General features: G+C 46.0%; 16 protein-coding genes across 23 annotated transcripts in view; 9 read left to right on the forward strand and 7 right to left on the reverse strand.

The window, feature by feature from the left end:
- Window positions 1–7,877, forward strand: part of LOC118792678 (kinectin-like) — a 23,383-nt gene extending 15,506 nt beyond the window's left edge. For both annotated transcript variants that reach the window (XM_036550573.1, XM_036550574.1), the window contains exons 21-36: window positions 46–152; window positions 1,622–1,712; window positions 1,868–1,918; window positions 2,163–2,200; window positions 2,548–2,638; window positions 3,013–3,099; window positions 3,309–3,398; window positions 3,910–4,008; window positions 4,536–4,625; window positions 4,708–4,800; window positions 4,904–4,954; window positions 5,344–5,427; window positions 5,869–5,952; window positions 6,119–6,211; window positions 6,436–6,549; window positions 7,104–7,877. In XM_036550573.1, coding sequence (XP_036406466.1) covers window positions 46–152; window positions 1,622–1,712; window positions 1,868–1,918; window positions 2,163–2,200; window positions 2,548–2,638; window positions 3,013–3,099; window positions 3,309–3,398; window positions 3,910–4,008; window positions 4,536–4,625; window positions 4,708–4,800; window positions 4,904–4,954; window positions 5,344–5,427; window positions 5,869–5,952; window positions 6,119–6,211; window positions 6,436–6,549; window positions 7,104–7,133 — 1,293 coding nt within the window. In that variant the 3' untranslated portion in view covers window positions 7,134–7,877. The remainder of the gene's footprint in view (window positions 1–45; window positions 153–1,621; window positions 1,713–1,867; window positions 1,919–2,162; window positions 2,201–2,547; window positions 2,639–3,012; window positions 3,100–3,308; window positions 3,399–3,909; window positions 4,009–4,535; window positions 4,626–4,707; window positions 4,801–4,903; window positions 4,955–5,343; window positions 5,428–5,868; window positions 5,953–6,118; window positions 6,212–6,435; window positions 6,550–7,103) is intronic.
- Window positions 7,878–42,429: 34,552 nt separating this feature from the next.
- Window positions 42,430–48,578, reverse strand: LOC118792015 (homeobox protein OTX2-like). 2 transcript variants are annotated; one of them, XM_036549697.1, is made up of 4 exons: window positions 48,565–48,578; window positions 45,007–45,236; window positions 44,178–44,329; window positions 42,430–43,632 (listed from the first exon to the last, which is right to left on the reverse strand). In XM_036549697.1, exons 2-4 carry the CDS (start codon window positions 45,101–45,103, stop codon window positions 43,012–43,014), a joined length of 870 nt encoding a protein of 289 aa, XP_036405590.1. In that variant the 5' UTR covers window positions 45,104–45,236; window positions 48,565–48,578; the 3' UTR covers window positions 42,430–43,011. The 2 variants fall into 2 exon arrangements, with proteins under 2 accessions (XP_036405590.1, XP_036405591.1); XM_036549698.1 differs by lacking the exon at window positions 48,565–48,578 and adding an exon at window positions 46,994–47,049.
- Window positions 48,579–84,479: 35,901 nt separating this feature from the next.
- On the forward strand, window positions 84,480–85,055 carry LOC118791839 (histone H1-like). Its single transcript, XM_036549319.1, has one exon. The coding sequence runs from the start codon at window positions 84,480–84,482 to the stop codon at window positions 85,053–85,055; it is 576 nt and encodes a 191-aa protein (XP_036405212.1).
- Window positions 85,056–87,584: 2,529 nt separating this feature from the next.
- Window positions 87,585–87,977, forward strand: LOC118791967 (histone H2A-like). The gene has a single exon (XM_036549565.1). The coding sequence runs from the start codon at window positions 87,591–87,593 to the stop codon at window positions 87,975–87,977; it is 387 nt and encodes a 128-aa protein (XP_036405458.1). The 5' UTR covers window positions 87,585–87,590.
- A 1,033-nt stretch (window positions 87,978–89,010) lies between these two features.
- On the forward strand, window positions 89,011–89,424 carry LOC118792652 (histone H3-like). Its single transcript, XM_036550545.1, has one exon. It carries the CDS (start codon window positions 89,014–89,016, stop codon window positions 89,422–89,424), a length of 411 nt encoding a protein of 136 aa, XP_036406438.1. The 5' UTR covers window positions 89,011–89,013.
- A 1,708-nt stretch (window positions 89,425–91,132) lies between these two features.
- Window positions 91,133–91,444, forward strand: LOC118791840 (histone H4-like). The gene has a single exon (XM_036549320.1). It carries the CDS (start codon window positions 91,133–91,135, stop codon window positions 91,442–91,444), a length of 312 nt encoding a protein of 103 aa, XP_036405213.1.
- A 1,520-nt stretch (window positions 91,445–92,964) lies between these two features.
- Window positions 92,965–93,540, forward strand: LOC118791841 (histone H1-like). Its single transcript, XM_036549321.1, has one exon. It carries the CDS (start codon window positions 92,965–92,967, stop codon window positions 93,538–93,540), a length of 576 nt encoding a protein of 191 aa, XP_036405214.1.
- A 3,617-nt stretch (window positions 93,541–97,157) lies between these two features.
- Window positions 97,158–97,568, reverse strand: LOC118791842 (histone H3-like). Its single transcript, XM_036549323.1, has one exon. The coding sequence runs from the start codon at window positions 97,566–97,568 to the stop codon at window positions 97,158–97,160; it is 411 nt and encodes a 136-aa protein (XP_036405216.1).
- Window positions 97,569–98,843: 1,275 nt separating this feature from the next.
- LOC118791843 (late histone H2A.2.2-like) lies at window positions 98,844–99,224 on the reverse strand. The gene has a single exon (XM_036549324.1). It carries the CDS (start codon window positions 99,222–99,224, stop codon window positions 98,844–98,846), a length of 381 nt encoding a protein of 126 aa, XP_036405217.1.
- Window positions 99,225–100,945: 1,721 nt separating this feature from the next.
- On the reverse strand, window positions 100,946–101,521 carry LOC118791844 (histone H1-like). The gene has a single exon (XM_036549325.1). The coding sequence runs from the start codon at window positions 101,519–101,521 to the stop codon at window positions 100,946–100,948; it is 576 nt and encodes a 191-aa protein (XP_036405218.1).
- A 6,123-nt stretch (window positions 101,522–107,644) lies between these two features.
- On the forward strand, window positions 107,645–157,485 carry LOC118791885 (serine/threonine-protein kinase MRCK beta-like). Of its 4 annotated transcripts, XM_036549380.1 has the most exons (37): window positions 107,645–108,434; window positions 122,586–122,677; window positions 128,362–128,445; window positions 129,438–129,533; window positions 130,515–130,663; window positions 130,911–131,004; window positions 132,830–133,030; window positions 133,754–134,002; window positions 134,397–134,649; window positions 134,853–134,948; window positions 135,527–135,660; window positions 137,656–137,898; window positions 138,407–138,517; window positions 138,914–139,161; window positions 139,631–139,736; window positions 139,826–139,950; window positions 140,603–140,708; window positions 141,132–141,280; window positions 141,841–141,938; window positions 142,224–142,303; window positions 143,648–143,731; window positions 144,787–144,864; window positions 145,099–145,204; window positions 145,927–146,063; window positions 147,052–147,191; window positions 147,717–147,798; window positions 147,966–148,182; window positions 150,138–150,200; window positions 150,446–151,042; window positions 151,631–151,728; window positions 151,881–151,965; window positions 152,180–152,300; window positions 153,427–153,544; window positions 153,852–154,043; window positions 154,945–155,050; window positions 155,284–155,354; window positions 155,633–157,485. In XM_036549380.1, exons 1-37 carry the CDS (start codon window positions 108,260–108,262, stop codon window positions 155,762–155,764), a joined length of 5,316 nt encoding a protein of 1,771 aa, XP_036405273.1. In that variant the 5' UTR covers window positions 107,645–108,259; the 3' UTR covers window positions 155,765–157,485. The 4 variants fall into 4 exon arrangements, with proteins under 4 accessions (XP_036405273.1, XP_036405269.1, XP_036405270.1 ...); XM_036549376.1 differs by lacking the exon at window positions 153,852–154,043; XM_036549377.1 differs by lacking the exons at window positions 154,945–155,050; window positions 155,284–155,354; window positions 155,633–157,485 and having other exon boundaries at window positions 153,852–154,081.
- A 6,126-nt stretch (window positions 157,486–163,611) lies between these two features.
- Window positions 163,612–173,923, reverse strand: LOC118791777 (SERTA domain-containing protein 2-like). The gene is made up of 2 exons (XM_036549203.1): window positions 173,498–173,923; window positions 163,612–164,585 (listed from the first exon to the last, which is right to left on the reverse strand). The coding sequence occupies exons 1-2, from the start codon at window positions 173,638–173,640 to the stop codon at window positions 163,979–163,981; spliced, it is 750 nt and encodes a 249-aa protein (XP_036405096.1). The 5' UTR covers window positions 173,641–173,923; the 3' UTR covers window positions 163,612–163,978.
- A 2,699-nt stretch (window positions 173,924–176,622) lies between these two features.
- LOC118792707 (cell division cycle-associated protein 4-like) lies at window positions 176,623–181,962 on the reverse strand. Of its 2 annotated transcripts, none has more exons than XM_036550612.1 (2): window positions 181,865–181,962; window positions 176,623–177,561 (listed from the first exon to the last, which is right to left on the reverse strand). In XM_036550612.1, the coding sequence occupies exon 2, from the start codon at window positions 177,552–177,554 to the stop codon at window positions 176,685–176,687; it is 870 nt and encodes a 289-aa protein (XP_036406505.1). In that variant the 5' UTR covers window positions 177,555–177,561; window positions 181,865–181,962; the 3' UTR covers window positions 176,623–176,684. The 2 variants fall into 2 exon arrangements, with proteins under 2 accessions (XP_036406505.1, XP_036406506.1); XM_036550613.1 differs by lacking the exon at window positions 181,865–181,962 and adding an exon at window positions 178,029–178,188.
- An 8,853-nt stretch (window positions 181,963–190,815) lies between these two features.
- Window positions 190,816–191,860, reverse strand: LOC118791762 (probable G-protein coupled receptor 132; the record flags this gene model as incomplete). Its single annotated transcript, XM_036549189.1, has 1 exon — window positions 190,816–191,860. A coding segment is annotated over one exon (1,002 nt), but the record flags the coding sequence as incomplete, so codon positions are not given.
- An 11,878-nt stretch (window positions 191,861–203,738) lies between these two features.
- Window positions 203,739–209,875, forward strand: LOC118792025 (activator of 90 kDa heat shock protein ATPase homolog 1-like). The gene is made up of 9 exons (XM_036549710.1): window positions 203,739–204,067; window positions 205,691–205,881; window positions 206,327–206,409; window positions 206,543–206,660; window positions 206,822–206,919; window positions 207,535–207,666; window positions 208,044–208,145; window positions 208,256–208,307; window positions 208,512–209,875. The coding sequence occupies exons 1-9, from the start codon at window positions 203,988–203,990 to the stop codon at window positions 208,682–208,684; spliced, it is 1,029 nt and encodes a 342-aa protein (XP_036405603.1). The 5' UTR covers window positions 203,739–203,987; the 3' UTR covers window positions 208,685–209,875.
- A 1,911-nt stretch (window positions 209,876–211,786) lies between these two features.
- LOC118792596 (protein sel-1 homolog 1-like) lies at window positions 211,787–224,103 on the forward strand. Of its 2 annotated transcripts, none has more exons than XM_036550476.1 (21): window positions 211,787–212,314; window positions 212,553–212,587; window positions 213,339–213,540; window positions 214,174–214,341; window positions 214,772–214,877; window positions 215,484–215,646; window positions 216,742–216,795; window positions 216,889–216,948; window positions 217,388–217,469; window positions 218,083–218,237; window positions 218,402–218,458; window positions 218,561–218,629; window positions 218,858–218,935; window positions 219,488–219,550; window positions 219,982–220,069; window positions 220,468–220,616; window positions 221,177–221,342; window positions 221,578–221,655; window positions 222,058–222,230; window positions 223,386–223,514; window positions 223,887–224,103. In XM_036550476.1, exons 1-21 carry the CDS (start codon window positions 212,233–212,235, stop codon window positions 224,082–224,084), a joined length of 2,355 nt encoding a protein of 784 aa, XP_036406369.1. In that variant the 5' UTR covers window positions 211,787–212,232; the 3' UTR covers window positions 224,085–224,103. The 2 variants fall into 2 exon arrangements, with proteins under 2 accessions (XP_036406369.1, XP_036406370.1); XM_036550477.1 differs by having other exon boundaries at window positions 221,581–221,655.
- The last annotated feature ends 10,743 nt before the right edge of the window (window positions 224,104–234,846 follow it).

The raw sequence follows: 234,846 nt of genomic DNA on the forward strand, positions 1-234,846 counted from the left end.
GTGACCTCACTTCCTCTCCCTCTTCCTGTCCTTGCTGCTGTGAAGGCTCTGGAGCAGCAGGTGCAGGCCCTCAAGGCGGAGCTGGAGCAGGCCAGGCTCAGAGAGGCGAAGGCGAGCGCCTCCAGCGCTCAGCTGCAGGAGCTCCAGGCACTGTGAGTTCACCTCTTCCTGCTGTCCGGCTCCTGCGTTGAGCCTTGCTCTGAAAGGCCCTGTACCATGACTATTTTACCGTAGTATGAGCTGGAGTAACATCATTCCTCTGTTTACACAAAATGAAGCCATAAATACTGACTTTTCATTTTACTTATGTTGTAAGAATGCTAGATAGGGAGGTCCTTGTTGGTGGTTAACATCCATATTGTAGATGCTGATGGACTGGTCCATGAATGCCTGTCTGATGAGTAATAATTCTAATTACCCCACGTCACATTTTACATTTTTACATTCACATTTAGGTCATTTGGAAGACGCTTTTATCCAAAGCAACTTACAAGTGAGGAACAGCAAGCGAGCTACAGTAGTGTAGGAGACCTTGGAGTAAGCTTTAAGTGCAACCTAAACGACTAAACTCATGTGTAGCATGTTGTCATAGTAGTACAATGGGCAGGTCCGTGCCAGAAAAATACATAACCTTCATAAGTTCACAGCTAGCAGGTGTGGTTTGTTGAAATGTTTCCCAGTTATGTAACAAGTAATACCAGGCTCCCTTGTGGCAGAGCTAGTTGTGGGGGCTGGTAGCTGATGTGGAGGCACTTGTTGCGGGCTCAAATCTGAGCTGTGTCACGTAGCAACAATAACTAAGAATCTGTAACAGAGGAGCACACCTGGCTTCTTCCTGCCAGGGCGTATGGGTTTTATTGGCCATGGCCGGCTCATCTCACCTCTGTGGCCCCCCCTTAGCTGCTTGTGATGCACCTGTGAGGTCCCACAATGATGTCAGTGGAAATGTGCCTATGGGCGTTCTCTCTGCTGTGGTGCACTGTGGTACTTGTAGTTTTGAGGATAACCACTGGTTGCATGTGAATGTGTCAGAGGATTCCATTCACATTGCTTTAGCGCTCCTGTGCGAGCACACAGGGGGTTGGGAATATGTAAACCTACTGTAGTACAAGTGGTGATTCCAAATTTAGTGAAAAAGTATAAGACTTTTGCGTGACTGTTTGTGTCTTTGTGTAACTGTATAAGTGTGTGAGGCTGTGTCTCTATATAACTTTGTGTGTGTGTGGCTGTCTTTATATGACTATATATGTGTGTTTGCACCTCTGTGTGACTGTATCTGTGTGTGTCTGTGTCACTGTGTGTGTATTTGTGTGTCTGTGTCACTGTGTGTGTATTTGTGTCTCTGTCTGACTGTATCTGTGTATGTGTTTGTGTCTCTGTGTGACTGTGTGTGTATTTGTGTCTCTGTGTGACTGTATCTGTGTGTGTGTGTATTTGTGTCACTGTGTGACTGTATATATGTGTGTGTGTTTGTGTCACTGTGCGACTGTGTATTTGTGTCTCTGTGTGACTGTATGTATATGTGTGTGTGTTTGTGTCATTGTGTGAATGTGTGTGTATTTGTGTCTCTGTGTGACTGTATATATGTGTGTGTGTGTGTGTGTGTGTGTGTGCACTGCAGGCTGGCTGCCAGAGAGGAGGAGGTGCGGTCCCTCCAGAGGGCCATGGAGGAGGGAGCGCGGGAGGCGGCCAGCAGGGAGCAGCAGCTGCAGGTGAGGGGAGGGAGTGGGGCTCATACAGCACCTCCTGCTGACTTCTCCGCATGTTACCTTCCCCTCATCACGAATCTGTCCCTCTTTCTCAGTAAACCTCCTCTGTCTCCCTCTCTCCCCCTATCTCTCTAAGTGATTTCACCCTCTCTCTGTAGGCACTACAGCAGGAAGGTTCATCACTGAGGGAGCAGCTGGAGCAGCGGCAGGTACAGCAGGGTGTGTGTGTGTGTGTGTGTGTGTGTGTGTTTGTGTGTTTGTGTGTGTGTGAGTGTGTGAGTGTGTGAGTGTGTGAGAGAGAGAATAGTAATATTACCCTGTTGTAATTACATGATATTGTTTACATAACTGCTTTGGCAGTACTGCTTTTGTTTATCTTGCCAGTAAAGCACTGCTGTGTTGAATTGAAAGCCCTGTTTGAGAGGGAGATTTACTGTCTGCTTCCTCCATTAGGTTCCATCAGGAGCCCCCAGCCAGGAGCTGCTGACTGCGTAAGTTTCCTCTTCACATAGACAGCAAGTCCACTCACCTGTGTTGTAGTAGAAAGAGCAGTGACACTACAGCTGCAGCTGATCCAGGGTCAGTGCTTAGGGACAGACTGTCCATTTATGCTTAGGTAGATACAGGGCTGTAGATGGCAGGCGGTTGTTTGCATTGCACGTGAGGGTGATGATGGTGCCTTCATTAGGAGGCTCTCATATTAAGTACATTGTCCATTTGTTTGCTTGATGAAATGCAAGTTAAGTACTGTGCGTAAGGGTGTATGACTGCAGTGCCACATCCAAGATTGGAACCTGCAACCCTCTGATTAATGTGCTTTTTGCTCTCGCCCCTCCAGACTGGCAGAGAAGGACGAGCGAGTGTCTGAGCTGCAGCGTGAGGTGAAGGAGCTGCAGGGAGCGCTGGAGAAGCACCAGAGGAAGAACAATGTGGGTGTGCCCCTGCCCCGCCCTGTCCCACCCTGCCCACCTCCGGCCCAGGGTGCTCTAGTTGATGTTGCTAATTGAGCAGATTAGTCACCAGATCTACAGACTTTCAACGCAAAAAAGTGACATTTTAAAAGTCGCAACACATTAACAAGTTATCAAAATCACAAATGCATTCCTATGTGATTATTATTATACCAGAGTGCCCAAAAATGTTAGAAGCGTGCATAAAAAAAGTTGCATTTGTCTTTGAGTATCTCCTAGCCCTCCCCTGAATTTTTACCCCTGTCAACATAAAGCAACATTTAGCAGTCAGTCTGGGGACTTATGGCTGTGAAGAGGTGAACTGAACGTGCTGTGTTTCTGAACCCGACCAGGAGCTCCGGGAGAAAAACTGGAGCGCCATGGAGGCTCTGTCCGCCACAGAGTCGCTGCTGCAGGGGAAACTGAGCCGGAACGCCAAGGTACGCAGCTGCCTCTCCGGCCCTGTCCGCGCCACAGCGAGCTCCAGTGTTTCAGAAGACTGGAGCCGGTTACAGCTGACCCATTAACCAGCCCTGTTCAGATAAGCTGCTGCATGCTCAGTCCGGCACTTCAAACTGCTGTTTAGGGGTCATGTGTGTAGGAGGGTGCTGTAGGGCCACACAGGTGTAATCTCCTCTGTTCTCTGAAGGAGAGCCAGAAGGCCCTGGAGTCCGTGGAGGCGGAGTGTCGCAAGGTTCTGCACAGACTGCTCCCTGCGGTGCCCCTGCCCAACAGTCAGGTACAGGTGCACACTCGCTTACACGCTCTCACAAACACACACACACAAAATTACACATGCACTAACACCCACAAACACATACTGTAACACTCTCACAAACACACACATACTGTCACACACATACACACACTTCTAAAGTCAACTCAAGAGAGATTTACACACACTATTACACTGACATGTACTTAAACACTGTTACGAATGCATTCCTCTTCTCTTTCACATGCAGACATACCGAAGTGTGCTATCTAATCCTGAGACAGCCTGAAGATTCAGTGTACTTAGTGTGGTTAGTGAACCCGATAGAACATGACTGAGTTACCAGGCCTGTTAGGAATATGATGGAGCTTCAGAGTCCAGTAGGACATGTTTAAGTTTCAGAGCTCAGTTGCATCAAGCCTGTCTGGTTTGGCAGAGCTTGCAGTGGGATGGAATTTAGACACCCTCTGCACCAGCGGTCAGTGGTCACTTTGCAGGCTCCTGTCGGTAACACGCCTGTGTGTCGCCCTCGCAGAAACACCAGGAGTGGCTGCAGGAGTTTGAGAGAGCAGCAAAGGAAGCCATGGCGGCAGAGACGAATGCGGGCTCCAGCGCGGAGTCAGAGGACACCAAGGTGACGTATACAACGTCCCCTTTATCTAAACCCGAGCGTGGCACACCTGGAACTGCTGTTTTCCTTATCTGGCAGAGCTCTCAGTGCCTTGATGTGAAAGGCTTACTTCAGTCAGGAGATTCTCATGCCACAGTCCAGTGGTAAACCACAGAGTGGTGAAGAAACTGACTACAGAGCCAGCGATATTCTAGTGTCTGGATTGAAGAGCCTGCTCATTTGCCTACTCAGTGATGCATCAGTAATGCCTGTGCGGCAATGGAGATAATAGGAGACAGGCTTTGTGTGTGAGTGTGCGAGTGTAAGAGACTGTGGGTGCTTGTGTGATTGTGTGTGATGCTCGAGACTGAGTATATGAGAGAGAGAGAGAGAGAGTGTGAGAGAGAGAGAGAGCGCATGTGTGTGTGTGTGTGTGTGTGTGTGACACTGAGTATGTTTATGTAGCTGTGGGAGTATATGTGCACATGCTAGTGTGTGTGTGTGACTGTGATGAGTGAAGGAGAAACTTTTTATTCTCTTCTCCTCCTCAGATGCTGGAAGAGAAGCTGAAGGAGTCTGAGGAGGCCCAGGTGGCTCTACTGAAGGACTGCGAGACGTACAAGAAAGTGCTGGCGGAGACGGTGAGGGCGGGGCGCCGAGAGGGAGGCGTGCCCCAGGGGCCTGTCCTGGGAACCTGACCGCATTTCCCCACTCTGTCCACAGGAGGGCATCCTTCAGAGGCTCCAGAGCAGCGTGGAGCACGAGGAGACTCGCTGGAGGCTTAAGCTGGAGGTGTCCCAGGAAGAGCTGAGAGAGGTGAGCAAGGCTGCCGGGGAAGGGGGGTTGGGGGGGTGTCCCACATGTCTGCTGTAGCAACATTACAGACTGATCCCTCCTTCCCATCCTTGTCTTGGTCCAGGCGAACCTGAAGGTGATGGAGCTGGAGAATGAGGTGGACAGACTGGAGAGTGTGAGTTTGCCTTGTGTGTTGTGAGCGCTGCCCCACATTTGACTGAACTTAACACTTCTGTGGTACAGTCCGACCACGTAAGTATCGGACTGTTGGAGGGCTGATTCCCTCTGGGAAGGGGGCGGGGCTTATCAATCATAAGCTATGTGGCAGTGTCCATGGTTTGAGGAATTTTCATTGGGTTTGTTCTGACTCTGTTCCACCTCATAAGGGGGATTTGGCAAGGTCCAGTTAAATGATTGTTGGAGACAGTCCATGGAAAGGGCAGAATGAACTGTTCACTGACTTTCAAAACTGGTATTAGAATCAGCCAGTCTAAATGAGACAATGGTTAGATTCACTGATGTCAGTGAAGCAGCAGAAGACATATTGGTCATCTCGTCTTTCAGGTGAGGCTGGACGGGCAGTGCTTGGTGTCTGAACTGGAGATGGCCAAACGCGAGAGCGCCACCTATGCTGTGGAGGTCAGAGAGGTAAGGTGATCCCGCCAGGTGTGACCATGATCTGAATCCACATACATGCCCCTCCCCCTCCCACGCACACACACACACACACACACACACACACACACACACACACACACACACACACACACACCCACACACACACACACACACACACACACACACACACACACACACACACACACACACACACACACTCACACACCCACACACACACACACCCACACACACGCACACACACACACACGCACACACACACACTCACACACTCACACACTCACACACCCACACACCCACACCCCCACACACACACACACACACACACCCACACCCACACACACACACACACACACACACACACACCCTGTCCGTGTCTCTCTGTTATGGTGTATTGTTAACATACAGGAGTAATTAACAGTTTGGGCTCCCCCCTCCCTGTCTGTGTTCCAGTTGAAGGCCCAGCTCTCGGAGAAGGTCTGCAGGCTGGAGGCGGAGGAGAGTCAGAGGCACAAGGTGGCTGGGGACCTCTGCAGGGTGAGGCGCACATATCCCCCTCTCCATCTCTCCCTCCCCTTCAGCTCCCTTTCCCCTTCCTCTGTCCTAGTTCTCTCTGCTGCCCTCTTGTGGCAAAGTCTGGGAGTGCAGCGGCCCAGATGTACCTGCTGAAGGTGCTGATCCAGAGTTCTGGTGCCCCTCTTAGGCACAGCGGTCTCTGGACCTGATCCAGGTGGAGATCCAGAATGAGTCATCGCCAGTGGACCTGATAGAGAACAATTCCATCACTACTCAGAGGGTGAGTGTGTGTGCGAGGGGGCCTGTGTGTGTGTGTGTACGTGAGTGTGGGCCTGTGTGTGTAAGAGAGCAAGTATGCGTGCGCGTGTTAGGCAGTGAGTGAGTGGATGAGTCTGTCTGTCTGTCTGTCGACCTGTCTTTGTGTTTGTGTTTGTGTGTGTGTCTGTGTCTGTGTGTTAGACTCCTGTCCAGGCCTTTATCTGACCCGGGCTGTGCGTCCTGCAGGATGAGACGGGCAGCAAGAAGGAAAAGATGGCGGCCGGACTCCACGAGACAGTGAGGGAGCTGCAGCATCTCCTGCAGGCTCTCAACAAACAGCTCACCGAGGGCCAGGAGGGGGTGAGTCAGCCAGCCCAACGCTGTCAATAGCTATCAGAGCCTGTCAATAACTATCAGTCTAAGGCAATGCTGACTCAGAAACCGTGAGTCAAGAGGGAGCAGAATGAGCCACAGTGAGTCAGTGGGTGTGTGAGACCATGGGAATCCAAAAAGCAGGGTTTATCAGCAACCATGAGTTATAATGGGCATGGATAGGGAGTGGAGGGTCACAAACCACATGTGTGCAAATAATGACACAGATATGATAGATTATAGATAATCTGTCAGCACCTATTTAGAATGCTGTTGTGCTCACTTGTGGGTGTAATTACTTTCCTCTCAGAAGCATGTTTGCGGTCCCTCAGTTACCTTTTTAGACTTAAACTACCAACCATTCCTTTAATGCCGAACAGCCACAACATCTTAACATGAAGAAACAGCCTGAGTTTCATTTATGCAGAGCACTGAAGTTTAGCTGCTTGTGATGCAGTGGGAGAAGGGAGACATCCTCTTCTACAGCAAGACCGATTAACAGGAAGTCTGTGCTTCTGTCTGTCTGTCTATCTGTGTTGCAGGAAGGAATCAAGTACCTGCCAGATCCATAGGGAGCAGATTAGACGACCCCACCCTCAGCCTTACCCTCCCCACCCTGATCCAGTCACAAACACTGACCTCCCCGGTTTTGCCCACGCCTGCCCCTTTTCTCTCACCCACGGGGGCCTCACGGGGTCATGACCCCATGGCCCTCTGGGATTGGGCGAGCTGGGTCAGGAGGGTGAACTGACACTCCAAAATCCTTAAAACACTGCAGAAAAAGCCACCCCATATTCTTCAGACAACACCCCGAAAGCAAGAGGCAGGTTTTCAAACTCACCAACCTTTCACGCCGTTTCGTTATCTGTGTTTTCGTTGTTAGGTTTAACAGACCCCTTTTGGCAGTTTTTGTCCTTTATTTAAAGGAAATAATGGTAATAACACGTAAGATAACATCGGTAAAATAGCACTGGTAAAATAACATGGAGGATCTTGATTAATTGCTGTTCACTACATTTTCCATCCTTAAAGTCGGTGCTTAAAAGCACATGATAGATGCACTACGGGTCTGGTCCAGGAGGGTTCTGGGTTTTGGGTTCAGGGAGCAGGATGCCTCCGAGCCATTGCCAAGTGACTGACTTGCTGAGTTGGGACAAAGGCCCAGACACTCAGAAAAGCAGGTTTATTTTAATTTACTAGCATAAAGACAGAACCACCCCCTGTATTTTCCCTAATTTAATTAATTCTGATTGTTTTTTGTTTGTTTGTTTTTTGTAAGAAAAAAAGGTGAAGGTTACGTTTAAAACGATTAAAAGGGACGCTTGATATATTTGTGTCATGTCATTTGTTTTGCGGCATTGAATTGGTTGTTTTGGGAGGGGTTAGGTTGAGTGAAGGAAAGCTGGGTACTGCACTACCTCCAACTGCCACTGGAGGGAGCCAGTACATCAGCCTGTTTCCAGCAAAGCAAAACTTGAGTCTTGAGGAGCCAGTTCATCTGCAGGATTCCGGATGCCCAGTTTTAGACATTTTGTAAAAGCTTCATGTTGACAGCCATGCTGTTATGAAGGTGCTTTAGGAGGAGGCCTTGGACTTACACTCCAGCTTCCCCAGTCTCAGTAATTAAATTGTGCTGCTGTTTACTGACTAAATTCCACCATCTGCCCACACTGAAAGCACTGTGTGGACCTCACCAGTTGCAGAGAGGAAGATTGCTTGGTACCCAATTGACTGTTACGCAGAAACACCTGCTGCCCTCTGATTGAGGTCAAGCACCCATTGTCTGTCAGCAAACATGTTGTCTGGCCTCACACATGAGGCTGCTGGTTCAGTGACCCACTGCACATTGCATTACACAAGCACTGAGTCTGGAGAAAACTATTGGTAAGTGATTGATATCTGTAATGTCTTTCATCCCTTTCAAAGATTTACAGTGAATGACTAATGACTGACCACCACCTGTCAGCTTACCCACTGTGCTGACTCAGGAGGAGCTGTGCTTCTACTCCAATACACACCAGTACAGTGACTATACACATGTTCCTCTCCACACAGTGGGCAGCAGTGTAGCATAGTAGTTAAGGAGCAGGATTCATAACCTAGAGGTTGCTGGTTTGATTCCCCACAGGGGCACTGCTGCTTTACCCTTGGGCAAGGTACAGTGCTTAACCCACAATTGCCTCAGTAAATATACAGCTGAATAAATGGGTACCTTTGCAAAAACCTGTAATTGATGCAAGTTGCTCTGGATAAGAGTATCTGCTAAATGGCAATAATGTAATGTAATGATGTACCATTGCCTTCTTCAGTGCCTGTCTAGAGCTTTTACAGAAGAGCGCACACACCTGTCGAGTCTCTTCCTGCCTTTGTCAGGGCTCAGTGTGAGAGTGGGAAGGGGTATTTTTAAAGGACCAAAGACACCTTTTGACAATTATGATAAACTTTAAGAATTTTTCTCCAGCACAAAGGACAATTGCAATATATTCACAAAGCTGTTGTTGACCCCTCCCCCTCACCCCAGTAGGTGTAACACACACTTGTGTTATGTGTATGTAATAGCGTTACAGTATGGATAGATGCCAGATGGAGGTCCAGCCAAGCGTTTTAGTAGCACCCCTACAGTCTTCCACTTTTTCATTGTCTTAAATATGGCGCAAGGATGGATTCTGGTATAGGAAATCCTACCATGTCTTTTTAATGAAGGGGATGTTACATGCTAATTTTTCTAAGAAATAACTTTTTCTTACCCTTTTTTTTTTTACAACAAAGCAAGTGGTGCTCGAATAGTTTTTTCTTATCGATGTGGTCGCTATTCTAACACTGTTGTATGCGTGAATTCGAACGTTATGCTTTCTGTATCTGTCGATTCTCTGTGAGGACGCTGCCCTCACAAAACCCTCACTGCACTCGACAAAAGCTGCTTTCCACAGCCTGCTTTGACTGAAACGCATGAAAAAGCCAATTCATGCAAAGCCAGGGTAACATGACATTGAGTGTACTGGAATGTGTGGATTTCATATTCATAGCTGGTGCTTCCCTCTCAAAACGACTCTTCCTCTAATCTCTTCCTCCAAACGTCACTCTCCAGCTTTGCTTTGGCAGGTTGTGATAAAGGCTTTAATAACAAATTTCAGAATAGTCTTCCCCGCAGTAGAAAGAGCTGAAGGGCTGAAGCAGACCCTTCTGTCTGATAGAATGACAAGCCACCTGGTCCTAGTGCTGTTCATTTGTAACTGCTGCGTACAAAACTATTGGTCTTCAAGGCAGTCAGATGCATTGGGAGCCTGATCCAGGTTCAGTCCCTTTAGACCTACTCTTATATATACATACATACAGTATATACATACATACATCCATACAAACATATACTGTGGTAGTCTCACATCATCCATTAAGATGTACTTAACATATCCACTAGAAACAAGTAGTTTTTCAAAGTTTTATCTTGACGGTGGACAGACAAAATATTCGAATCAGTAACTGAACTCATTCATTCTAAATACAAAAAAAATAAGACAATGTAAAACAGAGTACAACCTTTCCCCTGTCTGCTAAAAATGTCCAGGGATGTGCTGTCTCAGCCCTGCAAATAAAAGAGTAATTGCCAGAGAATCAGAAAGCTCCTACCCATTTTTTCTTCAGTGACACATTAAGGTTGCATTTTCAATTTCTCCGCACTAGAGAGAGCTATAGTCCAGCGGAATATCTTTTGAGGGGCATTCCATAGTCCTACACAACTTCAGAAGCGGCCTGTTTGTGACATCAACTCTTAGTGTGAAAAACTGGGATTTTGAGCTGCTAAAGTTCAACTGCTGCGTCAAGCCCCTAATATCCTGCGCACTTGAAAGCGCTTGTGTGACTTTCAGAGCCATTGGGCAGGCAGGCCCGTGGCACATCATGTACCCTATTAACGTGGAGATTAGTGTCCCTGGCAACTCTGAAACTCCCAATAATAGAGGGAGCAGAGTGCTGTCCTGCTACAAAAGCTCTGAAGGATGGGTGCAGACAGAGGCAGGATTGATTATGGTTGCATGTGTATGTGGTGTTGCATGTGTATGTGGTTTAAAAAACACAATTGGGGAAACAGCTTTACACAGCTAAAGGTGACCCTGGGTAGTCCCTCTGAAACTGTATTTAATCAAAATGTCTAGTCTAAATGTTCCTTCAACCTATAACTGATAGCAAGCAAAGACCTCCCCTTTTTAACAGCTACATTCTATTCCTTTGTCAGGCTGGAAGTCCTTTTCTCACTGTCCCACTCCCTCTGTATAGAGAGGACAGAGAGGGAATAAGGAATAAAAGAGAGAGACATTGCCTGTTTTTTTCTGGCAGCAGCTCTACGGACAGGGGTATCAAAGCCCTGAAGAGGAGAGGAGGAGTACCCATAAGCTGGCATCACTTGGTAAAGGTGGCCCCATTTAGCGAATCACTGTCCTTTTCCATGCAGGGTATGCCCTGCTCAGCCTGGGACCACCCCTCCCCTGCACATGTGTTTTCAATCTGCTTGACGTGACGAGTGTAGGTGTGCTTGACTGTAAAAATGGCCGTCTATGAGACTCAGATTAGAACTAGCTGTCCTGTACTGTGGCTGGAAGGGTGTGGTCAGGGAGGGTGTGGCTAGTGTTAACTCATTGCCACCTACCAATTTGAAAGGCGTCTTTTTTGAACTGTAACCGATTTAGAGCCGAAATGACAGGTTTCAGGTCACAGCCTGAAAATGGATACTACTGGTAAAATAAAGACGCGCGCGCACAACAACCTGCGCACCCATCTCCATTTTAATGGAGCTTGCCTGGTATTTTGATAGAGTTTAGGTGAGTGCTTTTCAATCATTATAAGGGCTGTTCTTCGTTCTGTTCGTTACGGTTCGTGGCTCATTAATTGTATTCCTTACCAAAGTTTCGCTTCTTTTTCAGTCAGCAGTCACTAGTTACTTCCCAACTGAGGCGCTCCCCCGCAAATGCAGCACGGGGATATGTGAAACCGGACCATTTGGGTAGTTCAGTTTGGGTAGCAGCGAGTCTCCGCTCAACGCTCAACTTATAATAACTTTCATGGTATAATCAATCGGTCTCAGCGCAGTAAAAAATGCAACGTGCTCAGCATAGAGCTGTGTGAATTTTACATTAAATTAGATTTCACACTCTATTAAATTCAGCTCCTCTCGTCCACCCGCTCGCCAGCGTGCTTTCCCCCATTTACGCGCCGCGTTCCACATCACGGGAAATAAACATCCGTGCTCTCATTTCCCCCCGTTTCCCTGGCGAGATATATAGGCTATTAATTTCTTCGTTTGTTTATCACCATTTCTCCTTGGAAAGTCTGCGGGCTGAATGATGCCCGCCTTTTATCATTAATGAGCGCTTTTACCCTGGTTGAATTTAACAAGGCGAAATTCAAAGCGGCATCCTTTGAAGAGGCGGGCTCTTTGTTTACCTGTAGGTTATCGCTGCCAGGAGAGGAGCGGAGTGTATGCCAGCGCGGGCTGCTGTTTCTCTCAGTTTCGCGAACGCCAAGTTTAGCGTTCCGCATTGTTGCTGATGTCTCCTTTTGAAGCCGTTAAGCACCTGATTAAGACTTTTCGCAGAGCCCCTCTCTCTCCCGATTTCTGGTGCGTGTGTATTGAAAGTCTGAAGGGAGCGCAGCGGGACATGGACTAATACCTCGTAGGGTAGTGTATTCCTACGTATTCTGAGTAGGGGAGGATTTTAATATAAAAAGCAGTGATTGCTTATTACCAACAGAGGTCGCTGTTCTACAGAACATGACACTTTTCTCATCCTGTCATTTGCCGTTATCGATCGCTGTTTACCATATCTGTTCAGATAGTTATAGCAGGTCCCAGTACGGGCGTTACTGGATTAAACTGCAATTTAGGGGCTGAATGAATATTAAATGTTAATTCGATCCGATTCGATTCGATTTTGCTTCTCATCAGCTTTAAATATTAGGCGGTCTCAGCTCTTGCCATTTTGTGATCTGTCTCACCTGTTTTATTTTTTATCTCAGTATGTTCCTGTGTCTTTTTAATCTCTCTATGACATTTTTGCGAAACATTTTGAGACGGCACTTCTTACTAAATGTGCTCTGTGCCAATGCGGTTTTAGATCCGCAGCTAACTCACCCCCTCTGCATCCGGCCCCTACGTGGCTATGTAGCGTTTCAGCGGCCTTGTGCCAACGGCGTCAAAACATCTCCAGCCATCAATGGTCGCGTTTGAATTCAGCTTTCAGTAAGTTTGTCAGTGCCTTAAGATTGGCTGTCCAGGGTCTGTTGTGGCACTGTTTGTGCTGTCTAACCTCACCGTTTGGAAATTACACATCCTCCAAGCCCTCAGTCTGCACCAAAATTTATGAGGCTGGTTCCAGTGGGGTACAGATAAAGAACACATCGCATGTTTTATTCACGGAAATCGAATCGAATGTGACTGGAAATGCATCCAGCAGCAAATTGCTAGTTTCTATATAGCAAAAAAAAAAATATTTAGGACTCTCTTTTAAAACTTTATTTGATGCCTTCTGGCATAACTGTGCAATACAAACAGGAGCACATTTATTCAGTGGAGTGGTTTCTTGTTTCATGGTGCTATTGTGACAAACAGAGAGTGAAAATGGAGTGGAATTTCAAATGAATGAAATTATACGCTCTTTCTTTCCTATTCAGATTCCAACTCTGTGTCCTTGGGATTTTTGCAGTTCAAGTTCCAATTCAATTATTCAATTGAGATATAGCTAAACATTCAGTATCCATGATCCCCGGGCTACTGTAAACAGGGTACTTGTTCACAAGGGCACAAATGCGATAACCCTGAGATCATAAACGTAGACCTTTAACTACGACACCACATTGCCACCAGAAGGGACCAGAGTGAAGGCGCCGACAATGTTCACGGTAACTTTCTCGTCCCGAAGCTGGACATCTGCGGATCTGGGCATACGATGCCCTGCCGTGACTACAGCGTGGCGGTTTCTGAACTTCGACCGCTTTTTCTACTGAGTGCCCACGCCCTCACAGTGTCCTGAAAACTATCGTAAAAGAATTGTCTCGGGGCTGCAACATTATCGCCTCTGCCTCCAAAACCTAAAGAGATAAATGAGCATTGAGTCGCAAAAATGTGGAACGTCAGATTTATCTCCAGCCGCAACCTCTGCCTGAGCGCCTTCAGAGCTCCCGGCGCTGCGGGACGTGATCCGGACGCGTGAAAGCGCGGCGCGCCTCTGCCTCGCACTGTCTCCAACTCAGCTTCCTCGGTAGTTTATCCGCGATTAGCATACAAGAAGCGTTATGGAAACGTTCCGAAATGACTTCGGGAAAAGTGGAGATAAGTCCAACGGCAAGGGAAGATTATGTTAATAGATATTTTTTTTTCCCATTTATGTCTATAATTATTGTTATTTTGGAAATTTCATTGAAGTGACAGGTCAGCGTTTGAGGCCCGTATGAATTAACAGGTTCATTATTCCGGGGAGATGGCGAGGAGCTTGTGTGTCAGGATTACCATCGTACAGATGATCGTGTGTGCAGGGGTGCACGGGGAAGCGATTAAGACAGGCGGTGTGGCGAGAGCCCCCACAAGTCTAAATCCTAATTCCTGTACCCCCAGTTCAGCTGGGGGTACATCATGCCCGCGCGCCAGGCGTGCCGTTTCCCCATCGCCTGTGATACTCATTATCATACAGCCACAGCGCTGTGGACTTACATATCAAAGTTCACTCTGGCTGTTTGCGTCATTTACAACGCATTTTGTTATTTTTAATATCGGGACATTTTTTTGACTGGTGCCAGACGTGTCTGCGGGGACACTGAGCCACCAGTTGCCATTAACGTTGAGTCACCTGTTTTGTGCCTGCAGGGAGATCTCTTTGAATGTGCAAGTTCAGGTGAAAATTGCTGCTGGGCAAAATCGAAAGTTTTGTTACGCTTCTGTCAAACTACAGGTTTTGCAGGACCTCCACATGTGACAGGTAATCACCAGGTGGGCTTCTTCGTATATCCTGTCTCTTTGTGTGTGTGTGTGTGTGTGTGTGCGCGTGCTTGTGTTAATGTATAGGCCTGTGTGTATGTTGGTGTCTGTATGTCCAATTATGTGTTTCTATGTATGCATGTGTTTTTATGCATTTGTCTATACATTTGTTTATATGCCCATATGCATTTGCTTGTCTATTTATATGTGTACATGTGTGTATGTCTGTTTGTACGTATGTTTGCCTGCATTTGCCTCTGCGCACACGTATGTCCATGTCTGTACGTGCATGTACGTGTGTGCCTATATAAGTGTGCATGCGCTGGCGTCCGGGTCAGGAGGGGTATGCCCGTAGGTGAATCTTCTGTTGCGATTTTGCCGCCAGGGAGGAGCCACTCTGGGAAAATCTGTGGTTTTTCATTGCAGGCAAATGAATACAAAACCCAGTGTATAAGTGCGTGTATGGAGGAGACCCCTCTCTTAAGAGTCATTATGGGGTTTACATTAATTTACCCTCTATGTCTTCCCCTGGAGAGCCGATCAGGCCCGCCAGTGAGCTGGGGGAGGGCATTAGCTGTATTGTTTAATCAGTTTGCTCATTAACTTTTATAAGCACTGGGGAAGTTTAATTAAGCATGTGTAGAAAGCAGCTTAATTGACTTTCAGACTACAGTTTTTTTCTTTCTTAGGCTTTTCCAGTATTAGAGGTAGGTACAGAATGCTGTAATTTGTGAGTAGTGTTTTTTTAAATCCAATTAATGAATCAATTGAAAAGTGATATCTTTTGTAGGCCTTGAATTGTGTATAGTATTTTGTAAAGCTCCCCTTTTTTTTGCGTTTGTGTGTGTGTGCATAAGTATAAGCCATGAAGAATGAACTAAATTGGGTTAAGAGTTTTTCTGGGAAAGAATGACTGTTTAATAAAGTTTATTATGCCACTTTGATCCTTTTAGGGAGGCTGTTTTGGTGGCAGTGTCCCAGTAATCCTGCAATCTGTGGGGCACACTCCCCCTCTTTACCCTCCTCCCCTCTTATTTTTCTATTGCCCCACCCTCAATCTAGTGCACGCTGGCCATTCACCATCTGTCTGTCTGTCTGTCTGGCCACACACACCTCTCTCCCAGTGACACTCACCTTCCCAGGACTGCCTGCCTGACTGCATCATCTGTTACATTAACTGTGTCCTTGCCTATTGTCCCTTCCCTGTCTTTCTGTCTCTCAATACATGTTATAATACATTACATTATTGTCACTTAGCAGATGCTCTTATCCAGAGCAACTTACATTACAGTTTTAAATATTATCCATTTATACAGCTGGATATTTACTGTAATTTTGGGTTAAGTACCTTGCCAAAGGGTACAATGGTACTGGCCACCTTTTTGATTACAAGCCCAGTCCACTACACCACGCTGTGGTGACTTGTTAAACTAAAAATGTATTTGTAAAAGCTCAAATGTAAATTTGTACTTTATTTGATGTCTGGTTGGAGGGAAGGGTAATCATTTGATGAACTTGCCCTCCAGGACTGCGGTTCATATATCTTGCATTACACCTCTAAACCGTGACCCTTGACCTTTCTAATGGCATTCTGCTCTGAGCACATTTGTGACCCTATTTGTTTCCTCTTGTTCTTTATACTGTAGAGGGCGGTGTACTGCTTCACAGAGCAACTAAAGCTTTATTACACTAAACTTTTTAAACTGACTCACACACACTCTGGCAGGAGCAAAGCTGAGATTCCATGTATGTGCATGCGTGTGTATGAATGTGTGAGGGAGAATGTTTACGCTCATTAGTTTATGCATGTGTCTTTCTATGTGTGTGGGTATGTTTGTACTCTGTCTGTGTGTCTATGTGTGTGTGTGTGTGTGTGTGTGTGTGGTAGTGGGGGGTTTACATGTGTGACTGCTTTTCATCATTGCCTTGATGGGCTATAGCATAGACCCGCCAGTGTGCTGGGATGCGGTTGGTATCCTTATGTCAGCTTAGTGTCAGAATGCACTCACCATGTCAAGAGTGTGGAAGTCTGGGTTTTGCTACTCAGCTCTTGTGTAAATGCAAAGCATTATAAAAAGTCTATTTCAGGCACTCTGCAATATAGATAAACTGTAAGTGCATGTCTTCTGATACTCGCTCACATGTGGACTTGTAATAGAAAGTAAGTGTTGGCGATTTCTTTTTCTCTTGAGGTTTGAGGAAATATTCCATCTGCATTTTTGGGTTTGGTGTGAAATAGACCCCTGATTGAGTTAGAAAATAGGAAGGGGAAGTGTTAGTGTAGTTCAGTAAAGGACTGGACTTGCACTGCGACTGTAAATCATGTACAAAAACCCCAAAAAATTGTGTGGGGAAAGGTCCAATAAGCACATGCATTGCTGGGATGTAAAAACGATTAGCCGATTGGATGAATGCAGTTCATTAGCCTAACTAGGCCTCAGGCAAATACGTGCTGCTATGTGAAATATGGGAACTCGTACAGCAGTTATACCTTCCACGATGACAGCTGTATTTGCTGCGAGATGGAGACAGCAATAGGTCAGGAGGCTGGAAGGGAGAGTATTTCCAACAAGGATTTTTCAACTTCTCCGGTTAAGTGGAAAACAAATTACTCGACCCCTCCAGGCTCAGCTGTTATGATGCCATCCTCTCCCATCACCTGTTCTGCCTGCAGGGACTTCTGTGGTCACTGCTTTAGAGGTACTTGTGTAGCTAGTGCAGAATTTAAGCTTTTTTGCTGCTGCTGTGCACCTCTGGAAGTTGTGCCATCTAAACACATTCTTTTTGTTGTATGATTGCATTCCACACCCGAGTCCTTTCCCACAATGAAGCGTCATGGCAATTAAGCATACACACATATGAAAATCTCTGTGTTTATAGAGCCTCTTTTCTAACTGCTCCCAGCTCTCATCAGTTTGGTTGACTGTGTGATTAGCAAATTAGGATAAAGTACATTAGGATTGAGTGAATTTAGTGAGGGCAATAACCAGGCAATGTATGGTCACTATTCAATTCCTACAGAACTTACCCCTCGGTTTTTGCTGGGCACTGAATATCACAACCTCCTTCTATGTTTTGGACAGGTTAGTAACAGTACACATATTTTATTTTATAAAGCATGTGACAAAATTGTAATTGATCAAACCTCAGTTTTGGAAAAAGGGCATTTGGAAAGTATGTCTAAACCACTGTACACATATGTTTTTAAGATTCATTCTATTACATTAGATTTTGAATGCTTTTTCCAATTTAACATCTATAAACCAGTTGTTGGGATGTATTGAAAATGAGCAGCATATGGAATAGGTGAATTCAGGTTGAGCACTCTGAGTGACTGAGTGACGCTTTTTGCATTGTGTGTCCATGCCAGAATTGTGCACCAGGAAGCATTTTTAGGATGGGTCCATGTGCTGCATGTGCCAATGTTGATGGCTGGTCCATGCGGTTCTTTCTATCTTAGTAATCACACTGATCACTAGAAATATCACCTCAAGCTGTGCAACTGTAATGCAGAGATAGAGTTACAGGAGAAAGTGGGGGCTGGCGTGGAAGACATCATTAATTAATGGAATTTTTTGAACCTGGTGAAAACTGGCCATTGATGTGATGGCTCTGTAAGAGTACTTCATCCCCACCCTCTGAACCATCTATCCCACTAAGGCTGTGCACCAAGGTTAATTACCACACTGGGGGGTAGCATCCAGGGTGCTGGGGGTCAGTGCACTCCAGCTAAAGTCCCTAACCCACTCGACACCGCAGTTTGAGAGTCACCACCTCCATCTTTCATCCTCACATGGGAGGGTAAGCGAGAGCAAAAGTAAAGAGGAGAGCGATGGAGATGTAGGGAGGAAAAAAAAACAAGAAGTAGTCACCGAGAGATTTCCCCTCTACTCTCTCTCTCTCTCTCTCTCTCTCTCTCTCTCTCTCTCTCTCCCGATTTCCTGCACTTCTCCTCAGAAAGCTCCATTGTTCCCTTCCTTGAGTCTCTCTGGGTCTTTTGTGGTGGAGTATCAGAGTGGCGGGGTGGTGGTGGTGGTGGTGAGGGGGAGGCAAGGAACGGTATCGCGCCCGCGATTAACGGCAGCGCTTATGAGCCGGGTCTGATAACGGGAAGGGGGGGGGGGGGGCAGGGCGGCGAGGAGAGGGGGGGGGGGGGGCTCCCGCTCTCGACTCAATTTCAGATACCGCTAATGGAGTCTGTCTGCCGCGATTGTAATGCGAGAGCGCCTAATTTGCCACGGAGCTTGAGGCTGTCACCAGCAAGGGATTGTGGGGTCACGGGGGACCTGGCTGCGGTTTGGCCCGCAGCGTATATCTGCCGCTCTGAATAGAGCAGCTCTCTGCCTGTCAGTTAGCTGATAGGCTGATGAGGACTCTAAGCCACTCCACACAAAGGCGGAGAGGGCCATACGGTCTGACTTCCCTAATTGTGAAGCCTGCTCAAAATTTCAGAGCCAGCGTGTTGGGGACTGGGCTAGGGTATTTTTTTCCCTACTTTATTTCCATCTTCCTTCCACTCCCCCCTCTCAAACACACACCATCTCCTCACCCTCCCTCCCCCTCTCTCATTAATAAGTGGTGGGTCTTAGCGCATGGCAGATTATCCCAAGTTCGCCTAAATTACTGCCAGAAAAAGAGAGAGAGAGAGGGAGTGAAGGCGAAGCGGAAGAGGGAGAATGTTTGTATGGGAATGTTGGAGCTCATGAGCAGGAGGGAGACAGAGGGAAAGAGAGAGGGAGTCTGCAAAAAAAAGAACAAGGGGTGGTAGGAAGGGGAAGGTAAGTCTGTGTCATGTTTTTTTTCCAGTTTGCAGTGACCGTGAAGCAGCTCTGGCGTTACAGTGTGCCAGGTGATAGACTCTGCAATACAGCTGAAGGCTATATTTTTCCCATCACCCCTCTGTCGCCATGAACTGCTGATGGACAGACGATTTGACTTAAGACACACCCCCACCACCCCTGTTTGGTGCACATTAATGCTGATGGCACCAGTCGAACATAACATACAGTGACAAGCATGTCACTGCTCGTGCATGAACCCAGACACTGGGTGAGTCCATACAGAGACTCGGGGGGGGACATCGTGGGACAAACAGAGACCTGTCCTGAGCTGGGTGTCCTCTGCAGACTCAACAAACACACTTAGCAGAGACTGTCCGTTCTTCTGCCTGTTTTAATAAAAGAAATTTCTTTAAATGTAACTTCAGGGACCAGACTTCTCTCATACTCTTTGGTTTTGGACCGTGCAGGCCAGCTAACCCAACCCTCCTGACACACACTGATGTAACCCTCAGAAACCTTTACCGTGGGGCTAGGCCAGCAATGCTTTCAGCAGGAGGTGCCCCCTAGTAATGCCAAGACAGTGTGAGAGTTACACTTACTCTGGTGTTCTGACTCCCTCACAGCCAGCCTCACACTCCAGCCTCACATGGTCATTGATGTGGAGATAAACCTGGGTCAAAACCACAGTGCGGTGCAATCCCAATGATACATACGTGTGTTTGGGCAGTGTCAGAGGGAGATATTTCTGGTGTGGTCAATCACTGGGCACCATACACATGTGTGTATGAGTGCCCGTCTGTGTATGTGTGTGGATAAGCATGTGTGAGTATGTGTAAGAGAGAGAAATATTCACAGCGTAGTAAATTCTGGCCTGCGTATGCATGTGTTTGTGTGAGCATATGTAGATATGTGTATGTACATATATGCATTCGTGTGTGTATATATGCATGTGTGTCAGTATTTGTGAGAAAGAGAGATATTTGCAGTGTGTTGAATGGCTGGCCTGTGAGTGCATCAGTGTACATCAGTGTACATGTATATGTACATCAGTGTGTGTATATACTCGTGTGTGTGTCAGTATGTGAGATATTCACGGTATGGTGAATGGCTGGCCTGTGAGTACATCAGTGTACATCAGTGTACATGTATATGTACATCAGTGTGTGTGTATACTCGTGTGTGTGTCGGTATGTGAGAGATATTCGCAGTGTGGTGAATGGCTGGGCTGCACAGGGCACGGCAGAGGGTGTAATTCATTGGCGGCGGGGCCCGTACCAGTGTGTGTGAGCTCTCTGCTGATGGGTCGCTGTGCCAGGGGGCAGGAGAGCAGCGGGAAGCGGGCACGCCCCCTCAGCAAGGAGCGGGTGGAGAGCGCTTTAATGTGGGCAGATAGCAGCCTCTTCAAAGACGGCCCCTTTCAGGCCGATAACAGCCGTTCAAAAGTGTCTCTCTGCAGCTCCTCCCCGGAGGCCCGGGGCTGACTGCTGGGAGAATCCACGTTCACGCGCCGACATGCACACTGGCTCGTAAATGCACGCACCGACGCGTACACACACCGACTCACACACAAGTGTGCACACTGACCACGCACAATGGCTTGTAAGCACACCCACTGACGCGTACGCACATTACATCACGCACACACACACACATTCACACACAAGTGTGCACACTCTGACCACGCACACTCGCTTGTATACACACTCCCATTGATGCATGCACACTCTCACTTACACACACTGATGCGTACACACACCGATTTACTTGCATTGACTTGTATACACACTGACTGTTATACACATACCAGTCAGTAACCCTGACCCTAACCCTGAATCCCACAATGACTCGTACACACAGACTCATAAACATACACACGCTGACTCACACATTGCCTCAGTTGCACACTGACTCACGTTCACACTCACGCACTCATATTGACTCATATGCACACTGACTCGTAAATGCTCTGACTCCTGCACCTTGACTCATACACACAATGACCAGCAAGCACTAATAATCCCATTGTGTCACACACTGATTTAAACACACAGACTATTAAACATACTGAAGGACACTCATTGGTACATACATACACATGCTGAGTCATGCACTGACACATATGGATACACACACACGCATTGAATCTCAATTTCCCGCACACACACACACAGACATTGATTCTCTCTTTCACGCTCGCATACACACACACAAACATTGATTCTCTCTTGCTCACATACAGACGCACACACACTGATTCTCTCTTTCACGCTCGCATACACACACACACACATACACACATTGATTCTCTCTTGCTCACATACACACACACACACACACACACACACGCACAGACTGAAACACTGTATCCCACGCTCCTCTCTCAGTCCGCGCTGGACGCTGCGGTGCCCCCGGCAGCACGCGGAGCCGGGACTCCCGCAGAATCAGGCGCGGCTGAAAGAGGCGCTAAAGCACATTATAACATAAAGAGGCACGGCGGGCCGCGCCGAGGTCCCCGCCGCTGTGCCCTCGCTGCACGGGGGCCAAAATCAAAGGCCGGCTGGGGAATAATGAAGTGATTAATGCATGATCTGGGACGTTAGCGATCAGAGGCAGCAGATTACACTAACAAGGCGCTTTGCGAGACATCAGAGTGGCTCTTTGATCAGGTGAAGAACCTGGACCGGCCTGTCAGTTCCCATCACACCCACCCGGCTCAGATTAGAAAGTCAAATCACGGAGTGAATGTGGGGGGGATCCTGCCAGAGAGAGAAAGAGAGGGAGGGAGGGGGGAGGGTAGGAGAGAGAGAGGAGGAGAGGGGGGAATGGACAAAGAGGTAGAGAGCAGGATGGGGGTAGGGAAAGGAGGTTCGGTAGGTCGAAGAGGAGGGAAAAATGCTGAAAGCCGATTATGTTTTTTTTTGGCCACCAGGTGGCAGTATTTACATGGGATAAAATGACCCTGCTGCTGAAGGAGGCAACCAGGATTAGCGCTAACCCCGCTAAGTGGTTGAGTGATGAAAGGGGTGAGACTGCATGTCCATCTGCGTCGGTTGTTTTTTTATCCCCAGCAGCCCGGCCCAGGAATCAAAAACAGGACATCTCAAGCCAACCTGGAGACTGTCAGCATGCTCTGAAAGGGAAAATTCCGTTCAAATGAACGCTCCTTTGCCACTGGCTTCCATTGTGGCAGATACCTCACCTGTCAGCAAGTGGAGTCAGGTGACTCGGGGTGGGGTGGGGGGGGGGGGATGGGGGGGCTACAAAGGGTGGGAATAAGTAGGTTTGTGTCCTTTTGACTGCTTTCGAAGGAACACACAAACACACATTATAGCCAGGGCTGTGTTGGGTTGGATGTACCCCCTCTCCATCCTGGCTAAGTTGGGGAACCACCTCCCCTATCCCACACCTGTAAGTGAGAGGAGAGGGTTGCTGTGTTGGGAGGCTCTGCAGTGCTGTTGATGTGTGGTGTGTTAATGCATATTTGAGGAAGAACACCCCTCTGCCTGCATGGGTTAAACACATGTGTGATGGAATATGTGCGCATTGGAAAAGCATATAAGTGAGGGAAAAAAAACAAATCTCTCCACCCTTGCCCCTCTCTCCCTCTCTCCCCCTCTCTCTCCCTCTTTCCTCAAACGGACCGGCAGATGAAGCCGCTCTCGTTTTGCGGCTTATAAATGGCTTTGAAGTCAGTGCAGTGAGGATGTCTGAGACGGGCAGAGATTGGTTGTCTCCCTCCGCTCTTTGGAATGAGTGAATTCCGTGCAGAAAAGTGCGGGGTCACAGCCCAAATTTCATTTCTGCATATCTTTGGAAGGAGGGCAGCAGGGGACACCTGATATGTGCTTCACTGAGCTTCATGGCCTGTTTTTTAGTCTTTGCCACATTCTGCCCTAATCCGAGCCCCTAAAATGGTCATTTGTTTTGAGAGCATTGTGTTCGGGTTTTGGCAGGGGCTGCGTTTAGCATGTCACCCAAGTGCACTGGTGGCTTCAGGTCTTGCTCTGTGCTGCAGTGTCAGAATTTTTGGAAGGCTGGTGGTTGGAAAAGGTCCATGCACAGAATATTCTCAAACAGACTCTTTCTCCCTCTCTCTCTCTCTCTCTCTCTCTGGTCTTTTCTCTCCTCCTTTCCTCGTTCCTTTGATAACCGCTGTCACTGTCGGTGTCAGTGGCCCTCCCTGAGTCAGCGAGCTGCCAGGGGATTGTGGGAGAGCGAGGAATCGCTGTGACTGAGGATGCAGGCAGGGAGCTGCAGCAGCGCTGGAATGTGTGGTGTCTGAGCAGATAACAGAGAGAGAGGGGGGGGGCAGAGGGAGAGAGAGAGGGAGAGGGGGACAGAGAGAGAGAGAGGGACAGAGAGAGAGAAAGGGAGAGGGAGACAGAGAGGGAGAGGGACATAAAGAGAGAAAGGGAGAGGGGGACAGAGAGAGAGAGAGAGAGGAGGACAGAGAGAGGGAGTGGGAGACAGAGAGAGAGAGAGAGAGGGGGGGCAGAGGGAGAGAGAGAGGGAGAGGAAGAGAGGGAGAGGGGGAAAGAGAGAGAGAGAGGGACAGAGAGGGAGAGGGGGACAGAGAGAGAGAGAGGGACAGAGAGGGAGAGGGGGACAGAGACAGGAAGAGGGGGACAGAGAGAGAGAGGGACTTAGAGAGAAAAGGGGAGAGGGAGACAGAGAGGGAGAGGGACATAGAGAGAGAAAGGGAGAGGGGGACAGAGAGAGAGAGAGGGAGAAGGATAGAGAGAGGGAGAGGGACACAGACAGACAAAGGGAGAGGGGGACAGAGAGAGGGAGACAGAGAGAGAGGGACATAGAGAGAGAAAGGGAGAGGGGGACAGAGACAGAGAGAAAGAGGAACAAAGGCACGCAGAGTTCGAGACAGAGACAGCAGGAGTTGCAGTCGGAGGGAGTAGGGTGGGGGGGACAGGTTAGAGATGGGAACCCAGCCTCGCTCCTCTTTGCATTTCATCTCCGTGCCCGGCCGTATCGGCCAATCGGATTGGGAGCGCAGCCCGCGGCTTAGGAAGCGAGGGAATAAAGAGGCGGAATGCCTGCGCCTCTCTCATCCCTCTCTGATAATGCCCCTTCTGTTGTTCTTTTCTCCTCTCTCCCGTTCCCCGCGCAGAGATACTGTCCGAGAGCGCCGGAGGAGAAGCGACACCTCCGATCGCTGCGCGTCTCAGATAGAGGAACAGGGAGGAGGGCTGAAAGGCAGGCTTTAGCTGCCGGGCCTATCTCTCTGGCTGGGGATGGAGAGAGGGAGAGGTGGGGGGGGGGTTATAATTTACATCACTGGCTGCGAATCCTGCCACATCTTACACTCTGTAGACTTCCTTTTGGGTCGGTTCACAAGCATGGCCCCTGCTGTAGAGACCCCGTCGCTAGGACCGGGGTGAGGACCGTATCACCAGCACGCCTGTGCCACCGCTGACCCTCCTCGGCTCCGCGTCCCCGAGGCAGCGCTGTTGTTTTCCTCAACGCTGATGCAGCAGGTGGCTCTCCGGTGTGTGACGGGTTTACGGCTGGCAGGCCGCAGCTTCACAGCGATTTGATTCACTCTCTGTGTGCGGTTTATTTCAGCTCGGAGAGCAGAGCCAGGCTGCTGATCGCCCCCATCCAAAGAAGCAATGAATTACTGGCAGGAACTAGCTTTCGAAATATACGCGTCTTCCTTCAAGAATTTGGAGGAGAGGTTTATTTGTTCCAGTTAAGGCAGTTACTGACTGAATGAAATGGTTAAGGGTTTAGAATGTAACTTGTACTGTGGTCTTGTATTGTACCCGGACGGGGCACCCCATTACCCACAAACCATATATGTGTCCCAGATTTGGGGTGATGTGTTGCACCCCATTGAGGCCCTGTTCCCAGTGGTTTACTGCATCCACCCCTCTGCCTCACACCACTGGTTCATTTACCTCCATCGGCCTGATGCCCATCTGTTACTAACACTCACGTCACCACCTGCATCACGTGTGTTAAAGAGCTGGGCCTGTAACCAGATGGCTATACGTTTCAATCCTAGGTGAAGCACTGATGTTATGCCTCTGTGCTAAACTGCTTCAGTTCCTTTAAGCCAGGTCACTCAGCTGGACTGTCTCAGACAGTGAAAATCCAGCAGTCTCCAGGGACAGCAGGTGTCGCCGTGCTGAGTGACTCAGTAATAGAGTGATTTGGACACTGCATTACACCACCTTCGTTTCTGCTCCTCCTGTTAATTCCTGCCCCAGATGACTGACTCTGTGTCTCTGAGTGTGTGCAGAGCAGAGGCTGTCTCATGCCCAGTCATCATGGGTCTCTGAGCTCATTGCTCCCCACCTCTGTGCTTTAGCTCCCCCTGCAGGAGGCCCCCAGATTTGCAGCGGAACAGTGACTGATCACCCCCAGACCCACTTGCAGCTCACGGTATTTAAAACAGGTGCTCCCTTGATTTCTTAATAAGCCATCTCTCAATCATATTTTTAAAACATTTTTTTACTATTAACTGTACTGTATGTCTTGTGCTTGTGTGTGTGTTTCGCCCCACAGCCCGGACTGCTGTGTGAGTGTGCAGTGTAGCACATCCCACTTTCTACCCCGGCAGCAGCGGAAGCGTGACTCGTGCTCTGAAATCGATTGGGGAGCGTGCCGGCCTTCACGCGCCGCCGAATTTCCCGCTCTCTCTGCCCATTGATCCCAGTGGGAGGAGGAGAGACCGTGCACCACACTCCCCGTGGGGAGAAATTTGAATAATTGTGGGTAAACGTGCACATTAGACACTTCGGTGGATGGCCCCGGGGACCTTTCTCCAAGGGCCGTAGTGTCTCCGTGCCAGAGGGTGCCGTGGGGCCCAGAATATGCCCGCTGTCAGCTTTCAGGGACGTGGTGAGGTAGGGTGAGGGGCGAGTGGAGGTGAGGGGCGGCGTTTTGGGGGTGCTCAGCTGCTGCTGCTGTGGATGTCTCTGAAATGAAGGCGACTCTTCTTTCCCCCAAGGTGGTAATTTTGTGCCACATTACAGAACTCCATTCAAGCTGTCTTCATAATTCACTGCCTCGCGGGGGGTGGGGTGGGGGGGTTGGGGGAATGGAGAGAAGGAGAGAAGTGTGTGTAAGTGAGAGAGAGAGAGAGAGGGAGAGAGAGCAGATTACAAGGGACAAAGTATGCAAACAAATAGGAGATTACTGCCTGCTAATACGTGCAGATGAAAGCCCATTGACCAGTCTTTTTATCCATGTGGTAATTTTGTCCCTGGATGACATCAGGGAATCTCCCCCCTGAAGTTCCCCTTCTGCCACGCCCTGCTCCCTTCTGTGGGTGACACCTAGCTGCGCTCTGCGCTTTGTGTGTACCCCACCAACACCGACACACACACACACACACACACACACACATGTTCCTGCTTGTGTACCTGCCTAATGCCTGTTCCTGCAGGACATACAGGTGGGAAAAGCACAAAGATCTGAATGCCAGGGAACTGGGAGGCTTTCAGGTCAGACCAGTTTGGGTCTCGGGCAGTGTCTGTGTAATTAGGATTTTGTGTGCGTGTGTGTGTGTGTGCATGTGTGTGTCTGTAAAATAAAAAAATTAAAGCTTGTTTGCATTACTAGCCCCACCTAGCTCACACTTACATCACACTCTCCCTGCGCTCTCCATCTGCAGCTGTAGGGATGGTAGGGTCAGACAGACAGACAGACAGACAGGCAGACAGGCAGAGGTCAGTAGATATAATGTCCAGGTGTGTGGCAGACTGACTGTAACAAGCACTTTGAGTGAGTTTGGAATGGCATTGTAACACGTCCTCCGCCTCCTGGTCACTGCCCGACGAGGCCCATCCCCTTACTTATTGTGTCACTCCCGAAACAGTAGCATGTGCATGTGCCACTAATTACAGCAACTCTTAATTTATTGTGGTCATTACTCGTGCCCCCACATGCCCCTGCCACCCCCTCCCTATCTGTCTGTTCTGATGGACATGAATGAACAGACGCATGTGTTCTTGAAAGTAGGCCGAACAGGAGGGGCCTGCGGTGGCGTGGGCTGCTTGTGCTGATACTTTACAGAACACATACAATACACATACGCATTCAAATGTGTACATGTTCACGTGAAAACACATACACATTCAAATATATTCGCGTACAAATACATACACATTCAAATGTGTACACATTCAAATACATACACAATTCAAATGTGTACACATTCAAATACATACACATACAAATACATACACATTAAAATGCATACACATACAAATACATACACATTCAAATACATTCACATACAAATACATATACATTCAAATGTGTACATATTCAAATACATGCACATACAAATACTTACACATTCAAATACATTCACATACAAATACATACACATAAAAACACATACACATTCAAATACATGCACATGCAAATATATTCACACACAAATACATATTTAAATACATACACAGACAAATACACATACAAATAAAGACACATTCAAATACATATGCATATAAATACATGCGTGTCCTGAGCCCGGACACCAAACAGGCTTACTTTACAGTCACCTATGAACAAACAACATGCAAAGAACCCACACAAGCACACCCTTACACAAATACACACTGTAGGTGCTTAGTAACAGCATCCTAAAGTGAGGTTATGAATGGAATACATCTGGAATGTGTCTGGAAAGAATGGTACAAAATCATTTTACATGGAGTTCAAATGCATAGTCTTAACAATAACATTTGTTTTATTTGAACTGATTCAAAAAATAAATAATAATAATAATAATAATAATAACAACTATAGATGTCCATGAAATCATCTGTGAAATCGTCTGTCTGAGATAAAAAAGTACACATATCTAAAAAAGTAGCTTGTTTTTGTTAATTGGTGTTTGCACTTGTGTACTTGTATTGACATGTCTGTAATCCGCATCAGCTCCTAATCCCCAGAGCAGGTGGCGAGAAGCGTGGCTAACACTGATCTCAGTACAGCTCGAGGATCGGCGAGGATCAGCTGGCAGCTTTCAGCACTGTCACATTCTGCATGTTCCCATGACCCTTTGGGGCAGGGGGATGTCACACAGGCACGAGCACAGATGCTCTCCGACACACCACACCCCTTTCTATGCAAATAATATGACTGGCATAGTTTTATTAATGATAAGGGAATCCAGAGGTCACTAAAACTATGCTAAAATATAAGGCAGTAGTGCGCTCAGTCTGTGTTGCTAGGGGGCGGGGTTTATTGTGAGTGTACATTGATACTGCGGAACCACAGTGAGTGGGTCAAGTGCTCTGCTGCTGTTCTGCCAAATAGGCTTGTCTCTCCCATCAGGCGTTTCTCAATTTCTGATCACAGCAAATGAGTTCTCGGGCACAATAATGAACGCTGTGCATGTGACCCTCCCTGGCTGACAAATGACGTTCTTAGGACACGTCGTATTAATGGATAGCTTAGCGGTTTGCAGGGGGAGCTCAGGGTTGTGAAGGCTCTCAGCCTCTCGCTCTCCCCTGGGTCTCCCGCCCTGGCAGAGGCCGGGTGCTCCGGTCAGCGAGCTGCAGTGGCAGTGTTGCGATCCTGCCCGCCAGCTGGTGGCTCCTGCAGACCCTCAGTGACGTGCAGGCCCTCTGATACGCGCACACGCTCGCACACACACACACACACACACACACACGCCTCGGCGCTTAGAAGCGCCGCGTCATTGTGTCCCCAGGCGAGCAGGCGGGTCCCCCGGCCCCCACTAAACACCCCCTTTGTTTGGGGGGATTATGACCGTTGGCCACGCCGCTGGTGTGGCATGCGCTCCCTCTCCGGCCTGTCTGCTGCCCAAACAGGTGGGCAGGGAGTAGGGCGGGGGCTAGGGGTGGGGGGGTGTGGCGGGGAATTGGGGTGCCGAGGAGGGGGATTGGTTGGAGGTGGTGGTGGGTGGGTGGGGGGGGGAGTTTGAGGGCTTGCATCTGTTTCCACACCCAGCCACTCTTTCAGTCTGCTACCATCCCATCTGCTCTCAGGGGAGAGGTGGTGTTGGTGGTGGGGGGGTGGTGGGGGGGGGGCAGAGGAGCAGAGACTGAAGGACAGAGAGAGAGAGAGAGAGAGAGTCAGGGAGAGAGAGAGAGTGGGGTTAGAGGGAAAAGGATAGAGAGACAGAAGACAGAGGGAGAGAGGCACAGAAACTGAAAGATACAGAAAGAGGGTGAAAAGGGGCAAGGAAAAGGACAGAGAGAGGGTCAGGGAGAGAGTGAGACTGAGGGATAGAGAGAGAAAGACAGAGAAAGAGGAGAAAGAAGTGAGTAGACGGGTGACAGAGGAAAGAGGGAGAGAGGCACAGAGACTGAAACATAGAGTATGAGAGAGACACAGAAAAGCACAGGTGTGAGCAGGAAGCAAGAGACTGACAACAGACTGAAAAACCTGAAGTATGGCAGCAGAAGGGGGAGTGATTTATTTGGGGGGGGGTCAATGATAGGGAGGTGCTTCCGTATGGGGAACACCGGGCCGCTGCTGCCCAACAACCCGTGCAGGAACAAGGGAGCCTGGTGCATAGCCAGGGTGAGATCTCCCTGCAAATGAAGGGAGGCTCACCTTAGCATCCGCACCGGTGGCTAACATCTCCCGGACACCTCCCCTGCCTAATGAGGCGGAAAGGCATAAACGAGCTGCTGTTCTCCAGCGTGCACAGCAGATTGGGGGAGCAGGTGTATCGGGCAGAGAGCCAAAACGCTGCCGCGCTGGAGTACCAGGGCCACCGGCTGTGGCGCCGGGGGTGCCACACAGCTCCGGAATGGAGCGCTTTGCTCTTAATACGACAAGACGTTTAACCATGTGACGCTGAGTGTGTGACAGCAGCTCCAGTGGAGGCTGTCCCGGGCCCAACGGAGGAGCGAGTCAGAGGAGACCACCCTCCTCGTTCTGTCTAATCTCGTCTCAGTGCGGGGTGACAGTGACGGGAAGGCAGATGACAATGGCGTGACAGCTGGAGTGGCATCCCGTATGTGGCAGATCAGGGACGGCCCACTCTGGTTCTCGTAGAGCTTGGCGGCCTGGTGACCTCAGCTTGGGGTTGTAGTCATTGGCCAGGCCATCTTAATACAGACTGCTTCCGCTGACTGCACACGACAAGTGCACCATGAACACAGCTCGTCAGTGCCTGGAGTGATTCATCGCAGGAAAGGTCATAGGGGCCTACAGTATGGCGTGGTGATAAGACAAAGGGCTCTGGATTCAAAGGTTGCCAGTTTGATTTCCTTTTGGGGCACTGCTGTTGTACCCTTGGACAAGGTACTTAACCCAAACTACTTCTGTATTCTACTACTCCTTTATTCTATACTCTATCAGCACTCTGGAACAGTACCCCCTGCCCTCTTAACAATAGGACAATAATAGCTTTAATATCTCATCATTTCCCCAACATAGCAAAGCAACCATTGTAAATTATTAAAAAAAATACCTTATGATGGCTTCACATTCATGAGAGGTACTGATTCATGATCAAAACAGCTTGCTCTTCACAGCAAAATATGATTGGCTCAAATCAGTGAGTCGCTGGTGATGCGTGATAGCTCCGCCCATTTTCAAAGTCAAAGTCAAAGTCAACTTTATTGTCAATTCTCCAATATGCACAGGACATACGGAGGATTGAAATTGCGTTTCTCTCAGGCCCACGGTGACAATACAACAGTTCGAAATAACACAATGACACTGAGAGACAAGAACAAGGATTTTCACAGAAAACAAGCTACAAATATTTACAGCAAGGGCATCCAGGCACATGGTAGGTTTATAAATATGAAAAATAAATATAAAAAATATAAATATAACTACATATTCCACAGGAATATGATGTAGACTGTTTTTATAAGTAAAATGACTGTGCAGATCTGTGTGAGTTTGCGTGTGATTTATATTGGGAGTAGGAATGGGTGGAGAATAGTCCAGGCTTCAGTATGGGGGGGATGGGGTGGGGTTCAAAGTTCAGTTCTGTGAGAGGAGCCGCTTAAAGTGGCGTGGCGCAGCCCATTTGCAGGACGTGGCAACCGTGGGTGTAAAGTGCATTAAGTAGGATGACGCCCTTTAGGTTGTGCTATGCTATTTTGTGGTCATGAAGCTTCTCACTTCCAACACAAGTGTGAGGCTAACTGTGAAAGGGCTGCTTATAACTTTCTAGAGTTCCAACGAACCCTTGCAGAATTAAGTCATCTCTAACTATTTCACTGTGAAGTTTCAGTCAAGTCCATGACTTTTCAGTCAAGCCAATCACAGACAGACAGACAAATGTGCAAATGTAATCCCAAAACTTTAGCTCCACCTACTTGTGTCAGAAATAGTACACATTGATAGGTGGCTGCTGCCACCAGGAACTTGCTCTACTTTAACCGTAAAGCTATACGTACCTGCACTCCGACACGTTTCTGCATTTTGCTGAAGAACACTAACATGCAAAGCAGCGCTCTGCGTTTAGCTGGGTGTAGGTACACACTCTGTTTTACTCTGTGTTATACCCTGGAACACTGGAAATAAGATTGCTGAACTCCGCGTTTTTCATCTACGGTGACCATTCACCTGAAAAAAGTTTGTCTCCAGTTATTGGCCTACATTTTAAATGTAGGCTACATTCTATGCGGCAGTTATGTGCGCAAAACATTTATATAGCTTCATGAATGTTATACTAGTAAATATTTATACTATACTATACTTATAAATTATATCAGTGTATGCATGTGTTGATACTCCAACCAGTTTCTGTGTCGTAATATTCACTTGTTTTGCCTAAACACCAGGACGATTTCCAGTCGTGGATATTACGTTTCAGACTGATGAATTTGGTTGATCAGTCGTTTTACAGGTTAATTTCAGACATCGCTGACTTGACACTGTGATGTCATAGGGACATGTTTAGTACTTTATGCAAATTTCATCAAGCAGAATAATCTTCAGGGCTGTCCGGCGTTCTCGAATGCGGCGTCATTATGACATCTGAGCTGCCGAGCATGTCGTCACAAACCCTGAGTCCCTATCTAGAAGGTCTCTCGTCTGCTATCCGTTATGTTTGTCTAATTCATTTCTGCATCCGCAGCCACTTTCTCTTGAGTGCACCTCGTTCGCAAATTAAGATACACAGACACTTCAATAAGCAGGTGAGACCGCTTTGGGTGAATGAAGAGCCCCTGTTGACTCGCACTGAGGAGGTGAGCTACTTCTCAGGCGGAGCCTACCTCCCATAATTTACACAAGGAATGGCAAATTCATAATTATTTTGATATTTAAACATCTAGATCGTCTGCTCTTTTGCTTATTCCAGTTTCTCCTTACTTTCAAATACTAGCACATAAAATCCCATTCCTCTTCCCGACTTTTCTTAGAATAAAAATAGTAATTATAGAAAAATAGTAATATAAATTCTAAATACATTGCAGGGGTTGTAAAAATGGGGTTGAAAAACGTTGATTTTCGTTCCAGTTGTTAATTGAATAACGATCTGATTTTAACATCACATGTCTGTCGGACCTTGGCTCCTTCTTACAGATCTGGCTTGTCGACCATTTTGTTAATTCAAAAGAAAGATACAAGTGAAGGTGTTTCTCGACGTTAATTCTGCTCGTTTCAACCCCTTAAATGATTCGGCAATACGGCATTCATCTATTGATTGGAAGTAGGCCTAATATAGGCTTATATGACTTACCGGAAGAGGACCATTTAATAACCATTTAAGATTAGGTGAGACAGAAGCACCGAATTCGTTCAAAAGACATTGTTAAAAATATATCCCGATTAACCAACTGTACCTTATGATAACTAAATTTCACTTTTTAAAGTGTTTGTACCCCATTAATTGAACAGAGAGCTCATTTTAAACGAAAACGTACACTCTCCAGCGCCAGGGTTAGGGAACTCATGAACTGTATGAAAACATCTCATGACCTGACTATCTGCAGCCTACGTTTCTCATAGTCACAGCCTTACACAATCAGCGGGAAGAAGCGTCGCATAATGTTAAGAGAAACTAACATATAAAAATAAAAACGGCAATGACAATGCGGTCACGTCTTGATTTTTGTAAATTATAGGAACGAGTTAGCTGCAGCTGTTAAAACTCAATACTGCGAACCCTCATCCTAATTACTCTCCGACTGGCACAGACACCCTACTCTTTCCCGGTACTTTATTTTTTCAGGATAATGATCATTGTAATTTACATAAATGTTCAGCGATTTACCTTCTACTGAAAATGTATAGAAAGGCGAGTAATCCCACACGTTTAGGTGTGTGTAAAAATTTTCAAACTGGACAAAGGATGCAAAATGAGGATTAGCAGTTCCTGAAACGTAGTTCCATTGCTCATGCAAAACTTAATGGCAGATCGCAATATTATGTCACATTTTAGCTGATGAAATATTTTGTGAGGGCTGTCGAGGTGTGAATGGAGTTCTGTAGGCAATACCACCAGTGTTTGCATTTTGCTGTTTAATGCCGGGAAGATAGCGGATCTTTCTTACTCAGTCACCATAGACAGCCAGTGAATGCGTTCACATTAAACCACGGGTGCACGTCTCTATTTTTCTGTTGGATTGCCGCATTTTAAGCGGGACCAGTCCACGTTACTTTCACAATATTTGATCATGGTATAATCTCTCTAATCTGCCTGTTTCTGACACTTCAGCTCCCTGACGGTCTTCTGTGCGAAGTACGTCGACGCGTAAAGCCATAAGAGGCCTGTAATCTTCTGTTTAAGTGTTTCCATTTGGCTCTAAGCAGATTTTTGTTATCATTATTAAAGGTCCGTGAGCCCAAAGCCGTAGATTGTGATGTTAACTCGTTTACGGGATGCCACTGTAATCCCTGAGTTGTTGGTCCAGAGCCAAAATGAGCTAGAGGTGTTAGCATCTACTTAATTTTTACATATGTTCAGATGTACTAATCATTTTATTCATCTTATTGATTATTAAGATAATTAGTACATCTGATTATGAAATCATCTTACTTTCGCTATTCAGTCTAACACTGTAGCAATATTTATCTGCGCAATGCACAGGATATCTCCATGATACCTTGACAAATGATTGCGCATGGACTAGAGTTAAACTTTTCGTCGGAGTAAATAAAGTATGCATGCTTTTATGACGTAAATAAGTCAAATGTTGTTAGGAAGATAAACAAAACGCCGAAAGGCCGAGGAAACAGGCCTAAATTGATGTTGATTATTTCTGTTAAATACGGCCACTGCAAATGTATCCATATATTAGCCAACGATATCAGACATTTTATACAACAAACATTATGGTTCTTTTCGAGTTCAGTACTGACCGTATGCTGACCAAGCAATGAAACAACGCGGTGCTCGTGCAAAAGGCAACCCAAATTAATAGAGCAGCGTCCTTATTACATGACACTTCAAGACCAAAAGTATGTTGGAAAGTATTTTGTATGGACATGTGTGTATGTATATCACTTATAGACTTATACTAACTTGTACAAAAAGTATAATGATGATGATAATAATAATAATAATAATAATAAAAAATAATAATAATTAAATTTACATTTATAGTAATAGTAATAGCCATGCCAAGTAATAGGTTCGTAATGACAACGGTGCAGCAGACAAACTTGAATGTTTGTGAAATACATATTTTTCGTCAACATATCATATTTTTACTGTCCTACCCTGAAGTTGCCGTTATCTGGTATTAATTTCGGATCTCCCCTAATTCGCGGATTTGGAGTGAGCAGTCGGAGAAATTAATATCCCGTTGTCGTTAGTGTGCATTCCTCCAACCCCCTCAGACATCGGTTATTGCCGTAACAGAACCTTTTCAATTGAGTCTTTGATAAGATTATGAAAATATCGCCAATGCCATAAACTTAATAAACAGTAGAATAGCAGGCTAATCCTGGATAAACTGAGACAATGTGATTTTTGGATTTACAGCATATAATAATAATAATAATAATAATAATAATAATAATAATAATAATAATGTTGTTTGTTGCAGATGTTTGTAATAATAGGTAGTCCATAAAAGCATAAGAGCCGTGCTACTCTCATATTTTACATATTCTTAACGCCTGTATTCATTTTATTAACTCTTATTGGCTTTTTCTCGTCATGCAGGCTAGTTTTCTCGCGTCCTCTCCTAGAGAATTTACAAACTGCTCAAAAAGAATTTTGTTAACCCTCCTCTTGAAGTATTCTTTAACTGTAAATGCAACAAATACACATATCAATGTCACGTTATTGTACCCGATATGAAAAACATCCCCGAAATACAGCTATTTTTGGCACAGAAAGAACATTTTTGTAGAACAGGATATGTATTTTTGCTGTCGTATAATGAGGGTAAGAGATTATTAAGATGTGTATCTCTCTTTCTCTCAAGTATATAGGCTAAACTGTCACTCGGATTTGAAGTTATGTGAAATTTTATTTACTTTCTTAAGCACATCTCAAAATCGAGACTTTACGGGGACACCTTAACAAAAAGACACTTAAACATTCCCCATCGAGTTGGATATTTCGCTTCCTTCTCTATTTATAGCGCCTTTGAGAGCGGCTTTGAAGACTTGGGAGCCGAACAAAGTAACCATTCATAACCAATTAATTCCGAGAACAGTGCTTTTTCACCATATTGAAAGGCGATTAAAGAGAGCAGACCATGGGTGGATATTCTTCCGTGGACCGCGCGAAGTCAGAAGTCAGTGCTGTGTTTATTTACATATTTGCACATACACTGTGTGTTTTAGGGTCTTAAAGGATTTGTCCTCGTGGCCTGAAATGGTGGAGGTGGACAAAGGAAATAAGGGAACAGATTGCAGCTCACGCGACTGATAAAGCAGGCGGCCGTATCATTCTTTAACATATTTCTTTTCAATGTGTGTTGTATTGTTATTTTAAACCGATGGTCTCCATCTTGGAACTGTGGGCCGGGGAGACATTCTTAGAATGTACATTCAAAATCAATTCTGTAGTTTTTAAACCGTGTTTTGTGTATAAATTCCTCGCCATTAATATCTGCATTTTTGTGGCCGTTTGAGGCATCAAGGTCAAGTTTAAAAAATCTTGTTTAAAATATAACCTTCTATCGTTCCTTCTTCCCCTTCTTCCCTCTAATAATAACAGCAATACCATTATAACTACAGCTCCGGCTGTAATAAGTACTGCTGCTGCTATACTAAAAATAATTATTATCATTATAATAATGTTAACATGGAAGTACACTTACAGAAAGATTGTTACTTGGAAAAATGGATACAGGACTGTACTACCTGTTGAAGGAAGAACATGTAAATAACGGAAGAGTTGTGTGTTATTAAATATACAAATTAAATTCATATTAAATAAATATTGAATTTGATCAGAAAGAGGTGTTCAGTGATTGACGATATGAAAACTGTAATAAAACAAGATGATACATTTCGGCCAAGGCTTGACCAATTGGATAGTTGGATTTCAGTAATCGTGCCGGGGAGCACGGGGACACAATACACCCCGAACTTTTTCCACGAGCCTATACGGTACATTTGTTCCTGCTCGAGTCAAGGGGAAAACTTCTTTCTAGTCTTGGAGACCGAAATTCTGACGCCACAAACTACTTTAAGGACAACCTCACTGGGAAAACGCGACGCAAAGAACGAGAACACGTTGGATTACGCGGTGTTAAACGTAGAATTTAATGACAGGTCTGACCGATTTCCGCGCAAACCCTTTGTCAATTAACACGCCTCAGAATGTCTTCAGGACTCACGGCGTGTGTGTCAGCACGTTACACTGCACTTGATCAAGTGTTCCTCGTCCTTTGGAATAACCCAGGAGCTGCGTGACCGTGCCGGACAGAGGGGCACCTCGAAACTCGAGAGCCCATTGTTTAACATCGACAAATGCTATGAAGGGATTAATGCAGCGTCTGCCGGTCCCATATGTCTCTCTGTTTTGTGCGGCGCTTAATTAAAACCGAAAGATTTTCACTGCAGGAATGAATCTCAAGGTTGGGACTGTGTGCCTGGCGCCTAATCCCTCGCCGATTGGTGGACTCATGTTTCAACGTCAAATTTAAAGTGATAGCCCGTACCTGGAGTCCCTCTTGCGTCCCGAAGGTGCGTCCAGCACACCACCCAGTCGTTTTTATTGCAGTTTTTAGTACGTAATTACTGTGTGCGTTCCGTTCCGTTGCTCGGATTGTGACATAAAGTTGCATCATTGCTCTTAATCCCATTTCTCTTTTTAGCTACATTAAAGCACATCGTAGTCCCCATAAAGTAGCAGCAGGACACAGCTCCGGTCCTCACATTGGAGCCCAGTGAACTGTAGCGCATCGGTGCTCGTTTGCATATATGCGTTCGCCTGCGTATGTGTTCAATAACCCGACCTAATTCAGATCACATATGTGTATCAAATTTGTTTTTAAAATACATGAAAAGACTTTAAATACGACTGGACAATTTCGTCGCCAGCTGTCACAAGTACGATATAGGCCTACAAGAAATTTATTTCAAATTATGCTATTACATAGAGGTGTTTTTGATTGTTATCCTCGCTTATCCAGCACTTTACATCGGATGATGAGACTGTTTCTATCTCAGTGCAAGTGGAATGTTAAACTAATGTGTCCTTTTAGTGTAAACGTGCTTTTGGTTAAATTTGTTGATGCAAAGAAAGCCGTTGTTATGCGTTTTGAAACTGCACGCCTTCTGCGCAGCGGGAAGTCACCCACCCACAGGCTACTTCTCTGACAGCAGCGGGACACGGGGACACGACTCACGTGAGCTACTCCCTCACAACGTCACGAACCACGCGTTTGGCCACCTGTAACAGAGCAAAGAATTTTATTCGTGACTTTAGAGGATCTTGAAGTTCTGAAGATTTTCAAAAGCTCATATAGAGTTAAATGCGACAGCCTATGTCTCGTGTTTTATATTTTGTTAACACATTCCATCGTATGAAAAACTAAAGCTCTAAACAGGAATATGAATAACCTAAATATTATGTAGTGTATGTGCTAGCGAGCTCTAACCTGTTTTTGCCAAAATTTAAAAATTATTCGCTTTGGAAAGTAAGGCTACGTGGAAGGTCTCACCTTTCATTGACTAATTTAAGGAACTTAATTGTCTGTTACCTACACAATATTCTTTTATTTCGCCATGAAGGTTTAAGGCCAACTCTGTTTGTGCTAAGATATATTTGATATTCATGTACCTTAACTGTACAGCTATGTGAATGTGAACTGCTGTATATGCATTAATGCGTAAAACCATTGAATTTGGAATAACTAAATTGGCATTTGTTCAGTCATTTGTTATCACCCACACACTTGCAATTAAGGAATAGGTTGCACATCTAGCATCTAGCACACAAATAGTAGCCTAAGTCGCGTGCAATATAACTGTGTATTCACAGTGGTAGTGACAACCCTCGGGGGGGTGGGGGTGGGTGTTAATTTTCCGAATTCACAGTTTGTTCCTAACCTTGACTGGCAAAAGCAAGTGTGACTTTCTTCGTTAATTACGCAAAATAATTAACATTGTTTCATTAACCCACATGACAAATGAGGCTGTTTAACGACAAAATGACACCTGCTTAAATTAGTTTGTCAGATTGAAGGACAAACCGTAGAGGAGGAGAATGGGGGAGGCGTGAATTTAAATGCAGTGTAAATTCTGCTTTTACGGTAACATTCAGCAGGAAAACACGAGAAATGACATTTGTACGGGTCTATCAATTTCTTAGTGGAATCTCACATTAGCATCGTATAAAAGTAAAAATAAATAAATAAAATAATATAACTATGATTATAGGTAGTGATTAAACGGAATTAACTCAATTCAGGTACATCAAATAAGTATGAATGTAATGCGGTCCCTTGAATTCACATGAAAACAGAAATTAAGAATTGTACTTAGTTTTGCTGTGGTGCCTTTTTGTTGTTGAGCAAACAATTTCAGGAAGACTACTAATTTCTTACAGAACCTTAAGACAGCAACAAATCGTGAAATTAACGAAAAAAGCAACATATCATCTGGTTAAATCCCTGACTCAAAATAAAATACAAAGCCCAAATGCTGCTCGCTCGGCTGAGCCTATACTTGTGAATTAATTTTGGACACAATATTTATGGGTATGTTTACAATTTATTATTTGGTACGTGATGCGGTCAGTAGCATACTTCTTAGACTGTAGTTCTGAAAAGAATTTATGAAAAAAGAAAACAATCTGGTTTTGGTCTTTGTCCTTTATGTTTCGAGTGAAAATGTAAGAAAATAGCCAGCTACAATTTAGTTTCCGTTACTTTCACTGACCGCCGAACTGGTAATAATGTCTGAGAATAAAAAAAACAGTGTGGAACAGTTGCTTGAAGCCGTTACTCAGAGGGAAAGACAAAGCACCCTAGCGGTTATTGAATGCCACCCCCCTCCACCGTCCTCCACTTCATAATCCGTTCAATGCACAGTCTGTTCTGCGAAGCCCAACTCTTTTTCTGTTTATTGCTGACATCGTAGACATGGGCCATACGAATACAACGAACTGCTTAGCACACCGCTCATTTTATTTCAGTATCTTTCAACAAAGACACGCCACTGAAGAAGCAGATGCGTCTTCATGTTTTGGATAAGAACTATAAAACAGAATACGACCTCGTTAGGCTTTTCTTTCTAAATTGTCTATATGGGTAGCTAATCTTACCATTTTTCTCACTATATTATCACATTCTTTTGTCCATACGTTGTTGATTACATGTCAATATTTTTTTATCAGCAGATGCACTAGAAACACTGGCCAAAACTATTCTGCATCTGACTATCCCGTGAGGAAAATGAGTTATTACCAGCGATTGGCCGACACCCCCACCCCCACCCCCAAAGTGAGATCCCCAAAACGAAACATAAAAAATCAAAGTCAAAAGATTCTCATTAGCCGAATTCTTTAAATGTTTCGATTATTTCAAGCTAGCACTTTAATTAGCGTGCTTCCACCCGAGTGAACGATGGATTATTGGCAATGTCAAGGATGCTAATTGAAAGTCCGACTTCTAACAATGACAGAAGAGGCATGGAAAGCAATTAAAGATCCGCGTGCCATTGACTTTGCTCCATTCAGTCAACGCACAATTACGCCGCGTACTCGGAGTCAAAGCTTTTGAAATAACCAGACGAGCCGACAGAAAGTCTCTTTCCTCTCTTCCCCCCCGTCTTTCTTCTGTTCCTTTCTTTATTCTATCTCTTTTAGGCACTTACTAATCTGATTATGTTCAGAAGAGTATAAAAAAACTGTAAGTTTTATAATAAAGATGTTTTATCTATAGGCCTATCCTTATTCTATAAAATATTGCATGTATACCCCAATATTTAATTATCAATATGCTTTGTTTGAATAACTAGGCTAATTTGTATTGTTTTGTCAAACCATGCTGACATCCACGGTTCAAAACGTCCGAGTCGCCTATATGAAGATGTAGATTCTGCAAATACTCTTTATGTAGGAGCAATGTGCTTTCCTGGTAATCACTTGGTGATGGTTAAAAACTCATAGAAATCACTTAATTTGCAATGTGCGTTTTGCTGTGAGATTCAACATTCTGTTATACATTTGAAGACCTTCATTTTCCAACAGTTCATGTTCTGTGGTAAATCAAGATCCGTCAAATATTGTAGATTGGCGCGTTTTTTAAAATGTTGGTAGACTTGTGGGATACCCCCGACTTCGTTTAGTCTGACGGTGATATGGTGATCATAAATTGGACTGACCTGAGCGGTACAGAATCTCCGCCAGTAAAATATTGGGATTATCTTCTCTTTGAGAGGGGATTAGCACTTCTTATGCGACACACTGCTGAAACTTTAAAAAGCGAGAGGCCGTAAAGCCTGTCCTTGCCGGGGAAATAATTAGATTTCGATGTTGTTCTTGACAGAATAAATCTTTTTCGATATCCCCCAACAACGTCAGTTTCTACACCATTTTACGGGTAATTTTAAATGAATGCGCTTTGTTTTATGTAAAGAGGTGTCTTATTTCAAATGTTGTTACAGTCCATTTAGTTCACACACATGCATGCAATGTAGCCCTTTTCGCTGTTTATATTATCTGACATGTTCACTCAGGTGGGAATGATACCTCTGGGAACCCCTTTACTTCTTAAAAAGTGAACTGACGAAATTGAATTGACGAATAACGAGATGCTTCTTTACATTCCATTTCCCCGCTGTTGTTAAGGAACGCATTAAGCAATGGCGCTTTAGAATTTTAAAGATATTAATCCGATTTCTCCTCCTCTCAATATGAGTATATGAAAGACAGAGAGAGAGAGAGAGTATGTGCGCGCGCGTGCGTTGGGGGTGGGGTGGGCATTTCAGAAATGTAAAATGTAAATGACACACCATAGTCCTATACATTTTGTAAAGATAATATCCATTGTATAATTTTAGCTATCGAGAACAGTACAAACTAAATGGAATTATCATACTTTGGGGAACTCAATATCCTCTTTTTTTATAGTTACGATGGTGACCATAGTACCATAGTCTTGTGGCACACTATCAAATCTCAAATAACATACAACGGATGATACTCGTGGTTCTTTTTTTTCCACACACAGACTTCTGCAACCTTTAGGAGTAGTGGAGGACGCAGTACGATTTAAACGTTGTCGCACGTGCACATTCTAGAATTGGGTTTATTCATGTTTGTATATACAATATTCTAACAACATTTGCAAACACGCAAAAAAATGCAGTTCGAATTAAATAGCCGTTCAAGGTCCAATCAAACCACTTTTATTGTGTCCAAATACGGCGGCTCACATTACCAGCATTCGAGCCATATTCATATCCATGGAAGTTAAATAGAGGGGCAGGCGGAAAGGGGCATGACTTTAATCAAGTTCCTCCTCTCAGCAAACTCTTCATACGACTTGGGACGTCCTGGTCTCTCATTTATAATTTCTCACAACCATCTCCTCATTATTACTACTTTTTTCGTTCAAAAAGTTATACCTCTTATTAAAATGACAGCAGGGGTTTTGCTGTTGCAAAGCTCACAATTTGCATACAATAAACAGATCACAGTTTAGAAGGCTAGCACAGGTTAAAAAAAAAACACAGATGGACCATTAATAAGACACTGATTGTCTCTTAAAAACTACATACTGATTCCTTATAAACATATTTTTTCTTAAATAAAGTAGTGCATCCAGTTCGCCTCGGGGGCGCGCAGTCCACACACCGTAGCCTACTGATCAAAGAGTCCGTCGGCTTGCCAACCAGAAAGAAGGTCGGCAAGTTTTAAGAGGCTTAAGAAACGCATGCCCATTCCAAGCACTTAACCAAAAGGATTGGATCTTGGTCATTTTCTTCTTTGATAACGATTTGTTCCGTGGCTTTGATCAAAGTTACGAAGAGTTCACTCCACGTTTTCTTTTAATTAAACAACAGGTGCCGTTAACCGACTGACAGACACAAGCAGACACACATGCAAACGATAATGAGGCCCTCGCATGTTTCCTCTTTGCGAGGTTAACGGTATGGAAACGATGGCCAATGCTGAATAATATAATTTCTCTCACCAATTTGTCGACAGGGCGAAAAAATGTGTGAAGGAGGGGGCACCACCGACCTCAAATTCACCATCCCATACAGGGCTAGCTCAGAATACTCTTTACCGCGCGTGTCTGCATAAGGGCTTGTAGAGACTATATGTCTACTTCATTATCGTTTTGTATTGTAAGTATAATTCGCTGGCAATTGTTCGTTTCACAAAACCTGAAATTTCCACGACGAGGTCTGATCTTTGTAATCCAAGCAATCGGCATTGAAGTTCAATTTCCAGGATGCAGCTTGGTCCTTATAATCCAAGCAGTCGGGGGCAGAATTGAAACCCAGACTCGAAGCTCCGTAGCCTTGGGCGGAGAGAGGGGCCGGGGACTGGTTGAGGTGACTCGTAACCGCATTGGTACTCATAGGACTGAGCGCTGAGCCCGGCCCGGGTATCTGGTGAGGCATGGGCGCCAGATAAGACCCACAGTCCATCCCGCCGAAGTAAGAAGTAGATCCGGCATAGCCTTGACTGTATCCTGACGCCTGCGTGTAGGTCATGGGGTATGACCGTTGCATGCAGGAGGAGGAAGTAGAAAGATGATCGGACATAGGAGAAATAGAGGCCGGACTCCAAATGGACACTGGGGCGCTGCTCGTGGAGAGGGCAGGGACTGAGGTACTGGGAGGGGGTGTGAACTGGCCACTCGCCCCACTCTCTGAGCTCGCTTCTCTAGCTGGAGAGCTCTTCTTTTTCACTGGTCGAATTTTGTTCGGTCCTCCGCTCTGCTGCTGCTGTTGCTGTTGTCGGCATTTCGCCCTCCGGTTCTTAAACCAGACCTAGAAAACAGCAAGACATTTGTTACAAGAGAAATCAACAGAGTGGAAAGCTGGAGCAAAAGGTAATTGTAATGTAAAAAAGAGTCAAAACATAGAAAGGAAAACGGTGTTTATAGATACGGGACTGTGACTGTAACTGCTTTTTTTTTGGGGGGGGGGGGGGGGGGGGGTCTATTCAACTATTCAACGGTCATTGTGGTCATTTAAATAACAAATTATTACCACGATTGAAAACATTTAAAGCAGCCAGTCATCAAAACAATCAGCACATTAAATGACATTTCATTTTTACTCCAACAACCTTCTCGAATAAAGCAGTCGTTTCCCACTTGGAGGTCTCAGTTATTAGTCATTAGTTTTGGTGTTGCGTAAAGTTATCCTTTAAACTTCGTTTCAGAGGCCCATGCTAATAGGGATTTCCCATATTTAGCATCTTCTAAAAAATGCAAGCCCCAAAATTTTTGAGAGTGTTTTTGAGGAAATCCGCAACGCTTTGGTTGGCTTTGGGCATAACCTGGAGAATTCCACGTGTGGGTGTCGCTCACCTGTACGCGAGACTCTGGCAGGTTGATCTTCAGGGCCACCTCCTCGCGCATGAATATATCTGGGTAACGAGTCTTGGCGAACAGGGCCTCGAGGACGTCGAGCTGAGCGCGCGTGAAGGTAGTCCGCTCCCGTCTCTGCTTCCGAGGCGTAGCTGCAGGGAAAATGAGCACGAATTCCAAATGTATGTTTATACAATGTCACCAACGACGATTATCTGAGCAGTACAGCGTTGAAAACTGTTGGAAAGCATGTCCTGTGGTTAATAGTCACTCATCGTAGAAAGTCGTAAATGGCTTTTTTTTTTTAAAAAATGTGTGTTGTGACTCTTGTGACTTTCAGCGTCTCACAAACACAGATCGCTCAAACATGCACACACAATCAGGCAGACACACTCAAAGTATCTCTGGAGGTTACGCTTTGATGACATCCTGTTCCAACTTTCTCTCATTAAATCGTAATTATGTGTTTAAAATGAACGCCCTTGGGCAAATAGAAAGTGGTGAATTAATAGTTACATTAAATAAATCCCCAGAGACTGGGAGGGTCGTTAAATATAATTAAAGGGGCTTAACTACATGATTTATCACAAGGCACATAATAGTCACCTATTTATTACAAGAACGTTCGAGTTGTATAAACTAAAAAAGTCTCTGCCTGTTAAATTATAATGCAGAAATTTGCGCAAACGTACAGCAATCTAGAAATATTTCAGAAGGTTTTTTTATTTTCACTCGGATGAATGTTTAATAGGCCATTTTAAACGTTCTCTGATAGCACACACACTGATGGAAATATTGTATGGCGAAAAGAAGGGTTAAATTTCCTTACCTGGGTAGCCAACGGACGGATGCAGAAGGTCCATCCCAGAGGTAGTTAGGCTCAGTCCATTGACCGTGTAAGGTGGTTGCTTAAGATATGACATCATGCTAAAATCGGAGTGGTGAGCGACGTTGGTGAGAATGGTGCAAAAAGAATGAAGGCCCCCGTCTAGTCCTTGGTTGTTCACTTTCCTTTTTTTTCGGTCCGTGCTTGTTCGATGTGTAGACCGGGTCCAAAAACTGCAAAAAGTGTATGAATAACTGATTAACACAGGGACCGACGGCTTCTCCCAGTTTCGTGGTTTTGTTTGAAGGGCGCAAATGCTCCGTTAGCTGCAAAGGCGAAGTTAAGAATGAGCGTTGTCCTGCTCGTGCACTGCTCTTGAAGGAGTCCCGGACCCCCTGGCTGTCCCCGTGAACTGACCGATGCTCAGCCTGTGACTAACGTGTCTCCCCTCCTCAGAAGACTACATCCCATTATTGTAACACGCCTTCTCGGAGAACAAAACACGCTCGTTCAAATGCGCACACATGGCCGCAACAAGGACCGCAATTTGCATAGGACCCACAGGTTCGGAGCAGCTAATTGTCTCCAACACAGGGGGCATGATTGGGGCTCTTGGCAGAGACAAAGGCCACTGTTGACCAGATAAATAATACAGATAACAAAAGCCCCGTTGGCGAGAAACAAAGGCACAATACAGTAAACTCCTCGCTCCCCATTTTGTAACCATTAAACCAGCGCAGCATCTTTATTCTAATTATTATCGACTGTCTTTGTCTGCGTAATGGCAATCGCTGGACATTTAAATGGAATGTAATTGAAATGTGAGCAACGATACTTAAGCAAATAACTAGAAACCAGGGGAAAAACTCTTCTAAATTGTTGCTCCATGCGATATGTCTGAATTTGGTTGTTTCTTGTTTCTAGGCCCTTTACGCCTAATTAATTGCCCCCCATTTGATTTGCAAGGTGAGAACACGTTTATTAGGCCATCCATAAGTGTTGATTAGTTTTCGAGACTTAAGTTGAGCAAACATGCAATCAACTTCTAAGAATTCCTGCTTTCCCTGCCGTCAGAGCACCTTTTCACTAATTTATGACCAACTTTAAACACCCAAATTTGCGAAAGGAATAAAGAAATGTGCGGCACACAATAAATTAAAATTCTTTTGTGAATAGTGTACATATAGTTATGCCATAGGCTATTAATAAATTCGCACTGGCGAAATCATGTGCTCTAAGCGCAAATAACAATGTCGACAAAATGGTTTCACATACATAATCTTGCCCATAATCAAAATAATGAAACTGTCGCCTAAATGTTCTGCATAAATGTATGACGCTCCCTATATCACGTTGGCCAGACATTTAAGGGGCCACAGTAGCCTACTGGATTACTAACACTCACGGCAACGGTCAGTTTTCCCAAAAAAAGAAACAGATTTATTCTAATATTAATTCAACCCTCCAATCAATTTCCAATCACACTGTCTTCTGTTTGCAGAGGGTACCTTTTTCCCGAAATGGCGAATGTTACGAATGTAGCCCAGCACTTCTGATAGTCATTTCTCCAGATATTTCGAAACCTTTCGCCGAACCTGTAAATCTCTAATACGTTTAATAAAAAGGCCATTATCTTTTTTTTTCTCCCGAAATTTCATTTAATCTGTAAAACGCAAACAAATTCATCACAAGTCGTCATTACAAACAGTGTTAAAACCAACAAAGCATAAAAATATAAATCTGTACACGTAACGAATAGAGCGAAATGTAGGATTTTAAATAATATCGTTTTTTAAATACACAAACAATATCACTTGACGCGTGCGTTTAAACGAATTAATACACTAGGCATTACTGAGATCCTTTATGTGATTTATAATGGAAAGTAACCATTGAGCTAAATTAAGGTTAACCCTTGTTTTATATGACATGTATTAATAAATTACCACTGGTCAACGGTTCGAATAAAAGTTGACAATTGAGTTCCTACCTGTAGATCCGAAACTGTTGCAGCAGATGAACGTCTCCTCTGATTAGGACCACAACTGCACCTCTTATATCTAACGGCTACCCGGTTCAATCTGTCACTTTTTAAACACTCGATGATAATTACCCTGCCCAAGAATTAATTATAATAAATGTTGTTGTTCTTTTTCTGTACATTAACGACATAATCCGGATGGCACGCGCTGCCTGATTACAGGACGCCAGCATCGACTCTGCGCCGCATTTTCAGTTAATTAAATTTCTACTTCATGAAAATTAAGCACAAAGACAAAGACTGGCATTCTGATTATTAAACCCAGCTGACTATCTGACGGCCTGTTTCTGTTTACCTCTACATTAATGCAATTTCAGTAAATATTTTCACTTGAAGGAAAATATTTTTTTAATGTGCTTTCAATTTTACGTGTTTGACGTTATATTTTAACACATAGAACGGAAACACGTCGAAGACCGACAGCATTTCTCAAAAACATTGATCTCGTGTAGTAATGAAGATAAAGATTTGAATTATTTCAAATTATTTCATTAATAAATATGAGCTGATTAAAACATAACCCTGGATGAAAACTGCTTTATTAAACAATTAATGACTTATGCTTAACTCACTTTTGTTCAGTTCAATTTCATATCCATTAATATTACATTTGATGCCTTTTCACATTAAAATAAGAATAATCTCTAACTTTCAGGGATGATGTTCTACTACTTGAAAATGAAATTACATTTTATAGGTATACAAATAGAGTTCCTGTTTGAAAAACGGTAGCAAATTTTCATTTGAACAATTGGGCCTGATTCTTTCAAACACTTGCTAATGATGGATTTATTTTGAGGTTGTTCATGGTATCGATAAAATAGCTAATGCCAATTTCGTTTCCGCTGAGATTTTTTTAGTTTGAAATTAATTTCTGCATGGGCGTAGCATACATAAGAAATACAAAAACAAATATGACGCAAGTCTAGCGGACCCGCGTGTCCCAGGACACTCTTGGCATTCTCCAAGCCTGCGCGCACTCGGCCGAATCACAGCGATAGATGAGAGAGGGGGGATGCAGTTTTTGTGGAGGAAAACTCTAATACACGCCTCCCCAATTACCGTTCTTTGTTATGTGTGCATTTCCATTACAAGTGACAACACTTGGTGGGATTCAGAAATAAATAAACCGAGAGAATGTTCTGAGCTAATTAGAAAAAGTTCTTAAAAACGTAAAACAAATAAATAGTGTAGCAGTGTAACTGAGTTTCTCAAATGAACTGTATCGTTAGTATCACAATATAAGAAATGGCTACTAGAACTATGAAGCAAATGAAATTTGTGTTTTTGGAGATCCAGCCCTAAAATATGTAAATACATCCAGGCAATAAACAAACATAGGCTAGCTCCTAATTCAAAACTAGCGTGAAATTAGAAATTCTGAAATTATCTATTTCATATAATTATTATATATTTATATGATAATTATATGAAATTTCCTGATTTTCGTTTGTACGCTCAATCGCGATCGTAATCTCATTGCATACATAAGTAAATCAGTACGACGACCTCACACTTACCCGATTTCGAAGGTCAAACTTCGATATATAGTGTTTTAAAAATATTTGGCGCTCCCTGTGATAGCTTGCTTGGATAAATAGCTTGGTGAAATCCTGTGAAATATATCAATACGAGTCCGACGAAAAAATGATTAGTGGACTTAGAGAGTCAACATTTTTGCGGGAAAATCAAAACCATTAGGAAATCCCGTGGAAGAAAATACAGACGGTGGATGTTTGATTCCGTCTTTGGTGAAGTTACAGAGTTAGATTTGAAGTGCGCGTCCAATAAGAGACGATGGAAGTGTCAGGGCCTCCGTCTTTTTCTCTCTTGAGGGAGATTTGCTGAGAGACGAACCTTGCCAGCAACTTTTTTGACGCAGCCTCCCCAGCCAATGGCTGCTCCGGGGTGACTGACAACTTCAAGGGGGCGGGCGGGGGGGTTAATAATAATAAAACACGCCTTACAGAAACAAGAAGGCAATGAGGTATCGAAATCGTGTCTCCAGTGGTGACTGGTGAGAACAGCATATATTCCAGTTCTTTCAATGAATCGTTATTATGTATTACCGTTTTAATGTAGGTCTGTCGGTGTTACTGTTACTAAAGCCTTCCACCCCTTTAATAATCAGGAGCCTCGAGCGCAGAGAGCGGCGCGTGATCTTCAGAGAATCACCCGCAGGCGTGGGGTTCTACTCCTTAACGCGGCAAAGTGATGATGACAAGCGAGGCCCCCACAATCACACGATTAATTAATAATAGCCGTATTTAATACCCTTTCACCGAAAGCCCCCAAGGACTCGACAGCAAAACAGTGAAGGCTTAACACAGAAGCAATAAGCACCGCGTGTTACGCCTTAATGATGTAGTCCAGTTATTAGGTTCTTCTTAAAATTATATCCATGTTCCCAGTGCGCGCAATAACTGAAGGAGATGTACCCAAGGTTGCATATTCTGGTTGGAGGGGCGGGGGTCGAGGGATTAAAGCATTTAAGACCTGTTTGGTGTGGGAAAAGGTTGATATTTCTGTGGAAGCGAAGAACATAAGGCCTGAAGGAACTATTAGAATACAACTTTGAAAACCCCACCTACTTACCGCGTGCGCCATGGCACGAAGATTCACTCAAGGACTTAGCACGTGTAGCCTGTAACACTGGCACAATCTACATGTTTTTGTAGATTCCTTTAACATCTTGGGGATCTTATCCGAAGATCTGCGAGCACGTTAACAGCAGGAGTATATATCTTAAAGCCGCCGGAAGGATCGCATCCGTTTCGCTTGATAGTCCTGTTTCATACAAATCTGAAATTTAGAGGTGAACTTGTAGAACTACAGGTATGTGGAGCCATGCTTTGATAAAACAGATCGACTGTAGTAAAATTACAGTAAAAAGCACATCCTGATAAATTCCTGAACTTGACCTGCAAGGACAAACGACGAAAGATCATGCCGGTAAGGCGAAAAATTCGTGTTAACGGTGCTGATGATAGTGATGATATTGAATATAATGTCGACGTATAAAGCTGTTAAAAATAATCTTTGTTTCTGTTCTCTGATGCCATGCGTGCGTGACCCTTTAGGTACTGTTTTTGCATTTTTTGCGACAGTATAAGTTACTACGAAGTACTCAGAGTGTGAATTTAATTATTTAAATATAAACTTATCTCAATATGGATTTCATAATAGTTTAAAATAATATTTGTACATGCATATACATTTGAATGAATCTCTTCACACTTCACATTCATTTGAATGCAGGTCCTCACACGGTTTGAAGGCGAGTCAATCAAAACGGCTCTAAGACAACGAATAAATCGAAATTGAAATTATATTTAAGATACCCCCATGTTACATTTTGAATGAAGTTCATTTCTTAGAAGCCGGAGTGGTGAGCTGGGAAATCAGTGCAGCGTTAGTTTTCCAGAGTCATGTTTGTAGCTGAGATGCGACGCTAGCACAGTCTTGCTCATTTTTAATTGATGGATTATTCATTTATAAACACCACACTGCCTCGGGGAATCTCAGTGTTAAAAGGCGGTCGATTGCTAAAGGTTTGAGGGGGTGTTCGCACTCGTGGCAATTACTGCTGCTGTTCATCCTCCTAATTGGAGAAGTCGTGGGTAGCCCTGTGTTGAGAGAACTATTTAGAGGGTTAAGAGTCCAGGGAATTTCAGGCCGTGAAAGATGCTTTATAGTGGAGCACAAATGAACACACACTAATAATAATAATAATAATAATAATAATAAATGTTATTCTGTAGTTATATCACCGTATGGCAAAATATTTCATTACACCTGGTGTGCTTTAGACGTGCACAAACATACCCTTTCACTGTCTTTAATCGTGTAGAATCGTTCATCAACAAGCAATCAATAAATTATTGGCAAAGAGATGAAATGCTCCAAATATGTTTCAGTTTAAGGTGTGTTTCTAACGTTGCCCAAAGCTAGCTACGCTGATTGGTCAGAGTAGGTTCCAATCAGCGTTCGCTGTATGTTGTCAGTCTGTCCATGACCTCCGACATTCCCAAGAAAGATCGTTCTAAGAGGCTTTTGCAACAGATTGTTTTCTTTCTGCATTTCCTGTCTTTTTCTTTTGAGTATCGGATTTCAAGTTGTGGCTATACCTTTTAGCTGTAAATTAGACTCTAGCTTGCTCGCTAGCTAGCTGTATTGTTGCTGCATGTTGAAAATTGAGAGCGCGAACCAGATACCATAATCAGGGGGGCGCTTTCCTGTTCGTAATCAACAATCTGGTTGCGAAATATGCACAGAACAGTTCTAATAAATTCTAATGCAAAAATCCTAGCCCCAGAGAGCATGGCAGAAGTAAGGGATTGCTTACAAAGCACTGTACACACTCTGCAAAGTGGGAGTAAGAAGAGCTTGCTTTCAGCCATGGGTTTATCGTTCTTAGATAGTCTTTTTTTAACCTTTATTTTGATTTTTTTTCTTGTAAAACGTCTCAGAATGCCCCTTACAATTGCTTCCTCCCCCTCCAATCCAAAAAAGTTGCCTCAGCAGATTTTCTTATAGTTTACCCAAATCTGTTTTCACAGCGACACCTCTGCTTGCATAGATGTGATTTTCTGGAGAGCAATGTGCGTGTTGGTGGTTGTTCTAGCCTATACTCTGGAGGCTTATTTGGCCCGATCATCACTCAGTTTCGTTATAAAAACACTTTATTCATTAATTTTAATAATCACATTAATACGATTATACTTGTGCCTCATACGCAAGAAATATTTTACGTGACTGTACATGTAAATATACAGACCTAATTACGTAAATACACCAAGTAAGAAGAAATCCACTGGAGGAGGCGCAAGCATACACACGTCCCTCGGGACATCGAATATGACTCCCCGGAGGTATGGAAAAGTTCAGATGTATTATTTATTCTTTTTGAACCTCGCTAATTTTTTCTTCAGGTCACAAAAACGAACGAAAGAACGAATGAATGAATGAAGGAGGGAATCTCGCAAAAGCTCATATTTCGGGGTATCTGCGTAAATAAATCCGTACTCCTTCTCCTATGCTTTCTCTTTTGAACTATAGCTCGTTCCTTTGATTATAGGTGATCGCAGGACCGGATCAGGATGACCGGCACCTGTCTGCAGAGCGGGCTTCCCTGACCCTGCAATGGGTAGCGTAAACCCCGCCCACTGAACCCCCCAGCAAGCAGTTTCAAAACCAGACAGCCCCACAACGAGGATTCCATTAGGCTCCTTCAGGTAACGCTTCATTTGAACTGTCTCGCGCGGAAGGCATTCATGACGCCTTTGGAGACGGTGCCAGTGTTCCCACTTTCTGCATAATCCTCTTTAATAACTTTGGGAACGGGCACAGTTTGCGCAGCCACGAGTGTTTAGTGTCATTTTCTGTCACGCGCATTGCCATAGCACGCGTTGCCCTTCGAGCAGGGAGCAATATTTGAAGAAAAACTGCGTGTTTTCAGAAAGAAGTCATACACAAAAACGTCCTGTACTGCTTTAGAATTTTTGACCTCTCGGTAAAGGCAGTTTTGATGCTCTGGGTTGTGGGACATGCCTCCACGTTGTGAAAAAAAATGAATTGTAGGGATAGACAGCCAACACTTGTGTTTTGTTATGAACTGTTTGATAAAAGAGAAAACAAGCAGAGCAAACTATCAGAGTTTAAAGATGACTCTCCACTGAAAGAGATTTTTTTTATTATTTGGTTAAGGTGTATTTACATCAATATATTTTATAATGACTATGGAAGTTAATTCCCTTTAAGGTTGTTATCAGCACGGTGAGTGTGTGTTCCTGTTTGAGTTAGTGTTTGTGTCCTGTCCAAACCCACTTCTCTGTGACTGACAGTTTGGCGGTTACCCCAGCTCCCTGCCTGGACTTTTCAATGGAAGTCCCTGTCAGCGGTGACATTGCCAATTCCTCTCAATTCTTCAACTTCTGTCTTTCTTTTTTATGGCCAGTGTCTTAGCACTGCATTGCTACCTATGTGATAGCATGCAGTTGGAGGTGCCTCTTGAGTACAGCTGTGTGTGCATAGGTGGTGTATGTATGTGGGTGTGTATATGTGCGCATTTGTGTATACATGCACATATGTGTAGATGTGTGTGTACCTATATGCGCATGTGTGCGTACGCGCATGTGTGTACATTTGTACTTTTGTAGGTCACTATGGATAAAAGCATCTGCTAAATGACTAAATGGAAATGCATGGATGTACACGTGCGCTCAAATGTATGCGCGTGCGTGTGTGTTTGTGTGTGTGCATGCATGTGTGTGTGAACTGGGAATTTGCAAGCCCCCGTCTGTCAGCCAGTCCCTCCCCACCAGTTTTAGGAGAGTAAACAGTGGGAGGGGGGCGTCCAGCCCCCAGGGCCTTTTCAGCAGCCAGCAGCAGTGAGCGGAACTCCAACAGGGAGGAACATCCAATTAAACACTGAGAGAGACATCAGTGTCCATCCCTCCATCTCTCTGTCTGAGCGTCGTCACAGGCCGAGGCAGAGCCAGGTTTCATATGGTATCCACAGACCTTCAGTGGAGGGGCCGCGAGTTGGCATTCAGGGACAACTGACCATTTGGAACTGAAGTTGCGATGTTAACTCCATTTTATATAGGGCCTTTTAAGGACCTCCAAACACTTTGCTGTTATCCTGCCTAATGCACTATCAGTGACCGTGGACATGTCCTGGAGGCAGTGTTCAGTCTTTCCCCACCTCCCTGCCATGATGTCTTCCTCACTCCCTTGAAAAGAAGTATGTCATTGGCAAGAATTACATTTCTGTACATATTTCCGAAGCCTTCTATGTATTTTGGTGTCGCAAATAATGTGTTGTGTTTTTTTTTTTTTTGTGAGTCTCATATTAACATTTTTCTCCCTCTCTCTAGCTTTCACTCACTCTCTGGTTCTCTCTCTCTCTGGTTCTCACTCCCTCTGTCACCGTCTCCTTCTCTCTCTCTCCTGGTTGCTGGGGGCAGTGGGCAGCGTCTGGTGGAATGTGTGGGATGGGGTTGGCTAAGAGAACGGCTGCCGTATTCGGCTCAGACTGGGGGGGGGAGCAGGCTATGGGAATGTGGAGGTAGGGAGGGAGTAATCTGCCAGAGGACTGGAGGGGGAGAGAGAGAGAGAGAGAGAGAGAGAGAGAAAGAGAGATAGAGAGAGATGGAAGCAGAGTCTGAGGTAAGATGTATCCACCACCCTCCCTTCAAAGACAAGGGACGCTGCAAACTTGTAGCCAGGTGTGTCCCTGTTAGCACCATATCCTCAGCCAACAGAGTGAAGGCACTGTGTGCAGACCTATTTTTACATCATAATTTGTCCTTTAATTCACTGAGGTTGGAAGGATATACCCTGTGCATAAAGAGCTTTGGCAGTAACAGAGCATTTTTCATGCCAACAAAGCACATTTAAATTTTTTGATTTTTTTTTTTTGGTATAAAAGCAACTCTTCCGTGGAGATCTACTCCAAAGCTCTCATGATCTATTAAAGGCTTGTACAGGAGCAATGGCAAACACACACAGACTCCCAAACGCAGAGCCTGCCTGAAGCCGGGCCGCCTGGCCCCAGTGTTGCTGGGAAGACATTGCTAATGAGCGCCGCTTTGCTGTGGGGCCCGTATCAGCTGTTTGTTTTGTTGTGCCCGGTTTTGACTGTCTGGCTGCGTTTGGAGTGGGTCGGCTTTTCCGCTGCCATGTGGCATATTTGCTGATAACGGCGTTTAGCGGCGCCGCGATTTGCCAGTTGAGAAAGGTTAATTGCGCGTGTGGCCGGCGACGAGGGAACACGCTATAATCATTAAGGGAAGTTACTTTGCTATTTGGTCAGGCTAATTAGGCGTGTACCAAGTCTGTTCCATTTCAAACAGAACTTCAGTTGCGCGTCTAATTGCATGACAGTCCCTCTTGCTTTGACTTAAATTAATCTCTAAACCAAACAAATGTTTTGTAGATGTCCTTAGTCCATGTGTTATTATTTTGAAGTGCATATTTTTAATGACAAGAGAGTTCTTCCTTTATTTTGTATGTGCCAATTAGGTGTGCAGAAGAGTATAGCTCTAGGATATCATTTTTCTAAAACCTACCTCTATATTCACAGGAACCATTTCTGATGTATAGCTGTATGTGGATGGATATATTGAAGTAAGACAGCAACATTAAATATTGTGTGTAGGTGTGTCACTAGGTTTCCATGATGTGTGTAATGTCTAGTATACAACTTACAGCCTAATCCCAGATTTAGCTCTTTTGATTACCACTCTGAGTTTGCCATGACTCTTGAAATTCAGTGTGTGTGTGCTGAAATGCACCTTTGTTTACAGCCTAAGCTTGTGTTGTGTGTCAGGTCTTATGAGGGACGATTATTGTTCTGGTGAGCACCTCACAAGCCGTGGGTGGATATTAAGCAGTTGTGAAATTTTCCCAGATGGCCAATCAGTGCCAGGTTTCAGGAGCAGTGAGGCGCTGCTAAGGACCAATGAAAAAGCAGCATTCGGTGATGTAACATGCCAGCTCTTTTTCTGTGTGCTGCTTCCTGGGGAAGCACAGTAAATAACAGTGAGGGAGTCCTGGAAAAAGGAAGATGCAATGCAAAAATGCACCAACCTGGAAATACACTGTGGACATGAGGTGGAAATGAGGAATTTGTAGAACTGTGCACGCGATTCCTTTGAACAAAGGAATCAAGATAGGTCAAAAGAAATAGCCATTTAACTTGATAGAAACAGCTGATGACCTTATTTGTCCTGGTGTTGTGGGTAGTCATAACCTCACAGTGGAGCACTGTGTGGCTTTTGAAATCATTGCCAAGCCCTGTGGAGGTGACGCACATTATAGTTCCCCATTTTCTACTCTTGTGTGGTATCGGCCCTAACCCTCCTGAGTTTGGCAGTAGGCAACCTCACAATGCGTGTCAGATTTACCCATAGCACACATACTCAAGATTTTCAAGAACAGTCATGAGTACTGTCCTGTACTAAACATTACAACTTCTGCATGTAACAACGTTAAGAAATTGGATCTAATATTTTGTCTTTATCTGCTCCAAGCTCCGCTACAGTGGGAGGTGGTACGCACCTCGTCAACCTCGTATGAAACATGGAAATTGATCAATTTGACTGCTGAATTTTCAGTTTTAGTTTTCCCACTTGTCCAAGTAAGTGGGGAAAACTGCACATTTTATTTTGTCACGTGAAGTTAACAGGAGTTACTGGGTGTGCAACCTCCAATACGAGGGACAGGGAGGGGCTGAGGTACTTGCACCCACCCCTTAAAAATGGTTGGGAAGTTGCAATGGCTTAGGATGGGAGTATGAACAATGCTGATCTTGGAGTCGTTGAGATGTTTCTTCATTTTGTTCCATTCAAGCTCTCTACCACATGATTATTTCAGGGTAATATGCAATGGTGAAATGCTGTGCGCCTCAAGCACGTGGTGACCTGTCTTCTGATAGCGTTATAATTGATCCAATTATGTAATGAAGTGCTGGGAAGAAACAAAAACCCATAACCGTCTCAAGTGCCTAGGGCCAGGGTTGGGGAAAGATCTGAGAAGAAATAGGCCATGGTGCAGCATACTGGCTGGGCCACCTTAGAGCCTCTGCCTCCTCCTCTTCTTCCTCTTCCTCCTCTTGCCAATGTGTGTACAAATGAGTGTGTGTGGCCACCGGACTGGACCAGGCACCCCCATTGGCTGACTGAGGACTGGTCTGGGATTGGAGTGGATGAGTTTTGGGGGCTGGGGTTGGGATTGGGGTTGGTGGGAAGGGGGCTGGCGGGGGTTGTCCCCATCCTTGCTGGCACGTCGTTAACCTCCCGCAGCCCTTCGAGAAAAGCAGGCTGCGGTTTTAAGCCCCAGCACCGGCATTTGTTTGCGGTGTTTTCGAGGGAGCTGGACCTCCTGTAGATATGGGGTTTGGGGGGGAGGTGGGGGTTTGGAGGGGGGGCGGCGAACACAAACCAGCATGCTGGCAAGCGAGAAGGAGGAGGGGGGCGGGGACGGAGGAGGGGATAAACAAAAACACAAGCTGGAATCCCCGCAGCAAACAGCCCCCTGCCGCCTCCCAGCATCTGCTCACAGCAGGACGCGGCGCATTCATATGTAGACACCGCCACTCCGTCATCGCTGACCGCCGGGCGGCCAGGCAACCCGGCCCTCTCCCAGCGGCCCGCGGGGCTTCACCCTCCCCGCCCACACCAACGCTGGATCCTCACCCTCCTGTGGTGTTTCGTGTTCCTACCCTAATTAGCGATGATGACACCTGGGAAACTCCCGGTATAAGGTTTCAGTGTGGGTTATCTGAATGCTAACAGGCGGGGTGGCTCTTCATGCCTACAATGGTGCCGCTCTGCCTTAGTGACAATCGAAAACCCCCCTATCTCAGATCCTCACTCCTGCTTTGCCCATTCCCCTCTGTCAGCAGTAACTGGGTCTAAGCAATGGGGCTACCTTGTGTTTCAGTTGAGTGCATTACCCTTCTGCTACTGCCAAAGCAGGTGGGTTGTTTACTGTCATTGGGCACTAATGAATCAGGTGTTTGTTGGATGACATTTCGTGTTGTTTTCAACACAGCGCAGTGACACGTCTCCGATGCCCAATGCACTGAAGAGCCGCGTGGGTACCGGGCTGTTTCTCACGACCAGCGCTCGCCTGAGGAGAGGGACAGATTGGGAGAACGAATCGAGGGAGCGGGGGCGAGGGGGAGGGAGGAGGAGGGAGGGGCGGGGCAGAAAGTGAAGTCCGTCAGCGTTGCTGCGTCTTGTGATGCTGCCTCAGAAGTGACTCTGAAAAGTGTTTTTTTCTTCTTCTTCTTTTTTCTTTCTTTCCACATTTCTATTCTTTTTTCCTCTCCTTCTCTCCCTCCCACCCTCCCTCTCTCCATCTCTCTCTCTCTCTCCTTTCTGTGCCTCACTCCATTTTACTAGCTCTTTATCCTTTTTAATTAGAAGGCATATTCTGGAGCCCAGAGACTCCTAATCCTCTGCAGCCCAACAATGCAAAGGCCAGTCTTTGAACAGCCGACTTGCAGTGAACCCCCTCCTAGCCAAAAAAACCAAACCCCCCCAACACCCAGCCCCGGACTCAAACCCCTGCCGCTCCCATGGGGGAAGGGTCCCAACCCCACCATGGAAACAAATGCAACCCCAACCGAGGGCACCTGCCCAAAACCTCTGCCTGTCCCTACTCATCACTTTTTCCCTACCCCCCGTTTTCTGCCTCTGAACACGCCGAGAAGCTAAGAGACTGTATATGGGCAACAGTTCAAAGCCAGACCCACATGGAAATGAAGTATATTTTAATATATTGATACATTTGTTGCTCACCCCAAGAATATATTGAAAAAACTTTGGGCTTCCTGTTGCTGTGACCTGTGTGCTTGTGCTAAAAGAAAGCACATACTCCACCATGATGCATCTTCTGTGACCGTGGGAGATTCAGGAAATGTTACGTGTGTTGCTTAGAATGAGAAAAGAAGCACAGAGGGAGAGATAGCAGGTAGAAAGAGACAGAGGGAGAGAGAGACTGGGAGAGTGAGAGAGACCGGAGAGAGAGAGACAGAGAGAGGGAATGAGCTACCCTAATCCAGTTGTTTTGTCCTAGATTTCCATGTGACTAAAGGGCAGGGAGAGACAAAAAGGAGGCCAGAGCTTGATCACATTCCATCTCTGCCATCTGCCATCTGATAGGGTACATCACTGTGTGTGAGCATGGGAGCTCTGTGGCTGTGTGTGTGTGTGTGTGTGTGTGTGTGTGTGTGTGTGTGTGTGTGTGTGTGTGTGTGTATCTATGTATAAAGGCATCTGAGGCTGTGCCTGTGTGCACATGAATGTGTGTGTATTTGTGTGTGCATGTGTGTGTGTGTGTGTGTGTGTGTGTATCTATGTATAAAGGCATCTGAGGCTGTGCCTGTGTGCACATGAATGTGTGTGTATTTGTGTGTGCATGTGTGTGTGTGTGTGTGTGTGTGTGTGTATCTATGTATAAAGGCATCTGAGGCTGTGCCTGTGTGCACATGAATGTGTGTGTATTTGTGTGTGCATGTGTGTGTGTGTGTGTGTGTGCATGCATGAATGATCAGTAATGTCTGTTTCCTTCTTTCAGTATTCTTCCCTCTGCTCATGATCCCAGCTCTGTGCTGAGGTCTGACTTGTCCTGTACTACTGTGTGAAGTGGCATGCCCTGCTAACCTCTGCTCTACTGTGTGTGCTGAGTTATGCTGCCCTCGGTGGTCGTTGTAGGAATGTTGGCCTGCCATCCTATTCTCGTCCTAGTTTCATCAGTACCAGTAATAACACTTACTTGATAAGGTGTCTGTCTGTCCATTTATCTATTAAATTTCATATTGGTCCTGTAGCTCAGTAAAGCAGAAACAGTTCCCGTGTGACACAGAACAGAACAACCAATGAGTCTGGTTGGAAATTTAACAAAAATTTAACTAAAATCTCAGTTTTTACCTGTTAATTTGTGATGATAAATATATTCTAAATTCAAGCAATTAAACATTAAAAAATCTATTTTAAATTTAGAGTACAGGAGACTGTTTTGATTGGTAGTGTTGCTCATTGAAAACGGCGCCCCATGTGGCAGAGAGAGAGAAGTGCATGCAGCAATGTAAGTGTTAGATAACTCCGGGCAGGGGGATTGTGGGGAAGTGTATATTTCCTGGTTGACTACCCATGGCTCCTCTGATGATACAGATCCGTGGGCGGCTCCCCTTGTACAGTTCTGTCCTTTAAATGTTTTACAGCCACAATTGTCTCTCCCGGGGGAGAGATACCAGCTGTCGCTCTGACGGTGGGGACTCCAATTACAGCATAGCGAGCCACAGAGGAAACCAGCCGAGTGCAAAGCGCAGCATAGGCTAGTCTGGAGTGTGGAGGAGTCTGGTGGAGTTTGGCTGAGACTGGCAGAGTCTGGTACACTCTGGAGTCTGACTGTTATCCTCATTGCACAGAGGGGAGTATGATCTGCAATAAATGACCAATCGCTGCCTAAGAAAACGTGAACTGGAAGGGGTGTCTGAGTTACTGCAGTTACAGAGAGAATGGCACAGACTCTGAATGCATTCCAATAAGATACAAAAAAAAAAAAAAAACAGCCGAAAATCACTATCTATCATGCTGGCACATTGTTTCCTCCCACCTGCCCAATTGTGCTCCCTTCATGAACACATATTGTGGCATTTACCAATAATATTGCAGAAACAAGCCTTTTCTTCATGATTGACACTTTTAGTAACCAATTAGCTATGCATATTAAACAACTGGATAGCGTGCACACCAGTACTACTATTCGATTAGATGCTACATAAAGGAGCAAAGCAAAAACCAGATGGCCATTGCATAATGACAATGATTAGCTGGCAGCCTCATTTAAAAATATCAATTATTAGCTATCAATTTACGCTTACTGTTAAGTTTACTGTTACAGGTAAGATCTGCAGTGTGTTCTGCAAATGAAGCTGATGTGAGAGGTGGGGAGACTGATGGGCTGGCTGTCCCCCATATAAAAAACACTGTTCCTGCTGTAAAGCTGTTACCACACAGGGAAAATTGAGTGTGCTGGATAAGCTTCAGACAGAAAGGTGATGTTGCCTGGCACAGGCAAACTAGCCTTCTAATTGCATACAGTTACAGAGACCACAATTAGCCATGTGCTAACTTGCAAGCATGGCATGCTAATTTAATTTACGTTGCTTGTGTAACTTGCTTGCATGTAAAGCAATCATGGCAGAGAGAAGGAACAAGAAAGAAAGAAAAAGAAAGAGAGAAAGAAAGAAAGAAAAGAAGTGATTGAGTGAGTAGAGAATGAACAATTAGTAATTGTGGTATTTGAAACAGGATGGGGATGTGCAATGTGTTGTGCTGTGATCTTTTGCCGGCAAACACAACCATTAGCCCTCTCTGACTGTGGTGTAATTAGGTTGGCTGTGTCCTTTTTGTCTGGGCGGCACACATGCAAGGACACGTGACCGTCCACTCGGCCAAGGGGTCAGAGGTCACCACTTGCCATGTGCCAAGGGTGTCCCTCTCGCAGGGGGTGCACCGGACAGTGCTCTGTATGCCAGCATTCTGTATGGTGTCTGGGGGGGGTTGTCTGGAGGCAGGGTTGAGCAGGGAGGTAAGGATGCAGAAAAGTTTTCCCCCTTGTCCTAGCTGTATTCTCTCCTCAGTCCTTAACCAGCATGTGTGCTCAGCAGTCCCCCTGGTGGTAGAAACATGGAGGTGCTCCATCTTCTCTATACCACTTGCCCACACACAGGAGAAAGGCCATATACAGTGCTTTCATGTTGTCATAGTACTAAAGTTACTTGATACCAAAACAGGCAGGCAGGTGAACTTCCATCCCGTTTTGTGGGCAGGTGATCCAAGAATTTAAGGCATGCCATTTTGTCCCATCACCAGAGTCGCGGTGCACATGTTTCTGTGTTATGTAATGAGAGAACTGCCCCGTGTGTGTAGGGGTGTGTGCGCAAGCTCGATTTTGATATGGACGAAAACCACAGGTTTGATGCTTACTAGGATTAGGGAGAGCCGCAGAGCCGATGCGATATCCGAGGCCGATAGCGCTTGTGAAGAGGGCCTTTGTTCCCTGTTATCGCCACCCCCTTGGTGTTCCCGCTCCGCTGCAGTGATGGCTCTGATGTTACGCCCATAATCCCGTGCTGTGCCTCCTCCATCCACTCTGCAGATTGGCCTCTCGGCCACCTGCTTGAGGTCCTGCATTGTGTTAGCACAAGGTAAGACACACACCGCTAGGTCCACACTGTATCAGTAAAATGAGGCATGAGGCTAATCTCAGTGAATTACTTTCCATCTCAGAGCGGCCTTTTCTGACAGGGGGATATGGTAGGGTTGCAGGAGGGGGAAAGGACCTCAAGAGGAGACTAGCTCTGGCATAGTTCATCCCTCGGCGACAGATCTGGGATCAGCTTCCCTGCCTCTGTTGCTAACACCGAACATGTAGTGTAAAATTTTGATTCCCGGGTACCCTTAGCCTGCAGAATACACGTGCGTGTGGTGGGAGTGACCTGAGGACACGCAGCCAATCCTCGGGCCTCACGTGTGAGGGGCATCATGGGTATGAGAGCACTGTCAGACCAGCCCCTCTGTGGCTGCTCCGGAGGGGTGCGGTTTAGTTTGGTCCCACAGAGCAATTTAGAGGGATTGTGTTTGGTATCATGAATCCTAGAGTGCACTCAGATTACTGCAGACCAGGGCAATCCCCACACACAAACATGCAAAAGGACCAGCAATCCAGGACACATACAGGGACACAGGCACATAAACACCATACACACGATTTTTATTGCATAGCTTTTGTCTGTTTCTCTCACTGTCTTTTTCTCCCTCCAGAACGCATATACACCCACACACACACACACACACACACACACATACACACACCCACACACATACACACACACACACACACACACACACACACACACACACACACATGCACACACACATGCACACCCACACACACACATACGCACACACGCACATACACACACATGCACGTGCACGTGCCAATACACACACACACACATGCACATGCAAACACACACACACCCTCTCACACGTTAATCTCGGCAGGTATCTCTGCTGGGCTGGTATTATTAGGATTCAGTGAAGGCTCTCCTTCAGTGCGCGTCAGGGCCGCGCTCTTTCATCTCCGGCGTTTAATTTACCGTCCCGGCCAGCCGCTAATCCCGTGCCGTGCCACTTCCTCCATGCCGCGGATCGCCCTCTCCTGGAGCCCCTCTCTCACAGAGGTACGGAAGGGAAGGTAATCGCCGCCGTGCCCCCCCTCTCATCTCCAAATAAAAAGGGCGTCCCGTGCGCTCGCCCGCTTTAATCTCCAGCCCTGTCACCCTGCGTGGGTGGGGTGGGGGTGGGGGGTCGGGGGGTCCCCGAGGTTCATCTGCTTTCATTGGGGAAATGAGCTTTTTCCCCAGGGCCCCACCGCACAGAGGAGAACCCCCACGTTTCTCTGAACGGGGCTCCTATCAGGGGGATGGAATGGATGCCAGTGGTCGGGTGAGAGACTCATGCTGTCCAGCTTTGGAATTTTGGACTGGCTTGCTTTCTGAGGAGGAGGCACCCCACTTTCTCTGGAGAAGGCAGAATATACACACTCATTCAGTCTGACTCCTCAAAGGCTCGAGGCTGAACTCCCGCACTTTCTCTTTTTGCCTGTGACAGTTTATTTTCAACAGGCACGATTTTCACAATATCTGCACCAGTATGTGCATCGTGTTGCTGAAGCGATTTTGGAGGCAGGTTAGCGGTCAGCATGTCGGCAAGTAGGTCCATAAGCAATGAGTGGCACTCACACATAGACACGGGAGAAACTACCAGGCAATGTGAGGGGGCTCAGCCCAAGCCGGGCTATTGTGTTGCAGAGAAAGTCGGTGAAAACCGCGAGCTTAGCGCTAAGGAAACCGCTGACTTTAATGGAGAGCGATTTCCTTTTTCCTTATCATAAGCTCAGCAAAAGTGGCCTGTTTGTGCTGAACCCCTGTAAGAGCAAGACGTCACATGCCTCATACAAGCAGAACCGCACGTGACCGCGTCACCTCCTCTGTAGTGTATCTCAGAACCTCTCTTAATAACGTGCCAACATTTGATATTCTCTTTCTTTTTTTGAGGAGGTCATTCAGTATCCAGAGCGCATTGAAGGAGAGCCTGCCGCTGTTTTGGGGTGCAGGGTGATGATGCCCTGTTATGATTCTTTGGGGCTCAGCCCCCAGACCCTAGATTAAGCCTCCTTTTTATCTCAGTGGAGGATCTGAGAATGGATCTGCTGCTGGCTTAATTAGACCTTCCAGGGGCGAGACTTTTAGGTAGAGATAACCGAGATCACAGCCAGGCCGAAATGGCTTAAAGAGGAGTCATGTCCCAGGGGAACAGCAGGCAATGCGAGTGTCCATGGACTCCACACTTGATGAGGTTGGAGTCATAGTTCTGCAATCTGTGTAGGATGGAAGAGTAGAAAACATAAGGTTGTTCAAGCCAGTGATTACTTTCGCCTGGGCTCGCAAATGCAACAAAACATGCATTCCATTATTTACATATGCAGTGAATTGATCGAAAACCTCTTTTGAGTGATGGAATCAGACACACCAATTCTGGGTTATGTCCCATCACAATGTCATCATGAAAATCTTTTCTTTATGCCTGTTTCTCTAACTTTCTCACTGTCTAGTGCCAGCTCTTAGTCCATCCATTGCCTTTAAGTTTGCCTTTTCATATTCTTCTCAAAGCTCCTTGTCTTCGGGCACGGCACACTGGAAAATGGCAACCATTCGCAAACAAGGGAGATACAGACACCACTGGAAGCAGATTAGCAGGTCACAGATAATAGGGTGCTCTTTTTTTCCATTCCTTTGTACAGCCTCCCCCCTCCCCAAAAGACCACGCACACGCACACGCACACAGACACACACACACACACACACACATATACACACACACACACGCACACTTTATCTGTCTTATTTACAGCTGTCACAGCTTGGTACACATGGCAAAAAAGTTGGAGAGAATGCAAAACCAAAGCCTCCAGGATCTGGTTTCGAGATCATATGAGTTCTGCCTACCCCCACATTCTATCCCAGCATGCACCTGCCTCCTCTCTAATGTGGCCCCCTCACTTTCTCTGCTTGTTTTCCTCTCTGCAGGATCGGTGTAGCAGGAGAAAGGAGATCTGCAGTCTCCCACTCTCCCGTGCCCTGGATTCTCTTCATCCAAAGGAAGTGGATGTAGCTCCATCACGCTTTGGCCAGCTCACACAGAGCGGCACGTCACAAAATGCCTCCCTCTTCCTGTGCCGCAGCACGGCCCCGGTCCCCGCCATTAGGCACGCCGCTCTGACCGCGGTGACCGCAGGCTTCCGGAAGGGGACCTGAGGGCCACCGTGGTCTGAGAGACAGACGGGCGCCTTCCTCGAACAGGACTCTGTGCCCAGCTGGCAGAGCGGCGGTGCCTGGCACAGAGGGGCGAGCCCTGGCGCCGGACGTGGCAACAGAGGGGCCGCGGGCACGCGGAGCTGAGCGGTGTCACCCCCCTGTGATCACCCCCCGGTCCCTGGCCATTTTAGCAGGAATATTCTAATAGTAATCAGCGAAGCATGAATCGTAAGCCCAAGGTAAGCTATGTAATGCTGGTAAGACGGTAAGCAGCGCTTTGCTGGTGAAGAGCAAAATCCTGTTTTGCCATTCAGCGGATGAATTGCCAACGGTAATGCCATTAACTAGCAGCCCGAATCCTCCAAATGCCATTTAATTGCCAAAAGCGGACCATTGTGTGGAGAGGGTAAACACAGACTTTGGGGATGGGGGGTGGGGTGCAGAGCCCTGAAGGGGGGGGGGGGGGGGGGGTCGGTGATGGCCCCTTCAGTCTGACCTGAAGAGCTTGGAGAGGGATTCACACACATACACATATTATATATATACCCCCACACACTCATGTATGCAGTCCAAGCCTCAAAGCTCCGGATAAAATAGCTTAACTAAGGCCTTTAGGAGAGTAAATGCAGACTAACCCTTTCGTCTTAATACCAGATTTGTTCGACAACACGATTTGGAGGTACGTCCATTCAGCGCCCTTTCGGGGGAGTGGGGGTCTCAGGGCTCACGGCTTGTGCCTCTCGTTTGCTTCAGGCTTTTGGGGTTCGCCCCATGTCGGCGGCCCCTAATGCCAGCTGATGGGCCGTGGTGGGCAGGACCGTCCTCTCTCCTCCGCTCAGGACCCCTCAGAAAGTGACGAAAGGCATCCAGCGCAATGCCCGAGACAGAACTCTTTTTTTTAAATAATGTTTTAGCATGGGTGGAGAGGGGACAGAACCGAAATCTCTGAGTCTCGGTTCCCATTCTCTTTCAGTCCCCCCCCCCCACTCTCTTGACCACATGTTCTGTCTGTCTTATACTGACCCCCTTTGCATCCCTGGTCCAGACCCCCCCCGGGCGCCACGCCCGCCTTTCCCAGCCCTCACATCCCGGAGAGACTAAATTGGATGTGAAATGTGTGGCGGGCCACAGCGGGCCCCATTGTGCGAGGCCGGCTGTGATGTGAGCAGCGTCAGCGCACTCCGGCACTGATCGCTTCAGACAGGCCATCGGGCGGGCGGGGGCCCGAGAAAACTCTCCCTTTTCTCTTTCTTTTTAAAAAGAAGAAGTGAATGAGGGGCCTTTTTTCAGTCTCCCCTGAACCCCCCCCCCCCCCCCCCGCCACACCACCCCCAAAGACCCTGGTCTTTTCTCCCAGGAATAAAACAGGCCTGAACTGGCTCCGCCCCCCCCCCCCCCCAGAGACCCGAGAGAGAGAGAGAGAATCTCTTTCTTTCTCCCTCTTTCTCTCTTTCGCTGTGCTCCTTTGCGTCGTTCCCCTCATCACCCCTCTCCACAGCTTGACGTGTTTTGAAGAGGAAAATAAAGAGCAGGCCTCTATTCCTTCCTTCTCGTCTAGCTCTAACCCTTTTCATTCTGGACGTTTGGACCGAAGGCTTTGGACCGAATCGGTATCAACAGACGAATGAAGGAAATTGCTCCATACCTATTATAAATGATACATTATAAGTGATTTATTGCTGCAGTCAGAGGCCCCGCATATTTTCTCTGCTGCAGCTTGCCTCTGTTCATGAATATTTGTCAGCGATGTTCCTCTCTGTCCTTGCTCAGTGACAGAGGACACTCCAGCACACACCGGTCTGTCCCCTGTCCCTGCTGTGCCCACTGCTCCTTGAAAAACAAAGACATGGTCAAATATATCAGCCAAAATACAAGGAACACTTGTGTCATATATTAACATGTGCCACATACAGTGGAAGATCTGTTGATTGTCACCAGTTTCATGTTTCAGTTTCTAAGCATATTGTTTTGTAAAATTACATTTTTATATTGTAAAATATGGGGATCAAAAACACACACACTCTGTGTAAGTGGTTGAAACTGATTTCTTTTCTATGTTTTGCCATATATATATTTGGCAAAATTATATATTTTAGTTGCCTGTATATTTAAGATTTCATATTTAAACAGACTGACGTATGGTGCTACTTCATAGGGGCAGTCCTGCCATGTCTGCATCCTTGCAACCAATCAGTTGCACATGATTGAACTTCCCTTGATCTTCTGTTGGCCAGATTGAATCTCTGACCTTTGACCCCTGAAGTCTCTTGTGTCCCTTGTTACTTTGGTCACCTGCTGCACTTGCCTGCGTGCTGCTGATGCTGTCGTGGGATGGTGAATGTGATTGGACAATATCCCCTCTGGTCTTTGGCCAGATCAGGATCTGAATTTGATGTTTTCACGGACAGTTCAGGCATAACCGCTCCTTTACCTCTTTTTGGAGTTGGTTCTTTGGGGTGCTGAGCTTATTGTTGGACTTTCCAAGTGCTTCAATCAGGTTGCATCTTGCGGGCCATCACCTATCGCCTTGCCGATGGATGGTTATGCATCTGTGTGTGTGTGTGTGTGTTATGATGTGTGTGTCAGCTTCTTGCTGGCTCAGCTGCTTATTTAACAGGCTGCTGTCTCTCCTGATGTGTTCTCCTTTATTCAATGCAAATGACTGTAATTTAGATTCTAACACATTTCCCGGTGTCGCATATTGCCCAACGAACATGACAAACAGAGCCGTCCTATAATAGGCATTTTTGACCGAGTCAATTGCTGCACCTAGAATTCTAATCCCAACTCGGGATTCAATTACAAGATGACTAGCTAGGGAGGAGAGATTGTGAATGATGTGCTGGACACACACTAGGCTAACCAGGGCGCTGAAGAGCTCTCAGAATAGCAAATAAGACATTTGGTGCAGTGGGGGGAACAAGCTTTCAGCCAGATGGTTATGGGTTCAAATCGCAAGTGATTACACCCTTGAATAAGGCATTAAGTCCAACACACTCACACTCTCCAGCTTTAGAAATGGGCTGCATGGGAGTATTGTGTGTACATTGTGTGAGTTGCGCTGTATAAGGGGGTTTGCTAAATAAATAGTATTGGCCAGGGTCCAATGTTCTCAGGAGGTGACAGGCTGTTTTCCTGGAGATCTTATTCCTTTTTTCAGAGGCCACTCACATCAGCTTCCCATAATGCCCAAAGCAGGTGTGGAATCAGCAGGCAAAATGCGGAGCTCAGAAACCTCATTCTCACCTTTTATTGAATGGGGAGACGCAGGCAGATCCTCATGGGCAAGGATCACACAACGTGACACAAGTACTGCTCTGTGCGAAAAGCAGTGATGCTACCAATCTGGTTTCACAGTTCTCTTCTGTATCATGGTGAAATTTGAATTGTGTGACTAACTCAGCCATTTTGAAGCATCTTTGAGACCATAGGAAGGTGGGCATCAGAGGCTAAGAGATACAGATGAAGATGTAAAAATGAGTTTAGAAAACCCTTCTCAGTAAGTATTTAGCACCCTGCTTTGCCTGAGGGATGAAAATTTGAAGGGCTTCTGGTTATTTTGTTTCTTTGCATTGCCTTGATTCTGGGGTGATCAAGGATAAAAGACACTGAATGTGGAACCACCTGGTCATTTCACACAGTCCATTCACTGTTCTGCAGAGAGTCTTGGTCACAGTTCTGCTGGGGTTCACCTGGACGGAGGTGTTTATTCTGTACTTAGGGAGCCCACAGGGATGGTGCTGTGAGCCCGAACAGCACGCCTGTGAAGACCGGCTTTCAGCGTGGCGTAACAGGAATAACAGGAGTAACAGGAACGTGATTAGTTACCTGACCGCTGTTCCCTTTTTGTGCGGAGTCAGAGAGTGAATGAGCAGAGCAGTGTCGGGAATCATTTGAAGGGACGCTGCTGTAATAACGCTGAAGCGTCCGCGGGATTCGGTTTGTTCATCCAGTGTGGCACTGCGTTAAAGGCCGCACATGTCCGTTTGCAAAAGAGAGAAAATTCCAGAGGATTAATTTTCATGAAAGACCCCCCCCCCCAAACCTAACCCCCACTCCCCCCCACCACCCCCCACCCCCCCTCAGCTGTGCAACCCGGCCCTGAAAGACCCCGAGGAACACTATCTTTGTCATCCCGCTGTTTTGGGGCGAAGAATGAGAGAAGCTTAATCCCCATTGTCCCAAAGACCGAGAGGGGGAGGTGGGAGGTTTGGGGGGGGGGCAGTGGCGGCTGTAAGATGATCCAACCGGCCCTGCTAATCCTTCGAGCACCCCCCATCCTCGCCCCCCCCCCCCCATACACCCCCGCCCTGCTGTGTGCCAGTGCCGTCAGCTGGACCTCAATGCGCACATTCTAAACCCACGAACCACAAAGAGGGGGCTGAGGATCGGGAGAGCTTACGGGACGGGGTCTCTGGCCCTGCACCCCCCCCCGCCACCAACCTCTTCACACCCCCAACAATGACCAAGACCCTGCGGCTGATGCTCTTTTGTAGAGTCCCCCTTGGTAACCGCTACATTCGGCGGCCCGTGTACCCTTTCATTCTCCAGACAGGACCCCCCCCCCCCCCCTCGTAAGAGAGAAACAGGATCCTCTATGTTTCTGGGGCCCCTCATCTTTTGCTCAGGTCTACATGTAGTACTGTAAAGGCCATCCCACTCCACACATACTCTTTGTGATAACTGTAACCCAAAGGCCTTCACCCTCCACATATATACTTTGTGATAACTGTAACCCAAAGGCCTTCACCCTCCACATATATACTTTATGATAACTGTAACCCAAAGGCCTTCACCCTCCACATATACTCTTCATGATAACTGTAACCCAAAGGCCTTCACCCTCCACACATACTCTTCATGATAACTGTAACCCAAAGGCCTTCACCCTCCATATATACTCTTTATGATATCTATATCCCAAAGGCCACAAAAATGATATTGCAAGAGTAATCACAAGATAATGGTATCATAATCACACATAACTCAAAAAGCAAGACCTTGTGTACATTTAAGATCTTTTATTTAGTATTGACAAATGTTGTGTTTCATCAAAGTTTGTATTTACCAACAAATATTTATTAAAAAAAAAAACAGCCTTTGACCTTTGCATCTTACAGCTACGGGTAAAGATTGCCTCTATCTACCTGACCACATGGGGCTGGTGGCAGTACCGTAAGCACTGTTGGGCGAGCATCCTCTAGGCTTGGCGAATGAGAGCTCTGGGAAATTGGTGATGAGAAACACTTAGTTTTTCCATTGCAAGTCACTTTTGATGCCAGCTTTCCTGCCCAATTCACACTGCCCTGTGTAAGAACAAATGTAAAAAATAGATGTATATCTGTCAAAGCGGTAAGATTGTGGAATAGTTGTGACAAGGAGTTAAGAATGTGTAGCTCACTTTGTGAATTTAAAAAAATGTTTAAAAATAAGGTGGTAAACAAATATATAACTGAGATATGATCAGTATTGTGTTTGAATCGTTTGGAACTTTTGTTTTTGCTTTGGTATTGTTTTGTCTTTGTGCCTATCAGAACATTTTATGTAAAAAGGGTAGGTAAAATAAGCTAAAGCTTCAGCCTACACCTTTTCGGTCAATATTTGTTGTTGTTTTTCCTTTTAATTTAATGACTTATTGTTATTTATTTATTTGTAAGTGTATTCATTTTGTAAAATTGTTAATAAGGACCGAAATAAACTATTACTACTACTACTACTATATCCTCATTAACAGGATTACCAACCTCATGATTACCATCATTGCACCATCATCATTGTCACCATCAAAAACGTCATTTTCACTATCACCATCATCATCAGCAGATGCATTGTCATTAATATCACTATTATGATGGTCATCACTGTCATATTCATCATCACCATCATCACCATAATCATCATCATCATCACCGTTGTCATTGTCCTTCTCTTGCTACTCAGGGCATAGCGATGAAGGTAGTCACAAAGTGGGAGTGAGATGTGTGCTTGTGTTTGTGCGTGCTTGTGAGAGAAACAGAGAGGGGAGACAGTCGTTTAAAATTCTGTTCCTCGCTAGTGAAAAAGCTAATCCTGATCCCGTAATTCCTTCCAGCCAAATAACCCCAACTCCCCCCCCCACATCACTGCTCCCCCTTCCTCTTTCCTTCACGTTCTACTTCTCCTTCACTCTCTCTCTCCCTCTTTCTGTCTTTCTTCCACTCTCTCTCTCTCTCTCCCTCTCTCTCTGCATGGTGACTGAGTGACAGCACAATGCTTGGGTCCTTGCATGCTTATCTACCTCAGGCAGATGGTGGATTTGGATCAATGCACACACACCACGATCAATGTCTGTGATAAAGAGCGGCAGGAAACCCCCCCCATTCACACCCCCCACCCCCCCTGTGCCAGGCCTGACGAGCCCCGATTGTCTCTCGCTGACTGCACTGGCACCCAGCGATAGGGCTCCGGGACACCCCAGCGAGAAGGGGTCCTGATGGTGCCAGGGCTGCCCGCTGCTGCCTGATTGCGTTGGGGGTGACATCCCAATCATGGAGACATCTTTGTCCACCACTCTGTGCTGCCACCCCGCACCTCCCCCATACCTCTCCATCTCTCTCTCTCTCTTTCCCTTCTCTCCCTCCCACTTGGTCTTGGCTTCTATCAGGTTTATCCCACTATCATTGCTGACTCCCCCTCTTTCTCTCTCCCTCACTCCCTCTCTTCCCCCTTCTCTCCTCTGTCTCTCTTCTGACACTCCTCGCCCCCTCTCTCCTTATCTTCCTTGTCCATCTCCTCCAGCAGTGATTTTTCTTTATCTCTGTGTGATGGTGATCTCCCCCACTCCCCTCCCACTTTATGGTGGCAGGATGTGGGCGGAACGGTCCCTCCACCGTGATCATGTGACCTCGCAATGGGCAGTTCCAGAGTGTGTGAACAATCAGGCCCCTCTCTGGGCGGTTTTGACACATGGAGGCTTGATGTGACAGCTTGTGGTGACAGATAGAAGGTGGCAGACAGAAGATGTGAGTCATGTGTCTATTTTTCAAGCTTTTTTTTACACCTGGCCCATACAGACTACAATAATTGACCGTTTATTGTAATATATCTTCAGTCTGCTTGAAGCCAAACCGCAGCCCACACATCAGTGCTGATGCTGGTTCTTTGAACCTTTGGACTCCTGATCAAACAGAAGTGGCCCAATTTGTCATGAGCCACTGATTCATGTATTTGGTACAATCTTTTGTTTTCTCTGGTTTTGTGTGTCGAAACAGGGAGTGAGAGAGAATGGCGGAACCAAAGTCAGACAGTACAGACTGACCCCTGGATTCAGTCAACATTTGGCCTTAACGTTTACTTTCTTCAATACAAAGTTTTTTTTAACTGTTTTGTGTGACTACTGAAGTTGGGTGAGCTGTGTTTGGGAATGCTTAAATGTAATTGTGAATCAGAGATAAGGTCAAATGTTGACTGAATCCAGAAGTCTCTGAGAGTGACCAGCAAGTGGGCATCAGATTGGGGGGCCAGTTTTGGGGGTGTGGGGGCATGCCTCCCGCGCAATTGTTCAGTAAAGTGGATTGCTAGGTACCCTCGTTATTCAATCTTCTGGGGTGAGGCCTAAAATGAAGTCAGCCGAAGTGATTGGCTGACCTGAATACCAGAAGTGATCAGAGCTGGGTGAGAAACCTGAGCAGAAAATTCAAAGGCTTTGTAGATCACTCAGCTGAAATATTGTTTTAACAAACTGCACTCCCCAAATCTCTGTGATGGTACATCAGATACACAGTCTGCCTTCAGTTATACAGTATTTGTCTCCTGCCTCCATTCTCAGTTGTATGGATGCTGTCATCTGTAGGTTATAAAACAGTATGTTACTGAACACACAGTCATGAGGAAAAGTCATGGTTCAATTTTAGTTTTTATTTGAGGATTACAGTCAGAATAAGCCCAAAACCAAGGCTAGAGATCAAAGAGCCTGAGATCTTCTTTAAAAGGTGTCATCTGAAAAAACAGGCATATGAAAAGCAATAAAGTCAAGAAAAGGGGGACAGAGATGAGAAGAAAACTGGAGGGACAAAAAAGAAAAAGAAAGATGAAAGAACGTAACAAAAAAAGGCTGAAAAACAGAAAATAACAGAAAATCGCGGAAAAGGATTCGGCGAAAGAGAAGATGAAATGGAGGGACTGAGAGAAAGAAAGCAGGGACAAAAGAACGAAGCAACAAAGGAAAACGAGATGGTTGGCAGAGGGTGGAAACGGGAAGGGAAAGACAGAATAGCAGGATGAAATTGTCGAAACATTTATGACCAAGGCAAGAGGGGGAGACTGGCACCCAGGAGAGGGCTAAGACAGAGAGGAGAAGGTGACTGGGATTGGTCTGAAAACAGCAGGACAAGTAACCTACCCCCCCCCCCCCCGCCCCAAACCTCCCTCCACTCATCTTTAATCCCGTTTAATTTAACTGCGAAAAAATATCCGCTCCACTAGGAGCATTTACAGACTGCTCTGCCCTCATATTCCCCCTGAAAATACAACACAGCTTAACCGCTAATCTTTATCGATCCTGTGACTCGATAGTGCGATTAAAGGGGAAAGCCAGTCGCGCTGATACAGTGCACACTCATAGATTACAGGCTACGCTACGCTGCTTTTAATTGGTAATCCATTAGCAGGGCGGCGGGGTCCTAGCGGGGGAGTCCCTGGGCCTTTAACATGGAGGCGCCTCTCTGATTTGTCTGGTCTCTGGGGGAGGGGTGGTGATAGTTAGGGGTGGGGGGACCCGTTTTCAGATTGCTCACCTTGCCGCTGCCGCCTCGCTCACACCCCCTGCTGGAGGATGAGAGGGCAGACCATGCCGAAGGCAAGGGGAGAGGCCTCATCTGGATGGGGGGGGGGGGTCACAGAGCAGTGAGGCAGGTGCTGCTGGAGTTACTCTACACACTGATGCAGTCAGCTCTCTCAGAACGATATAATAATAGCAGCCGTGACTCTGCTGAAGTGTTTCCATGTGTGGCTATGTATGTGTGTGAACGTGTCTGTGTCCATGCGTACGTGTGTTTTGTGTGTAGGTGTGTCACTTGGAACTCAGTGGAGGTGCACTTTACACAGCGCACAGGACTCTGGGTAGTTGACTCTGGTGAACCCAACCCTCAGTGGCTTTGCACTTGACTCCTCGTAGAGGTCTGTGTGGTCCTGGGTGGACTGATCAGGAATGGTTAAACCCGGCTTCCGCTCCTGTACGCTCCCTGTGCTCAACACTGCGTGGCCCCACCTCCATTTCCATTCATTACTATCAGCCAAGACCGATTAAACTCCTGCAGACCCACTGTGTGCAAGAGATTAGAGGCAGGCGCAGAACGCCACCAAATCATTCAGAATTCTGCTCTTGAAAATGTCATGTTGTGAGAAAAAACAGAATAGGCTCACAGTAACATGGGAGTAGGCTTGGAGTAGGCCTGGTCCACAGTCACTCTTAGATTAGTGGGTGACAGTGCCCTTAGAAGAAGCATTGGGGACATAGCTGAGCACCAGCAGCACTGACTGTTAGTGTGAATGCCCATGTCTCCTGTTCTGCCCATGTGTGTGTCTCCATGTCCCAAAGACATGTTTGGACCAGTGCCGGAGGTAGCGGTACCATTCACACCTGCACCCCCTCATCAGTTTCAGACCTGATTGGTTAGGTCTGTTTTATCCAGACTGATCAGAGTCACCCTCCCAGCTATCCCATCTTGCTTTGCAGCACTGTTACCAGTCTCAACAACAGTAAGAAATCTATGGTGGTTCCAGCTTGGTTTGAGGTCAGTGAATTCTCGATTGCTATTACTTGGATACCAGCTGACCTCTGTAGTTTACTGGGCCGCGACCCAGTGGCCACGCGTGTCATTTTCCCAGTCCACTTGAACCGGCTCCACTCTTCATTCTGGCCGCCCTTAAACAGTTAAGTCAATAAATTCATCCGCTTTCCCCGGTAACGGGCAGTAGGACTTTGTGGTGCGGGCGTCTTTGTGCGCGTCAGAGGGGGGAGGTGGAGGTGTCTGAATTGCAGCACCGGGTCAGATTGCCGAGTCAGATGTTTGCACAGCAAATATTTTAATCCCCAACTAATCACTTGGGTGAGCTTGGTGTGGGGAGGCCCAGCGCGAAGGCAAGGCGCATTCCTGCTGTCAATGACCGCTTTGTGCAGGGGATTGTGGGAAGAGTCGAGCAGGGGTGACCTCCCGAGTAGGGCTGGGATAGACAGCCTGGTTCTTGACCCAGATCACTGGAACACGTGGGATGCGCACACTCACACACACACACACACACACACACACACACACACACACACACGCACACACACACACACACACACACACACACACACACACACACACACACACGCACATACACACACGTTGCCTGCATTGGAAGTGGGGTAAATCAGGCCTGTGTCCAGATGGAATCCTCTCCGCCAGCAGGGAGATCCAGACCTCTTGGATCTCATCATCTCTTGCCACCCCTGCCCCTATTGGGGAAATCAAGCATAAAGGCTGACTTTCAACTCCCCACCCATCACACTGTGCCACCCAATAAGGCGGCAGTCTACAGGGGTTTGCAGACTTGGGAGGCATACCCAAGAACAGTGTTACACACACATATGCAATCTACCACATGGGATGGAAAATCACATGAGTAGTTGTTTGCATTGGTCATATATATCCTACACGCACACACACACACACACACACACACACACATTGTGCAAGGGAGGGCAGCAATGAAAGATGATGAAACGTGTCTTAGAGTCAGAGCACATGGACAGGAAACACAGTGGACCAGTCAGCTGAAGCTGAGTGGCCAAATGGCTGGTAGAGCATGAAGGAGAAAAAGAGAATTAAAAAAAAAGGAGGAGGCAGAGAGAGAGAGAGAGAGAGAGAGAAGGAACAAGGAAAGAAGAGAGGGGGAGAAAATCAGACTAAGAGAAGAAAATAAAGAGTGCAGCGCACGTTTGCCGCTCAGTGGCACTCCACTCCACTTCACAGCACTGTAACTGAGAGAGGGAGAGAGTCATTAAACAGATACACAGCTGAAGGAGATTTTAGGAGTGGAACTGATTGTGTGTGTCTAATTCCAGCATCGCAGTGCCTGGGGGAGGGGGGTTGCGGGTAAGCTTCGTTAAAATGTATTTGCAATATAGTCTCAAGATGAACAGCATGTTTAGAAATATATTAGGGTACATTTTATTTTTGAATGGACATGACCTGGGTAGAGGTGGTGTGATCCCCTTCTATTAAATGTCCAAATTAAAGAGCAGTGTCACCTGTGATGCAAACAGATTCCAAAAGGCATGCACAAGAATCTATTTGTAGAATAAATTTACTGTCAATGAAAACAAATCAATGAAATGTAGAACTCTTTTAATCCTGTGGCTCTTTCAGTGACCATTCACTATCCATATTGCTGATCACTCCTTCTGCTGCCTTATGTTCAGATGCTTTTCACCTGCTAGAAACATAGATCACAGCTATACTGCAGAGGCTATCATCTACCATAAAAAGTCTGGGCCTGTGAGCTTTGAGACAGGGAAAGAGGGAGAGATGGAAAAGGTGGGAGAAAGAAGGAGGGAGAGGGAGGAGAGGGGACGTTGGTGGCAGAGGCCCCCGTTGACAGCCACACTCGGAGATCACAGGCCCACCATGTCAGCTCATCAAATCACAGATCGGCTACATATTTACCCCTGTTTGATCTGACGGAGGTGGGAGGTGTGTGTGTGTGCGTGCGCAAGCGAGCGTGTGTGTGTGTGTGTGTGTGTGTGACAGGGAGACACTTTGCCACGGTGTCACTGAGGGGGCAATTACCTGCTTTGTTCCCGCCCCTGCCCCCTGCTCCCTCTCCACCCACATCCCATCCCTCCTATAGCCACTGTGACGTATGCTTCTATGATGCAGTGAGCTTGTAAGGGATCGTGTGTGCACAAATCTATTAAATGCTAACATCTGTCCTGCTTGGTGTCTCCTGTACCACCGCATCGCTGTGGCAGGATACTACTGAACCTGTCTCTCCCTCAGACTCCATTTCAGGTCCCCTGTATGGCCTTCTCTTACTGCATCATCAGCATTTCTACTGTCTCAAAATATAATCTAACTAAGTGTAATATTGCAATGAATTATTTGTATTTTTTGTTCATTTACCATTTAGTAAAGCAGAAGGTAATCTTAAAATGCTGACAGAGCCGTGTTGGTGGACTGAACGCGCAAAGTGAACGTGTGTGGTCAGCCTGGAAGGATGCTCGACCGGGACCGACGCCCGGCCTCTCCTCTTTCTCCCTCCTCCTCTTCCTCACCCCTGGCCGAACTGTCGTTTTCCTGTGAATCTTCAGATGGAGGCCTCTGAAGTATTTTTCTTTTTAAGGTGAAGGCAGACCGGAGTGAGAATTTCAGAGAGATTTAGTCATAGTTTCAGCTATATCCTGCTGGGGTGTTGTCTATGGACCGTGATTGGAAATGGGGGGGGGGGGGGGGGGGGGGGGGGCAGAACAGGAACCGTGGAAACACTGAAGGGTGGCTGCATTTTTGTCTCTATGCCTTATGTCGGCACTGCAATATCAGCCCTGGGGGCCTGTAACTGCATTCACGCTACCCTGTGCCACAGCAAAGCTCAACCATGGCTCACAGGTGTAGGGAGAGAAGCTGTGTGACTAGGCTTCCACGCGGACAGGCTGTTTTCCCTGGCTTTAAAATGAACAATCCATTACAATCAACGGCGTCTTCCGTGCCATTCCTGCTGTTTCCACAGGACTTTCTGCTTTCTTCTGGAGCGCAGAGCTCCATTTGATTTCTCTCGAGTCACTTGCCAACTTTCACCTTGCTGGAGCAGGAATGGATCAGTCACCACACAGGCCAACCCCTGGACCCGTCCTCAAAAATGAATATTAGACGCGCACCAAGAAAATCACAATTATCATAAACACTTTGCCACTGGTGTACTTTGCCTTGGAAGGCACATAAGAGAGTGAAACAGAAAACGAAACAGAAGAGAGAGAAGCGGAAGTGGCCAAAAGCCACCAGTGCCTTCTGCCACAGCAAACTTAAACAGCTGTCCTGAGTAATTTGGAATTTTTAAATCTCGTGATCATTCCATAGCCTGCCACTGCCTTTTCAGCCTGAATCTGAGTGTGTGGTCCAAACATCATGAGCGCTGCAATGATACGTAGTTAGAGGAGTTAGAGCAGTCATCTTTATGCTCATTCTCTTGTGTGCGTGTATGTCTGTTGGTGTCCTAAAAAACTGGTCTGGTTAATAGAGGGTGATGAGCAGGTGGACAGGGAGCACATTGGATGTCATGGTTCTAAGTTTTTTTTATTTATTTGGGTTTTTGTTTGTTTTTACATGTGCTATCAGTGCTGAAAGTGGGTGAAGATTCCCGTCATCCCAGCCAGGAAGAGAGAGAGGGAGGGAGGGAGGGAAGGGGGTGACAGAGAGAGAGAGAGAGAGAGAAAGAAGACGTCCCTCATTTCTTTCTCAAGCAGTATCAGAGAGGGGACGGGCAGATTAGAGAGCCACGATGACAGGCGCGATGTCCTGTCATCTCCCTGACAGCCGTCTCTTCTCCGCGGGGCCACAGCGCGTATCTGACTAAGGGGGATTATGGGAGAGGGACGGGGGGGAGTGAGTGAGCGAAGGAAAGATTATAGAGGAGGGGTGATTGACTGAGGGAGAGAGAGAGAGAAAGAGAGAGAGAGAGCTTAATTACCATGATGTCCTCCACCACTGTGCGAGTCCCTAGGGCCAGTGGTTCAGCATAATAGAGTGCCAGTACTCTTAATCCTCTATTTATTTCAATACTTCAGATATTATTAATTTCGCCACCCCCCCCCCCCCCCTCCCTCCCCCTCCACAAACACACGTACCGCACCCCCAACCCCGCGGGCTGAGATGCCTAACTTTGTAACTTTGGCCCAGTAGATTGATGTGTGAGTGCCTTCAGGCCAACCTGCTAATTAATGGACTGAGAAATAAGGAGGAAAGTTAAAAGATGGTCTTTTATAAGTAATTTAAGAAAATCCTGTTAACCGGATCAAGTACAAGAGCTCAGAATGGGAAGAAGAACAGAAGTGTTTTTTTTCCCTCCATCTAATAATAACAAAAATGGAGAGATAGGGATTCAATTAAAGTCCCTGTGAAGTGTTTTTATATTGTAATATGTCAAATAATGAGATCCATACGGTTATTTCCTCTAATTGCAAAATAAAGTAAAATAAAGTATTAAAATACTACATTTGAAGTGTTGTTTTCGTCATTCCACCTGTGCAGGAAGAATGCTTAAGTGTCAGGTCCTGGGTATTCTTCACTATTCAGAAATGATTCTGGACAGATTCTTGACAACAGGTATGTCTGAGTGAGCTTCAGAGAGCTGAAGTTGGTACTTCTGTGTAATTCAGCTTGTACTCTGCACTGGGTATATTCTGGTGTCCATAATCTTTGTGATGGTCTGAAATTAAGTCTTGCTTATACATAAAGTAAATGAACTGTTTGTTGTTATTTTTGTGCAGGTCAATGTGTACATATGTGTCCCTATGTGTCTGTGTTGGGGGTCGAGTGGGTGTAGGAGGGGAAAGGGGTGTTGAGGCTAAGGTGGGGTTTAGGTGATCATGGTTAGACCTTGTATCCTCGTTTCCTCACACACAAACACAGAAATACATTCTCTCCCAATTCCTGTTATGGCTTCTAATTGCAAAATAAGGTAAAAGGAAAGGAAACAAATGCTTGTAGATTTGACGGGGATACGACAAACTCAAAACATAATTGTCCATCATGGCTGGGATTATGGGCTGTGGGTTTGTAGACCCAAAAAAAAGCACTTCACCATCAGCAAGAATCCCAGCGTGAGACCGAGCTAGAAAGAACACAAGTCTAGAGCAATACTGCCCCCCATCAGTTCGTGCAAGCTACTTCACAGGCATGCACCTACTTTTTTTGTGACCGTTTCTGAGGGTCAGTTATTTTTGATTATTAAAATTAAAATTGAGTTTGGGAGCCAAAGCTAAAATTTTATCCCGTACCTGAAAGCCGTTAGTTACATGAAATTATTCCCGCAAGAAGCAGCAGGAACAGAAAAAACTGTCAGACGAGGGTAGAAGAGGTGAGTTTTGTTTATCCGTCTGTTAGCTGGTTCTGCACTCCACATCTGGATCGAGGCAAAAACTTCGCATCGCTGCTGACCTTTTGGATAAGTTCTTCCTAACAGCTCAAGGCGGTGGATCAGCCAAAGGCATTCTGTCCGCCTTAGCCCTTGCGCTAAATGTGAAGTTCAATCAAAACGTGAACAAAGCCCCTACTTTAATCTCTCCACCGATGCAAAACCTTCCTCTCGCTCGCAGATGACCCGCTGCTCACCTGCCCAAGGGGAACGAGGGTCAGCAACATCAGCAGCCAGTTTTCTCTGCTGAGACAGGGAGGGCGCATCTTAGATCGTAGGTCACCGAAGCCCGCTCTCAGGAGCATTAGCCTTATGAGCTCCGTGGATACAGCGTCCGCACCAAAAAAACCGCTTGCCTGACTGCCACGGCGTGGGGGCGGCGCGGACAGAATGACGGTTATCTGGAGTCCGACCGGGCTTAATCCCGCGATTCTGAATCGGCGTCCATAATCTGTTTCTCTGAGGCGGGACCCCTGCCTAAAACGTGTGACAGGTCTGCAGTCGGCAGCACCTCTTTTCTCCCGCGCGGTTAGCCGTGCCTAGCTGACATCATCACACACCCCTCCGCCTTGGGGTGGAAGGCGAATACTTTTTTCTGCTCGTAACTAAGCGCTTTGCCCTCTGGCTAAAGAGAGCTAAATCCCGTGTAGGCGGCATAACCGTCCCCCTGGATCTAACGGTACTTGTCTGCTCTGTTCTGGTGGGCAAACCCTCCTCTTTGCAGGGATTAGCGGAGGGCAGAGACTGGGATGAAAAGGATGTGTCGGGATGCAGCGGTGCAGGGCACCGAGATGGGTTTTGTCAAAGAAACGATGTCCACAGTGCAAATACACAAATTGAAGTCTACGGCCCTCCACCTCCACAGCCCAAACGTGACAAACCATGCGAGACAGGAAGTGAACTTTCAGTGCAGTCTGCTAATAATGAAGGGCAAGTATATGAATGACTACACTGCAAATCCAGTCTGTTTTCGTTAAGTAGTGCTGTGCAAAGGTTAATATCTCAACTACAGTCTTAAGCATTCTACAGGCAGAGAGACTGATTGAATTATAACATGTGCCCCATGTGCAGATCAATGCTTAACACTCGTCAGTTTTTTTTTTTCTGTAGGGTGAGATATCAGTCCAAAGGAACGAATGTGTAATGTCCCCCATGTTTTGTTTAAACCACCCATAAATGTTGGGTGGGGAAATGAAATCCAGGAAGAATGCTTGGTTGGATGCAACAAGCACTTAAAAATTGGCCTTGTGTGGGACATTTATTTTGTGTGTGATTGGCGTGCTTTCCCTGAAGTTTCAAACATGTTCTGAAGAAAATTTCCTAGAGTACCAGGGGATCCTACTGTTCAGACATTACCTCAGAAAACTAGGTTACACATGAAAAGTGGAATAAGGGCCCGATCTGAAATTGCCTCATCATGCACACCATTCATTCCCCTATTCACTCTACCTTTCTGGAACCACTGGTTAAGCACGCCACGCCCAGCTCCACCATGCCTCCTGTACCCACAAAGGGAGCTCAGAAAAAGCCATGCCCACTCCCCTGATGCACCTGCCCATGATGCCAGCTGTGGCCTTCCACACTTTAAATTACACATTGTACTGCAGGAGAGCTGGCTGATAGTAGAAGTGGCACATCTCTGAGTGATGACAAGACATGGGTGCTTGCAAAGTCATCTGGAGGCACTAATGAACCAGTGATTTGAGGAAGCCTGGCAGAGCTGAGCTCCCCCTACACCAAAAGAATAAGCCAGTTGGACCCAGAGGACTCCCACTTAGAGTGTGGCACTGGTCATCTGTAGTTAAGGTCTGGGGTGCGTTGTTACATGACTAAGACTGGCACTGCCTGCCCTCAGAGTGAATATCATCACCAATGGCAACAATTTTAAAATGAAAGCTATAGTATAGAAAGGTATGCTTCCAAAACCTGGACATTAAGCTAGACATGATGTATTTATCAATAATGTTATCAAGGAGACTATAGGGGTGATGTAATTTTACCGTAAAAAAAAAAAAAGAAAAAACAAACAAACAAAAAATACATCTTTATAAAATGTTTTCAAATTAACTTGCAAGACCAGATAGAGGAGATCCTTGTCATTGGTAGATTTGACATTTATTGTTTGAAATACTCATGGCAAGCAGTATTCTCCATTCCAAGCTTCACTTTCTATTCCCAGGCTGTAAACGTATACTCTTTTAGATTTCTTTTACATACTGCATGTATTTATTGAATACATTTGCTTGTTAATCACTTGTTTATTGCATTACTGCATTATGGTAGCCTTGGTGCCTGGAGAAAATACAGAGTGGTGCACCTGCAATCCACGGGGGGGACACAAAACGTAATATCTTAAAAAATGTAATAAATATTAAGTAGACATTCAGATATAAGAACACAACTGGGGGTGCACTGACATCCGTCTCGGGGTACAATGCACCCCTACGCACCCCCATAGTGCCAGCCCTGAATTGCAGTAAATGTGTTCTTCTGTCAGGAGCAAATCCCCCATTGAGTTTAAGTCCATTACCGATATAGTACAGTATTGGCGGATCTCCTCTTTTGGGGGGATCTCAAGAATTTCTTCTGTAGTCGTTTTTTGTATCCATAATGACACAACTCTGGTTTCCCAAAATCAATAGCGCACTTCAAAATCAATGTTTGGTATTGTGGTTTTCAAATCTTTTCCTTTCAAGCCTGCAAAATGCTCCAAACCTCTATCTGGTAAAGCTCTGTATGTCTGCTTTTAAATTAGCTGAAACTAGGGGAGCATAACCTGAATTGGTGCTTCACCATACACATACCGAATTATAGAACCAACAAGTGTTTGGCAAGGTACTCCATTTTTGCGCTGAACGATGACTCTAAGGCAAACAGCTGGTCATTAAAAAACCAGCCAAACCATGAACACTTTCCCTCACAGCAACGCAAGGGGCACCGGCCTGCCCCTATAGCCCTGCCTCAACGCCTCTCAATCAGCTAGTTAATTGGCTGATGGGGGCCCCTTGTCACTGCCTGGAGTCGGTCGCCTGGTCCATGAAAGGAGCAGTAGTGACACAGTCACAAAGAGTTTGTCTCGCAGGTCTCCCCTGCCCCCACCTGCGGGCCCTCTTTCCGTCACTCACTTCCTCTTCAGCCTCAGTGGGCCTCTCTGAGCAAAGCTGCTGGGCCGTGGCTTTTTCTCAGGGTTCGAGGGGCCACCTGACTTGGCAGCAGATGTCAGTGGGGCCTGGGTGGTGGGGGAGTGGAGGACAGAGAGGGTTTCAGGGGTCCTGAAGGTGGGAGAAGTCTTAGGGTATTAGGCGAACGAAAGTGACAGTGGGATATAATGTGTGCTTTATTCTGCATTCTTTTCTCTTCCTGCACCTCCTCAACAGGAGTGTATGTGTGTGTGCGTGTGTGTGCGTGTGTGTGTGTGTGTGTTGGGGGGGGGGTATGTTGCAAAACAATAAATAGGAATGAATGACTGGATAGCAGATATCTGTCTTTAATGTAGTATTCATTATATGAAACTTAGCCCATCAGCCACTAAGTCAGAGATCCCAACCAAGCACCTGAAGGAATAAAGTTATGTGATCACCATCACAAAAGCGTTCTGCATCATAAGTATTTATAAATTGATAACACATTTTATGAAATGTAATTCAAACTGAAAATGTAATTCAAAATTTTAAGACAGAAAACAGAGTAATGACCTAAAAGGAATGTTGAGGATTTCACACGTTTTCAATTATTTATAATACTACTACTACTGCTACTACTACAGTTACTCCTACTACTACTACTACTGCTACTAATAATAATGTGTTATTTGTTGTTGTTACTAGTCTTGTTTATTATTATTAAATTATCTCTTGGAACGTAGTTGACTCACTAGCTAGTGTGTTTGGTACATTCTCACACGACAACGGAAATAATTAGCAACCGGTGTTTAAGAACTTAGATACGTTATTATAGCTTCATCTGGATCTTATATCAATGAATAACCAGTTATATTACATTTCATTTAATGTTTTAGCCGTTTTATAGAGAGAATATTACAGAAAAGGCAATGTGAGCGGCTCCTTCTCCACGACAAGTGGCGAAGTTTTGGGCAAATTGGTGAAAAATACATTAAGGTTCTGTAGGACTTATGGGCTAAACGTGGACCTATAGCTATTTGTTCCATATTCCGCGCGTTTCCTTCGTGGAAAATAATTCTGCGGATAATTATGTGACAGTTGTAAGGGAGGAGAAAACACAAATACGAAGAGTTCGGGACACGAGTGACTCAGTGTCTGACAAGTTGAGTCTACACGGTCCGCATGTGGCGTTTAATACCAGCAGCGTTAGTGAATTTCTTTACCCACTGAATTCATCAGGAAGAAATCGACCTCAAGAGACATGGTAGAAGGTGGTGCGAGTCCTGTCAAGCCCTCGTCGCCGAAGGCAGCGAAGAGGAAAGCGGCGCGCAAGCATGCTAAGAAAGCGGGCCCCACCGTTGGAGAACTGATTGTCAAGGCCGTGTCCGCCTCCAAGGAAAGAGGCGGAATGTCTCTGGCTGCCCTGAAGAAAGCTCTGGCGGCCGGCGGCTACGACGTGGACAAGAACAAGGCTCGTGTGAGGGTTGCAGTCAAGACCCTGGTGAAGAATGGGAGCCTGCTCCATACCAAGGGCACCGGCGCTTCTGGCTCCTTTAAGATCAATAAGGCGGGTGCGAAGAAGAAGAAGCCCGGCAAGAAAGCGGCCGGGAAGAAGGCAGCCGGGGCGAAGAAGCGCAAGAAGGCGAAGAAACCGGCGGCCAAGAAGTCGCCCAAGAAAGCGAAAAGGCGCTCCGGAGCCAAGAAAGCGAAGAAGAGCGCCAAGAAACCTAAGAGGCCGGCAGCAAAGAAGACACCCAAGAGCCCCAGGAAGGCCAGGGCAGCCAGGCCTAAGGTCGCGAAGCCCAAGAGCAGAAAAGCGAAGAAAGCGGCTCATTAGTGAATATCAGATAGTAATTTCCCCCTCAACAAAGGCTCTTTTAAGAGCCGCCCAATAACTCTTGAAAGCGCAAATATCCGTTTTCATAGTTATTATATTCTTATCGTGGTAAACAGGAGGTATCCAACATTGAAGCGTTTCGTAAAAATGCGTTGTTCAAAAACAAACAAATTAACGTTATTAAATTTGAAATACATCCCGCATGGCCGCCAAACATACAACAGGGAGAGGCCACATTCGAGTAACTGACTATCCAGCCGCCGGTGGGACAAACGCCTTTTGCAGTCTGTCTGTTGCACTGTTGGCTGGGTCTGCAAATGTCAAAATACACATTCGGTGCCTGGTGTACAACCACTGGCCAGACTAGTCAGAATGCGCCCATAATCTCCGTGAGAAATCAACGGAAAGCAGGTTCCTGGCGCCACTGAAAGTATAATCTCTCTGAAGGAAATGGAACGTGAATAATTGTGCCTTGAGGAACTTATCACCTTTAAGTACAGCAATATTTCTAATATATCGAACAGTAATATAATTTATATGACAATATTATCATAGCCCAATAATATTACTTATAGATAGAAATAGAAACTTATAGAAAAATCTACCATACGAGCGTTAATTTGATTTGATTTTGTGAAGTACTCTGAAAGAATCAACCTCAACCTTGGCTAACAGGTGAAATTAATAATAATCAAAAACAATTAATTTACACATTTCTTTACATATTTTAAAGGGTTTTGAAAATTACATTCTTATTATCGCTGAGCTGCTCGGCGTGCTAGTTGAGCTATTTGAACAGATCACAATTGACGTAATAGTACCATGCTACACGTATGAACACACAAAAACACACCGTAACACACAAAAGATCGAATATTTCAATAGCATGTAAAACTGAATATGATTGTTTTAATCTATAAACAATCATATTTAAAACAGCAGAACACAGCATTGCGACGATAACGCATCATTTGTAAGTTCTTGCATTGCACAGTCGTCAGCTACTGGTACAAGGGCGTTAAAAGTTTATTTAGCGTCACTGACTCAGGTCTGTTACTGTTCGCCATTAACACTGTTCCTTCATAATGAACTGAAGTCCACACAGCGAGAAAAAAAAAAGAAACGCCCGTCCGCGGCTTGCAATGAACTGTCCGACTGCAATCTCATTTACAAATGCGCCAATTGATAATAAAAAGACGTCATGAAACGACTGTATTTTCATAAAGCGTAAAACATACATTTTATAAGAATGCTAAAACTACTAACAACTAAGTGTTTCTAACGTTATGATTTTTATTTTTGTAATTTGAACTCGATATTGTTAATTCGTCCTTCACAGTATCACGATGTCGTGGAGCCACCCCGTGGTCAGAGAAGGAAACATATGTATTACACGAGATTCACGAGTCACATTACATTTATTCATTTGGCAGACGCTTTTATCCAAAGCGACTTACAAGTGAGGCAGAGTACAAAATAAGCAAAAAGCCATATAAGGAGTCAACAATATGAGAAGCATGACAAACTGAGGATCACAAACGCTGGGTCTCCGAAAGAATTGACCTGTATTACAAAATAGGCTTAGTCTTCTGTCGTGTACAACATGTATTAGTGCAAATAATAATAGTGTAATTATATGCCTTTTAGGGTTAGGGTTAGGGTTATACTATAATCTATTTCAATATCCAAGTATCAACGCAATGAAATATCTGTTTTAACGGTACGATATCATATTCAAATGTAATGTAAATTAACAACTCACCTTACCAGCTAGAATAAACTGAATTTCATTATAGCTTATTTGGCTGTAATAAGTGTTTAAACTCAAATTACATTACCCTAGAGGTTAGTTATCAACATGAAACATATTTAGAATTCAACAGAATAAATGCAGCGTCATCCCAAGAGTAGTTTTCGTTTAGCACAACTGGCAAAGGTAAATGGAAATTAACATGGAGATGCTAATAGCATCAGGACTCACCGTCACAAAATTACCAATAACTGTTAATTCGATAAAAAAAAAATAGACAACAATAGACAACACATGAATAAACTTATATTTATGCTTCAGTGAGCGAACCGGACGTTAAAAATGATAAAAGAACACCCCTGACCCTTCTGTTGGAAGTGAACAAACTAGTGACTCAATAGATAAAATCTTTATACCGTTCGATTCAGTAAAAAAGCCAGAACTTCCCATCTCTAACACAGCGACGAGATATTCAGATACAGAACTGAATCTCCTGCAAACAAGTTTTGTCCCGCCGATTAGAAGCGTGACTACTGAATTGGGACTTCTCATGTGTAACTAGAGACAAGCGGGATCCGAAACCAGGACGAACATACAATAATTGTATTGTTAGCTAATTCTTCACGAGACCGGGACCGTTACCAAGATCGGGAACTTTCAATTTGATTGGTTGAAATCTCTTCGAAGCTGTAAACCAATGAATGGTGTCAAGTTCATATAAGTTAAACACTGAAGAATATGTAGAGACATTTGAGACGTCTGTTGAGAATTGTAACGAATCTACGATGAGCGGCAGAGGAAAAACCGGTGGCAAAGGCAGGGCGAAGGCTAAGAGCCGTTCGTCCAGGGCTGGACTTCAGTTCCCGGTCGGTCGCGTTCACAGACTGCTGCGCAAGGGAAACTACGCTGACCGCATTGGGGCCGGAGCTCCAGTGTACCTGGCCGCGGTGCTCGAGTATCTTACTGCTGAGATCCTCGAGTTGGCTGGCAATGCTGCTCGGGACAACAAGAAGACCCGCATCATTCCCCGACACCTGCAGCTTGCGGTGCGCAACGACGAGGAGCTGAACAAGCTCCTGGGCGGCGTTACCATCGCTCAGGGTGGTGTGTTGCCCAACATCCAAGCCGTGCTGCTCCCCAAAAAGAGCGAGAAAGCTGGCAGGGCCAAGTAATTCGCATAGTGCCTTACGTCGTGAACCCAACGGCTCTTTTCAGAGCCACTTAATTTTCCTCTTAAAAGCACAAAACCAGTGAACTAATCCAAATAATTATACAGCACTGCGTTCCCAATAATGGTTGGCATTTTGGTTCTCTAGTAACTACTAGTGAGTCTCGTCCCATATCCTGACTACAGGCCACTAATGTTTGTGGTAGTATAAAACTACACGAAAAGCCTTACTTTTGGACCGGACGAAGAAAGCCGTTGGTACAACGAGCCAGCAGTAATTTTAAATAACACTCGGGCAGTTTTCAGTCGTGTTAAAAGCTGCTTTCATGGTATGAAATACATTGTGTAATTATTGCCGAAGCATGTTATGTAATACGAACAGAAAAACGGCTAAATAAATAACATCGAAACGAATGAACATATATAAGCCTAAATGTTTAAGTGTTTCGTTATAAATAATTGGTGGTTACTCACTGTCCCTCGAGGCATAGCGGACTGAAATGTACTGTGCCACTGGAGGGGCTGTCGCTTTTTCGCCTAATTTCTCTGCCTGGCATAAAATGGAAATGATTGAAAAATTCTGAGAATTTCTTGAACTATGAATTCCATGTGCTCGGATTTTTTACACAATGTAGGAAGAAGTGCACCTGTTTCTACCTCTCCCGCTATTCTTTCCTAACCGGTAATCATTTTCTAAAATGTAAATTTAAATGTAAAACATTTAAAATGCCACAGATATTGCTCATAACATAACATCATAACAAGATAGCGTTTTGGACTTTACATTCTAAACTGTAGCCTAACAAAAAATATCGTTGACGACTGTAAGAAGATTCCTAGGCAAAATACTCACGTGCGAGAAAATGATGGGCCGCGGGGTACATTGAACAAAGAACCAATCACCATAGGAGGAAAAACAGGAACGGGCCAATGAGGGCTCCGTAAAAGCGTATCCAATCAGCTTTTGTCTTTGATGCTTTATAATAGCTGTCAACCGAAAGAGTAGTATTCACTGGTTGTCAAAGAGAAAACTTTTTGCCATGGCTAGAACTAAGCAAACTGCTCGTAAATCTACCGGTGGCAAGGCTCCCAGGAAGCAGCTCGCCACCAAGGCTGCTCGTAAGAGCGCTCCTGCGACAGGTGGCGTGAAGAAGCCTCACCGATACAGGCCCGGAACAGTAGCTCTGAGGGAAATCCGCCGTTACCAGAAATCCACTGAGCTGCTGATTCGCAAACTGCCCTTCCAGCGCCTGGTGAGGGAAATCGCCCAGGACTTCAAGACCGACCTGCGCTTCCAGAGCTCAGCCGTCATGGCTCTGCAGGAGGCCAGCGAGTCATATCTGGTCTGTCTGTTTGAGGACACCAACCTGTGCGCCATCCACGCCAAGAGGGTGACGATTATGCCCAAGGACATCCAGCTGGCTCGCCGCATCCGAGGAGAGCGTGCCTAAGGTGACTTCCAGGCACACAAATTCACAAACCCAAAGGCTCTTTTAAGAGCCACTTCATTGATTCCCAGAAAAGTAAATATCTCCATACGATCAGATGGTCATTCTATACGACCCAAACTTTGTTGTTTCCTTCCTACATATCTTTACTTTTTAAAACCGTCGAACGTTGACAGAATGGCTGTTCCAGGACTGGTATTTTTCATGGCATATAACGAGTCAAGTCAGGGAGTGCAATATTTTCACAGGCTCCTGTTGATACGTTGACAATAAAATGGTAGTCTGGCAAATTATCACGAGATCGTTCTATCCACTAACTTGTATCGGGTGTTGACCTCTTTTGATATGTTTTACGCGGATTAGACCATGCTTTGTCGCCTATTTTAAAAAGAAAAATGGCAAATTCCAAGGTAAGGATTCATAGGAAACATTATTTTATGACAATACCAGTCACCTTATCTGACAACAGGTCATAGGTGAAATAGTGGAGGCATAAAGTATACCATGACAGCATGAGTGAAGTGGCCATGTGGGGTTATGCTCTGTAAGGAGATATAGATCACTAGCATACTTCTTGTTGGAGTAACTACAGTGGGGCAGGTATGCGTGATAAAGGGTAGATATCCTGCATGGTTGTAGTTGTGGAGGTTGGGGGTAGTTACAGAGAACGTGGCAGTAGGTTTAGAAAATTATGAAACATGCAGGTAGCTTTAAGTTAGTTAGGGAGGGTATAATTGCTTTAGTTATGTATGCTTTAGCAGTTATTTGGAGGATCGTTATAATTGGTAGGGATAGACATCCTGGGGGTGCTGGTAAGTATCCCTAAAGGATTTTTTGAAAGGGTATAATTAATAGTGTCAGTTTTAATAGCACAAAAAGCACAAACAAATTAATCTGTATGATGCAGAATATGAGAGATTCCTGCTGCATTTGTCTCTAGGTAAGATGCATGGTAAAACAATGTGCAAAAACCTTTGTAAAATGCACATATATAATTGTAAAATAGTTAACATAATATTTTAATATTTGAAAGTGAGTAAATTAAAAGGACTGTAGAGAGGAAAAGGATTACATTTGGCTACTTTGATCCTTGTGGGCCCAAATCAGTAGGCCTATGGTTTTCATGTACACAACATCCATAGTCATCAGACAAGACAAGACAATTATGTTCACATACAATATCCAAACCATTAGCAAAGAAGAAATTAAGGAAGAAATGAACAATAAAATATAGATAGATAATGAGAATGTGATGGGAAAAGAAAAAAAAGATAAAGGTGTAGAAATGATAACACATAAATGCCACCTGTGAAGGCTGCATGAATATTGTGAATATGTGAATTTTATCAAAACTTCTTTCCCTCACATAGTTTACCATGTATCTGTACATTAGGCTATATGCATGTATATGTAGATTAAATGATTTGTGCCTTAAATGTTATGGGAAATCAACAGTGTCGGTTAATTAGAATAATAATCTCATTGTCTGAAATTCTATGGGTCTCTGGTTTGATTGTTTGACATAAACTCCTCTGCCCTCGGGTCGAGACTGCAGTACGACCCTACAGAATCATGAAACGCTTTTAACAGTCTTTAACGGTCTTTTGCCAACAGGCTTCGATCAGGTCGTCTTCCTGAGGATATGATAGTGCTGTTTGAACTTTAAAATACATTCACATTTAAAGCTCCGAATTTTACAGGGTATAGAAGTATGTCTGGTCGAGGCAAGGGCGGCAAAGGACTTGGGAAAGGAGGCGCTAAGCGTCACCGCAAAGTCCTTCGCGATAACATCCAGGGAATCACCAAGCCCGCGATTCGTCGCTTGGCTCGTCGAGGTGGCGTCAAGCGTATCTCCGGCCTCATTTACGAGGAGACCCGAGGGGTACTGAAAGTGTTCCTGGAGACCGTCATCCGCGATGCTGTTACCTACACTGAGCACGCCAAGAGGAAGACTGTCACCGCAATGGATGTTGTCTATGCGCTGAAGCGACAGGGCCGCACCCTGTATGGCTTCGGTGGGTAAATACCAAGTCTTCAGCGCATCCCGGATTTAATTTAACCCAAAGGCTCTTTTAAGAGCCACCCACTTTACCAACCAAAAGGGCAATTTCATTGACACCTCCGTCTAGATTTGTAACGGTCCTGCAATACAGTTCACAAATGAGCGGTTAGCTAGTAATATCAACAGCGATGTGCAGATTGCGGGGAATAACCAGAGCTAATGAGCGGTGTGCCACAAGCGATTTATTCCTCGCTTCCTCGTGAAAGGCTTGGAGTGACCCTTAAACATAGTAACTTCATACATAGCCGATAGGGTTAGAGATCTATGCGGAGTGCGAAGATGTAAAATAATTTTCATTTTGAATTATGAAAAGTATGATTATATGAAAAGTACGGCAAAAAATGTAACAATCATCTGACATATTAGAAATCACATGGATGATTTATGCGAGAGGGCTTTCAAGGACAGGGCGATTTCATTTACAACTTCGTCTAGTTTTGTAACGGTCCTGCAGTACATTTCACAGATGAGCGGTTAACAACTTCGGTGGGTGAATGGCAAGGCCCAACGGAATTTACGCAATGTAGAAAAGACCAAACGGCTCTTTTAAGAGGCACCCACTTTACGATTAAAAAGATACCTGTTTACCACCAGTGTTATTGGATGTACCATGTCCATAGGCTAAAGCCCACACTTCAACGCAGCAATTCCGGAGATGTTGCATAACCGTGTCAATTTCACCACACGCTGTGTAATTTTCAGTTCAGTATAACGGCAGCTCTGAACCCGTTATTTGCGCAGCCGTTGAAATGAAAACGTAGAGAGGAGTATAATTTAGATATCTTCACCTAGACTTATCACATCGTTGATGCAGCAATTTACGGTGCTTTCACGGTGTTATTTTTTTAGGTGTTGTTAAGGCCGAGATCAATTTCGAAAGGTGCCTCAATATTTAAAACCGCCCATACCCATGACTGAATAATAAGACTTTGCAATCAGGCCTAGTTATCAGACTGTGATGAAATCTACCATACCATGGTGGTGTGCTTCGATAACCACAAGCGAGGTCCAGTTTAAAACTCGCCCGGATATTTAAGGACTCGCATGTTGTAGTACGGCTTCACTTAAGTCATGTTTCAATGGAAAACAAGCCATGTCGCAGTGCATTTAACGCTTTAACAGTTTATAGCGGAAATAATATACGAGGGGCAATTCCGGCAGCTCCTTCTCCGCGACAAGTGACCAGATTTGGGACAATTCAAAGAGAAATACAGCAAGGTTCCATAGCACACAGGAGTTAGACGTGAATGGAAACCTGTCTGTTCAATATGGCATGTGTTCATTCCGTGTACAAATACTGTACGGCTGATTATTTGACCGTTATGTGCGAGGAGAAAGCACAAGTAGAGATTTACAGGACCCGCCAAACCCTGTGTCTGACAAGTTGAGTCTACACGGTCCGCATGTGGCGTTTAATACCAGCAGCGCAAGCGAACTTTTCATCCACTGAATTTATCAGGAAGAAATCGACCTCAAGAGACATGGTAGAAGGTGGTGCGAGTCCTGTCAAGCCCTCGTCGCCGAAGGCAGCGAAGAGGAAAGCGGCGCGCAAGCATGCTAAGAAAGCGGGCCCCACCGTTGGAGAACTGATTGTCAAGGCCGTGTCCGCCTCCAAGGAAAGAGGCGGAATGTCCCTGGCTGCCCTGAAGAAAGCTCTGGCGGCCGGCGGCTACGACGTGGACAAGAACAAGGCCCGTGTGAGGGTTGCAGTCAAGACCCTGGTGAAGAATGGGAGCCTGCTCCATACCAAGGGCACCGGCGCTTCTGGCTCCTTTAAGATCAATAAGGCGGGTGCGAAGAAGAAGAAGCCCGGCAAGAAAGCGGCCGGGAAGAAGGCAGCGGGGGCGAAGAAGCGCAAGAAGGCGAAGAAACCGGCGGCCAAGAAGTCGCCCAAGAAAGCGAAAAGGCGCTCCGGAGCTAAGAAAACGAAGAAGAGCGCCAAGAAACCTAAGAGGCCGGCAGCAAAGAAGACACCCAAGAGTCCCAGGAAAGCCAGGGCAGCCAGGCCTAAGGTCGCGAAGCCCAAGAGCAGAAAAGCGAAGAAAGCAGCTCATTAGTGAACAGGCAATAATTTCTAAACCAAAAAGGCTCTTTTAAGAGCCACCCAGTAAACTCTTGAAAGCGCAAATATCCCTCATATGCGGTCTGCTGCAACAGGGATTTTAAACCAACAATTTATGGCTAAAGGCCCGTCCACATTATAAAGCGATTCGGTCGTCGCCCATCGCTTTGTAACTGACAGCTGGTCGCTAGTGGACATTCCATTCCTGGTTGCTTAGGTATCCCTTTCGTATTTTTCCCCCTCCAAATGTTTCCGAATGAAACAAGCAGTAGCTGGCTAGTTCTACAAGACCATAAATATATCGCTAGTGTATGCATATGGACAGAGCTACGCTTCAACAGTGACAATGCACCCACGTTTAATTTCTTTTAGTTCACAGATAGTACAGTTTATAGATCAAAGCCGTAGTGGTAGGAACCACTCGGGGACGTTGTCTCCTTGTGGTAAACGTTTGGGGAACGTTTGGGGGTGTTAGGGTCATCTGTCAATCAACGGTATCCTTCGATCCCATTGGTAGTCGCCTCAAAATTGAGATTAGTTAAACTCGGAACCCTCCCACTTCGCGTCGCCAACCGTCGTTTCGCCTGACATCGCTGCCAGTCGCCGAATTTCATTAACATTCCATGGTCTCTTGTCGCTTTGTCTCTTCCTGTGTGTACGGAGCTTAAGAGTTTGTGAAGGTGTCAAAGAAAACTCGTATACAAACTCCAGTTGTTCACTAGTTGTGATCTAATGTATACAGTGGCATGTGTATAACTACACCAAGAGACCTAATTAGGTCGCGTTTTGCAATCGGCATGGGTGTGGCCTCTGAGTGGCCTGAGTACAGGTGTCTATATAGTTATATAAGTTTTCGATAGCTCGTTATAAAACCACTGTATAGAAAGGTAGCTGGATGATCAGTCAGCTAAATTGCCAATTGACTTACTTCGATGTGTTAGGAGTAACATCATGTAGTTATAGTTCAAGAGTTGCGATGGGGAAACCTAAAAATAAATAAACTTAACTTGGCAGATATTTCCATTCTGCCTTAAAATATCCCATATGTTACAATTTTTGTATTTACATTTATCTTTAAATCATTTCATTTTATACCAGATTGCCTTGGACTCGGGGTACTCTAATAAAAATGGACCGTCTTCTGTACAGTCAGGCATAGGACATTGCTTTGTCGTCACAGAATAGCTCCATGTAACAACAGGTCTTCCTGGCAACCGCCTAACGGCTACTTACCAAGCGGCATCGCTCACAACGTTAAGAGTTTTTAAATAGACGATTCTCTTTGCACATTATCCACCCTTATTATTATTGCCAGTTTATGAATGACTTTGTTCGTTTGCTTTCCCAATTGAAATTTAAATGATGAAATGTTTCTCGACAAAATCTGCTTATATCAATCTGTAGTAAAGCACACTGGTTCTGGCTCTGCCTTGTTTGGGTCGCTATTTGGTTCAGTCATTTATCCAGACGACTTATACGGTCAGACCACTGAAAATAATTTTATAGAACGCAAGTTTAAGTTTCACACAAAGATCGATTGCCCCAAGGCCTCAGGGTGCCTTATTTTGTCGAGAACTTCCCCTTTTCGTGAGTTTTATTGCAGTATTCCAAACGAGGCAACAATATTTACCGTTAGTTTTCGGTTACGTTTTTCCGTTGGAAGACTCCGGTCAAAAATAGAATCTTCGACAAAACTGACGTATTAATTATACTGATATGAATTTTAAATGCTTTAAATGTCTATACAGTGGATCTTTTTTCTAATCGCTGTTTCCTTATTATTTTTTCTTTTGATTTTAATTTCGTCTTTAACATTTACTGTAATTGGAAACTTCTTCCTTAAATCCCCAATTCATGCACCCTCTGATTTGCGATGATTTAACGGTTTATGACAGCGCAGCTCTCAAGCGGCAGCCGAGTTGCATTCATTGAATTGCATGATGATCTGTCAACATACCTAGTAACATTTAGCTCTGCATTAGATTTCACGTACATTTTTATCACATTAAAAGTACATGCCACCATTACATTATATACCCATTCTCCGGAAATGAAATCAATGGCCTGTCTTTGACAGAGCATTAAAGTATAAAACCCAACTTCTTCTAATTTTGGATGTGACATTATCTCTTAAAGTGCACAGGTTATTTCACATCAGTCGTTCTTTGTTTCAACCTGCTAATCATGTAAAATATCTTTTCTCCTCCATTGGTTAAATACAGAGGTCAAAATATCACAGGCATCGTTTACATAGACTTGACACAGCTGTCGACAGCTACTCGAGCCTGGAGATTTGCAAATATTTAATTTATTCATCGCCTTAATAACTTCTTTTATTTCCAGCCGATTATTTCCATCCGGCAATTATTATATTGTAAGGGTTTCATTTTAAAGCAATTGATGTAACTGGACACCAGCGGAAATTAGATGAAAACAATTTTCACGTGGACCTGAGTGCACAACCTTGTTTGAATTTACAGAGTAGAGCTAAGATTGTATATTCAAGACTTATTATAAGGTTTGAAATAGTAAAAATAATTATGGAAAACAGATCAATATCAGGACGTCAGATCAATATCAGTTGTGGTGCAGGAACATGAGTGTCACTATCGATGTCACTCTCTGTCTTCACTTTTCGCTATCAGCCTGTTTTGGCCCGTCAGTAAATAGTTCGTTATTTTCTCGATTAAATAGGAGCGTCTAAATAGCACATATTGACAAGACTCAATTCAAATTTAAATGCAGTGTCGCCGGACTTAACCAGCCCTCCAGAAATCTGCAGTTCTCGGGTCTTTTCATGACGAGAGGGGGCTGCGCTGTGGTACATGACAGGCTGAAGACAGGCTCATCTGTTCGAAGACATTCGATACAAACAAGTGGTAGAAACATGGAAGATAAAATACTCAGATCACATGCTTCTGCACTGCTTGTCTCTTTTTTGAGCGTCATGAACGATTTCGGTTAGCTAACACTGGACAGTCACCGGTGGCAGACGCTAAGGTAACCAACTGACTAATGTTGGCTAGCTAGTTGAAACCCACCCTAACTTCAGCTAAGGGAAAGTGATCTTACGCTTCGTAGTTGTGAGGAGAAAGTAAACTGCCATTGGCCTACACTTGTCTAGCTAGCAGTAATTACATACAGAAGTGTAGCAACTGAAATGGGGGAACTCTGTATTTTTCTGTCAATGCTTAGCTTCCTGACTTACAAATTATATCCTGCCTCGGGAATGTCCTGTTTTTTCGGGCTATGCACTACGCAATGGCCATTACACAAATCATATATAAAATGTGGAGACAGAGGTAAGAAGTCATCAGCTCGTAGTTTCAAATGTTATAGTCCATTACAGGAGCTTGCGGTATTCCTCGAAATGGCGACTCAATGTGTAAATAATGCTTATTCATTGTGGTATTTTCAACTGCTTTAACTTTCCTTGGCCATGTCACAAGAGGTCAGAGGTCAGGACCGTGCTAGAAGCAGTCAATGGTTATGAAAAGTACCAGAGGTCGTGAACATTTCCATTTAGTGTGAAATATTTTGCTTTCTGGGAATCAATGAAGTGGCTCTTAAAAGAGCCTTTGGGTTTGTGAATTTGTGTGCCTGGAAGTCACCTTAGGCACGCTCTCCTCGGATGCGGCGAGCCAGCTGGATGTCCTTGGGCATAATCGTCACCCTCTTGGCGTGGATGGCGCACAGGTTGGTGTCCTCAAACAGACAGACCAGATATGACTCGCTGGCCTCCTGCAGAGCCATGACGGCTGAGCTCTGGAAGCGCAGGTCGGTCTTGAAGTCCTGGGCGATTTCCCTCACCAGGCGCTGGAAGGGCAGTTTGCGAATCAGCAGCTCAGTGGATTTCTGGTAACGGCGGATTTCCCTCAGAGCTACTGTTCCGGGCCTGTATCGGTGAGGCTTCTTCACGCCACCTGTCGCAGGAGCGCTCTTACGAGCAGCCTTGGTGGCGAGCTGCTTCCTGGGAGCCTTGCCACCGGTAGATTTACGAGCAGTCTGCTTGGTTCTAGCCATCACACTCTCACTTCTTTCACCAACCCATAAAACGTGCCGAGTTGTGTCACCGTTAGTCTTATAAAGCATCACGGTCAGAACCTGATTGGATAAGCTCTTATTAAGCCCTCATTGGTCCGCTCTTTGCATTATTGTCTACGCCCGTTGGACCGTTTCTTCAGTTCCCTATGCCGCCGAAAACCTTTAAAATTCAAATTATTTTCAAATCAGTTGGAGTGTTTCACGGATAAATCTTGTAGAAGCCAGTAGTTTTTGTTTTAAAACGGCAGTTGTAATATTTAACCCTATATAACATGGTGTCTAGAGTGCAATATGTGACACCCCTGAACAGGGGGGAAATAGTCATAAATAAATGACGACTCAATACGTTGCTGCTTTCTTCGATTAGGGTGTTGTATTGATTACGGTTTCAACAACTTCCCATAGTAAATGCACAACATGGACAAACAGGTAAAGATAAGTAATTATTAATATATAGTAAATATTTTAATTTCCTCATTGTGCAAATACTTTAAGCATAGCAGCTTGTTTTGAGAATAAATCAAATGCTAAAAAAGAACAAAGCATAAGGCCACACTTGCTACGTGCATAACACCATCTCAGCCACGCTTGCCCCAGTATGAGGACGTTTAGCTAGTTGGGTAGCATGACTAGCAAGACTGCTAGCTAACGTGGGTGCAGGCACAACAACGATGTTTCACTTGTAACTGCAACGTTTAACTCATAGGAAATGCAAATCAGAACACGGAATGGAATTATTTTACATCCCATACCTGAACGCTGTTGTAATGATTACAACCTGCAGCGACTGGGTACTAACGAAATTACACCAACGCTGTCAACACAATCACGAATGTATTAAGCTCTCACTCCCACAAGTGCATTAAACATTGTGTGGACCTGATGTTTATCATGCTATGTTGTGTACTACATAGTATAATTTTACAGCTACTACACAATATGCAATAGTATTTTATTTTATTATTCGCATCACTATCTCACACTTACAGCAATTTCATATTTAAAATGGGCTATAAAAGTGCACTGTCGTGTTGTGCGAGTTCGCTGGTCCCTTCCACCAAAGCTTTCGATATCAAAACCAATGTTGCATTAAAGAAAATTTCATGATAAGTTAGATTTTCGTGATACTGCCATCACTATTTGTAATAACGAGCGAGCCACCCAGTGCTTCAACTGCTTCACTCTTTTTGAGAGAAAGGTGTGTGGCTCTTAAAAGAGCCTTTGGGTTTAAGGTTATCTCAAGGTGGTCGAGAATTACTTGCCCTTGCCACCTTTATCATGCTTCTTAGGGAGCAGCACGGCTTGGATGTTGGGCAACACTCCGCCCTGAGCGATGGTAACGCCGCCCAGGAGCTTGTTCAGCTCCTCGTCGTTGCGCACCGCAAGCTGCAGGTGTCGGGGAATGATACGGGTCTTCTTGTTGTCCCGAGCAGCATTGCCAGCCAACTCGAGGATCTCAGCGGTAAGATACTCGAGCACCGCGGCCAGGTACACTGGAGCTCCGGCCCCAATGCGGTCAGCGTAGTTTCCCTTGCGCAGCAGTCTGTGAACGCGACCGACCGGGAACTGAAGTCCAGCCCTGGACGAACGGCTTTTAGCCTTGGCCCTTCCTTTGCCTTTTCCTCTGCCACTCATTATTGGTTTACGAAGATTGTTGAAGAATAAGTAATGCCAGGAATTTCAGGTGCATAATATATAGGGAACAGGCCACACATTCATTGGCTAGCGCTTCGATAGGATTTCATCCAATCAAAGTGGGAAGAAAATACTGGCGTGGGCAAACGGCAGTGAATGTCCGTTGGTCCGGGAACCGTTTGAAATGTTTCAGGTCCTCTGAGGAATATTTGAGTACAGCAGCGTTGTCTCTAAATGAAAAGCGTGCTGTGTTGTCAGTTTTATGCATAATTTCCTCTGAAATCCCACGTAAAGTGGACTAATTTGGAAGTCGCAATACTAATCGAGAAGAAAAAATCAGAAGGAAAGACTGCCGCATTCAAAACTGCTGCCTGATCGGTGACGAATCTGTCTTGGCGTCGATATTTCCGGCCTCTTGAGCGGCATAGGGCAAAAAAACTAGTGGACTACATTGCCAGACTAGACCTGATTGTCAATAGCCAAATTGTGCTCTCTGCCTCGTGGGCAACGTTTGAGACATGCTAAGGTGGTACGCTGGTCTCCCTTTAATATGTCTTTTTGTGTCACAAACATGATATTCAATGTCGAGTAATGCTGCGATTTCTCTAGTAATTTGTGATAAGGAAGGACAATAATAGAATAAGAGAGTTGGTGAGAGTTTTCAAAAGAAATTAATATTTAACCTGTGAAAGCGGAGTAAGTGGAACGTGAAGGGTGCATTTTTAAAGAATTAAAGGCCACCAAACATGCAATCCATAGATTATCGAGCCCATAAATAAATTAAACTGTCTGCAATGAGTTAGATCTGTTTTGTTGAAATACCATAACTAGCTTCTCGATTCGCTCATAGAAACGTGGCAGTGAACAGAAAGACAATTAAAATATGGAAATTGATGTTTTGAATTACATTATATATTTTAATTAAATTCACATTCAATTTCATGTCCCCAATTTAAACTATAGTTGACACTAGAACTCATGGATTCCATTTGATTCCTAGTGTCATGGTTCTTTGTGCTTGCGATTTCGTCCTAACGACGAAACTGTCTCATCTCAAGTCACGTAGAACGTATGAAAGTTATTGTAGGCTAACCTAGGTAGGCAGTAACTTCATTCACCTAAGTTAATAGACAATTGCTGAGCGCTTTACATAAAAATGCATATTATAGTTGTCCTGGACTCTCCACTGGACTCTGTGGAGGAGCTGGGTGAAAGGAAGATGCTATCCAAACTGGCATCCATCATGGACGACACCTCCCACCCCCTGCGCGAGTCTGTAGTGGCCCTGAGCAGCTCCTTCAGTGAGAGACTGCTTCACCCACAGTGTAAGGAGCGCTATCGCGACTGCGGTCAGACTGTTTAATAATACCATTGGGCAATAAACCCCATCACTCAGTAAACCAATACTATGGTGTAGCTCTCAATTTTCTACTTCACTGATCATATATAGGTTGTAGTCAGTACTCATTTCTGCACTGTATTTTTTTTACTTTTAATGTACATATATTTACTATTTTATTAATTCTGACTTAATGTTGCTGTGACAAGTAAATTTCCCCGCTGTAGGATCAATAAAGTTCTATGTTATCTTTTATGTTAGATGGTAATAGTACTTAAAATACAGAACCTACTAGCCAAATGATACGTTTGCGCCTTCAAGAGTTTATTGGGCGGCTCTTAAAAGAGCCTTTGTTGACGGGGAAATTACTATCTGATATTCACTAATGAGCCGCTTTCTTCGCTTTTCTGCTCTTGGGCTTCGCGACCTTAGGCCTGGCTGCCCTGGCCTTCCTGGGGCTCTTGGGTGTCTTCTTTGCTGCCGGCCTCTTAGGTTTCTTGGCGCTCTTCTTCGCTTTCTTAGCTCCGGAGCGCCTTTTCGCTTTCTTGGGCGACTTCTTGGCCGCCGGTTTCTTCGCCTTCTTGCGCTTCTTCGCCCCGGCTGCCTTCTTCCCGGCCGCTTTCTTGCCGGGCTTCTTCTTCTTCGCACCCGCCTTATTGATCTTAAAGGAGCCAGAAGCGCCGGTGCCCTTGGTATGGAGCAGGCTCCCATTCTTCACCAGGGTCTTGACTGCAACCCTCACACGGGCCTTGTTCTTGTCCACGTCGTAGCCGCCGGCCGCCAGAGCTTTCTTCAGGGCAGCCAGGGACATTCCGCCTCTTTCCTTGGAGGCGGACACGGCCTTGACAATCAGTTCTCCAACGGTGGGGCCCCCTTTCTTTTGATGTTTGCGCGCCGCTTTCCTCTTGGTTGCTTTGGGCGACGAGGGCCCGCAAGAAGTTAAGCAAATTTCTACCATGTTCTAAGGTTTTTTCCCTCTTACACACTTCAATCGATAATGATGGTGCAGAGCTGCACTTATTAAACACCATATGAGGACCGTGTAGACTCAATCGGACATACTCGACGTTTCCCGGTCCCGAAAATCTCTACGTGTGTTTTCTCCCGGCAGTTACCGGTCAAATACTCCGCCGAACAATAACTGCACATGAAAGGAACGTACGGTATGTTGAGCAGACAGATTTCCGTTCAAATTTACCTCCTTAGTCCTGTAGAATTTTGCGGTATTTTCCTCTAACTAACCCGAAACCTCGTCAGTTGGTGTGGAGACGGAGCTACTCACAATACTTTCCCCGCCATATTTCCCATGTTAAACAGCTAAAAGATTTGATATACTCTAACATGGCTTGTTCTTCTTCAACACAAGATCCATGTGAAGCCACACAAGATGATGCCAATCTTTTAAAATACGAACGGGAGTTTCCAATAGGCTCACTTGTGAGCATTAAAGCACACTGCAACCATCGTTGCATAATCGCGGTATTGCGTTGAAATTTCATGACAGTTCAGAGATCACAAGGTAAGTGTTGTGAGGTAGACATAAATATCTCGAAGTATGTAGTTTCTCCCACAAACATGTTGAGCAAAATGCATTGTCTGACGTTGCAGGACAGTCTTCTGAAGGCATGCAATTGATAAATGGAAGATAACCATGTGTGAAATCTGAACGTTACGCTGGAAGAGCGTCTGCTAAATGCATGTAATGTAATGAACATAAAATAACTGAAAGTGTTCCACTAACCCCAGATAGCCACTTGGCTGATCTTACCAGCGTAGAATATGGAAATGGCCCCTGAATCCACCAGCAGTTTGTCAGAGCAAATTAATGAATTTAGGCACTTCCAGATTGCATGGACTTTCGTGGAAATGTTCAAAAGTTCATTGACAAGCATTACTTTTATATTTCAGTAACAGCAGAAACGACAGTATGGAAGAAGGAACAACGTTAATTCTCCATATGGCTGTTATTTTGCTTCTTAAAAGTAATGAACACGAATGCTAACACAACTGTAAAAAAAGAAGCTTTAGCTATACATTAGGCCTAAACACTCCAACAAAATCAAGAGCTGATTTTGGCTGGACTGTGAATTTCCAAACAAACATTTTAATTGATTAATTGGTTGTAATTAGACCGATCGCACACACGGAGACATGGATATTCTAAAATGAAACTAAAACACTTATTTTCAAATAAATGGTCTCACACTTTCTTTTTTGACAAATAGGAATATCTGGTTAGCTAGAATTATATCATTCCTGTTGCACGGCGTTTCCGCACCTGCCACGGCAGCAACAGTCAATCTGAAACAAGAACAGATGACGAAACGATAAACTGCACATTAATAGGAAATGTCAAAAGAAACAAACTGGCAAAATACTTTGGTCCTTCTCTTATAGTCAAATTGTTAAATTGGCCTTACCCAGCTTGAATCTGGGGCTAAAAAGAATATCTGCAATACTCTTAATCAGTCTCATTCTCAAGTCTTTAGCCCAATAACGAATTTAATACTTCAGTGAAAGGGTTTATATGTTTAATTCCAACGGACTGAATTGTTTTATGTTTTCCATGTTTCATCATCACCCTCCGAGTAATTACACTTGCAAGGTAGGTTTTTGTATTATTGATTTTATATTTGCAAAACACTCTACTCCACAAACAGTAGTGTGTTTTTGAATATTTTTGAATTTGAATATTACATTTGAAAATACAAATTGAAATCTGTAATTAAGAGCAAATAACATGTAAAAGTGTGTTTGTAATGAAATACATGCCGCACATGGGTATTTTATATTAAAATACATATACTGTCTATATTACTTTTTGTTGGTATGCACACAAATAAATTTAACCATACTACAAGACAATATTTAACATATAAGCACATTCATTGGGAAATTACCGCTGGAGATGGGACATTTGATGATTAAACGTCCATAATGTTCCTTATAGTTTCCTTATCTCCTTATAATGTTCCTTATATAATCTTTTTTGTCTTTTGAGATAAGTACTGAGTAGTCATGTAACATCTTGTCAGTGTAATTACATTTTTTTTTTTAACTTAGCTCTTCTTCAAATTCCATTTAAAAAATCTGTCCTTGAAAGCCCTATCGCATAAATCATCCATGTGATTTCTAATATGTCAGATTGTTGTTACATTTTCTGCCGTACTTTTCATATTTCAAAATGTAAAATAATTTTAATCTTGGCACTCCGCATAGATCTCTGACCCTATTGGTTATGTAAGAAGTTACAGTGTTTAAGGGTTCTCGCAGTCACTCCAAACCTTTCATGAGGCGAGGAATAAATCGCTTGTGGCACACCGCTCATTAGCTCTGGTTATTCCCCGCAATCCGTATATCGCTGTTGATATTACTAGCTAACCGCTCATTTGTGAACTGTATTGCAGGACCGTTACAAATCTAGACGAAGGTGTCAATGAAATTGCCCTTTTGGTTGGTAAAGTGGGTGGCTCTTAAAAGAGCCTTTGGGTTAAATTAAATCCGGGATGCGCTGAAGACTTGGTATTTACCCACCGAAGCCATACAGGGTGCGGCCCTGTCGCTTCAGCGCATAGACAACATCCATTGCGGTGACAGTCTTCCTCTTGGCGTGCTCAGTGTAGGTAACAGCATCGCGGATGACGGTCTCCAGGAACACTTTCAGTACCCCTCAGGTCTCCTCGTAAATGAGGCCGGAGATACGCTTGACGCCACCTCGACGAGCCAAGCGACGAATCGCGGGCTTGGTGATTCCCTGGATGTTATCGCGAAGGACTTTGCGGTGACGCTTAGCGCCTCCTTTCCCGAGTCCTTTACCACCCTTGCCTCGTCCAGACATTATTTGAGTCTTCCAACCACGTTTAGAACGTACAAGTGAAATACGTTCCATTACTCAAGGAGAGTAATATATTGTCCAGACAAGGACCTGATTGAAGCCTTTCAGCAAAGAAAAGGCGGGTAAAAGGTGCAGCCCGCCTTTCATAGTCAACGCGTTTTGAGCTGTGTTGTGGTCACACAGAAATAATAAACGTTAGGACGAAAAGTGCAGTAACGTCCAATAATAATAATATCAATATAATTGGTGGATTTAGAGGTTATGAACGTAGTGTTTGTAAGCCGTCCCCTTACAAGGAACCCTGTGCATTAATTTTCTATATGTAGTCCAATGTGCAGCCTGCCTGATAGCATTTCTTACCTAACGTATAGGCTTTAAATTTTTATTTTTAACGGGCGCTGGTTTAATCGTAGACTGCCATCACCAAACACTTTCAAAAAGGGGCTGTACACGTCAGCTAATATTTATGCAGATTCATTTTATTATTGTTTTACATAAGTTAAAGAAGAAAATGGTTCAGAAAAGGGTCGATGCAGAAAGAAATGTTTCACCAGTGATGACGTTTTCATCAATGTTCTAGCTGTGAGGTATTACATTTACTGCCTGAAGGAAGAGGGCAGTTGTCTATTTAGCACACAGTAAAATCAGAGATCCACCCTTCTTGATCCAATGGTACAATTATGTAATTAAACAGTCATACAATATGTCTACAACATAGTTATATATGTTTATGCAACATGAATCAACTACATCAGATTGATGCATGGATTTCAGTAAATTCCCTTCACTTATCGGGGAGGTGCGATATGATACACAGAATGGGAAGGAAAATAGGTGCTTTTAAATGTAGTGGAAACCACATAGATCTCCAAAGGGCAAATTGCTTGTGTTTGATAATAAGAATAGTGTTTGACAGAAGTATGCCTCTACATAAAGGAAAGGATATTTCATTATTTGATCATTATTAATGATTTGTCATTTTGTAGACTCAACATATGTGTATATTTACTTATCTAAGGACTTTTTTTTTTGCAAAAATCACAGTTGGAAGATGTTAGTAGCTTTATAAATTGTTTTAATAAAATTCCTTGTGTTATTTCAATTGTTGTGCATGTGTCTTTTTTCTATGTGCACATATGCCAGACACATTTCACAAATCACCAAAAAATCAAGCTAGAACTCTGTCCCAGATGACTCCTTGACCCCTCCCTCTGCTGTCAGTTGTCCTTAGATATGCAGTGGATCCTGTTCCAAACCTCAATGGGTCCATTTCAATGAGAGTAATAGGCTTATTAGGCCCCCAAAAGCCCAGTTTGATCGAGTCTGTACTTTTGAAGTCAGGGTTTTTCAAGTCATCATCGAACTAAACAAATTAATCGAGAGTTTGGCCAGAGCACAAACTAGTGCATGTGATGTAATGGTTTGGTTGTAATGGTTTAACGCACTTGCTAGCTTTACCTGCTAGTTGGAACCTCGCCTGGCCAACCTTTGGAACTTTGTCATGCAGCACTTCTAATATTGTGGACTCTGTATCGTTTCTTGATCGTACCTCACTTGTAAGTTGCTTTGGATAAAAGCGTCTGCCAAAGGAATAAAAGTAAATGCAAATGATCCATCCCCGCAACTAGGCTTCAGAAGCAACGGTCTGTTATGGTCTCAGTGATGCTGATTTGTGACAACGGACGGAAGGAAAGCCTAAGGCTGTCGAATGAAATAAATATCAGCAGAGTGTCTGTGCATGGCGTAGCGGAGATGGTGCGATTCTAGCCTACGCATAACCGCACACTTTGTTTTGAGTGCGTCTTTTTCCGGTCTATCATATCAAACAGATGTTGGGAATAGATAAACCAAACGCAGGGCTGTTTCTTGGATGTCTGCTTCCCTCTTGATACTGCGACATCGACACAAAACTACTGCCCACCTGCTCTTCTGTCTGTAAATTCACTAGGGGGCGCCAAGAGGCTAAGAATTTATATTCTCTGCCAAGAAACACCACACCAGCAGAGGTCGCCGAGATAGAACTCATAAGAGCTGAATTCAGGCTGGCTGTTTCCCCTGCCAATTTTTTAGTGATAACAATTATCCGTTGACAGCTATTTCATAAATGACATTTTATAATATAATATCATAAAACATTTTTCCCATCAATTTCCACATATCTCTCAGTCAGTCTGCTTAAGCCCTTACCCCATCTAATATCAGTCATTAGTCTGTGTTTGTGTTATTTTGCCTGTCCATGTGACCACCACTGTGAAATCTGATCAGGAAGGGCTTTTTAAAATTTTTTAGTGATCCTCCTTTTGTGGTTTTGCTCCTGTGATGTGAATGAAGGTTCTGGTTGAGATCTGAGAGAGCAGTATCTCTGGGCAGTGCTGTGTAGTTACAGGGCAGGGTCAAACAGCAACGGCACAAGCCACTCCTCTTACTGGGGACCCTTGTGCAGGCACGCACACATTCACATGTATGCACGTAAAATGCTATGAGTTTTAGATGTTAGAGGGCCTCTTGCTCCTCAGATAAATACAGTCATTCAACCAGTCCATCGGTTTTCATACATGTGCAGTCATGCACTTGGAGGTGTACACATGTAGGTGTGTGTGTGTGTACACATGTATGTATGTGCACATGCTTTAGTGTGTGAATGCATGAGTGCAAGCATGTAGGTGTGGGATGGCTGAGTGAGGCCATTATTTGCACAGCATATGAGTATACTCATACCTCACAACACAACAGATAACAGAGGTAAGAGTCAGCCTCATCCATGAGGCTGGAGTGATTCCAAATATCAACGTTTAACAGAAGCTATGGATTTTAGTATCAAAAGTTATAGTGTGCACACAGATTGCTTCTGTTTCAGCAGGCCTTTTGCCAAATTTTGATGGTTTCCACCCTCCCTCATTTCTTGCTTGCTGTGGCAAGTTCAGTGTTGACGTGGGGCGTGAACTATGTAGATGTCAGCTTTACACCATATATAAATGGAAGCATTACTGAAACATTTTCAAAGTAATCTGATTAAAGAAAAACAGAATAAAATTACATGGGGGATGGCCATGTCAATCTTCGTTAACTGGAAGTGCTGATGACCAGTGTGTGCTAGTTAACCGGCGTCTTCCCAAAGATGAGCTCAGCGCCGGCTTTTTCCAGTTGCTTGTCAATCTTCATGACATCACCAAATTCGACAGCGTTTCCGGTATTTGTGGGCGGGGCTACGTAGTCCCGGTCTGGATTCAGTGGAACAGCCAGGAAGGGCCGGACATGAATTCAGCCATATTCCACACTCTACTTAGCTAGCTAGCTGCGCCGGTTAGTGGAAGGTGGCCGAAAAGGAGGAACCGCACAAAAAGCTGCCATTCCACACAATCGTCGCCACCATATTTAGATTTATTGTCATGGGAACTCAATAGTTGGATCTCTAGGTCGCCAGTGCTCCAAACCGGAGCGGATGGAAGGCGCATGAGTCTGATCTTAGATCGGCAGGAAAGCAGTCATCCCGTGCTCGAAGGGGCCAGTGGGGATTTTTAGGATTAAAGCAAATGGGACCGAATTGGCCTCGAATCTGAGAAAGAGGAAAATGGTGGCAACGTGAGCAACCCGAACAACACGTCGATCTGGAAAAAAATTAACTACCTAGCTAAATGTCGGGTTTATACTAGCTAGCTGACGCCAACTAGCTAGCAAAGTCAACGTTATCTGGAGGGTGAAATCTGGAATTTCATTGCTCCGCATCCGTCAGATAATTTCTGTTTGTTTGCTTTTTGTTTGCGTGATTAGAAGGCAGGATCACCATTCGTTTCTTCTACAGATTTTTGGTTGTTATTTTAGGGGTAGGGAGTGGTGATTGTGGTAGCTAGCTGAAAGAAAATGTCAGCAAAGGTGAGGCTGAAGAAGTTGGAGCAGTTGCTCCTGGACGGCCACCAGCAGAACGAAAGCTTCCTGAGCGTCGAGACACTTTTGGATATTCTGATATGTTTGTACAACGAATGCAGCAGCTCGCCTTTAAAAAGGGAGAAGCATGTGACAGACTTTCTGGAGTGGGGTAAGTGAATTTTAGCTTGTATAGGTTAGCATGGCACCATTTCCACAAGGCTGCTAACGTTAGCCTGATGGCTGGTTTTCCAGACACAGTGTATGTCTTGCTAGTTAGCAGCCCAGTGCAAATGTAGCGTTGACTTGTATCTTAACGTTTGTTACCATCCTGCGCCAATGTAACTGCTTCACTGCAATCAGATAGCTAGGTTCATACCTAACTTGGTTGCTCACTTTGAAAAATCTTAACCGTGTCGTAAAAGTTTGTCTTTTATGGGATTAGCAAACAATATTTGAAAAATCTTAAACAGCGAGTTGGTTATCCAAATGTAAATGGTCGTCATTACTCGACGTGTGTCTACATTTAGATAGCTAGGGTGAAATTTGACCTTGTTTAGTTGATTAAATTGTAGTTTTCCAAATAATTCGGCGTGTTCTTAAATTGACTGTCGAATCGGTTAATACACTGCAGCTGCACATTGCTAGATTAACGGTTGTTTGTCTTGTTAATCAAATCATGAATATCGCGTGTTTATTGGATTGCGCAGACTTCCATCTCCAGCCCCAAACCACTTTTTGAACGAGGTTGTTTTGACCTTGCATTGGTCATGAACTCCGAACATTGTTTGGCTCGCTTACTATTATGAAACAGTAGGTTCAAGTTGCAAATGGTGCTTGGACGTTTGCCATGCCGGTGATTTCCCTTCTGCCGTCGCTCCTCGGACGTGTTTTGCCGGAGAATGCTTTGTTTATACCGCAGGTGTCAAAGGTGTTGCGTAAACGTGACAGTCAGCTGCCGACTTTGATAAGCACGTCTGTGCGTATCTCGCCGCGTAGTTGTGCCGAAGGTTTTAGCTACTTTATTAGGTCAGGTGAAACAGAAGAAAGCTGCCAGTCTGAACTGAGCTCGGACCTATTTCGACCGGTGTTATGAGCAGCCTTTCTTTAAGTGCCGGTGTATGACCGCCATGTGAAACCAGCAGCGTGTGTCACCTGTGTATTTGTTTAGTGACTGTTGTTTTCAGTGCCAAAATCCGGGGGCTCCTTCTTGCAAAGGGCACATTCAGCTCTTACACTTTGTGTGTGTTTTTAATGCGAATGAATGCGAATTTTAGTGTCCGCGGGGGTACTATTGCTGTACCCATGGCAAGGTACCCAGAATTGCCTCAGTAAATATACAGCTGTATAAATGGAAAACATATAAAAATTGTCTCCTGTGTGAGTTGCTCTGGATAAGAGTGGCTGCTGAAATGACAATAATGTAATGTAATGCTGTGTGGCTTGTTGAGTTTACTTTACATTTGCTTAGTGGATATTCTTACACCTTATCATGATTGGTTGCTATCCAGTTTACAGCCGGATGTTTATTATGCCTGTGGGGTCAAGTACCTTGCCCTAAGGGTACGACCATGGAGGGGAGTCAAACCGACAACCTTTTGGTGACAAACCCTATTCGTTACTACTACCCCACACTTGGAAATTTAAGAATGTCTCCCTACTCTAGTATTGGTTTACACATGTGGGCAGTGTGCTACTCTTGCTCGCTGTGTAATTTGTGAAATCGGGGGCAGGTTTTGTTTTAGGTTTTGTCTGCAGTTTGCAGGTTTGTCTGCAAGGTTGTCTGGTGCACTGCACAGCTAACACATGCCCCTCTCCAGGGGTCATTTCTGCCCCCCTGCTCAGACGAGGTCGTCTCAGAGCCGCCCGCAGTGCCACAGGACCTCTCTCACATTAGCGTAATGAGGGAGCCGCTTCCTGGAGTGTGCCGTTGACGTCAGTAATGAGATTACGACCAGAGCGGTTATCTGCGGAGAAGCGTCTGCTCCCAGGGCCCTCGGAGAGGCACTCGCACGGCAGTCTCTCTGGGACCCGACACCCCCCCTCCCTGGCACCGGCGCCCCTGCCCACTTTGCAGCTGGCATTCCTAAACGTGCGTGCAGGCCACCCGTGGCTTCGGCGCTCAGTGGGGTTTCCATAGCGACGTCCAAGTTTTGTTGGGTCCCAGATGTCCATTGGGGAGGGCCAGGACAAGAACAGGCCTTTAGCGGGGTCTGCCCCTGGGAGCGCGGAGATTTCTGCATTCTCGGTTCTGATTGTCCTCCCCATTGTGTGCGTGGGGCTGGACACGGCAGGGTGGCTGAAGTTTGGTGCGTGTAGGGGAGAGTGTCTGGGCGTCTGTCTCACACGGAGAAAGAGGCTCCCTGACTCTGACTGCCCTTCCGAACCCAAGGTGAAATCCCAGGGCTCCGGGCCAGCGCTAACCCGGAAGTAATCTCCTTAAAGTCTTGGGCGAAGATGAAAGCGGGCCCACATTTTCCCTGTGAAGTAGGCCATGAGAACGAATTGGGAAGCGGTCTGGCCGGGCAAGGCTCATAGCCGGCCGGTCCGATTCCCATGAGGGCCTCTGCTGTTATACCCCTGGGCAAGGTACTTAACCTGATTTGCCTCAGTAAATATCCACCTGCACAAATGAATGACGTGGAAGAATGTAAGCCATCTAAATTGATCTAGATGAGAGCCTCACCTTAGCAACTAATGTAATAACAATGTAAATTGAAAGTTGAGGAAAGAGATTAGCTGTCTCTTCCTGATTGCTGGGTAAAGAAATACAGCTCCTGCTGGCTTCCTGGGAGATGGTTGGCTATGGCGTAGAAATGGCGGTTTGCTCTCTTCTCCACTCGGGTCATGTGTAGAGGTAAGGGTAAAACATGCCTCATCTGAGGTTGAGTCCTACTCCTGGGTCCAGCTCTGGGACTTTATGAAACCTGTGATGGGTGGAGTCACTGTGTGCCCTCAGTCACTAACTCATGTTGACCAATCAAGACCTCGTTCTCTAGAACATGATAGCTCCACCCTTTTTGTGACCCATGAAGAAAGGCTCTGCGTTGCTATCTGACAGTATTATCCAGGGCAATGCCCATCGAAGTTGATCAATATCATTGACGAATGCGTTACGTTATATTACAGTTGAGGATACTCTTATCCTGAGTGATTTACATAGGTTATTCTCTTATATGTTTGTACAGCTGGATATTTACAGAGGCAGTTTGGGTTAAGTACCTTGGCAAAGGGTATGGAAGCAGTGCCGCAGTGGGAATACAGGGGATAGAACCCGCAACCTACAGTATACGTGCCCTGCTCCTCACCACTACACCACACCGCTGCCTATGTTGAGTGGGTCTCAGTTCACACACAGATCTTTGTGCGCATCTCTCTTCCCCTGGCACTCCGCTTCCGCTGCCCAGCGAATCAGAGGAGAGTATCCAGTTAGTAATAATCCAGGCTCAATGAACAGCCGGCCCAAGGTCAGCGAGCGGAGGTGTGTGCGTGCCTGCGTGTGTGTGGCTGATCCCGTAATAAGAGCTCTGAGCCGGGTTCGAACGAGCCGCTCGCTGGAACAAAAGGAGGCGGCGGCCGCTCTGATCTCGCCGGCTGGGCCGTCGGGGGGGTGGCGATGTGGGTGGCGGTTCGGGGGGGGGGGGGGCGACCGGCTAGTTCCTGCTCAGCCCCCGGGCTGTCCTGCTGTCTAGCTGTCCAGCTGCGCTGGGCTTTGGATGACGTCGCCGCCTAGCGGTTCTGCTAGTGCCAGAACGCAAGCGACTCACTGCATGGTCTGACCACGTTCAGCACAGCTGCGCCTTCTCTGCACCAGCGAGACCTTCACGGTGCAGGATTTGCGCTTTCCAGCTGTGTTCGCACACCTTCAGAATGGCTGTGGTGGCGTCCTCTATGTAAAACCAGTGTAAGACTAACCTCTTCCACCTCGTCCCCCATGCGTCAGTTTCAGAGCAGCGCCCCCACACCTGCTCTGTCCATTTCTCAGTGGATTCCAGGTCTGCTTTGCGTCAGGCTCCATTTGTCTGCATTGGAATTGACATTAATAGCAATAATATGAATTTGCAGCTATGGCTCTGTCGCACATGTTAAACTGTGTTCTTAAGGAGTGCAGGTTTCCCCGGGGCCTCATTTAGACGGCCCTGGTATGGCCTGATGCCGGAGCGACACGGTGAGCTGTAAACGGGTCTATCCCGTTTCCTGCCTGGTTACGAGGAGCTGCAGCCCCGGGCCACTGCTTGTGTGTAAACATGGAGGCTGTTGCTCTGGGCTGAGGAAGGCTGGTGCTGTTCGGTTTCTTCATTGAAAACACGCCAAACTGCTGTGAGAGGGGGAGGTAGGGACAGACAGAGAGGGAAAGAGAGTTGGAGAGAGAGGAAGATAGATAGTGGGAAGGGGAGGTTATTTCATTTTTTTTTTAATTTTGATGTACATATCGTATATTACGTTACATGCATTTAGCAGACACTCTTACCCAGACTGGTTTCTATTCTAGCACAAGAGGAGAGAATTAAGCATTAATTGCTTTTGCATTGTTGTCATCAGTCAACAGCCATGCCAATATGCCATATCTGAATTTGAATTTGACAGGGCAGTGGAAAGAGAGGATGGAGAGAGAAGTGGGGCAGAGAAGGGAGGGAAGGAGAGAGAGAGACTGTGAGGATGCTTGTGGTAGGGTAAGGTTAAACAGAGGTGTACCCCATGCTGCATTCCCCCGGGGGGGGGGCACCTGCCCCCTTTCAAGTTCACACCATCAAAGGGCACTGCCCCACCCCCTGCCTCTGTGCTCTGCTGCGCTTCAGACCCCCCTACGTTTGGAGATTCCCGCACCTCCCCCCGGCCCCTTGCGGGCCGCGCGCAGGTCCGCCTCGATCCTGACGTTTGATGGCCCCCCGTTTCCTCGTGCTGTTCCCCTCCGTCTCCGCGGCAGTGAAACCTGCTCCCGCCTCCTCTCCCTGCCTCGCGGGGAACCTGCTGGAATCTGGCCTCCCGTTTGCGGGCGTGCCCGATTTGGCGTTCCTTTAGCGGCGTAATGGGGACACGCCTGGCTGAGCACGCAGAGGGCCTGACTGAGAGAGGCTCTGCGGTCCGCGGCCTCAGCCTAGCACAGCGTCGCTGGGAAACGGGAGAGAGCAGACCCTGACTTTCACTCCCTCCCTGTCCACAATTCACACCTCTGAGAAGCCTTCACTCGGGAGGGCGCTGAACAGGGGTGAAATGGACATAATGGTACTGAAGCGTACCATTGTGAGCACAACACTATGAGCGTAACCACAAGTTACATTGTGCTAATCTGAAAGTAGACGGCCTCGAAACCTAAGGGAAGTTAAGTATAAACACTACCATGTATCTCAGTGTCATTAGATCAATATATCCACAGCACATTGTGACGGTACAAGTAAATAAGCAGTGTATGTAAGTAATACAAGTAGCAGGTGCTGGGGGATAGGGATCGAATTGGAACCAAGATGCAGTCTGAAGAGGTGCGTCTTCGGTCTGCATCGCTACAGACAGACTGGGCTGAATGGATTTGGCCTCCCTCCCCACCGCCGTCCACCTTTTGCTCAGATTTCGGGGATATTTGGGAGATTAGTCTGGCCGAATCCTCTCCCCCGTTGCGCTAATGCGCCACCGATTTCATTTCAGGAGGGGAGAAGTGTATCGAATGAGCACTCCTGTTACCCGCCTCGCGTATCCGCTCGTCATGGGTTGCCATGGCTCGGTACAGAGCGAACATCGTTTGCGCAACAGCGGCGCTTTGAGAATGGGAATACAGGAACGGGCTTGCCGTCGGGAGGGGGCGGGAGGCAGCCTGAGCCTGGGCACCAGAGAAACATAAAAGGGAGCAATTGCACACTAAATCATTCCAGGGTTTTTTTTTTTTTCTTTTGTTGTTGGCTCTGGTGGGTGTTGATAGGTTTGAGGTGGATCCGTGTGCTAGCCGGTCACGGCTGCTCTGTGCATTTGGGATGGTCGTGGAGGCAGGGTGGTACGCCGTGTTGCTTTAAACTGACTCAGGAGTGCTGGAGACCTGATTGCAGTGAAAGTCTGACCAGGGAGAATTCCACTCATTCCTGCTGATTTCTGCCCCAGCACCAAGCTTGTGCCATTGGGCCTTCCCACAGCGCACACACACACACACACACACACACCCCCTCCTCCTCCTCAGATCTAGGCTGCAGGCGTGACACAGATTAGTGCTGCAGTGTGCCACCAGGCTCTCGACCATTTCTTGCAGGTTCCCCCCTATGTCAGACAAAGGGCCTCCACACCAGAGAGCAGGTCAAAACTACATTTAAATCTTTACGTTCCGATAACGTAGGCACACAAGCAGCCATGGGGGTAGTTGACCTGCGAAGGGAGCTCTGTTAACGGCAGCTCTGTCATATTGCCCAGGGGGCTAATCTTCTGCCTCGTTGGATGGGATCCTCCACCGTGCCTGTCACGTTGGCACCTCCCTCTGCCGCCACCTGCCCCGCCCCGCTCTCCCGTACCACACGCAGCCGTGGAGAACGCTCATCGCGTGCCCTGGCCTCCTTCTCCTTCACTGAGCGCAGCACTTCTAATGCAAACAATTCCTTTCCTGGGGAATGTGGGAGGCCAGGGTAGCAGCGTGGCGTAGTGGGGAGTAGCAGGGCTTGTTACCAGAGGCTTGCCAGTTCACTTCGCAGGCAAGACATGCTGCTGTACCCCAAATGCCTCAGAAAGCATCTGCCTGTATAAGAGGGTAATGTAAAAAATATGAGGATGTCACCCTGGGTGAGTGAATGTAATGAGTGCGTTACAGCCTAGACGGTTTCCCTGGACAGAACAGGCCACTCGTCTGTATTTTTCGACAGAACACTCACCAGCGTCCCTCTTTTTCCTTCATTCTTTTCAGAGATCTATTTATTTTCATCGAGTAGTAAGGACATTTGAAGGTGCCTATAGTGTTTTATTATAAAGGATCTGTGCATTTAATTGCAGAAGTAAAAATTTGGCAGAACGGCTTACTGTGTTCATCACTGCATGTATTGTTAGTGAGTCAAGGTACGAGGCTCCATTTACAAGTGTCTGCTAAATGACAGTAATGTTAATGTAACGTATTACTCCGGTACAAAGACAGAGCCCAGCTGGTGAAATTGACCCACTGTGTTAGTTTGACATCCTATTTTGCAATGCACTGTGCGTTTGGGAGTGTAGGGGTCTGCCTTGGTTTGTTATTTTGCTTGTGAGGTGGCTGTGTCCGTCTGAGCTGGTCCAGTTTCTGAGGAGGGATGCCGAGGATGAGGAAGAGCTCTTAGATTGGCCCCCGGAAAAGCGAGATCAGAGAGGCCTGTTCGTAGCACGCTGGACTCGTTTGCAGGGCACTTTGCGCCATGACATTAGTTCTGTTATGGTGGGTTTCCACGCTTGACCGCAAATGGAGAGCAAGATAGGGAAGGGTCTCGTTTCACAGGGCTTGCATCGGGTGTAAATCTGCTGCTAATTCAGAGGCTGTAGAGAGGGGCTGCGGTCATCCTGTGAGAAAAAGGAAAACCAGGGAGGAGCTTCTGCTGAACATGCCAAACATTCAGAGACCAGCCTTGCACAGACCATCCAATAGGTTTGTGCTCAGCATGTGCTGAGATGTCCTAAGGACTTTCCCTGGTGTTCACCCATATCAGCTTTTATCAGCAAAACTTTTTTGCCTTATTGATGTACATCACAACCATGCAATAACACCTCCACCCCCCACCCTCTGAAGGCAATATTATGGTTGAAAGAAGGAAAGGAACATGGTTCAATGAAACATGTATGTATGTGTGCTCAAAATGCGGTTTTGCAGTGTGTTTACCCAGAGGAGCTGCTGCTGATTATGACATCACACCTGCTCTGAGGGTGAGAGGCGGTGATGTCACCTCCCTGTCTGTAGAGTGGGCTGCGGTGGAGTCTGAGGTTGCGAACTCTCACTTTCCTTTCCACACGCGGTGCAGCCCGCAGAAGGGGAAATGAGAGCCTGCATTTGTGAGCTCGAGGGCAGAAGCCTGCCGCTGTAGAGGTTGAGGAACCGGTCTTGCACTGTGGCGGTTGCAGGTCCCGTTCATGTATTGGTTCTGTTTCCTGGCTCCAGTGAAGCCATCGCCACTTCTTTTTTAAAATGATGTTCTCCTGTACAGTCTGCTAGGGCTGCACATGGTGCTCTCTCTGTCTTACTCTCTCTGTCTAGCTCTCCTTCTCTCCATCTGTCACTCTATTGCTCACTGTCTCTGTTTCTCTCTTTCCTCTGTCTTCCATTCTCTCTCTGTGTCTGTCTCTCTATCTCCCTCCCTCTCTCTCTGTATGCAGCAGAAAGGGGGGAGCGGGGCGGCTTCTCTCAGGGTGTGTAAAGCTTGTCCCCCGGAGTCCCCACATGGGGCCTGTCTGTGAAACTCTACCATATCTCGCGCTGCGGGGAGCCCCAGCGAAACGGCTGCCCCGGCCTCTACCTCGGGGCAGGGCGGGGCTCGGAGAGGGTGAGGGGGGTGGGGAGAGGGAGAGATGGGGGAACTGCCGGAGTGCAGCCGACCCAGCTGGAGGTCTGTCGGCCGGGGGGGGTGAGCGGCAGCTGGCGCAGGATGTGGGATTAAGTCCACGCTGGCGGCCCATTCCCTCTGCTAATGCACGTGGCGAGAGCCGCCCCTGACAGCTCCATCAATGTTTAATAACCCATTTGTGTCATTCAGTGCCATTGGCTGGGGAAATGAGCCTGGTTAATTTTAATGAGCCGGGCCATTTTAATCATGCATTAATGGCACAGGCAGGGGCCCGGATGCTCAGCCTGGATCTTTACTGGGACAGGAGTCGTTCACTCATAGGTCAGAGGTCACGTATCGTGACCGGTGTCATTATTTATTGAAAAGTTCACTACCATACCCAAGGGTACGCTACAGTATCCCAACTAGGGTCTTAACCTGGGAGCCTCTGGTTACAGGCCTTTATGCCACAGCCCACAGGTGACTGTCACTGGGTAAAACAGTAGACATTGTGGTTTGGCTCACTTTCTCCAGTATAAAAGGGTCAGACTGTCAGGCACGTTCAGGATTTCCACGGCTGACATTTTCACATACAAACAGTTACGCTTGGTACCTGGTTATACATGGTTGGTTAATGTTTGCCAAGCAAAGCAGTATTTGCCAAGAAAGCACACCTGAATAAAATGTGAACAATTTTCTGGAACTACATTTGTTAGCATTTTTCAGAACAATCCAGTGTCTCCTTTTTGCGTATCGCCGATCTGTGAAGGTGTGTTCAGGTGTAAGACGGACACACGCGACCCAGGCCAATAAATGATGTACAGAGAGATGACAGTCCTCCGGGGGAACTCGGTTTGATCCTTCAGGGAAGTGTGACATCATGCTTCATTTGGACAGACGGCTGTCACTTCCACATTTTAATCAGAGATTTCTCTTTTCGCAAAATTATGAGAAATCGTCAGAATGAAGACAGTTCAGTTAAAATTTTGATGAGCATATTGGTCTGTATTTCACACAATCTACACAACATAACCAGATGTCACCAGGAACGACCAGGAAAATAAATATCAAAGATTCAGTGGCATGACATTACAATTAGCAGTATTGACAAAATAGGGCTACCGGTATGAAATATGACACAGTAACAGCAGTAAAGTAGTGGTAACACTGATTTCAATACTGATAGGTGCATAGTGGCTGAAGAGGTAAATGTTGCTTTGGAAAGAGACGGCAGTTGGATGGCTACACCCAGCCAACGTACTGTAGGAACAGGCTTCTTCCTGCACCAAACGTCCTTGCTCTCTCCAGCACCAGCAGGAGCAAGGCTTTCTGTGGGGACCGTGGCCCGGGGGTGGGGGCGAGGGGGGGAGCGGGGTGAGGTGGGGTGGGCCTCTCTGACACGCCGTGCGCACGGGAGAGAGAGCCGCCCCTTACAGTGCTGAACACGAAGCGCCCGGGGCTGGGACTCGACCTCCGGGTGACCCCTCCCTGGGAACCCCGCCCGGTAACTGCGCTCTTGCGCAAGTTGGGTGTGAGGCCGCTGGAGCAGACGTGCGTGTGCGGCCAGGCCTCTCTCTGTCGCGTGTGTCGCGGCGGTTGTTTATGCATGGTATGGGTTTGCATAGACATAGACCGCTGTGTTCGCCAAGGTGTGCAGAGCTGTGTCCAAAACAGGTCGATCTCCTTTCACCGCCCTTTCCTCCGGGCTGGTCTGTGTGTGATGCTGGCTCATAAACATCACATGATCCACCTGGCTTTGCCAGCTGTTCAGCGGCATTAACAGGTGTTCACCTTGAGCTCACAATGACTGAAAAAGTTATACATTAAGTCTATCAAGGCGGAAGAAGGCTTTGGCTGGAGTACAAGCAAAGGAGATGGTGGGTAGATCTGCTGATTGTGAATTCACTGTGATATCCGCTTCAGCTGAGAATGATATCAGAATCGGAGGACTGTGATATCAGAAATCACAGTCACAGGTGTAATATCAGCTTTGCACCTAGCATCAGCAAAGGTTCGCAGCCATCTGCAGGTTCCTTGAGGTTTTTTTTGTTCGTAATGTCATCTTGTTAGCCTGGAGGCCAAGCCTCTATTTCCCATAAACCCTCAGTGCCTTTTTTTCTTGTGCATGTTTCTTGAGGAGATAATCAGCATTTTAAAATGGTAGCGCACCTAAGCCTGCTGAAAAGACCTTGAGCCGTGTTAAAAGTTGTGGGAGCGGTAAGCTAAGGCAGAACGCAGACCGAGCGCAGCCCGACTGGGCCTTTATCCTCTTAATCGGGTTTCGCCGGGGTGAGGAATTCAGACACACGTGCCCTTCGTCACCCCCCTGCTCTGAGCAGCAGGGGGAGGCCGGGCCCTCGGCAGGAACGGCCGTGCCAGGTCCTGGCTGTTTCCTCTCTCCAGTGAGGGCCAGAGTGACTGGCAGTACAGCGCCATCTTTTAGGGTGTCTCTGAGAGGCTGTGGACTACAGAGAGCTGGGGGCTGAGACTGAGGAGTGGCAGGGGTGCTGGTCGGTTGGGGTCTGGAGTCTGGGGTTGTGGTTGGGGGGTGGGGCGGCGCAGAGGGGTCGAAGAGATCGGGTTCAGTTTTGGGGGAGGCGGAGCTTTGGGTCGTAAGGACGACTGCGCAGGGATCAGATTTTGGGATGCCCTCAGTCAAGATGTGACAAGTTGCTTTACAAGCCGACCAGCCCAACCCAAGCAGCAGGTAAAAACTCATTTCAAAAGGTGTTTTTACCAAAAAAGTCCAATCAGAGAGACTTGCTTCCAGTATGTCCTTAAATAGAAGAACAGCGCATCCACGGCCAACATACACACAGTGAGGGCGGAGGGGAAGTTTAGCGCCATCCTTGTCTAAACAGCCCTGTGATGAAAATGGATTATAGTTAATATCTATTAGGGATTTCTAGTGGGTTAAAACTGTCTGGTATGGCTTTGAGGCCCATTGGTGCAGAGCTGGGCTTGGATGACTCATAAAGCTAGCTGATATTTATGGAGTCTTCATGGATTCATAGAATATCCACTTCTATCACGGTTACATTGCTGACGCGCCCAGTGGAGTTCTCATGCTGTGATTAGCAATGACATAGGAGGCCAGTGAATTTCATTGGACGGCACAGTGGGTTTAAGGGAGCAAAGAAGGGGACGGCCCTTGACAGAATTGCACTTTCTCCCATATGGGCTCAAGCCTTTGAATGGGTGCAAAATGTTGCTCCAGACTGAAGCAGGCCTCCTTTGCTAAGCTGTGAGCCGTTGACCCAGCAGAGTGGAACAGAAGGCCCAGTGTGGGTGGCTCTCTGGTGGCTGAGCTGCCCACGCCTGCCACAGCCCCCCTGGACAAAGAGACCTCCTCAGCCCCCCTGATGAGCGGCTGCGTTTTACTCAGAGCTCCGTGGAAAGTTTGCTTTAAGCAGCGCACGTGTTTAAGAGGAAGTGGTTGTGGCCAGACGATTCAAGCTTTGTTCCCTTGTGGTGAAGTGACTGTGTGTGTGTGTGTGTGCACGCGCATAGGTGCTGGACTCAGTCAAGGGGTCATAGCTCTTTTTAAACTTTTGGGGATATATTTGAGAGATGTCGTTCCATTTTAATTTAGCATAGACAGGTGTGTGTGATATGTCAGACAAAAACAATCAAAAAGCCAGATTTATTTATCATTCCATTTTCCAAGCAACCTGCAACATTTCCTTTGAGTTTATTTTATGTCTGTTATAGGGTAATGATAAACACAGTACTGCTCCAGTGGTAAGCCAGTAAGCATCTAAACAGCAGGGGTAATTCATGCATTAGACCTGTCTGTAATAAGAAAGGTCTGATCATTATAATAATGAAATTAGAGTGAACCGTTCACTGAGTGGAAACAAAGGTGTCTAGACTGAATTATTATGGCTTATTTACTTCTGGAAACATAGGGACTGCTTTTAGGTTGGGAACTTTCCAGGGTGGTGAGCTAGCCTGCCTTTTTCAGTCTGACCGAAGCATGAGGTCAGTAGAAGCCTACAAGTCATGCCAGTTAGCGATCAAGTAATATCTGTACAGTTTGTGAGGGGAAGCGTGTGGTGTGTAGCTTTATAGCAAACAGCGATGGGTATATCTTGCCATCACTCGTTCAGCAAACTCAGGACATGATACAGCCCACACCGCCCAGCATTCATTTAGGACAGGGCAGCAGTGTAGCATAGTGGTAAGGAGCAGAGTTCATAAGGGCTGTTTGATTCCCCTCTGGGGCACCGCTGCTGTACCCTTGGGCTAGGTTCTTAACCCAGAATTGCCAGGTGCAATATCCAAGTGTATAAATAGATAACATGTAAAGACTGTGACCTGTGTAAGTCACTCTGGATAAGAGCGTCTGCTAAGTGACAGTAATGTAATGTAACGTAAAGGTTAAGAAGGGGTTATCCGTGGAGCAACTGTGGCATGGCAGTCGCTTCCAAAAGCCCGGTGTTCGGAATGGCAGAGCAGTGGCGTGCTGGCACGGGCCCATACTTTCCACTGCTCACACTTGTTCAGTTCTGCTTGGTTTTGACAGGCAGCGCTCCAGAAACACAAAGGCATAACTGGTTTTTCCACTCGGCGCGAACAGCTGACCAACCCCGCCCCGCCCCAGCGGCACTGAGGCGTCTGTCAGCGCGTGTCCAGCCCCCTCCCACCCCCGCTCTGCGCTCACTCTGCGGGGAGGGCCCTGTCAATCACCCGTATGGGGACGGGGGGGGGGGGACGGGGGGGACAGGGGGGGACGGGGGGGACGAGTCCCGTCGGCTCCACCCACCCCTGCATTCCTGTCAGTGTGGTGCGGTCGCTGAGTTGACACACGCCCGTTTGCAGACTGAGGGTGGTGCTTCCACCGCAAAGGGCTGAGGCAGAAGCCCAGGATCCCAGGGGTACTGCAAAGCGCGGGACGTGACAGCTTGAGACGCTCTGTCAGAAGTAAGAATGATCCAGTGCAGGTGTATGGATGATTAAGCTACAGGCAGAAGTCTTGCCTTGTTTAATTGGACACTGTCTTTTTTTATATCCCCCACCACACAGCCAGTTGGTCAAATCCACTTCCGGACAGCACACAATTACTGCTGGTGACTTCAGCATGGAATCCTTAAGTTTTTCATGAAAAATGAAGTTTGATTTACTGATATGGGAGAGGGTTTACCGTTAACACCATGAGGACCCTTGAATGTGAAGCTCACTTTGGGAGCTTTTGGTTGGGTGGTATTTTATCAGTTTTTTAAGAAGCTGTGGTTGGTAATGGTGTATGAAGCAGCTGATGTCTGCCTAACCGCACCCTGCTGTGTGATTAAGTCATTACTGACTCTGTGTCTCTGCATCGGTCAGTGCAGTCTTACACGGTGTGTGTCCACCACTGGGAAGGCACTTCCTGTCTCAATGTCCTACCATGGGAAGGCACTTCCTGTCTGAATGTCCTACCATGGGAAGGCACTTCCTGCCTGTGTGTCGTCTTTGTCCGTTTGCCCCACACTACAGTGCCACTTTCTGCCTCAGTGTGTGCCTCACATTTTCCAATGAAAATCTCAGCACTCGACTGTATGGACAGACTGCCGCTACCCAAAATGATGATGATGCTGCAGGTGTGAGGGTGAATTTCCCAGCATGCATTTCCTGGTAGCGGTGATCTCACTGCAGTGTGCAGAACAAGGCTGCAGCGGTCCCCGAGGCTGTCTGAGGTCGGCCTTTTGTTGTTGTTTTTGCTCATGCTCTGTCCATTGACCCAAAATGCAACGCCAAGGTGAATTCAGGCTTCTGCAGAGGAGTGTTGACGGCCCGACACGGCTTTGTGGAATTAATTATCTCTCCCTCTCTCTCTCTCTCCCTCTCCCTCCCTTCCTCTCCCCACGGTGCAGTGAAGCCATTCACCACCTCAGTCAAGGACATGCGCCTGCACAGGGACGACTTCGAGATGCTCAAGGTGATCGGAAGAGGAGCGTTCGGAGAGGTGAGGACCAAGACCGGAGTTTGCTACTTTACCGTCTGAACCCCAAACCCCATAACTACTGTGAAGGACTGTACAGATATTCCAGCCCTCACATCCAGCCATTTCCAGGTGTATGAATCCACAGCGGAGTTCATTTCAGATTTTAGATGTATATTAGATTTCAGTGTACTTACAAGCCATTGCTGGTGGGTTACAGAGCTGTCAGCTCGCAGGTTGATGTGATTCAGAGCTCTGGGCTCAGAGGTGTGGGATGCCACCACTTTTTTTCTACCTCTTAGTTTTTTCTTCACTTTGTAACGCTCAGTCTATCCTTCCCTTGTAATTCACATCACCATTTAATACTGAAATATCTGGCATTAATACAGCTGGTTATTCGTTGAAGAGTTATTCAGATTATGTATGTGTCTGCTTGAACCCTTGAAATCTGAACCCTCAATCTTCTAGTCACAAGATCAATTCTCAGACCGTAGGCCTTTGCATCTTTTTCCTCTCATCTCAGGCAGTCTCCTTCTATTCACCATTTCTCTCTCTGCAACCCCCTAGACTGTAAGTCAAATCTCTGCTGTCTTTGCATCTGTGAGTTTGCAGTTGTCCGTTGGATGGGATAGATCTGTGCATTTGCGGGTGCTCATTGGACGGGATAGGTCTGTGAGCTTAATGATCAGTCATTCGAGTGAAGCAGATCTGCGAGCTGGTGAATGCTAGTTGGATGGAATAGATTAGGGAATTTGGGATCGCTCATTGAACTTCCTGTGGAATGCGCTCTGCAAGTCCCTTCATGACTGGTCTGTATCATCTGCTGCGAGTCAGGCTTTCTTCCCCCCCACCCCCCTCTCCAAACCGCAGAACACTTGCTGGGCTCAATTAACATCAGCATGTATTAACATTAAGCTCTGAAAAGATTACCCCATCCCCGCATTTCTAAAAGATGATCTGATGTGTTTTTGTGTCTGTATTAACTGTGTTGTACCTGCGGGCTTTTTTGCATAGACCACAAAGCAGTTCCTGGAAAACAACAGCCAGTCCCCTGCCATGGATCCTTCCTGGAACAAAGACCAGGAGAGAGGATAGAATTTAATATTTTTAGCTGCCTCTGTTGTGAAGATTATTATTATCCCTGTCAAATCTACATGCAAAAACTGACTGGCTGTAGCAGCTTCAGGTTTCTTAAATCCGTAATGTATAATGATGCCATCCCATAGTTAAACACTGACTGATTTCAGTGAGAGGGCCATGTATAGGGTGTGTCCAAACTTCTAATAGGGCTTCTTTTGGGCCTGTGGGTGGGTCTATGTGGTCCTAAGGAGTTATGTTTACACTAACAGCACACAGGGAAGTCACCGCTATGAGAAACCGCGGTACGCCGCAGTGCCATCTGCTGGCCGCAGTGCGCGGCAGCGGGAGAAAGGGCCAGGGTGTGGCCTGGCATGACCTGAAGCGCTGGCGAAGGATTAGTGCGGGAACGCAGCAGATCGTCTGTCTGAGAGGCCGGGGTGGGATGGGGTGCTCCCATCAGCCCTCAGCCACACACTCCTCCATCCCTTATAAATGATCGAGACACGCGCACACTTTACCCCACCTGCACTCCGCCCCCCTGTCCAGCACAATGACAGGAAGGTGGGGGGGGGGTAGTAATAATAATAATAATAATAATAGTAATGATAATCAGAAAATATAAAATGGCCTCCTTTTTTCTGGTCAGTGTTAGAGAGAAGGCCTGGGAGGAGCAGATTGTCCGTCTGAGGAAATGTGCTTGTGAGACATCGCGTTTTCCTCAAATAGATGCACCCACAGGGCAGAGTGCAGAACCAAGCAGCACTTCCTTGATGCCAAAAAATCCCCCCCCCCCCCCCCCCAACCCTCCTCAGAGTATGACTGGCAGTCAGTTGGGAAGTCTTCTGACTGTGTGTCCTGGCTGCTCTTTTGCAGAGGCATATGCCCCTCCCCCTGACCACGCCCACTTCCCTCCCTCACCCATAAAGTCAGACCGCAGCAGATCTGGACTGGTCAGTGTCATGCAGTTGATAGCCCTGTCTCAGGACACAGCGAAATGGCTTCAGATGTGACTCAGAGTCACGTATGACACAAGTCATTTTCCTCGGGCACAGTTTGTACGCTCCATTTGTGGCTTTGGAGTGCGGTACATTTATTGACTGCTACTGAGTCAACTCTTTTTCCTGGTAATGTTGCCCACATGGCCTGGGGACGAGTATGCTGTGTTTCCTGGTAGTCTTGCCCACATGATCTGGGACTGGAGTCTGAACCAGACAGGTGCCTCTGTTAGAGGGCAGAACACTTTTACACTTTTTTTAACTTTTTTTTTTTTTTTTCTTTTAAACATTTTAGCAGGAAACTGCACGCTCATGTACAGGTTCTACGAGTGTAGAAAATGCCTGTTGTTTCTGTGTGACACCTTCACTGCATGTCTGTGCGGAATATGTTTGTGTGTGAGTATGAGTGAGCATGTGAGTGTGTGTGATTGAGTGAGTGTGTGTGTGAGTATGAGTGAGCATGTGAGTGTGTGTGATTGAGTGAGTGTGTGTGTGAGTATGAGTGAGTATGTGTGTGCGAGTGTGTGTGTGTGCACCTGTGTGAGTGTACGTATGCGAGTGTGAGTGAGCATGTGAGTATGTGTGAGTGTGAGTGAGCGTGAGTGAGCATGTGTGAGTGCATGTTGCCCGGGAATCCGCTACTCTGTGTGGAGTTTCCTGTCTGTCAGCCGCAGCGTTTTTGTGAGGATAGCGGTTGTGTCTGCGCTTCCTGCTTGATTGACAGCGTGTTGATGCTGACAGCTCACGGAAGGAAGGCGACGACTGATGAACCGCATTAGATGGTTTCTTTGGCTCTCCGCCACGGGGATCCAGACACATCGAGCCGAGGAAGCTTTGCCAAAAAGCGTCCGCTCTGAAACATAAACCCCGCTGACTCAGAGCACCAGGGCGATTTAATCCGCCCAGACCAAGGAACTGATCTGGGGTCTGCACGCGCCTACACCTTGTCACACACAGGCCAGAGATCTGTGGGGACTCAAAACCTCCCCCATCCTGGTGCTGCCACATACACACACCAACCTTCAGTCCCTGGTGTTCTGGCCTGCAGGATCGATCAGACTCATTCGTTCACCTGCTGTGATCTGTGTCCTTAACTGTTACTGTCTGTAACATCAATCTGTCTTTTCCTTTAACTCATAGCACTGCACAAGGCGTAGTCTTTGGCTGTGTTGCATTCAATCACTCAATCAGTTCAGTGGGTGCTACATATTCACTTGCAGCGTTGAGTAGGAGAGGGTGTGTAAATTCCATATGCGTGTAGTGTGAGGCTGCATTTTCTAGGTGTCATGGGGTCTGATTGTATTAGAAATGTATAAAAATGTCAGAAACTACATGGCAAAAATATTGGCACGTTTTTTCCACAATATAGAATTTATCAGCAAATTCAGTTTCTGTGTGACAAAACTTGAGAATAGTTAAGAATAGCCATTTATGCAGAATGCATGAACATGCAATAGTTTGCATTGGTGTTGGATTAGTTTCACAGAAAATGAGGATTTTTCATTTTTTCTGTCATGCAAGTTGCTCAGCTACGCTTTCTGTCCCAGTTACCCATCAGACTACGTTCTTGCAGCAGAGGACAAACCTTGATCCAAATGTTTAAAATATGGTAATCTCCATCATCATTACCTATAAGGTCTAAAATGTGGTGGTAAGATATTTAGTCCATATCAGCCTCCACTGCTGGAAGGTTGTGATTAAGAGAGTTAGGGCCTTGCTTAGTTTGACCCTATAAATTTTTACATTATGATGATGTGTGTAGGGGCCCTGCTTTCATTAGACACTGTTAGGAGGCAGAATGGTAAGGTTTTGTTTAGATTAATGATATAAAACATTATGAGACAGAATGGTAGGGTCTTGTTTATTTCAATGCTGTAGAATGTTATGCTGGAGTACACTGGGGTGTCGTTTAGCTCCATACTATGTGAGAGCTCCCTGACCTGCTCCCCTCTCCTTTGGGGAATCCTGGCGGAGATTCAGGACAGGCCGACAGGCTCGGTCTAAATCTGTGTCCAAAGAAGGGAAGGAGCTAAAAAAAGGAGGGAAAGAAGTGATTCCGAGCGGAGAGATGGCTCTGTTTCTGTAACGAGGTCAAGCTATCTGGTGCGTTGCGGAAGGCTGCTCTAATAGAGGAGAGAGCGTGCAAGTGCGTGCATGCGTGTGTGCGTGTATGTATGAGATTGTGAAGCTTTGTGTAAGGCCATGTGTGCTGTTATGAATATCTCTGTATGTCCTGAGCGTGTGTGTGTATGAGTGTCTGTGTGTTTTTCCATATTGACTTAATTAGAGTGTGTATCTTTACTGTGCCGGTGTGTGTTCAATAGTGCTGAGACATTGAAAAGGCTGGCCCCGATAGCATTTTCTGCTGAGCTGAAAATCAGCTTGTGAGACTGAGGTGGAAAGGTGTCCAAGAAACACAAACCCAGCACCCACCCGACGAGCGCTGAGGACAGTGACTTCTGTCAGGCCATTCTCCGTGAATAACCCCATTCACTGAATCTGCCTCTGTATTTTCTGAGCCGCCAGCCAATCATAGGTAACTGCTATTCTTGAGCAGCCATTAACCTGTGCAGGGATAGATATTGTACACAGAGCCAGGTTCTCCTGTTAAAACTTCCACTGAGCAGAGCAGCACCCTCTCATCTGTGTTAAATGTGAGGAGCTCTGTGGAAGGAAGTTAAGTGCTTCCCCAGAGAGGAAGAGGGTCACACAATAGCACGTCTCGAGCTGTATATCTGATGTCACCTTTTCAGCAGAAAGCAGCACTCTTTTGGTCGCTACCGTGTCCTCTGGGACATTGCTGTCTGTTGAAGGTCCTCAGGTTTTTGGTCTGCATTTCAGGTCAGTGTTTAACTGCTCGATAAGGAGCTGTTCAGTGGGAACTTGGGTCACTGTCAAAGAGTCGCTTGTTGAAGGGTGTCTCTTCCCACAGAGCTGCTGAACCTGAGGACCTGGGGGTTGTGAAGACTGTTAAATCCACTTGCCCTGACCGAAAATGTGAAGCAGTTTTGCTTCCCACCCTAAATGTTTTGTGTTCCTGTTAGTTTTTGTGTGGGCATTATTGTGTGACCCGATGGAGCAACAAGAACGCTCACACAGTGAGCTGAGAGTTTAGAACTCTCACACAGTGGAGTTTGGGGTGGGCGGGGGGGGTGAGGCAGGGGTGCTGCTGTTTGCTGGGCAGCCAGAGTGAGCCAGCACAAGCACAGTGCCACTTCCTGTCCTGAACAAGTGACACCCACCACACCCACACCCTCCCCCCTTTCCTTTCCCATCATACCCTGCGTCGTTTCCCCGCACAGTCCTGACTCACCGTTCCTGGTGCCAAGGGCTTCCGTCAGCCCAGTGTGGAAGGCATCCTCTGAAACTGAAACCGCAGCCTGGGGAGGGAAACTCAGGCCACCGGGCCTGGAGAAGCTAGTCTCCTGCTTCAGGTGGCAGCTTTGTTAACAGTGTGCATTTTGTTAATGGGCTTTTGAGCTTCTCAGAAATTCTTTCCACTGAAAGAATCCGTTCTCCTCCAGGATGTGGGTTTCAGTTGACAGGGACACGAGGCAGAGACAGGGTCCTTTGTTTTAACTGCATTGGGCATTGTCTGTGGTTTTTGACCCCATCCCTCTCTCTTTTCTCCAGGTTGCAGTGGTGAAAATGAGAAACACAGAGCGGGTGTACGCCATGAAGATCCTCAACAAATGGGAGATGCTGAAGAGGGCAGAAGTAAGGGAGAGATGCACTCGATTTCACTAAATTTGGCTGACAAAATAAATAAATGTTTAACCACTCCCACCGCCCCCCCAGACGAGTTCTACCTAGCTGTCAGGTCTCCTGGTCGAGAGGCCTTCCACTCCTGTCCTGTTAGCATGCCTCGTTGAGCCACATCATGAGGAGGCCGAGTGACGAGGAAGCTCTTTCTCACACCCCTGCCACGTCGCCCCAGTTTCCCCCTCAGTCATCTCTGATGGCATCCTCGGGGCCTTGGGGCCCAGGCACCTCCGCCCTGTCAGGAGAGCTTTTGTCAGCTGCCGTTTGATGAGTAATCCCGCAATCCCCGTAATGTCACTCAGAGCTGAGCAGGGAGAGGGCGAGGGGCGGAGCTCCAACATGCAGCCGCACACACATCACCCACTAATTAATTCAGTTCTTTCCAGGTCCCCAGCCTTTCCATTGACAGCATTGCTGTTAATATGAATGGGGATATTCACATAAATGCACAATGTTAACAATGACCAACAATAAACTGTCTCCAGTATTGTTTCTGCTATATACTACAAATAAAATTATCATTTATATATTTTTTTTGCTTTTGTTTTGCTGTCAGCCTTTTATTTTTCTCAATTAAGTTCTAGCTGTGAACATAAAATTCAATATAAAAATGTGTATTGACAAAGATTGTGCTGTAGGGAAGAGAGATGGGTTGCTGGTCTCTATTTTAGAGATTCTTTTACTGACAGGTAAGTCAGGGCTTCATGAACCCCGTAAGAAGTAGATCTATCACATGCTGTCATTTAACACTTCGTATGAACCACTCAGGAGATAATTGGTTTAAATCGGAGTTTCACGCATGGTAGCTCCAACTGGCTTGGGGTTTGCGAAACCTCACCATCCCATTACTGGTTGCTAGGAATAATGGTCACTGGGGCGGGAGGAACATTGGGGGAGACTGTGAGAATGTGTGTGATGTGACCTTACCTGTCGTTGCCGCCCAACAGACAGCCTGCTTCCGTGAGGAGAGGAACGTCCTGGTCAACGGGGACTGCCAGTGGATCACCAAGCTGCACTACGCCTTCCAGGACGACAACTACCTGGTAAGAGCTACTCCCAGTGGGACCACACCAGCCAATCCCGCGTGCCTATCATAGTCACGTGACTTTGACGATCCAGTGGCACACTGGACTGTTTTGGTGGAAACAGTGGACTGACCTTAAAGTTTGAGTGCTGCTAGCATAACCAAGCAGACAGTACCAATGTATGACAATTTGGTTCCTTAAAGAAAGTTTAAATTCTCTTTACCAGGGTGGCTTATATTATGTTACCATAAGTTCATTCTCTGGGGCTGTGGATGTTTGCCTGCTCATTCCCAACACGCTGTTAAGAGGCACGCGTGTCCGCTCTGTGGCCGGCGGCGCGTGTTGAGATTGCGTGACCTTTAGCGGTGTCCGAACAGCAGGCCGCCTGTACTATGGACTCGCTGTCGTGGGTGGTGTTGATTTTGGGTCGGGGCCCGACTCTATGGGGAATGCAGCCTAAAAATAGAACTTCTGGCACGCCCCGTAGTGTGGGGGCGGTGAGGGAGCCCAACGGCTTGTCCGCAGAGGCTTATTGGAGCGCCTTAATGTCAGCTAGCCCTGCTGGTCGTGTGGTTTACCATTTGAGGGATGTCGTCGATGTCTGTTAAAATGAGAACTGCGATGAGTTCTGAATATGCTTGGCCAAAGTCACATCCACTGAGAACACGTGAATATTTATAGCTTTAATTTGTAGGTAAAGTCATTTTCATTGGTACTCTGGACTATTTTCGCTGGGCCTCTGGGAACAGTTGGCCCACAGCCAAGTGTAATGCAAGACCTCGTTTATTTTGTTAATCATAAATTCACATGTTATCAGCATAGCAATTTTGAAAGGATCTTTTTGTGCGAAAGAATTTCAGAAATGGAAACAGTTGGCATGGACTGTATATCCCACTGTCCTGTAGGTCCCAGAGCTGTTTATCTTTCTTTTAGTGTGTGTGCTACAGTAGCCTTTGTTAGGCCAACCAGAATAACTTCTCTGTATTTTCCTGTCTGCAGTACTTGGTAATGGACTACTATGTTGGAGGGGACCTGCTGACGTTACTCAGCAAGTTTGAAGACAGACTTCCAGAAGACATGGCAAAGTTCTATGTGGCCGAAATGGTCCTGGCCATCGACTCAATTCACCAGCAGCATTATGTTCACAGGTGAGTTAAAAGGGTTCTGGCCCTGTGAGGTCACAATGATCTGACACTGTGAGGACACAGAGGGTTCTGACATTGTGAGGATATAGAGGGCGCTGAACCTATGCGGTCACAGAGGGGGTGCTGACTCTGAGGACACAGAGGGGTTCTGGCCCCATGAGGTCATGGAGGGTTTATTTGAAATGCTCTGTGTTTTATGGTGTTTTCGTCAAGTGTTGACTAAGTCACCCTTCTATTTTTCATTCTGCAGAGACATAAAACCAGACAACGTGCTGCTGGACATGAATGGCCACATCCGGCTGGCCGACTTCGGCTCTTGTCTGAAGATGATGCAGGATGGGACGGTGAGTTTGAGAGAGTGGGTGGAGCTTCCCGCTGGCAACCGAAAGAACTATTCTCTCTGGGCTCCCAGACACAGGTGAACGCGAATGCTCTCGTCTCACAGAGCCAGTTCATTTGAGGACAGTAACATAAGGTCAAACGGAGACCAGGTGAGAAAGGTTGCATTTATGGGTGACAGTTCCCATAACCATTTGGCACATACATTCTGCCACAGTCAAGCATTCTGCTTCTCCAGTCTTTGCCATGTGGTGGTATAGATCTTGTTCTTCAGCTTTGTGGATTATCTGCTACATGAGCTGTGCCTCTTGAACTTGTCATTAATTTTCTTATATACTCAGTTTTTTTAAAAAGATGAATTGGTACATTATTCGATGAAACAACTATTAAACACCAGGTACAAAGCCTATGAATGAGCTTTGGGTTTTTGGGGAGTGAAAACGGTTCTTGAACTCATTTTTAAAATAACCAAATGATTTTTGGTTGCATGATCTTGTATTATGTGTAAGAAATGCTGCATTTGGGGTTAGACTACATTTTGATTTTGGTTGGAATTTGACTGTTTTGATGACATCGTTAAGTGCGATCTTAGTCCACAGCCTATAACCGCCATGCAGAGAGGTTCAGTCGTGGCTCAGCCCCACAGACTGAGGTGTATTTAATCAACAGAGCATTAAAACAAGACCTGACAGGTTACCACGCTGCTGAACGTGGCAAGCAATGTCAACCAGGCCCTCAGTTGTGCAAGGATGGGAGCTTCTCGTCTTCTGATTGGTTGACGGCGTGCACCTCCCCCATTCAGCAGGGACTTCCACACTCCTGCTTATGAACACTGAAATCCTGCTCTGTGATACTGTGTTGCTTCTGCGCTCTGCTTCTGTGGGTGCACTGAGCCCCTGCTGGCAGCAGAAGCGATTACAGATTCACTTTGCTCAGCAGTTTCCAGCTGTCATTCCTCCCCAAGGCCAAGAGGATAAAATGAACGGTTGAGCCTGAGAGCGTGCTTGGGACAGCAACGTGTGTTCTGCCATCTTTGCACACATTCGCGTGACAGCTTTGTGGCATAGTGGTTAAGGTCCCAAAGGTTGCAAGTTCTGTGCCTGAGCCGGGCACTGCTGTTCTACCCTAGAGCGAGACAGTTGACCTGAATTTCTTCAGTAGAATTTCCTGCATTGTAAACGGACAATGTTTAAAATTGTAAGACTGTAAGTCGACATGGGTACAGAGTATTGGCTTTGTCCCTGTCAAGACTCAAACTGGCCTGTCCCCCTATGACATGGTGCCACTAGTGAGGACCCAGCATCCAGATTTTAAACACTGATCCCTTGAGCAGGTATTTCCTGTCCTCTGGGACTAGCCAAAGGTGCAGTACAGTGTCTCCATCACCACCAGTATTGGTTTTCTATTAGGTTTGTAGGAAAGACTGCCCCCTACTGACCAAGCCCTGCCCCCACTTTTCAAATGGCAGCAGGCTGTTACAGAGTGGTAAGGCCTGTGTAGTTACCTTTAGCGAAACCACATGAAACAGTTGCTGTTCCCTTAAACTCAAAGTTCATGAATTTATACACCCTGTCATCTCAAAGATTCAGTTGTGCAAGGTCAGTATTTGAAGAACCAGTAACAGTGATGAGGAAATGAAAGCTCAGTAAAAACATCAGGTTCCACCTTTGATTGTGTTCATATTTTTGTCATGTGACTGAGAGTTGTGCGAGACCTCACCTCAGTCACCTGGTAATGTCCAGTACTGTACACCACACCATGTTAACAGGAACTAAAGTGTGTTCTTTCCTCTTAAAATTTTTTAATAAATCCTTCTCGCCCCCTGCACAGGTGCAGTCCTCAGTCGCTGTGGGAACGCCAGACTACATCTCGCCTGAGATCCTGCAGGCCATGGAGGACGGCATGGGGAAGTACGGGCCGGAGTGCGACTGGTGGTCACTGGGCGTCTGCATGTACGAGATGCTGTACGGGGAGACGCCTTTCTACGCAGAGTCCCTGGTGGAGACCTACGGCAAGATCATGAACCACGAAGTAAGAACCCAGGAGGGGGGGTCTGATTTCAGCTTGTTTCTTTTTAAATCAGATTATTTGGTCCTCTAAACATTTTGATTCATTTTTAAATATTGTAACCGAATATGGTTATGACAGTGTGTGAAGTTGCTGTAAGCCTGTGTGAAATTGCTCTAACTGTATGAGATTTCTATAACAGTGTGTGTATCAGTGTAGGTAGGTCAGTGTAAGTTTTGTTGGTGGTATGTTGGAGTTTTGACCCTCTGTTCGTTACATATGTAAGGTTTTTCTCCTGGAGTCATAAACATACATCGTATGTACCTACAACATGCTTGGTTGTATGTTGTGAGAACACCCTGGTTCACTTGGAGAACCTATACCTGCTCAAAGACTCTTGAGTTAAGGGAATGAATACTGTGTAATAATATAATAATATAATATGTATATTATATTATGTAATAATATAAAGGGAATGAATACTGTGGAATAATGAAAACTGTTCCTAAGCAATAGGTAATCTCTTATTTAAATCCACATAATGTCATGAGTTCAGTGACATCAGCTAGCACGCGAACCTCCCTGCTACTGTGTTTGATGGTTAAAGGCTGGTTAGAGCATATGCCTTTACATTGTATACATCAAGTAAATCAACTTCTGGAATATAGGGATGGCAGGGAATACACAAGCAGAAAGCTTTGGTACGTGAGAGTTAAAATGGTGGACACCCCCCCTCCTGTCCACTAGGAGCGCTTCCAGTTCCCGTCCCACATCACGGATGTGTCGGAGGACGCCAAGGACCTGATCCAGCGGCTGATCTGCAGCAGGGAGCGCCGGCTGGGGCAGAGAGGCATCGGCGAGTTCAAGGCGCACCCCTTCTTCACCGGCATCGACTGGGACAACATCCGCAGCACCGAGGCGCCCTACATCCCCGAAGTCAGCTCGCCCTCCGACACCTCCAACTTCGACGTGGACGACGACGTGCTCAAGAACCCGGTGCGCCACATCCTAGCCCGCCCCACCCCCCACTAAACCCTCCACCTACCCAGAATGCTGTAGTTTTTTCCGCTGTCAATGCACTCAGCATTGTAGTAGTACTTTCCATGTTTCAATAAGGGAACGCTCTCTATTCTTTTGTACATACCATATGGTATAACCTGATCTCAGATTAGTGGTGAGGCTATATCCAGTTATTCAGTGTAGTTTATTAATGTATGCATTTTTTGCTCATCAGACACTCTTATACATGCAGGATCTTGACTGAAGCACTTGTAGGGAAGTTTTGTGTTCCACATTGGAATGGAGCCTGCAACCTTCAGGGTATGAGCCCAGCTCCTGCTCTGTGTCTGAAGGGGGGAGGGCTCATGACTCCGTCTGTGCTCTCCTGCAGGACATCGTTCCCCCTATATCCCACACTGGCTTCTCTGGGCAGCACCTCCCCTTCGTGGGCTTCACCTACAGCACTGACAGCTGCTTCTCCGACCGGGGCTGCCTGAGGAGGGGGGCGCCCGCGGCGGGGGACGGCTCCGGCCCGGCGGCGGAGGCGCAGGAGGGCTCCGAGAGCAGCCTGCAGGTGGAGGCCTTCCAGCAGAGGATCAAGAGGCTGGAGCAGGAGAAGCTGGAGCTCAACCGCAAACTGCAAGGTGCGAAGAGGGAGGGGTCTGGAGCCACACCCACTCCACACCAGACCACGCCCACCATCAACAGGCCACACCCACACAACAGCAATTGCACATTATACTGACCTCTTAATCCACAACAGCACAGTTTTCTCCCTGACATCCTTCTCCTTCCCCTGTTTGTTGACCTTACAGTCTGATGAATCTTCCCCTGTCTCTTTTCCTAGAATCCGGCTCAGGCAGAGGGGTGGGAACCCTAGGCAGGGACAAGGAGATGAAGAAGCTGAACGAGGAAATTGAGCGGCTGAAGAAGAAATTGGCAGGTGAGAAGCCCCGCCCACTCGGGCCAGGAGATGACATCATGCTGGACGCTGAACAGCTTTGGCTGAGCGTGCTTATGAGAGCAGAGAGATGGTGGGTCATCCTTGTAATGCTGAACTGCTCAAATTATATAACTGCATTTACTTCATTACCCACCACGGAATAAAGGAATAATTTTTTACTAATGTATAATAATAATTTATTTATGATAAGAGATTCAGTGCTCTTCCTTTGGAGCCACTTTCCTCCACCTTGAAAAGACGATGGATGTAATCCTCAGACAAGACTAATGGGGTTACAAGAACTGTTTTTAGAATCATTCGCTGGGCAGTGTATTACATTGTGAAAGATAAACAGTGTCAGTATAGACTTTTGTTGGTTACTATGGCTTGAATTCACTGTCCTTGCATCTTGCACCGTGGTCAACTCGGCCAGTGACTTGAAAGTGAGTCATTAAAGTATAATGACACTGATCCTGGTACAGTCTAGGTAGCTGTTCTTGCAGATCTAAACCCTCCATTGCTATTGGTCGGTGGTGATGTCCGTCCAGCCTGTTGCTGATTCTCCTCCCCCTCGGCAGACTCTGACAGGCTGGAGCAGCAGCTGGAGGAGGCGGTCACCCTGCGGCAGGACCACGAGAGCTCCGCCTCCAAGCTGAAGGCTCTGGACAAGCAGGTCAAAGCACTCAGCCAGGAGAAGGAGGAGATCCACAAGGTGGGCTGCACACTGCCCCATCATCAGTATTGTTCCAGTATATTGTAGAACTTAACTGCTCTGATACCACACCACTTCAGAGTAACTGCAACAGTCTAGACATTCTTCCTTGAGGACAGATAGCATATAGGACTATGTGACCTAAAGGGGGCTAGTAGCCTTAGGGATTAATTATGAAAACAGGGAACAGGCACGCTGGTAATGTCTCCTTTCGGGTCATCACAATCGCACATTTTGACTCTCTCATACTTTGCATAACTGTCTTCACACACATTGAAGTTATTAAGGACACTTAACAGTGAAGTTTTACCAGATTTTTACCCCTTTGTCCTGAGTTATTATCATAATTGTTGTAGTTATTATTTTGCTGACTGCAGAGTTTGCCACATGGCTGTATATGGGTTGGCGTGCGCAGCTTGTGTAATTGCACTCTCACACGGCTGGATGTGTACGGCAGCTGTTCCCGTAAAGTGCCATGCACACGGGCATAACAGCAGTTAGGATCTGAACGTGCAGCCTCCTTACTCACAAGCTCCTCAGTGATTCTACCTGTTCCACGACAAAAAAGAACGCTCTTTTTAAGTTTAATGACAACAAACTTTAATCGTGACCACCATGTTCTCTTTTTTCCAAAACCCCCAACTCCCCATACGTTCCTTCACAATAAGAGCCCCATTTTGCCCTTCAGTTCAGAGTGATAAGTGCGATCATATACATATATATCCTTTGTCCACCTGAATATAACACAATCAGTAATACAATACAAGGCATACATATGTAATAATGTACTTTTAACATCAGAAAATTAACATTACCTCCCTGCCACCCAGCAGACCAAGCAAACCCTCAGCACGGAGACCGCAGGGAGGGAGCCGCGCCGCAGCGGTGCACATTACCCTCCGCAGTGCAAATTGCCGTGAACGCAGACGTGTTTACCACGAAGAGGCGGGGGGGGGGGGGGGGGGGGGGGTCGTCGGAAATCAATGACATTAGAAACAATTTGGGAGCGGCTAAGAATAGCCAACGTGAAGACTACCCAGCCCAGCCATTATGAAATTACCGGCATGGGCAGCTTTCTCCTCCGCGCGGGCTACGAGATAAGTCTGCTCGCTGTTTACATTGCATACTATGCTTGGCTCCCCAGCCAGTGGCACTCTGTTTGCCCGTTACGATATGAATAGCTCATTGACAGCTGCCCATACGTCGGAAGGGAAACAAACAAGCTCTGCTTCTGTTTTTAGCCCCCCCCCCCCCCCCTTTTCTTATTAACTTAAGGGGGTTTTTTTGGGGGGGGGTATCATTGGCCCCTTTGATTTAATCGGCTCTCGGGTTGGACACAGGGACCCTTCATAAGAGTAAATGATATCTCTGAGCGCAGAGCCCTGGCATGTTGGGGTAATTGCATTACCGGAGCTATTTGACCTCAACAGTCACTGTAAGCCTTGGCTGGGCTGCGTGCTCCAGTGGGCTGCTCCCCGGGCCCGGGACTCTTGGAGGAGCGCGTCGTGCTCAAAGTGCACGCTGCCTAGATGCGTTTCCTCTATTCACTGGCGCTGCATTAGTGTGTGTCTTTTTGTCTGTAAATGGAGCTTGTGCGTATTTGCGACCTGTTGCTCCTGATTTCTTTGTGCGTGGGTGTGGCTGTGTGTGTGGGTTTGCGTGTGTCTGAGTCTGTCTCTCTTGCTCTCTCTGCCTGTGTGTGTGTGTCTGTCTCTTTTGGTTTCTCCGTCTGATTCGTTGCCTGTCTGTGTGTACCTGTGTCCTGTCTGTGTGTCTATATCTGACTGCTAAATAAATGAATGTAATCTGCTTATATCTGTCTGTGACTGTGAGTGTCTTTTTGAGACACTGCATGTCTCTTTGACTGATTCTTGACCTCTGTGTCTTTCTGCCTGTCTGTCTGCCTGTGTGTCCCTGTCTGTCTCTGTGTCCCCGCACGCCTCCCTTCGTCCTATCCTGTCTTGTCCTGTCCTTGACGACGTCTCCTCCCCCCAGCAACTGGCGGACTCCCAGGAGCGGCTGAGGTCCCAGACGCGGGAGCTGAAGGAGGCGCAGCAGCAGCGGAAGCTGGCGGCGGAAGAGCTGTCGGAGCTGAACGAGCGCGTGGCCGAGCTGCGCTCCCACAAGCAGCGGCTCTCCCGCCAGCTCCGCGACAAGGAGGAGGAGATGGACGTGGTCATGCAGAAGATGGACGCCATGCGGCAGGACCTCCGCAGGACCGAGAAGGCCCGCAAGGAGGTACGTATGCGGGGTTTGGGCCCACAGAATCCTGTCAGCTCACACTAGCTTCTCTTACCAGCATCCAAGAAGCTGAAACATTTTACATGTTCAATTGCTTACTTTTTTGCTGCTTTTGGTAATAAATTTTTATAGATTATTTTTCTATTTTATTATATTGAATCATCTTATTGATAACAAAATTATTAACAAATAATACTGTTAATAATTTTTGGTAGTTTTGGAAATAATATTGGTAATAATTTCTTTGGTAATCAGCCATCATTTGTCTTCTGCTGCCATGTAGCAGAGGCAAAAGGAAGAGCAGGTTCAGCTGCTGGAGCAAGAGGCCTTGGGTCAGGTTAGGATTAGGTTTGAGGCCTAGTCAAACTCGGCAGGGACCCTATGTGTTTTTGCTGCCCCTCTGCTGGCAGACAGGCCTGGCCCGCGTAGAGCGGGGTCTCTGGTTCACAGCAGGACAGCGTGAAAGGCGCATGTGTTCCTATCACGCTGCGGCTCTTCCTTGCAGCTGGAGTCGCAGCTGGAGGACGCCAAGGCCGAGGCGTCCAAGGAGCGCAAGCTGCGGGAGCACAGCGAGACCTACTCCAAACAGCTGGAGAGCGAGCTGGAGGTTCTCAAGGTCAGAGGTCACGCATGCGCACATCCGGACATGCAGAAACACACACAGACAAACAGACACACGGATGCATGGACACACGTACGCACGCACGCATACGCGCACACACACACACACACACACACACACACACACACACACACAGAACACACACACACGCGCACGCGCACACACACACACACACTCTCTCTCTCCATATACTCCCTTGTGCTCATCTCCGCACATCCTCATTGCTATTTTTGATTCTGGAAGGTTTCTTTTGGAAACAGTTTGTTCTCATTTTAGCAGTTCATGCTCTTAATGATTAACTTAACAAATTTCTACCTTCTCCCCCGGCACTCCTCCTCTCTCCCCGCCCCTCCCCCTCCGTTTTCTCCCCCGTTCTCTGGCCGCTGGCAGGTGAAGCAGGGCAGCAGGCGGGTGGCAGGCCTGAGCCCAGAGACCCAGCAGGAGCTCTCCAAGGCCAAATCCGAGCTGGACAAGAAGATCCTGTTCTACGAGGAGGAGCTGGTGCGGCGCGAGTCCTCCCACAGCACCGAGCTGAAAAACCTCCGCAAGGAGCTGCAGGAGTCCGAGGGCCAGCAGCTCTCCCTGCAGAAGGAGGTGCTGCAGCTCAAGGACAAGCTGGAGAAATCCAAGAGGGAAAGGTAGCGCCCCGCCTCCCGGCCACACCTCGGTGGCTCTCTGTCTGACCCCATTCTGACCCCTCACCAGTGCTGCCCCTGCTGGTACCTGACAACGAAACAGAACTAAACATGATTGGAAAAGTTTTGCAATTGTCAGTAAGACTGAGCGTAAAGATAGTGATCTCAGTGAGGGAATGAGAAGTGATAGCAGAACGGGTCTTCACGAATCCAACAGTGGGTAAATGCTACCATTATCTTGTGCTGTCATTGACTCATAGATTTAAACTAACCCAAGTATCTTGCTATGGAAGCAGTGTCTTTTGACTGTCTCATGAGTCAGGGACTGACAGCACTGTCCAGCAGGGGGTTCATGAAGCCTCACTGTGCCATTGTGAAGCAGTGTGGGGTGTTACAGATGGAGGGAAGACCATGTTCTCTTCCTGTGCCTCTGGCTGACTTTGACACTTGAGCGTTTCTTCCTGTCCTTCAGGCAGAGGGAGATGGACGAGGCACTGGCCTCTCTGAAGGAGAAATACGACCGGGAACGCAGCCTGCTGACCGAGGACAACCGCAGGCTGACCGGCGAGTCCGACAGGGTGAGCCGGCATTCAGGGCGGGGTGGGGACGGGGTTCGGAGATTGAGGAGGGGGGCGAGTTCTGACTCTGGCTGCTGTCCCCTTCCCAGCTCTGTACGTTTGTGGACAACCTGACTGCGCAGAACCGGCAGCTGGAGGACGAGCTGCAGGACCTGGCCGCCAAGAAGGAGAGCGTGGCGCACTGGGAGGCCCAAATCGCCGAGATCATCCAGTGGTGAGTGTGCCGTGTGTCATGACTATACACACCCAGAGAGACCCAATGAAATGTAACTTAATCATTCATTTATTTTCCTTTAAGTGCAAGCCAATCTTGGTATGCTTTGGAAGAAAAATTATGATTATGGTGCCTATATATATTTTTTTATTATTAACCTTATTTATTCAGGTAAATCCCACGGAGATAAAGATCTCATTTTCAAGAGAAACCTGAATTACATAAGATAAAAATACAACAAAATAAAAACATTCGTGGAAAAGTAATCTCAACAGAATTTACAGGATGATTAATTAACAAAAGACAATAAAAGAATGCTGTATTGCAATAAACATTGTTCCCAGGCCTGAGACCCCCTGAGAGCAAGCCTACGGCAACAGTGGCAAGGAAAAACTCCCTAATAACAGGAAGAAACCTTGAACAGAACCCGGCTCAGAGGGGGAGCCCATCTGCTTCTGGCCGGCACTGGACATTTTATTGAGTTTATTTGTGTTTGACTGCTTTGGACTTGGGTGTATGAGTCCTCATGCATCTCGGTTTTGGCTCAGGTTTAGGCGTGAGGTTATTGGTGGTATAGGTCAGACTGGGTGTACGTATCAGGCCTGACTGAGATGTAGGCGGTGGCTGAGTGTGACTTTGCTGCCCCCTGCAGGGTAAGTGATGAGAAGGACGCGCGAGGCTACCTGCAGGCCCTGGCCACCAAGATGACGGAGGAGCTGGAGTCTCTGCGCAGCTCTAGCCTGGGCTCCAGAACCCTGGTGAGACACCCCCACCCGCCCAACTTTCCCATCATGCCTCAGCGTAGGACACCAACACTGCCTCCAGCAGCAGAGCTCTCTCATTTAAACCTCCCTCAGCAGGAGGCAAGCAGGCCTGCTGTTCCCAGCTCCACAGTTTCAAGGCTCAGCATTCCGGAACTTTGCTTTAATGTACTGAATCATGTATTTTAAAATCCTGTTTTGCTCTTCCTCTGTTTTTCTTCCCCTCTGTGTCTTTCTTTGTTTTTCTGTCTCCATCTTTCTTCCCCCATCTCTCTCTCGCTCTCTGTTCATATCTCTCCTCCACTCGCTCTCTCTTCCTCTCTCTTCTTCTTCCCTCTCTTTCTCTGTCCCTCTCTCCCCTTGTTCTCTCTCTTCCTCTGTCCCTCTCTCTCTCTCTCTCTCTTTGTGTGACTGCCCCAGGACCCCCTGTGGAAGGTGCGGCGCAGTCAGAAGCTGGACATGTCGGCCAGGCTGGAGCTGCAGTCGGCGCTGGACGCAGAGATCCGGGCCAAGCAGCTGGTGCAGGAGGAGCTGCGCAAGGTCAAGGCTGCGAACATCTCCTTCGAGAGGTCAGCCTGGCCCCGCCCTCCTCATGCCCGTAGCCCCTCTCTGAGCAGTAGCAGTGTGGGTCCTTTAAATAAAGCATCCAAATAGAAGGTTGCTTATTCAGGTCCCACCTGGGCTTTTGTACCCTGGAACGAGGTATTCTTCTTAACAGACTGTGTGAATCAAAATCAAGTTTTATGAATGTTTAATATGAAAAATGTGAGCTTTGCTAGTCATGCTGAACAAGAGCATCTGCCAAGCTAATAAAGGATGACAATGATACAAGGTGGAGCTTCCAAATGAGGAGGCAGGTAAGGTAGCCTCAATAGTCAAGCTTCATTAATCATTAGAACTGACAAATGGAACCAAAGGGATCCATTTTCTAAGGATTCATGCATTTAATTCTGTGGTTTCTGCTGCTAGCTTCCCCAAACAGCCCAGGATTCATTTTACACTGTATATTCCTCCCTGTGGAAGAGTTTCTCGCACGATGAACCATAGCAAGAGCAGTGAAGGGCTTTAGACTACGGCTCTCAATCGTCCCATCAGCAGGAGTGACCTCTGACCTTTTCTGACCCCACAGCAAGCTGAGGGAGGCGGAGGCCAGGAACAGGGAGATGGCGGAGCAGTTGGAGGGAGCAAAGAAGGACCTGGAGGACAGCCGGTCTCGCACGGATGGAGGTAACGGGCCAGCGCACCGTCTCACCATCCGTCAAAGGATTTGGGGACCCCTAGCAGGCTGTTGGTCCCAGGGTCATGGGTATAGTTCCCAAGTGACTCCTCTGACCTTTAGTGTGCCTAAATCTCAAGGCGCGAAAGTCACTTCATTTGTATGATGGTAGCCTGATGTCATTTGACACAGCCTATTGACTAATAATAAGCACCTGGGTATTTTGTGTCACATTGCTGAGCTGAGTTGGTGTCAGCGTTGTGATGGTTCCTGCACTCATTCATTTTCACCTACAGGGCTAAAGCTCCCCAACTTCCAGGAGTCCATCTTTGAATACTTCAACACCTCTCCACTCACCCATGACCTCACATTCCAGGTAAGTCCATTCAAGTTTTTTTTTTTTCTTCTTGAACCAGTAAAACCTCTGTCCTACCAGGTTGTTTTGGTAATCACTCATTGGCACATTTGCATATCCATCGTTGAGCAGCAAGGCTAATGAAGGTGTCTGGGATTTTAAATGTATGCTGGCTGGGTACGGAGCACAAAGCTTCAAATTAAATGAATCCACCGGGGGGTTCTCATGTTGCGGGCCAATCCCCCGGCCGCCGCGTGAGGAGTGAGATCAAAGGCATGCGTAAGTGCCAGCTCTACTGTTGATATCGCAAAGCCTCTGATCTTAATCACCTCTTTCCCATAAAGGCTTCAAACAGGGGCCGGGGGGGGTGCACTGTATTGTACCGCCTTACACCCATGACTTTTAACAGCCAGCATCATATTACCGCCAGTCACAATGGAGGAAGGCAATGGCGACATTAGCCTTTGTCTTCTGGTGCCAGTCTTGTCAGTCTTCTGGCATGTCACTGTGGTGTTAGCTGTGGGATTTTTGCATGTTGAGCAGCCACAGGTTGAGAAGGTAGTTCCTGGACAGATGCACTTCTGACACCAGATCTGCCTTTTGGGGACCATTGCCAGGACAAATCAGTACACCAAATTAAATGCAACATAATCCTTTATCCTTTTCCTGAAAATCTGAAATGATGTACATTTGTCACATCCCATGGGCAGTACAAAATTTGTATTATGATATTTCTAGATTCTTCCCTTTCATTAAGTGCAGTGTCTTTTTTTACACTATTAGGGTTTCTGCTGACCTGACATGTCATGGTAGTTGTCTTGTTGATAACTGCACTGATGTAACTTCGTATTCCAGATCCTGTCATAAACTAGATGTTTTTGTGAGCCATCCATAACATAACCATGGCAGAAAGGGGTCTGACAGCAGTTTGAAAACACTGCACAGATACAACGGTAAAATGGATTTTAGGTGATGCATTTGAACAAATCGGGTGAGCTGGTCTTACATCAACTGTTGTGGCAAGAAAACCCTCAGTGAGTCTCTCACTATACTACAGATTTATGGAAACAATGATATTAAAACTATCAACCGTTCCGGTTGCGCAGTAACGCCCAGTGTGATTGTGATCTACCTAACCATGTTGACCAAAGCTCTGTAAGCTGTAATAGAGAGACAGTGCCCCCTGCTGGTCAGAGGGTATAACCACGTTCCAGAGTATGACAAACCCAGGATATGACTGAAGTCATACAATCATGCAGTGAGCTTCAGTGACATCACTGTGACTGCTGCTCATGCGACATCAGCTGATTGGCCCAGCACACGGAGCTCCGCCTCTGCCTCACGTCATGCGTCTCTCTCCTCCAGACCAGCTCCATCAGCGAGGTCGACACCACCACCCCACAGGCCGACGTCCCCGCCACCTCCCCATCGGTGGCCTCCGAGCAGGATGTGAGTGCCCCCATCTCTCACTGTGTCCCTTTTTACCCGCTTCCCTTCTTACTGTCTTTTCACTTCCTGTCCCCTCTCTCTCTCTCACACACACACACACACACCTGTCTTTCCCCCCTTCACTCCTCCTTTCTGACCTTCTCTTCCTCCATCTCCCTCCATTTCCCTTTTCCTCTCTTTCACCCGTTTCTCTCCCTCCTGCTCCCTTTCCCCCCATACCTGTCCTCCCACTCTTTCTTTCTCTCCCCTGCCCTCACATCTTTTGCCCCTCTCTCTCATTTTTTTCTCCTTCCTTTCTCTATCCCTATCCCTCTTCCTCCCCCTCTCACCCTCTTTCTCTCCCTCCTTCTCCCTTTTCCCTCCCCCTCTCTCTCCCCCACATGTCCTCTTGCTCTTTCTCACCCTCTCACACCCTCCCTCTCCTTCCCTCTCCATCTCTAAGGACTGCACATTAATCCAGTCAGTGCGGACAGCTGTGCAAATCTTGGCCCGAGCAGAAGGTTTTCCTGTTTGAAAATTGTTTGATGCTTTTTTTTCCCCCTCAGAGTTTGGAAATGGATATGTGGAACACCTGCACACCAGCGTGCTCCAGGCCTCAGAGGGCCATGCGAGCACTTCCATGTACAGCTTGTATTAATATTCAGCCAAATCGTTCTGTGCTCGCCTCTAATTTGGGCGCCCAATGGCAGCACCCCTGAGCCCCTGTTAAAATGACAATCACTCTCACTCTGACTCAGGCTGACTCCACATGCTTTGTTAGCATGATGTTGAGATATTTAATTGCCTAGTTCTAAAACTTAACCTTTGAGTCGTTTCTTCTATATTACTACTATATTATGTTTGTTGAAATTCTTTATAGCAGTTATTCTATTTAGTATTATACTGGTTTCTGTACTATTCTGTGATTCTTTTGCACACACTGGTTTAGATGCGGTCTGTCTGAGTATGCTGCTCCTGTGACCTTGTTATTTAAGTCACACTGGATGAGAGATGTAAATGAGATATAAAATATGCGCTGTATGTATTAGTGTGCATGTTGTGTGTTTCTCTGACAGGAGCCAGCAAAGCCGTCTCCAGCTACTCCTGCAGCTACATCCCCCATGTATCAGTCCTCCCAGCTGTCCACGCCAAAGGTATGAGCTCCTCTGTGTTTACTCTGGTCACACTGTTCCTCGTGGTCCTGTCATCTTCCTGTGACCCCTGCTCCATTGGTCATACCCGACGCCATGTTACACTGGTCTTTGCCGCTCGGCCCTGAGCAGCCAATGAGACGCGTGGGTCCCGAACCCCCCAAACTGACCCCCTGCTATGCTTCTTTTCCCCCTGTTGCCGGGCCGTCGGCGTCCTCCTCCCGGCCCCCCCTCCAGCCGAAGGCCCACCAGCTGAGCATCAAGACGTTCTCCAGCCCCACCCAGTGCGCGCACTGCTCCTCCCTCATGGTGGGGCTCATCCGGCAGGGCTACGCCTGCGAGGGTGGGTGGCAGCGCCCCCTGTTCCAGAGCTGCGCACAGTGCAGTCACATCAAATTCCGCACACACACACACACACACACGAGACAGAGAGCTATCACAGTTAGCAAGCTAGAACACACAGATTTCCTATAGATATGTAAATTTGTTTGCAAATGTTATCTGTGTTTGTATACATAAGGTTAAAAAGAAAGTCATTTGCCATAAAAAATAATTAGTAGAAAGGAAAGTTTGTGGACTAAGTTTGAATTGGCCTGAAAAAGCCTAGCATGGTAGCAGCTGGTAGCTACAGCCTTTGCTTGAGAGATTTGTATGTGTGGCCACTGTAGCAGATCCATTGTGACATCAGCTTTACATGTTAGGATGTTCAGATTCCGAACGTTCTATCCGTGTTAGTCTATGCAAAGTTTAATATAAAATTGAAAATATCTCAAAATATATTTTAGTTATTGACACAAAAAGCACAAGCAACGCAGTCCCATACTAGCTGATGCCATTGGCCAAGTGTAACTAAAAAACTGTAATAGGAATTTGCATACAGAAAATCGGATGGAATAAGAAGAAGAAAAAGAAATACTTTCTCAAGCCATCTTTATATATTTTTATATATAATATATTTATATATAATTATATAGTAGCGACAGCAGGACCGTAGCGCGGGAGTGTCAGCAGTGACGAACGGAGCCCTCACCGCGTCCCTGTCTTCCCTTTTCTCCCTCCCTGCAGTGTGCTCCTTCATCTGCCACGTGTCCTGCAAGGACAGCGCCGTCCAGGTGTGTCCCGTCCCCCCCGAGCAGACCAAGAGGCACCTGGGCATGGACATGCAGAGGGGCATCGGGACGGCCTACAAAGGCTTCGTCAGGGTGAGCGCGCCCTGTTTGAAAAGCCCCCCCCCCCTCCCCAGGTTCCTGATCACCCGCTGGGCCGTGTGGCTGAGCAGAGAAACAGAATTGCTAGATCAGGCTGCCCCTACTGAAAGCTTGATCCGTGCAAGCCTGGCGGCCATGTCGGAGTGGAATAGCATTCTTCATATCGTGGAGGCAGATTTGATTTGGGTGAAAATGTCAGTTTGGAGTGATTTCTTCAGTACGCTGCAGCAGACACGAATTCGACATGCCAGTCAGAGTTATTAGATACAGTATATCCATGATAGCAAGCTCAGTCTAGTTACTCTACATCCACTTAGGCAAGCTCAGTCTAGTTGCTCTATATCTGTAGGCAACCTTGACATTTATTTTCCAGCTTTTTTTTCCCCCTCATTTTTGGGGCAGGGGTGATTCCTCCCGGTGCAGCAAAATAGAAATACATCAAAAGAGAGTTTTAGGAGGGCATGCGTTCAGAAGTCTGCCACTGAGGACACTGCACCAGACTTGCAGTATACGCAGTCCAGTGTATGTTCCCTGGCTGTAGCCGTGTGTCCGTGAGAGGCCACGCAGGGTCATTCAGGGGCTTTGCCGCTCAGAGGATAATGGTGTAATATTGGCCCTGTCGGCTGTGCGCTGATTGCTGGCTCTGGCCTCACATTTTTCCCTGATAGCCCTCAAATGCTCTCAGGGCGAGGCTGGTGCGGAAAACGCAAGCCTCTGAGCAGAAAATCTGACTCCTGTTGCCAGTTATGGGAACGCTTTGTTCCAAGCGTCCAAATTTCTCTGCGTCCGGACGTGCAAAAGACATGTGCAGCACAACGTATGGGTTGCACGTGAGTTACACATGCAGCACAGTGCTTATGTTCCTGGTGCCGTGTCCCCCCCCCCCCCCACATCACTCGTGATTTGACAGAGTGAGCAGGTTGTGGGGTCCTCCTGTGCACTAGGGGGCGTGCTGTTGGCTGACCGCTGTTGTCTGGCTCAGGTCCCCAAGCCCACAGGGGTGAAGAAGGGCTGGCAGCGGGCCTACGCCGTGGTGTGCGACTGCAAGCTCTTCCTGTACGACGTGCCGGAGGGCAAGGCCACCCAGCCCGGCGTGGTGGCCAGCCAGGTGCTGGACCTCAGGTGAGGCCAAAAGCTCGCTCGCTCGGTCACTCCTGAGCTCTCTCACACATATCCTCACTCTTTCAGTCTCACACGCACTCATACACAAGCTTACTCACCCACCCACCCACTCACTCACACATGCTCATTAACTCAGGCATACAGAGTTGAAGTCACACTCACTGAATCATGCTGTTACACATTCATTCCTGCTCTTCATAAGTATAGTTTACAGACCATAAATACACTCACATATTCATACTCACACACACACACACACACACACACACGCACACACACACACACACACTCACTCACTTCCTCACACATGCTACTGCACTGACCACTCACACACTACACCACTTGCTACTCGCTGACGGACAAACGCACACTCACACAGCCCAAGTCTGACTCATTCTCCTTATCTTTACATGTAATTTCATCATTGTTTTCTGTTCTCCAAAGCAGTACCAATCTGTGCAGAGTATTAGCTGTGCTGAGGAGGCCGCTGCTTTGTGTTCAGACGTGTCTTTGATTGTTTTGCAGAGATGAGGAGTTTTCTGTGAGCTCTGTGCTGGCATCAGACGTCATCCACGCCACTCGAAAAGACGTCCCCTGCATTTTCAGGGTAGGTCCTCACTGGTGACCGTCCCATAATTAGGATGATTCAGAACAGATTGCTCAGCGTAATTGCGCAATATGAAATGGCGCAGAATCGCATCACCTTATGCAGAGATGCATTGCCCCTGACCTGTGACCTGTGACCTTTGACCTGTGACCCTCCCCGCCGCCCAGGTGACGTCGTCGCTGCTGAACGCGCCGTCCCGCACGGTATCGCTGCTGGTGCTGGCGGAGAGCGAGGCGGAGAAGAGGAAGTGGGTGGGCATGCTGGAGGGCCTGCAGGCCGTCTTCGCCAAGAACCAGCTGAGGCAGCGCGCCGTGCACGTGCTGCAGGAGGCCTACGACAGCAGCCTGCCCGCCATCAAGACCACGCTGTCCGCCGCCATCGTGGGTGAGGACCGCACTCCTCTCAGCACCAGAGCCCGCAGGGGGTCCGGCCATCTGCGGGGGTCTTTACCTGCGGCATAGTCACTCACTCACTGAATCCTTCACTCACTCATTCACTCACACATTCACTCCTCAGTCAGCTCAGGCAGCATACTCACTCTCACTCTCTCACTCTCTCACTCTCTCACTCACTCACTCCTCAGTCACAGCTCAGGCACTGTACTCACTCACTAAGACACTCATTGACGCACTCTTCAATCACAGCTTGTACATTATGCTTACTCAATCACTTAACACTATCACAGCTCACACACTGTTAATATTCAACATTGTGCTGACTGGCAGGGTGAACAGTTCCCCCAGGGCAAGGAAAGGAGCTTCATTTTACCGCTAGTTCATATCAGAAGGCCAAGAGGCTTGTTCTGTGAGAAAGTGAAGCCCTGTGGTTAGGTAGACATGCCAAGAATTTGTACATCTCTCTCCTGCAGGATTTACATTGAGTGCTTTGCATATCTAGCTAAGCAATTTTCAATGTAGTTCATTTTCAAATATCTCTTGATCTCCTCAAAAACGTCAGATGAACAGCGTGTAAAAGGATAATCGCAGCCTGCAGAGAAAAGCCTGAGATCTTAATATCAGCTTTTATTACTGAGAATATTACAGTCCTCAGAATACCGAAACATCATGATTATTCATGAGGAGAGGATGCCAGGACAGTGTATGAAATGGCCCTGCATTCATGAGGAGGGTGACGGGTGGAAACACACCCCCCCCCCCCCCCCGCCAGGGTTTCAGTCCCAGAGAGAGCGCCATCCTGACACTTCATATTTCACCCCCCTTTCATCAAAGTGATGCACTCTCCTTGAACTAAACACGCAGCTCCGATCCACCACGGTGTTTAACAGGATCAGACATCCGCCGGCTGCCAAGAGACTACGCAGGCTCCACGCGGCAGACATGAGCAATCACGTTTCCTTTCCGCAGCAACAGGAAGAGGGAGAGGATTAAAAATGGGGAGGGTATTTGAGATCACAGTGCAATGTCGAACCACTCCCCATTAGAGAAGGTCATCGGATTGTGAATATGCTTGTGTCTTTCTTTCCTGTGTTTGCGCTCTTATATGTTATTCCTTTACTGTCCTGCTCATGAATTCATGCTGAATTAACATGCATCCCAGCTGAGCCAGCGTTTTTGGGGGGGTTGGACTTCAGAAAAGTGCTGAAGACCAACCAAAAGACCAGGCACTCACACGTTGGGCTCTTAGGAGCCATTTCCACGGTACAGCTGTTCAAACACTTCCCCGGGGTTTCATTTTTTGAAAAATTAATTTCTTTCAAGCCCGAAGTTCGTTTCAAGCTGTGGTTTAAATTAACTATAGGCGTGTGTTTGGAACAACCGCTCAGCTTGTCCCTTTGAAGTTAAACTCGGGGAAAGTTCGCTTGGGTATGCCAGTCATTCACATGTCAGTCCCATTGTCAGGCCTTTGTCAGGGGTTTGCTGAGTCCGGCCAGTCCAGTCATAACCTCTTCCTCCCTGACAAAAATCCATTTTATGAAATATCCAGCATGTTGAAATAGATATAGTGCATAAATAATAATGCATATAATATTTATATGATTGTAATGTTATATTAAGATACAATGTTGAGAGTTGGGAGAAAGGACCTGGGTTCAGGTGCAGCCTCCACAGTCTGGCCACAGTGAGGGACACTTTGTGGGTTACACTATGCAGTACAATTATCAGCTCGATTATTTTAGCATTATTTGGCAAGTGTAGTTTCTAATGCGATACCCCAGATGGGCTTTTAATGTTAAAGTGAGGGATGCAGAGAAATGAGGCAGAATAAGCTGCCACTGCAGGCTACTGTTGCTTGGTGATCCATGTGTTAATGCACGCCCGCACACAGGTGCAAATGTACAGATGATTGGTGAGTTTGGCTTACCCACCCTGTCCCTGCAGATCGAGAACGCATCGCCTTGGGAACAGAGGATGGCCTGTACGTGGTGGAGGTCACCAGGGATGGTGAGAGTCCATTTATTGTCTCTCCCCCATTTCTCTCTCCCTTTCTCTCTCTCTGCCTCCCCCCATCTCCCAAAGGTGCTTTATTGGCAGGACAGTCAATTGCTGCCTGAACCATACATTGATTAGTCAAATGTAACCATATGAATTAAGAGTAATTTTAAGCAAGTTAATAATAAATAATAAACAATTATTAGCAAGCAATAATCAATCCCTCTGTCTCCCATTCCCCCTCTTTCCGCGGGCAGTGATCGTGCGGGCGGCCGACGCCAAGAAGGTGCAGCAGATCGAGCTGATCCCGCGCGAGAAGATGGTGGCGCTCCTGTGCGGCCGCAGCCGCCACGTCCACCTGCACCCCTGGGGGGCGCTGGAGGGCGCCGAGCCGGCCTTCGACGTCAAGCTGGCTGAGACCAAAGGCTGCCAGGCGCTGACGGCGGGCGGGCTCCGCTCGGGCGGGCCCTCCTACCTGCTGGCGGCCGTCAAGCGGCAGGTGATCTGCTACGAGGTGACGCGCGCCAAGCCGCACCACCGCAAGCTGTGGGAGGTGCAGGCGCCGGGCGTGGCGCAGTGGCTGGGCTTCGTACGGGACCGCCTGTGCGTGGGCTACCCGTCGGGCTTCGCCCTGCTCGGCCTGCAGGGGGAGTCGTCGCCCGTCAGCCTGGTCAGCCCCACCGACCCGTCGCTGGCCTTCCTGGGCCAGCAGCCGCTGGACGCCCTGCACGCCCTGGAGGTGGGAGCCGACGAGTACCTGCTGTGCTTCAGCCAGCTGGGCGTGTACGTGGACCAGCAGGGCCGGCGCTCGCGCACCCAGGAGCTGATGTGGCCCGCCACGCCTGCCGCCTGCTGTGAGTTACACCCGAGACCTCTTACACACCCACAGATACACACACACACACACACACACACACACACACACACACACACACACAATCTGTCACACTAGGTAGAAAGGTGAGCACGCTGTCTCACACTGCGTTTGATGGTGTAAGCCAGGGGTGTCCAAACCTCTCCTGGAGGGCCACTTGTCCTGCATGTTTTAGATGTCTCCCTGCTCCAACACAGCTGATTCAAATGATCAACTTGTTATGAACTCCTGAAGCTGCTGAATTGGTTGGAGTATTGGAGTATTATAGAATTGGTGTTGGAGGAGGGAAACATGCAGGACAAGTGGCCCTCCAGGAGAGGTTTGGACACACCTGGTGTAAGCAATGAGGTTTGTCTGAAATCACTAGCTGCTCTCGCCATCAGAAAACCTTTGTTTAAACCTTATTTGTAATTTGCGGTGTTTGGTCAGGTCACAGTTGAAAAGGTGTGGTGTTTCAGTTTGAGGGGGACGGGGTCAGGGCCAGGTCCAGGGTCAGACAGGCAGGCAGGGGACAGGGTGTGTTGTGTGTGCGTCTCTCTTGACGTCCGTGCTCACTGTCCTCTTACAGCCTCCAGCTCCTCCTATCTGTTCGTCTACAGCGACTACGGCCTCGATGTGTTCGACGTCAACACCATGGAGTGGGTCCAAACCATGTCTCTGAGAAAGGCAAGTGCAGGAGAGACCACGCAGCCACCAGTCATAGAGGAAGGATGTGTATGTGTGTGGGGGACAGTGTGTTACACTGTGTGCCTGTGTGTGTGTGAGAGACAGGCTAAGCGGCAGGTTATGACGGGTCGTCTGTATCGCCTCCTCTTCAGATTCACCCTCTGAATGTGGACGGCAGCCTGAACCTGCTGGGTGCAGAGCAGCCTCGCCTCGTGTACCTCAGCAACAGCTCCTCAGGTACCAGCTGCCCCCTCTCGCTCCCTCGCTCCCTCTCTCCCCCTCTCTCTCTCTGTCTCCATCTCTCTGTCTCTCTCTCTCCCACGTCTCTATTCCTGTCACCTTTCACTCTGTGGTCAGTTCATGCAAAGGGCCGAAGTGGTAAGGCTCTGTATGTTAGCCTCATTACTCTGCAGACAGTCCGGTAATTCAGCACTGTGCTCCCTCCCTGCAGAGAGCTCTGACCTGGCCATCCCGGAGACATCTGAGCACAGTAAGAAGCTGATGGTGAGGACACGCAGCAAGAGGAAGTTCCTCTTCAAAGTGCCCGAGGAGGAGCGGCTGCAGCAAAGGAGGTGAGCAGCGCTCACCCCACCTCTCTCACCCTGTCACTCTCTCCACCGCCCACCTTCATCCCGCCACTCTCACCCTGCCACTCTCACCCTGTCACTCTCACCACCGCCCACGTTCATCCCGCCACTCACCACCGCCCACGTTCATCCCGTCACTCTCACCACCGCCCACGTTCATCCCGCCACTCTCACCCTGTCACTCTCACCACCGCCCACGTTCATCCCGCCACTCTCACCACCGCCCACGTTCATCCCGCCACTCTCACCACCGCCCACATTCATCCCGTCACTCTCACCACCGCCCACATTCATCCCGTCACTCTCATCACTGCCCACGTTCATCCCGCCGCTCTCACCCTGTCACTGTCACCACCGCCCACGTTCATCCTGTCGCTCTCACCCTGTCACTCTCACCCTGTCGCTCTCACCCTGTCACTCTCACCCTGTCACTCTCACCCTGTCACTCTCACCCTGTCACTGTCACCGCCGCCCACGTTCATCCCGCCACTCTCACCACCACCCACGTTCATCCCGCCGCTCTCACCCTGTCACTGTCACCACCGCCCACGTTCATCCTGCCACTCTCACCCCATCACTCTCACCACCACCCACGTTCATCCCGCCGCTCTCACCCTGTCACTGTCACCACCGCCCACGTTCATCCCGCCACTCTCACCCCATCACTCTCACCACCACCCACGTTCATCCTGCCACACTCACCCCGTCACTCTCACCACCGCCCACATTCATCCCACCACTCTCACCCACTCTCACCATCAGTCGTTTTCACCGTTGCCCAAGTTCACCTTATTATTGTAACATCACCTTCACCCCATTATTCTCCCTGTCACCCACATTCACCCCGTCATTCTTGCCGCCAGCCACATTCACCCCATCATTCCTGCCGTCGCCCACATTCACCCCGTCATATCATTTCCGCCGCCGCCCACATTCACTCCTCCATTCTCGCCAGCCCCCTTCACCCCATCATTACCGCTGCCCTCGTTCACCCCGTCATTCCCGCCGCCGTCCTCGTTCGCGCCTCCGTTCCCGCCGCCGCCCGCATGCACGGCGTCGCTCGCCCCGCCTCCGGCTGGCCCGGCCCTGAGTGTGTTCCCTGCTCTGACAGAGAGATGCTCCGTGACCCGGAGCTGAGGTCCCGGATGATCTCCAAACCCACCAACTTCAACCACGTGGCCCACATGGGCCCGGGCGACGGCAAGCAGGTCCTCATGGATCTGCCTCTGGTAAGAGCTCCTCCTACAGGCCTGGGGGACTGTCTTCTCTGAGAGACACTTGCATGGGCCTTGGCGGCAGGGGGCGCTGTGTGGTAATGTTGGCTACGTGGTGAGGAATGGCTCTCCATAAGCCTGGAAAGTTTGACTGATTGATACCATTCACCTTTGTGAAGTTCTTTTTCTCCTCTGCTCTCTTTCCACGTTTAGAAGATACTAGTAGCCCCCCTCACATACTTCACAGTCTCTCCCTTTCTCTTTCCCTCTCTTTTTCTGTTCTCTGTATCGTCTTTTCTTTCTCTCCTCCATGGTGACGTAGCAGAGCGAGTCACCTTCCCCCTCACCCTCCCGACACCACCCCCTGATCTCTCCTCCAACCAACTTCGAGCACGTCTATCACATGACCCCCGTTTCTGCCGAGCTCTATCTGCAGAAAGAGCCCTCTTCCCTGCCAGGCCTTCCTCGGCTGTCCTCCTCTTCCTCCTCTCCTTCCACCTCCTCCTTAGGAAGGGTAGGCTAGTGTTCCCCCATCTACTGCCCCCCTCCCCCCTCCCCCCAACACTTTCCTCCTGCTCCCTCCCTCTCCCTGGGTGTGTCCATTTTAATTTATTCATCCATGTAGTGTAACCTACCAAGAAGCTGTGTGGTCTGCAATCGTTTATTAATGTTTGCTCAGTGTGGGAAGTCTAAGCTGATGTGCACTGTGTCATGCTTTGTCTCTGATACTTACCATCAGGAAAGAAATATAATAGAAAGCTTGTGGTGGTCGTGTTTTAGTTGACTGGATGTGGTGATCACCTCAAGGCTTTTCGTATAATGTAATACACTGTAACGATGGAGTTCGGTCTGAAGTAGACATTTACAGCAGAGGAGAGCTCTTTGAAAACAACCAGTGAATACATGTAGGCTTTAGTAAGAACTTTGCCACTATTTGGACATGCTGTTGTCACCGTTCTCCTGTTGGGCTGAGTCGGCGACGAAGCAGCACCTCGTTCTGTAGCTCCGCTGTTACTGTTGCTGGGCGTTTCCGGCAGTTTGTGCATCTGTGCTTGTCTGGGCTTGTACATTTATTAATGTGTGTGAGTGTCTCTTTTTATGTCTGTCTTGTTTTGTGGCTGTTTTTAAATTTCCATGTCTGTCTTTCTCTGTGTGTTTGTCTGTCTGTCTATGTGTCTGTCTGTGTCATTTTGTCTGTCTGACCGTGTGTGTCTGTGTATCTGATTGTGTGTCTGTTTGTGTCTGACTCCATGTCTGTCTGACCGTGTATGTCTGATTGTTCATTTGACTGTCTGACTGCGTGTCTGTCTGTCTGTCTGACTGTGTGTCCACTCATCTGACTGTGTGTCTGTCTGACTGTGTGCCTGTGTGTCTGTCTGACTGCGTGTGTGTGCGCGTCTGTCGTGCTGGTACAGAGTGGGCTATCGTCTTCCCAGGATGAATCTAAGGAGAGACCTCGACCTGTCTCCAGTATCTCTCGGCAACAGAGAAGTAAGACCTACATGACCCGCACTGCCTCTGGTGAGTGCACACGCTCACACGTGCACATTTACACACATATGCACACACACACTCAGATACACTGTCTTGCTCACAGAGTTACATACACTCTCTCACACACACACAGACACAGTCGTACACATACATCCGTGTGTTCTTACACTCAGTCAGAGCTCTAATGCAAAACAACTGCTAACGTCTTCTGTGTGTGCGTGTCTGTGTGCGCGTGTGTGTGTGTATGTTGTGATCCGCAGGAGGTGGGGACTTTAGCAGCACAGGTTCATCTCGGAATATCTCCGATCCTGACCAAGAGTTTGAGAGAGAGGTAAGCCCTGCCCTGGCTCCAGCTCACACTAATACCTGTGTGAACCCAGAAAGCCCCTGTACAGTACACAGCTGGCATGACCGTGAGAAAGGACTATTAGTGAGCAGTTTAAGGTGACATGAAGGGGGAATCACAATAGTAATGTCCAGGGTAGACTCAGTCTAAAATTGACCCTTTTTTTCAGTCCTGTGATGAAGGAGCAGTAGTCAAAAAACTGAGTTTTCCCCAGGTGGGGGCGCTGTTCACTGACTCTCCCCTGTGTTTCCCCCCTCCCCCAGCCCGACTCGGACTCCACCAAACACTCGACCCCCTCCAACAGCTCCAACCCCAGCAGCCCCCCCAGCCCCAACTCTCCCCACCGCAGCCAGCTCACCCTGGACGGGCTCGACCCTGCGACCCTCGATGGCTGACGGGCGGAGGGCGAGCCCCGCAACCCCTCAAACCCGGACGGGGTGTGACCAGCTCCCCACAGCTCTTGAGAATTGACACATGGACACGCCCCCCCCGCTACACCCTCACCTGCCCAGCTTGAACTGCGGTTGCCACGGACTGTCAAGAACAGACCTGCCCCACGGACCACCACACTAAACTTCATCGTCCCGACTCAAGGGGAGTGTAGCAATATCCGGCTGCTACCACCACTGGTCAATATCTCCCACGAACACCAGTCGTCTGTTGCTGGGCGGCCCTTTTTCCTGCCGAGTTTGTACCCTTCTATACTTCCCAGCGGTGACAGTACTAACTGCAGGCGTTTCTCCGCGCTCCGCCTCCTTTTAAAAATGATCTTTTATTTGCAACGAGGAAGCAGCTCTCAGGGTGAGACAGTGAGCGTGCGGGGATCGGAGCAGCTTTTAGCACGGACGCTGATTGAGTGGCCCTGGCCTTCAGATGTGAGAGACAGCGCCCTCTGCAGGCCAGCAGGGGGAATTTTTTGCTAATTATCAGTGCAATGGAGTTTAATAGACATCCTGCTTCGTGTTTAATAGACATCCAGGCCTCCGACCTGTGAATAATTCCTTTCCGTTTTTTACTTACAGTAGATAAGTAATCCACATGTATAGCTGCAAAGAGTTTCTGTTTCGCTCATTAACAAAGGGAGACCAATGCCGAAGCGTAATAATAGTAATAATAATGTCCTTATTATAGATGGCCTACAAGTATGTTTTTCTTTAAACAAAATCAGAAAGGCTAGGTATTTTTTAATGTATATTATTTGTATGGAGATGTTCGCTCCAGAAGTGGGGGAATCCTCTCCCCGAAAGCGTGGCCCCTTTCCCCCCAGCTCCACTGTCGCGCCGTTCCGAACTGCGCCGCAAACGGCATCGCCGGATCCGCTTCTCAAACGCGCGGATTACGCGCCTCACTAACGGGGGCTGTCCGCATAACCGCGACTTCAAGTCTTTGTAACGCTCACATTCGCATCTTGGAACGTTCTAAGCCGTAGATGTCACGGCGGAAAGAAAAAATAAAAACCCACTGCGGAAAGCGGAGGGGAGATTTCATTATCCTTAGGATCTACCGCAGGTCCCGGGAGCTGCTGCTGCTGCTGCTTTTGTTTGTTACATAGAAATATACAGGAGGACGCTGACGCCGACCCACGACTGCTCACCTATATCATCTGTACAGCAATACAGCATCTGTCCACAGGGTGGTGCTGTTGCATATTTTCCCCCTCTTTTGTCATTTACGAGTCGATCAAAGTGTTTGTGAATACATCTCATTTTCCGATACGTGCGACGTAAGGGCATGACTGGCATACCCAGTTTCTCACGATCGTGCCTTTAGTGTCATTTCACAGTGCAGTGCGACATCAGTTCTGTGTGTCAACAGCGTTAATGTTTGGGGCCAACAGTGGCATTGTACAAGTGGTTGTTGTCGTGGGGAAGTTTGTCAGGAAACACTGTATCAAACTTGCACATTTTATTAGTTTGAGGAGACCTCTTGGTTTTGCATCACAGTAATCTGTTGTTTTTATTCCAACCCCTCTCCTCTCTGTTCCGCTTCTAAAAATGGGACTTTGTTCATTGAGACACTACTGCTTTTCTCTCTCTTTTTTTAATCAAAAGTTGAAATCTTTGTAATTATTGAATTGTGAGAGAAATTTTGGACGGAAAATAAAAAAAGAGGGAGGTACCAGTCGTACTCTCTGGTGTGTATTTGTGTGGAGCCTCTTGTCTCGCATCTGATCGCACAGGTTTTTCAGTTCCTCTGCAGCGGAGTCTGTAACCTTGGAGACACAGACCCAGCCACTCTGGAAGGTCCCGATTTTTGAGGCAGTGAACCTGGATTGCCTTTTCCTGTACATTTGCTTAACGCCTCCTTATAGGTCCGGTAAAGCAAAACTGTACGGTTTTGCGGTATTGTCCTCGTTAAGGTGAGATATTAGTCATAGTTGTCAGAGGCTGATCTTCTAATCTGCCTAATGTAAGACTTTTTAAATTGTGCCTATTTGTTAGACTATGTCAAATGGTGGTAGATCCATTAACCCATTCACGGCTGCAAATAGCAAGACAGTCGACCCTCTGTCCTGGGCTTTCAGCCAGATTCTTATTCAGAGATTGTAACTGGAAACAGGCATTTCCAGGCACTTCCATAGTTTTGTCAGAATTTAGATTTTCTTAAACTAATGTTTTGTTGTCCAATGGCTAGTAATTTACTCCTGAACAGCACAATTAAAGTAAGTGCTCTTTTAAATAAAGGCAGCCAACCCTTTCTCTTCTCTTGGGCTTGTAACTAACCTGCTGTCATTTAACACTGTTAGAGAGGTTCCTTAGCCTCAGTAGATTAACAGTTGTATGAATTTTTGACCAAATGGTCACATTGTCTTCCATCATGTGATTTAAAAAAAAAAAGCTATTCCTTACCGACAGCATGCCTGGTCCCAGCTGCTTACCCGTTACCTTGATTATCCAAACCAAGGAGAGGATGAGACATCCCTAGACATGGGGTTGTGTGTGTGTGTGTGTGTGTGTGTGTGTGTGTGTGTGTATATGAGAGAAAGAGTGTGAGGGATACACACAGAGAAGAGCAGGTCCTTGTCTGTGCGCTACTTAGTCCATCCCTTTCTTAGTAGCTAAATTGTGTGTGCGTGCATACTATCCCATGGGGCTCTGTTTCCAACAAATAGGAGGCCCCGCCCACTCACCACCTCGGCTCTGACGGCTCCTCCCAAGGGAACACCGCCTCCCCGTAACCCCCAGCAACCAGACTCTGCTCCCTTGAGGGCCATCACTGACACAGTGAACAGCGGTCCTAAGCAAAGGAGGGTTTTAAAAACCCTGTGAGCCCCCGGGGGTGACTGTAGATGTTTATCCAGAGGAGCACTCTGTGAAGAAGCCTCCACACCCTCCAGATGTGGAGTGGTGTTGTGTTGAGCAGGAAGTGTTTGTGTTTGTGCAGGAAGAGCAGGGGATCTTTGATTGGTCAGTGCAGTCATTGCTCCACACCCCAGAGTTTGCCTCAAATTGAGAAATTTTACAGCTCTGAGAATTTAAGGTTTCATTGTGCTGAACATGACATGCTCTGATAGAATGTGGCTTATTCTTGGAAGGGAATGGTTGATTTCAGGAACAAAGCGAGTGAAGAAGCATGTATATACATGAATATTTGCAGGTATTAAATGTGTGGAGATAACATTACATATAACCCGGTCAGACTGGGGGGGTTTAAAAGTTTTATTTACATTTATTGGCAATTTTGGTCACTCAGTAGTTTTTATATATGTTATACAAAAACGTTTTAACGCCAAAAAATTATCAATGAATGTAGATAAAACCGAAGACTCTGAGCCCCCGCAGCCTGAATACCCAGAGAGGCCTCTGGCTGCTTTGCTTCATGAGGAGGGAAAAAGCAGGCCTCTTTCTGCTGATTATGCAACCTGCAGCAGGGGCAGGATCCGCCAGCAGGGGGCCACCGTGGGCACCAGCGCTTTCATCTCAACCGCTTCTTTATGCAATGGCTTCTCACTTTTTTTTTTTTTTTTTGGTTACTGAACCACAAAGTCTAGTTTCAGAGGCTGAGCTGCACATTAACCCATTCAGTTCCCCTCCCACACAAGTCAAATTAACAAGTAACAGGACTATGAAACCGTAGTAAGATATAATGTCCAGACTGAGGTTTATATGACTGAGACACTATCACAGAAGGTAAAATCTCTTCTGCAGGCACTGAAGCGGTGAGGTCCAGGGTTTACGAGGAAGTGAAACTAAAGAGAGTAACACCAGACAAGGTTTTTTCTCTTTTCATTTAATTATAGACTTACTGACCTGCTACAATAGTATTGCATAGAATATAAAGATGACAAAAACAGGATATTAAATTATGTACAGAACACAGACCTACACACAGTCTGGGGTTAGAAGATTCAAAGAAACAGAGAGCAAAATAAACACTTGTAAAAGAACAAATAAATAATCTGAATTCACACAAAGTCTTTAAAGGTCCGTGTCATTTATGTCGCCCTTCTTAAAATCATTATAAACAGCTGAGCAACAAATGGCGTAGTTTGCCCAGAAAGGGTCAGTTTTTGCTGGAAGTGGAGAGGGTTTTCGACCCCAGGGTTAACATAACGAGATTCTCAAGAGGAACACTCAAGTTCATATTGCACTTAGGACATGAGTGAAACTTTTTAGCATTCAGGATTTTTTTTGGCTTTTAGATCATTCTGGAAAAGGGGAAAAAAAATAAAAAAACTTTCACACATAAAAGTGGTACTTCCTTGCACTACCAGCTAAAGAGAAGCGCCTGTTGACCCGATCTGGTTCGAAGTTCATTAGTGACACCATCTCCCTCCAGGCAAAGGGTCTGCTGAAGGTAGAGGAGCTGCCGCCATTTCTGAGCAGCCGTCGGAGGAAGGAAACGCCAGCACTGGAACAATCGCCTCTCAGTGGTAATACTGATACAAACCAGCATGCAGCGTCTGCCAGTTACCTCAGAGGCAGCCTCTGAGAGGACGGCCCTGCGTTAGCTGGGAAGAGGGTGGAATGAAGCAGGCAGAAAGGTTACGTGAGGACGTGTGTGGAGACGCCTTTGGGGGGGGGGGCTGAGGGAGAAAGAGATGAGGAGCGGAGCTGAAGCTTAAGGGGAGGTGGTGGGCTGCAGAAAAAGAAACGACTGGTTTTATAATGAGGATCAGGCAGCCCAAAAAAAAAAAAAAAACCACAGGAAGGAAGATCAGCGCTGGAGCCACTGAATCTAAATGGCAGAACCTTGGTTGTCCAGACAACCCGCTCTGCACGGGGGGCTCTGGGACGGTGCGAAAGAGGGGCGTCCCCAGAACAGTATTTCATCATCCAGTGAAATCCTTGTTAACAATCAAAGGGTTGTTTATACCAGTGTTTACAGTGAGTACAGACAGTGAGTACAGACTTAAGTGACTCCCAGCTGGCTGAACGCAGCCAATCAGGTCGATTTCCTCCAGTGTGGGAGTGGTCTGCGGGGCTGCCTGAGAACAGCAGGTTCACAGTCGTTTCTTTTCCTCCTAGCAACAGAGAATCGCGCCTTCCCAGGGAAGACACCCGCGCAGCGTACATTCAGGAGCAGTTACAGTAAAGTAAAAATGTCTTCATGATCCATTAACAAAAAAAGCAATACGTCTACAAACCATCAGGCTACATAATTACTCATCGGACATGGCGCAACAGGAAGAGGCGCATACAGGAAGTCCCCTGTACAACACCGGAGGTCTGAACGACCCAACAAAACCCCAAACCCCGCCCCTCCCACTCCTTACATTTTTAAATAAACACAAATATATTACCTCAGAATATTCTGTAATGAAAATAAACACAACATAACCACACAGGTGTTTAAATACACATATATACAAAAAAAAAAGCTTATAAAGCTTATTAAAACCTCTACGTTCATCTAACGCGCAAGGCAGAATTTGTCTGCCCATGATCCTACGCGTACCAGCTGTCAGCTGACATCAGATGCTGCTCATTTCATGTTCACGCTGATAACAGGCATTATCCGTGTAGAATGAACTTAAAAATGGCCTTTGAAGCTTAATGAGAAGGGTGTGGCTGTGCAGAAGAGGATACCTTGCCCATATATGGTGAATGGGTGGGGCTGTGAGGGCCAGTGAGGGGTGGGGCTACAACACTGGAACATTCATTGGCTTTGTAGTTCCTCAAAACAGATTGGTGGCCTGCCAGTCCCCGGTGCTCATCGCTACTGTTCTTGCAGTGTTTTTAACCTGATCTAGCAGTCAAGAACATAAATAATAGCAGTGAGATATTTAAGCACATCATTAGCTCAACTGAGAAGCATTTCAAGCACTGCATAAGGTTAGCTGGAGGGAAATATGCAAAGAATGAAATAATCTTCCTGAACCATATGATATTCAGCAATCTCTTGTAACTATAAAAAGAAATAAACAAGAGGTGTTTTGAACATTTCCGCCTGGACAGGCTTCCAGAGATTACGTGCAGTGTGGAAGGGCTCAAGATCTGGCTGCATTTGTTTTTCAGCCGAGACAAAGGCTGGGGGAGGGGGAGGTAGTCCTCTCACCCCGCCCACACCCGCGGCTCTCAGTCCCGATTGGCTGGCGGGGCTCAGCACAGAAGCTGTCAGCGCGGCCCCCTTCCAGGAGCACAGAGCTCCACGTGACCGCAGCCCTGCCCCCGGCCTCCTCCCCCCTCCCCCTCCTCCAGACCCTGCGCCGGCCGCACGGGCCGCTCCCCAGAGGAACGTGGCGAGAGGGGAGCGCGTTTCGGCCTCCTCCGCGCATCGCTGGCTGACCATGCCTGTATTGCACAATGCCTTTATAAAACACATCAGGGGTTTCGTTATAGGACGATCGTCCGCTCGGAGACACTGCATTAGGAAGCAGAAATATGCACGGAATAAACCTCCTCTGGAACTGGGCTTTGACCCTATGGTAAAAAAAAACTAATGATTTCATGTAAAGTGACGACTGGCCTCGGACAGCTTTAATGGTACACAGCGCGGCAAAGCAATGACAGGGGGCTGGCAGCTGCCGCCGGTGGCGACTGCGGCGGTTCGACTGGCGGCGTGAGCCACGCACTGAGCGGGGGTGCGGAGCAGGACCAAACACAGGCTCGCATCGTGGGAGATGGCTTCTTAAAGGACAGAATCACATACCAGAACCAAAAACCACAACTGACCACAGATCCAAACAATAATAATAATAATAATAAAAAATCACCCATAATAATTATAATAATTATAACAATGAAACTGGACAAAACAGATTATGTTCTACAGACAAGTGTGTCCTTGTTGCAGTCCACAGTGTGCAGCTTGAGTACGGCAGTCTTCTCTTCTCCATATAGGCACAATTTTTGTTTTCCGTGGTGGGAGGGTTGCCACAGAAACAAACAAAAAATAAAAGCCCCCTTCCCGCGTGTGGGACTACAGGTTGTTCTGTACTTGTGACGGAGCTCTTCAAAGTCCGAGAGCTTCTGACTGGCCCTGGCTGCTGACAGACGGTGTGAGAGGAGTAAGAGGAGTGAGATGCAGAGGGTCAGGCCCGCGGCGTGACTTTCGGGCGGGGGCAGAGAGCTCCCGCGTCGGGAGCAGGGCACAAGGCTGCCCTTCGCGGGGGCGCGCAGAGGTAGAGTGAGTTGGGGCGAGTCTCGAATGTGCATGCCGGTCCGCCGCAGGCCAGAACGCCTTGCCGGAACTCGCGCTGAAATCGGTTCGCAAAAAATAAATAGGGGTTGCGTTCGTGAAAAAACGTTATCGTTTCCATCAGTCTTTTATCCGAAGCACTTTTGCAGTGCGGTAGACATCGGTGGGAATACTTTTTTTTTGTTTCTCGCTGTTGAAGTGCCTGCGTGTTAAAAGTTAGGTCTCCTTCCGGCTAGAAAAAGGTGTCGGCGGCGAGTCTGACTCAGACAGTGGCGAACAATGTGCTGTTCATTCTACAGTAGGTGTGTGTCAGGCAGGCACCTGTCTTTTTACATAAATATATTTCATATAATATAGTATTCTGTATAAAAATATAAATATACTGTCTTAAAAACAACTTATTCCCAGCCCAAATGGAAAAAACCAGGGAGACTGCAGCTCTCCGAACCGCACCAGGACCTCCACGATGCGGTCGAGGTCTCAGGACCGCACCAGGACCTCCACGATGCGGTCGAGGTCTCAGGACCGCACCAGGACCTCCACGATGCGGTCGAGGTCTCAGGACCGCACCAGGACCTCCACGATGCAGTCAGGCTCTCAGGACCGCACCAGGACCTCCACGATGCGGTCAGGCTTTCAGGACCGCACCAGGACCTCCATGTTGTGGTGGAGCTCTCAGGAATGCACCGGGACCTCCATGATGCGGTCGGGGTCTCAGGACCGCACCAGGACCTCCACGTTGCGGTCGAGGTCTCAGGACCGCACCAGGACCTCCACGATACGGTGGAGCTCTCAGGACCGCACCAGGACCTCCATGATGCAGTCAGGCTCTCAGGACTGCACCAGGACCTCCATTATGCAGTCAGGCTCTCAGGACTGCACCAGGACCTCCATTATGCGGTCCGGTTCACTCAGAACTGCACCAGGACCTCCACGATACGGTGGAGCTCTCAGGACCGCACCAGGACCTCCACGATACGGTGGAGCTCTCAGGACCGCACCAGGACCTCCATGATGCGGTGGAGCTCTCAGGACCGCACCAGAACCTCCATGATGTGGTCAAGCTCGTTGAGGTCGGAGAGGCAGAACTGCAGGGGGCCGGCCGGGGCGCAGGCGGGGGCCGGCTTCAGGCCCTCGTCCACCGCCGACGGCGTCAGGGCGGAGAAGTCGGACGAGTCGTACATGGAGGTGTCGATGTCCTCGAAGATGTCGTCCAGAGCGAGGTCCGTCAGGTAGCTGGTGGAGTTGGCGATCTCGAAGGAGCCGAAGAGCGAGTCCGCCGGGGGAGGGGGAGGAGGGGGCGGGGGCGAGCCGGGCCCGTGCGCCTCCTCGCCGGGCGGCGGAGGACACGGGGACGGGGGCGGCTCGTGCCGGGGCGTGGGGGCGCGGGGCGGCGACGGGGCGGGCGCGGCCGGCGGGTCCACGCCCTCCCGCCGCATCTCGTCCTGGATCCGCCGCAGGGTGTTGGCCAGCAGCACGGAGCGCCGCAGGCTGGGCTCGGCCTGCGCGTAGCAGCGCTGCAGCTTGTGCAGGCACAGGTCCAGGATCAGCTGCCGCTGCTGCGGGTAGGGCAGGCCCGGGGCGCGCTCCCCGCTCGCACTGCGCTTGCGCTTCACACCGCGGCCCAGCAGGTACCTGAGAGAGCGAGAGACACACACACATTACCATCAGCTCTCTCTCTACCAACAGCAGCTTCCACATACACTACATTCTCTTACTGTCCTTTAGCAGACACACTTACACTATATGGACAAAAGTATTCGGACGCCTGACCATTACATTGTAATGACATTGTATTCAAATACATATACTTTAATATGGAGTTGGTCCCACTTTTGCAGCTATAACAGCTTCCACTATTCTTGGAAGGCTTTCCACAAGATTTTGGAGTGTTTCTGTGGGAATTTGTGCCCATTCATTCTGTAGAGCATTTATGAGGTCAGGCACTGATGTTGGACGAGAAGGCCTGGCTCGCAATCTCCGTTCCAGTTCATCCCAAAGGTGCTCGATGGGGTTGAGGTCAGGGCTCTGTGCGGGCCACTCAACTTCTTCCACACCCAACTCATCAAACCATGTCTTTATAGTCCTTGCTTTGTGCACTGGGGCACAGTCATGTTGGAATAGAAAAGGGCCTTCCCAAACTGTTGCCACAAAGTTGGAAGCGTAGCATTGTCCAAAATGTCTTGGTATGCTGAAGCATTAAGAGATAAGGGGCCTAGCCCAACCCCTGAAAAACAGGTGTGGCCAAATACTTTTGTCCATATAGCGTATCTAGAGCCACTTACACAGGTTACTTTATATCCATTTATACAGCTGCATATTTACTGGGTTAAGTACCTTGCCCTATGGTACTGCTCCATACCACCGCAGCCCAAATACCAGGCCAGGAAGGGGATAAAAAGGGAGAGAATGAAGGAAAAGCAAGAGTGGATGAGAGAGAGACAAAGAGTGGAGCTCTCTCATGTGGGAGCAAGCTCAGTCTAACAGACAGCCAGCTTCGGCAGCCTATAGAGACCACACTATGGGCTCACTGCGTCTCGCCTTACAGTGCACTGATTGTGGAGCCACACAGCCGTGTGCTGCAGGGGTTAAGGGGCTGGGCTCGGAACCATAAGCCACAGGCCTGATCACAGGTCACTGCTGCCCAGCACTGGTGGTAACTGGACAAATGGAAAACGATGGCCATGTAGGTCTCCATGGATACAGACATTAGAGTAAAAGCAGACTACGCTCTGTGGAGGTGGACTTCCCACCTCTCCAAGGCACAGGAAGTTGTGAGGCAGAGCACCCCCACCCCTTCTCACACACACACTCACACTCACACTCACACTCACACTCACACTCACACTCACACTCACACTCACACTCACACTCACACTCACACTCACTCACACTCACTCACACTCTCACTCACACTCTCACTCACACTCTCACTCACTCTCACTCACTCTCACTCACACACACTCACACTCACACACACACTCACACACACTCACACTCACACACACACTCACACACACTCACACACACTCACACACACTCACACACACTCACACACACACTCACACACACACACTCACACACACACACTCACACACACTCACACACACACTCACACACACACACTCACACACACTCACACACACTCACACACACTCACACACACTCACACACACTCACACACACTCACACACACTCACACACACTCACACACACTCACACACTCACACACTCACACACACTCACTCACACACACACACTCACACGCCAGGGAGGGAGTGTGTCCACAGGGCAGTCGCTGAGTGTGAAACACACAGTGGTTTTGGATGGGTTTGCATCAGATCTGTGTAATGAACAGACCCATTGTTTATGGAATTACCGTGAACCTGCCCGAAGCCAAAACCTCTTCAAGCTCCAAGGAAAACACCAACTTTTATCTGACTTTCATACTTAAACCTTTCAGCAAAACGATACGCCTGCATGTGTACAGTTCAATACACCCCAAAACAGGCGTTTCTCACACACCATTAAACCCCTGAAAAACCGTCACCATTAAACGACGGGACCGGCGCGGTAAGCTTTACTGGGTCCCCTCCCGGGGTGCGTCCCTGCACCCGGTCTGAGCTGGTGTGACTGCCAAACCCCAGCGAGGGACCGGGATGCGCTCGCCCAGCTACGCGGGTCAGCGCCGAGGTCAGGCAGGAAATTCCACAAAGCATTCCGCCACGCAGCCCTTTAGGGGAAGCTTTAGGAGAGTTACAACCGCAGCCCCAGAACACCGCCTAAAGACAACCTCTTACCGCCAATTAAAAACAAATGGAGCCTAACAAAGCCATCCTTGTCAAGCATTTTAAAAGTTAAGGCTTGAATTAATGGAGCTGAAGGCTGATGAATCAGCTCTCTCCTTGCTCTCTGTACAGACAGAACCTGTTGTAGTTAAGACGGCGATGGCTAAAAATGTGTGTTCCAGCTGCTCACTCCGGCATTCCTCTATAGTTTGGACTTCCTTTCAGTCCGTTCAAGTAGATGTTCACCTACACAGTTTCCGCAAAACACTGCTCCCCCCTCCCCCCAAATCTGCACTGACAGAAAAGCAAGGCCGTGTTAAGATTTTAAAGAGCACTCAGAACTGACGGTTAAAAGGGCTTTGCTTCCACCGCATCGCACACAAAGAGCGGCTTTGATGAGACATTCGGATGCCCACTTGACGTTGGAGGCCTTGCTAACCTCTGCTTAAACGGTGTTTGGCACTGGTGCAGCAGCGCGCTGAATTCCTCCTCTCCTGGATGCAGATTAAGAGGCAGCCGCTGAGTCTATATATAATTCCTGCTCTTTCCTCTGGCTGCGTTCCCCCCGCCGCTGTCGGCTGCGTGCGCGGGGAGGGATCCGCTCGCGCGTTCGAGGCCGGTTATGTAACCGCTGGGACGGCGGCCTCCCGGCGGCTTACAGCCCCGCATCTGAGCCGGGGGATGGGGGGGTGCGGCGATTCGGCCGGGGTCTCAGCCGCCGACCGCCGCCGAGGGACCCGGCGGACTCTGCCGCCCGTCTCCGATAGCAACAGCGGGCTATAAATGGAACAGGGGGCTGCCGGAGCCCGGCCCGACGGGCGCGACACAAACCACCCGCTAATTCATCCAGACCGGCGCTTAAGCGAACGCGGCGAGAGGGGGCCAAGAACACGGTGGCCATAAATCGGTTTCTCTGTCCCAGTTAACTGCAGCGAATGGACTGTAGGCGCCACGGCAGACAGCTCTGTAGGATCTGCCGAGCCTGTGAGCAGCGATCGCCTCCACATTGCGCAAATTCAAACCACCGCTAAATCTCTTGTTGGAAACGAGCAGACCCATAACCCATCTGGTGTGCTGTGTGCGTTTCTGGCTTAAATGCATAGCGGGCTGTGGTCTGTGCAGGCCATACGCAAAGTGCCTTGAATAGCTCAGAGCACCACCTTGCACCAGTGAACAAGCAGGGCCTCCTTCCAGCCACTGTTCCAAACGGCTTTGCTTTTTTCTCCCTCGCTCTGTTTTTTTTTTTTTTTTCTTTGAGGTAACTGTCTGACCTGTTTACCATGGCAACCGTGCTGGGTGAGGAGCGGTCTGAGTGATGGTCTTTGGTCCACGGGCCCTGACAGGGGGATCTGGGGGACTGTCGTGTATTAAAATCCTGAAGTTGCACAGCCGTTTGACAGTCTTCCTTTTTGGTCCTTGCTTTGGTTTGGTTTAACAGAAAACTGTCAGAGACAGCATGGTAAGCCTTGACATACCTACACTGACTGCCTCAAAATGAGCACAGTTTCGTTCACGCTACCAGACTCCATTTCAGTTGCAGTCCGCTGAAATGGTACTGGAACTGAACCCGATAATCATAACAGACTCCGATCGGATCAATTATGACTACCAATTTCAGTCGAAAGTTAAGACTAAATGGATAACTGTTCCTGCACCAATTAGAGGAGAGTTTACAGCTTCTGCTAAATGTAGCGTAATGCACGCGGCAGCTCGGACATTCGCGCTCAGCGCCGTCCAAAGCTGCAACGGCGCGTGCTCATTTGACGGCCAACAAGGCGTGACTGACGCTGATGAATCTGTCGTGCGGGAGGGGCGGGGGCTAACGCGGCGAGTGGTGACGGCGCTCTGTGGCTGTGTGCCAGCTCGGCGGCTCCTCCCGTTTCCTCCACTCTCCCACTGGCTCTATGGCCTGGGGACTTTGCCCCCAGCTCTGCTGACTCGTGCTGCCTGTTCTGTCACACTCCTCTCCCCCTCTCTCTGCTCCTGTTATCAGACGGGACCGCCGGTTCAAAGCTAGGCCCCCGACAAGCCTTTCCTTCATATCACGAGTCCGAGTTATCACAGGGTGGACAAGCAGTTCTAACCCCACGCAACTTCCAAAAAAACATTACACTACCTGGTCATTTCTTAACGGTTACTGGAGGAAAGACCATCTGATCCACCTTTTTTTCTCAATTTCCAGTTTTACTTTCTGAGACGTTGAGTCTCAATTTGCTTACTTCACGTTGACTTTTACTTTGAGTAACTTCTGCCTCTTCGCTTTTGCAACAAGACCCACTCTTCAATGAATGTTCACATCTCTTTCTACTGTTTCTCTCTCTCTTACTCTTTCTTACAGATTTCTAATTCTCTTTCTAAGCTGTTAGATAAATAACTAGCCTCCGTGGTTTGTTTTGTAAACTCATGACAGTGAAATCAATGGCACACAATTACAGGCAGAGTTTGACAGTCTCCTTTTCTTCCACAGCGATGAGAGGGAGAGAGAGCGAGAGAGAGAGAGCGGTAGAGGCAGAGTGGATAGGAGGGAGAAGTGAAGCCTCACAGAGGGAGGGAGGGAACTCTTCAGCAATGGGTGGGCGGGGCTCTGAGTAATAAAGGCGGTGGGTGGAGAGGTGGGTCGGGGCAGAAGTCCTTATATGGGCTGGCCTGCGATTGTCGGGGCGGCTGAGCGTTGCGCAATAACAGCGCGCGGCGGGCGAGTCTATCCGGCCCCCGGACCGCGTGAGTCACTTCCATGAGGCAAGAGTTAGTCATCTTGCCAGCCAGGGACCCTCCTCTAATGCTGCTGCCGCTAGCGCCGCTCTGGGAGGAGAGAGGGGCAGCGGCCGAGGAGCCCGAAAGGAGCCCCGCGTCCGACCCTCATACACACACTTCCACCGCATGACATCCTGCCCTTGCCGCGGACCCCGCCACACACACACACACACACAAGACCTGCCCACACCCTCCTTCTCAAAAAGGAAATGCCACAGGGGCCTCACAAACCAATCGCTTTAATAAGAAAAACTGCTCCTCTCACACTGTTAGAGGTGCAGTCTGTCCTCTGCATTAGAACGGGAACCTTCTTCTTGCTTTCATGCATCTGTGGGACATCCTTTTTGAAAGGAAGTCTCTGGGAAAACCGCACTATGGTTCCACAAACATTTTCATCCATCTAGGTATACGAAATAGTCTCTTAAATATGTTGAAACCGAAAACTGGCAAGTTTTTCTTTCTTGCTTTACCAATCGTCCTTTTGTGCACAAAAGTGCACAAAAATTCTGTTTCTTTAGTTGGGTTTAACTCTACAGATTTAAAATTTAAATGGCCTTTGGGGATTTGCAATATTCTGCAGCTTAAATGAACGGTTTCTTGCTGTCAGTGTATGCGGATGCCTGAGAGCGCAGCTGCGGAGCTCTTCGGAGCCGGGAATGGGAGAGATCCATAGGTTGCTTTTTGAAGCCGCTGTTGCGTGGGAGCGGTTTGCAGCAGATGGTTACCTCTCAGCGTTCAGGCAGCTTCGTAGATGAAGCAGAGCTTCACGCGCTCCCGCTGGCTGAGCGAAACTCACCCCCCTCCTCTCCCCATCCTCTTCTCCCCCACTCCTGTTCTCCTCTCTCTTTCTCAGTGCAGTTTATTTCTATACCTCCCTTGGTTCATCCTCTTTTATGTATTTGTGCTTTCTTCTCTGCTCTTTTGCTTCCTCTCTCCATCAATATTTCCAGGGTCCTACTGTCTCTCTCCCCCCGTCTCACACTCTCTCTCTCTCACTCACTCTCTCTCTCTCACACACACTCTCTCTCTCTCACACACACTCTCTCTCTCACACACACACTCTCTCTCTCTCACACACACACTCTCTCTCACACACACACACTCTCTCTCACACACACACACTCTCTCTCTCACACACACACACTCTCTCTCTCACACACACACACTCTCTCTCTCACACACACACACTCTCTCTCTCACACACACACACTCTCTCTCTCACACACACACTCTCTCTCTCACACACACACTCTCTCTCTCACACACACACTCTCTCTCTCACACACACACTCTCTCTCTCACACACACACTCTCTCTCTCACACACACTCTCTCTCTCACACACACTCTCTCTCTCACACACACTCTCTCTCTCACACACACTCTCTCTCTCACACACACTCTCTCTCTCTCACACACTCCCTCTCTCTCACACACTCCCTCTCTCTCTCCGTCCCTCTCTCTCTCCGTCCCTCTCTCAAACCCCCCGTCTGTTGCCTCCCCTCAAATTCACTTCTCAACAGGACTGCCAGTAACAAAACTGCAACATTAGGTTCCCTCCATGATAGTTTGTTTCTGGTAGCTCACTGTGTCTGTGTGAAGATCTTTCAGCTGAAGCAGTTCTGTGGAATGATCCATGAGCAGAGACTGCTATCCTAGGCGGATCGGCAGGTGGTTCGGCAAAAACCACAACCAAGGTGTCAGACAGACAGGGCAGAGTACGGGACAACACCGACTAGAACACGAACTACACTGGAGACAAATTATGCATTTGTTAAACCTGGGGAATCACTCTCATTAGGACTAAAACGGAGGGCATCTCACAGCCCAACATTACTGCCTATTCTACTTGTTAAGATGATTTTTTCAGACCTGGTTCACAACCTTGACAACCATGTTTTAGTGTGCCTCATCAACCAGCACAGAGGTAGACTGACATTAACACCTGACTTACTCATACACCCATCAAACTACACCGCACTTGGTCACTGGTAATAATCCATATAATAATACAATGAAGAAAAGTAATACCACTGTTCAGCAAGATGTTTTTAAGTCAGATAAAGCATCTTCTTTTGTTCGTTTTGGGATAACCACCGGTGCATACCCGGCGTTAATTCTTGTTTTAACCACGTGTCCCTGTGCAAGCATAAATTTGATTAGTGCGGTTCGTGCCTGCTGCTTTACACCCCCCCCCCCCCCCCCCCCCACAACACGCACACAAAAAATTCACAATTCAGTAACTCACTGGCTTAAATTTAAACCTCATCACTACAAACCTCTTCTTCAGACAAAGATGAAATCGTTTATATTGATAAACAAGCTGCTTTCCAATCAGAGATCAGCAACAAAATGAATCCTGGAATATGTTCTACGAAAAGAAAACATTCTAAGGACACAAGTGATGTACTGTCAACAACTTACAAGCATGCGACAGTAGATTGTGTATGCAAAAATTTCCCATCTTCCTCACGGTCTGTGGCCGGGTTCCCTTAACACCCCCATTCTGTCCTTCGACTCTTTATGCTTCCACAAACAGTCAGCAGGTTGCCTTAGAAACCGGCTCCTCCCAAATAAATGAATTATTCAGATAGTCTGTATAATTTCCAACAACGGCACTTTTCAGTCCAACACTATGAAAGTTCAGATGTCCAATATAACTAGCTTTAGCCAGTTACATTCGCTTCTAAATGGACGTTGTGTTGGTTTTTATCATTCTCGTACAGCTAAGACAAAAAGAAACTTTGCTAATAACTGACTGTGTTGTTAACTACCGCCGCTTTCATCCGTTTTTCATAGCTAGCGAAATTAGACTACCTGGCTATCTACTGATTCATGCACAGCTCCCAAATAAACACAACGTTAGGCAGTTTATAAGCTGTATATACACAGCTTACAGAATTATTTCCATAAATACCATATATATCTATGTTTATATATATGTATGTGTATGTGTATGTTTGCGTGTACAAATGTATACCGACATATACACACATATACAAATACTATATGTAAATTTAATATACTTCTAAAAATCAGGGACAAAAAATACTGTGCCCTGCCTGTCCTTGAGACTGTGCGGAGCACTCCTAACCAGCGAGCTAACGTTAATTCAAAGCTACTGTCAGCAACGGGCTAAGTAACGTAACCCATTTTGTGAGGCAAATTTGAATCTAGCTGGTATCGTCAGAATGTGTGCCTGACTTCACACTCCGACGCTTTCGTTTGGTGTCTATAGAGTTAGCTACTCGGCTAACGGTTAGCCAGCCTAACTGGCCACCTGCAAACGATGTACGTTAGACTACCTGAGGTAATTAGCTGTGATTTCCTAAGAGGTAACCATTCGTTAACCTCATAATTGCTCGATGGATCCCCCTTACACAACCAGGCGATCGCTCCAACTGGCTACTAAGCCAACGTCGGCACTCGAGAGTGAGTAAAACGTTGTAGCTATCTACACTTCGAAGCAAGTCAAAGTTATCTAGATCTACCCAGCCATACCCAAATATGACCAAGTAGCTTACAAACAACATTACAATCGGACTACATTAAATACAGTACGGTTTGGAACTGATGTTGTAGCTAGGTGGTTAGACTGACGTTAACCACCTAGTCCATCGTAACTGTAAACGATCGAACAAACTCGCTAGCTATCAATAGTCATTCATATCAACATCGTCGAACAGGACGAATTAACTACTGTAGCTCTCGGTCTTGCGTTATGCCAGGTTAGCGTAAAAACGTCAAAAGTTGGCGTATCGGCTATCAGTGAACGGGTTTCGTTTTCAGCGTTTCTTAGTCAGCTAATTTAATGTTAGCTAACTTCACGTTACCTGCCCTCAAAACAACGGCAGCTGATTTGCCACTAGCTAACGTTAGCCATTTCGGACTTGCGATCGCTATCGATTAGGTAGCTATCGTAACTCGACGCAGACGCGCAGCTAGCACACAAGCTAGCGAGAAAGCAACGGTAACACACACATTTTAAAACACCAGCAAACATTACCTTGAAGAGGAGAGGACATCTCCGGGTTGGTCAACTTCCTTCCCGGTAGTGTCTGTGTCCAGTCGGCACATTGAAGCAGTTTGAATTACGTTTTTTCTTTTTCTCATTGACTTTTGGAAGGAAAAGAAGCCCATTTGCCCCATGCCATTATTTTGTACGGAATTAGCAATCCGGCTAGCTAGCTGTTTAGCTAGCTACCTAGCTACTGCAATGAAGACTTACACAAACGTTAGCTAGCTAGCTTGAAAGAAAAAAAAACTTAAAAAACAAGAGTGGCTAGCTAGCTATCTAAAAAGTTTACATTCTTCCGCCTTGACTCCTGTAACTGCACTAACTTCCCCTGTTCAGAGATAAATGTTTTCGAGTCCAAAGTCTGTGAGTAACATTTTTCGTGCAACTCATCTGGTGCGCGTCTCGACCGCTCGCTCCGACAACTCCAGCTATACTGTAGAACCTACGGGAAAGACACTCAACTACTCAGCTGATTGACGGTCGTCAGGTGGGAGAAATCTCATTGGTCAAACGCCGTCTCAGGTCCGCTTGGTAACCGCGTGTGATTGGCTGCTTCGCTTCGTCCCTTTCCTCTCCCTCTCATTCGTTCCATTTTGAGCGTCTCGCTCACGGACCAAAAACGTGACCATTTAAAATACTGTAACGCTGTCAAAAAGTTCGGTCTGAAACGTCAGAGCGCATGACGACATTCTGCTATTGGCCAGGGCTACTGTGCGCATACGGTACTAGATCGCCCCATATGTTTATTTATTCTTCGTCCAATATGTGTCTGCCTACGGTTTATGAATGTAAAATTGCGTCACACAGCGCTTAAGTTTAGCCACCCAGAAACGCCTGCTCATTGGATAATGTTGCCTTCACTGCGTCCAATGAGCGTCAGAGACAGTGGTAGAATTTTTTTCAATAGGAAGCGCTTGCCATCCACCCCCACACTGTAAGCGTGCGCACGGTGTGCAGGGGATTTAAATCGTGACGCGAGTCGTGTCCGTGTTAGTTTCAGTGCATTTCAGTTGAAGCCTTTTAAGATGCTACTTCATGCTAAGTTAAAACGAATGTCCGAAAGCCTCTGAAGAATAAAAGATAAACTTATGTTTCGAAAAAGAAAACATTGAGCTGTCTCTCGACGTGCCACGCACTGTATGGTCTAACTGGGATGGTCAGTTACATGTCTATCTACGCCTATGCTTTGACCTACAAGATTGAGCTGCACCAAAAATATATAGGGACGTCCAATCAATTTCCTTAAAATGAAAGTCATCCGTTTCTTTCCCTATGAGATATTGTTAAGTGCAGAGGTGAACACCCCGGCTTCAGAAAGTAAAAGTCCTGCCACGTATTTGTTCTAGCCTTTCACTATACAAGGTGATTTCACTACTTAGCTTCTCTACCTGGCTGAAGAGTTGTGCTAATTAAATTCAGCTGGTGGAATGAATGGCTAGAACAAATACGTGTCGTTACCTGGGCTGGTCTGCCACCATACGGTTGTTTTTATCATTCACCATGGTCAGGCAGTTGGTCATAGCTTACAAGGAGTTGTCTCAAATATGAATGCAATTATGAACCAAGGTACAGAGCTATAGGCAAATGCCATTCATACAAATGGGAATGTGATGTCTTTGAGTTACACGCGTGCAAGCAAGAGTGTCCGATTTACGTTCTGTTCCAGAATACAAGACACAACTAAAGCGAGCCTACCACACAAAGTGTTGACATTGTTAGACTTGGACAATACCCTTATTTTCGAGGAAAAAAATTACAGTGATATGGGAAAACAGAACACAACAGACACATTGAAAGTATTTTGTACCCTTTATTAAAATATTTACAAAATGCTACATTTTATTCATATAAAAATGCATATAGTCTACCGTATTTTTAGGTATTAATTCCCAAAAAACCTGGTTTTGACTCACAAAGGTCAATTTAACTGCACTGACATCAATCAGAGAAGGAGAATGTGGTGACTTACATAATACTGGTTATTTAAAAAAGATCACTTTTGCCTGAGTAGTCTTTCAGCCATGTCAAAGATCAATATTTAATTGTTTCTTAAAAAGATTCTTATTTAAACTGAAGCAAGACAACTGCCTAAACAATTCAGTAATAAAACATACCTTAAATGATCCCTATAATAATCTGATAAATTTATTTGAATACTGTTCAAAAAGTGTTTTGGAATGCTTGCTGCATAGTAAGTGGAAAAACCAACCAAGGACTGGCTGGCATTTAAATCTGTAAGATGCATATTCATATAACACCACAGAAACGTATGAAAAGCTGATTCTACTTCGATTTCAGCCGAAGTCGAAATCGGACGTGTTTGCACTTAATAAATACAATAAATTAAAATGCAATAATTTAACTGGGCCAGACCCAAAATTCTTCATTTGTAAATGTACAAATACAAGAACATATGGCTTCCCACGGTGCAACTAAGCAGTGGCAGGCCCTTCAGCTACTGTGAAACTCGTGGGATTGAGTGAATAGTGAAGGACAAACACAGCATGAGAGTGTGGATGTGGCGAAACACTGACGGACTCAGACTTTCAGCTCGTTCACGGTGAAGATTTGAAACCCTTGGAAGACACTGCTTGAACCTGTTCGTATGACTGAATAATCAGTTTCTTTGTAATATATTTGTAATATTAAACATTATACAAACCAAAAAAGACTAGGTACTCTTTACATTTCCCAACCTTTATATGCTGTAAAAATATATATTTATATACATACAGTTTTGATTTTTTTTAAGAAAAATATGTGCAGGTTTTACTGCAATTCTCTTATACTTGTTCTGTTCACAATTTATGTAGTGTTTAAAATGTAACAATAAATTAAAAAACCAAAGCAATCCATGAGTAAAAAAATGAATATACAAAGGAATGAAACAACAAACATGAAGCTGACATTAAGAGACATACAGAAAGTATGTAAATGAAATTACAATGGTCAGCTCACTCAGTCTGGACCCTGGACAAACCAACAGCTCATCCCACAAGAGCCCTTGACTGAACTCACGTTCCATCCAAACACGCACACACACTCTCACACTCTCACACTCACACACTCACACCCTCACACACTCACACACTCTCTCACACACACACACTGGTGGACAGAAAAAGGTAAGGACGCAGGTATAAGTCTCTGTTTAAAAAAGTCTTCCGTTCCTCGTTTACGAGCCCACAATGATCTCCATTATGTGGTCCAGTTCGTTGAGGTCGGGTCGACAACTGGCGTTGGTGGCCATGGAGGAGGGGCCGTGAGAGGACAGGTTCTCCAGCAGGTCATAGGGCCCCATCTTGGATGCGCCCTGCATGCCTGTCAGCATGGTGTCCAGGTCATAGTAAGAGGCGTCCACATCTGAAAACAGCTCCTCCAGAGCCGGATCCGGGCTGGGGGCAGGGCTCTTGATCTCAAACGTCCCGTACACCTGCTCCATTGCCTTCGCACCCCCTGTGGACTCCTCATCCTCCCGCCCCTCTCCCGCTCCTCGGCCGAAAACTGCCTCGTCGACACCGTCGTCCCCCGGGATCGCCTCGGGGCCCTCCCCCTTTTCCCAGCAGGGGTCTGTGGTGCCCGTCTCCACGGCGACCGGGCACAACGCATCCTCGCCCCCTGCTGTCAGCGCCGCCCCCTGTGGGCGGCAGCCTCCGTACCCGGAGGCCGGGAAGGGCTCCGGGCCCGCGTCCCCGTGCTCACGTGGCGGGGGCGACGGCCGGCACAGCACCTCGGACGCCACCAGCCGCTCCGGCGGGCTCTGGCCGGCGCTGAAGGCCTCGGTCATGGCCTGCCAGCTGCCGTCGCGCGTCATCTCCTCCTGGATCTGCCGCACCGTGTTGGCGATGAGCACCGAGCGGCACAGGTTGGGCTCCACCAGCATGTGGCACAGCTGCAGCTTGATCAGGGACATGTCCAGCAGGCACTGGCGCTGCAGGTTGTAGGATGCGGTCGTCCTGGCGCCGGCCGCCGCCTCCTCCGCTGCCGCCGCCGCCGCCTCCTCACCGCCGTCTGATAGCTTGCGCTTGGTGCCCTTTGCAAACATGCTTGTCCTGCCGGGGGGGGAACCATGAGGAGGAGAGGTAAGAATGCGTCTGTGCATGTGTCAGACAAAGGAAGAGATAACAGCCACACAAAGAAACACAGAGAAAACAATGCACTTTAGTTTATTAGATTATTCACTACTGGTACAATAATTATTACTGAATGATGATATTATTGAGCGCTCTACAGCTTTGAGAATGATTTTGCAATTAACAGCATACATAAAATAGAAGACATACTATCATCTGTAAAAGTATACTATGTACACACACACACACACACAAACACACATATATATATATATATATATATATATATATATATATATATATATATAGAGAGAGAGAGAGAGAGACAGGGATATGTTATATATATTGTCATCAAATCTGTAACATACAAAAATCTGCATTATATATCCACACATTTAATCCATACATTGATGTTTGTTTTTTTTCTGAAAGTTGCAGTGCTCTACCTGTCCTGTCGGTCAGCACAGGCATTAACATAGCAGTTTCCTCCCGATCGTAGAGCGCTCCAGGGCTTTTTGTCCTAGTGACAAACAGCTCTTTCTCTGAGCTCTCTCTGCCTCTGTCAGGCCAGCCAGACATGCGGCTCCTGGTGAACGGAACAACCACACTTTCATCAGCCCCCCCCCCCCCCCCTTCCCGACCCACGGAAAAGTACAGAGTGTAACCAGTGACAGTGTGTCTCTCTCAAATCTCATTCAAGTGCTTAGAGCTGTGCCATTTTTTCCCCTCCTAATTCCCCCCCTTCCTCCTTCAAAGATTCGTCATAGGTTTTGTCGTGCAGGGACGGCAAGCGAAAACAACCGACCTGTTAGCTACCGGGATGCTGAACATTTGCGCATGTTTCTCGAACACACAACAGGGATGTAAGACAAGGCTGCTATTTTTACAGTCCTGAGACTGAGCTTCGGCAGTCACGCTTCTCCAACACCTCAGACACATGCCTTACAAAGCACAAATGTGCTTCATAACAGTCGCATTAATTCTCAAAAGTGTCCTTTATGGGTGTTGTACTACACCAATGCCAATGACAGGTTATTTAAACTGGCCAGGCATTTAACCCTTGATTGACATGTTAATCCATCAGAGCCTGCTACGAATGCTAGGCTTTGATCTAGCTGAACTCTTCATCAATTAGCTTTGACTGACCCATTAATCTGAATTTGCCATCAGCTGCAGCTCTCTTCTTTATGTTTGAGATTAGTTACTACAAGATGTGTTTACAGTAATAAGTTAGGGGAAAGTATCTGATATGTTCTCATCCAACCTTTAAAACAGACATGGACACTTCTACTTGATTAATGGTGCTACTAATTTTCCAGGTCCTGAAACAGTTAATGGAAGCAATAATCTTCATAAACTTCACTTAATACTAATCTGTGTAAGCCCTCTATCTAATGGGCTCAAATCAACTGAAATACACTGATGAAATGCCTTGGCTCATATCTCTCCTTTGGCACAAATACATTCCAACAGCCTATTCCTTTCCTGAAGGAACTACAACAGATAGCTGTCAACAGATATCATTTCCAGATCAGTATTCAATTAGCAACCAAGCCCAATCAACCAGGAGTCCATCTGAAACAAATAGTTGCACACATTAAGTCCCTAGAACCACAAATATGAGATACAGACCTGAAGAACCCGGGAAATTTGACTCTGAAAAGTTCAATGTACAGGTTCACAGTGTAGGTTTACCCTGATCTGGAATAAGAAAGAAGTAAAATGTGGACCATATTCTTTGGCCAAATTCACGTGAATGGCTGGCACATTTAATAGAAAAAGCAGACACACTCCACCCCCTCTAAGGCATTTCTGATTTACTGATATTGCCGTATGTAGTTCCGTGCTGAACAGTGACAGGCCGAAGCCGTTAACACACAGTACTGTACATACATCTAGCAATGGACAGAGTACCTCCAGGTGCAATGCCAACCAACAGGGTCTGCTGGAGCCAAAGAGCCACAAACATGCAGCTTGATTAGAAAGAACACATCAAAGTAACCAGCATGTCAAACCACAAAATGTCCACACTTACTCTGCACCTGTCTGAATGTGTGTATGTGTCAGAGATCTTCAGTCAACATCAAATAACAGGACTTCTAAGTGTAAATCTGTACAATTCCCCTAATGTAATATTTCCATGTACATTTCTTTTTACCTGTGCGTCATTATGTTATTAATCCAACAAACAGAGTAAAAATACACAAATCAAATATAAAAATCAATTATGAGACAGGACTTTTCTGTAATGGTGATATTCCTCTTTAAAAGCTAGCAGGACCACGGAAGAGTATTGAACCTCGTCTGTTATCTAAGGGCACCACACTGAACGTTGATACACTAGGCATGGGAGAGTCGGGATGAAGGCGTGGGGTTTGTCCTACCTGACACACGTGTGACACCGCAGCACAGTAGCGCCAGGTCAGAGCCCAAGCGGACATGTTTGCTGCAACAGCACTGCAAACTATAACCACCACTGTATGAGATGGGCTTTAACTGCATGAATACCGTATCATGCAGGCGATTAGTGACAGCGTAAGGCGATTAGTGAAATGGAAAACGTTAAGCGATCATTTATGAAAAAAAAGTGTTGTAATTAACACCGCCTCCCCGCCCGCCCATTCAGCCCCACAAACACGCTTGCGTCTGCCGTAACTCTGAAACTGAAGAGAGCGGTCGAATTAGACATACAACAATCCTCTCCCTCTTCCAGTGGTGTACAGGTTTTCAACTTGATTCACGGCGCGGCACCATTGTGGAACCCTCACTCGTCAATGCAGGGTCTTCCTTCGATTGACATAAATAATGCTCATCTGTATGTTTACTACCCATTTAGCTCTATTCAGCAGTGCTGTCTCTGCACTGAAACCTGTCAAATCTTTGCGCCTTTGATTATGCGGATCTAAAAACTGAAATGAAAGATTGTGAGAATGGAGGGGAATTTAATTAATCTCTTCTTATAGTTTGCAACAATGAGACTTCGGAAAGACCCCCGTGCGTTTCAAAAAACAACCACGACCCAAACTATACCACTGTCCTGCTTTATGTATCCTGCGCAGATTTTTTTTTTTTTTTAGAAAAAAAAAAGAAAAAGAACAACGAAAGGGATAAAATTTCAGCTAATAAAATTTCAACTTTGCAGTCGCAGTTAAAGGTTAAAAAGCGGAAGTTGGGGGGGGGGGGGGGGGGGGGGCTAACAGGGCATTATGAACCTTAAACAAGTCAACACCGCAGTAAATGAGAAATACATTTATAAAATGTTGAGGAAATTTATACAGCTACTAAATCGCTGCAGCAATCGTATTAGCTATATCAGTGGTGTTATGGCTTGCTAACTGCGGTCAGTGGAATACAAAACTCATGAAAGCAACTAGACAGAATGAAGAAATCATATTTGGCACTTGAAATGCTGTGGAGAGAAAGAACTGGGGAAAAACCTTCGGTTAACTTCATGTTTAAATGTACCCTTTCACCGCTTTACATGTGAGGTACAAAACGATGTTCCAACCCCTTTCGCAAAACCCGCTTCTGAAATTTAAAATGCCCCATCCCGTCGCAGTGCCAGCCCCTGAGCCTGTTAAAGTGGCATGCTTTATTACTGCCATACAAAAAAATACGAGCCCTTCAACTTGATCACCCTCCCTCCCCGTCTCCCTCCCAAAAACACACAAGCTCCACCCAGATGCACATTTCCCTCCCCCACAGCGCTGACGTTGTCATTATTCCCCTCCCGGTTTAAAAGTCTTCGGATTGAACAAATACTTTAAACAACGTACTGTACAAATGAAGCGAGTTAGTCGATGACTCGTTCAAAGCAATAGCGGGCGGACTATTTCTGCCAACTGGACCCAAACGTCTTGCCTGGACCCGCTGCTTTGTTCCCCTGCACAAAAGCAGAAGGAAAGACCTGCGGAGCGAAGGCGAAAACAACAAGGAGGGGAAGCCATTTTGAATTGGCTGGCTCGCTAAGTCACCCTCGCACAACTTTTAAGCACTGTATTAAACGACCGCTACAAGGGAGACGAATTAACCAGCTCGGCTGTTAAATCACTTAAATGTTAAACCATTTAAACGTGTCAATTACCCATGATCCACCAGACCGAGGAAAAATAACCACCCGTGCACTTCCGCATTGAACGCTTGAGTGTTCCGATACCGAGCGCTCACCCGAGTCCTTTCTCTGCGAAAGGAGTTTTGTTAAAATTAAGACATATTAAAGTGGTTAACTTACAGAGAGAAGTAGAAAAACAACAAAGCCCAGAGTACTTTGGTAGGTACTTACCCTTTGATTATATTATTCTCTACTGGAGGCGGTCATAAGCTCTTCGTGGGTAGGTTGAAAGTATTAAAGGTACAGTTCTCTGTGCGTCCCCGAAACTGATTGCAGTCGGAGCACGGCTATCAAGCGCCCAGCTGCGGCAGGAAGGGTGAAGTGGGCGGACACTAGCGTCTTGATCGACAGACCGTCGCTTGAACCGGGGAACAAAAGCCACATAGAAGTAACAAGAGATTCCAGCCAAGGGTTTCAGACAGTGGCACAATATGCGCTTTGTTTTTTTGCTGCTTTTTTGCGACTAATACGTTGCACTCGAAGCACGCTGAACCTAAATTTAAAACACTAGCAGTTACTGCTGCAATAGAACAGACAGTGAAATTAGTTACTGGCAGTGACACTCGCCAGAAAAGTGGCAGCTGTCATTTGGATGATTGTATAAAGTAAAATACCTACATTTATTTTTGCAGTTTAACCATAATCGTCAATGTTTTGCTACAAGTCACATAAATCAAATGCAATGTATAGCCAGTACAGCATAGATTGACCATCTCAGAGGTAGCACCCAAATATCCTATCGTATAAAAAATGAAAGATAGGTTGTCCAAGTGCTGAGGAATGTTGCAAAAACACTGATGCAGAAACGGTGTTCAAAAAAGTATGGTCACAAGCGATTAAATTCTTACCGATAACAGCAGGGGTGTGAAAATAAAAATCACCACATGTTAGTGACTGCAACAGTCCAGCTCACAGCAACATCACCGTTCCATTTGGGAATGATTTTTAAGGCTGTAGCCTCTATTTCTACAAGGAATGGATGCACAAGTAATTTATCAAGTACAGGTCCTAGAAATTTCCCCCTAACAGTTTACATGTATTTTTAAATGTCATACACAATGTGCAGGTTGCACAGCAAGAATTTTCAACTTATTTACTTAGAGCAATTGAGATGTGTGCCTTTTCTCAAGGGCACAAAAGATTCCCTATGATTCTTTGCTCTGGAGTTGAGGCTGCACACCTCCACCCTGCAGGCAGTAGTTCTGTCAGAAATTAAGTGTTCACCATCTGAAACCTCATGCTCATTTAGTGTAGCCTGCAAAACTGTCCAGCAGGTTCTCCAAAGTACCAGGAGGCCGAGACTCCGAACTTGGCCCAAATCAAGCTGTGTAGTGAGTTTTTAGTGTTTGCGTAACACACCCCCACCCCACCCCGACATATGTCCTGTCCTTGCCTGCTAACTCACACAAAGCACAGTGACAGCCACCCAGATGGGATCCCAAGCCACCAACTCCCCTCCCCCCGGCAGCTTGCATAAGGGGCTCCTCAGTGTCCCGCTTATAGGGCTACCCAACTTATATGTTGGGATATTTCGTAACTTCTGTGTTGAGTGACAGCCGGTGACATGAGCAATGCCTGTGCTGTAACCTGCTTTATTAGTTAGACTACTGAACAGAACTCCTACAGAACACTGTCTTGTGAAGTTGTACTGATATCACCATCAGTGGTCAGTAAAGTAGGTATTCGGCTAAATGAATAACATGTTAAGATTATAACCTATGTAAGCAAAAATAATGTATTTTTGAGGCAAAGCAAGTACGATAGCCTTGTAGACCGAACCAAGTGCAGGGTACAACAGTTCTAAAGAGTTGCACACCCAATGCTGAAATCAAAGTGTACTCCCCCCGCAGTGTTAGAGTAGAGATGTGGTTTTCTGGTTTGCACAGACAGTGTGGAGTGTTTGTCTGAGAAGGGGAGCCAACCTGATTGAGCATCTGTGCTGATGTTGCATCTAAACAAGGTCCATCTTAAGTAATGCTTTAATGGAGAACTAGGCTGACCTGAATGCTACAGGTGCGACTCTCAGAGTTACTGCTGCACCCTTGTACCCTTAAGTACCAAGACATTTAACCTCAGTGGGTGAGTGTAGTATCTAACTATTCAACCAGGTACCATGGGAAAATCTGTAAGTCACGCTTGGTAAGGGTGCCAACTAAAGGAAAGATATTGATCATACCAACATCATGGTAAATGTTTCAATTATACTGATTTATTTCAAACAGCACTAGGGATATCCAATCTGTATATTACATAATTTACATGCTAAGCAGACATCCTGTCCACGTGTGACTTTCATGGATTATATGTTTTACACAGTATCCAGTTACACAGCTGGATGTCTGCTGGAACAGTTCAGCTGAGCTACCTAGCTCAAGAGCAAACCCACACCTCTGGATACATTTTCAAGTTTCACATTTTCAAACTTTCTTTGACATAAGAAATTCCTAAATCTCATTGCATTCTCTCATGGAATGTTTGAAATTATGAGGGGTACAATATTACAAATTAATGGCAAGTTTCAGAAAAGCCATTTCTATTGCTAACTTTGGCTGACGGAGTCAACTGTAGTCTGCAGCCACAAATTACCCTGACCAAAATTCCTCAGAGGCAAAGCAACTGGGATCTTCACACTTTAGGAAAAGTGCCAATAAATGGTGACAATGCTATTCTGAACCTGGGGCTAGCTAGGGCCACTCCAATTGCTGTGGCTCATAGTTCCCAGCAGTTATTGGTTCATCCCCATTTTTGCATACCAAGATCAGGCCAGACTTGTCTAACAGGCTTGCCTGGGTTAGACCTGCGTGCATTATATTCCCTCTCTCAGGGCCCAAGACGAGTTCACAGTGAGTCATACCTTACAGTCAACAGTGAACAAGACACCTCTGATGCTTAGTCATGTTCCACACTACTTTTCATTTCTGGTGTTACTCTCTATGCTCCGAGTGAACTAAGTTAAAAGTGTTTTTAGGGAAGGTGGTAACACGTGCAAGGCTAATGTCATCCACTCCATAATGTTCTCCCTCAAAATCCACCACTCCTCTATTCTGAAATGAAAAAGTCAGTTACATTTTCAAGTTACATTTTCTTCTCATATATTGTGCTCTGTCAGCATCGTAACCAATGTATGAAATGGCAGTTTGGTTTTGTATCACTTAAATACTGTATATTTCAACATATATTACATTAAGTTTGTGTTCACAAAATTAATCTCAATATGTATACACTATGTCAGAATTTTATCATTTCAACACAGATTACTTTTTTGTCAGAGCCAAGCAATAGTTTTATCCATTGTTGATGCTGGATGTTTAAGCCACATTATATTAAGTCTTCCGAAGATGTGTAAATTTTCCATATTGTTCAAAATGATTTGAAGGATAGCAATTCAGGGAAATGCTAAATCAAAATTCCCCAAAGGGTTCCCTTCTCCAACTAATACTATCTGATATGATAGGCCTGCTGACTGAACAGGGCAGATTGAATCTGTGGTGTGCCATTGCTACCCGGGCAAATGTCAACAACTAACAATACTCAGATATACCTTGAACTCAAGGTATAGTCAAGGGCAGAAAACCCTGTCCAATCATCTTCTGTGCCTCTCTATTATAAAGTCTTTTCCGTGTTTGTTTAGAAGCCAGAGAACTGGGGTAGGAGACCTTTGACCCTGCAAAACAGTGGGGGAAAACAAGTTTTCTCAATGTAGCTAATGAGCCACCATAACCATAACTGCTAGAGTCATCTCATTATTGTATATTGATTGATGTGATTTAAGTCTGTAACAAAAATGCTTTCAGCATACAGTCAAAGCAAGTTATTCACAGGTAGAAATCATATATTCACCATACATCAATGCATACATGGTTGCATGACAAACTTAGCAAATTAATAATGATGCCAATATGATGTCATCTTACAACCATCAAATATGCCCATATTAGCTCACACAGACCAAAGAGGCACTCATCCAAACAAGTGCCTCCAACTGTCTCTTATATTCTGTTCAGAAACTTGGGCCTGGCTTTGAAAAGGCACCATATTTGTACCTGGCTACAATGGTCTGATGTACCTATTAGCCAAATATGATGAAATGCTGCATAATTGCTGCTGTACTGCATTAATTAATCAGACTGAGAATGTTTACATGAACTCATTTCTGGTTGGATTGGTAGAAGACCAAAATTCTCTGATCAGATATTGTGGTTTAGTTTTACATCGTTGGTGGCTGTGTGTGTGATATTACCCATGAGAAGCCAAACTTGTAAATGTCTGCAATGAACAGATAAGAGCTGTTGGCTCAATACGATGAAATAAATAAAACAAACCAGGGGTGAAAGATTTGGGCTTTTTGCCCATATTATATACCTCTAAATCGTTAAGAACCCTTTAATTTGAAAGACCAGTTTGATGAACATAAATGCACACTATACTGGATATCTTCATTTGTTTAAACTGACAGCTCCTCAGTCCTGCAATGGAATATTGTGATGTTACTGTCACTTCTTTGGTAGATATCATGATCAGTACCCACAGTGCTTTGTAACAGGCTACAATGAGCAGGTCTATACAGGCTAGACCAATGCTGAGAAGTATTAAGGGTAGTAAAGGGTTCATAGAAAGTAAGACAGAGAGGAAACAGAGCAAGAAGCAGATAAGAAAGAACGTGCAAAATGTTTGTTGGGTCATTTATTGTTTGGCCTAATGACATGGTATCAGAGTTATTTGTGTTCAAATTTGGTTAGATAATCCAGAGGAAGGGGGTCACAAACCAGGACCATTGTCATTATTTCTGTATGACACCCTAAAAAGACTGCCCTCCCAAACTGCAGCATTGCAGATGTTGATTTTCAGAATGTAGCCCCTCACAAATGTGACTCAAATGGAGCTCAGAGCACAGAGGTTGCAGTAAATGAGCTAAAAGTCTCCAAGTTCCCTGCTTCCCCTCTTCGGAGGATCCTGCATATATGTGCAAAATGAAACTAAAGATAACAGCACATTCAAGTCAAGTCAAGTCACTTTTATTTATATAGCACATTTAAAAACAACAGAAGTGGACCAGTGCTTTCCAGTCAAGACAGATGAAAACCAATACAAGTATACATAAATAAAACGAATAAAGAGTACAACACAAACCCATGTTGTTTGTCTTCTCTGAGTCATACAGGTGTTTCAAGATTGTGCCTTTGTCAGAGTGTTTGAGATGGAGATGTTACACTACGCCAACAGTGCACGAGAACTGTACGGTTTCTGTGGACAGCGTCTAACATGGCGCAAGCGCTCGTTCACATGTGCGCTGCAATTGTCATTAGTTCCTTCAACCAGAAGGGGGAGACATATGCCTGAAAGATCAGCGTGATATCACCCATTTGACCCAGTTTGTTTCGCTTTCTCAGAACCACGATGAGTTCTACCAGAGCTATTTGTTGGAGCCACATCAGCTCATCTGATCAAATTTCCTTTGGGAGGGGGGGGGGGGGGGGCACAGATAGTCATATCTTAAAAAAAAAAAAATAAATACCATGTAGACATCTGGATATAAGGAGACAACTGGGGGTGCACTGAGGTCTGTCTGGGATCTCACCCTAAGCACTCCCAGTGCTGGCCCTGCATACCAAATGAAAAATGTGCCAGAATCAGACATTTCCACAGCAACAAAGCTGGATACCCTGCTCTAACACACTGAAACTCAGACTGTTCTATTATTTCACCATTAGAGTGGGGGTACATATGGTTCTACTGCATGGAAACACCCATAGAGCAGGAGAGGTGCATCCTGGGAAAAAACAACGTGTGGCTCCGGGTAGCAACGCTCTCTGGCTCCCCCTCTCCCCCGTCTTGCTTTTCCCCCCTTCCTTTTTATCCCACCCAACACACGCACACACAGCCACACCCACAGGGCTGTCTGTCTCATGCTCAGTATCAGCAGCTCCATGGCAACAGGGAGTGCGATTGTTTTGTCCTTTAAAGTGGAGGTAGATGGATCATTGAGATGTCCACGATGTGCACTGAATCAGGCGGAGAGAGACTGTGCCCCTCTCCACAGCCAGGGTGTGCCCTCTTTTGTTGAACTGAAAGCACCACCCTCGTGAGCTTCAACAGCCGGCTTGGGCCTTAGTGTTTTCACCCACACATCCCTTGGACACCTTTAGCCAGTATATTGGAGGATTACCAGAGGCTGTTGATTGGAGCTTAGTGTGCACAACTACTGATTCTACAGATAAAGCAGGGGACACCACAGAAAAAGATAGGCGTTTTCTCCCTCCTCTCCACCCCCAGTCCCCACCTCCCCTCTTTCTGCCCAGATACAAGGAGCCAGGAAGGGCGTGGCTAATGAAGTCAGGTGAGTTGTGAAAATACCTGCTAACTGAACAGCGATCTGGTCACATGTCCTACAACTGACAGGTCCAAGACAAAGCCCCCCCCCCCCTCAGCTAACAGGGTGTGGACACTGTGCCCTGGCCTCAGATGGCGGTGGTGGTGGGGTGCCTCGCTCGGCAGGCTGCTCTTGTTGGCTGCAGCCAGGCGCCCCTGCTTAAAGATTCACTGGGGCCCAGTTAAACAGCGTGCACCGTCACTCGCGTGATTACTTATTCAGGAGGCCCGGGGCGAAAACAGAGGGAAGGCGCACCAGCTGACCACGCCTGTGTCTGCGCTGCTCCAGCCAGCCAAACGCAGCCCTGCAATCTGCCTAATTTGCCCCACAGGATTTTGATCATGAATCTGGCCGAGGTCACAGTCACGGCCGACAGACCCGACGTCATGGTTTTAGCCCAATGTCTTTTTTCCCCCTGATGTGACTCTTATGTTGTTTCTGCAATTGTTAGGAATTCTGTCTTTTTCATGGTGATTCTTTGTCTTGTTTTTTTAAGCACAAATACACTTTTTAGAAAAAGGTGTGGCCCTAATGGCTCTGAGCTGGCTATTTTGATTTCTAATTAAGCAGCATCTGACAGGCAAAGTGCTTAAATTGTAACCCAGCTGATCACCATGAGGGCTTTCTCATATATGTCAAAATATATGTCTTATGTCACATATTGTACATATAGATGTAAGACTGTGCATACCATAAAACACTGTATATGGTATCCAATTCATTGTTTGAAAGAGGCAATAATTGACTAATTTTGAAAAATAGGGAAATATTCTTCAATATTCAACATGTTTTGGATGTCATATTTTAACATGTATTATTCACATATATTATTTTTTCAAAGAAGGATGGACTCAGAACTGCTTTGTATTGAGGACTATTTAGAGCTTGGAATTTGTTTTTGAAAAGAACTGATACCACACAATGTACTGATGCAGGCACCGATGGATCTTGATGGCCAAAGGTGTTGCTTGTGCCGAAACCTTAGTCATTAAATTAAAAAATCAGAAGCACAAGAGGGTGTGTGGATTTTCTTATGCTCCTTCATTATGAAGGCGGTGTGTAACAACACATGCTCCAGTGACCTTTCACTACACCTCCACAGTGTATCTATCTGTATATCTCACAAACGGTGCATTGATGTGTGACACAGGAAGATGTCATTGTTACCTGTACATTTCACCTGAAGCAGAATGTCCTGTCAGTTCAAAAGTGCTTTCCTCCTCACTGTGGTGAGAATTTTACATCTTCTGCTCTACTATGAAGATATTTTTATGCTGAGGGGGTTATCTGTCATTATCAGAACCAAAAAATGTCACCTCTGCTATCTGGTGGTTACCCCAGCCATTGAAATGCATGCTTGCACATGCATGCATATACCATACAGACAAATGCTGACTTCCTCTGTCTGTAGCCTTGTGACCCCAGCCATGATGCATTGGACGACAATTTTCACACTCACCTACGCCCACCTCGGGTCTGTGGAGTGCGATGATGTTCAAGTCTTGGTTTCACCGCCTCGCCACCACCCGAATGTGAACATGACTGCTCTGTGGCCACCGTGTGCAACAGCTCAAATTCAGACTCAGATTCAAAATTCCCATTGGTCACCTGCTGCAGGGGTCTTGCATTCTGCTGCCCACAGACGTTCTGACCCTTGAAGAACAACAGAGGCCACGCAAGACTGAAATTGTTGCTCCCTGAACTCTTTGGAAACGTGTGAATGAAAACCAGTGAAAATGGATGACAGCGCTGCTGACTGCTGAGGGCTGGGAGGTGATGGAGGGTGAGAATGTAAAACAGCACAGTGGTCATTATGGAGTTGTTGCGGGCCTCACATTCCGTCGTATTTTATTTACGCTGTGAGCCTCTCTAGGGTGTCATACCGTCCTGTCCAGATCTGGCAGCAGTGCGGCATTGTGGTCAGGAAACTGAACTGGAGGGTGGGTGGGAGGGTGCTGAAAGAGGCTAAAGATAGATACCAATACAACAAGTGAGAGACTAATAACCCACAGCAGAAGGGTATTTATTCACACTTTTTTGAAAGGGGGAACATGCATTTTCTGTGAACTTTCCGTGAATTTTTTTCTTTAGTTTTGAAGAAGTATCTAGTTCTTAATGTGTTACACTATGCTAAAACATATCAACATCCTGTAAAGTACTCTATCTACTTGTAATCTTCACTCTTTGTAGGTGACATATGGTTCTACATGTGGTGTACAGAATAACAGATCTAGTATTGTTGTCATAAATGGTTGACTAATGGAGCATCTATCTGCCTGTCTATCTAAAAACGTATAGGTGCATATTATAAAGTAATTTAAACACAGTGGTATATAAGCTCACGCAATTGCTCTTAATTTACAAAAAAAGGTATCTGTCTTGAAGACATCATTAAATATTAATATTTCCAACATTAATTGGATATATCATATTCAGTGGCATGCTTGCCAAGCCAATGAAAGCTGTCAAGTCCTATTTATCACATATAAATATAACAGACACATTTCCCTCAGCAACCTGTGGTAGTGTGCCACATCCTGAATAGTCAGTATCTGTCTCCTTTTGATGATAGTTTCACAAGTGTCTGGAATCAACTATTGTTTTTTGATCTTTATTTTATTAAAATCTGGACCAATTCTCAGCTGCTGGTTGACCACTTCTTCACAAGCAAGCGGAGGGTGTCCTCCAAACCCCCTCCCGCCTCCAGGATGGTATCTCCCAGAGTGGCAGTGGTCTCCCCGTGTGTGGGCTGGTAAGCCTCCAAGATGGCTGCTTGTGGCTTCGGCGCGCCCAGCTCACCCATCGCCATGGGTGGGCGCTGCGTCAGATATGTTCCTGGCGTTGTGCATGTTGTGCTGGCTGGCGCTCGTGCCCCCAGGTCGTGGGGTGGTGCAGTGCCGGTGGAGGCTGCCCAGAACCTGCCGGATCTCCTTGCGGATGTTGTCGCTGGCCAGCACGTAGAGGATGGGGTTTGTGGCACTGTTGATGGTGGACAGCCCCAGGGAGATGGTGTAGGGCGTGTAGATGCTGGTCACCAGACGGCACTCGGCCTGGGGGGAGGAGTCCAGGTGGTACATGACAGCACGCAGCAGCAGGATGGCATGGTAGGGCCCGAAGCAGATGAGGAACAGGCCGACGACAGTTGCCGCCAGGAGCTTCACCTTGGCCTTCTGCCCCGGGCGCAGCCCTGGGCTGGCCTGGACATTGGCCAGCACGGCGCGGTTGGTGACGGCCAGCACACCCAGCGGGATGAGGAAGCCCACCAGGAAGCGGGCGTAGTTGAAGCCCGTCACCGTGGCGCTGCTCCGGGCCGGCTCGAAGCACCGCTTGTCGCCGGTCCCCGTGTCCCCCTCCTGCATGGTGAAGACGGGCAGGTGCCCCGCCGCCACCACCAGGCAGATGGCGCACGTGACGGCGGCCGCCAGCTTCTGCCGCCGCAGGCCGCGCGACTCCATGGCGTACGCCACCGCCACGTAGCGGTCCACCGACACGCAGCACAGCAGGAAGATGCTGATGTACATGTTGGTGAAGAAGACGTAGCCCGTCACCTTGCAGGCACGCGCGCTCCACAGCCACTGGTGGCCGCCAGCTACGTAGACGGCCCAAAGGGGCAGCGTGCACAGGTATGTCAGGTCGCACACGGACAGGCTCAGCAGGTAGATGCCCAGCACGTTCTTGCGCCGCACCTGGAGGAGGGTCATGTAGACCGTGGTCAGGTTGGCCGGCAGGCCCACGACCAGCACCATGCTGTACAGGGCCACCAGCGGAACGCGGTCCTCGCTGTACGGCAGGGTGCAGTTGATGCCGTTTGGGGGTGTCGTTCTTGGCTGCGTCGTGCTTGGCTCTAACATGGCTTCGTCCGGAAACATCCAGGATAAGGAGACTGATGGAGAGAGAAAGTAATTGGGAAAGAGAGAGAGAACAAGACAGATTTAAAGGTATACCGACAGTACTGATATCTTCTGTGTAAGAAATGTTAGCTTTTGTTTATTGCTCTGTTTGCAGTTTGTGTGTCTATCATTGCAAGGCACAAAATAAAACGACACTGAACTGACAACAGCATGCCGTCTTATTTATAATATAATTCAGATCAAACCTAATTTGGAATGTTGTATCAAATGAAATAGGAATGCCAGGGCAATTCCAATAACTAAGCTGCTTCGTTGCAGGGAATTATCAGCAGTCGTATCAGCAGCGGAAAGGTAAACTAGAAAGGTGAAGTTTTATGATAAACTTTGCCAGTGACCACACTATCTGCAGGATAAGCAGAAACAGTTCATAGTAATGGAAGTGATAGGAGTAACATATATTTCAGTCATGGTAATTTAAATCTATACTCAGTGACCACTTTACACCTGTGCACCTGCTTGTTTATACAAATATCTAATCAGCCAATCATCTGGCAGCAACTCAATGCTTAAAATCACAAAGACATAATCAAGAGGTTCAGTTGCTGTTCAGACCAAACATCAGAATGGGTGGGAAATCTGATTTACATGACTTTGACTGTGGGATGATTGTTGGTGCTAGACGGGGTGGTTTGAGTATCTCAGAAACTGTATAGAGAATGGTGTGAAAAACAAAAAACTTCCTGTGAGCGGCAGTTCTCTTGGGCGAAAACGCCTTGTTAATGACAGAGGTCGACAGTAACCCAAATAACTACACGTTGCAACAGTGCTATGCAAAAAAGCATTTCTGAGCATACAACACGTCGAACATTGAGGTGGATGGGCTACAGCAGCAGAAGACCCCTCCAGGTACCACTCCTGTCGGCTAAGAACAGGAAACTGAGGCTACAGTGGGCACGGGCTCACCAAAACTGCATGGTAGACGATTGGAAAAACATCCCCTGGTCTGACAAATCTCGATTTCTGCTGCAACATGCAGATGGTAGGGTCAGAATTTGGCGTAAACAACATGAATCCACGGATCCATCCTGCCTTGTGTCAATGGGTCAGACTGGAGGTGGTGGTGTAATGGTGTGGGGAACATTTTCTTGGCACACATTAGGCACCTTAATACCAATTGAGCATTGTTTAAATGCCACAGTCTACCTGAGTATTGTTGTTGACCATGTGCATCCCTTTATGACCATGGTCTACCCATCTTCTAATGGCTACTTCCAGCAGGATAATGCACCATGCCACAAAGCACACGTCATCTCAAACTGGTTCCAGGAACATGACAATGAGTTCAGTGTACTCCAATGGCCTCCACAGTCAGCAGATCTCAATCCAGTAGAGCACCTTTGGGATGTGGTGGAACGGGACATTCGCAGCACGAATGTGCAGCCGTCAAATCTGCAGCAACTGCGTGATGCTATCATGTCAGCATGGAGCAGAATCTCTAAGGAATGTTTCCAGCACCTTGTTGAATCCATGCCACGAAGAATTCAGGCCATTCTAGGGGTAAAGGGGGGTCCTACCCAGTATTAGACAGGTGTACCTAATAAACTGGTCATTGAGTGTATTTTGGTATGGTTAAGGTGTAGTAAGCTTCAGTGTACAACACGATTTGCTAAGATGTCTGGAGCTGATAATGACAGGATTTAAAGGCTGGGTGTGGTAAAATCCAGCAGTATTAAGGTAATCAACATATTCATTTGAGCTGGCTGGACAAGGGCTGAAACTCAAAATGATTTCAGACTGTTTGCCAGATTTGTAAATTTTATCCTAATCTTTAATGGCTACATAATGAGTTATTTAAAAATAATAACTTCTTACAAGAAACAAAAACAGAAACAAAAACATAATTGCAGGAGAGGAGGTGTTTCTAAAACGGCATAGATACCATTTAGATATGGACAGTGGTTACCAGTAGGTTGGGGTAGATATCCTGAAGGTAGATGCACTTCAGACGTGTATGCATGTGCAGGTGTGAAAATTTGTCTGCAGGTGCATGTAACCCAAAAACCCAGAAGCACACCCACACAGCTATGCTCAAACACATACACACACACACATCTTCCCATAATAGCGACCATCATCAAATCGATAGTGGAAGTTATAATAATCATAATATTACTAATGAAGCAATTAAATTTAAAAAGAGAGAAAAGTGGGTAAGAACCCCTACCCAGCCTGACTGTATGGAAATCAGCTTGTCAACAGCATTTAAAAGTGATTTGATTTTATCAACAGCTGTACTCCAGAAATGAATGTTTCCAGTTTTGGCAGCATGCCTGTGAGCCACAGAGAGCTCTAAATGTGCTGTGTCTATTAATGGCAAAGCCCACTCCTGAAACAGCAGAGAGTGTGGGGGCTTCCAACAGCATGCTACCATTTATTTAGCTGCAGTGAGACCAGCCAACCACAGGTTTTTTTTTTTTTTTTCCAAAAGATAAGTCTACTAAAGAACTACCATTGGGCAACAAAAATCTGAGAGAAAAGGGAATGCTTCTAGACAAAATCAAACAGGTATTAACTAATACCATTTTTCAAAAATTAAATACTTCAGGGCACTCCCAGATCATATGAAAAAAGGTACCAAGAATACAGTAAGGGCAAAAAGAACAATATGAATATTTTGTCGATATGGGTATGGGGATGGTTTACATTCCTAAAGGTGACAGAGGTATTTTCCCAAACCTGCTATCAACTGATCTCATCCTGAGTTATTAAATCACTGCTCCACACCCTATTAATTGGTAATGATATATAAGAACTCTGGAGAAGAGCCAAACAAATCTTAGACCCCAAACCTTTAATTCTATGCATTATGGAAGATAATGTATGAAATGAATGAGTAAGCTTTCTTCCAATGATACACTATAACATGTATAGCACTGAACAGTTGTAAATAAAAGAAAAAGAGGTGCAAGGAAAATGATTCTGCATTTTTACATGGAATGCCCTCTCGCCTCAGATGAGGAAAACCATGAAATTCCCTGTTGCTCCATTGAAGGAAAACTAGCCCCCCGTACTTGTCCCCCGTAAATCACATCCATGATTAGAAAATAATGGAGTAACATGGTACCGTTTTAAATTAATTTTGCAAGCGTTTTCAGCAAAGAGAGATCAGATTACTAATTACAGCACCGAACTACAAACGAAGTGTTTGATGGGTTATCGGAATATCAGTTCTCTGAGTCTAACTGGATAAACCATTGGCGATTTTAGACTTATTAGACTAAAATTCTAATTAGACGTATTAGACTAGCTGCAGATTTTAGACTTAGGGGTGCTCAAGCAATAATAGTAATAATAAAATAATTATTTTCCGAAACAGTTTTTAGCCCTCTAACGTTAGATTTTGCTAACTTGTCTGTTAGAGACAGGACACACAATTACAGGCTCAAATGGCTTTATTTAAACAGGTTTATACCACGGCTTCGTTAAATATTCGTTTCTGGTTGGCTGGAGGGGTGTGCAATTATTTCCCAGTAAACGCACGGTAATAATGCACGGCTATGAAGTAGTTCCAGTGAGTGTGGCCTTATCACCGTTCGAAATTAATACGCAAGCTCGTTCAATTTTACTGAGGATTCCGTTTACAACCGAACATAACGGCAACATTGTGATAACATTAGATAACGTTACAGTTAACATTCTCCACTTAAATTGGAGAATTTCTCAGAAATAATATGTAACCTTTTTGGCAAGAATGGAGACTTTGAGACTTTTACAATGAATGTAAACGTTCAGTTTAATTCCAATAAATGAGTACGATGTAGCTTGTCACCGTTTCCACATATGTACGTTTAAGATGACGGACATGAACGTAACGTTATCCACTTCACCAGCTAAGCGGCCACTGTGTAGTTGGCTAAAGACAGTGCGAAGCTGACGTCATGTCGTGTTGAATTTTGTTTACGCGCCATCTTGTGAGGATTCAGTTGGCTTTCTGCTCGTGAGTTGTTGGCTGTGTTTTGATTTTCTGTCGTGATTCTGAAAAACGTCGCCATGGTAGGTCAAGTGCTGCTGTATCAAGAACTGTCATAGAAGGTCACACCATCGTTTAGGGAGAAAACTGGACAATGGAATTCGTTTTTTCGCCTTTCCTACGTGACAAAAACACGAAGGGAAGCAGGTTGAGGAGGTGACGAGGAGACGCCGAATGGCGTGGGTAGCTGCAGTAAGAATGAGGTCCAAGATTATAGCAAATTTTTTTAATTAATAATGCGACTGATCAAACCCACTGCCTATGACTCAGTTAAACAATCACACTGTCGAATGTGTTTGAAAGTTTTGTATTTTGTGTGGTTTAATAACTGGGCCAAAAAAGGACTGCGCTCTCGCAGTTTGCCGGCTTGTGAATTAGCCGATCTTGCACCCAGCCACTGCAAAACTTCACGAGCTTCTAGGGATTTATAACTTTTAAACTCACGCAAAATTTATGCACTCAGTCCAAAAACGAGGTAGTGCATCGGGGTCTGTAATCCAGCCTTGGGTTGCCAAGTCATATTTATCTGTGTTATTTATCGTTATTAGTTTGCCCAAATACCGTTGCTTGCCATTGCGATTCAGTTTCTCCCGGTGGGGTCCATTTTCTTTCTCTTTCCCCTTCTCCATCAGATTTGAACGATTTCAACAACTTTTCAGCCAAAAAGAAAAGGTAGGCTATGCAGGTAACCACCGTAGCAGGCACAGTTAAACAGCGCGTTCCTCACAAGGTGGCGCCCCCGTCCCAACATGCAACACGGCGTGACGTATCTTCACGGTCTCTCTTCAGAAATGTCTAGTTAGTGGACTACCGTAGTTTCAGAAGTCAAAACCTATACGTGTAAAGTATAGTAGTTTTCAATGTAGACTAATATAGTAGTTACATTTTTAAATATTTTTTTTTAAGTTTGGATGTGTCAAGCTAGCTATATTAATGGACTATATTCTGCGGATGTGCACATATTGTAATATATATTTTGTTCAAAAATAATAAAATAGTAGCCTAATTTAACATGAGCGCTGAATTATTTCTTTGGTAAGTAGGCTAGCCGTGGTATAAGGGTATATATTGGCTTCGCCGCGGGGCCGCATCACACCACCCTGTCGTGGTTTATTTCCATAGAACTGCACCGCCAGTCGTGGTTTATTCCTTACTTAAAAAGTGTCTGGTTATAGCTCCATGGTGTGAGTTGTATGAAGGAACGTTAGGTGACGTAGATCGTTAGAGATTATCGGCTAATGTTAGAGGTAGTCTGCTCGCACAGTTGCCATCTAAGGAGCTAACTGATGCACTTTATTTTAGTTGAAGTAGTCACAGTGTTTCTTATTCTGATAGAATTGTGCTTTATGGTATATTTATAGTACATCTGAATCATTATTAACTATTATACACTACAATAGACCACGCAACTATATAGGTTGCTTCTGAAGGTAACATTGTGTACCTAATTGAATTGAGGAGTGAAAGAGGTTGAATACTTTTCTAAACAGCATATTCCATTTTTCATTTTCTTAAAAAATATTTGTGGTGTAAAACTCATGTTACTTAAGCTACTAGTAATTCATTAACGTATTATTGTTGTACATTAAAATATCATATATAGAAAAATATTAATGTATTGCTATCCAGTGAAATGAGTGATTTAGCAGGGGGGTTGAACACTTTTGCAAGACACTGTATGCATGTCACATTCTCATTAGGGGCTGAGCCCCCCTAAAGGTCTGATCCTAGAATCGCCCCTTTATTAAACAACACTTTCTTCCATTGCGCGCCAAGGTACACTTGCCACTGAAATAAACCAAACAGAAAGAGGAAGCAGCACAAATGACCAGTAGTAATTTAGAATTAGATAAGACGAGACCTCCTAACGCTTTTCTCTTTGCAGGATGGCAAGTTTACTCCGCGGATGTTCATTAGTCATAATTAATTTAGAAAACAAGGAATGAACTTTCTTCTTATGCCCTAATGTGCTGTTAATGGCATTGACATTTGAGTAAGGTGCAGTTAGTTTTGAACGGTGGTGTAATTATGTAAAGTGTATGGGTAGTTATCTATGCTGGGGTAATTATAATGATCGTATTTATAGAAGATGTGGTAGTTATTTAGAGTACCTAAGGCGCGCTTTAACATTTTGCTGAGTGGGTGGGGGTAGTTACTGTGGGTAGATACTTTGGGGGAAACGAATGGTTTGGTTAGTTATGCAGGTTAAGGGGCATTTCAAACATATTACAGTATCTTGGTAGAACTGCGTGCATATATCAAAACACTCGGTCTTTTATGTTGTACTATAGTTTTCAGATTATGACTGGGGGGGGGGGGGGGAACTAGTTTTCCACTATGTAGTTATATGCAATTAAATAATAAATACTTTCAGGAAGAACAATACTTCGTATGCTGGAGCATGCGAGTTAAATTTAATTGAAGAACTCGAGTACACTGATAGCCTACCGCAAATCAAAGGTAGAGTTTTATTTTGACATGGATCCATGCTATGACGATCCATTTAAATCTTCGGAGTCCATGGTCTTCAATCTGTGTGCCCTTACTAAAGGCGGTCAACAATAAATTAATGATGACGAGAGCACCACGACCTCTGAGCTTATATTAAACCCGTCCCAGACCTGTCGCCTTTAATTACGGTCAACGACACAAGTGGCCAGAGGCTACTATAAGGGGCACATACACCTATTACTCGCGTAGGCATATTTTTGCGTAAATATGAATCTTCGAGCATATTAAGTATATTGCACTATACCCACGGTTCCACATTCCCATTTCAGTCGATAATTTTAGGGGCGCATCGCATGTGCATTTGTGGTGAACTCTGAAAAGCAAATGGCCATTGTCTTCATCAGTGTTTTGACTGTAGAGTGTACGCTCTCCGCTATTTGGAAACAAAATACCTGGCACGCTGCACGTCCCTTTCTGCACTCAGCGTACCACTTGCAACGATGCAACTCGGATACTATCAAACCAACATAAACAGTTTCCGTCCTCATCGTATAGAATTTATGAGTTTACATCAATGGAGGGATTTCGCTTAAATGCACACAAGAAATTTAAAGCTTGCTAGCTAGTTCACTGGCACGTTTAAGAGATACAGTGGGTGGAATTTCATGCGTTTGTTTCCATGTACAGTATTAGCCTTCGTATTAAATAAAGACAGCTGCAAGGTCCCTTATTAAATGTTTATCAATCCTTTTGTTTTAGAATAAAATTTCCGTTGCATATTCAGGTAAATGCTGCGCCGAATATGTAAAAACCTACCGTGCAGACACAATGACTGATCACCTTCTAGCAGATAAATATATAAAGCCAGCTAAGTATGTAACTTCAGTAGAATAGTCCCTATAATTAAGGATTGTAGCACTGAATTGCAAATTTCAGAGCATTAGCATGGTTGGCTATTGTTGGAATGTGTAGGGTCCCACCTGACAGACACGCTGAGATACCACACAAAAGAGCAGCCAGAGGACAAAGCAGCGACAGGAGTGCCATATGCAATTAAATAATAAAGAGTTTTCAATTAGCTCATTTAATTGGCATCTTATACATTTCAGTGATGCCAGATTTTCAGAGATCCTCATGCCACAAGTTCATCAGTCCAACACACGCACGAGACTGGTGTTTCATATCCCAACATCAATAATCCGTGTTAAGGGAAGTACTAAATGTAGTATGAACTCACCAGGAGAAGATAAACTGAGGAAAATTGCTCGAAGAGGGACAGGTCTCCGCTCATTGTTGAACAAAGCGTGCCATGTATACGTGCAATATGTGTACGCACGAGAGAGAAGCGCGGAAACACAATGAGTGTGTGGTCGGTTGTGATAACTCCGAAGTTGAGATGCTGATAACTGACAAGCGCTTAATATTTCATCGCTCACTCTTCATTTCTCACTCAGGGTATTGCTTCATAGTCCCCTCCCCCTTCAGAAACTGCTGGGACAGAAAACGTTTTATCAGCTGTAGTTTCCCATTTTCACGTTGCTGTTTGCACGGAAATGTGCATCACACCATGAACTCGTTTCAAAGCACAACTAAAAAACGCTGGTGAAAATGTATAGAATATACGCAGATGTTCAGCTGCTACTTATCCGCCTATCCAAGGGTTCTTACAGAATAAACGTGAGAAGCAGCGAATTCCAAAATTGTTTAATTGTTGTACTTGTCTTGTGTTAAGACAAAGTGAAACAAAATGACCAAGACAACGGCCTTTGAATAATTCTTTCAATAAAGAAACACGCATGTAATGGAAACTGTCAGGGCATGGATAAAATCGCAACGGCAATAGTAAAGGTACAGTAAAGCGCCTTTATAATATCATATTTGAATTTCAGTTAGGTGCACGTCACTCTCTGGGAAGCGTGGCGCTGTTTGAATTATGTTTGGACAGAGGGGATTACAGAGGTTTTAAAGATTTATAAACCTCCTTGGTGTGAAGGAGAGAATGCATTTTGAGTAATTAAAAAATAGATTGACTGGAAACCTCCCTCGGTATTATTTTCATTTTGAAATTCCCTCCAGAAGACTTTGTGTGGCCATTGCGGCTTTGTGCTTGACGTCATGGTATCTCGCACCACACACCCACATTCCTCTGGCAATCATATATTATAGGTTAAATGGTTTGACTGCATTGTGGAGATCACTTTACAAAAATCAGGTCTGACTCACAAAAAGCTTAAAAGATCAAATAAGATCAAATGTTTGGTGTTCGACAAGACTTCCAAGACAAAACAAAACAGAATGAAACATAAATAAAATAAGTAAACAAATAAGTAGCATTTCCTAAAAAAATCCATCCCATAAAAATAAATATGAACGGTAGCCCTTTCTCTCAACATTTAACATGACAAGGCAGATTTATACAAAGTGAAAAAATACTGAGAAGCCCAGCCCAGTGATTTATTAGAAAATTGTTACTGGGCAGTCGCTTCGTCACCAAAAAGCACAAGTGTCCATTTGTAGCTATGCTGTATTTAGTTTATGTGTAAGTTTTACCACTGGAATCTACTGCTAATATCCAGAGGCACTCGCCGGTATTTTCATTAAGCCTTAGATATGAATGACACTCCATCTTGCTTTTAAGACTTTCAAGACTTTGAAGGAGGTGATTGGGTTGCAGCTAGATTATCTCTGGGTCAAAGGTATTGCTTATAGCTTCATGTTAAAAAAGGTATGTATGACAAAAACCTTCCTAACTTTTTCCTTCTGCAGTAATATAAAGCATAATTAACGTTGGTAAAATAGTTATTTTGCTTGTATAGCCTTAAACAGTGTAATTATAACCACTGTGTTAAACCCTGACACAAAAAACAAGACCTCTTGTCAAGGAGGGCTTTGCAAGAGTTCTAAGTGGAGGGAACATTCCACTAATGGAGCATGGCTCACTGTATTTTTTTTAAAAAAGAAACGCAGGAATCGAAATTGAATGTTTTTTTTTTTTTTAACTTTTTCAAATAAATTAACCCAATATTCCCACCTCATTTCCACCTATATATTCGACTCAGATATATTTTTGAGACAACGGTGCCATTTCTGGGAATATTGTAACCAAAACAAATGTAAGCATGCACGCAGGTTGCAAACATTGCAATGGAGCGCCCCCTGGTGTTCAGGCTGACAGATAAGGAGGACGCTTCTGCGCTTGCAGCGGTTACAGCGTCCACCTCTCTGAAATTCTAAGCCCCCATTGGAGACCTCTTTGTAGTGTAGCCAACGTACACCCATCACGTTTTTTGGTGATAGTTCAATTGAAATCACGCTTGCAGTTTCTGCAAGCTCCCAGAGCCGAGAACATATCCAAATTGTTGTTATATCCAAATGTATGAGCCGAGACCATATCCAAATTGTCGTTATATCCAAATGTATGATTCAAACAAATGTTAATTATAAAATGCACTTTTAAAGCTGTGTTTGACATTTAATGTAAACAGACGTATGTAACGCTACGTGATGCAGGCAAATCCACTTTGTAGTCTACTTCTAAATTATAGTTCTATAGATAAATGTCTATTAATTAGTATAGATTAGACTGTAGCTCTAGTTAGTTCTATAGATTCTAGAAACTTTTTTCTTCAAGCTATAACTTTCTAGCTATCTACTGCGTGTTTATTTTTAAGAACTGCTGGTATAAGAAAAAATACAGAGACAAACGCATCTGTATACTACGGCCGTTAAAGTGCTCTGTCTCGCCTAATTCACTTGAATAATCATTTTGGGCTTGCTCACGGCATGTAGTAGATCCTCAGCCAATGATATGGCCCATAAAAAGCAAAAGCCATTAAGACTTAATGAGAGAAAACGCCGTTTAAAGCAAAAAACGTCCAGGAACTTCCTTCACCTAAACGAAAACAAAACTGAAGTTATTATATTTGGTCCTCCTAGCTCTGTCACTAGCCTAGGCAAAGTGCTCGGTCCCCTGTCTGCAAATTTGCACAATGTTGTTAAAAATCTTGGTGTCTTCTTGGACATGTCTTTGAACATTAACAAACAAGTCAGTAGTGTTTAGTAGCTTTTATCAGCATAGAACCATAGCCAAATTAAAACTGTTTTTTTTTTTTTTTTATCTCATAAGGACCTGGAAACAGTTATCCATGCTTTTATCACCTCTCGGCTGGATTACTGTAATTCCCTGTTTATGGGGGTGACCCATTCCACCCTTTCTCGACTACAAAATGCAGCTGCTAGACTTTTAACTGGAACTAAGAAAAGACAACACATCACTCCTGTTCTGGCTCACTTGCATTGGTTACCAGTGAAATACAGAATTGATTCATGTTGACATGAGGTCATTCTCGCAACAACTCCTCTCAGTCCCCCACTCACGCCTCAAAACCAGCGGTGACCGGGCCTTTTTGGTTCCTGCCCCCAGGCTTTGGAATAGTCTCCCATCCCATATTAAGTCCTGTCCCGCAACTGACAATTTTAAATCACATTTAAAGACCAACCTTTTTCTCTTGCTTTTAGTTCAGCCTGAGGTTGCCCCATGGTTTTTGTCGTGTCCACTCTATTTTTTATTAAGTGTTTGTTTTATATCTGGTATTTTTTTTCTCTGTTCTTGTGATATTCTTCTTATTATTCTTCTTCTTATTCTTATTATTATTATCATAATCATCATTATTTATTTATTTTCTATTTATGTGTTTTCTCTTAATCCTGCTTTTACTTGCGCTCTTTATTCCTTTTATCTATGTATACTTGTGTTGGTATTCATCTGCCTTGACTGGAAAGCACTTTGGGTCAACCCCTGTTGTTTTTAAATGTGCTATATGAATAAAAGTGACTTGATTGGACTTGAGTTCATCCTATCATTTTGTAATTCCGCTTTTATTAATCTCTTATAATGATTAAATCATCCTGCTTGGTTGTGATCGTTGTAAGTGGAGCACACAGTAACTAGCCTTAAGTGAAGTAAATGATTAATCTTTCACGACAACGTTATGTAATCTGTTATTTTCTCCTCGACTTTTTGTATTTTATACTTTATTCACTTAAGACGCCAGCTCTGACGGTTCATACTCAGTAAGAACCTTTTTCAACAATGCGGAACATAAATGTAAACTCTGTGAACGAATACGTTTATGAAAACTTTCCGGGGGAAATATTTTAATGTAACACTGCTGATGTTTCCGTTTCCAGTACTTTCCTCAGCGTGCAGTAGCGTGAGCCCGAGCGACCGGAATATATCGCGACTGTTATGGAAAACCACCTCGCCTGCTAAGACAGACGGCCCCGGCCAGCCGCTCACATTGCGGATACGGCGCTGATCGTGCGCAGTCAGCCAGCGAGCGAGCTGGGGAAAATAAAACAAAAATAGTACTTCAGACCAAAGGAGGATTAATAGTTAACTGGTCAGTTGTCGGTTTTGTTAATCTTATAGGTAAAATTGCCGATTGTGTTTTTATAAATCGTTAATGCGACGTTAGATAATCTGACTTTGGCGATCAGAGCTAGCTAACGTTATAACCTGTCCGGTCTTTGGATAGTTAATTTAACTCCCGGTTTAGACAAGGGCTTGTTGGGTTAGTCACTGCTGCCATCATGGCCAAGTGGGGAGAAGGGGATCCACGCTGGATTGTGGAGGAGAGAGCCGATGCGACTAACGTCAACAACTGGCACTGGTAAGACTGTAGCCGTTATACATCTAGCTAGCAAGCCAGCTATTTTAACGATTGTCGCGGGGATATTTGGCTCGGTAGCTAGCGATGGGTGGTTAAAGTTCATTTATAATAAAGGATCGTTAGCGCTATCTGACGTTAATTAACGTGGCAGCGACGCGAACACCGGGTATCTTACGAGGGAATCGCATAATTGGTTAAGTTCTCCATCCGACAGAGACGGGCAGCCGAAGTCGGAGACAGATATCAGCCCAGCAGACGTTTAGCTACCGCAGTGTCCTTCTTGCTGAAATTTAGCCTACGTTATCTTATTCATATGTATGAACGCGAACACCATGCGTTCTTTACCGCGCTGTATTGCAACTAACTTGGCTTAGTTAAATTGCTAGTTACATGCGGTTTATGAATATTTTAGCGACACCCAGCCAACTACTCAGCGTAGCTACCTTAGCTAACGTTAGCTGAATTAATGGCGACCGGCTCGTTGACTTAGCTAACGTTAGCCAGTTGCACTTCCTTTAGGTACTCACGCAAGAGGATCATTTTCACAGCTAATACAGCCATGTGCTATGTTTTATTTTTACTAACTACATAGCCTTTCCCTAGTCCAAAACATCGATAAGGTTAATTAGATACTAGGCAAATATTACGAGTAGAGCTCAGTATTAGCTCAGATTTAGAACAGATCCATGGCCGCTTACTCGGCAATGAATGGAAAAGTTATTTTGTGCACTTAGCGAACTTAGCTACCTTGTTTCACTGTGCTGTAACAGCACAAGCATTTGTCCATGTCACTCAAGTCCCTGTGAAGGTTGCCGATGGTGCAGATTAGGTTTACAATTACAAAGGCATATTACTTATATTAACTAAGTACGGTTGTCGAGAGGCAACAAAACAATGGAGTGGCATGTTATGCGAAGGAAAAGTCCCTGCTCTAAAGACGTCAGGCCAGTTTGATTGTCTAGGTAGGCAAGGCCATCAGCGTAGCAACAGGGCAATACGAGTGGATCAACAGACGGGGGATATTTTTGCTACTAGCTACCATGTTGTCGTTTGTGTACCCGCCTAGACTAAAGGGTGGGGTGTAAGTTACTAATAAAGTATAATCGTATTCAGCCTCAACTGTCGGTCTGAAACACTGATCCACGAGGAGAATGACTTCTGTTTTAAGTAGTCAGTTTTATATTTTCTGAGTGGACCGAAATGAACGCCTCCAGGTCACGTGTCAGTGATCGATTAGTCTCAACGAGGCGGTTGTTTCGGATGACGTAAATATTTTAATCACTTCATATGGCAGATACCAGCCTCATCCAAACATCAACTGCAGCTGTTGCTTTAAGTAAATTGTATCATTTTTAAAAAAACCTTTTTGAAATGGAGAGTTTCGTGATGTCCTGTTTAGATTGAAATGTTGCATAACGTTAAGGCTGTCTCACATGTTTGCATCATTGTCCAAGTTGAAAATGTTATTGTTTGTTTTTAAAGTAAAAAGATTGCTCTGTGTGTGGTGTGTTTCCTGACAGTCTGTAAAGAGTGTCTTCTGATATGCCATGAGTCCGCATGTCCTTTACTGCATCAGTTTGTCTGTCTGTTCACCCCCTGATTCTACATGTTTCTCCCCTGCAGGACGGAGCGGGACGCCACAAACTGGTCGTCGGAGAAGCTGAAGGAACTTCTGTTGGGTGTACAGGTTGAGGGGGAGGAAGGCATCTGCGAGATCACAGAGGTCGACACACTGGAGGGAGAGGCCTCCATCAACAACCGCAAGGGGAAGCTCATCTTCTTTTATGAGTGGAACGTCAAAGCCACCTGGACAGGTACGCTTCGACGTTCAAAACTGCTTCTTCATGGGAGATACTGACAGGCCTATCATCATTTAGAAGATAATATGTTGCAATTTATCCTCCCCTAGCGTCCTGCTGATTTGTGGTTTGATCTAGTCGCATTGTGTGAGGTTCAGCCAGTGACAGTCTCGCTACTTGTTGAGTGTTTTAAAATACGAGCCAAGTTCAGAGATGCAGGTGTGATGGTACACTTAGGAGACAGAGGTGGGGGGGGCGCCTCGTTGTTTCGTCCCAGTTTTAGCCTTGGTTTCCGTGGAGGTGAGAAGGCAGTGAAGCTGTTTTGGAAAGAGGCCTTTTTGACAGCACCCCAAGGTCTGTTGAGGTGGGGTGTTGTCATGCAGTCTGGTGGCAGCGTGTCAGAGGCTAGATGGAATATGTCTCTTACCTTTGTTATGTTATCTTATCTTTTTTTTTACAGGAACAACAAAGAAAGGAATTAAATACAAAGGAAGTGTGGAAGTGCCAAACCTCTCGGATGAAAATGACATGGACGATCTAGATGTAAGTTTCAAAGTGAATTATGAGAACAGTGGAACAATTTTTCAAAAAGGAATATTTTTTTTAACTGCAGCTGCAGCTTAGTCGCTGAAATTCCAAGAATATTTACACTCCTTTCCTTTGCTGTTCCCAAAAGATCGTTGTGTCACTTAGTAAAGATGAGCCGGACACCCCTCTGTTGGGCCTCATGAAGAAGGAGGGCATGAAGAAAGTCCGTACTGTTCTGGGGAGCTACGTGGGTCACCTGAAAACAGGCAAGTTCCTTCCCCTCCTGCCTCAGAGTCCCGCTGTTAGTTTGAGAGTGCCTCTGTGACGCAACCATGAATGGCATCTGCTTCTTGGAACGCCTCATTGGTGAACAGCTTGGTTTAACACAGGAATAAAACCCAAGACTATTGGCTCTTTGTTGCTGCAGAATTCACACAGGGCATGATCCTGCCTACAGCCAACGGCTTGAATAAGCAGCAGCAGCAGCAGCCATCACAGTCCAAAGCCAAAGTAGACAAAACTCAGGTGGGTGGTGAACCCTTGTTATCCCGAAGGAAGTGAATGACAGATTAATTCTTGCATCCCAGACAGCAGACCTGGGCTCAGTGCTAATTCCTAATAAAATAAGAATCAATGTCTTCTGCTCTACAGCCAAACTGAATATTCTTGAATGGAGCTTGCATATGATTTATTCATATTAGTAAACATCTGAAAGACACACACTCAACAACTTTGACTTCCTCACCATCTAGTGGTTAAAATGTGATAACTCTGTTGCTTTGGGGGCAGCTGTTCAGTAAGATAGTGAGAGGGAGGTTCTTCCAGTCACAGTAAAAGGTGGAATAAACTAGTGGTGTCACAGTGGAACTGAAATGCCCACTCTTGTGTCTGCATCATTAATGTCCAAAATAAATGTCACTGCTACTTTTGGGTTGGAAATGGCAGGAAAAGGTGCTTGTAGTGCTAATAGAATTGTATTACTTACAAATTAAAGTTCAGAAGAGTTCCTTACTTTTCTCTTTAAAGGAAGGTGGCATACTAATCAACGCCCAGAATTGGGGAGGCGTCGAGGCAAGGTGGCGTGATTGTTTAGTCACAGTGAACAGCAGCATATAAACAAATATTGTCCCCCCCATGTAGATCGGCACTGCCGGCTCTGCACCCCAAACCAGCGTCAACACTGGGGTGAAGATCCCTACCTGCAAATTCAGCCTGAAGGACACCTTCCTCACCTCCCCAGAGGAGCTCTACAGAGTCTTCATCAACCAGGAGGTAAGATGCAGAATGCTGAACACGTGTCTGAAATGCACAGGGTCCCGTGCTTCCGTCGGTACCAACACAACATGCTCAGTGCTAGGAGAGAGAGGCTTCCTGAGCCCTGCAATGGGTGGCGCTACCATGTGCTGCCAGTCATTATGAACCAATCAAACGACTGCTTTCCACAGCAAAGCAGTATTATGTGTTAAGATGCATGAGTTACTGCTAAGATATGCTAGTTCCACGTGTTTGCTAGTTCCTAAACCCTGTTTTTGTAATTGTCACCAGCGTGTCATAAGTGTTTTTTTTAATCAGCTGTTCTCAGAATGGCAGCCATGATTATTCTTAATGTCAGTCGTTGAACTTAAGTTTTTTATTCTCTGGTTGTGCAGATGACGCAGGCCTTCACACATGCTCCAGCCATGGTTGACGGGGACAGGGGCGGCAAATTTCGGCTGCTGGATGGGAACGTCTGTGGGGAGTTCCAGGACCTGGTAAGGAGGAAGGGGTGTCTCCTGTGGGGCTTTGCCTTGTCTGTACTTGCACCTTACCACGTGAACGCCAAAGTGCAGCCCATTAATTTTCCTTTTTTAAATTATTTCAGGTTCCTGACCAAAAAATCATCATGAGGTGGAGGTACAAGACCTGGCCCTGTGGTACGTCATACTGCCTTTTTCCATTTTTACATTATTCATGTTCACGTAGTATCTTGACAGCTTTTCACTTAGTCTGTTGTTTTTTTGGTGAGCAAAAACGCTGGCCACTCTCACATGAATGTACATAGGTGCTGATCTGGTTGCACACTCTCCAGGATTTGCGTCGGGTACGTTTGTATATAACTCCCCTTCTCTCCTCATCAGAGCACTACGCGAATGTCACCCTGAACTTCTTGGACCGGGGCAGCGAGACTGAGCTTCAGGTGGAGTGTAAAGGGGTGCCAGTCAGCGAGGAGGAGAGGACGAAGCAGGGCTGGGAGCGGTACTACTTTGAGGCGATCAAACAGACTTTCGGTTACGGGGCGCGGCTCTACTGAAGTCGCTGCGGTGCTGCTGTCGACTCCTTCCTCACGCCTGACCTCTGAACTTTAAACTATAAGACACAGGGAGAAAAAAAAAATTGTCACCTGTCCGTTCGTGTGTCTCAATGCTTTCATTTTCGGCACAGTGATTCTCCGAGCACTAGCTGTGTAGCAAGCATGATTGAACTGTGCCTTTATCAGATAGATGACTGCGTTGTTGCAAGGGTTTCTGAGCCTGTGCTTGTTCTGTGTGCACATGACCTAACACATGATGTAAAGAAAAGAGAGTAAATTGAGAAATGTCGATAAATCCATTATATGCTATCATTCTGTTAAAAGTATTTCAAGTGAGAAATTAGGCTGGCTTTGTCAGTTTCTTTCTCAAATGAAGTTGGCACATGTTAATAGTAATAAATACAATTTTTATGGGACTATTTGCCTTTTGAATGTCATGTCTCAGAGCAGTTCAGTATAAATATCTAGAAAAATGGTCATTTAAGTCTGGCAGCTAATGCTCGCTCTGTTTGTTTGATATGCCAGACTTGTTTCCTGCTGTCAGTTGTCCTGACAAAAATGTGTGTCCTACGTTAAATCATGTTCATATAATTAGATTTGCGCACCGATACGGCCACTGCCTGTTAGAATAGTAAGAGTAAAGTCTAAAAAGAAGTCATGCAATTATCAGAGGATAAAATCTACCAGAATTTGCTAAAAGGGAAATATTGGTGCTAGGAACGACTTCAGGAATAGTGACAAAGCAAACAATATCCTTTTGTGGTTGACTAAGTACAGCTTTGCGTTAAGGCTATACTAGTTTTGTTTGATTTTATGAATACTTTGTTAGACCACATGTATGATGTTTGTCTTGACCTTCTTTTAGAAAGAGGCATTGCTCACTTTGAAATGTTCATAATATGTTTATAGAAGCAGTGAAGCCAAGACTTACCTTTAACTAGCAGGGAAAATCTCTAGCAAAATTTTACAAAGAATAAAAGGAAAGCATATGTTGTAAAGCAAAGAAAATGTTCCCTTTTTAAGATCCTTTCAAGGCTGTGGAGAATCAAAGCAAATGCTAGTGAACATTTTACCTTTCAAGTTATTTATTTGATAGCAACAGCTGAAAGGAACAACATTGGAATTACTAAACTTTTTATTTTTGCTAAAGCAATAAACATTAAAGTATCACCAAAAAAGTAAGAAGGTTTTTGTGTAAGTTTTTTTTTTCTGTTTTTGAAAAAATTTTGAACATTTGGGGCCCTGTTTCTGGCTATATTTCTGGCCTTTTTTGCCTCTGCACTCCATTGGTTTACTAAATAAAAAAATTGTGATGGGCACCTGGAGAAATTGAATTTTTTTTTCCAAAAAAAAAAAAAATATATATATATATAAATATCATCAATTCAGAGCTAAATATGTTTCACTCTAGAAATCTCATGTTGACTTTTACAAAACATATTACAGCGTAGTTACATAAGGAAATGTAGTTGAGACTGGAACATTCATGCAGCATGTGCAGTTCAGGGCTGGATATCCTGTAGAATCAATAGATTTGAATGATACGATTAACACTGTTTCAGCTCAGGACCAGAGTTCATTTTTGAAATCACATACGTGTCGTGGTAAGTCCAGAGGCTTCATACTTTTTCTCATGTAATTCTTGTACACTTCAGCTGTGTACAGTATTTCATGAAATAAATGTCTTGAATACTATTCATAAAATCAAAGGGGAGAACATTTTTGTAAGGACTTAAGCTTGAACCAGCAGAAAAACTTGGAAGCAAAACAGGAAGCAAGGATATTTAACACAGGGGGCCATATTACAGGGAAGAAAATCCGGTCAAATTCAATCATATGTTTCATATTTTAGGATACTTGCTGTTTGCCGTGGAAGTGGCCCTGATTACATTATCCTAACCACCTATTGCTTACCCAATTTGTTTTTCTCTAATGTAGTCAGCAGAAACTTCTCTGTCAAAATTTGCTCTGTTTCTGTGTAAGAATAAAGTTTCCTTTCATTGAAGTCCAAAGCAATGTGTTTTCCCCTCATTTCAGTCTTGCCCACCATAGCCTACCTTATGCATAATTACCTGGCTGGTCTTTCACTACTGTCCATTACAGATGGTTTGCTATCTTAACATACTCAGTCAGCTGTTTATTGTTTTTTTATAGTTTATTAAAGTTTTTATAGAATATAAAGGATATACTAGCATAAGAGTCTAACACTGTAGTTGGTTTTTTTTTTTTTTTTTTTTGCAATTTATGCAAAATCCAGTCTGCAAACAGAACATTTCCAGCTGGAGTGCGCCTCGTAGGCATCAAAAGACACAAACTCACGTTCTGCCTTAACACTTAACTGTTAGATTCATATGACAATCTTTCTTAATACTATCGTCATATTTCAATCCTTAAAAATTTCCTCTCACTCTCTTGTTCTGACTGAGTATTCAATCAGTTGACAACGAATTGACAATTACAGATAATTTTCAATTCATTCAGGTAATAAACAACCGGTATCTATTACACGGATGGTGCACTTTTATCCTCACTCATTGCCATTTGTAACATTGACAAAATAATCGTTACCCTTTAAACCATTTGTCATTTATTTTATTTTATTTTTGTGAATAAAGCGATTTTCCAAGCTTGAGACGATTAAAGAGAACATTACTTGTTTAAATACTAGATTCTGGTGGTATCCTACTCTATCCCACAGCCGCTTCCGTTACAGAGCAAGTGTAGGCTGTTGTATGATTTGCCGTAGTATCAGATGGGCGTATTCAGCTCCGGGTAAATTTTAAAACCCTATATGCAGACCCAGAATCAGCTCTTTCAATACCTACCCCATACATGATAATGTTTGGTAAGAACAGAGGCAGATCCAGAGTCAGCGGCTGTGGACAGACTCTTATCCCCATTCTACACTGAAGTGTCAGAGCCGTGCACATCGCGTTTCTGTCCAATCCCCTCAGAGCTCAGGTGGCGTAAATTTATGGTGTGTGCGCATCCCATTGGACAATATAATGTACCAAGATCAATGATTGGCTTGTATTTATCTCCGTGAGCTACAATTGGTATATCGGTAAAGGTCAGGAAGTGCTGCGCGGGGGTTAAAGGATTTCGACTACCTCGTCTTGGGCTGATAAAACTAGGAATTTAGTTTCAGACAATATTATTACGACTATGAAAATAATACAGCATTTGCCTTGCTATAAGTAAGGAATTATGTACGTATTTAACGTAAATGATTCAGTATTAAAGGCAGTCTCTGTCCAAGGCTTGCGAACGTCAGTCTTTTGTGCAACGTTACGGTTTGGGAGTGCGACTGGCTAGTGAGGTTGATCGCTGTGTAGCTTTATTTTTCACAAAGTCGACGTCAGAATAACTTTGCCTGTTGCTAATATTAATATCGCCAGATAGTTCTTCAGTGTGTTTACAAGTAGGCCGACATATGCGAAAGAAATACTGCGACGTTTCGGAGTCGACGGGAAAGGCGACTGGATGATTACCGTGGTAGCCTGATAGCTATCCTGCTGTAGCTATATCGCTGCCGAAAGACTTCATAAATGATGACTCGTTTTTGCAAGACGGCGACGATGTTGCTTTTGTTTACTTTGATGCTGGTTATCTCACGAGGAGTCACAGCTGGTAAGTTGCTGGTGGTTCCTTACAGTAGATAACTTAGTTTACTTAGCTATAGTTTATACCGCTAACAAACGGGAACAGTTGCTAGCCACTGTAATGTGACTGCGCTACGTTATGAAGTTTTCCTCAAACTAAGTATGACGTTGACGTTGCCGTTGCCTGATGTGATAAAGATACTATCGACATTTTACAAAATCTTAAGTGATTGCATTTACGTCATTTTTATTGTTTTTATTTGCAGATGTGGAAGAACTGAACGATCCACCCGAATCCAAGGTAACATTAATATAACTATGGGCCTTTCAGGGTGTTTTAGATTTCGCACCACAGAGGTTTTTATGTGTGATGTCAGGACATGTGTGATGTATTGTGACAGTAATACCACGGATGCTGAACAGTTGTTTGGCAACTCTGTTCCTTTTGCTATGTTAGCAATGCATTTTCTGTTTTGCATAACACCTCTTGAAGAATATTCAGAAGGGGCTGGGAAATCGGAGCGTGTCATCAGCAATGACAGACAGAGCTTTCAGTCTGAAGCACACAGAGTTGAATATTTTGGCAGTGTAAATGGAATACCTATTGACTTTACCATGCAGGAGGGTCAGCAGTGTGGCATAGTGGCTAGAAACAGGGCTGCTAACTGAAACGTTGGTGGTTTGATTATGCTGTTGTACCTTTGGTCAATGTTCTTAATCTACAATTACCACAGTAAGAACCCAGCTGTGTAAATGGATAACAGGTAAAACTGTAACCTAGCCAGCAGCAACATTCTGTCAGTAGTGTCAGAGTATGTGTGAGAAAGGGGATTTTTCTCCCTTTGTTGTTTTCACATTGTATTTAGTAAACAAAAATATATTTGTTAATGATATATCAACAAATGATCACATGGTCCCCTGGCGTAGCCTGGATTTGAACCAGCAACCACACAACCCCTGCAATGTCGAAACGGTCTCTGTTTGCCTTCATTGCTGGCTGTCTTTACTGCCTTTTCAGTATATGTATTTTGTCATTGGGCTTTGCTCTGCAGTCCCTCCACAGTCGGAGTGCTGAAGATGAGGAGGTGCCGGGGGGAGTGAGAGTGGTGGCTGGACAGGCAACGTTCCCCAGGGACAGCACGCCTCAGGACGAGCAGCGAGGGGACAGTGACACTTCCGCGGCGACCGAGGGCCGGGCGGGGGAGGAGGACCTGCCCTCGCAGCCTGCCCCCAAACAAGAGAAGCCAAAAGAGGGTGAATACTAAAAAAAAAACTGCAAAGCATAGAATGGAAGTGTTTTTTCACAGAACACATCTGCTTTGTTTGTGAAGCCTTAAAAGCAGCTATTAGTGTGCTTAAAATCATCTCAGATGCGATCACAGAATTAGGTTAGATAACCATTATGGTATTTAGAGCAGTTGATTATAAGGTCTGCAACATTTGCAAAACTTCACCATGGATGTTTGTCTTCATTTTGAAGACAAACCCTTCAAATTGCTTCCTGTTTGTAGTTTCACAAGGCGTTCTTTGTTGTCTAGTTTCCTTGAAAGTTGAAGTTTTGCCAAGCTGTAGAATTGTTGTGCTTTTGTCACTTAATATCCTTCCTTTTTGTTGCTTGTCAGGACCGAACAAAATCTCACTGATGGTTTCATTCCTTGCCCTTATATGGTCAACATTAAAAGGCTAGCATTTTTAGCGTGCTTGTGTGCCTTTGAATATTTTGACATGCTGAAAGGTTACAGCCAGGTGAATGAAATAGCACACAGGTGCACTGCTGCATTATTCGATCCCTTTAAAATGTTGCCTACTTCCCCTCAGAACTCTGCTTGCTCTGCCTGTGTTACATCATAATATGTCCCCGTCCCTTTTTGCTCCTGGTTACTGCAGTTCCAGTGGCGATTGGGGGCACTGCTGCTGGGGAGCCCTGCCTCTTCCCCTTCCGCTTCTTGGGGAAAGAGTACTCGGAGTGCACCACTGAGGGACGAGGGGACGGCAGGCTTTGGTGTGCCACCACATACGACTACGACCATGACAAGAAGTGGGGCTTCTGTGAAAGTGAGTAAGCCTTGTTATCAGCTGAGCTTTAAGGTGTTGTCTTGGTAACGTTACTCCTGGAGTGCCAACTGGTTTTCACTGGTCAGAATTGTACTTGACTTTGATCTTTAAAAAGAAGTTGCAAGGACACCATCTTGCAAAGGTCACTGTTAATGGTTTTAAAAACAGTCAGTACTGTTATCAATGTCTAATGGTGGTTGTGAGGTTTCCCTCAGCAGTCACGACTTCATATAATTGAGCTTATGTAGTGTGACTTGGCATACGTATAATTTTTTTTCTAACATTAATAATGCAAGGAAAAGCTCATTCATTTTGAAAACCTCTTGCTGCTTTATAGTGGTTCATGGTTAAAAGTGAAAGCTCACGCATGTCTGGTGTGAGTGAGTACAGTGTGCTGTTGTGAAATCTGAGTCTCTTCCCCCCTCCACAGCGGAGGAACAGGCGGAGCAGAGGCATCGGGCGGAGGAGGCTGAGGAGCTTTACCAGAAGGCCATCAAGATCATTAACAGCACTGGAAAGAAGAGCCGGAAGAAAGAGTGAGAGACCCTCCTCTTCCTACCCAGCCACATACAACCACACCCAAGCACATCCAATTACAGTCCACCACATCCAACTACATACAACCACATACAACTGCACCCAGTCACATCCAGTCACACGCTGCCACATCTGACTACATCCAAACACATACAACCACATCCAATCACAAAGAGTCACACCCAATGACATTTTGTTCCCATGGCACCAGTCTCTTGTTTCCACCATTCTTCCTCCCCTCTCCTCAGTGATAATCTGAGAATGTCAGACCTGATCGCTATAAGGCTGGTGTTCTGTGCTTGCGTGCTGCCTGAAGTCCCGTCCTGTAATCCCCCATGGACAGCAACCCCATAATTATCCAGGCACCCACTATGCATGTTGTACTGTGATTTACGGTGGATTGGAGAGCCGCCAAGTATTATTCCCAGAGTGCAGCAAACCCTATTGGATGACGTGGTGATGACCTGTGAAACAGGAAGTGTATTGCCATTGTGTGTGTTTTAGCCAGTTAGTATATGACTCTAAATGTAGTGTGTGAGGCTATATGTGTGGAGATGAGACAGGATGATGCATTATTGTGACCCCTTTTCTTCCCCTCACTCCAGAGGTTATGAAATGCTAATGAAGGTGGCGGACATGGGCCACACCAAGGCCATGGAGAAGGTGGCGTATGCCATGCTGTTCGGAGACTACATGACCCAGAACATCCCGCAGGCCCGGGAGCTCTTTGAGAGGCTGGTGTTGGAGGGCTCCCCTAAAGCCCAAACGGTATGCTTCACTTCCTCCAAAGCCCAAGCAGTATATCATGCTTCACTCATCCCAGGCTGTACATTATACTCCCCAAGAATCTAAACAGCATATAATATTCTATCAAAAGCCAAATGCTATGTTGGAAACTTGTAATTATACTTTCCTGAAGCCCAACTATTACTGTTATTATGCTCTCCAAAACGTAGTGCTGTATGTGCAGCTCCCTCTACTTTAGTTGTGTTACATATTCTGCTGAGATACAGAAATGATAAGCATTTTTTTTTACATTTATTCATTTGGCAGACGCTTTTATCCAAAGCGACTTACATAGGTTACAGTTCTTTACAATGTTGTCCATTTATACAGCTGGTTATTTTACTGAGGCAACTGTGGGTTAAGTACCTTGCCCAAGGGTACAGCAGCAGTGTCCCAGCAGGGATTGAACCGGCAACCTTTCGGTTACGAGTCCTGCTCCTTAACCACTATGCTACACTGCCGCCCTCGTGGCATAATGTGTACTTTATCACTTAAATACCTGCAGTGGTTTCTTGTCAGAGTTCAGTATCTGGAATGAGGGGAAAAAAACATTGAGTCATTCCATTGGCTGTGGTGTCTTCAATTTCCTTATTGTGTTTGCCTTTGCAAGTATATCCATTTTCTTGTTTTACTCATTTAAAAAACAGTTCTTGTTTACATTTTATATTAAGGTCACATTATTGTTCATTAAGAAAATACTTTAACATTAATATTAATAGAAGCATATTTTTTCCATATTGCAATACCGTGAATTGTTTTGCAGTTTCAGTCCTTAAGCAGGCACTCTTCACACCTTAAAAATAAATGCTGACTGAACATTAATCACTGTTATAAAGAATTGTAGACTTGTCCTTGTCATATCTAAGGTGTTAGTGATGTCATCTTTGACAGACACCATAGTGAATGTTCACCATTTTTGGCAAATACGTTTTAATTGATGGGACCTTATAAAGTGTTACTATGGTCTTTGTAAGCTTTTCTAAGGGTAGCATAATAACATTGGTTTGAAAATCTTAATGCAATGGCGCAATTGTTTAGACCCTCTGGTTTCTGAGCTCTTATGTACCCTCCATCCAGGCCCTGGGGTTCCTTTATGCAGCGGGGTTAGGAGTGAACTCCAGCCAGGCAAAGGTAAGCAGGCTCACATAACTGTGATGCTGGAGGCATTCAGGTTTGAAGTCTAAAGAAGAGGCAGTCATGGTGGTCTCTGCTTCCCTCTCACAGGCTTTGGTGTACTATACCTTTGGAGCGCTGGGAGGAAACCTTGTGGCACACATGATCCTGGTGAGCTTTTGTTGCCAAAGGTCACTGAGTGAGTCTGAGTAGATCCTGAAGTTTTCTGTGCCCTCCACGCCACTTTCCGATTTTTCTGGAATTGGAAAAAAAATGCTGGGTCCCATTACGCTCAGTGTGGTCTTCCACGTCCCCCTGTTGTCCTCCAAGTGACCTCTGTGTGAACACCCAGTTCAGTCTGACTTGTGGCACATAGCTTGGTGATTTTCCAACAGTAGCCTTGTGGATCATCCTGCAGACCTGCTCCAGATTTGGTTGGTCAGTGTGACTCTAGAAATGAATATACCCTTGGGAGCTGTATTAGGCTGCAGCAGGACTTACAGGAGAGAGCTGAGTGTCTGGTGTCTGTCTGGTTGCTGTTCTCTGTCCCTGCCTTCATGGTGCAGTGATGCGGTTCAGTCCTTATCCCCGTTGTTTGTTTTCTTTGCAGGGGTACAGATACTGGGGTGGGGTTGGGGTGCCCCAAAGTTGTGAATCTGCTCTGACTCACTACCGATTGGTTGCCAACCATGGTGAGTCCCTCCTGTTCAGCGAATGGCATTGGTCGTTTCTGTGTCGTGAGTTTGGTATCCTGTTGAACGCTGGTCTCAACGTTTAGCACTTAAACTGTGGTTGTGTTTTCCATCTGAAATATCCAGTGAGCTTTCCTGTGATCCGCTGTTTGAGGGCCCTTGCTGTGGAACAGAGAACACTTTTTTATTTATCATTTTTTACTTTGGTTATGCATGGCTTATGTTTTTGTATGTCATCCATGTATACAGCTGGATTTTTTACCTTGCTCAAAGGTACAGCAGCTGTGTCGCATTGAAAATACAAACCTTAACCTCCTGGTTTTAAGCCCACTTTGCTTACCATTACTCTCTACTGCAGTAATATGCCTTGTATCATGTACTGTAAAACAGATGGTAGAGTACAGGGACTCTTTGATGAGCAGTGTCCTGTGTATGTGTGCTTTCTGTGTCTGTACATGATTCTGTGTGTGTATGCTGTTTGTGATATCTGTGTGCATATGTAAATGCTCTATGTGTATGTGTATATATGTATGCTCTGTGTGTGGATGTGTATATGTAAATGCTCTGTGTGTGGATGTGTATTTGTAAATGCTGTGTGTTCGCGCACCCGCAGTGGCCAGCGATGTGTCGCTGATGGGGGGCAGTGCGGTGCAGAGGATCAGGCTGCTGGATGAGGTGGAGAACCCCGGCTCGGCCAGCGGCATGCTGGAGGAGGACCTGATCCAGTACTACCAGTTCCTGGCAGAGAAGGGCGACGTGCAGGCCCAGGTAGGGCCTTCCTCCTGTCTGTGTGCTGCTCCCATATACAGATCAGTGGCGCAGTTCACAAAACCTCACAGACCGTAGAATCCATAGCGGATGGGGTTGGGATTGGGTATGGGGTCCTGCTGTCCTCCCTGCCTCTGAATGCACTGTCACTGTCCTTCCTGCAGGTGGGTCTCGGACAGCTGCACCTGCATGGCGGACGCGGAGTGGAGCAGAATCACGAGGTAACGCTGGATATTAACATCCTGGGTCTGACCGTGTTGCAGCCTGAAGCCTTGCGGATTGGCTTAGCTTATGTGCGTGTCTGTGCATGTCTTTTTCTCCAGAGAGCCTATGAGTACTTCAACCAGGCAGCAAACGCGGGGAACACCCACGCCATGGCCTTCCTGGGGAAGGTATATGATCTGTCTGCTTGTGGGGATTGAGGATCTCCTTTAGAAAATACACTTGCTATGTGTCAATCACAGTGCTGTAGAATGTGAAGTTCCTGTGTATTTCACGGTGCTGTAGAATGTGAAGCCCCTGTGTATTTCACAGTGCTGTAGAATGTGAAGTTCCTGTGTATTTCACAGTTGTGTAGAATGCGAAGTTCCCGTGTGTATAACAACGCCTCTCCTCCGCAGATGTACTCTGAGGGCAGCGAGGCTGTGCCCCAGAACAATGAAACGGCACTGCAGTACTTCAAGAAGGCAGCCGACCTGGTGAGCGGGGGGGGGGGGGGGGGGCAGGGCAGGGCAGGACTGCCCACTCCTTCATTCCTCCTCACGGGAGGCTGACTTTTTACAACCCTAATCTGACACCATTTGAACATTACTTAAAGTGAAGTCAGTGAAGTAGTCCAGCATTAAAGGTGTTCTGATGTAGTGCGCTGTAGCTCTTTCTCAGGCACTAGGAGTGTGGTTATATAAGGCAGATTAACACTGCTCTTACATGTTAGGCACTGTATAAACACTTGCGATTAGTGCTGTTTTTAGGCTCTGCATTCACTTCAGTATGATGCAAGTGTGCTGCTCATATGATAATTATTAGACCCGTTACATCTATGCCTATATGCCTGTTCACTTTAATTCAGAATGTCCCATATCTATTATTGTTGTTGATGCTGTGACATGCAACTACTATCCCATATTAGCCTTGCAAGTCATGTAGGATGAAAACTGTTGTCACCGCTACTATTAATAGTACTTTTATTGCAATACTCTGAATGCACTGTGCTCTCATTTTGTCCCCTGTCTCTCCCTCTCTGCTAACAGGGAAATCCAGTGGGCCAGAGCGGGCTGGGCATGGCCTACCTGTACGGGCGGGGGGTGGCCGTGGTGAGTGTCCCTGTGTCCAAACCGGAGCGGGGCCAGCATTCCCACTTCGCTGTCTCTTAAGACTGCATTCACACCACCATGTTTACGTTCTGCAGTCCTGGGAGAGTGGACCTGCTGTTAGCAGAAGGCTAACAGACCCTCTTGATAATGGTTGGCGATTAGAGATCAGGGGGGCTGAAATGGGCCACAGTCCAGTAGGTTTACTAGCTCTGTTTACAGCCCTGACTCTTTCAGACCCAGGAGGGAACCTAAATAGGTTCCATAAAAACAGCGATTAGATGAATTGGAGACTTTAGCGCTGTGGTTGTAAGGAAAGCCCACAGGCCTCATAGCCTACCCAGGAGCAGAGTACCGTAGCCCTGCCAGAATGTGTAATTTGAAGCGGCCCATTCGGTTTATGTTTATTTCTAAAATGAATGTTTATTTGTCAGAATTATGACCTGGCGCTGAAGTACTTCCAGAAGGCGGCGGAGCAGGGCTGGGTGGACGGCCAGCTGCAGCTGGGCACAATGTACTACAGTGAGTGTCTGTACTTCTGTTCCTGTGAAGAGCCCAAAGCCCACATCCACTCTCACACCACATACAGATAACTCTTCATGAAATTCTTTCGAGGGAACTTTATGAACAGCTGTTGGAGCATCAAAGAGAATGGCCAACACAGTACCAGACATATGTAACAGACACAACACAAATTACATAACTAAATGTAAATGAAATTACATAATTAAATGTAAATGGTACTATGTAATGGAAAGCCATTGTGTGCGACTGTGCCTCCCTGTTCAGAGACAGTAATGGAACTGCTTCTTGGAGTTTGCCTCTAAGCTGGCTGGCGCATGTATGCGTTTGGTTTGGACACGGGCCAGCATGAGTGGTATTCACGCCCCCCTCTCGTTCCCTCTTTCCCCCTTCTCCAGACGGCATCGGGGTGAAGCGGGACCACAAGCAGGCGCTGAAGTACTTCAACCTGGCGTCCCAGGCGGGACACATCCTGGCCTTCTACAACCTGGCCCAGATGCACGCCACCGGAACCGGGGTCATGCGCTCCTGCCACACGGCTGTGGAGGTGAGCTGCAGGGGGTGCTGTGGGCTCACGGATCAGGAAAGGAGTATCTGAGGCTTTTTACAGGCGGGTGGAAGTTAAATCTGCTAGGAAAGTCAGGGAAAAATATATAATTTTCTTACGGGGGAATGGGTCTTTTTGCGTCATTGGTTATGTTGAATTAACATTGATTACGGTGTTAATTTTATTTAACATTTAAGATTTACTTCGTATGGCTTGTTTTCTTAGTATGTTTTTTCAGAAAATGATTTTATTATTGTAAGTTGTTTCTTAAAAGCTGTTTCTTAAAATGAAAAATAAGCTTCTTATGTGAAAAGTTGTCTTTCATCGACACTGAAGAAGCTGAAGAGATTACTGCAGAAAATTATTCTTCAAATGGAGAAAATAAAATCTTTTTAAGTGCTCTTAAGTTCATGGAGACCACTACTTTGCAGACCAAGGTACCAAGTTCTCGGAGACGACCTTGTGCATTGTGCCAGACTCATCAGGGCTACTCTTAATCCCTGCGTACCGTAGAGGCCGTTCCTTACCCTGACTTCCTCCTGCTCTCTGTGTGTGAGCAGCTGTTCAAGAACGTGTGTGAGCGCGGCCGGTGGTCGGAGCGGCTGATGGCGGCCTACAGCAGCTTTAAGGAGGGCGACTCAAACTCTGCAGTGGTGCAGTACCTGCTGCTCGCCGAGCAGGGCTACGAGGTTGCCCAGAGCAATGTGGCCTTCATTCTGGACCAGAGTAAGTCTGTGTGTGTCACGCCACACCAGCCACCACTAGGGGGCAGTGTGACCTATGCCTCGAATTGGTTAACCAGTTCCCTTGCTACATAAGTAACAGGATTGGTATTAATAATAGATGGCTGATATAATTCTTGCTTTTGAGCACGGAAAGTAAAACGTTTATGTAACTATCCTGGCTGGCATGGCCATGTCAGATATGAACGCTGTGTCTTTGCGTCCTTGTGGGTCTCAAGCAGAAGAGTCGAACATCTTCAGTGAAAATGAGACGTACCCCCGAGCCCTGCTCCATTGGACGCGGGCGGCCGCACAAGGTGAGAGTCCCTCACCGCCACCCACGATACTCGCCTATTCATTTATTTTTCCCTTGCTCTGCCTCCTGCTTCTCATCTTCTGTTCCAGGCCGTTCAGTGACTCTCGTAGGAGTGCAGCTGCTTGTTCCTTGATTGTGCCATAATTTATTCGATTTATTAATCATAAAAACCCCCAAAGTGTTTACCTGCATAGTTGCATCTGGGAGGGTGCGTGCATTGATTGTGACCGGTTGGTTATAATTGTCTATTTAAACAAATGCTCTGCCTCTTTAGTTGCTGAAATGGAGCCGCAAGGTGTTTGAGTAACATGTTTAATGGTTTAACTTCACATTTGGCCTGTGCCTGAATCAGGCCTGTAGTGAATGGCTGGTGTTACAGAAATGCGCTCCTCTGTTTGGGCAGGGTACATGGTGGCCCGGATCAAGCTGGGTGACTACCATTTCTATGGCTACGGCACAGACGTGGACTACGAGACGGCAGTGATCCACTACAGACTGGCGTCGGAACAGCAGCACAGCGCACAGGCCATGTTTAATCTGGGCTACATGCACGAGAAGGGCCTGGGCATCAAACAGGTGGGGCTTAAGACAAGTAGCCACCAAACAAACATGGACCCCCACACCCAAACAAGTAGCTACCAAACAAACATGGACCCCCACACCAAACAAGTAGCTACCAAACAAACATGGACCCCCACACCCAAACAAGTAGCTATCAAACAAACATGGACCCCCACACCAAACAAGTAGCTACCAAACAAACATGGACCCCCACACCCAAACAAGTAGCTATCAAACAAACATGGACCCCCACACCAAACAAGTAGCTATCAAACAAACATGGACCCTCACACCCAAACAAGTAGCTATCAAACAAACATGGACCCCCACACCAAACAAGTAGCTACCAAACAAACATGGACCCCCACACCCAAACAAGTAGCTATCAGACAAACATGGACCCCCACACCAAACAAGTAGCTATCAAACAAACATGGACCCTCACACCCAAACAAGTAGCTACCAAACAAACATGGACCCCCACACCCAAACAAGTAGCTACCAAACAAACATGGACCCCCACACCAAACAAGTAGCTACCAAACAAACATGGAGCCCCACACCCAAACAAGTAGCTATCAAACAAACATGGACCCCCACACCAAACAAGTAGCTACCAAGCAAACATGGACCCCCACACCCAAACAAGTAGCTACCAAACAAACATGGACCCCCACACCCAAACAAGTAGCTACCAAACAAACATGGACCCCCACACCCAAAGAAGTATCTACCAAACAAACATGGACCCCCACACCCAAACAAGTATCTACCAAACAAACATGGACCCCCACACCCAAACAAGTATCTACCAAACAAACATGGACCCCCACACCCAAACAAGTATCTATCTAAGATGTGCACACACAAACCACACCCTCAAGAAGATCTCCTATATGCACACAAAAATGCTCTCAACTAAAATAAATATTCTCCATGCAAGTACTTGCACATGCTTACAAGTAACTGCATGCACAAATAAGTATCACAGTTGCACAAATCATGTCCCTGGCCTCCACCCTCAAGTTCCCTTTGCAATGTACACAGAAATGTGCACGCACATATGTCCACTCACACAACACACAATTCCTAGGACTTCAGTGTGGGCAGAATGAGTTTTGACATGTTTTGAGCGAGTTTTGTTTTTCTTCTTTTCTCCCTCTCTCCCAGGACATCCACCTGGCGAAGCGTTTCTATGACATGGCGGCTGAGGCCAGCCCCGATGCCCAGGTGCCGGTGTTCCTGGCGCTGTGTAAACTCGGCCTGATGTACTCTCTGCAGTACCTGCACGACCTCAATGTAAGAGCTGGCCCACGCATCCCTCTCTGCAGGCTTCTCTGGCCTGTGTTGGCTTTAAACAAAACGTTAAAAGGACGGTCTGGTCTTCTTCCCTGGATTTAGCTTCCAGTGTGTCAGAGGATGCCAGCGGTCTTGTCACAGTGTGCCCCTCTGGGCTCCCATCACAGCAGCGTTTGGGCTGTCAGACAGAAAGCACTTTTTAAAGTGACAAAATCAAGACCTGGCAGAGTTTGCAGACCTGGAACTTTGACCACAGGCTTGACCGCAGGAGGGTCAAAGGCAGCAGTAGAAACTGTGACCAGTGAGCGATTGCTACTGCAAGCGCAGATATGCATAGGTAACCGTCCTTGCTGTTGCCGCCTCTCTCCGCAGGTGATGGAGCTCCTGTCCCAGGTGGACCTGGACCAGCTGCTGGGCCCGGAGTGGGACCTCTACCTCATGACCGTCATCGCCCTGCTACTGGGCACAGTCATCGCCTACCGCCAGAGGCAGCACCAGGCCATCTTCCGGCCCCCGCCGCCCCAGAGGCCGGCCCCTGAGCAGGCGGAGCCCCAGCCTGAGCAGCAGTGATTGGAGGGCCCTCCCCCCACCCCCCTCCCACTGCTTCGGCCCCTGACTCTGCCTCCCGGAATCGGGGGACAGGTCAATGACCTCTTAGCTTGGGCCACTCCTCTTAATGCCATATTGAAATACTTGGACGAGTACTATATTAGGGGCTAGTATATGTTTCACTGTTGGTTTGGAGATGGACTTGAGAGCCAGCCAAAGAAACGTGAATCACCCTCCAAACATGTGTCCTGATCTGCCTCACCAGTAGAGTTCTTTCTCCCTTGAGATTGACCGGGGTCTACCACAGACAATGCTACTGCTGTTGCTTTTGGGGCCCCCCCCCCCCCCCAGTTTGACCAGATGTTTGTGGCCCAGAAGTGCACCATGAGGTATACCATGAGGCTTGGGATGGACCAATCTGGACCAGGGTGCTGGGTTCAAGCCTCTTCCACAGAAAAGCGGCGCTCATTTAGCCTTTTGCTGACCCTCTGCCTTGCCCGTCAGTCACCATGGGCAACAGTTGCTTGGGAGGTTGACTCATGATTGATGAACATAGCAGTGCTGATAAGGGATGTTTAATGGTTTATGTGGGATGCATGACCTTCATCATTATTATCCTTTAAAGCCCAGTACACCCATGACCTCATTACCAGCGATATAAAAATTTTAAAAAAAGCTTTTCAAAGTTTTGAGAAGCTTAGCTGAAATATGAAGTCTCTCAAGCCAGCCGTGTGTTAATATTGATACTTCTCTGTCCAAGAGTGAACTCAAAATTGTGTAAGCAGAAAATGAAGCCTGTCGAAGCCCAGCTCCTTCTGGTGAAGCTACATAAAGCCACGATCAAAGGTTACTGTGTGATTCTTTTTCTTAATGTGTGCGGATCCTTCACCAAGGGTGAGCCACATCACTTCATTAGCTGTATTTTATTTGAAATATGATCAGTTTGTGCAGCAGGACTGAACACTTCAGGTTACATCACTTTGTCCAGGGGCACAGCAGCAGTGCCACAGCCCGGATTTGAACCTGTAAGTTCAATTCCGCAACCACCTCTAAGCCCTAATGGTCTTCTGTGGAGGGACACTGTGATGTCACCCCCCTCTCTTGGTCAAATGTTTGTTGCAGTTTGAAATGTGAAGGTATTTGTCCTTGAAGGCATGTATGCATTTACTCTTGAAAAGTACAGTGCAGATAACCCTTGAATGCTGTTTCCAACTAATTTTCTCTAAATGCTGACAGGGTACACTTGCTGAGTGTGTTGATTTTGCTTAAGATACAAAGGAAGTGATCGCATAGGTTGCAAATGTGCATTTCTATAGCAATATATTCATTCTAAGTGTATAAATCTGTATAGGAAAAATCTTGCCTTGTTAATATGATGTAAAGAATGCAGTGAATTTCGTGATTCATTTCATAAAATAAGGAAAATTGTGTTATCACGATCGACCTCTCTACCTTACCTTGAAGAATGGATTTTAACACGTTTTCTTCATCGATACACTGGTAAATATCCAATTTCCAGCTCTTGACTGTCATTTTTTTCTGTTTGTTTTTACATTATGTATAATTTGTAAAACCACAAATGGTTTATGGTTTATTAAAAAACTGAATAAATTAATTTAACATCACAGTAAGTGATCAGCAGGCCTATCTGCCCTGATGAAATGGTGGACATGAGAAAAATGTATTATTATAAGGAAAATGAAAATGTGATTACTATGAACTGATGATGATGATAGTAGTAATAATATAACATTTGATATGGTACTTTTCATAAATTGAAATAACTATGTAAAGACAGGACATTCACTGAAGGCAAAGGTAAAGAATATAAAGACAACAATAAATGGACTGCATTTATATAGCACTTTTCTACTCATTTGAGTACTCAAAACACTTTACAGTTATATGCCTCACATCTACCTACCAGTGGCAGAGGCTGCTACTGGCTTACCAACTGGCCACTGGGAGCTGTTGGGGGTTCAGTGTCTTGCTCAAGGACACTTCCGACACTCTGCTAGGATGAGCCAGATTCAAACCAGGGACCTTCCAATCCCCAGTCAACTGCGCTACCTCCTGAGCCACTGTCACCCCTCAATAAATAAAACAAGATAAAATAGAAATATATGCAAATATTGTAAAAACATGGCTGGTGTGTGGATTACACAACATTACATATCTGCCTCAGTATATTCCTTTTCCTTTAGCCATCAATCGGTGATGGATCAGTAATTTAATGTAAGTTTAAATTTTGTCTGTTCTGTCTTTAACATTGATAATGGAGAGCCTAAGTTATGCATGAAATTGCGGATGATTCATAAATATTGGTAGCTTTGCTGGCTGTAAGTGTGAGTGAATACAAGTCTGTGCAGTGAGTCATTATTCACACAGAAAGAGCGGGAGCCTCGTGTGGCGCTTGGAGGGGGGGGGGGGGGGTGGTGGCAGGGTTTGATTATTTTTTTATTCAATCCTGGGAGCCATGGAATATTCCACTGCCAAATTAATGGCTTGAGCATATCCCCCATTGTAAAATGATGTCTTCACTGTAGCAGACTTCAAGCATTTTGTTTTGAACAATCCTCTGAAAGGCCATTTATTTGATGCTAACTCGGTTCCATTGGTGAAAGTTCCATATGGGTCCCTGTACTGACTGACTAATCACATGTCCCTGTGCTGCTATATCACATGCTTGCTGGGGCTGGGAAGATCTCACTGGATACAATACAGCCGATTGCTCTGACTGCCACGCTCAGATAATGCATGGCATGGCTCTGCCTACTTCAAATGTTCTATTATGAGGTTACTTGCCATCACCATAGCAACCTGTGTGTTTGATGCCCGCAACGTGCAAAATAAGGAACGGCGAAAACGTTTGGACTTGCTTGTCAGTTGTTCACATCAGAGAGTCAACTGTAGAGTTCACAAAAGTGTTGTGTGGTTGTAGGGAGAGCTGAGATGTTGCATTATTGTCATTTAGCAGATGATTTTATCCAGAGTAACTTGCAGAGACATGGCTAAATAGTGGTTGACAGTATGGTTGGGGGTTCAATGTGCCAGCGTAGGGGTTTTTATAGCATAGACAAGATGAGAACCAGTGAGAGGGAGGTGAGGGAGTGGCCCAAGATGGGGCGGGCAGGGAGGGGACCAGTAAGACCTCAGAGTTGTTGATCAGTTAAATGGGGTTGGCTAGTTTAGTAGGCATACTGCAGGGATAGCAGCTGCATCTCGATGTGGACTGGGCTGGAATCAGTTATGGATCTGTGTCTCCAAGGCCATGACTGGTGGCAAGAAGGAAGAACTAATGTCCTTGAGTAAGGAGGATCCTGGTTCAGAGCATCCTGTTCAATGACACATTCTGACAGACCATAAAGCACTTGCAGCTTAGATATAAAGCACATAGTATGTTAACTTAAGCTCTTAACCCAAGGTTCATACAGAGTCATACAAGTCTCAACTGGGTAAGACCCCTATACTCACCAGAAGAGGCCTAAGTCCTTGTGAGGTCCCAGACATGCCTCTCTATCTTCCACAGCGCCATCTATAGGCAACAGTAAATGTTCCCTAAACTGTTTTTTAATGGATTTTCAGCCCCTAAACATGATCCTGTCAGACACTGGTTGCCCTCCATTGGTTCTGTTCAGTATTTGAATGGTCCTGTTATAGCCTCTAGCTTACTACACATATTCTTCCTTTAGCAGTACTTACATTGCCATTTCTTGTGTCATTTCATGAAAGGGTTTGTGTGATGAAGGCAATGGGAGCAGTGTACTTTGACTGTGTTTGAAGGCAGAGCTGTGTGACAGACTTACCACCACATGCCACTACCATCGTACGGGATTGGCTGAAGCTGGTCTTGACCTCCCACAGTGTCACGGTGTCACGCTAAACAGGTCCTGTTCTCATGAGGCTGGGATGGTGTGGTGGTGGACATCATCATCACCATGGCAGTCCTGAGTGGTTCTCTCACAGTGAATGCAGCATCATTGTCTCCTACTGATTTTTTTTTTTCCCAGTCGACAGTCTTATATGGAGTGACAGAGGTGAAGAAAACATGCCTCCTAGGCTATAAGCACAAACTAAATTTATCAATGTCCCTTACACTAATGCTGTCCTTTATATAGGTTTAAAATCTACAGCATACGCAATCTTTACTATGCAATTTAAAATGAAAGTGTATGGGATCATACATAACCAATATGAATTTTAAAGTAAAAGGTTACAGTCCTTTTAATATTAAAGCTCTTAGGCCTACCTACTCTAGTGCATGCAGTTAGTAAAATGAATTACTGCAGAACCAGTACAGCACATTCTGCAATTCATTATCAGTTATGCGGTACCCTCCTCTCCAGATACACTGAGTGTTTTGTGAATAATTGAGTGTGGTAGATTTATCAGAAATATTAGCTAGCTTGTCTGTATACCTGAGTCATACTGTCAGTCATGATGAATACACTGTTATACAGATGGCAGCACTGATTGTTAGAAATGTGTCTATTTTTGGAGTGGGGTAGGTATGCATTATATTGCTGTCATGTTGCAAGAGAGTAAGATTTTTTTTTTCCACTGAAAACACTTGACACTTATTTAAATAAATTCTCACGTCAGCCATACTTTACTGAAACAATGATGAGATGTTTCTGAAACGGCAGGGCCTGTAGTGTCTTGTCTGACTGGACTAAATGTGATCATTGTTAAATGTGACCAAACCACGATGGAGCTTTCACATTAACTGTAAGGAATTTAAGCAAGAATTACATTCTTACTTATTCTTACTTATCACTAAAAATTTACTAGTGAAGTAAAATGTGATTAAAGTATAAAATAAATTTTAAATTAAAATAGAAATTTCCTGGTTTGTTTCTTCAAAACTAAATGACCCTGAAGCTAGATTGCATGCACCCCTTAGTGCTGAAGCACTGTCCAGTTTTATTGATTACACAAAGAATATTAATTTTGGAGAACATTATGGCTCAATTGCTAAATTGAACAAAATTAAATGCCGCTATGATCGGCTATTTCAAGGTAGGTTCGCTTCAGTGATTGATTGTGTTGTTGTATAAGTGCATTAGTAGACAATGATCAATCAGTTGATAGTATTTGATTTATAGAGGTGATGTTTAGCTTTTATTAGCTGTTCAATATAAAACCAAGCCAGGGCATCATTCATTCACACTCGATTGCAAAACATATTTAAATGTGGCGAAACTTCATTTCCTCTGAGACTTGATTAATTAGCACATCTTATCAATTTTGCATCCTGATTTTGTGTCAGCTTTGCTGTCTTTTTGAATTAGTGGCTATATGGAATTCCACGGTGTTATTACATTGTACAGCTGGTGTGAAGACGCCCTCATGCACAACAACTTACATGGTTTCCATCATACATATTTCCACCGGCTGTTCTAGAGGAGCAACTCAGGTTAAATGCCTTGCTCGAGGCTACAGCCCACTGTTCCCCACCTGGAGCCTCTGGGTAACAAGCCCTGCTTACTACTCATGTTCCACATCGCTGCCCTTAACAATGTAACGTTACGGTCAAGTTGTTTCTTTCTTTCTTTCTTTGAAAAACACAACACTTTCTGGCGCTGAACTCCATTTGATATGACCTGTCACAGTGTCCTCGCCCCGAGTGCGAGTTCACTGTAATTCCACTGTAGTTCTGCCATTAACACAGATTATTCCCCCTCCTTACAGTGATACGCCCGGACAGACCAGGCGCATAATGGACTCGCTGAAAACATTCCCGGTAAAAACCCGCCACTTCCCAGAGAGCTCGGTCTCCCTTCAGCTAACGTGAGGCCGCGCAAAAGGCCCGCCTGTCAGAGCTGCTCTCTGTCCGGCGTCAGTGGGCATGTCTTTCCCCGTTATTTCAGGGGTCCCAAACTTCCACGAAGACCAGGGGGCTTTCGCAGGCTGTGCCCGGCATGAGTGACGCGCCTAGTCATTGTGCGAACAGGGTGAGCAGCTGTTCTGCTGACAGGAGGCCGGAAAAGGAGGGCGGGGAAGCAGGGAGGCGAGCGCGGAGTGTCTATTTTTGAAAAAGGGCCTGAAAATGAGCCCGAGAGACATAGCAGGACCAGGTGGTCAGCGCGCTTCAGAGGTTGGTCTCGAACAGTTGGATTTTTCAGAAAAAAAAAAAAAAAGCCAAGACAATCTAGAGGTGACTGCTTGACAGAAATGCATATTTAAAGCACACATCCATCAGTCAGGCTTTCATATATCCCTCCTTGTACCTCCTGCTCAGAAAAAAAAACAATCCTCCCTAGCTTCATTGCTAATGTTTTAACCACTGCTATTAATAGCAAAAGGCTGCATGTCTATCACATTTTGTGTCGCCGCTCAGTTTCCAGACATCAAGTATTTCCATGACAAAGACGAGTGCTACCGAGCTCCACCGCGTCTGACAGATCTGGGGCATGGACTCCCCCACTTCCTCCTTTGAGATCCCCCCTTCTCTGTCTCCGCCTCTGCCACACAACAGAAACACAGAGTACTCGATGCAATGCTCTGTTCATATGCATATTTACTTTGAGGGGGAAAAACAGCAAGTTTAATCTGAAGAAAGGTTTTTTCAATGGACAGCTTTTCCAGTGTAAAACTTCATTGCAACTGAGAGTAAAATTTGAATGCGTGTGCAAAGTTCCATTTCTCAACTACGAAACTTGTACTCCTTTAGGTCGCGATACCGTAGTCATGGTATACAAACGTTAGAGTGGTCTGAAGTCTTGTTTTCAAAGTTGATTTAACCTCACTGGTGTTTCCCAAGGACTTGTTGCTGCTCAGTGACCAGTGTGTAAAAGCAGCCGAATGTCACGTTACTTCTCTGAGCGATGAAAACGGGCCATTTCATGTCTCCCTGAAGTTGGAAGCCTCTCAAAAATCTGGGTGGTGATGGAGATGTCCGGATTGGGGCTGGCGAATGTCATTTCCGCCGGTGTCTGTGCCGAACGGCGTTTGCTCAATGCAGTTTCATCTGCAGCCAGATGGCTTTACCTCCCTTCAAAAACACCCTGCAAACTCACCAACAGCAGCCGCAAAGCTGATGCTGGTCAGCCCACTGTTGTTCAAGATGTCTGCAGTGGTGAGCAGGACAGATATTCATACAGGTGTGTTTACAATTACCACATCTAGAATTTTCACAAATGTGTTACAGCAGTTCATGAACTGGTCCTGCAACGAGAGGTATGCAGGTTCAATTCCCAGGTAGGGCACTACTGTTGAACAAAGACACTGGATTTTACTCCAGGATGTGTATTTTGTGTGTACATGTGCGTTTGTGTGTCTTAATGTATGCACAAATCTTTCTCCTGTGGGTGTGTTTTTTGTGTGTGTGCAGATATGTGCCTCGTCTATCCAAACGGCGGGGAGGTTCTGCAAAACCGGGCTGAGCTGCTGGTTCTGCCGGACACAGTGAGCCAGGGCCAAAATGCGTCTGACCTTCCAGCAGCAGTCCACCCAGCTGGGCATAGCAGGATGTTTATTGCAGGACTGATTTATACAGTGACACTTTTGATTTGTTCCTGTTGTGTCACAGGTGATACTGGTATATATACTACTATTTATCTAATTTTATCATATGAACTAATCTGTAATTGAGCTCTGGACAGGAGCTAAAGGAATAAACAATGTAAAGGTCTTCATTCCTTAACCAGTCTGATCTTTTACCTTGTCTGGCCTGTGATTGATGCAATGATACATTGCAGCCGGATATTGAATATGCTCCTCATACTCAAATATTTTACTGCAGTGGGCTATGAAACATGCATCCCTTTAAATACATTCAGCTAATTAACTAAATGGACCCACTGAACCCAGGTAATTAGCTGAAGCTTAAGCCTGTGGCCACCCCTCCTCCTTCCAGTTTGACACTCCTGCATTTATGATATATCCAAACGTCACTATAGAAGGAACCTCTTGTGTTTTGTCTGACAAATCTGCTATTGGTCAGATCATGGGCTGAACACTGCTGTTCAATCCTATGGGTGGTTTGCTGAGTAATGGAACCGGCAGCATCAGTCATAATCCATGATCTGTGCTTTAACTTTAAATTACACACTTCTCTTTCTCTAAAAAAGTAACAAGTCTAAACTGTTTTGAATCAAGATGGAACATCTATCTCCTATGAAAAAGGTAATTTATACCAACATATGGTGAAACAATAATGTCATATAAGAAATAAGAAATTTAAGTATGGCCCAAAACTATGGAACACTTTAAAAGTAATTTCCACTTAGTTATACAGTTATGTATATTGCATGCATTGAAGAAAATATTTTTCATCACACAATGTGAACAGAAATCTAAAGTGGAGATAATTGACGGTGTATTATCAACTGTATGCACTACATATTGATGTGTGTCAAGCATGTTCATTTGCATTTTATTTATATGCCTACTGGGGAGATGCATAAAAATAAAACAAAACAGCAGGTGTCCTCTGTTGCAGAGAGGATGGGGAGGTGGATTGAGTAATGCTGGGGGGAAATGGGTGTGGCTTAAACATATAGCAAGATTACGAGTTAGAGGGATGAGGAGGGAAAAAAGTGGGAGATTATAAACAGCTGGGGCAGAGCACAGCCTCAGAGTTTTGGCTGATGTAGAGCAGAACTAAATGGTTGCAATTCAGTTTGCAAAGGAACTCAGTGTTTGTATTTTTGCTGAAATGTTCTAGAAGAGGTGACTGTTTTGACTGATAGGAGGATGTCGTTCTGAATTTTGGGGTACGTGGAGAAAAAGGATCTTTGAGCATAATTGTCTTTGAATTGTAGCAGAGGAATTGGGGGGTTTGTGATGAAAGGAGTGATCCTTGTATGTCTGTTAGCGGGGCGTTTGGGGAGGAGATTGCAGACTGATAGTGGGGGTAGGTAGTTTGGTAAGTGAAAATGCAGTTTTATGGCCGAGTGAGTGCAGTCATTTTCAAAAGTGAACGCATTAGCTGATTGGAGGCCTGCTCAGTGATGTATCCATGGGGGCAGTTTTGGGTGGATTTTGTATGCTCTGTTGAAGAGCGTAGCTCTCAGTTTAAGGGCATCTTCTGCAGGAGGCAGTGAGCTGTGCAGAATGGAATTATACTGAGGAGGTAAGTGGCTGAGGCCATTTTACATCTCTGGTCTAAATGAGGCCCTTAAAAAATCAGAACATGTCTTTTTAAAAACCACTCAAAAATCCTGCCAGACATGAATCAGAAATGAAGTGAAATATAAATCCATAAAGCCAAATATTTTGTCAGTGAATTTGAATGAATAAGGGAAAAATGCTAAGACCTCTCTCCTTCCGTCTAACTACAAGCATAACTAGCCACTGAGTTCTGAATTGTGCCAGCCCTACTATGCTAATTTAAAATAATACACATCTACTTCATTAGAAAGGGTGGTATTATGAGAGAAGGAATCAAGACTGTCTGGCAACACTTCAAAAAATCAAAAAAAGAAAAAATGCCAATACAAGGTATTGAATAGACTTACTACAGCATTTCAAGGCTAAATAAACTAAAATGGGTCTGAATCTACATAACCTACTAAGTTTAAGTGTTGAAAAATCACCTCAAATATGTATGTCTTACTTTATAAATATGTTTTTTCCACCAGCATTGAGGAAAATACCCAACAAATGTTGCACAAATGAAGACAATGGATTTGTAGACAAATAACATTATATAGACATTTCTCCAACAGCACCTGCTCCCTCACATAAACATGTGGCAGATCAAATGGAGGTCAGATGAAACTAAGCATTCAAGCAACAGCTGAAAAACATTGCCTCAGATATTTCTCACTTATCGCATATAAATTAGCTTTTGCAATCTGTGACACTATTCTGAGACCTACAACCAGTCATCTGAATTTGTGCTGTATCTAAGGAACTTGAATAACTCCAAAGGGGAATGACAGGGGATATTGGAGGATACAACTAAAGGAAAGGCGTTGAGATAAAGAAACTACATTCAAGTGTACAATCGCCCATACATCTGAACCAGGCCAATGCATACCTCCACTTCCTGGGATTTCATCATGTTGCCCCAGAGCTTCCTGCAGCTATTCTCTCTGATGTACTCCTCAGAGGCAGTGGCCTTCTCCTCAATTAATAAGAGGAAAGAAAATGAACTCTTCCTGATGCCTGTCTTCATGTGCCACTCTAAAGCTAGCCATGCATTTTCTAATCATAAACACTAGAGGGCGCACTATGTGCAAAGCACAGTGCTATGGTGGAAGAAGCAGGAAGCAGGTAGATAGTTAAATTATTTCTTTTTGGGTCATAATATGAAGAAGCTGTGATATATCATGCATAAATGACTAAATAAAGTTCTTGTGCATTTTTAACAAGGGAGATTGTGTTCAGTGCTCTTTGAGAGTTTCATTGTCAGATCTTAAGGTCATAATTATTGTTGTGGATGGGATTAACTATGTGGGAATGAAGTATCCATAACATTTAACCTCCTGTTTACATGACATCCCTGCTGAATTATTCTTCAGGGCGAGATACTGCAGTATGTGACATTATGCCATTATCCAGGGTGGCTTATGGAGTATCAGAAAAATGCATATCTTTTATATTTCATATCTATATATTTTCTCAGCAGTTTCCCTTTCCTACTGCAACTTACATTACTTATATTTTACATATTATCAAATAGGCCTAATAAAACCAAATATTTATCGTAACTTTGGACAAGGGTACAACAGCAATGTCCCTGTCAGGACGGACCAAAGGCGTTCTAGTTTCCAGCCCAGTTCTCCATTCACTACTCCACACTCAGACCTATAGCTGAGCAAATAGAACCCCAGTC

This window comes from Megalops cyprinoides, chromosome 17 (genome assembly GCF_013368585.1).
Source record: "Megalops cyprinoides isolate fMegCyp1 chromosome 17, fMegCyp1.pri, whole genome shotgun sequence".
NCBI lineage: Eukaryota > Metazoa > Chordata > Actinopteri > Elopiformes > Megalopidae > Megalops > Megalops cyprinoides.

Coding starts and splice junctions, on each gene's coding strand:
- LOC118792652 (XM_036550545.1), top strand. CDS start 89,014: ATGGCTAGAACTAAGCAAACTGCTCGTAAATCTACCGGTGGCAAGGCT.
- LOC118792015 (XM_036549697.1), bottom strand. CDS start 45,103: ATGATGTCATATCTTAAGCAACCACCTTACACGGTCAATGGACTGAGC. Junction 44,330..45,006: donor TCCGTCCGTTGGCTACCCAG/GTAAGGAAATTT, acceptor TTTTCCCTGCAG/CTACGCCTCGGAAGCAGAGA. Junction 43,633..44,177: donor TGCCAGAGTCTCGCGTACAG/GTGAGCGACACC, acceptor GCTGTTTTCTAG/GTCTGGTTTAAGAACCGGAG.
- LOC118791840 (XM_036549320.1), top strand. CDS start 91,133: ATGTCTGGTCGAGGCAAGGGCGGCAAAGGACTTGGGAAAGGAGGCGCT.
- LOC118792707 (XM_036550612.1), bottom strand. CDS start 177,554: ATGTTTGCAAAGGGCACCAAGCGCAAGCTATCAGACGGCGGTGAGGAG.
- LOC118791844 (XM_036549325.1), bottom strand. CDS start 101,521: ATGGTAGAAATTTGCTTAACTTCTTGCGGGCCCTCGTCGCCCAAAGCA.
- LOC118791841 (XM_036549321.1), top strand. CDS start 92,965: ATGGTAGAAGGTGGTGCGAGTCCTGTCAAGCCCTCGTCGCCGAAGGCA.
- LOC118792025 (XM_036549710.1), top strand. CDS start 203,988: ATGGCCAAGTGGGGAGAAGGGGATCCACGCTGGATTGTGGAGGAGAGA. Junction 208,146..208,255: donor GTGGGGAGTTCCAGGACCTG/GTAAGGAGGAAG, acceptor AAATTATTTCAG/GTTCCTGACCAAAAAATCAT. Junction 208,308..208,511: donor GTACAAGACCTGGCCCTGTG/GTACGTCATACT, acceptor TCTCCTCATCAG/AGCACTACGCGAATGTCACC.
- LOC118791842 (XM_036549323.1), bottom strand. CDS start 97,568: ATGGCTAGAACCAAGCAGACTGCTCGTAAATCTACCGGTGGCAAGGCT.
- LOC118791843 (XM_036549324.1), bottom strand. CDS start 99,224: ATGAGTGGCAGAGGAAAAGGCAAAGGAAGGGCCAAGGCTAAAAGCCGT.
- LOC118792596 (XM_036550476.1), top strand. CDS start 212,233: ATGATGACTCGTTTTTGCAAGACGGCGACGATGTTGCTTTTGTTTACT. Junction 214,342..214,771: donor GAAGTGGGGCTTCTGTGAAA/GTGAGTAAGCCT, acceptor CCCCCTCCACAG/CGGAGGAACAGGCGGAGCAG. Junction 218,936..219,487: donor TCAAGAAGGCAGCCGACCTG/GTGAGCGGGGGG, acceptor CTCTGCTAACAG/GGAAATCCAGTGGGCCAGAG.
- LOC118791777 (XM_036549203.1), bottom strand. CDS start 173,640: ATGGGGCAAATGGGCTTCTTTTCCTTCCAAAAGTCAATGAGAAAAAGA. Junction 164,586..173,497: donor GATGTCCTCTCCTCTTCAAG/GTAATGTTTGCT, acceptor TCGCTCTCTCAG/GTACCTGCTGGGCCGCGGTG.
- LOC118791885 (XM_036549380.1), top strand. CDS start 108,260: ATGTCAGCAAAGGTGAGGCTGAAGAAGTTGGAGCAGTTGCTCCTGGAC. Junction 128,446..129,437: donor AGATGCTGAAGAGGGCAGAA/GTAAGGGAGAGA, acceptor GCCGCCCAACAG/ACAGCCTGCTTCCGTGAGGA. Junction 135,661..137,655: donor AGAAGGAGGAGATCCACAAG/GTGGGCTGCACA, acceptor TCCTCCCCCCAG/CAACTGGCGGACTCCCAGGA.
- LOC118791967 (XM_036549565.1), top strand. CDS start 87,591: ATGAGCGGCAGAGGAAAAACCGGTGGCAAAGGCAGGGCGAAGGCTAAG.
- LOC118791839 (XM_036549319.1), top strand. CDS start 84,480: ATGGTAGAAGGTGGTGCGAGTCCTGTCAAGCCCTCGTCGCCGAAGGCA.